The following is a 273,273-nucleotide window of genomic DNA, read 5'->3' on the forward strand; positions in this document are numbered from 1 at the left end:
ATTTGACTAACAACCGTACCATGCTCAGCTAATACAAAGGGACGCCGCGATTTGATTTACAACCGTACCATGCCCAGCTGATACAAAGAGACGCCGCGATTTGATTAACAACCGTACCATCCTCAGCTGATCCAAAGGGACGCCGCGATTTGATTAACAACCGTACCATGCTCATTTAATACAAAGAGCCGCCGCGATTTGATTAACAACCGTACCATGCTCATCTAATACAAAGGGACGCCGCGATTTGATTAACAACCGTACCATCCTCAGCTGATACAAAGGGACGCCGCGATTTGATTAACAACCGTACCATCCTCAGCTGATACAAAGGGACGCCGCGATTTGATTAACAACCGTACCATCCTCAGCTGATACAAAGGGACGCCGCGATTTGATTAACAACCGTACAATGCTCAGCTGATCCAAAGGGACGCCGCGATTTGATTAACAACCGTACCATGCTTTTCTGTTACAAAAAGACGCAGTTATTTGACTAACAACCGTACCTTGCCCGGCTGATACAAAGAGACCTCGCGATTTGATTAACAACCGTACCATCCTCAGCTGATACAAAGGGACGCCGCGATTTGATTAACAACCGTACCATGCTCATTTAATACAAAGGGACGCCGCGATTTGATTAACAACCGTACCATCCTCAGCTGATACAAAGGGACGCCGCGATTTGATTAACAACCGTACCATGCTCAGCTGATCCAAAGGGACGCCGCGATTTGATTAACAACCGTACCATGCTCATCTAATACAAAGGGACGCCGCGATTTGACTAACAACCGTACCATGCCCAGCTGATACAAAGGGACGCCGCGATTTGATTAACAACCGTACCATGCTCAGCTGATACAAAGAGACGCCGCGATTTGATTAACAACCGTACCATGCTCATCTAATACAAAGGGACGCCGCGATTTGATTAACAACCGTACCATGCTCATCTAATACAAAGGGACGCCGCGATTTGATTAGCAACCGTACCATGGTCAGCTGATACAAAGAGACGCCGCGATTTGATTAACAACCGTACCATGCTCAGCTGATACAAAGGGACGCCGCGATTTGATTAACAACCGTACCATGCTCATCTAGTACAAAGGGACGCCGCGATTTGATTAACAACCGTACCATCCTCAGCTGATACAAAGGGACGCCGCGATTTGATTAACAACCGTACCATGCTCATCTAATACAAAGAGACGTCGCGATTTGACTAACAACCGTACCATCCTCAGCTGATACAAAGAGCCGCCGCGATTTGATTAACAACCGTACCATGCTCATCTGATCCAAAGTGACGCCGCGATTTGATTAACAACCGTACCATTTTCAGCTGATACAAAGGGACGCCGCGATTTGATTAACAACCGTACCATCCTCATTTAATACAAAGGGACGCCGCGATTTGATTAACAACCGTACCATCCTCAGCTGATACAAAGTGACGCCGCGATTTGATTAACAACCGTACCATCCTCAGCTGATACAAAGGGACGCCGCGATTTGACTAACAACCGTACCATGCTCATCTAATACAAAGGGACGCCGCGATTTGATTAACAACCGTACCATCCTCAGCTGATACAAAGGGACGCCGCGATTTGACTAACAACCGTACCATGCTCATTTAATACAAAGGGACGCCGCGATTTGATTAACAACCGTACCATCCTCAGCTGATACAAAGGGACGCCGCGATTTGATTAACAACCGTACCATCCTCAGCTGATACAAAGGGACGCCGCGATTTGATTAACAACCGTACCCTTCTCAGCTGATACAAAGGGACGCCGCGATTTGATTAACAACCGTACCATGCTCATCTAATACAAAGAGACGTCGCGATTTGATTAACAACCGTACCATCCTCCTCTGATACAAAGAGCCGCCGCGATTTGATTAACAACCGTACCATGCTCATCTAATACAAAGGGACGCCGCGATTTGATTAACAACCGTACCATCCTCAGCTGATACAAAGAGCCGCCGCGATTTGATTAACAACCGTACCATGCTCAGCTGATACAAAGGGACGCCGCGATTTGATTAACAACCGTACCATGCTCAGCTGATACAAAGAGACGTCGCGATTTGATTAACAACCGTACCATGCTCATCTAATACAAAGTGACGCCGCGATCTGATTAACAACCGTACCATCATCATCTAATTCAAAGGGACGCCGAGATTTGATTAACAACCGTACCATCCTCAGCTGATACAAAGGGACGCCGCGATTTCACTAACAACCGTACCATGCTCATCTAATACAAAGGGACGCCGCGATTTGATTAACAACCGTACCATCCTCAGCTGATACAAAGGGACGCCGCGATTTGATTAACAACCGTACCATGCTCATCTAATACAAAGGGACGCCGCGATTTGATTAACAACCGTACCATCCTCAGCTGATACAAAGGGACGCTGCAATTTGATTAACAACCGTACCATCCTCAGCTGATCCAAAGGGACGCCGCGATTTGATTAACAACCGTACCATTTTCAGCTGATACAAAGGGACGCCGCGATTTGATTAACAACCGTTCCATGCTCAGCTGATACAAAGAGCCGCCGCGATTTGATTAACAACCGTACCATGCCCAGCTGATACAAAGAGCCGCCGCGATTTGATTAACAACCGTACCATGCTCATTTAATACAAAGGGACGCCGCGATTTGATTAACAACCGTACCATCCTCAGCTGATACAAAGAGCCGCCGCGATTTGATTAACAACCGTACCATCCTCAGCTGATACAAAGAGACGCCGCGATTTGATTAACAACCGTACCATGCTCATCTAATACAAAGAGACGTCGCGATTTGATTAACAACCGTACCATCCTCAGCTGATACAAAGAGCCGCCGCGATTTGATTAACAACCGTACCATGCTCATCTAATACAAAGAGACGTCGCGATTTGATTAACAACCGTACCATGCCCAGCTGATACAAAGGGACGCCGCGATTTGATTAACAACCGTACCATGCTCATCTAATAGAAAGAGACGTCGCGATTTGATTAACAACCGTACCATGCTCAGCTGATACAAAGGGACGCCGCGATTTGATTAACAACCGTACCATCCTCAGCTGATACAAAGGGACGCCGCGATTTGACTAACAACCGTACCATGGTCATCTAATACAAAGGGACGCCGCGATTTGATTAACAACCGTACCATCCTCAGCTGATACAAAGGGACGCCGCGATTTGATTAACAACCGTACCATGCTCAGCTGATACAAAGGGACGCCGCGATTTGACTAACAACCGTACCATGGTCATCTAATACAAAGGGACGCCGCGATTTGATTAACAACCGTACCATCCTCAGCTGATACAAAGGGACGCCGCGATTTGACTAACAACCGTACCATGCTCAGTTGATACAAAGGGACGCCGCGATTTGATTAACAACTGTACCATCCTCAGCTGATACAAAGGGACGCCGCGATTTGACTAACAACCGTACCATGTTCATTTAATACAAATGGACGCCGCGATTTGATTAACAACTGTACCATCCTCAGCTGATACAAAGGGACGCCGCGATTTGATTAACAACCGTACCATCCTCAGCTGATCCAAAGTGACGCCGCGATTTGATTAACAACCGTACCATGCCCAGCTGATACAAAGGGACGCCGCGATTTGATTAACAACCGTACCATCCTCAGCTGATACAAAGAGCCGCCGCGATTTGATTAACAACCGTACCATGCCCAGCTGATACAAAGGGACGCCGCGATTTGATTAACAACCGTACCATCCTCAGCTGATACAAAGGGACGCCGCGATTTGATTAACAACCGTACCATCCTCAGCTGATACAAAGAGCCGCCGCGATTTGATTAACAACCGTACCATGCTCAGCTGATACAAAGGGACGCCGCGATTTGATTAACAACCGTACCATCCTCAGCTGATACAAAGGGACGCCGCGATTTGATTAACAACCGTACCATCCTCAGCTGATACAAAGGGACGCCACGATTTGATTAACAACCGTACCATGCTCATCTAATACAAAGGGACGCCGGGATTTGATTAACAACCGTACCATCCTCAGCTGATACAAAGGGACGCCGCGATTTGATTAACAACCGTACCATCCTCAGCTGATACAAAGAGCCGCCGCGATTTGATTAACAACCGTACCATGCTCATTTAATACAAAGGGACGCCGCGATTTGATTAACAACCGTACCATCCTCAGCTGATACAAAGGGACGCCGTGATTTGATTCACAACCGTACCATGCTCAGCTGATCCAAAGGGACGCCGCGATTTGATTAACAACCGTACCATGTTCATCTAATACAAAGGGACGCCGCGATTTGATTAACAACCGTACCATCCTCAGCTGATACAAAGGGACGCCGCGATTTGATTAACAACCGTACCATGCTCAGCTGATACAAAGAGCCGCCGCGATTTGATTAACAACCGTACCATGCTCAGCTGATACAAAGGGACGCCGCGATTTGATTAACAACCGTACCATCCTCAGCTGATACAAAGGGACGCCGCGATTTGATTAACAACCGTACCATCCTCAGCTGATACAAAGGGACGCCACGATTTGATTAACAACCGTACCATGGTCATCTAATACAAAAGGACGCCGGGATTTGATTAACAACCGTACCATCCTCAGCTGATACAAAGGGACGCCGCGATTTGATTAACAACCGTACCATCCTCAGCTGATACAAAGAGCCGCCGCGATTTGATTAACAACCGTACCATGCTCATTTAATACAAAGGGACGCCGCGATTTGATTAACAACCGTACCATCCTCAGCTGATACAAAGGGACGCCGTGATTTGATTCACAACCGTACCATGCTCAGCTGATCCAAAGGGACGCCGCGATTTGATTAACAACCGTACCATGTTCATCTAATACAAAGGGACGCCGCGATTTGACTAACAACCGTACTATGCTCAGCTGATACAAAGGGACGCCGCGATTTGATTAACAACCGTACCATGCTCATCTAATACAAAGGGACGCCGCGATTTGATTAACAACCGTACCATCCTCAGCTGATACAAAGGGACGCCGCGATTTGACTAACAACCGTACCATGCTCATCTAATACAAAGGGACGCCGCGATTTGATTAACGCCATTCTTACAAATGTTTTACTCAAACTATGGCAGCCATTTTTATAGGTGAAGAAAACATCGCCAAAAGTAGCTTTAATTCCCAGCATTTGGTGATTTACTGGCAAAGTAGCCTAGAGCTTTGACAAAGCCTCACGTGTATAACATATGAAACTGAATGGTCTTCCTTTTACAAAAATATGATATCTACTGCTGCAATAAATTACTGCCTGCATGGCAACACCATTCTCAAATCATCTTCCTGACGAGTTTGTTTACTCTATGAAGAAAGGTAAATTTAAACCAACAGTGAAGTGAAGTGGCCTATTCCTAAGGTGCTCGACTTCCAACCGCTTTTACACGACCTCTTCATTTATAGATCTACAATTTTTGAGTATGACGTTGAATAACAATTGTATAAACAAATTTATTGAAGCAAATATATACAAATAATCGAAACCACGGACTAACAGTGGGAGGTAACTCGTGAAGACAAAACTTGGTGGTGTTGACGCATGCTTGAACTCAAACACATAATACTATATATCTAAACCTGGGGTTTGCGTCGACAAAACAAGCTGCTGAACATCGTGTTCATGTACATAATATACATATTTTGAACTCAGTGCCGTGTTGTATTTTATGACTTTTCTATGTACCTTTCATGTACTGTGTCACCACAAACGTCTCGTCGATACAATTTCAGTATACTGTCCATACTTCAGAGGTGCGATCTATTTGACCAATTAAAATGTTTTCGCACATTTGTAGATGAAAGATAACAAGCAGTTAGCCACATTAAAAGATGACATATAAAAGGCATCAATTAGTGGTTTAGCTCAACTCTACACACTCATACACACATGTTTTCTCTAGGTTTTTTTTCTGAAATGATGTCTCAATGACCCAGTTACACCGTTTTTAGATTTGCAGAGGTGTCGCGGTCGAACGTTTCGGTGATTTGCACTAACAGCCTGGGGAACGCTATGAAAAGACATGGATTGAACATATATGTGTTAATTTGATCTTTAAGTATACAACTGTTTTTTATACGCATCATTCGTATACAACGAGTGATAATTATCTGTGACAACCATCTCTGTCACATTTTAACGGTCACATCTCTGTCACAAAATCTAGCATAGATATAAATACATCGTGCTTCATTTGCAACAATTATATATTTCTGTAATAAATAATGTAAAAGTTGTAAGAAAGGTACAGCAAGAAACTTTATTTGAAAAACCCGCGTACATTAGTTGAGGTTTCTCGAATGTGACTAGTTCTTTTTCGTATATCATTTGTCTACCTTTTATTTAACTGCAGTCAGTTTGACAATTCACAGTTGTCTATTTCTACAATTCAGGACATACAATTCACAAGTGTCCATTTCTGCAAGTCAGCACGGGCAATTCACAGTTGTCGATTTCTATGTCAGAACAGACAATTTACGAGTGTCCATTTCTACAAGTCAGGGCTAACCATTCACAAGTATTCATTCCTACAAGTCAGGGTTGACAATTCACAAGTGTCCATTTCTCTAAGTCAGAAAAGACAATTCACAAGTGTCCATTTCTACAAGTCAGGGCTGACAATTCACAAGTGTCCATTTCTAAAAGTCAGAACAGGTAATTCACAAGTGTCCATTTCTACAAGTCAGAACAGGTAATTCACAAGTGTCCATTTCTACAAGTCAGGGGTGAGAGTTCACAAGTGTCCATTTCTACAAGTCAGGGCTGAGAGTTCACAAGTGTCCATTTCTACAAGTCAGGGCTAACAAGTGGCACCTTGTAAAAGTAGCTTAAAGTAAACCTTTGTAAAGTAAACTGAGACAATTAGATATCATCAAATAATCGTAAGGCTTTTACGATATCATGTATGGTATCTGCAAGGAAATACGTCATATAACTGTTGATGAGCCACGACGTCGATATTAAAATTGACCAATGGCCAAGAATTCATCCATTTATGTGACTGGTGTTTTACGTCGTACTATTGAATATCTCACTTATGTGTGGAAAATCGGGCTAAGCTCAGGAAAAACCAACGACCATCCATTCGGTTGCTGAGAGAGAGCCTAATAACTGGCGATTTCAAGCTCGATTTTACGGAGAGGAAGCCAGAATGAGCAGGACTTGAACTCAGAGCGATTGCATTGATGAGAGAACAAGAATTATGGAACGAACAAATGCATACATTTACAAATAAACCTGGTAATTAATACAGAACCTCTTAATAAGAGGTAATTATGTTTCTAGAATTACGCGTAAAATCAGTATCACATTCACTTACTGAGGGCAATGCGACAATGTGAGAGTATGATCATGTCCATACTAAGAGAAATTTGGTATGTAACATGCGTATCAAAATAATATGGATAACAGACATGCTATGACAGCGTGCCATCACCAAGAGTCATCAACCCTCCTGGTGACTCGAAATAGTTCCAAACATCAAGTTCTAAATGTCTGGGACAAATAAACGTGCATGGCTTTTATTCCAAGTGAGGTTATGTCAAAGAGATAAATGGTAAGTTATGTGGTTCCGAGAAAACAAAGCTACTTGAGTGTTACGAGGTACATGGATATGTAAACTGTTACAAATAACGCCTGAGGCACTTAGGCTTATGAACATTTGCCCGCCGCACGCGTCTGTCTTATAGCCGGGTGAGTCATGTCTAGCTGTATTTCTGACACTGTGCTCTCTGTGATGATCAGGGCACAGTCATTGCCGCGAATCAGCCCAGAGACAAGTTATTCCAGTGCCCACGCGACACCAACCTGACACCGTGTATGATAACGCACGTTGGCAGTAATTAAAGCCAGGTTGCTTCAGGGGTGTTATGCCGACTAATTATAAAATAGATTTTGTGCGAAAAGTGCGAAATTTATTTGGCGACGTTCGCGACGTTTACTTCCCTTGTCTTCACCCTTCTCTCACATTTTTGTCACGCAGGCTTCAGAGGATAACAGTTAATACAGGTATAGGGTACGTCAGAGATGGTATATATGGTAACTTACTTGACACTCGACCAAGAAACAATTCAACAGTGTAATATCCAAACGTCCATATGAAGGAAGGAATGACGTGAATTATGATGTTACATTATACTAATATAGAGCCTATGAGAGATGTTAAAGTTACAAAAAAAAATGTATCACGCTTCAATTTCCCGAAAGCGTGCTTCATCCACAGAAATCCAAAATCATTGTACCGTATATACAAAGAATTTTATTGAAAGATAAATATATTTTACTGAATTCGAAACGACTATTAGTTGTTCAATTCCCTCCCATGAAAGAAATAAATAATGGATTATTTATTTATGTCTTTGTGGTGAAGATGCTTGCAGGTAGGACACGTAAGATGCTGGTTCCACTCCAGTCTTGTGCAGTAAATCACGGAGATTGACACACATCTTTACATCTCGGGGCTTGAGTGGAAATAAGCGGTCGACAGTGCTTGTACAATCGTTCACGTGGTTTTCCATGAAGAATCTTGAATGTGTACACTGTGAGCTCGCTCCGCAGGTGAAAATCTGTTTTACATATGGGAAAACGTCGGTAATTGCTTAGAGGCCCATTAAGAAATGCCTTACTCTGGGTATTCCGATTTCTTTCACCCATAAACTAATCGCCGTGAGTTATTTATTTATTTCATTGGTGTTTTGCACTGTACTCAAAAATATTTCACTTATACGACAGCGGCCAGCATTATGGTATGAGGAAATCGGGCAGGGCCCAGGAGAACGCCGTTATTTACGTATTCAGTTCTTGAGTAGAGGATTAAACAGCCCGCCATTGGCGAGAGCAACCTATAATCGTCTTCCTCGAGAACTCATGTAATTGACGACATTGCGAGCCTGGGCCTCGTTTGTACTTTTGATAACAAATTGTTTCATATATTTGTGTAATCTGCATCGTACTTTGTACTGACATAGACTGAAATGATTGCAAAGAAGGAATCAGTTCAAAGGTTATTGACAGATTTGCTCTATGCTGGTGTGTTAGTAGATAAAGAGGAGTCGGGGTAGGAAATTCTGATTAACGCTGAGTAAAGTTGATTTTGAGCTTTTAACTGATTATTAGAAATAATGACCACCGTAGTGAAACAAAATTGTAGCCTTAACTGAACCTTTACTTATCTCCAGATATTTTTTTACTGAGTAAAATGCTGATTGGTGAGTGCCATTTAGAAAGTAGTTCTCCCAGTGAGCATATCAGCCTGGTTGAAGTCATTAACGAAAGTGGTTTAATTAACAGTATTATCGGCATTCGGGGTTTACACGTCCTGGGTATAGCACAACTTCTACTTGGTTAGGAACACTCATTTAAAGTGCAGTTCTTTTGCTGAAGCATTTGGTGGGCTTTATGATTGATCGATATGATCGGATTCCATTCAGCGATGTAAACATGCGCAGGTTTGTACTTTTATTTTTACCTTTGAATAAAATTCTCATGCGTTTACTAGAGTTGTGTTTACTGGTGCGCATAGACATAAAGATATATTCTAACATTATTTTACATGAAAAGGACATTTGTGATGTCAGTGACACGTCGAGCCGTCCGAAACGCCATCGTGAACGACTCATTCATATATAATCTTTAAAGAAAATTAAATTAAGGGAGTTTTGGATCATTTCATTTCATATGGTCATTTTTTTTGGTAATGTCTGAGTTTAACTTAGGTTAATTCCACGTGTCTTCGGTACAGCTATTTCTCAAATAGATCACAAAAATAACCCATAAAGCCTGCAATGTTGGGGAATGTATGTAATGGTTTATTTATTTATTTTTATTTATTTATCTGATTGGTGTTTTACGCCGTACTCAAGAATATTTCAATTATAGGACGGCGGCCAGCATTATGGTGGGTGGAAACCTGGCAGAGCCCGGGAAAAACCATCCGCAGGCTGCTGACAGACCTTCCCACGTACGGCCAGAGAGGAAGCCAGCATGAGTTGGACTTGAACTCACAGCGACCGCATTGGTGAGGGGCTGCTGGGTCATTACGCTGCGCTAGTGCGCTAAGCAACTGAGCCACGGAGGCCCCTATAATGGTTTAGTGGGGGTAAAACCGTCGAGAGAATCAAAAGCCCTGTACATGTGGCATGTTCAACCAAACATTGGCTTGTTTTACAGTCTTTTGTTCTCCTATATAGCTATTATTTAATAAGTAACGGAAATTGTATAACTAATTATGGAGATAACGTGACATCCTGACGCAAATGTCCTCGGTGCATGTTGCCCATTGCCAAACCAATGTTAGGTTGTTATATAACAACATTACGAACTTAAAGCTAAGAAAAGATATGTAAAACACGTTAATTTATTAGCCGAAATTAAGTGAAACTATGGGTAACCTTAGAATGTCAAGCCTTTTTTTCTATATCAAAAAAAGATAATAACTTTTTGTCTTTAATTTTTAAAGTTGTTTTTTTTTACTTGCCAAAGCGCGTGCTCATACCCGGGCTGGTGGCCAACAGGTTGTCTCATCAATGTTAACTAATTATTTCCTTCTCACAACCGTGATTATAAGGTGGGCTAGGTATCTACATGTATACAGCTTCTCCTACACGTCAGCATGAACTCATTAACCACTACTGTAGTCTTTCTGTCCTTTTTATTATTTAATGAACGATCTGAAAACTGAATTGCAAAATTTATTTAAATACAAATATCATTCGGCTTTGTTTTACATTAACAAAATCGTAGAAATTTATCAACAAAATTTCATGTATGGAAAACTACTGTAGTCGTAAAGCCCATGATAACAAAGCTCTGCAGCTTTATGGAAATGAAAAAAAGAAAACTAAGTTAGATTTACACTTCAGATTAGTGTAACAGAAAAACAAACACTTTGATAACCGCAAAGACAGCTACATCTTCTGTGCCCTTCTTGGAGTTTAGAGAGTGATGTGTGGGGGCGTGGAGGCCATGTTTAGAGAGTGATGTGTGGGGTGTGGAGGCCATGTTTGTAGAGTTATGTGTGGGGACGTGGAGGCCATGTTTGGAGAGTGATGTGTGGGGACGTGGAGGCCATGTTTAGAGAGTGATGTGTGGGGGCGTGGAGGACATGTTTGGAGAGTGATGTGTGGGGGCGTGGATGCCATGTTTGGAGAGTGATGTGTGGGGCGTGGAGGCCATGTTTAGAGAGTGATGTGTGGGGGCGTGGAGGCCATGTTTGGAGAGTGATGTGTGGGGGCGTGGAGGCCATGTTTGGAGAGTGATGTGTGGGGACGTGGAGGCCATGTTTGGAGAGTGATGTGTGGGGATGTGGAGGCCATGTTTGGAGAGTGATGTGTGGGGTGTGGATGCCATGTTTGGAGAGTGATGTGTGGGGGCGTGGAGGCCATGTTTAGAGAGTGATGTGTGGGGGCGTGGATGCCATGGTATACTGACAGAACGGAGCATCCAGGTACACTCTGACGCAACCTGATACTGTACACATCCACTTGTCACCCAAACTGGTCCTACAGGAAAAATAACTTACTGAATGCTCTGAAAACAACAACTTAATACCGTCACCGGTGACATTTGCCTCAATGAAACAATTAAAATGATGCTGTCAAAATTAATGTTTACCTGAATAGTGCAATATAAATCAAATCTTCTGTACTATAATTAATTGAAACGACAAAGTATGAAATTTGTTTTGTGATCATATCTCTGTCGAAATTAGTGTAATGCGCAGTGGAGACTACCTAATATCTTTAACGCGATCTTTTTCTGTATAACAAAGAATAAAAAAGTGGTATAAAGCCATGCTACCATGACAAAACAACTTAGCTGACCGTGAGGAAGCTATGATATACCTACAGTCAGATAGGCCGTTTAGTAATGTGTTAGTAATATGTAAAATAACAACGACAACGACTCATACAATTCACTGGTAAACACAGCTTTCAACCAGCGGCTTTATTAATCGTGCTTTATCAGATGTGTCTTATTCAGTTCACAGCAGTTGACATGATGAAACATAAAAAGTTCCACGTATTCCCTTATAACGCATATATTAAAATGTCAGAATTGTCTAAATGTTAAATGTCTCAAATGTTACGGCGCGTAATGATGGTTTGTAGGTGATAACACAGTGCATGTCAGATTACAAGATTTTTAACATAATGTGGAAGACAACCCCTAAAAGCGTTAGCTTGATTTAAGATAGTGTTGACTTTCAAACACTCCAATGCGTACGCTTTGAGTTCTAGTCCAGCCCTGCTGGTTTCCTCTCTGGCCGTAAGTGGGAAGGTCTGACAGCAACCTGCGGATGGTCGTGGGTTTCTCTAGGCTCTGCCCGGTTTTCTCCCACCATAATGATGACCGCCGTCGTATAAGTGAAATATTCTTGAGTACAGCGTAAAACACCAATCAAATAAATAAATAAATAAGTTTTCTAAACATTTTGTAAGGTGATCGATTTCTAACATAGTACATTATAAATACTTTGCTCCACCAAACACTGCCAAAATCTTTGATTTAACATTATTAAAGTTATATGTAACATTTCAGTTTAAAGAAAATACATTTGCTATCATTTCTGAAAGCAATAAAAGCTATAAACTACTAATATTATAATTAAATACTACAATTATTATTAGCCTCTTTGCGTACACCTCGAGAGTGTTGAACTTCTATACTAGTATCTGTCGTGAAAACACTATAACACACACGCCAATCAAAAAATACATAATAAATAAATAAATAAACTTCGGTAAAGTAATATCTGCAATTGTATGACAACTGGGATAATTTTCTGTAACATTTTATAAGAGCAATACTGTGCAATACCTAAAATATATTTGTGAGTTTCAGATTCCATTTTGAAAACAAATGTATGACAAATGTAAATGTTTTTAACTTTGAAATAACGATATTTTATTTATATGTGGAGCGTCATGTGGAGCGCAATTATTACTACTCACAAGGCTTATTTATAATGCATTTTATTTACAGTTCTTTTCTATCCTCAGTTAAAGATCGGTGTACGTCTGTGATTGGTCCAAGGGAATCAAATTGATCTTTCGACAGTTTGTGTTGAAGTAAATGAGGCTTATAGTGGTGCTTTCCAAATATTCCATTTACAAAAAATGGCCCCATGAAATATTTCCTACAGTTTTTTTAGCCATTTTCCAACTAAATGAATAACCGAAAGTTAAACAGTGGCAAACTTATTACATTTGATTTACATTGTGTTTAAAAGTGTCAAAATTATTAGATTTTTTCGTTTCAGAAATGTCTACTTTGTGTTGAAAGGTGGCAAAACTATTTTTAACACAAGACGCTTCATAAGACACAAGAAATGTCTACCTTGTGTTGAAAGTTGCAAAAAAGTGTTTAAAAAATTTAAAAATTCATCATTTATCGTCTTAAAGGTCACACTTTAACCTTTTGAAAACTTCGAGGCTATGTCAAAAAGTGACAATTGCGACTCTGTGTCAAAAAGTGAAAATTTCGAGGCTGTGTCAAAAAGTGACAAATTTATTATAGTTGATCATCTTACAAAAATCTACTCTGTGTGCAAAAAGTACAGTTGAACAAAAACTGTGGTATGTTACAATATCAACGATAAATTGGTTTGTCTACGTAGACCGTCAGCGCTGCTGTACTGTTTCTAATCTTTGCATCTACAATAAACAGTTCTATAGGACAGTTTAACAGATTTCAAGCATGTACAACTGTTAATATGCCTTAACAGTTTTGGGATATCTCAGCTGTGTGGTCTGGTCGTCTGTGCCTACATGTGACTTGGCATTAGCTAAGTCTGTTTACCAAGGGATTACATGATGACAGGGACAGCATCGTAAGTCGTTGGTAATCTCAGGTCTTTTATTCTAACCTTTTTCTTAAAGATAGGTTAAACTTACATCTTTAGTTAATACCAATTCAGACAAAACGTAATATGTGGAACTGTACTAATGTTACTGTACTAATAGTCCTTACTAATTGAGGTGCTGCTGAGAATATCTGTTACGTTCTGCTTGCACGTCAACACTGACGTATGACTTCACAACCGACAGGTGGATCCCAAACCAGGGCGTCGCGATAACTAATACTCTGCTATGAGTTACATAATGTTACCCTTGTGGTTTTAGAGTTTGCATACTTCTGTCTAAGTCGTGCATTTCTTTGTACTGAATTATTCCGGACAAAGGATGTTCCTTTATGCTTGATGAGCTATAGGCCTTTGAATATATGGTAAGGTGAAGCTTCTCTGGATTTATGACCATATCAGGCGATGTGATCAGGAAATGTTTCGGCATACCTCACAAGATATGATCAGAATTCCGATGTATATCGATACGCCTTGCGTGCTGTAAGCTCATGGATAAATATAATAATACAAGCTCGACAGATTTACAATATTATCTTCAGCAGTGTATAGCATTGTATGCACTCAATAACTAGTCCAACACTACTGTGTAACTACTATTCATACATATTGGCCCACTCCCTTAATGTTTTTTTTCTCCAGATGCAATCGACCAGTACTTGACCAGTGAGATTACATGGTGTTTGCCACGTCTTTACCAAATGAAATCAATTAATCAGTCAAATAAATACTAGATAGTTAAATAAATAGATAAATAGGTGATTCCGAGCTGTGATACTATGTTAACCTAATCGAAGTATGTCCATATACGTAGGAAAATAACCATCAGCCTTGAAAATAAAAATGGGGGTTAAACACAATTGCTGGAATGTGGTATAGACTACAACAGATAGATGCTTTTCGTAACTAATAGTTTAATAATTATCATACACTGTCCACGTGCACAAAATAGCGCAAAAACTCTTTGTGGAAAATCTGAGTCATTTTGAAATACTGCCAGCGTTTTTGGAATTATGAAAAAGTTAATAATAACTCTAAAAGATAAGTATCAGACATATACGTCTCCATAAAGATGTAACCGCAGTGTTTTTGTATCTCTGACATAAAGAAGCATGTCATTGACTTGGTTTTATAAATGTTTTTTCGTTTGTCGGTGACAAGAGCCTAGAGGCCCCCTGGCGATGTGTCGGAGCCTGTCAGCCATGTTTTCTGCCCGAGTCCCCGCGGCACGTTGTCCTGACTGACCCAGCGTTTGTTGGCGGGTTTACCTGATGGTTGATGTATACCGTAAGTTGTCATGCTGCGTGACGGTGACATCTACACACACCACCCCTAACCTGACCCAACCTTAGCAAAATCTAAGAATGCAAGTCGAAAGAAGTCTTTGATTTACCGTCCGTACATTTGCATTTACATCTGCTGTTATTTGCCTACAATACCGAACGTCCGTGTCCAACTCAGTTTGTTTGAGACATTTCCTTTTACTTTCATTTTTAATTTCTTTTGGTTGGGGATATTCTAGCCTAAATTGTCAGCAGAAAACTTTGCCATATCTTTCAGAAAAGCGGACATTAGTCGATTACGATATACTTTACAGGACGTTTATTATTTGGAAGTAATACCCTGTTAATAGTCGCAGCTATAAATAAAGTTACGCGAAGCTGTACAGTATTAATATTGGAATTATATTGTTTTGTCCTTCATAAATTTGCACAAAAATATGTGTATTGCGTGCTTAACAATGAACAATTGTCTTTCCTCCTTTGGCTTAGAATACTCTCTACATCTCTGTTGTCAAATGTATGAAATAAGAAAAGTGCATTAATATACTGAACAAAGAAAGATACGTCATATCAAATATATTCAGTGTTAGTTTATGTTCCAAAAACACCCATATAGAACAAAGTGTTTTGTTAATGGTTTTGATAAATTTGGTTTACGAACGTAATGTACACTAACACAAGATTAGGCATTGCGCACTTGGTGCACCTTCTGTAGTCAACAGTAGCACAATGGGGTCACTTTTTGATTTCACAGGGACTAGCCATCTATATTGGAGCTTATTCAGTACCGCCCATGCCCCTCTCTCACAAGAGCAAGGCAACGCTCTCATTGATTGTCTAACACCCGTGAACACAGCATCAGGCAACCTGTGCCATTGCTTTATCAAAGTGGCTCCCAGCTCTTGAACATTCTCTCAAGGCACGCAGACTTCTTCCAAGTGCATCACATACGTGTGCGATGGGACTGTGGTCTGGTGATTTCGCTGGCCACTCCATGGCGTCGATACTCGCTGATCACAACTCTATTCCATTGTCTCTGGTTCCAGCGCAGGTGAAATTGTGCTCAGCGGAGACTTTCATTACGATTTGCCTGTGTCAACATAAGGACGTTGGGCACGAAGAATGGCAGCGCGCAAGCGGTTTCGTATGGCCTGGCCCCTAAACAGAACGTTACTGATTGTTACTGAAAAGCGATTACGCAAATGACTTAGCCGAAATTGATTGTCCTCGGTATGTGTCGTCATACGTGGCCGTCCTGACCTAGGGCGATCAGATGTCGTACCCTTTTGATGCACGCCTGTCTACTGCATCCCATGGCACCTGCAACAGCCACAGTGAGGCTGGTCAGTCTGGAGCATACCAACTGCACATTCACGTTCAACATTTGTAAGATGGGGCATGAGAATTGTTCATCTCTCAAGATTTGTTAGCGTGTTTTTTTTCTAATCACCAGAAAACTTTGCACGTCTTGGTGCTCAGCCAAATGAATTTGTGGTCATGTGACGTCGCACAAGCGCAGGTTCGTGTTTTCAAAAAAGAGCGCGCCACATGCCCCCCTGTGTGGTTCACCACAATTGCAATGATCGGATGCGTCAGATTACACCTTGCCATTATAGTATTCACACATATTAACTACTTTACACTACCCATTTTCAATATAATTCATTTCTCCAAAGGTGAAGTTTCTTTTTTTGTTCAGTATGACTAAAGTCTCGTGTAATTTGCTTTGTGGTGTGGTGAATGAACATACATTGCGAATAATATGAAGCACTGCATTGTATCATTCGGTCCCATGCTCGACTCCAGCTGCCTCTGTTTTTCGATTGTGTAGGTTTTCTCCGGGCACTGTCCGGTTCATTCCACTCTGTCAGTTCATAATGATCAGATTTTTATGACACTAAATGTAATACTATTTTGTAGCATATGTTTTTGATGCGGATAATGTTCATAATTTGATTGATATAGTATGAAAAGTGAAGCTCCAGACGCACTAAATTACAAACAGCCGATAAATAGTCCCGAAACATTTGCATGCGAATAGATTTGTTAAAGAAGATGTGAAAGTCGGGTTTCGATGGAGTTTTACGATGATTGAGAGATTAATTGGTTTCTATCAAATCTAGGCGTCGTAATGCCAATCGTCGACCATAATCGATGTCCCGTGGCTGAGGTGGTTAGCGTGAAAGCCCTGCGTAATGAGCCTGAGACAGTCGCTGTGAGTTCAAGTCCAGCTTATCCTGGCTTCCTCTTCGACCGTACGTGAGAAGGTCTTCCAGCAACCGGCTGTGTTTCCCCCCCAGACGCTGCCTGATTTCCTCCCATCATAATACTGGTAAAATATTCTTGAGCATGGCTTAAAACGCCAATCAAAACAAATAAATAAGAGCAAATAATTGACGTTCTAGACCATTAAAGGTAATTTTAAACAAGACAAACCATCAAATTGAAAAAGTACATGAAAATGAACAAAAAATATGTATATCAGGAGTGCTTTGGTGAAGATTTTGTTCAATACAAGTCATATACAGCCCCTGTCGAAGGATCAGACTCAATCCGACACAATTATGACGCAGTGCCAGACTTTCAGGAAGCTGAATACATATATATGAACACCGGTTTTAAAATTTAAGAAACATAGTGTGAATCTAAGCGTCTAATTCGACATTCGTGAACCATGAAGCGGGGTCAAAGCCGATAGTCACAAGGCCAGTTTTCAAAACAAATTACAAAAACACCATTAACCAGTGATTACTTCGACTTCCGCGGAGCCATTGAGAATCTATTCACCTGTGATTACTTCGACTTCCTTGGAGCTATTGAGATTCAATTCACAAGTGATTTCTTCGACTTTCGTGCAGCCATTAAGATTCAATTCACCACCTATAGCTTCGACTTTCGCGGAGCCACTGAAATTCAATTCACCAGTGGTTGCTTCAACTTTCGCGGAACCACAGAGGTTCAATTCACCAGTGATTACTTCGACTTTCGCGGAGCTATTGAGATTCAATTCACTAGTGATTTCTTCGACTTTCATTGAGCCATTATAATTCAGTTCACCATTGATAGCTTCGACTTTCGCGGAGCCACTGAAATTCAATTCACCAGTGGTTGCTTCAATTTTCGCGGAACCACATAGGTTCAATTCACCAGTGATTACTTCGACTTTCGCAGAACCACTGATATTCATTTCACCAGTGATTACTTCGACTTTCGTAGAACCACTGATATTCAATTCACCAATGATTACTTCGACTTTCGTAGAAACACTGATATTCAATTCACCAGTGATTACTTCGACTTACGTAGAACCACTGATATTCAATTCACCAGTGATTGCCTCGACTTTCGCATGGCCATTGAGATGCAATTATCCACTGCTTACTTTGGTCTTCACGACGCAGCTGTGACAAAATACTCCAATCATGCAAAATTCACCGATCATTTGGTTACAGTGGGATTTCATGTCTCGACTGAAATATTTATTCGTTGCTTCGGTTTTTCGTGGTGTCATTGAAAATCAGTACTGAATATACTGCGTTGAGATTCATGGCGCCAATGCTCAATTCTCTGCTCTGGGTTTCAACGCTCTATTGACATACAACTATCAACTGGCTCCCTCCATTTTCAGGCGTGTGCTGAAATGCAACGATCGACAAGCTGATTGATTCGGGTATCATGCTCCATTGAAGTACAACAATCGACTAGCTGATTGACTCGGGTATCATGCTCCATTGAAGGACAACGATCGACAAGCTGATTGATTCGGGTATCATGCTTCACTGAAGTACAAAGATCGACTAGCTGATTGATTCGGGTATAATTCTCCATTAAAGTACAATGATCGTCTAGCTGATTGATTTGGAATATCATGCTTCATTGAAGTACAACAATCGGCTAGCTGATTGATTCGGGTATCATGCTCCATTGAAGTACAACGATCGAAAAGCTGATTGATTTGGATATCATAATTCATTGAAGTACAACGATCGACAAGCTGATTGATTCGGGTATCATGCTCCATTGAAGTACAACAATCGACTAGCTGATTGATTCGGGTATCATGCTTCATTGAAGTACAACGATCGGCTAGCTGATTGATTCGGGTATCATGCATCATTGAAGTACAACAATCGACAAGCTGATTGATTCGGGTATCATGCTTCATTGAAGTACAACAATCGACTAGCTGATTGATTCGGGTATCATGCTCCATTGAAGTACAACGATCGACTAGCTGATTGATTCGGGAATCATGCTCCATTGTAGTACAACCATCCGCTAGCTGATTGATTCCGGTATCATGCTTCATTGAAGTACAACAATCGACAAGCTGATTGATTCGGGTATCATGCTTCATTGAAGTACAACAATCGACAAGCTGATTGATTCGGGTATCATGCTTCATTGAAGTACAACAATCGGCTAGCTGATTGATTCGGGTATCATGCTCCATTTAAGTACAACGATTGACAAGCTGATTGATTCGGGTATCATGCACCATTGAAGTACAACAATCGACTAGCTGATTGACTCGGATATCATGCTCCATTGAAGGACAACAATCGACAAGCTGATTGATTCGGGTATCATGCTTCACTGAAGTACAACAATCGACTAGCTGATTGATTCTGGTATCATGCTTCATTTAAGTACAATAATCTTCTAGCTAATTGATTTGGAATATCATGGTTCAATGAAGTACAACGATCGAGAAGCTGATTGATTTGGATATCATGCTCCATTGAAGTACAACGATCGAGAAGCTGATTGATTTGGATATCATAATTCATTGAAGTACAACGATCGACAAGCTGATTGATTCGGGTATCATGCTCCATTGAAGTACAACGATCGACTAGCTGATTGATTCGGGTATCATGCTCCATTGAAGTACAACGATCGACTAGCTGATTGATTCGGGTATCATGCTCCATTGAAGTACAACAATCGACAAGCTGATTGATTCGGGTATCATGCTCCATTGAAGTACAACGATCGACTAGCTGATTGATTCGGGTATCATGCTCCATTGAAGTACAACAATCGACAAGCTGATTGATTCGGGTATCATGCTTCATTGAAGTGCAACGATCGACAAGCTGATTGATTCGGGTATCATGCTCCATTGAAGTACAACGATCGACTACCTGATTGATTCGGGTATCATGCTCCTTTGAAGTACAACGATCGACTAGCTGATTGATTCGGGTATCATGCTCCATTGAAGTACAACAATCGACTAGCTAATTGATTCGGGTATTATGCTCCATTGAAGTACAACGATCGACTAGCTGATTGATTCGGGTATCATGCTTCATGGAAGTACAACGATCGACAAGCTGATTGATTCGGGTATCATGCTCCATTGAAGTACAACGATCGACTAGCTGATTGATTCGGGTATCATGCTCCATTAAAGTACAACGATCGAAAAGCTGATTGATTCGGGTATCATGCTCCATTGAAGTACAACAATCGACAAGCTGATTGATTCGGGTATCATGCTTCATTGAAGTACAACAATCGGCTAGCTGATTGATTCGGGTATCATGCTTCATTGAAGTACAACGATCGACAAGCTGATTGATTCGGGTATCATGCTTCATTAAAGTACAACGATCGAAAAGCTGATTGATTCGGGTATCATGCTCCATTGAAGTACAACAATCGACAAGCTGATTGATTCGGGTATCATGCTCCATTGAAGTACAACAATCGACAAGCTGATTGATTCGGGTATCATGCTCCATTGAAGTACAACAATCGACAAGCTGATTGATTCGGGTATCATGCTTCATTGAAGTACAACGATCGACAAGCTGATTAATTCGGGTATCATGCTTCATTGAAGTACAATAATCGACAAGCTGATTGATTTGGAATATAATGCTTCATTGAAGTACAACCATCGACAAGCTGATTGATTCGGGTATCATGCTCCATTGAAGTACAACGATCGACTAGCTGATTGATTCGGGTATTATGCTCCATTGAAGTACAACAATCGACAAGCTGATTGATTCGGGTATCATGCTCCATTGAAGTGCAACGATCGACAAGCTGATTGATTCGGGTATCATGCTTCACTGAAGTACAACAATCGACTAGCTGATTGATTCGGGTATCATGCTTCATTTAAGTACAATAATCTTCTAGCTAATTGATTTGGAATATCATGGTACAATGAAGTACAACAATCGGCTAGCTGATTGATTCGGGTATCATGCTCCATTGAAGTACAACGATCGACAAGCTGATTGATTTGGATATCATAATTCATTGAAGTACAACTATCGACAAGCTGATTGATTCGGGTATCATGCTCCATTGAAGTACAACGATCGACTAGCTGATTGATTCGGGTATCATGCTCCATTGAAGTACAACCATCCGCTAGCTGATTGATTCGGGTATCATGCTTCATTGAAGTACAACAATCGGCTAGCTGATTAATTCCGGTATCATGCTTCATTGAAGTACAATAATCGACAAGCTGATTGATTTGGAATATAATGCTTCATTGAAGTACAACCATCGACAAGCTGATTGATTCGGGTATCATGCTCCATTGAAGTACAACGATCGACTAGCTGATTGATTCGGGTATCATGCTCCATTGAAGTACAACAATCGACAAGCTGATTGATTCGGGTATCATGCTTCATTGAAGTGCAACGATCGACAAGCTGATTGATTCGGGTATCATGCTCCATTGAAGTACAACGATGGACTACCTGATTGATTCGGGTATCATGCTTCATTGAAGTACAACGATCGACTAGCTGATTGATTCGGGTATCATGCTCCATTGAAGTACAACAATCGACTAGCTGATTGATTCGGGAATCATGCTTCATGGAAGTACAACGATCGACAAGCTGATTGATTCGGGTATCATGCTCCATTGAAGTACAACGATCGACTAGCTGATTGATTCGGGTATCATGCTCCATTAAAGTACAACGATCGAAAAGCTGATTGATTCGGGTATCATGCTCCATTGAAGTACAACAATCGACAAGCTGATTGATTCGGGTATCATGCTTCATTGAAGTACAACAATCGGCTAGCTGATTGATTCGGGTATCATGCTCCATTGAAGTACAACGATCGACAAGCTGATTGATTCGGGTATCATGCTTCATTAAAGTACAACGATCGAAAAGCTGATTGATTCGGGTATCATGCTCCATTGAAGTACAACAATCGACAAGCTGATTGATTCGGGTATCATGCTCCATTGAAGTACAACAATCGACAAGCTGATTGATTCGGGTATCATGCTCCATTGAAGTACAACAATCGACAAGCTGATTGATTCGGGTATCATGCTTCATTGAAGTACAACAATCGGCTAGCTGATTGATTCGGGTATCATGCTTCATTGAAGTACAACGATCGACAAGCTGATTAATTCCGGTATCATGCTTCATTGAAGTACAATAATCGACAAGCTGATTGATTTGGAATATAATGCTTCATTGAAGTACAACCATCGACAAGCTGATTGATTCGGGTATCATGCTCCATTGAAGTACAACGATCGACTAGCTGACTGATTCGGGTATCATGCTCCATTGAAGTACAACAATCGACAAGCTGATTGATTCGGGTATCATGCTTCATTGAAGTGCAACGATCGACAAGCTGATTGATTCGGGTATCATGCTCCATTGAAGTACAACGATGGACTAGCTGATTGATTCGGGTATCATGCTCCTTTGAAGTACAACGATCGACTAGCTGATTGATTCGGGCATCATGCTCCATTGAAGTACAACAATCGACTAGCTAATTGATTCGGGTATTATGCTCCATTGAAGTACAACGATCGACAAGCTGATTGATTCGGGTATCATGGTTCATGGAAGTACAACGATCGACAAGCTGATTGATTCGGGTATTATGCTCCATTGAAGTACAACGATCGACTAGCTGATTGATTCGGGTATCATGCTCCATTAAAGTACAACGATCGAAAAGCTGATTGATTCGGGTATCATGCTCCATTGAAGTACAACAATCGACAAGCTGATTGATTCGGGTATCATGCTTCATTGAAGTACAACAATCGGCTAGCTGATTGATTCGGGTATCATGCTCCATTTAAGTACAACGATTGACAAGCTGATTGATTCGGGTATCATGCACCATTGAAGTACAACAATCGACTAGCTGATTGTCCCGGATATCATGCTCCATTGAAGGACAACAATCGACAAGCTGATTGATTCGGGTATCATGCTTCACTGAAGTACAACAATCGACTAGCTGATTGATTCGGGTATCATGCTTCATTTAAGTACAATAATCTTCTAGCTAATTGATTTGGAATATCATGGTTCAATGAAGTACAACAATCGGCTAGCTGATTGATTCGGGTATCATGCTTCATTGAAGTACAACGATCGACAAGCTGATTGATTTCGAATATCATGCTTCATTGAAGTACAACAATCGACAAGCTGATTGATTCGGGTATCATGCTCCATTGAAGTACAACAATCGACAAGCTGATTGATTCGGGTATCATGCTCCATTGAAGTACAACGATCGACTAGCTGATTGATTCGGGTATCATGCTCCATTGAAGTACAAAGATCGACTAGCTGATTGATTCGGGTATCATGCTCCATTGAAGTACAACCCACGGCTAGCTGATTGATTCGGGTATTATGCTTCATTGAAGTACAACGATCGACAAGCTGATTAATTCCGGTCTCATGCTTCATTGAAGTTCAACAATCGACTAGCTGATTGATTTGGAATATCATGCTTCATTGATGTACAACGATCGACAAGCTGATTGATTCGGGTATCATGCTTCATTGAAGTACAACGATTGACAAGCTGATTGATTCGGGTATCATGCACCATTGAAGTACAACAATCGACTAGCTGATTGACTCGGATATCATGCTCCATTGAAGGACAACAATCGACAAGCTGATTGATTCGGGTATCATGCTTCACTGAAGTACAACAATCGACTAGCTGATTGATTCGGGTATCATGCTTCATTTAAGTACAATAATCTTCTAGCTAATTGATTTGGAATATCATGGTTCAATGAAGTACAACGATCGAGAAGCTGATTGATTTGGATATCATGCTCCATTGAAGTACAACGATCGAGAAGCTGATTGATTTGGATATCATAATTCATTGAAGTACAACGATCGACAAGCTGATTGATTCGGGTATCATGCTCCATTGAAGTACAACGATCGACTAGCTGATTGATTCGGGTATCATGCTCCATTGAAGTACAACGATCGACAAGCTGATTGATTCGGGTATCATGCTCCATTAAAGTACAACCATCGACAAGCTGATTGATTCGGGTATCATGCTTCATTGAAGTACAACAATCGGCTAGCTGATTGATTCGGGTATCATGCTCCATTGAAGTACAACGATCGACAAGCTGATTGATTCGGGTATCATGCTTCATTGAAGTACAACAATCGACAAGCGAATTGATTCCGGTACAATGCTCCATTGAAGTACAACGATCGACAAGCTGATTGATTTGGAATATCATGCTCCATTAAAGTACAACGATGGACTAGTTGATTGATTCGGGTATCATGCTCCATTGAAGTAGAACATTCGACTAGCTGATTGATTCGGATATCATGCTTCACTGAAGTACAACAATCGACAAGCTGATTGATTGGGGTATCATGCTTCATTGAAGCACAACAATCGACTAGCTGATTGATTCGGGTATCATGCTCCATTGAAGTACAACGATCGACAAGCTGATTGATTCGGGTATCATGCTTTATTAAAGTACAACAATCGGCTAGCTGATTGATTCGGGTATCATGCTCCATTGAAGTACAACGATCGACAAGCTGATTGATTCGGGTATCATGCTTCATTGAAGTAGAACGATCGACTAGCTGACTGATTCTGGTATCATGTTCCATTGAAGTACAATAATCGACAGCTGATTGATTCGGGTATCATGCTCTATTGAAGTACAACGATCGACAAGCTGATTGATTCGGGTATCATGCTTTATTAAAGTACAACAATAGGCTAGCTGATTGATTCGGGTATCATGCTCCATTGAAGTACAACGATCGACAAGCTGACTGATTCGGGTATCATGCTTCATTGAAGTAGAACGATCGACTAGCTGACTGATTCTGGTATCATGTTCCATTGAAGTACAATAATCGACAGCTGATTGATTCGGGTATCATGCTCTATTGAAGTACAACGATCGACAAGCTGATTGATTCGGATATCATGCTCCATTGAAGTACAACAACCGACAAGTTGATTGATTCGGGTATCATGCTTCATTGAAGTACAACGATCGATAAGCTGATTGATTCGGGTATCATGCTTCATTGAAGTACAACGATCGACTAGCTTATTGATTCGGGTATCATGCTCCATTGAAGTACAACAATCGACAAGCTGATTGATTCGGGTATCATACTCCATTGAAGTACAACGATCGACAAGCTGATTGATTCGGGTATCATGCTCCATTGAAGTACAACGATCGACAAGCTGATTGATTCGGATATCATGCTCCATTGAAGTACAACAATCGACTAGCTGATTGATTCGGGTATCATGCTCCATTGAAGTACAACGATCAACAAGCTGATTGATTCGGGAATCATGCTTCATTGAAGTACAACAATCGACAAGCTGATTGATTCGGGTAACATGCTCCATTGAAGTACAACCATCGACAAGTTGATTGATTTGTATATCATGATTTATTGAAGTACAACGATCGACTAGCTGATTGATTCGGGTATCATGCTCCATTGAAGTACAACGATCGACAAGCTGATTGATTCGGATATCATGCTCCATTGAAGTACAACAATCGACTAGCTGATTGATTCGGGTATCATGCTCCATTGAAGTACAACGATCAACAAGCTGATTGATTCGGGAATCATGCTTCATTGAAGTACAACAATCGACAAGCTGATTGATTCGGGTAACATGCTCCATTGAAGTACAACCATCGACAAGTTGATTGATTTGTATATCATGATTTATTGAAGTACAACGATCGACTAGCTGATTGATTCGGGTATCATGCTCCATTGAAGTACAACAATCGACAAGCTGATTTATTTGGAATATCATGCCTCATTGAAGGACAACGATCGACAAGCTGATTGATTCGGGTATCATGCTCCATTGAAGTACAACGATCGACAAGCTGATTGATTCGGGTATCATGCTTCATTGAAGTACAACAATCGACAAGCGAATTGATTCCGGTACAATGCTCCATTGAAGTACAACGATCGACAAGCTGATTGATTTGGAATATCATGCTCCATTAAAGTACAACGATGGACTAGTTGATTGATTCGGGTATCATGCTCCATTGAAGTAGAACATTCGACTAGCTGATTGATTCGGATATCATGCTTCACTGAAGTACAACAATCGACAAGCTGATTGATTGGGGTATCATGCTTCATTGAAGCACAACAATCGACTAGCTGATTGATTCGGGTATCATGCTCCATTGAAGTACAACGATCGACAAGCTGATTGATTCGGGTATCATGCTTTATTAAAGTACAACAATCGGCTAGCTGATTGATTCGGGTATCATGCTCCATTGAAGTACAACGATCGACAAGCTGATTGATTCGGGTATCATGCTTCATTGAAGTAGAACGATCGACTAGCTGACTGATTCTGGTATCATGTTCCATTGAAGTACAATAATCGACAGCTGATTGATTCGGGTATCATGCTCTATTGAAGTACAACGATCGACAAGCTGATTGATTCGGGTATCATGCTTTATTAAAGTACAACAATAGGCTAGCTGATTGATTCGGGTATCATGCTCCATTGAAGTACAACGATCGACAAGCTGACTGATTCGGGTATCATGCTTCATTGAAGTAGAACGATCGACTAGCTGACTGATTCTGGTATCATGTTCCATTGAAGTACAATAATCGACAGCTGATTGATTCGGGTATCATGCTCTATTGAAGTACAACGATCGACAAGCTGATTGATTCGGATATCATGCTCCATTGAAGTACAACAACCGACAAGTTGATTGATTCGGGTATCATGCTTCATTGAAGTACAACGATCGATAAGCTGATTGATTCGGGTATCATGCTTCATTGAAGTACAACGATCGACTAGCTTATTGATTCGGGTATCATGCTCCATTGAAGTACAACAATCGACAAGCTGATTGATTCGGGTATCATACTCCATTGAAGTACAACGATCGACAAGCTGATTGATTCGGGTATCATGCTCCATTGAAGTACAACGATCGACAAGCTGATTGATTCGGATATCATGCTCCATTGAAGTACAACAATCGACTAGCTGATTGATTCGGGTATCATGCTCCATTGAAGTACAACGATCAACAAGCTGATTGATTCGGGAATCATGCTTCATTGAAGTACAACAATCGACAAGCTGATTGATTCGGGTAACATGCTCCATTGAAGTACAACCATCGACAAGTTGATTGATTTGTATATCATGATTTATTGAAGTACAACGATCGACTAGCTGATTGATTCGGGTATCATGCTCCATTGAAGTACAACGATCGACAAGCTGATTGATTCGGATATCATGCTCCATTGAAGTACAACAATCGACTAGCTGATTGATTCGGGTATCATGCTCCATTGAAGTACAACGATCAACAAGCTGATTGATTCGGGAATCATGCTTCATTGAAGTACAACAATCGACAAGCTGATTGATTCGGGTAACATGCTCCATTGAAGTACAACCATCGACAAGTTGATTGATTTGTATATCATGATTTATTGAAGTACAACGATCGACTAGCTGATTGATTCGGGTATCATGCTCCATTGAAGTACAACAATCGACAAGCTGATTTATTTGGAATATCATGCCTCATTGAAGGACAACGATCGACAAGCTGATTGATTCGGGTATCATGCTCCATTGAAGTACAACGATCGACTAGCTGATTGATTCGGGTATCATGCTCCATTGAAGTACAATAATCGACTAGCCGATCGATTTGGGTATCATGTTCCATTGAAGTACAATAATCGTCAAGCTGATTGATTCGGGTATCATGCTTCATTGAAGTACAACAATCGACAAGCTGATTGATTCGGGTATCATGCTTCATTGAAGTACAATAATCGACAAGCTGATTGATTCGGGTATCATCCTTCATTGAAGTACAACAATCGACAAGCTGATTGATTCGGGTATCATGCTTCATTGAAATACAACAATCGACTAGCTGATTGATTCGGGTATTATGCTCCATTGAAGTACAACGATCGACAAGCTGATTGATTCGGGTATCATGCTTCATTGAAGCAGAACAATTGACTAGCTGATTGATTCGGGTTGATTGATATCAGCAATGGACAGCAATGGACTTGTTTCTCCCAATTATAACTCTTCACTAAAATACAAAGATCGTTTGTCTGATTCGGATTTGATATTTCATTTGAAATGAAACAATAGATTCATTGCTTCGAGTTTTATGTCATCACTGGGATTAAATACTCTGCCGATTGCTTGAGATCGACGCCTTCAATAAAGTTCAATACTGATTTGGGTATGTCGAGTCGCACGTATAGTTTTAAACATTATATCGGTACTATTTTGAAAGTGTATTCTTAGTCTTAGATTCGTGAAGATATCATGCACGCATGTCACAGACTGCATCTATGTTATGACTAGCGGGGAGACAGACGTTAAAACATTTGCCGGCCACTGCAGTAAACATTGTATGAACGGAAACCATAAATGATTTCTCCGAGTTGATTTGCTCTTGTTCTGTCCACAGTTCTGTCTGCTTATTTCATTTACCTCAACTACGACTTGGTCACTGGAAGTCGTTAGGTCTTCGTGCAGTTCAAATTTGCAGACAAACTTGGTATGCAGGCTGTTAACAGATGTTTTGATATCAAGAAACAAAGATTTTTCACGCTATGGCCAAATACGAAGACTTCAATCACTTCAGAATCTTTCCCCTTTTTTATCTGGTAATAGTGTTCCATGATAATTTCACGAAAACTAATTCAATGTTTTCCAGAGTGATCTCAATCATTGCCTGAAATAGTTAATAGCTGAATGCATCCAGATTTCCCACATATCAGTTTGGTAAAACCAATATAAAAGTACCAGTACAGTGTACATAGTGGAAGACGTCAAAATAGCCATGATAGTTTATTTAACAGCAAAGTAGTCGACCCACAGCCTTAGTGTTAGTGTGATGTGTTCTAAAAGAGATGCTAGATATACTAAATACTAGACAACTAGAATTTGCTAAAGCATCCCTTTTTATCTTTGAGTGGTAATTTCAAGTGTTCAAACTTCCGGACAATAAGTTGTCAAGATGACTAAGATCTAATTAAAGACCATACATTTGAGCATATGAATGACAGGATGATTTAACTCCTTTCTTTTGGAAATCCACAGGGAGCGAAATGCTATTAGGGAAAATGTGAAATAAAGAAAGGTTAGGAGTGACATGGGTTTAAAAACATAGCGCTTCCCTAAATAATGGAAACTGTAGATAAAAGTTGATAAGTGAAAGCTTCTTTTTTGATCAGACTTACACTCACACTGACACCACGTGCGGCAGCAATATTCCTGCTGAAACAAATTGACTACCCCAGTTTACACAGCAGTTTGTAATAATACATTCGGTTGGAATGCCTTTGTCCCACTCACTTGGTTTGTTCTTTACACATGTGCGTAGAGGGTTTTAGCTAACCGGTGGGACGGGGAGAGGTCGGTAGTGGGCAGTCTCCCACTAACCTGTTTCACCTGCTGGCGGGAATAGAACTTATATTTTGCCTTTAGTCAGTCTTTCTTTCTTTAGTCGCTTGACTAGTATTTATGTATGTATGTTTACTTTCCAAACCGTTTAATGGTGTGTCATATTTGCTGTATATTTTGATATGACACTGACATATATATGTAATTTGTTTCCTATATCATGCATTCTGTTGTCGTACAACATCAGTACTTCAATTCAGCACAAACTAGCTCAGTTCACATAGTTGTCTAGAATCATTCATTTAGCAGCAATCTGCCAATGGAAGTGTGGAACCTTAATAAATAATGAAACAAGAAATAATGTCATTTCTTTGCCCTCAAACTGCTCCGCCGGATGATTTCAAAACTGCATCCCATGATTAAAAGCATTCCCAACAAAAGCAATATCAACATCACCGTCCTCCCACAAAACAGCTGAAAACAATGTAATAATTTTCTGTAATTAATTAGTCATAGAACATTTGGTAAATATTACATTTTAAACAGCCGTGTATGCTCCCAGCATGGATGAAGAGGTCATCGTTAGTTAAGTGTACAGAATTACCCTAAGGTTGCGCCACGGCTAGATGGAGTTTGATTTATGCTAATTCTCTGGTCTTGTCTTGAGTAAGTTGATCTGTTTACCAACTCGGTAATGTAATTGTATAATACTGACTAACTGTTGGCGGACTTAGACGATTGCTACGGATCGGCCGTAACTTAACCCCGGATCAGAGGGAGCGCGGACCGCTCGCAGACCTTGGTCCGTGACATCTGGGCACTTGCGCAGTGGAAACAGAGCCGACCAGACAGAGATGTCGTGTCAGCTTTGTTTACAGAGGGAAACGAGAGAAAATATGACTCGTCAGTACCGTAATGCAGTGTCACGCCTAAGGGTTATATCCCCCTCATTTACAAAGCGATTACTCCGCGTATAACTAACATAGATGCTTGACTCTGGTTAGTATCACTCTCCGTGAACTGATAGATTGTTTTCTTCCTCATCTGTAAAACTGACAAATTCCTGAATGCAGAGGACGTATCATTTACTAGGCGTATATACGCAGTTTATATGTACACAGGCCACTCTCAGAAGCGGACTGACTTCGAGTGAATTGCTTACGCTTTTATATTTTCACATTCGAAAGAAACAATGTACGAACATAACTCCTTTATTATAGATTAAAGTTAATCGTTGGGAAAATTGGAATTCGACAGACATATCTAAAGATCTCAGACTCCGTTTAATCGGCTAACCGGTTTTAACAATTCGTAGACTTTAACAACTCGACATATGACTCAATACGACTGTACAAGAACCCTGTGTATTTCGCCTGCATAGGCAAGCAACAGGAAGAGGGCTTAGAGCACCTAACAATCCATTCAAATTATATGTAACAAACTGCGAACATGCAGCTATGTTTGTCCTTGCAACTTTCACAGATGAACAAAGTATAGCTGCGAACATCAGGCAAAGTAGATCTTTCATTTCTTTCGAATTTCAGTTGCGAAAAACAGGCACACTCTGCTTGTTACACGTTTCGAATTTTATTGCTAACATATTAGATCAACTAACTGTATAGGCATCACGGATATTGGTACTAGACAATATGGCCATAAGTAAGAAATGGGGAAGACGGTTGCGACTATGGGTTCCACTGACTAGGCCAACAAGAAATGCGAAAGGACAATACAAGAAAATGACTAGGCCAAAGGACGAGACAAAAGTATTAAAGAACGAGGGAAATGCATGAATTTCTACCAAATCTCGAATTTCACACCGTGCAACTTAACCGTAAATTAAGCCGAATTCCACAAACTGCTCCATTTCACAGTCTTTTGAACATGCTCCAAAGACTGAAACAATGAAACATACGAACTCCCAACTGTCCGCGAGTGCCTGCGATTTTTTACCACCTGAGCTATCCCCGTTTTCACGCTTATGAGTCTACCTGCCACCTTCGCACGTGAAGCTTGGAGTGAGTGCTACCTGACAACTCTCACAACAGATCTTGTGTATTGAGTGCTTTTAAAATCACTGCGTTAAAAATTACTCACTCATTCAACTGTTTGGCTGACAATAACTGCGTTCATTTCCAATAGAGGTATGAGGACAGACGTTTCGGCCTTTCTGGACAAAGGAAAATATGGTTTCAATAGCTGTCTAAATCGCTGTCTTTCATGTGGATGAGCTTGAGTGACAGGCTTGTAATGATATGTTATTAGGCTATTGTATGAGGATGTTAGCCAACCACTCGGAAAGACAATGCTTGAAAGTAGTGCGTCAAGTTGGCAGCGGTAGGTGTAGCAGAGGTCTCTGGGTGAGTTTGACCTCTGCCAACATGAGAGGACATTGCAAATGCATCCTTTCATAACGTTTTCATGTTACATTTTGGAGTCTCTTGCCTAGGTCTGCTTTTTTAACGTGTAGCACCCACTTGAACAATTCAATTCACGTCGTGCGATGATTATTGTCAGGGGACGTGTGGCTTCTGAAAATAGGTTACAAATTCGGTCCGGCGCCTTAATTCTGTGTCGTGTTTCTGTGATGCAGCACTAAAAAAAACAACGGCATGATGTGGCTCAAGTAACGTCGACACGACGTTTATTTAACCTCAACAAACTAAGCAAATATGATAAAACAAATGCCGAGGCCTAATCAGTGTCAGCTTGCTAGAGTTTAACCGCTGGAAAAATGGCATTTTGGTTGGCCTTTCATTTGAATAGATATGTCTAAACTCAAAACTAAAATCTAGGGTTTTGCTGAGGTCCTCACTGGTCTCTGGTCAAAAGTTCCCGCTTTAAGTTACACTGAAAAGGTGCCCGATAGAGCATTCAACATGGCCTACGTTTGGGTAAAATCAACAGCTAAACTTTACGTTAATGTGTTTCAACACTTCAACATTGATCTCAGAAATATCTGCATTTCTAGTGTTTTTTGGTTTTTGTAAGCAAAGGACCTTGACCTTGACTGGTCACCTCCTAACTTGTTGGTTTATTGTGATTTTACCGATGTCTGAGCAGTCTCACAAAGTTTAACAGCTCACAAAACCACATTAGCAGATATCACATTGCACCGGCTATGCAAAACTGGGAACACTTTCGCAAACTAAAATATAAAGTTCCTTGTAACTTTTTTAAAATGGCACTGCGTTGGGTTAACGTGACGTTATTTACCAGAAAAGTTACAAGTTGTGCGAAAGCGAGCCCATTCCGCTTCGTTGATCGTATGGGTATTTACTTCTACCCCCTTGTTTAGAGCTTGGTTTCCTGTATATTTAGTCCTCAGCAGCTTTGATGATTATACTTGTTTCACTTACTTGTTGTGTGATAATTAAGCATCAGTCTGTGTTATTATGTAAATAAAACTTTAGCGACGAAACATAACATATGTTCATACCTGTTAATTCGGTTATAGACAATAGTGTTGCGAAGCTAGTCACCTGACCTGTCTCTGTGTAACAGACGAGCACCAGATCACCCCGAAATTTGCCCAAGGAACAGGTTATTTTCATAACTATTATTCTTTGTTCAAAGAAGCTTTATTTTGCTCTTCAACATTTATGCTGGTGACAGATGACATATACGGGACTTGTACACCGTAAATGCCTCAGGGCGGGCAACAAGGCGTTACGATCCGTGCTCCTCCCTCCGAGTTCAGCGCTATGTCACACGTAAATCATACACAGGCCTGTCGTCAATTACACAACAGAAAACATTATGTTTTGGTGAACCATAATCCTATGTACGTCGATATATCCACGCCTCCAAATAGCACCCAACATTTTCATCACTGGCGAAATTAATGTAAGATACTTCGAGGGGCCTTTTCCGCAAAGGCGTATTGATATTCCCTCTGATTTAATCAAGCGGCTCAAGATCAATAGTAAAAACTATTGTATTCTCTTTGAAAACTTTCCTCATTTGTTGCTGACCTTTCGTTGAAATTTTGTTACATTTAACTGGAATGATTTCACAACAATTCAACACCTCATTAAACGACATTATAATGAATGCCTTGTTTCATTGATTTTTTTTCACAGACATCTGCCTGACTATTAGAAAAAAACAGTTTAATTTCTTAAGTAAGTAACTTAATTTCTTTAGAAAGTAAATAACTTAATTTTCTTATGGGAAAGAGTTTTTCTTTCAAGTTTGGTGAGTCTTTCCTTCATTCCTTCAAAAATATACGTTCCCTATGTAAGTCTTGTTATTCAAAATTCTTTCAAAAAGTTTCCTCTCTTGCCTTTGCCGATCCATTACAAACGTGTTTCACGATCACAGTAATTGTAGTGTACATAGCTAAATGGGTGTCATTGACTTTACTGCTCTCCCATGCAATATATACAGCTATAGCATAGCCAGATACACGTTTGCTAGCCTGTGTTGATTATGCGTATCTTATCCTTCACAAACGCTCTATACTAGATGTTATCATGTTGTTGACAGTGGATACTGTATCCAGCAGGGATTATTGTGTATAGACCGAGGTAACGCCCACCTCCTAACAAAATGAATGATATGGCTTCATTTCTGATTTAAATACAGTCTATTCGACACGATTACATCTGGAAAATTCCCTGCAATTATCGAAAGAAAAACCACGAGTGTCTGTTCTCATTTATATCAAGTTTAACTTGTATTCCTGCCCGCCACTTCACAGCTTGGCAATCAATTTTATCCACGCTCAGTACGTAGACTTGTCAGACTGATTATAGAGATACGTCACTGTTTAAATTCTGTCTGCTGGAACTGTGTTATATCGACCTTTTAGTGTTCAATCTTTACGACTTGGCGGCACGCGAACCGAGCCACACTGATCACGTGATCAGCAGTTCCGTGTTTTTATCTCCCACAGTTAATGGTGTTGCCGTCATCATTGCCTTTACACTTTAGCGAGTTTACTGGTTAGGGAGTAAGAAAAGGCTATAGTCCAATTTTAATGCCATAAGAGCGACATAGTTTTCTGCTTCCATAACGTGAAATATTAAATAATAATATTTGTCTTATGTTTTATGCTTGGAATTATTGTGTCAAGCCAAAAGTGAAAACATTGTATGCCATGGAGGACAGATGATATAGAGAAGAAAGATGCCATGGAGGAGAGAAATGCCATAGGAGAAAGAGATACCATAGAAGAGAGAGATAACATATAGGAGAGATATGCCATAGAGGAGAGAGATGCCGTAGAGGAGAGACATGCCGTAGAGTAGACAGAATCCATAGAGGAGAGATATGCCACACACGAGAGCGCTGCCATATAGGAGAGAGATGTCATATAGGAGAAAGATGTCATAGACGAGAGATATTGCCATAGGCGGAGAGATGTCATAGAAGAGAAAAAGGCCATATAGGAGGGAAAAGACTGGAAGAGACACATGCTGTAGAGGAGAGAAAGGCCATAGAGTGGAGATATGCCATTGAGGAGAGAGATGCCATGGAGGAGAGACATGCCATAGAGGAGAGATATGCCAAGGAGGAGAGACATCACGTAAAGGAGAGAAAGTCCATAAAGGAGGGCGATGCCATATTGACGAGAGATGCCGTAGAGGAGAGAGATGCCATAGAAGAGTGACATGCCAGAGAGGGGAGACATGTTGTTGAGGAGAGAGAGGCCATAGAGGGGAGAGATACCATAGAGGAAAGAGATGCCTTATACGAGATATATGCTATAGAGGAGAGAGATACTACAGAGGAGAGAGATGCCATAGAGGAGAGACATGCCGGAGAAGCCATAAAGGAGAGAGATGTCATAGAGGGGAGAAGCCATAGAGGGAAAGATGCTATAGAGGAGAGATATGTCATAGAGGAGAGAGGCCATAGAGAGAAAGATGCCATAGAGGAGAGAGATGCCATAGAGGAGATAGATGCTATCGAGTATAGAGATGCCATAGGAAAGAGGACATAAAGAAAAGAGATGCCATATGGGAGAGAGATGCCATAAAGGAGAGAGGGGCCGTAGAGGAGAGGAGTCATAGAGGAGAGAGAGATGCCGCAGAGAGAGGTCTTTGAGAAGAGGGAGGCCATACCGGAGACAGAGAGAGGTCATGCAGCAGAAAGAGCGGCCATAACGGATTGAATAAAATATAGTTGACTTTATGTCAGATGTAATCGTAGAATCAAGAGAGAGATCACCGTGACCTTTGGGCCAGATGCAATCGTAGAATCAAGGGATGATCACTGTGACTTAATGCCAGATGTAATCGTAGAATCAAGGGATGATCACTGTGACTTAATGCCAGATGTAATCGTAGAATCAAGGGATGATCACTGTGACTTAATGCCAGATGTAATCGTGGAATCTTGGAGTGATTACTGTGGTTTTATACCAGATGTAAATCGTAGAGTCTAGAAATGATCAATGTAGCTTCAGCCAGATGTGAATAATAAAATCTAGGACTGAAGCTTAAGCCATATCTGCTTTATAGAATCTTGCAATGGCCCTTGCTGCCTAAAAACGCCGTGTCGGCATTACCATATCTACGCCACTTCTGTACTACAGCATGTATGAATGACTATTGTGGCATTATCCCTGCTGCGCAAGATTTTACATCGATCAACATTTTCTAATGTTAACAAAAATACTACCAGAATTCACACAATCTCACTGGATTAATAAGATGAGTAAAGTTGCCCAAAACTGCTTATTTATGTTTTCTTAAAATCTTTTCATTTTGTGTGAGGCACGCAACTAGCAACACCTGTCTTCTCAGTGAACCAACCAGGCAGACTTAATATCATAATCTGACTGCTCAGCTCCTGGAGTGAGTGAGTGAGTGCTTGGGGTTTAACGTCGTACTTAACAATTTGTCAGTCATACAACGACGAAGGAACCCTTAGAGAGCATGTAATGTGCCTCCTTGTTGCAGGACGGATTTCCACCGCTCTTTTATCTAGTGCTGCTTCATTGAGACACCTTACCGAAGGCAAGTAAGACGTGCCGCCCGAGCCATTATACTGATTCAGGTCAACCAGTCGTTGCGTTCATGCTGAACGCCAAGCGTAACTTCCTCTTTTGTGGTCTTAGGTGTGACTTGACCCAGGATTGACCCTGGATCTACCGCTCCGGAAACGGACGCTCTACCAACTGTGTTATCGGCGCCAGTCTCTAGGCTCCTGAAATACATTGATGGATGACTTTCCCAGGACATTATCAGAATTCACCATTGCACGACTCGTAGGGATACACCTTGTTGGCCTGAATACGTTTCGGGAACGGGAATGTGGTGATTTTAATTGGTCTTTCAGCTGACTGAACACAATTATGAATAAGAAGCATTGCTGTCTAACGATATCATTGTTACTGTGTGTTATCCGTCAACCTGTGTATGTCATCAAGACAGGATTACATGATCTCACTGTATTATTACACTCGGTTAATTTCTTAGTGTGCATCGGAATTTTTCGGTGCATATCTGTTGCTAATCTCAAGTACCCTAATATTACAAATACTGTATGGTTGCTTCGCACCTGATTTTGAATAGTGATAGAGCCTTGCGGTTCAACGCTCCTCCATTGCTATCCATGTACACAGCAATCAAGATATCGCTGGATGAAAGGCTGCAAGTGGCGTGAGATATTACAAAAACCTCATGTCATAGGATAAATGGTGAGGTGGTTGACTCCGACCATCCAGAGGAACACTACAGGTATTCTCCACTTAGACCTCATGGATAATGTTCACTACAATAATAATCGTTTCCCACGGAATGATGTTATTTATTTCATGTAGGAATTAAGCAGTTTGCCTAAAATATATAAAAAAGGTATGAAAGCTACTGTTTGATTGCCTTTCGGTAAAAGGAAAAATGCCTTATCTGGTTGTTGTAGACGTAAATGATTTTCTTCTTTCGAAGTTATATCAAAACTTCTTTCCCATGTTCTTTCCGAAAATTTGCGGTTGAGTTGTTTAATGTCATTAGCTACCCGTGACAATGTAGGTTGCCTATTTTCTAAGAGTGAGACGAATAAACCAAAAAAAGCGAGCACACCACGCAATTTGACCGCGACTGCATTTGAAATCTGTACCAGCGTGAGACTAAAGATAACGGTGCACGCTATACATTCAAATCCAATCCCTAGTTCTACGAGATGGCCATTTGTGTAGTGAATTAAGCAGTGCTTGCCCTCTATGGTAAACCATCATTTATATCCAGGTACGTTTAATCTTCATACAGGTATGCTGAAACTGGGCTTCCCTCTGTCCTTGCCTGCCGACCTCGGTACATCACGGTCAGGTGTGCCCGGGCCTAACCTTGCGGGTTTAGTACCTGTGGGTGCCCACGATACGCCATTGTGAAAGGCCAAACGCCCAGTCGTCCGACCCCGCACCATCCACATTAACACTGTTAAAGACGTCATGTCAGAAAGTGAATTAAGTAACAGTATTATCGTTAATAGGGATAACACTTTCTGAATATAGCACAGATTCTAGTGCTGAAATTTGGCTGAGACCACTGAGGGTTTCGAACCAGCGATTTGGTGCCTGACTCTGAGGTCGCTGGTTCGAAACCCGCAGTGACCCAAGCCAAATTTCAGCACAAGAATCTGTGCTATATTCAGAAAGTGTTATCCCTATTAACGATAATAATGTTACTTAATTCACTTTCTAACATGACGTCTTTAACAGACGCTTCACCGAGAAGCCATTTGAAAAGAAGGGTGTCAAACTAAATACAGTACACAAGTCACCATGAGATGATGATCACTCTTGATCAGATAGTTAAGTGATTGTATTACTTCAGTACATTGAGCAGAAATCAAAGTCTCACCGAAACGCCGTTGTACACATAACAGGACACATATCCCCCTCCACTGATCCACCAATAGGGTGTCTGTCCCCCTCCTGAAGTCCCCAACAGGTTACCTGTCCCCTAACATTCCCCAGTAGAGTACGTGTTGTCCTCCATCATTCCCCGATAGGGTGCCTGTTGTCCTCCATCATTCCCCGATAGGGTGCCTGTTGTCCTCCATCATTCCCCGATAGGTTACCTGTTGTCCTCCATTATACCCCCAGTAACGTACCTGTTGTCCTCCATCATTCCCCGATAGGGTACCTGTTGTCCTCCATCATTCCCCCAGTAACGTACCTGTGGTCCTCAATCATTCCCCGATAGGGTACCTGTTGTCCTCCATCATTCCCCCAGTAACGTACCTGTGGTCCTCAATCATTCCCCGATAGGGTACCTGTTGTCCTCCATTATACCCCCAGTAACGTACCTGTTGTCCTCCATCATTCCCGATAGGGTACCTGTTGTCCTCCATCATTCCCCCAGTAACGTACCTGTGGTCCTCAATCATTCCCCGATAGAGTACCTGTTGTCCTCCATCATTCCCCCAGTAACGTACCTGTGGTCCTCAATCATTCCCCGATAGGGTACCTGTTGTCCTCCATCATTCCCCCAGTAATGTACCTGTGGTCCTCCATCATTCCCCGATAGGGTACCTGTTGTCCTCCATCACTCCACGATAGGGTACCTGTTGTCCTCCATCATTCCCCGATAGGGTGCCTGTTGTCCTCCATCATTCCCCCAGTAACGTACCTGTGGTCCTCAATCATTCCCCGATAGGGTACCTGTTGTCCTCCATTATACCCCCAGTAACGTACCTGTTGTCCTCCATCATTCCCCGATAGGGTACCTGTTGTCCTCCATCATTCCCCCAGTAACGTACCTGTGGTCCTCAATCATTCCCCGATAGAGTACCTGTTGTCCTCCATCATTCCCCCAGTAACGTACCTGTGGTCCTCAATCATTCCCCGATAGGGTACCTGTTGTCCTCCATTATACCCCCAGTAACGTACCTGTTGTCCTCCATCATTCCCCGATAGGGTACCTGTTGTCCTCCATCATTCCCCCAGTAACGTACCTGTGGTCCTCAATCATTCCCCGATAGAGTACCTGTTGTCCTCCATCATTCCCCCAGTAACGTACCTGTGGTCCTCAATCATTCCCCGATAGGGTACCTGTTGTCCTCCATCATTCCCCCAGTAATGTACCTGTGGTCCTCCATCATTCCCCGATAGGGTACCTGTTGTCCTCCATCACTCCACGATAGGGTACCTGTTGTCCTCCATCATTCCCCGATAGGGTGCCTGTTGTCCTCCATCATTCCCCCAGTAGCGTACCTGTTGTCCTCCATTATACCCTCAGTAGGGTACCTGTTGTCCTCCATCATCCCCCCTGTAGCGTACCTGTTGTCATCCATCATTCCCCCAGTAGCGTACCTGTTGTCCTCCATCATTCCCCCAGTAGCGTACCTGTTGTCCTCCATCATTCCCCCAGTAGCGTACGCGTTGCCTTCCATCGTTCCCCGATAGGGTACCTGTTGTCCTCCATTATACCCCCAGTAGGGCACCTGTTGTCCTCCATCATTCCCCCTGTAGGGTACCTGTTGTCCTCCATCGTTCCCCCAGTAGCGTACCTGTTGTCCTTCATCATTCCTTCAATAGGGTACATGTTGTCCCCTCCTTCATTCCACAGTACGGTACCTGTTGCCTGCCATCATTCCCTCAAAAGGGAACCTGTTGTCCTCCATCATTCCTCCAGTAGCGTACCTGTTGCCTGCCATCATTCCCTCCATAGGTTACCTGTTGTCCTCCATCATTCCCCTGCTCTCCATTCATTACCTGTTCTCCCACAACCCAAACAAAGCCCCCTCCCCCCATTTGCGACTCGGTTCCTACGTTAACTTACCAATTTGAACGCCATCGCCAAGGCAGGAATGGACAAAAGACTACACAGTTCAGGCCCGAGTATCTTTAGACTGGAATGGTTCCCCATAGGATAAATGGTGCTGCATTCGTAAAGTACATTCCTCCTTGACGATTATGGTTTTATCTTATGGTTGGAGGCAATACAGAAGTACATGTAGGTCCATAATGATAACCCTGTGTTTCATCAGAGATGGATTTATACCTATTCAAACTGGCGCCTACACGTACATTTGGGTGACTAGACCGCAGGTTATGTTGTTGTTTGTTTAATTAATACTTGGATGGCTTTCTTCACCTCTGCTTACCCCTCCTCTGTACCCGACATGATAGCCCCGTGTAATCAGACTGAGCAATAAGCAGGCCGACTCGCCACAACAGCACTGTCACTGTACAAATGACCGGTAGCGAGCCATTAATGTCTCACCCTGGGCTACTCTGTTCGCTTCACTGTTTTAAAGAGCAGACTGTAATTGATTTACCGTCAGTTGGCCTAAAGCATGTGTTTTACTAACGATCTACGTTGCCTCCTTGTCCACTAAACTTCATAAATATAGACTAGAAGTATAATATTTCACTCGACTGTTAAAAAGCCGCGCAGCTAGTAATGTAGCCCAAGTTCTCTATTTGAGACAGCAAGATGAACTGGCTAATGAGGTTAAAGAATTGATGTTGGGTTGTCTGTTTCATTGCCTCGGGTGCTCATATATTTGACATTATCATCCATGTAAAACATTCAATAGAGTGAAAAATGCTCCCTGCCATTCACCTTAAACAGAACAACTATACGGCTAATAGCCTTCAGTTTTTGGTGCATTGAGTTATCTGTGCGTGCGCTATGGCCATGAGAAGTGATGCACATTTTCCTTAAGCATTATCTATACAGCATTATGTGTCTACCCTTAAGTCTGAATATACAAAAGCTAATGTGCTGCGGTATGAGGGATCAGGGGGCAGTGCTGGTCAGAAGAGGCAGCTATGTGTGTACCGTGTATGACGCCCTTTCCTCTATGTCTTTGACATGTTTAGTAAGCGTCTCATACCCGGGCACGAGGCAAGTACCCGGACAACATTGCCAGCCAAACAAAAAGTTTACCGTATGTCCAGATACGGTTTTATTTTTTTACCTCACAATTAATGGATAAACACACGCGTGTTTCATTTCCAAAGAGAGCAGAGTCTTAAAAACGCAAGATGAGAGTGAATTAGAAAACAGCGAAGTGCGAACGAACGGTCTTTATTCAAGAGAATCTGTCACTCCAGTTTGTTGATTTTATGTGCTACTGTGAAATTAACCCCGACTTGAGATCTCCTTTTCGATTTGATGGTTAATCCTTGAATGTGTGTTTTCGGCGCGGTGTTGTAGCGGTTTGTCAGGGTTAGAGGTGTAGGTGAAGGGGGAGCCAGGACTGGCTGTCTTCACAGGGCAGAGTTATGAATGGAGTACACCAGCTAGTCGGCATGTTGTCTGCACACACACACACACACACATCTAAGAAGTGTGTCGCTGACATCGTTTCCTTATTGTAAATTTACTCATTGCAGTATAAATATAAATACTGAACTTAACCTGAATAAATATTAGTTCGTTTACATAATACCCACGCGCGAGCATGGGTATAGAAGGAGTCGTGTTCGGCGATGTTTAGTGTATAGCGCTCATAATCCAACAGAAATCTCCTGATTAAGACTGTTAATAAGTCGTGAAGTAGGATTTTTAATTAGGTTGGTTTCCAGTTTTCCTTAAACAGGTAACATTAAAGTTATGATACTGATTTGTTACTGACATGTTCGTCTTATACTAATATGGCAACCCTATAAACATTCAGATTTGCGGTGACCACACTTTTGCGAAACTTTGTTCTGCATTCCAGTACATGAACTTATGGAATAAAACCGGTTGTATGAAAATTCAAACCTTAGCTTATAACTGTATGTGTGCTCTTAACGATTCAGATTGAGGCATTATATACGCCAAAGGAAATAGATGTGGAAAGACCTCGGCACGTAGGTATTTCCCTTCCCACTTTAGAACTCTCTCTCAGGCAGACATACATTTACCGAATCAAGTCCACACATTTGTCTGTGGTTATACATGTACTAAACAAGTAAAAAGGAACAGCGTCCTGCAGCTATTTGAGGACTCTTTGTCTATTTTTTGAAAGATTTCATGGATTGAGTTCCTTGAACACTGGTTTTTATCCACAGGTTCATGTCCCTTTTTAAGAAACTGATTCACGCAAAAGCCTGTAAAATAATACCTCAGTGGCATACATTATCAATATGTGAATGTACCCACTCATCACATTATTAAAAACTGTATCTGGAATCAGAAATAAGCCAGAACCGGAAATGTATTTGCTATTATGTCGACATACTCTTTAACCGGATGTCAAAGGCAGCAAGGGTTTGAGTTTCCAAATGGACAGTACGGTGTTTTCGGAATGTGGGTTGAGTCTCCCCCCAGGCTGTCAACATCATCATCTAAGCTATAATGGGGGTAGAAACATTGTATCTCACGATTTCTGACAGCGGTTTGAGATAATGTAGCGGATTGTGTCAGCGACTGAAACCCACGTCTTCTGAATCACTGACCACAAGTACAACACGGATCAGTGGTAAGTCGCTGACAAATGCTCTCATTTCGGGAATAAGGGTTACGTCACTTTACCCTCGAGCAGCCTTGTTAGCTTGTACTGTGCATTGATAGATGATTTCTCTTTTATCAGAACATTTACCTGTGGATTAAAAACACGTTGAACTGAGAACATGTCAGAAGGAATGATCTGATATTGGCCTTTGTGTACCAATGCTGCACTTTAATTCCGGCCAATTTTGTCTTGAGCATTTTATTTATTTATTTATTTTATTTGATTGGTGTTTTACGCCATACTCAAGAATATTTTACTTATACGACGGCTGCCAGTATTATGGTGGGAGAAAAGCGGGCAGAGCCCGGCGGAAACCCACGACCATCCACAGATTACTGGCAGACCTTCCCACGTACGGGAGCATTTTATTAATATTAATATGGGGGCCTCCGTGGCTCAGTTGGTTTGCCCGCTAGCGCTGCGCAATGACCTAGAGGCCTCTCACCAATGCGGTCGCTGTGAGTTCAAGTCCAGCTCATGCTGGCTTCCTCTCCTGCCGTAAGTGGGAAGGTTTTTCCAGCAACCTGCGGATGGCCGTGGGTTTCTCCCGGGCTCTGCCCGGTTTCCTCCCACCATAATGCTGGCCGCCGTCGTATAGTGAAATATTCTTGAGTACGGCGTAAACATCAATCAAATAAATCAATAAATTTTATTAATATTTCACGAACGAGTTTTTCATTAGTGTGTACCTTAACCAACTATTTATGAATTATACCATGCAACCGATAGATGAAAACACTAGATCATTTTAGACATGTTTTAAAGCTGCATGAGTTGACACCAGTGCGTTGCAACCACAGGGATGTTACTTATAAGGTGGCTTATGATATACAGATCTGTGTACATGGACCTTCATTGACCTCATAATAAGACCACAAATCTGTGGGTATAGATGTACACGTGTAAATATAGAGTACAGTTCTCCCAATGTCTTTGATTTCCTCTGTGTATTTACTCGTGGAGCTCCATACATTCTCTCCACACATCAGTGGGAGTTTCACATGCTGGGTTCCGGTATTGCGAAAAAGGGGAGTGTCTACCGAGCTCTTGTGGTGTCTGGGCTTCAATGGACTACGGGGTAGGGTCGCGCTCCTAGGTTCAGCTTCTGGCGTCCCGTCCCTAGAAAAATGGTGTCTGACTGAAATTAGGGAGACGGTGTTAAGTAGATAAATAGACGCATCAACAGGTCCGCACTTTGTAGAATAAATTTCACCCTGAACGCACAGTAATCAATTATGTTCCTTTAAACAGAGACAGGTAACCTTAGAATTATCACACCTTTTACAGGGACTGAGGTCGATAAATGTTCGGTAGAATTGACCGGCAGGTATGGCGTGTTGACAGTAGTGATGTATTAGTCGGCGCTGCTGTACCACCTTCTGCCCGCGACACGTGGAGAACCTGTTCGTTGCTTACCCCGACTGTATCACCGACAAACACCCTGCCCAAGGCTATACAAATATGAAACACTATAGCGTAAACTAGCCGCGGCCGCCGGTTCACAGTAAAATATAACTAACTTACTGTCAACTTCAGACTACTGCCGTGGCGGCATGCTAATAGTATGTTTAGTATGCGCACATGCATATCGGTAATGTGCACTGATACATATGTATATGTAAAAAATAAGAAACAAACAATAGCATGGAACAAGACTTTTCCTGTTTTATTTCGCAATATTTAAAAATTCTTGATTTCTGCCAAATAAAATATATATTTTTTCTTTTCTTCTTGGTGTAGTTAAGAAGAATATCACAACTAGTATTTTTATGTACAACGACAATATTAAATAATTTTTTACGTCATCATAGCTTTCAGGAAATAAAAGCAGTCAGACTTTTCCTCTTGGCCTTGTGATAACAGCGCATTATGTGCCTGGCCTGGTAAGTTTATCACATTGAGTGCTTCGAAACAAATTATGTAAGCATTTTAAAAATATTATTTTATAAACAGGTTAATTTAGTCTTTGCTTCTTTTGTTTTATTTTTGCTACTTTTTTCAAGTTGTTTTTATCGGTTTATCCAGTAATTATTGAGGTAGAAAACTGTTCTGGCTGGTTAAGAGGAGAATAACAAGAAGTATGTAAGCGGTATTTATAAAAATCTTCCCTATACAAAATACGTAAATACTCATGAGCTTGTTTTAGTTTTCACCATGAAAATAAACCAAATGTTTACCATCACATCTTAGTTTTCACCATATCATTAGGTTGAAAATTTATGAGAATACTGTATGTTCATTTCAGGCAGTAAATAAACGCAATGCACATCAAACAATGTTAATTTTCACCGTGGGGATAAACTGAAACTTCAGTGAGTTAAAGCCTGTGTATGTCAGTTTTCGCCGTGTGAATGAACTCAGTGTTTATGAATTTAGGCCTAAGTTAGTTTTCACCGTTGGAATAAATTCAACGTTCTTCAGTATATATCAAGTTAGTTTTCACCATGGAAATAAATTAAATGTTTATTGGTGTGCGTCAGTTTTGCACCTGTGGAAACACCTAATGTCCATCAGTGGTGTTTACTAGTATATTTTTGTGTGATATTTGGGAGAGTGCTTGGGATGTAATACTAACGCAGATAGGTAATTTACGCATGGGAGTACTAGTTTTCTTTTCACCAATTTGTTATTTATTTATTGATTTATTTTATCGGTGTTTTCTGTCGCACTCAAGAATATTTCACTTATACGACAGCGGCCAGCATTATGGTGGGAGGAAACCGGGCATTTCACCAATTAGCTTTAATTACAATTGTGTTTGAGATTATATCTTACCGATGCTGCAGCAGAGATTTAAGCCTGGTATAGACTGGTGAAGAGAGCCCTGTTAAAGTCAGGGGTTAGAGACACCGTATAACCGCTGTGAACTTGTGTCAGCGCCATAGGGAACACAGTATACCACAGGTACTCGGATACAGTCGTGTATTACACACTGAAGCAGGTCTTTGAAATTTAGGATGGTTTTAAAGAAAATCCATCGGGCGTTCCTTATCTCTTAGTTTACTGTCACGTAGTGTTTGGGAGCCCCGCCGAGATCGGCCATAACCCGAAGAAGTGGGCCGGTAGATACAAGGGAGCAACGAACCGTCCCCTCGGTTTGATTGATAGCGTTCAAATTTACTTAGCTTTGTTTACCTCTGGCCTAGGTTGACACCTGGATGCCACGGGGAAGAGACTAGCTGCTTAGTCCACACTCTCTCATTGGATGTCGCTCAATGAACATACCAGCCCACCTCCATAAAAAGGATAGCACAATTTTTCTCTAACATTTTTGCTGGTATATCATTCTCTGTCTGGTGTAGAGTGACCCTCAACGAATCGGGCCTTTTTTACCTATTTACCTGTTGTGATAGTCGACAGACATAGGTTTTAGCTGAGGCCCTTCGGCAATAACTGGCTCGCGTGGCTGGGCCGGGAATATTACGTTGTAACTTGCGTGCTATTTGACAATATCCCGTGTCAGTTAGTCTAAGGGTGAGGTGCGTGTGACGTTCTAGCCAAGTTAAGGACAGCAGGTCTCTTGGACGTCCGCTATGCCATAGCGATAATCTCTGTACCTACGTCACGATGGAAATGGACAGCCTGTTTACAGTTGCAGAGTTCAGCATGGATATTCCGGAGATGAGCCTGGGATCCACGCTTGCCTCGGAAACCTGCTCAAAAGACACCGCGCCCGATGACAATAACAATCAGGCACCCACACCAAGCGTCAGTGATGATCCGACAGCCCAAGACGACAACTTGGACATTTCCACGATCAAAGCTAGATACAAAGTGGAATATAATTTACGGAAAAGCTCTTTGGCGAACCGAGAGGAGACGGAAAAGCGACGAAAGTCTCCCAAGGCACCGAAACCTAAGAGTCGTCCGCCTCCCCTCAGCAAGTATAGGAGACGGGCGGCGAACGCGCGGGAGCGGGGCCGAATGTTGGAGATAAACGATGCCTTTGATGCCTTGGCAGACGCCATTCCTGTATATCAATTCGAAGACAGCAAGGGTAAGCCGACGAAAATCACAACTCTAAGGCTGGCATTGAATTACATCACGGCTCTGAGAGAGACCTTGGGCTATCCATCGGCGACGTCCGAGTCTGACTTCTCCTCGACTGGTGAGGGATGTAACAGCCCGTCAGGTGGTTCCTCTAGCGATTTCTCCTCCGAGGGTCTACGATCCCCGGCCACCAGCAATCTGGACTCCGAGGGAGAAACAGTCGTGCAGTGAGTACAGAGACATTTGTGGAATGTTCAGATTCAAAATGCTGGCTAGGTACTAGCGTTCGCCTGGAAGGTTTAGGATCTGTTTTAAAAAATATAAAATCATCGAGATTGCAATATCTCCTTTGTCTAAGGCTGTGACCTCCAAAACCTGTGATACCATTACTTGATCACAAACAAGACCAGTGCGGGTTCAAACTTAAAACTGGCATGTGCTTTGTTGTTCCGTTTTGTTCACCAAGATGTTCTTCGTTTAGCAAGGCACTGACGCACACATACAGGAGACTAACCCTGTAATAATGAATGATAATAAACTCGTGGAATGAACAGGCGAAACAAGATGGCAAGGAACTCTAAGAATGAGCAGATCATTCATGATGGTACGGAAGTCTTGATAGCCAGACTGTACAAGATGGTAAGGAGCTCTTGGAATGGGCAAGTCTCACGGGATGGTAAGGAACTCCTGGAATGGGCAGATCTCACGGGATGATAAGGAACTTTTGGAATGGGCAGACATCACGGGATTGTGAGGAACTCTTAGAATGTGCAGATCTCACTGGATGGTAATGAACTCATGGAATGTGCAGATCTCACTGGATGGTAATGAACTCATGGAATGTGCAGATCTCACGGGATGGTAATGAACTCATGGAATGTGCAGATCTCACGGGATGGTAATGAACTCATGGAATGTGCAGATCTCACTGGATGGTAATGAACTCATGGAATGTGCAGATCTCACTGGATGGTAATGAACTCATGGAATGTGCAGATCTCACGGGATGGTAATGAACTCATGGAATGTGCAGATCTCACGGGATGGTAATGAACTCATGGAATGTGCAGATCTCACGGGATGGTAATGAACTCATGGAATGTGCAGATCTCACGGGATGGTAATGAATTCATGGAGTGAGCAGATATTACAGAATGGCAGAACAGATCGTGCTGGACGGTAATGAACTCATGAAACGAGGAGATCATACAGGACGCCAAAGAACTCAATAGAAAAGAGACACATTATGGCTTATAGCTAAGCTTGTTTCCATGTGTACCTTACCTTGACAGATTCCACGGATCAGTAACTATAAGGAATGAGCGGCTCATGAATAATAGAGAGTAGAGGCTTAAAGAAAAATGGTGTCCAATTTAACTCTTGAGCGAAAATAGTTAATCGAATTACGTTCAGGTGAGTTAACCAAGCCGCCTGGGCTGGTTGACGATGATTTCTGTGCTACATGCAGTGATAGATGAGATTCACTAGTGTGATGTCAGCATTGAAGGGTGTTACTGAAAATGGTGCCACAATAAACTAATATGCGGAATAAGCAAGATATCCGTGTCTCACTGTCAAGCTGGCATACTGACACCCTCTACATAAAACTGGTCAGTCGTGTTCACAAGGTATCACAGAGTGACACTACGATGATTTACTACGCCTAGTAATGAGCGCTTAGAACTTCTCAGACTGTGACGGAACTGTTAGTTCTGTGCAGAACTATATTTGCTGTCTGACAACTGTGGGTCCTTTTTCAACGATTTGCAGGACTTGTGTTTCTGGACATGCCTTGTGATGTTGATGTGAACAGAAGTGTGTTTTCATTACTGACTGTAAGGCCAAAGCTTTGGACACATTTGTAATACATTGTGTAGCCAACGGTTGGTCAGTATCGGACAAAAATGAATCTTTTCAGTCTTGTGTGTTCGAATTCGAGAAATGTGACTTCATTTCAGTCCTGACTACTACAGACTGTAAGTCAGGTCTGCTTGCGGTAATTCACCAGATTTACCGCAGTTATGGTTTGAGTGAAGCAAGATAACATCTGGAAAATCATGACATGTTATGAGCATGAAGGGATTTAGCCCATGCCTTTGTATGCATGTGCGAACCATGCAAATGTCACACAAAACTATAGTGCTAATTTGGCAAGCTTTGCCAATGTTGAATTCTATGCTGTTTTCACTACTCATTTTTCATTTGACATTCTTTATATTTCCAAATCCATCCTCATCAGTCATAATCATCTTTATTTTTATGACATGCAAAGCGTATAGTGTATCAGGTATTGACTTTTCAGTGACAGAAATTGGAATCGTGTCATTTTAGGATTTACGACTCAGCCTGCTACTTTAACAGTGTTGGTTTAAAATTCATGTTATTGTCTCATTTTATGTTTTATTTCTATTTTATAAGCCATTGATGTTCCCGCCATTGAAAGCGTCAAAATAATTCATTCTTGGGACGATTCTTCTAGAAGATTAAATTTGTTAATATATTGCAAATGATTTGTGTTGTTTAGATAAAAAAGCTTTATTTCACCGTTTGGTCCCATGAATATCCTTTATTCAATCTGACAATGCAAACACATCATGCTAAAATGTCAACGTTGTAGGTTACCAGTGGCTTCAAAAACGTTTCACGTTTAAAAATTTTTAAATCGTATAAATACGAAAGGTCCTACTTGAAATCTTCGTAATATACTTGACTGTAACAAGAACTATCTTCTAATGACATTGACAAGCTTTTCTCTGGACCCATCATTGCTGCATTATAAACGTTGTGAAAGAAAAACATTTTCTTTATAGGTGTGTTGTACGTTCGTGTAAGTTCTCGGCATCAGATGGAAAACTGAGTTTCAACAGTAAAAACAGAGCGAAACTTGTTTGGCTATGGATTAACTAGGTGACCGTGCGGCTGGGATTTGTTTATTTTTTAAAACTATTATCGCCCTTACTTTGTTCTCTTAATTTGACCCGAATCACTGTTGGATTTCAGTGCTCAGATGAACTCAATGTTCATGCGACTGGTCATTCGTGCTGGCAGTTCTCATGAAGACATTTCGACCTCTAACACCTCTTCTCTATTCGATACCGTTTGTTTTTATCTCATGCTTGTCTCTTTTCATTATCACTGAAGCTGTAATAAGTTTCACTATAGGACGGATAACATATAATATCCGTATGTCAATTCTCCTATTCACTAAATGTTAAAACCCCAAGTGTCCGTGTTTGTAAAGGCTGTTTTGTTAGGTGAATACACTAGGGATATGTTTTAAAGCCAGTCAGATGTGCCTGAGACTGTTGCAAGTTCTACAATCATTAGGCACGCATATAGATCGTGGTTACCAGACACGGGTAGGATAGGGTTATTGGGGGTTGCCTCACATAATACAGCGAGTCAACCAGCATAAGGTTGGCTCGGAAGTGAGGCAGGTATTGTGTGTGTAATTGCATGATTACAGTGTAACCCACACCTGCACTACACACAGATGATCACCAGAAAAGGCCATGGAACATATTGTAAATCAACCATTGTGCTACCGTCTCCAGAAATTCAAGCCACGGCGCAATACTCTCTCCTCAACATGTAATTCTCCACAGGCCCTCTATATTTCTGACAGTAAGGTATTAATACCAGCGTCTGTTAGAGAAGACATCAAAGCCAGGTTAGGGTCAAATTGCTTTGAAACTCAATTGAAATCTGGTGCTATTTTCATTTTGCTGAGTCTATTCCCTTCCGAAAATGGTATGAAATTTATAATAATTATTTGGCAAGCCTCGTGTCCTACGAATAGGGTAAAGTGTTGTATGAATGGAATGTTGTGTTATGTACTCCGACAAGGTGAAAAAGGATCGCGTATCCCCCATTGTAAAAGATGAATAGCTACTCATCTACTTGTTAAGTAATTGTGATCTGTTGAAATCACACGATATTAACTACGTGTCAGTTTTGAAAGATACAGAAACGATTTTAAGGAAACTAGTTTTAGCCATTGTGTAGAAAGTTAAGTGGTCTTTGCTAGCAAGTGTAAAGTTTCACGGTGAAAAGCTGTAATGTATGTAATATTAACGACTTTGTGTGTTCTGATCGTCGTGGCTAGGGTTTCAAACAAAGTATCCATCAAGGCGTGCCTGCCACCAGTGAAACCTTCCCCATACTACAACTAAATTTATCTGGAGGTAAAAAGTTTTACTCTCATTCCAAAGGTTGTCAAGAAATGCTAATATTAGTTTTGATAATTGAATGCGTCCCGACTGTGTAAAGAGCGGAGTATTACTGAGTTGTGCGGCCGTACTCTGACCTGCAGTCATGATCTCTGCTCCGTGCACCGTTCGCGCCATAGATTATACGACTCCTTTCAGAGAGAACATCCAACGGGTGATCTCCAAGCAAGCCCGAGAAAGATCTCCCAGTTAGTCAGCGGGTGATCTCCCAGCGACAGGGCGTGGGATCTGCCATTCTCTGTTGGCAGCAAATTCTGGTGGTATACTGTGTTTAGTAATCTTTGGTTACTTACCAGAGTATTAACAGAAAACAGAAACAGTATAATCACGTCAACATAATCTAGGTTCTCTCTCGAATCCAAATTCTGCAATGTATCATAGAACTGAAATAGAAAGGAAGTAACTCCTAATATTAAAGTCATATCATTAGTTTATATTTCGGCCACCATATTTGTGCATTCATCAGAAAATATATACAGTAAAGAATACACATGTTTATATACATGTAGCTGCGGAGGTGAACACATGTATAAGCCTGTGCATTCTTTGCTGTAAATGTAGCTGCGGAGGTGAACACATGTATAAGCCTGTGCATTCTTTGCTGTAAATGTAGCTGCGGAAGTGAACACAAGTATAACCCTGTGCATTCTTTGCTGTACATATTTCCTGGTGATGGCACACACATAGTGACCGAAATATAGACTAATAATATGACTTCAGTACACGGGGTTACTTTCTTTCTATTTTATGCAAAACTCATCTGAAAACTAGAACTGAATTAGTTATATCTGATCGATAGGCAACGTCGATGTTGACACATAGATTAAGCCTTCGCGAAATAGTCTCTGAACAATCAAAAGGGACTTTTTTGAAGGAAAATAACAATAAACAACATATATATGCGTGCATTGGAATTGATTATTTGAAGACATTTTTCCAATCCTAATATAAATATGTTTATGCATTTATTTTGTTTATATTTTGTTTCTGTGTTTCTAAGTTATGTATGAAATAGTCTTCAGGGCAATAGCTAAAGTAAAACCATAGTATATACACTTAAATGCTTACATGGTCAAATCTAAGCGATATGTAAAGACCATGTTATGGTCTGTTGTGAACGTAAAACTGGTGGTGAGGATATTTCGTACTCGGTATCAAATGGTCGATTTCAATAACACCATCTGTTATTAAGGTAAAGAAAACAAAATTACCCACTTCAAAGACTTCTAAAAGCAGTGGAATACAGAGATGCGCCTATATCTATAAATGCAATATTCTAGGGCACGACATTCATTAAACGCTTGTAATATGTGAGCGTGTTGTTAGGGTGTGTGTTATAAAGTGGCCCAACTCAGCTTTGCTTTCTGTTCGTCAACAATAGCAACAGAAGACTTCTTTCATTACGGATATAAACGTCATAGACCGGCAAGTAGACGTGTAAATATGAATCTACCAGCATCAATACAAGCCTGTAATTATGGACTGTTGGCTCCACTGCATGGGAGTTCACAGTACTGTGCACGACATATACAGGTTGGATATACACAAACCCTGCAGTCTTCTATACTGAATTTCTTGAAGATCGTGAAAATTCCCCCTTTATATTAAAGTTTTTTTCTTAAAATCACTGCACGCTACCACAGGTGAAGACTGTGTCATTCACTTAAACTAATCCAGAGGGCGCGATAACAAAATGGGATTGGGGACCTTAAGTAGTGATGCCTGGATCAAGAAACCGCATAATGCTATCTGATTTTCCATTGAAGTCGAGCCAAAAAGCCGTCTTTCTTTCCAAACGTGATAATGTTGATCTAATCAAGATAGACTCGGATTTGATATTTATGTGCTGAATATTTTACAACTACGTATGGGAGGAAACCACAACAGACGCCACTTTACATTACGTGAACATTGTGGCGATGACAGAGATGTATATTTATGTAGCGATACCATTCAAAAGCGTGTATGCGATAAGCGGAGCACGCAAGCCTCGTGATCCAAGCGTTACGTTTGCTATAGAATATAAGTAATCAACACGGTGGTGACGTTTCTGGTTAGGGCTACACATTTACCAGCTGCTCCATACTCCGATATCATGAAATATTACACGGCGCAAGGCCTCGGAAAATGGCTAATAACGAGTTTCGAAGCTAAAGCGAAATGAGTTGAAGAGATTAAGACAGAGGGGTGCTTGTTTCTCTATACCCAGTAGATGAGGTGAAGGAACAGATAAATTCAGTGGACAGTTTATTTTAACTTGAACAATAATAATTAAACCTTATTGCACTCGGTTTTTAAAGCAGACCACTTCGGCGACATTCAAGTTCAAATTTACAGAAAATTGCTAACCGATTTCAGTTTTTTAACTGATTTATATACACGTTACACGCTGTTTATTTTTCTTCCTTTCAGTGTATGAGATTAAAAATACAATAAAAACTGTCATGTAAATATGTATTACATGAATCAGTTACTTTGCCGAATGGGTACATTCCACATAAGATCAAACACATGGAGTTCATCAAAGATCTCCCGACATTTCCGAGACTCTTAGTGCTGACAAAGTTGTCTTCAAGGAACATTAGATGGTACGAAGATACATACCTGTGCTGTTGAAGGCCGGACAAAAAATGAGAGGTGGAGAATAAACTCTCTGTCCAAGGCCCTAACTGAATTCACAACTCGTATCCTACAGACTGACCACTTCGATGGCTTAATAGATAGAGCGTCCGCCTCGAAGTCGGAGGCCCGGGATCAAACCCGGGTCGGGTCATACCAGACTTTAAAAATGGTCATCCGTTGCTGTTTAGCTTGGCGCTGGGGACTGAGAGGTTAGAGCAAGGAAACAGAACTGGTTGGCCCGGTGTCAGTATAATGTGATTGGGTGGGGTGTCATGTCTGATGTCTTCGGCATGATACTGCAGTGGCGGCAGCACTTTGGCGGCATGCACTCACCCAGCCACAAGCAGATACAGTATATGTACATACATCTACTGACTCATTGTCGTGAGACTGCCCTGTCCATTATTAACATGAAACATATCAGTTTTGGTGTAAATTACCAAAATTGCACTTACCTACAGCTATTTTCTTAACGGTTAACAATTAAAATCTCTTTAAAAATTTCTTTGAATTACAGTTTTATCTGAAAGAAAAATATAATTGTTATTAGTAGATGCAAATTCCTGCTGTAGTCCCCTTTTCCTTAGATATCAAAGACTGCAAATAAATGCAAACTGTGTGAACGACGGATATTAACATGGAGACATTCCCTAAATAATTCTCACCGTCATCAAAGAAAGCAAGCTACTACAATGTAATTAGTCATTTGGATGATATCGTACTGCAATAGCATTATGCCATAAGCTTGAATATTCGCTATCGGCTCTCCTCAGACTTAGAGAAGGCATTCCAAAGCCAGCACTGGGTTGTTAAGATACCACACATATAGGGTTACAATAGCGTGTTAGTCTGGAGATAGGGCTGTGATCTGCCAAATAATTTATCACTATAAATCCTTCTGGAGTGCCCCTCCTCTCAAATACAGGGTGTGAGATACGAAAATGATCAGGGTAGCGTGTGTATATTTGGAGTTTGTCACGTTTTGTCTTTGCTCGGCACGGTTGTAAAAAGAATAAAGGTTGTAAATCGTATACCATTCTTATAACAGAAGAATTTTGTTATAAACGCAGACAGATTCTAGACATTTATACATGATTTTACTGAAGCATTTTACAGTCGTGACGCCTCCATGTAACATTTGGGTGCTCCCAAAGCAGGTACAACAGATAGTGCAACTGCGTTTATGTATCAATCACCATTGATCAAAACAGGTCGTTCGTATAGCTTTGTATTCACTCTGTTTAGCAGTTTTCCAAATATATAATGACGTCCCATTCCTGTTTTTACTGTAGCAGACACTGAGAACACAATCCTCAAATAATTCACGCTCTTTTCTGAGTAAAAGTATGGATCGAAATGGACACATCGGACTACTGAATATCCAGTTTTCGCAAATAGATTCGCAGATTGGGTGCAAGCTGTAAAAATACAAAAAAGTGTCCCAATGTGGACGTAAATATGACCGAAAATAGTTGTCTTGTCGTCGCCCTTGAAGAGTTGGGTTAATAACAGAGACAATCCAACTCGTTTGAAACACGTCAGATCGCTTACACGGGAAACGAACACATTTGATTTTATCATCGTTCTGAAAGCTTCTGTTTCTGGCCTGAGACAAACATCGATCTCAAGTTAGTGTTAGGCGACGCAGTGCTCTTAAACGTGTGTAATCCAATAGCCTTGATTTCACCAAAAAGGGATTTTATTGGGACATACAGCTTAACCCCCGAACAGCTTCGTGAATCACAATAGTATAAAAAGTTCGACTTGTGGCGATTTTTTAAGATTGTATCTCTTAAAAAAATAAAAATAGAACGCATAATTTAATATTGAAGTCGGGATACTACATGCAGTTTTATTCATCTGCAATACACCTGCAAATCAGTCAATCTCGCTGTCCCGCGGTGACTCCATCTGTCAATTCTGTTCTCGCATCGCTGCCCGAGCAGGAATTATAGGGCGCTCCGTCATTAAACGGTACTGATTTAGCTTGTAAACTCTTGTGGGAAGAGTGTCCAGTGATGGGGGGACAGAGTCGTTCTCTTTTATATGTGATGCGAGACATTAATAGCGTTTTTGAAATAGATTTTAGTTACGCAAATATTTATTGAGGAGATGTAGTGGTATGTCATTGAACATGGAATCTGTCACCTTGTATGACCTTTCACAACTGACGATCGAGGGTTAAGGGTTTACTTTTCGATCAGTCTGTAGGCGTGCTCGCTGTGGCCAGTATCAGATTTCACTAACAGTTATCTACTTACTCTGTTTACCTTCAAAACTCACCTGGAGTGGAGTTGCACTCGGAAGACTGTTTCGGTGACGTTATCTAAATTATTGTTTTATCCTATTATCTTTCGACTTGAACAAATTTAAATAGCTCATAATTAAACAGAAATCTTTTTCGATTTGATCAAGATCAGTCAGTCCACGATGTACGGCATCAGTCACGCAATCACATACTAAGTGTTATGAGTGATCTGGTGTTTTTATACGACACCTGAACTCTGAGTATTCGAACTATGTGGTACGAACAGTGTATGAACAGTGTACGAGTGTAGAGATGTCACGGGGTGACGAGATGATTGCTGACAGACGGACGTATCTTCCCTTACAGAACTGTTACTAGGCTTTTACAACTGATCTGGATTTAAGCTAGGATACAGACACTGCGCGTCGGAGACTCAATGGGAATACTGAATGTCCACTTGAGACGGGACAAGGGGGCTATTTACTGTAGGCAGCCGGGTAAATCCCGTGGTCAATGGATGTCCTTAACAGAGGAAAGGATTAAGATCATGACAGACTTGTCCCAGGGTCAAAATATCTTCCCCCGCAATACTAAATGTGTTTATAGCTCTGTGATTACAGGGCCAGTAACGACATTTACCGAGACCACCCAATTAAATATCCATCAGCCTGTGAACTAAATTAAATCCACTTGATTCGCGCCTGGTCCACTATCAGTTGTCCAAAATCCACTGGACCTGTAACTAACACCAACGCCATCCGATATGTAGAAATGTCTTCACTTTATTTTGCCTTTCATATTCTTAATCCCTGAGTAAATACAAATTTGTAGCAACACCCAGTTTTCGGTAAGGCTATCAGTTAGCTGATCCTCACCAACACGGTGAACTCGGGTGAGGGGGGGGGGGGGGGGGGGAGGGGATATTGGACAGCTGTGAAGATTTACTGGACGTCAAGATGTCGTCTATCGTCTTACAATTGACGCGTAAGCTATCATGCCTGCTATATATACTACATTCAAATACGTCCACCCATTGTCAATCAACATCCAAAATCACAGTGACAAGAAAGCTCGAGAAAGAAAAATATCTTAATTTGGAATTGAGACACATATTTAATTAGTAACCTTATACTAACTTGTATTAATTAAACATGCCATCAACAAGTAGGGTTTAGTTAATACTTGACGTTGCTATCAAGTGGTTAAGCGACGTCAATTCATTGAAGAGCCAGCTTTCAAAAATGCTCATCTGAGAAGGGGTTCATTGACTAACAAAAGGACTAGCCTGGTTTTTACAGCATTGTAAAAAGTTTAGTGCTGTATATGAAAAAAAGTAAGCCCCTCTAAAATATGTCTGCTACATATGACATTTATCCCAAAAGATGTATATAGTCCAATAAACTATTGATCAGCATTTGCGTAACATCAAATCATTCAGTTTATCACCACAAAATGCTAAGGGTTTTACCGTTTAAATGTTTTACGTTTGAATGTATATGCGGTAATAAAGTGTGTTAGGAGTCCATCTATGCAATGCACCAGTGCAAAGTCCAGACAATAAACATTGGAATGGATAAGGCTAACTTTTGTTATTGAAGGGTACAATGGTGTGTACGACTTGAGTCTCTAAGTTTTTGGAGGTCAGAAAACCAGAAAATAACTCTTAAAGCAAGTACACATCAGTTATACATGTAATATGCACAGTATAGAATTAATGGTTGAATGCTTGTGGCTCATTGACCTAGAACATTACCTTCGCTGATTCATCCAACATCGGTCATCCAACACTGAGGTCGCCGGATCGATTGTAGCTCTGCCTGTGCTTATCGCAGTTTGCACATAAACATAAACGTAACATAAAGTATGTTTGAAATCTTAATTACGGATGTTAAAGAACACCGCCGTGGTGAAAGGAAGTTTGCACACTGTTGTCCCCCGTCAATAAAAGTAAGTAATACGATTCATACAACAGTTAAGGTTCTCGCCAAAATAACATTTCTTATGTGTAAAATATGAAGAAGTCTTCTGTGAATATTCGATGTTAAAATGTGAAGAATCAGGTCATCTCTCGATATACTATATCAAAATGTGAAGAAGTCTCCTCTCGATGTTAGGTGTTTAAATATGAAAAGTCTTCTGCATGTGGATACCCGATGCACGATAAAATAGATAATCGAAGTCACAATGACAAAAAGCCTTCTGTGGATACTCGATGTCAAAATGTGAAGACCCAAATCTTCTCTAGATATACTGTGTTAAAATGTGAAGAAGTCTAGATACTAGTCGTTTAAATGTGAAAAGACATCTTTGGATACGCGATGTCAGAATGAGAAAAGTCTTCTGTGGATACTCGATGTCAAAGTGTGAAGAAATCTCCTGTGGACAATCAATGTCAAAATGTGAAGAAATCTCCTGTGGACAATCAATGTCAAAATGTGATGTTTAATAAAAAAATCAAACTCATAGTTCGGGTCGTCAACACGTGAAATTGAAACAAAAAGACCACTTTTATTTTAAAAATCAGCATCGCTATCTATACATACGTATAATTGTAACGGTGGATACGGTTACCTGGACATAACAGTATAGTTAGCAGTTCTCAGAGGTGTCGGAAAGAGGGCAAATCCAGTAGGCGTACATAGTCAATGTATAAAATATTGAAAATTTGTATTATACAAAATATTATGCTTTGAAGCCAAAAAAGTATCTCAACTATGTATTTTCATTGCAAATGTTCATACAAACATATCAGTGAAATTAAAAGTGCGCTATCTCTATACTACCCCCACCATCTAGTTAAGAGAAATTAGACACATACTTACAGAACATAGAGATATTTCACGATACGATCACTGTGGACAGTTGATGTCAAAATGTTAAGACGTCGTCCATGCAGACTCAATGCCAGAATGTGAAGAAATCATCTGTTGATACTCAGTGCCAGAATGTGAAGAAGTCGTCTGTGCGTACTCAGTGACTGATTTCAGTCCATCAGTTGGTGATATTTCAATCAGAATAACGGAAGTAAAAGTACTCAGACTGATGATCATCATGGATGATCGTGTTATTGTGTGAAGACAAAAATACCTTACCTGACTAAAACCTTATAGTACATTCTTTCATCAAGCGTATGATTCAGTTTGGTTAAAATCTATGTGATAATCCCTGATTATATAATTTCCTGACCTTAATCTGACATTAAAATGATTTGGACAAAGAAGTATACTCATGGCAACAAGTTTGATATAGCATTGATTACGTGGTATACGGTGTATATGCTATCTACGACCCCTGACCTCAATGTAGACCATCCAATTCTACTCTGTATCAGTTTGGTACACATTTACGGCGGTAAGGTCACATCCTCTTGACAAGAACACTTGACACAATCCTGGACATTCACTGGAACGTAAAAACTGAAGTTCATATCTACATATGATTAGAACTATATGTGTTTTGTTAAAAATGGATTGTGTTTTTTTTTAAATGCTTTATTTTTACAATAAGCAAAATATGATGTCTTTATCACATGAGCTTGGAGAAGGTTATGTTATTCTAATATGCCGCTGACTAGCCACTAAATAGCTTATACTCTGTTCAAATGTTCAAATGGAAAACACTTTTTATCATGAACAGAATAAATAGAGGGATACACAATCTGCTGAAATCGAGCTGTCAGTACCGAGATGAAATGAAAGCATCCAGTTTAGAAAAAAAGGTTGAAGATGTGTGTGAACTCTGATTCATGTTGCTTTCTAAGAATAAAAACAGTTTTTATCAGTCTAGTTTTTCTGCTAGATCTATTTAACAGTTTCCAAGCTTAATTTTGTACAAAGTTGTTGAGACTGACATCTTTTCATACAAATGATTTTCTCAGCGATCTGCTTTTATTCTGGTGAAAACATTTTTTTCAACTTATCACCTTATAATGCTGCAGCTATCTACCGCAAATGTGTTAGCTTTTTGCCGGGTTCAATCTATGTAAGCCTTTTGTCGGCATTGGCTGACAATGAAGCGAGTAAAGTCAGTCGCTAGTGTTATTTTAATAATCTGGGTTAAGATAACTAACAAGAATTACGGGGATGTGTAGAAGGATGATATATTAATCTGTGGAGAGATGATATTTTAATTGAACCCCCTGGAAATACGTCAATAGACGGAGAGCGGCTTGGCCTGATTAAACTTACTCCTCTCTTTGTAAGACTTCTCGTCACCCTCGCTATTCATCACACGGGCACTTTGAAGTTGACTGCATCTTTATAATTGCTTTCGAAATTTCAAATTGAAGATTGACGGAATATTCCTATGCGTCGCTTTATTTGTTGGGCTAGCTGCTGGACAGAATGCCACAAGACCAAAGTAGTGTTGATAGAGACCATAACAAACTTGATCGGACCTCTTTGTGCTAGGGTTTTACTGTATACATCTACTGTCAAAAAGATGGGCAGGGGGAAACAATTGGCCACTACGCCCTGTGTCCCTGCCCCCTGTATCTACTCTATTGCCCAGGGCGGGCAACCCGATATCTTATAGAAAATGTATTGTCCAAATCCTTCAGAGGGTATAAATGACAATCATGGCCAAACGTCAGTGTGTAACGAGGGCCTTAATGCTCTGACTTGGTGATATAGAGGCAGCCGTTCTGTTTGTTCCCTCATAAAACCAACCATCAGGTGTCTTCAGACTACTTGTGCTGTGTTTAGGCACCATGTAGTCTTAAGATGTCACTGTCGACCATAGGAGGTCGGATTATGGCCTTCACACTTTCTAGTCGCCCAATGCACAGGGTCGCCCAATGCACTCCTAGATCATCACACTATAAATAGCACGGAGAAAGGTGGGCAATAAAGTGGTCAAGCTTAAAGTGTCGATTAACCACTGGAAGTGACGTGGATCATTTCACATCATTGATTTATGGTTATGTTATGGAAGGATAAAAGAATACACCAGAAAGCGGTATAGTGTTTGTTTGTAAGTCAAGTGTACGAGTAGAGCAGGTATATGTATGGTACATAACTCAAGGCTCCAGAGCTTGTTGACTGTCGACAACGGTTAGGTAGCGAAGGCGGTAATAAACTCAAACATTACTGAAATGTACCCCGACAGTCTGAAAGGTCAGCATTACATTTGCTTCTTCTTATTTGGTTAAATGTTGTCATGTATATTTAAACACAGCGCGCATATGGCTAACTGCGCGATAAAAACTCCTTACGATAAATGACGACTAAAATAACAACAAATGTGTGATAATGTATACCTGGTGACCAATTATGTAGTGTGATAATGTATATCTGATCACCAATCATATAGCATTATAATGTGTATCTGGTCACCAATCAAGTAGTGTGGTAATGTTTATCTGGTCACCAATCTTGTAGTGTGATAATGTGTATCTGTTCACCAATCATGTAGTGTGATAATGTGTATCTGGTCACCAATCATGTAGTGTGATAATGTGTATCTGGTCACCAGTCATGTAGTGTGATAATGTGAATCTGTTCCCCCCATCATGTAGTGTGATAATGTGTATCTGTTCACCAATCATGTAGTGTGATAATGTGTATCTGGTCACCAATCATGTAGTGTGATAATGTGTATCTGGTCACCAGTCATGTAGTGTGATAATGTGAATCTGATCCTCTATCATGTAGTGTGATAATGTGTATCTGGTCACCAGTCATGTAGTGTGATAATGTGTATCTAGTCATAAATCGTCTAGTATGATAATGTGTATCTGGTCACCAATCATGCAGTATGATAATGTGTATCTGGTCGCCAGTCATGTAGTGTGATAATGTGTATGTGGTCACGCATGATAACATGTGATAGTGTGTATCCGGTCTCCCATTATAATGGGTGAAATACTATCTGGTAACTTTTTTCCTCAGACATGTTTTAATATGATAAATGATTAGACCAGTCTATATCGCGCGATCGAAATATATTTTATTACGACATACTAGGATGATATCTGATATTTGTATAAAATGCGTTAAATGCGGTGGTTTATATATTAACACCATGATCTATATACCGCTTTCATAAACAGTGATACCTATAGGCCGTAGTCAACGGGGGTTTTGTAGCAGTATTATAAAACTCTAAACGTCCAATTGACACTTGGATTCTGTTAAATTGAGACGCCAAGAGATTTCAACTAACCAGTGAGCTTACGTTTGATGCATGTATGTGGAATAACGCTGGCGTCACTCGTCAATTTCCACGTCAGGATACTATGCGATATTTCAACATGGAGCTTGAATGTCAGATTCACATGAAAAGTGCAAAAAAACCTTCGAAGCTAAGAAACACACCAAGGTTACATAACATTCCCTATTGCCTTTCCTCCAGTTATAACAAACTGGGAATCGAGAGATACATGAGGCAGAATCCTACACTGTGTGGTCTACGTTTTGTTATAAAAAAAACCACTCCCACAGAAGTTCGCTGCATTAATTATACTTCTTCTGGTATAGTTGTTTCCATAGGAATTTGTCTTCAAAGTTTCACTTTTCATCGCCGCATAGCTCTGACAAACACATGCAATGTGAAATATAAAGAAAATGATGGTGGTCTGTAAATGTAGGTGGGCCTCTATCCTGCCCATGTGATTATGTCTAAAGATTTGCATGATTCCGCTGTGTACAATGTCATGTCATCTATGCCCAAACCTTCTCAGTATTTAGTTACATTTCAATAGCGGACCACATACAGACATAACGAACTAAACACAGGCGAATTTCAATCACACAGACGAAACATCCTGCGAACATGTCTGACTAAAAGTGGATATAATCCCTCAAATCCTTGTGGGCTATTTGAAATGCCCCCCACTGTCGTTTACAAAAGCCTATAGGTCGTGACAAACTTGCGCAACGTGCAGTTTATTGCGCATTTTCATTACTGATGTTTGTAACACTCACATCAAGCAGAAATTAAGGCATCAAATTTTCCATGATCCCAGAAACCACCGAAGCACCATCTACAGCATAATCTACTACCGAGAGCTTTGGTTACATTTTCCACGTGGTTGAAAGGATGCTTAATGTTGTTGGGTGGATGTTTAATCACGCAAACTTGCCCTATCACATTTCATCCCTTGTATCTGGACAAGAGTGTCGAATTGTCAGTTATTTAATACTGGGGCTTTAATTCTGGCGCTACGTGCCAGAAATCATGTTCGCGGGTAATCCCCAACGCCTGTCTGTTAATGGTCGACAGCCTATAATGGTCACTTCAGCCAATCGCGAGTTCAAAACCCGCTCTCTCTGGCTTTCCAAGGATGCCTACGTTTTCTCCCCTTTTTTTGGACGAGCATCCGCAATTCTCCAGTTATATGCTTGATTGCTAATATTGATCATAACAATGAGGTGTATAGTCGTAGACGTGAGCTTAAGAGAATTGTGACGGGAAAATGGGGTCTAGTTAAACCCAACCTGGGAAAACATCGTATAAATCTTTCAATATTTTTCATTATTTATAGTGGCTAAAACATACATACATCTGTAGGTATAAATGCACCTGCATATATGTGCATAGCAGCGATCGAAAGAGCGCTTATAAGCTTGTGTGTAAACGCCTGAAACTGTACGCCTACACATAATTTTAATATCACTTGAAAGTTTAATTCATGGAGAAAGTTCGTCCTGCTTCAGCGCATGTCAGTGCATGTTGAGCGGTTGCACTCAGTCACACTTACACCGACATGCCTTCCAGCTCTCTGTCCCACGCGACGCTCATAGATTATCACACAATGAAGTTTTTGTTTCCTTCTAATTTCATGGCGAAAATAATTGTTTATAAGTCTTCTTTACCACTTTCCGACATCTGCCTCCTGGGCCTTATTCGTCAAGTTTTCAAGAGAAACTCAAGTAAATTATGCTGCGTACAAAGAACTAAACACGTTCAACCAGTACCGCCTTATTTAATTATCCGCTAATTAACGGTGCTTACAGTGGCTAGCTACCTTATCCTAGCGCAGACTGGAGACCGTGTACCGTCATTGACACAACACCAATTTGTTAATTTTGTCCTTGCTCACTCGGCTGCGCAGAAAAATAGTATGTAATCAAACGGTAAAGAAATGCAATCCATGCATGTAGACGTTTTTTTTTTCAACGCAGTTTTTTTTTCTTTTTTTGTTAGAAAACGTCAAGCGTCCTTGGACAAATTTCTGATGTTTGTTGGCTGAATGCCATTATTTGAAAGTAAGGTGAATCTTAAAAACTATTGTCAAAACACGAATTTCTTCACACGAATTCAACAGTAGAAAACATGACAACTTTGAGCGTGCAAAACGAAACGTAAGTCAATGTCAAACTCTGGGGTCTGTTTTATTTCAGGGTAAATGTGTGAATTGACTTAAAATCAAAAAAGACTGGAATACTGCTCAACAGGAATTCCTTTCGCGACTTATGGATTATATGGTGTCTAGATACACACTTTGCTCTTGTTATGACACGGGTAGGACTGCTAGAGAAACGGATAGCAAGAGGCCTTTTTGAAAACGTTGTTTTTATTGAAGTGATGATTCCTAGTGAACGTCGTATCAGTTAATGATCAGTTGATTCTAGAAGCAGTTAATGTACATGTGTGATAGACATTTATCACTTGTTCACTTTAACAGGATATGGTATTTACAAATAAATTTTGCAGTAGGCCAGCATGCCCACGCTGTATTGTACGGAATGTAAGTATACAAAAGTATGGAAGCGAACGAGCAACTAAATCTGAGGATAAATGTGGGTATGATGAGGTTTTGATATTAATCAGGATATCAAAAGACCTCCTAAATAAGGGTAGAGGCTTTCAGATTTCAAGTATTTGGAATTCAGCCTCTTCACACGCAGATGGCATGCGCAAAGAATTACGGTTTAAATGAGGTAAACGCAGGGGTGTACAACTTGAACATCCGTATGATGTGTATATGCTCATGTAGAAGCATGTATGGTTGGTTGTCTGTGCGTCCACTGTAGCTCTGGATCGACACTGTATGTTCACCTAGATCTTTTAAACCTTCTAATACAATCGCTCGAGCGTTTAGTGGTATAAAATTATTTACCTGTTTTCTTCCTCGAGCCCTGATGGCAAGTGAAAAAACCCACAAACAGGCTAATGTGATGTGGGAAAATTTCAGTCGCGCTTATTTTTGGGAATACAAAAAAAAATTAAACAAATAAGAACAAGTCTTTAGTGACGATGTGTGTGCGTGATGTACCAGTATATCAACGTAAATACAGGCCCTGTAACAACCTTGTTCCGTACCGTTTATAGTATTGAACTAAACTGTATGCCAGTATGTAGGCCTAACCACTTATTTAACTGATATTCCTATGGTAGCAACTCAGTGCGCACGATCTGGAGATTTCAACTTCGGTTTATATAGCTTTTTACGATTTTCCATTTGTGCGTAAAAAGGCAGTATTTTATGTGTACTGTTTGAGGATCTAAATGCTTCATTAGTTACTTTTTTGTTTTATTGATTTGTGTTAATACTGCCTAGTTTTTGTAAGGTGGGGTTGAGAACTCAGTACTAAGATCTGTAGCAGGGATTTTTATCGCTCATGCATATAGGATAGCAACTAATTACTTATAATGGGTAGTTAGCGATGGTATCTGATGTTAAATGTGATTGTAAATCTTAACTGAGTAAATATGGTGACGCAATGCTTGCAGTCTAGTCTGCTTAAATTCAAGGCAGACAAAATTTCTGAAATGATTTGCCAAATCAGCAAGTATAATGTGCATTGAGATTTCTTCCCAGCCTGTCTAATTAGAGAGAATAGATACACATACGGATAGAAAATCAACATGATTTCTAATAGTTCTGAATGTGCGCGAAAGTTTCTAGCGAGTGGAGGGTGCACAGGTAGGGGAGGGGGTATGGGTGTTTTGTACATTGGAATTTGATCATAGCCTTTCTGAGCTTTGTCGTCTTTGTTTCGTTCCCAGTTACTTTGCCTGCAGGTTTTACACGAATTCTCGCATCTAAAAACACAATACAGCCTTGTGAACTGTATGTCAGTCGAACTCTCTGACCGTGTTTTCTTGCATAAAACTCACGTGGCATTGTTTCGGGAAGGTGGTTGTGTCAATGTCGTGTACTCTATCTGCGAGGGGTGTTTAAGCAGCTGAACGACGGTCTCTAGGTTATATTACATACGACAAAGTTATAACAAACATGCAATGTTGACAACACAATGGCGGCGAATTCTCTTTTGTAGTGTTTAGCACAGAGTTCAGAACGTTATATGATAAAATGTGGGCTAGTTTAGTTTACTTAGTTTAGTTTTGTAACCAATATAGAATTTTATCTCTACAGTAAAGCGGCGAAATTTCGGTTTGTCTGATTTCAGCAACATTGTTTTGTCTCAGGACTATTGAATGTGAACAGAAAAAGCCAGTTTTCTGTGTCTTCTTTGGGAAGACAGACGTCTATAGGTAATATATCATTCATTAGATAGTTTGAAAAGTGGAACGCCCATTATTGCCGTTTTATAATGTGTTCAAATTGAAAAGTTCTCGCTTGAGCTGAATTAATAATGTCGTAGAAATAGGATAATAATATTGGATAAATGAGGCCATCCTACACGTAAATCAGTGGGGGGAGTACTTGTTGGTGATTGCGCTTGGAGACTGTTTCATTTCATGCGTATCACGCTCTATATATCCCTGAATTGTCAAATAATTTGACGACATAGAATAATCTGGTCCTGCTTTGTCGCCGTTTAAGTCAGAATCTTTGAAGTATAAAACGCATCCATTGAGGCTGAAGAGGATATAATTGGACAGGATCTGGTCTTGGTGATGTTTTGTAGAGAGTGCGATAACATACGACGAGGTTCAAAAGAGCAGCATGTGAGCGAAGATGTCAGAGAGTTCGCATGGGTTGGCAGGAATTATTCAATTTATTCTTTTATCAATGTTTGTTGGTGCAATCCACGGGAGCATGTAACATTTTATTCTGTTACAAAAGTGGGATTATGTCTTTTGATCCGCTTCACACAAGATTACAAAATCACTGCAATATTTGAGTGTATTTGAGAATATTCTGGCCTTTCGTCGTGTTTTTGTCGTTTGACGTGGTTTCAAGTGGCATCAATATAACGCTTGAATTGTTCTGTTGAATTTTGGTTCAGTCTTCGTGTGCGTCGAGGAGATAAGGTTACATCTGTGCCCACGGTAAAACATTTGTCGGCACGACAGAACACGATAAACCTGGTCCCCTCAAAACGGGCTGTTATTACACGATGTTAGATGAATTCCTTCCCCAACGTGCAACTTTAGAGCGCCATCATAAACAAGCTGCAAGCCACCCAGTCTGATACCACGGACCACACACGCCCCTGTGGGCTGGTGCTCACGCACGCTGGGGCGCAAATGACCGTCATAAAATAACCCCCTTTTTTAGATTTCATCTATTAGCTTACGTAACTGTGTATATTAGACTTGAAACCTTTTGTAGGCACATCCTCAAATTTCAAAGGAAACGTATAGAATGTCCAATAAACCCATAACCCGTTACTTTCAACAACCCACATTTGCCTTTTACTTTCAAAATACACGCAGGTAAATTGAAAGTTTGACATTTCCAAATTGGGCATCTTCGGTTGTGCTAAACAAAGGGCAGGACTTGAACAGGATATAATAGTGGTATCCTAACACAACTAAATCCGCAGCTGAAAGTTGTAAGGTGAATTGAGTTACACATTCCCCGTATCAGAACTGTACTCTACCTTCAGGAATAACAGAAAACTTTACCGGTGAAGTATACAACCAGTAAATGGTGTTCTTGCAATTATGGCAATCCTTAAGTTAGTGGATTCAGACACTATTATCAGAGCTTGGCGCTTTGAGAAGATCTCTGGTTCCTACTCGTGTTCATATCAGTTCAGCAATGATTTGATACTATTATCTGGTGTATTGTTAAGTTACAGGGAAATGTTCTCTGCAGCTTGAGCTGTAGGGTTTTAGATGGACTGTTCACAATATCAGGTGTTTCCTTGAGCTTTAGGGTTTTAGATGAACTGTTCACAATATCCGGTGTTTCCTTGAGCTGCAGGGTTTTAGATGAACTGTTCACAATACCTGGTGTTTCCTTGAGCTGTAGGGTTTCGGATGAAATGTCAACAATATCTGTTGTTTCCTCGAGCTGTGGGGTTTTAGATGAACTGTTCATAATATATGCTGTTTCCATGAGCTGTAGGGTTTTAGAAGAACTGTTTACAATCTCTGGTGTTTCCTTGAGCTATAGGGTTACGGATGAAATGTCAACGGTATCTGTTGTTTCGTTGAGCTGCAGGGTTTTAGATGAAATGTCCACAATATCTGGAGTTTCGTTGAGCTGTAGGGTTTTAGATGAACTGTTCACAGTATCTGTTGTTTCCTTGAGAAATAAAATTTTAGATGAAATGTTCACGATATCTGGTGTTTTGTTGACCTGTAGGGTTTTAGATGAAAAGTTCACAGTATGTGGTGTTTCGTTGAGCTGTAGGGTTTCAGATGAACTGTTCACAATATGTGGTGTTTCATTGAGTTATAGGGTTTTAAATGAACTGATCGCAATGTCTGGTGTTTCGTTGAGCTGTAGGCTTTTAGATAGAATGTTCATAATATCTGATTTTTCATTTAGCTGTGAGGTTTTAAATGAAATGTGTACAATATCTGGTGTTTCGTGAGGTTTTAGTAAATTTGTCATCACTGTAGCAGACAAGGCTCCTAATAATGTCATCTTTATTTGCAAGAATTATTATTATCAAATTCTTGTTCAAGAGCTATGTACATCTACAACGACATCCACGTATTCTGCTACTACATGTACTCTGGAGAAACTATTTAACAAACACAAAACCTTTCTTAAAGAAAGGCGCATAAATATACCTACCTGTCATACAGAAATACCACAACTTTACTGGATTCCTAAAATGCATAAATCCTCATACAAGGCTCGATTTATTGCATATACCGTACAAAGACGTATCCACATGGGATTTCTCTACTCTCTATACTACGATTCCTCACAAAGATCTTATTGAAAGAATATCGTCGTTAATTGTCTCGGTAGTTACTAAAACAGGTCACCGTTACATTAACCTCAGAAGGAATAAGGCTTTCTTTAGTTCAACTATTTATAAAGGTTACCACTCATGGGATGTTACATTATTTATTGAACTACTTGAATTTCTCGTTAATAACATCTATGTGAAATTTACCAACAGTGCATAGGTATTCCAATGGGTACCAATTGTGCGCCTCTTTTGGCAGACCTATACCTGTTTTCATATGAATACGGATACATGCTTAAATTAGATAAAAGTAATATCTTTAAAGCTCGATCCTTTTCCTGCATATGGCGTATACATATCTCGCCTTGTAGCATTTGTCAGATCTTGCGTTAATTGTGATGACTTTAATCTGCGTCACAAGTTGCTAGTTCAAAAACTAGTTTGTCAAGGATACTCCATCAAACGCCTTCATTCTAAGTTTCTCAAATTTTACAATGAGTATAACACTCTTGTTGCCAGGTATGGACAGAGCGTTCAGAATCTCTGGCGATCTGCATTGTGATCAACCACATAGACGGCGCTGTTATCCCTATGTAGATATCTATCACGTACATGGTATTTAACAACATAGATGGCGCTGGTTGCCCAGTGTAACCGTCTATCTTGTATGTCATGTGCAATATCATAGATGGCTCCTCTTGTAGTATGAGATCTTTACATATTAACGGGAAAGACGTAATCGTCCGTTACTTTTGAATCATAATCTGTTCTGTTAAGGTTTGTACCGCTCGTCGTTTTCGAACTGTATCTAATACCGCTTAACCTGGGGCTAGGGGCCGTAAAGGTAGCCATGCTCAATACATCAGCATGATGCCTTTATGAACAGTTGCAATCAAAGCGCGACTGAGATACTTGCTTAATTGTTATTTGACCTGGAACTCATTCACGGACTACGAATTTGAACTATAATATGGAATTCATGCCTAGAATATCCACTGTCTGCCCGGCATCATTGAAAACTGATGACCACTTCTCTCTTGTTTGTTACCGGCTTTATTTCTTATTTGTATAATTTCTTACACACCTTTGTCTTTGGGAGCTAGTGTTAAACATTCTTTTGGAAATGGATCTTGCAATTATCGACTTGGAACGCATTTTAACGACTACGAATGGTGTATGAATGTCGGAAATGACTCTTATATTTAGATGAAATGTCCACAATATCTGGTGTTTCGCTGAGCTGTGGGGCTTAGGTGAAATTTCCACAATATCTTATGTTTCCTTGAACTGTGGGGTTTTAGATGAAATGTTCACAATATCAGGTGTTTCCTTGAGCTATAGGGTTTTAAATAAAATGTTCACAATATCTGGTGTTTCGTTGATGTGTGGGGTTATAGATGAAATGCCCACAATATCTGGTCTTTCGTTGAGCTGTGGGGTTTTAGATGAAATGTTCACAATATCTGGTGTTTTCTTGAGCTGTAACGTTTTAGATAAAATGTTCACAGTATCTGCTGTTTCGTTGAACTGTACGGTATTAGATGAACTGTTCATAATATCTGGAGTTTCGTTGAGCTGTGGGGCTTTAGATGAAATTTCCACAATATCTTATGTTTCCTTGAACTGTGAGGTTTTAGATGAAATGTTCACAATATCAGGTGTTTCCTTGAGCTGTAGGGTTTAAATAAAATGTTCACAATATCTGGTGTTTCCTTGAGCTGTAGGGTTTTAAATAAAATGTTCACAATATCTGGTGTTTCGTTGAAGTGTGAGGTTTTAAGTAAACTGTCCACATTATCTGGTGTTTCTTTGAGCTGCAGGGTTTTAGATGAAATGTCCACAATATCTGGTGTTTTCTTGAGCTGTAAAATTTTAGATGAAATATCTACAATATCTTGTGTTTCGTTGAGGTGTAGGGTTTTAGATGAACTGTTCACAGTATCTGCTGTTTCCTTTAGCTGTTAGGTTTTAGATGAACTGTTCACAATATCTGGAGTTTCGTTGAGCTGTAGGATTTTAGATGAATTGTTCACAATATGTGGTGTTACGTTGAGCTATAGGGTTTCAGAGGAACTGTTCACAATGTCTGGTGTTTCGTTGAGCTGTAGGGTTTTAGATGGAATGCTCACAATATCTGCTGTTTCGTTGACGTGTGACGTTTTAGATGAAATGTCCACAATATCTGATGTTTCCTTGAGATGTAGGGTTTTAGATGAAATGTCTACAATATCTTGTGTTTCCTTGAGCTGTAGGGTTTTAGGTGAACTGTTTACAATATCCGGGGTTTCCTTGAGCTGTAGGGTTTTAGATGAAATGTTCACAATGTCTGGTGTTTCGTTGAGGTCTGGGGTTTTAGATGAACTGTTCAGAATACGTGGTGTTTCTTTGAGGTGTAGAGTTTTAGATGAACTGTTCACAATATGTTGTGTTTTTTCTTGAGCCGTAGGGTTTTAGATTAAATGTTCACAATATCTGGTCTTTTGCTTAGCTGAAATACATTCATCATAACATGTGGTGTTTCGTTCAGTTAGGATAACAGATGGAACGTTCCCATCGCCTGGTGATGCCTTCATGTAGGGCTTGAGATGAAATGTTTACAATATCTAATGTTCCGGGAGTTAAAGTTTGATGTAAATGTTCACAATTTCTCAAAATCTCTTGGGGCTTAGGATGTTCACAGTCTGGTGTTCCGCTCAGATAAAGGTTGAGTTAAAATGTTCATAATATTGTGTTTTCGGTTTAGTTAATTATGGTATAACATAAAATATTCCCAATATCGGATGTTTTGTTAGTTAGGGTTTGAGATAGAACCGTCACGATATTCCGTACTCTGTTCAGCTTATTTTGAAGTGCAATGTTCACAATATCTATAGTTCCATTCATTTAAGATTTGATATTAAATGTCACATTATCTGTTGTCCCGTTTAGTAAGGTTTCGGTCGAAATGTTCACAATATCGTGTGAACGGGAACATCTAATTTAAGGTTTCAGATTTTCTCAATTTCTCAATATCTAGAGACCATTCAATTTAGGTTTAATGTAGAATTCTGGCCCTTGTTGGGATGAATTTTTCACTATTTCTCATTATCTGGTGTTTCATTTAGTTTGATGTACAATTTTCATGTGAAATGTTCACAATATCTAATGTTCCGTTCATTTATAGAGTTGGAGATGGAATGTCCTCTGAATGTGGTGTTCTGCTAAGTTGAAGTTGGAGATAACATGTTGAACACAGGGAACACAGATGTTGAAACACTGTGTAACATGTATTAGAGTTGCTGCATGCGCACGGCGCATAATTTTCTAGAATAATAAGCACACTATTGTAGTAAAAACTCCTTAACTTGAAAACTCCTTAACCATGACAAGCTACGGACAATTACATTTAACTGATTACGGACTAACTATTAACAGCAGATTTCTCTGGGCATGTTGTTTTCAATGATGCTATCGGTAGCAGTAAATCTCGAACCACCTTGTGTCCTAGGCAAAAGAAATTCTCAGCTGTCTAACACTGAAAGCCTACACGTCCACACGGTTTGCCAACACCGCAGGCCTTCACGTCCACACGGTTTGCCAACACTGCAGGCCTACACGTCCACACGGTTTGCCAACACTGCAGGCCTTCACGTTCACAGGGTTTGCAGATCGGAACTGTGCACTTATGATGTCTTTACGAGTGATGTGTGCTGAAACGGCGTAAAGAACATAACCTGTTGACAATTTACTACCCTAGCAATTTTATACATCGCAAATTATCTGGATTTAATTAAATTTGCGAAATTAAGGCCACGCAAGCGTGAAATGGTGATTTTAGAGACATCGAATTATATTTAGCAAGAAAACTCCACAGATATATAATATTAACTTAATACATGCATGCTAAACAAATGCCCTCCGGTTTCATGTCGGTTTCGGTTTGTTTCAGAGCTTTGCCAATTTTGCTTTGCCAACTTCTCATTTTCATTTTTTCTTATTATTCCCATCTGATCGATGTTAAACATTAACACCCTGAAGCATACAGTTAGAAGTCTTTTGTTGCAAATTGTCCTACAATTTGTTTCAATGAGCGTCAGAAGTTGCGTGTTGTTCCTCTTTGATGCGGGCGCTTCTCAACGTGTCTACGCCAATGGAACACTCTCTCGTCAAGGCAGTATTTACTCTGGTATTTTTGGAACCCTTACCTAAACCCTAACTTGTCAAAACAAACAGAAGGTAGATAATGGAAATATAGGTAAAGGCGACTCTTATTTCATGAGAGGCTGATGCGGACAAAGCTTCTCTATCCTCAAACAAACAGCCGATGGGACGTGTAAGACGATTTAGGTTATATGATACAATATGCGCACTCTTTTCGTGAGGGGGCTTCTGTCTCCTAGCATTAACAGCTTACGTGTGAAAGAAAAGGCGGAATTCGAAGGTGAGACTGTTGGGCTTTCTGTCTAATCCCCCAAGTAAATTCAGCCCAGACACAATTGCCAGACCGACTTTAAGGTGAATCCTTAGAGAGTTTCTCTCTTCCAAATAGTCACTTTCTAATCCGCGAATAGATACACCATTGTATGGCATCGCGGAGCACGAAATTTATGACAGCTCCACAATACAAAAGAAACAAATTTAAAACCACTTATTAAACAAAAGTATGAAGTTCTGGTCGACTTTCTAGCTCACTCGCCTCAGTAATCTGCAGAAGGTGAAGTGTGAGCGATATCGGGTGAATGGGGCGGACTAAACTTTATACCGTGACTGACATCTCCATTGTCAGCAAGAAAACTGCTTATCCCCAACGACTGACAAAAATGGAAAGCATTGAAGAAGAAATGATATTAAAATTTTGTTCTTATTTTTTATCACCAAGAACCAATTCTTAACATCACTCCAGTGACAAAAACGAGTTATTAACTGAGAGTAAATAACTGTCAGATATATTTTCTAGGATAGCGGTTTATAGAAAAATGAGCATCGAATTTTGCGTCCCTAACCTTTTGAAGATTGAATGAAAGCACAAAAATCGATGTCTTTGCCTTTATGTGAGTGATATATTCGATATATTTAGATGTAATGCAGTGCGATACATATAAATACTAAGCCCAAATATCACCGACATTACACATCAATTCCTTAATGAACGGAAAACTTAATGATCATAAGCAATTCACAATCACTGAACATAACACCAGATGTCATATGCTCTGCAAACCAAACCCTCACTGAACGGAAAACCAGATATCATATACTCTACACATCAAACCCTTACTGAATGGAACACCAGATATCATACACTCTGCACATCAAACCCTTACTGAATGGAACACTGGATATCATATACTCTGCACACCAAACCCTTACTGAATGGAACACCAGATATAATATACTCTGCAGGCCAAGGCCCAAATGAACGGAAGAGTTGATATCATATGCTCTGCACACCAAACCCTTAATGAATGGAACACCGGATATCATATACTCTGCAAACCAAACCCTCACTGAACGGAAAACCAGATATCATATACTCTACACATCAAACCCTTACTGAATGGAACACCGGATATCATATACTCTGCACATCAAACCCTTACTGAATGGAACACCAGATATAATATACTCTGCACGCCAAAGCCCCAATGAACGGAAGAGTTGATATCATATGCTCTGCACTCCAAACCTTTACTGAATGGAACACCGGATATCATATACTCTGCAAACCAAGCCCTCACTGAACGGAAAACCAGATATCATATACTCTACACATCAAACCCTTACTGAATGAAACATCAGGTATCATATACTCTGCACACCTAACCCTTACTGAATGGAACACCGGATATCATATACTCTGCACATCAAACCCTCAGTGAACGAAACATCAGGTATCATATACTCTACACATCAAACCCTTACTGAATTAAACACCAGATATAATATACTCTGCACGCCAAAGGCCCAATGAACGGAAGAGTTGATATCATATGCTCTGCACACCAAACCTTTACTGAATGGAACACCGGATATCATATACTCTGCACACCAAACCCTCAATGAATGAAACACCAGATATCATACTCTGCACGCCAAACCCTCAATGAACGGAACACCAGATATCGTATACTCTGCACACCAAACCCTCACCAAAGGGAACGTCAGATATCATATACTCTGCACACCAAACGGAATGTCAGATATCATATACTCTGTACACCAAACCCTAAATGAACGGAAAACCAGATATCATATACTCTGCACGTCAAACTCTCAATGAACGGAAGACCAGATATCATATACTCTGTTCACCAAACCCTCACTGAATGCAACATCAGAGACTACAGTTCAGACATTAAGATGTCATAGTTAACATGAAATCCCTAGTGACTAAAACACTTCAAATCTTCAACAGACATCATGGTTATTCAACGTGAAATCCTCAGTGAACCAAACACCACAGGCCATGAGCACTACGCTTAAAACTTTCACTGAATGGAACTAGAGATCATCAGCACTTTACATAAAACCCACGATGAAAGAGATCACTGTCATTCAGCTTCAAGTCATCAATGGATCAGAGATCATGGAACATTTTCATTCAAACTCTAACTAAACGGAAAACACGAACATTCCACCTCAAACTTTACATGAACGCAACAACAGATATTGAGAACATATCAAATAAATGGGACTTAACATATTGTGAACATTCCATCTCCACTCTATTACTGAGTGGGATCACATTGTGGGGAACATTTCATCTCAGATGCTAGCTGAAGGGTTTACCAGGTAATGTCAACATATTATCTCCAACCTCAACTGAGCAGAACACCACATTAAGAGGACATTCCATCTCCAACTCTATAAATGAACGGAACATTAGATATTGTGAACATTTCATATGAAAATTGTACATCAAACTAAATAATGACTAAAAAAATTCATCCCAATACTGAACAGAATTCTACAGTCTGCCGTAAGTCGCAAGTCTGAATCATATTCTGGCGGGAATTTAAATATATTTAAATATATAATTTAAAAAGACACAATCATGAAAACTTTACACAAAAATATGAAAATATGTTTTTTCTTCATCTCGCCTAAAACAATGGAATAAAGGTATTTCTAATCTTCGGGCCTTTGTTTTGTCGTTATTTAATTTCACTAGCTATTCTTTGCAGTGATAGTTACGGCAAACTGAACAGGACGAAATTAAGCAGTACTACCTGGCCACGCATGACGGTTATGCACGGCCACTGAGCATTGCACATTGTTGCATATAAGGAAAACAGCGTTAATTTGTGACTATAAGGCTACTGTAGAGTAGTAAGATGAGTCTGAAGTCCATCGGGTGTACATAAGTTGAATTAGATTGTGTGGTAGAGTGTACTCAATTGTGACGAGGAGGGGACGTCGATTACTCTCTCTCTCTCTCTCTCTCTCTCTCGCTCTCTCTCTCTCTCTCTCGGCCGGAGGTCATACAGTAGTTATAGCGCATCGTATAACAGAATTTCACATATGTAGATTTCTTATCGTGCTGAGTGTAGAACACCAAAGACAGATGCGCCCCACGTGTCCCTGAAGCGTGGCTCGACTTACATAAACTGGGTCAGCGTATACGTTACTCCCAACAATGAAGTCATCTTTGATGTTTAACATTTTTCACATACTTCATTCATAATCCAAGAGCCCTTCAGGATGCAGTCAGTTCCGCCCCCATTACCCGTGTTCGAGAAGGTTCTGTGTCCACATCGCATAACTCTAGCTACCTGAGCTCACGCCATCGTCACAGGGTTAGTTCATCGGTAACTCCTCTTACCTGAACACTAACCGCAGAATAAAGGGTAGGGCATTCTGTTACAGATTCTCAACATACATGGCGCGAATATCAAAGAACGCCAGTTAAGAAAAGCGCTGTAAGCAATATTGCAGGATATGGTTGTCTTTATAACTATATACAGATACTATAAGTCCACACCTTTCTTCCCATACAGTCCCGATTTTGGGGGGACAGAACATGTGAACTGTCGACACATTTACATTAAAATATATTTCACCAGTAATTTATTTATTTATTTATTTATTTGATTGGTGTTTTACGCCGTACTCAAGAATATTTCACTTATACGACGGCGGCCAGCATTATGGTGGGTGGAAACCGGGCAGGGCCCGGGTGAAACCCACGACCATCCGCAGGTTGCTGGAAAACCTTCCCACTTACGGCCGGAGAGGAAGCCAGCATGAGCTGGACTTGAACTCAGAGCCACCGCATTGGTGAGAGGCTTCTGGGTCATTACGCCGCGCTAGCGCGCTAACCGACTGAGCCACGGAGGCCCCTTTCACCAGTAATTAACACATTTACTAAATTATCATTTTTTCCGAGTCTTATATTTCGCACAATGTTCTTCTTATTTAGAAGCAAGAATAGCTGATTGTAGGCGAGAATATTTATTTATTTACTTATTTATTTATTTATTTATTTATTTATTTATTTATTTTTACGCCGAACTCAAGAATATTTCACCTATATACGACAGCAGTCAGCATAATGTGGGAGGAAATCGAGCAGAGCTCGGGGAACTCGCGGCTATCCGCAGGTTGGCGACAGACCTTCCCACATACAACAGGAGAGGCAGGCAGCATAAGCTGGACATGAACTCAGAGTGACCTCACTGGCGAGAGGCTCCTCGGTCATTGTGCTGCACAAGCACGCTAACCACGATGCCACGAAGACCCTCAAAGAATGTGTGATAGTATTTAAGTTTGAAATAGTATTGGGAAGGTGTTATGACCGTCTTGGAACCTAGAACTCTGATCTAACATCTTATACATCCTTTATTTCTAAACTTTCATTATTCTGTTTAAAATCATTAGTACTAAAATGGCTCATTTTCCCATGGGCATGGAATAGGCCTATACCTCATTTAGACTGACCGTACATGGGTGTGAACTTACAACATGTTACAATGCACTCATTGCGACTATAACAGTACTGTGATTTTAATATCTTATTTATTTCTTATGTATGATTGATTCTCCTCTACTCATTATTTTAGTGTAAGTTCAATCGTCCTTGCCGATGATCTTCAGAATGCTCTTGGCCGCATTTGAACACGTGTTCATTCACCTGTTTAATTCATTGATGATATTAAATGGGCCCAAAATGATGGAAATAAAGCCGTGAAAAGACCAGGTACATTTACACCATGGAGACATCTGCTCGTCTCGCTCCGTACACTCTGGAGTGGGAACACTCAGTAGGATAGCAGCCCGCTGTCTATATGCAATCATCCAGGACACAAAGATGCTGTGTGATGTGTTCACACTACCTATCAACAACTCTTCACTTAATTACGCAAAATTCTTTATTATACCAAAATGCTCTTCGAGTCGTGTTATATTAAATGAATGTGCAAAGGTCGAGTTCTTCCCGCTGTTTTTATTACCAGAACAATAAGTGCGGCCGCTAGAGGTCGCTCTTGGTTATGTCAATCCCCTGGCGTTGCCAGTGGGCCATTGTTGTTGTCCGTGGCGCCACCACGGGTTCCACGCCCTGACCACCCGTAGAGGCACATCACTACCATACAAGAAACGCATTTTTAATTACACAGGAAAAGAATAACATTGTACGGAACAAACAGGGCGCATCACTCTGACGGCGTCTTCACTCTGAACCTTCAAAGAAAATCGACGTGTGGTAAACTTGTGATTCTCTGACTCCAAACTTGATGTTGTAAGTCGGATGAAAGATCTATAAAGCTTGACTTCATTGCTATCCAACTTTCCCCAGAAATAATCCACAAGATGAGAGGGATATTCAGGGGTGTGGGGCTAAGTGTCAAAGTCTCGACGGTCCAGGGTTTGTCATACAAAATTGGCTGCCTCTGTGGCCCATGGAAAGGTTACAACTCAGAGAATTCTGCCTAACGTTAAACCTTATAAATAGGGATTCAGCCCTTAAATCTTATAGAGAACGTTGCACTCCATGAACTTTATACATAGCGTTACACCGCTTAAATCTTATAGAGAGCGTTACACTACATGAACCTTACAGAGGACGTTACGCTAAATGAACCTTATAGAGAGCGTTACACCAAATGAACCTCACGGAGAACACTACGTCGCATGAATCTCATGGGGAGCGTTACACCGCAAGAACCTGCAATATGCTGCATGAACCCTATATAAAGCGTAACAACATGAACCTTATGGATAATGTTACACCACAAGAATCTTACGTGGAGAGTTACAACATAAACCGTACGGAGTTACACCGGATGAACCTTATGGAGAGAGGGTGAGTGAGTGCTTGGGGTTTAACGTCGTACTTAACAATTTTTCGGTTATATGACGACAAAGGAATCCTTAGAGTGCATGTAATGTGCCTCCTTGTTGCAGGACGGATTTCCACCACTCTTTTATCTAGTGCTGTTTGACTAAAACACCTTACCGAAGGCAAGTAAGGAGCCCCACCCGAGCCATTATATTGATACGGGTTAACCAGTTGTTGCACTATCCTCTTCATGCTGAACTCCAATAGGAAGTTACAACTTCCTCTTTTAAGGTCTTAGGTGTGACTCCACCCAGGATTGACCGTGGATCTACCGTTCCCCAAGAACCTTATGGAGATAGTTAGACCATAAACCTTACGCATACTGTTACACAACATGAGTCTTATTGATAGTTACACTTCACGGACCTTATGGGGAGCGTACACTTATAGTGTTACCACACTAACACGCCTGCCTTTTGTTACATCAACAAGCGTACACCTAGCGTTACACCATGAAACACATTGTCACATTAAATCAGGCACTTTTGCAAGGCGCTACAGCATAAATATTAAGTCAAGCGTTATAGCGGAGAACCTTTTGCTTAGCGGTACAGCATGAATATTATGTCAAAGGTTACGAAACAGAACTTCTTGCTAAGCGGTACATTGCAAAACATTCATCGATAAGCGTTACATTATGAACCTTATGCCAAGCGGAACAGAAGAGAAACTGAACCTACATCTAACATTACATCACGAACCCTTAAGCACGTGTTACAATACAGAACGTTATGTCTAGCCTTGCACTGTAATTTAATTGTACACAAAACTATTCCGCATCGTGAACCTTAATTACACCTATACCGTTGCAAATCATATGCATTACGCCTTCAATGTAATTCACAAATGTAAGGTAATAACGTCGACCATGGCTCCGATGTGGTTGCATCCTTCCGTTTTTCCAGTTCAGAACGCTAAGCATTGAAAGAACTCTACGGCCAAGTACAAAATATGCGTGCTCGCATTTCAGCTGGGACTTCATTACCCATTCCACACGTCACGCAAATCGAATAACAGAAGATTTGCTTAAACTAATAATATCAATTACGGAGTGCGACAGACCTACATTTTCAAGTAAGTGTTTTAGGTCTGTTGTTAAATTGACATGTAAATGTATGGCGAGGCAGAGGTGTAACAGTAGAGTGTAGATAATGTAACCTTGATGCATTCTCAGGCAGACTTATCTCTGATAATATCTGCGATGAGCACCTGGCAACATGTAATCAGACGGGGTCACAAGTCCACACATCACGGGGGTCTTCAAATCGTTTTGGTTGTTTCACACATCCATATGCTATAACCAACATACGCCAAAGTTTGAGGCTGACTTAGTCACCTGTGGCTCTGTCACGATAATAACTGAAGTCTAGGGGACTGGGAGGGGTGCGTTTATAACCTGTAATTACCGTCCATCAGATAGGTAAAAGGGATGAAAAACAGTCTGCTGTTCTGCGCAGAGAATCGCTTATCAGTTGACACCTGCCAAGTCGGTCCGATGCACCAAGTGTTGGTAATGGCGGCCTACTGACACGGCCAGCACAGATAGCATCTCGCGTTAAACTTGATAATCCTGATAAGTCACGTCTTAATGAATTAAGGAAATGTAATATTACACGACAGGATGCGGAAAAGGCTGTATTGGAATTGTAGAGATCTTTTGATACGTAATGCCGCTAAGCTTCCAGTGACATGCTACAGTGACCGGTCCCTCTCGGGACGCGTCTCAGTCAACCTTGACCTTTACTAGTGAATGGGCCTAGTCGTAGACCTATTCAATGTAAGTTATAACTAGTAGACTAGTAGATATCGTTACTTATTCCCTTCTCAGCACCAGTGGTATGCATCATGAGCCTCTGTTCGCCGCCATACTACAGTAGTCGCTATATACCACTGGACGTTAACCATTGCAGTTGCTATCCTTAGGTGCAGTGGAATTTAACCAGCTGACAAAGAAATCTGCTCACTAAATACGTAGACTTTTTAATCAAGCAATCTTCCATGTGTTAATATATACTTGACAAGCAGCCCTAGGGTTTTGAACACCCTTGGTTCCGAGCTTTATCAGTTCACTTATGATAACTTTCTACAAATCAGTGGAAGTAAGACACTAAATGAGACAATGATTCTTATTCATGTGCAACACAAATGTCAGTTGTCCATACGCTTCATTATGAGTTACACACTAATCGTTTCGGCTTATAATGACCTGCACACTAATTGCGACTCCTCATATCGATATACACACTAATCTAAACTGCTCATGTTGACCTACACACTAATCTTGACTGTTCATATTAACCTACACAATAATCCCGACTGCTCATATTGACATACACAACAATTACTGCTGCTCATGTTGACCTACACACTAATTTATTTATTTATTTGATTGGTGTTTTACGACGTACTCAAGAATATTTCACTTATACGACGGCGGCCAGCATTATGGTGGGTGGAAACCGGGCAGAGCCCGGGGGAAACCCACGACCATCCGCAGGTTGCTGGCAGACCTTCCCACTTACGGACGGAGAGGAAGCCAGCATGAGCTGGACTTGAACTCACAGCGACCGCATTGGTGAGAGGGTCCTGGGTCATTACGCTGCGCTAGCGCGCTAACCGACTGAGCCACGGAGGCCCCCCTACACACTAATTACTGCTGCTCATATTGACCTACACACTAATTACTGCTGCTCATTATGACCTACATACTAATCCCGACCGTCTATGTTGACCTACACTCTAACCTTGATAGCCAATATTGACCTACAAACTAATCCATACTTCTAATGAAACCTGTAGAATGATTTCGTTTCATCCATTTTGCATGCATAGTTATATTTCGGTAGGTAAAAGGCCTTACAGGTTCTAGTTGCTGTAAATGAGGCATAGCGTTTTAAGCAACACTGCATCTGCTGATACTGAACATTTTGGGAATTACTAAAGAAGAACTGGACCCGCATTTATCAAGTAAGATGACACTTACGTCATTATTTGATAGTCCGTAAAGGGTCAAATTCAGAAAAGCAAAGAACTGGAATTATGGTTAGTACATTGTTCTGCAGTAAAGAATCAGTGTACAAATTTTAGACATTCTAGAGCAAAACATTTTAGTTATAGCCGTATTTGAATTTGTGACTTAAATCTTAAGATGTTTGATAAATAAGGGCCCTGGGCCACGTTTCACGAAGCTCTCTTAACGTTACGAGCTCGCAGCTACCATACTGGTTGCCGTGGTAGTTAAGTGTACGTAACTTTAAGAGTGCGTCGTCAAACTGGGCCCAGATTGTTAAAATGCAAGGATTAAAGGTAGACAGTAGCAGCTACCCTTACGTTGTAAGTTTGTCACAAGTCGTCGTTATTATGTGATCAGCCCATAAACACACTCTCTCGGTCTGAATTACAATGTTCATCAGAGATCCGGTACGCATGACGGATGACAAAATAACAGAGTTTAAATGCAACCTGATATTGTTACCACGAGAAAGTGTTGTTGGCCTTTAGCCTTGAGGAGGTTCTAATCTAAGAGTTAAGGATCGGCACATCGCTTCACACAAGGCATTGCCATGAGGATGGATTCTCTTTGATCTGTTCCCTTTGTTTATGACTGCTTTGCAGCAAATCTTACATCAGGCTAACAGTCTATCATTTATTCTGAGGTAATAAAGGCATTCGTTGTCGAATCTTCTAGACTAATTCAACAATAGGACTCGGATATCGGAACGTCAGTTGTAGTTTACATACGCCAGCAAACAGGCGTGGAGGAGGACAGACGTCACATCATGTGGCCAGACATTTATAACTATTCAAAGGTCTAAAATAGCGACACTCTGTCAACCGTACCATTGTCATTTTGCACTGTCTAATATTTGATGATATCTTATTTCTTTGTAGTTGGATAATACACCTTTACCAGAGGCCAGTAAGCAAACACATTTTACCTGACCGGTATATGTTCAACGGAGCTGGTTATATAGACTGAAATTTAATTAAGCTCGGCCGGGGTTAATGGCAGAGTAATATTCGCCGGGGTTAATGGTAAAGTTACATTCAGCCGGGGTTAATGGTAGAGTAATATTCGGCTGGGGTTAATGGTAGAGTAACATTCGGCCAGGGTTAATGGTAGAGTTATATTTGGCCGGGGTTAATGGTAGAGTTACGTTCGGCCGGAGGACAGGAAGAGTAACATTTGGATGGAGCTAATGAGGCTAGAAACACTAAGGGTAGTGTAACATTCTGACGACCTGAACATTTGAGTGGATTGGGTGGTAAAGTAACCATTGAGTTGTGTGAGTAGTACTGTGCATAAGGTACAGTAATACATGTATTCGTGCCGAATGATTGATAAAGTAACCTTTGTGCAGATCTAGTGGTAAAGTAACCTTCGAGCGGATCGCATGGTAAAGTAACCTTCGTGCAGATCTAGTGGTAAAGTAATCTTCGGCCGGACCGTGTGGTAAAGTAATTATCGGGCAGATCTTGTGGTAAAGTAACCTTCAATTGGTTCGGGTGTTAACCTAACCTCCGGGTGGATCGCTTGGTAAAGTAATCTTCAGGCGAGATGGGTTGTAGAGTAATCAGGCTGATCGGATGGGTGGTAAAGCAATCCTCGGGTGGTGTAAATGATACAGCAACATGCAGGAGGTTACAGGAGCATGTGGAATATTCAGGCAAAGTAAATGCATGGTACATTAACATTCGAATAGGGCAAATACATCGAACAGGACTTGCATTCGCGAGAGGTGCATGACGCAATAGTATTTGCGAGAGGCGGTAGGCGCACTAGCAATGGCATTCGACATTGTCTGATGGCGAATGGCGTAACAGCATATGCGAGAGGCACGTGGTGCAATATAGCATTCACGAGAGGCGCGAGGCACAATCGCAATCGCAAGAGGAAGGTGGTGCAAAAGTATTCGCCAAAGGCAGGTAGCGCCATCACGGAAGGCAGATTGAGCAATATCATTCGCGAGGGGCGAGTGGAACAATAGCATTCATGAGAGACCTATGGTGTAATAGTATTTGCGAAAGGAAGATGCTGAATTAGTATTCGTATGAGACGGATGGAGTAATACCATTCGCGAGAGGCGGGTGACGCAATGGCATCCGTGAGAGGCGAGTGGCGCAATACCATTTGCGAAAGGCGGGTGGCACGATACCATTCGCGAAAAGCGGGCGGTGCAATAGCATTCGCGAAAAGCGGGCGGTGCAATAGCATTCGAGAAAAGCGGGCGGTGCAATAGCATTCGCTAGAGGCGGATGGTTCTATTGAACCATCCCGTTCGCCCAGTGAAAATTGCTACCTCTTCACCGAGATGAAATGCCGTCCCATCATTTTCGGAGTTCGTCATCCGATTGTTTGAAGACGCCAGAGACTATCCTGAATTTATCATTCAAAGCTTCACAGCTATTTGAGAAACTCTCCTGTATACAGACATTGTGGTCATCCAACCGTACATCTGGGACATGAAAAGAACTAAAACTCTTCCAGAAGAGAGGGGCGTACATCAGTGCTTAACTGTTATAAATCCGTTAGCTTATCACCGGATGAATCGACCATTTTCACTGATAACGTGAACTTTAAGGGGAAAATAGTTTTCTCCTTTCTGTTTTCGAAAAATACCTGCACTTCCTGTTCATGCAAAACTTTTATAGGATTCAGGCAACATGTCAGTTATGAAAAATGACTAACGTCAACCAAGCATTGTTGTTAGGAAATATTAAAGAATAATTTTCTGAACCTTCGTCATATGAAGTATTTCCAGGAGGCATAGATGAATGAAATAAGCGGAGAACCGTATGATCAGTGAACCGAAGCTATCGTCTATATCCATAACCGTGCCCATAAAGCTGAATCAAAGTGTTCAGTGAAACTTTGCCCCCGGTCATGAAATCGTTTTATAACCTGCCACCGATAAAGGCGCATGAGACCTGTCGTTATAGTTCATTAATCTCTTATAAAAATGCTGAAAAATGTCACTGCTATATTTGTTTTTGTATAATGGTATTTCAGTTTTTCTATTTCCTTACTATACATTTTAAACAAACCGGATGGGCTGAAAAGTATTCCGGAATTACTAGTAAGACTTATAACCACGGAGAACACATACTAGTATAGTCTATGTGGGACTTCTTGCAGAAAATCTTAATCTGTGTGAATCTTTTCTCAACTGTAAAAGGTTCGATGAATCATAATCAACATGTCTTCCTGACGAAGATAGCTAGACCTACTGCAGACTTCTGCCCATGGCGTATATGTGTAATGGTAGGAACACCGACCCACCAACTCTCTGAATGTTGTCCATCCAACTTAACCACAACACTAATTACAAAGCAACCAATACACTTATGGAAAACCCCAAAAATGCAGGGTTGTTGTAGGGATGCTGTAAGGATGGATAAGTATTTCCATCCTCATCAGCGGTACATCAATGACTTTTGACATATATACCTCAGAATGAGATTGCCCAGAAGTGATTGTTGTTTTTGATATATATCTTAGGCGTAGAACATTGTGAGATGATAACCATCGGTCGTTCATGAGTTGTTAATTGTAGGGGAGAGGGACGTTAAACTGCCAGGTTTTTGAGGGTAAATTTACTTTTGTTCAAGCGATAGGTGATAAAATTTGTTGTTATCATCAAAGTTACATACATTATTCCATTAAAGTTACGTTATCCCCTGGATATCAAGCAGAAGATACAGTAATAACGATTGTTTAATAGACTGATTGGTTTAATGGTTGCTTGGTTGTTTTATTGATTCATTTATCAATTTATTCGTTTATTCATTCATTGATTCATCCATTCTTCTCCTTCATGCGAACGAACGCATATTCTACCGTCTTGCTCATCAGAGTATGTCATGTTATAGATGACAATGTCAGCCACACCCTTCTGTGGCTCTTCGGCTTTCTCTCTGGCATGTACGTCACAGTAAGTTCCAGAGCTGTCCGCTGAAACTGCGCTCTAGTCACGTGCCGGTGTAGATACACGAGATTTCATCACGATATGACAGGAAATGACAGATCGCCCACAGGAGAGTGGTAAAAGCTCTCCATCAGACATGTTTGAACATACTCTACTAATCTTAGTTTAATTGGATTTGCTCCAAAGATTAAAATGGCGGATTGAATTTTATCGCTAGGAAGATCGTGACAAGTCTGCGTGATATAATATTGACTGAAAAAGTTATGTCAGGCCACACGTAAGCTTAGGAGTTTGTGATGTGCTAAGTTGGGATAAGCACCTATTGTCAGTGCCTGTGTTATCAGCTATAGACTCATTCCTCTGTCAGTTTTACTGATATCATTTTTATAAATACAGCGTGCTTGTGCATGGGGATGTAGGGTACTAGTAATTCAAAATGTACGTATAGACATACAAGCAAAGCAACAACGACAAACCCTTTGTAATGAATATGTTTGTTACTGATAGTACTTTGTTATAATTGCGAAGTGACAAGGAATGGTCATCAGTCATTGGTTTTACTTTCCGCCCAATGTTTTATTTACGCACCTAATTCATATAGAGCCTATAGCCTATTCATATAGATTCAACGCATACTTTCAATGTATATATATATATATATATATATATATATATATATATATATATATATATATATATATATATATATATATATATATATATAATGCCACCCTATTGTTATTACATTACAAGTGTATATCACTAAACCTCTGGTTGTATGTATTCCTCATTAATAATGATTTGATTTTTATTTGATTGGTGTTTTGTCCCCATTCAACTTTATTTGCCTTTTTTATGATCTTATGTCACTGCCATTGTCAGTGTTGTAGAATTTCGTGTTGCTTGTCTGTCAGGTTAATGAAGTAACCTATGTGGGATGCCGTGAGATTCACCATGCCGGTTTGAAAGTATGTATTACGACTTATCACATACATTTTAACATACGTCCTAAATCTGAATTTCAAGTAGTCATTTACTTTTGTTTCACAGCACTTTTAAATTTGTACATTACAAACTACTTTATTTCTTATTCTGAGAAGAAATGTTTGTGTGTGTCTGATTTCAGTATTTAAGAATACTTTAGTGTGTCTGTTGATGTATACACGTATATAAAACCCTGCTGTAGTGATCAGCAGATTTTCTCTGCTCATAAAACTGTCATCATAAATTCCCTTTCAGAAGCCGTTTGAATGAAGCTGTGGCCTGCTCTGTGATAGAGCACGTCGCTGTCGCCATGTTCTCAGTGCCCTCACTTTATCCGCCTGCGACAAGGATATTGAGTTACCACCTGGAGTGGTCTGTAAACGCCTCAAGGTGTGATAATGTAGTTTGTTTTTTGCGTTGATTTTCATCCGATATCTACAAGTTAAATATATGTATTTTTTAAAAATTGTCCTTGTGCACTGATACTGAGTCCGAACAGAATCACGGAGCTATGTAATATTTCATGCATGTACTGTGGTGCGATTATACTGTAAGAAAAAGTCAGCCTACAGTTGTCAAGCAAGCGGTGTGTCAATGCGCTCACATTTTCTCTATTACACGTCCAGAGGTGACAGCTCATGGACATAACCATGTCGACTGTGTAATAAATAAACTCACCAAAACCGTTGTTCCCTGCATCATCAAAAATACTTAAAATGTCACTTTAAGGAATGGCACTGGGATATACGGTCTGTCTGACATGCTACGACATGTAAAGTGTCACTCAAACAAAACATCAATAACTAAGTTATCAAAACTGCATGGACTAAGCCAGACACATTTGAAACAAAAGAAACTTTTAAGATGGATGATTAAGGGGTAAAGTACTAATCAGATATAAATAAATAACTGCAAAGACTGCACCTAGATGACAAAAGGATATATGTATCGCTTGGTACAGAAATGGTCTGGAATGTGCAGTCCATGTGCACATTTTTAAGTTCCACTTTCTCGAAAAATATGTATGAATCTGATAACTTAATTAGCTTGTTGCGTGACGATGCACCCTGCCAGAGCTCATTCGTGCAGTCCACTTATGGGGTATTTGCTGATAAATTAATTAGCTTGTCATGTTAACAACTACATGGTGACGATGCACCCTGCCAGAGCTCATTCGTGCAGTCCACTTATGGGGTATTTGCTGATAAATTAATTAGCTTGTCATGTTAACAACTACATGGTGACGATGCACCCTGCCAGAGCTCATTCGTGCAGTCCACTTATGGGGTATTTGCTGATAAATTAATTAGCTTGTCATGTTAACAACTACATGGTGACGATGCACCCTGCCAGAGCTCATTCTTGCAGTCCACTTATGGGGTATTTGCTGATAAATTAATTAGCTTGTCATGTTAACAACTACATGGTGACGATGCACCCTGCCAGAGCTCATTCGTGCTGTTCACTTATGGGGTATTTGCTGATGAATTAATTAGCTTGTCATGTTAACAACTACATGGTGTCGATGCACCCTGCCAGAGCTCATTCGTGCTGTCCACTTATGGGGTATTTGCTGATGAATTAATTAGCTTGTCATGTTAACAACTACATTGTGTCGATGCACCCTGCCAGAGCTCATTCGTGCAGTCCACTTATGGGGTATTTGCTGATAAATTAATTAGCTTGTCATGTTAACAACTACATGGTGGCGATGCACCCTGCCAGAGCTCATTCGTGCAGTCCACTTATGGGGTATTTGCTGATAAATTAATTAGCTTGTCATGTTAACAACTACATGGTAAGGATGCATCCTGCCAGAGCTCATTCGTGCTGTTCACTTATGGGGTATTTGCTGATAAATTAATTAGCTTGTCATATTTACAACTACATGGTGACGATGCACCCTGCCAGAGCTCATTCGTGCTGTTCACTTATGGGGTATTTGCTGATAAATTAATTAGCTTGTGATTTCAACCACTACATGGTGACGATGCACCCTACAAGAGCTCATTCATGCTGTCCACTTATGGGGTAATTGCTGATAAATTGATAAGCACCCTACAAGAGCTCATTCATGCTGTCCACTTATGGGGTAATTGCTGATAAATTGATAAGGAATGTGTTTTATGAACGTTTCTCAGCGTTTGTTTTAGAAGATGATGAAGGTGTATGTAAAATCCGTGAGGTGACACCCAAAGCACGTTATATGCAATAACTATGGACGCTGCTTCTCTGCCATTTGATATGTCTCGGATTTGTAAGCTCGAGTTTCTTCGTTTTGCCACGGAGGGCTAATAATTGCTCAACTGATGCAAATGTTGACGTCAAAACCTAGTAGCTATAGGTAAAATGTTCTGCCAGGGAAGAAGTGTTTAGGGTGTTTACCGATGGGAGGGACGGGCGCCCTTGGAGTGCGGCAGCCCACGACGCCGGGCCGTAACAACTCATTAGCGGGGCTATCATACCTGAATACATCTGTATGTATGAGAACATCCTACCGGCCACCTCTGACCTCGAACACTTGAAAAACTGACCAGAAATTAACAATATCTTTCTGCTCGCCTGGCCACCGAGTATTTGGTGAACGTGTTAATACTGACCCGGGCATGGATTATCATGTCCGACTATTTACCCTTCTGTGTATACATGGCAAAATCCCAATTACCCTCTCACGGAGCCGGCTCGTCGGAGTCAAAGAGGATGTCGAGTAATTACTGGGTCCATGGATAGGTGGGGTATGTTGAATGCCCTCACCAAACACATCCAAGGATTTTTGTCATGAGCTCTGTTTTTGTCACACATCTTCTATGCCACTATCATTCCACACGTATACCTAGTTTCACAAATAGCTCATTTTTACTACTACAAGTGATGTTATTATAATAAGAAGACATCAAACTACATCCGTATCATTTCTAATGATGGTGGCAAGAAATAAATAGCATTGCCAGCGAAGCAGATTAATCGCAAAGCGACATCAAGGCAATGTCTCGCAATCAAACCGGAAGTGATGAACGGTTTAAAATATTTTTATTATCAACTTCCAGATTTGCACAAGGGACGCGTGTGGTCATTTCTATGTTATTCACCTATATTCAGTTCAGTAGGAATATGTTACATGAATTCGATTAATTCTTTCTTAACGCTATATTCTAATAATTTTTGGCTAATACAATTTTTTAGGCGAACGATTTTTGAATACCTGTTGTGTACTAGGAGAATTAAGTTGTATGGTCGACTAAACGACTCTCAGAGATATTCTGAGAAAATGAATTGCTTAATTTTAATTACTTTATCTTAATTCCTTTATCACAGATAAACTGGACGTTAAGAGATTGGTATCGTTTTTCATTTCACAAACTCTACAGTCTTCAGTTTTGTTGGGAGATTGTATCCATGCATTCCGTCGACGCATCTATTTTCTCCTGAAAGCTTGATATACTAAAGAAACCATACTCCTTATTTCAGTTTAGCTGTTTAAGTCATGGAATTTCATATAGGTTATTAAAATTTCATTAACCGTCAATTGGATTCCCCCTGCCTCAAATATGCGTCGGGAGATCCGGGATCAAACCAGGTTGTGGTCATACCAAAGGTTTTAAAAATGGTACTTACTGCTGCCCTCGTTTGGCGATCAGGAGTGAGAGGTTAGAGCAAAGAAACAGGACTGGTTGACCAGGTGTCAGTGTAATGTGAGTGGGTGGGGTGTCATGTCTGGGGTCTTCGGCATGATACAGCAGAGGGAATCAGGGCCTTTATTAGCACTTCCGAATTTAATTCTGTGTATTTTAGGGTGTAAAGTCTTTGTTCGCTACCAGCCTGCCATTTTTGGTGTGAAAATGCATGCTTGGTATCAAAATAATGAAAACTGTCTTTAGGCATGTATGATTTTTAATGATGAAAATTTGAGATTCTGGGCGAGAGGACAAGATTCTGGGCGCAGCCTCATCACAAGTGGTGATGAGGCTGCGAGTGACGTCCCCTTGGCGTTGCCAGGCACCCCTCCAAGTTGTTGGCATGGAAAGGTCCAGATTTTGACGATCAACTTATGTCAAGAATTGTATGGCTGCTTTTTCACAGGTTAGGCCAGGTACGCACCAAAACTTATTGGCCACGAAATGTTTGGAACTGAGCTACAGCGCTAAACGTTCACATTGTCGCTTATTGAAAATTAATGGGGGTCTGAGGCCAGAGGCAGCAGCACTTTGGCGGCATGGGACTCACCCAGCTACAAGAAGACAGTATGTGTACACACCTAATGACTCCTCGTCGTTCTATGACTGAAACAGTGTTAAGTGTAGTCAAAAATTAGTAGTTGGTAGTGACCTGGGTTTACACTGGATTAATTCAAACTTTAGTAAGAAATTTAGATTGTAATTAACCTTTGTAATGTTTTATCAATACAATTATTGGCTTAGGGAGGCAACTACGAACTCTTTTAGTTACCAAATGGGACGAGTAAGGTTGAATGAATACGGACACACGGCCAGATCTGTGTGATCAGGACAGTATAGGTTCGGAAAAAGGGGACATTTACATAGGTAATTCTATTTCTTAAGATGTGTGCGTTACATTCAAAGTTAAAGTAATCTGGGCTGTAAACAGAGCTGGCGAACGAGGTTCGATATCCGAGTTATTCTCGCCAACTCAACATGGACATAGACACCTGCAATCAAATTATTACATGCAGCTTTAGAAAGTTGATATTACATATACGTAGATATTTTAGATTTTCTGTTTAATTGCAGAACATCGAGGTCATCATGGCGTCCGGTATTGCTACGTGCCTGTATCCGTGATCTAGTTGGTCCATATTTTACCACCAATCACACAACCAGATCTCTCGGAACTAGACCTGGTTTTATCTTTAAATATCGCCCCTGGGGGACTAAAGGTGTAACCCCGTGCAGCTGTCAATCGGTCAGCATCGTGTCCTCTCCGTGTTTTATACTATCCAGAGAGGGAGATCGCAGATAGTGGAGTATAAAATAGCTCCATGATAACTTCACACGTTAGAAGGTAACGTGATATACACTTACCCCCAGATAGAGTTTTGATAAAAATAATTACCACCCAGTGTCTGAACGGCTGAAATGAAAGGGACGGACAGTGTCAATAAGGCAAATGTTTTTCTGATACAATAGGGAGGTAAACCAGACCCGGGATAGTCGTCTTATCAATCATAGGTGGTAATATTACATTGGTCCATTAGCCATCCATCCAGGTAAATTAATTGAGAGTGAGAGTGTGTTTGGCTAGAAGGTGTAAGTAACCCGAAAGGAGAGATCAACACTGAGGGCACTGGGGTCTCCACTGGGCACTGGGAAAAACATACTCACTGGCCTCCAAAGGGGCTCAAGGGGCAACCATCAGTGTCCTGAGAAACACCAGCCTCACGATTTAATTATTATACTTGTTAGTGAAATAACATCCGACTTTTGTTAAAGACTTTGTACTTCATAAAGGCACTCTCTCTGCAGTGTGCAGGCAGCTCACAAGTAAAAAAATGAATGGTGAAGAGGGGAGAGTGGTGTCCTAGCATGGGAGGAGAATGGGTGGAGGGATATGGGAATCAGGAGAGGGCGGAGAAGGAGCAGAGGAATATGGGTATGGGGAGAGGGCGGACAAGGAGCAGGGGGTGGGTATAGGAGAGAGCGGAGAAGAAGCGGGGTTGGTGGTTGGTTATAGGAAAGGGAGGAGTTTATAGGTAGGTTCAGTGGCTCCTTTCCGGGCATACATTTTCTCAGTCTAGGAGTGAGTGAGTGAGTGCTTGGGGTTTAACGTCGTATTTAACAATTTTAACAATCATATGACGACGAAAGAATCCTTAAAGTGAATGTAATACGCCTCCTTGTCGCAGGACGGATTTCCACCGCTCTTTTATCTAGTGCTGCTACTTACTGAAGGCAACTAAGGCACCCCACCCGAGCCTATATACTGATAAGGGTCAACCAATATCTGCACTATCCCCTTCATGCTCAACGCCAAGCGAAGCGAAGTCACAACTTCCCCTTTTAGCAGCGAACATTGGATTTATCTGTATACATACTCACACACTTATTTACATTTTCATTTGTTTCACCATTCAGATTTGTATCTTACATTTAACACTTCCGCCTTATATCATCTATATGCTGCAGGTTCCAATATTAAAGGCTGACTTGTTACAGCCTGAACTCTGAAAAGAGATTGAATTGCTCTGGCTTCCTTACCTGAAAAAAAATCAAACGCAATGGGTTTTTGAATCGCTTGTCTGCACGTGTTAAGTGATGTCATGATTGTTGTTTTATTCTGTATTCAAACATAGTTCATTTACTACTATATGACGGCGGTCGCGTTCATGAGTGCATATGTAGGCTATATTATATAGTGCGAGTTCACAGTGGACAGTAGTGTCATACACTTTGTGGTGAAAATAAGGTGGTCACTGCTATGTCGTGGTGCAAGTTTACGGTAGACAACAGCGTCATGCGCTTACTTTGGCGAATAAGCGGTAGTCGTAGGTATACCTGGGTGGAAGTTGTTAGTGGACTTACTTTTAGCTGTATAGCTGAAATTTGTGCATTGTAAACATATAGCGCAAGAAATCAGCAAAGAGTTTCTGGGGGTAACAGGGGTTTCATTGTGCAAAAACACGAGTCTGTTCAAGCATATGGTGACATTGTATTTGTCGTGCTTTTGTTGGTCCCGTACTGCTGTAAGTAAATGACAGGTGAACAGTGTATAGGTAAACAGAGGGTACAATGTGGTCTGTCCTAAAGCTGACGTCCACAGAATGCCCAGAACAAGCAGAACACAGCAGCGAGCCAGCCTGACGCAATCCACGTACACAGCAAGCAGCCACAACACGGTAGACATAGACTGTTGCAGCCCCACGGAGATAAGTAAATTACGCCTCAGAAAGCCAGTTGTAACAATAAAAAAAGATTTTATCGCTTAAATAGAAAAGGTATTGTCGATGTTTTCGCCTATGTATACCTACACATCTTGAGACGTTTGGGCGCCGTATTTAGGTAGTAGTCTATCATTTGATAAATTCGTTTGTCTGGTACACTCTATCCGCCGTACGTTTGGAGATACTATGCCAATGTGAAACACATAAAGATCTGTTTTCTCGCTTGGATTTTAAATACGTGCCACTTCTGTAGAGGAGAAATCTGACTTGCGGGTGGAGTGTAATTTATAGCCGTTAAAATCATCTCGTCGGAGAATAGCAGACTGTGTGATTGGTCACCACATGTATCAACGGAACCAATCATGTCACACGGCATCCTTCAACAAAATTATAATAAAGCATATTATGTACTAGAAACACTTACAAAATAATGTCATACTGTCATATAAACATGACTGGCTTTTCTTACGTAAGTGACATTACCGTTGTAGATACTCATTTGTCAACTATGCAATTTGGACCCATACAGATGTTTGCCAACATTTATTACTTTTATATATGTCCCAGTGACATATAAACCATCTGATGACATAATTCGTTATTATTTTTTGCCGTTATAACGAAAAACGGTCACCTCAATATGAGTTGGAATCAGTTGAGTGTAGATCACTTTGTCGGAACTGATGCTTCTTCAGAAGGAAAACAATAACGAACTTAATGACATATGTTCAAAAGTACATGATGAGCACCCTGATATCTGGCTTAAATTTGGGCGTTTGTCATTTGCCTGGAGAATTTCCCAGTGGACTGACCACTGTGGTATATGTCCAATATTCGTACGATCTTGAACCTCGATCAGATAGATATTTCACCATAGTAAATATTATAATTACACAACAGGGTTGGGTGATTAAATCTAAGATGTCTTTTGGAAGCTCGCGGATGTAAAACGGCTGTCACTGTAGTAAGACTACATTTGTATTTACAACAACTTATATAAGTAAAATCACAGCATACAAACATTTATATCAATCAGTTAATCATTTGATTGCTGTTTAATGCCACATAAATGAAAAATGAGCTTAGCTTCTATACCTGTGCATTTGGACATTCATCAAACGTTGACAAAACAATTTCATGCCAAAATGGGACACCAGATATGTCCGACCAACCCATACTATACTAACGCCGTACAAACCAATTCGGGACTATAAAAAAATATTTGGGTTTAAGACCTCATTGTCTTGGACATGACAGGAATCGATTGTCACGAATATTGGAAATTTGGATATGGATATCATGCTAAAATATACATTGTTTTCTTTGCGTCATCCGTAAACCGATGATTGCATACTTCTCTTTTATATATTACCAGCTTTATTTATTGTTTATGTAGTATTACTTACCTCGCCACGGTATGGCTGAAGTATTGCCGATGTGGCGTTAAGCCATAATCATTCATGTATTATTCCTTACACATTTTGGAAGTGGTGTTTTAGGGTGTAGTAGGAAATGAGGTTATCAATATGGAGAGCCTCATGGTTTGAGAGTGATATACAAATGTTGGACTTGGTACTTAGATTTGGACTGTAGGCATCTCATTCTATAACAATGCATTGTATATAGAATTAAAACTCTTGAAAACGATGCTGTACCACACAGACTGAGTTGTGGATGAAACTGATAATACCACAGTGTTATGAAACAAAAACCTTTTCTCGACACGAATGGACAATATATGTACAGCCTCAAGCAAGGGATGCCCATAAGACAGTGTCCATGTTTCCAGCTGTGACAGAGAGCGCCATGGTCTTCAATAACCCTTAGTCCAACATATAGCAGAGGCCTTTGTGGAATCAGGGATGCCAATGACCTACTGATTACGCTGGATTACGCTGGAACCTGACAGCGATGTGCTAAATAGACTTCCACACGCCCGGATCAGTTTTAGCTTTGAGCTACCACATCGTGAATCATTGTCTTTCCCTTATGTTTGCTCACAGATGCATCATTATTTAAGCTGATCAAATCCCTTGGTATATCCCTGGATATGCACTTGGTAACTTCTAAAAGTTAAAGTCCTGCTCGAAGTTTTGCTGGATACACACACTTTCTTTTCTGTTTGCTTACAGATATATTTTATGTACCGTTGTAAATCTCTGACGAATCTGAGATCATTGGTGAACTATACCGGGGATATTATTATATCTGACGTAGGTAAGCCGGTAGCGGAGTCTGGTATATCAAAGAGCCGTTAGTAAGTAGAAAAACTTGACTCCTCGCTGTGATTTTCCCTCTTTCACTCTCATCTAAGGTATGCGCGGTCATGGTCGCTGTGTGTTTTTATCCGGTTAAAGACGGCCCTACCTCGGCGGTACGATCAGAGACGTGCCTAATCAAAGTGGTAACGTGAGAACTCAGACATGGGGGGGAGGGGGTCGATTCAAGGGGAGTCACTCGTATTGCCGCGCTCCCCCACCTGACTAAACATTATCGCGTGGCTTGTTATTCGTCATCTTATCGTCCGCCTTTATCTATACTATATTCTCCTTTATCATATCAGATTTATGTTTTCTTTCAGTAGAGAAACAAAATTACAAGAAAATTCTTGAACTGACAAAAGGAATTTCTTCAATGGAATGAAACCTAATAAGAAATTTTACTGACAAATCATGCGAAAGTTTATGTCGATCTCTATCCTTATACATGTATGTATAAACAAAAGATTGAGTGAGTGAGTGAGTGAGTGAGTGCTTAGGGTTTAACATCGTACTCATCAATTTTACAGTCATTTGACGACGAAGGAATACTTAGGGTGTATGTAATGTGCCTCCTTGTCGCAGGACGGATTTCCTCCGCTCTTTTTTCTAGTGCTGCTTCACTGAGACGACTTACCGAAGGCAAGTAAGTCGCCCCGCCCGAGCCATTATACTGATACGTGTCAACCAGTCATTGCACTATCCCCTTCATGTTGAACGTCAAGCGAGGAAGTTACAACCCCCTCTCTTAAAGTCTTAGGTGTTACTCGACCCAGGATTGATTCTGGATCTACCGCTCCCGAAGCGGACGCTCTACCAACTGTGCTATCCGGGCCGGTAAAAAAAAATAGAATCTAGCCACCGAAACAAACATTGACAGGCCTACACCAGCGCTCGACCAAAATGGACAGTTCGGATCAATAATCACAAGGCCAAGCTGCAAACAATGTTGACCACAAAACCAACAAAGAACTAGGTAGGAAAGTAGGGAATTATGATAGATTTATGTACAAATGAGAAGTCAGCAGTGTTCATTTACGATGGAAAGACGCAAAGAATGTTCTAGGCAAACATTATGAAATGTAACAGACTACGGCATGGAGAGTAAAACCAGACCAGAAACGATCGACAATGTAATAGACCACGCGTAATTGGTGAAATCCGAGAGTTTGTCAACTTGCCTCAGTTAGAGTTTATTTTACCTGTTCATGCAAATGGTTAAAACTTACAAGCCTCTAGCTTATGCAGAGTTAGGTTTAAAAAATGTGTAGTGTTAGCATCATATTCAATAATCACATCACATGAAAACAATGCAAAGGGAACAGCATACGCCTAGTTTATACAGGGACACAATATAAATGACTACCACATATACCGTAGCAGCGATAAACGGTAATGTAGTTGACAAATGGTCTTTCGCAACGAGTGAAACCTGATCTCGTGTCAGTTTACCTCAACCGGAGTTTTATTCTATATGTGCATGTAAACGTTTAGGGTTTAGATTACACGCCCCCTAGCACCACGACCTGTGCCGTGTTGTCATCACATTTAATAAATCTTTACATGACCACAATGCAAAGGGACCATTTCCTGAGCAATATTAGTCCCCCAACATCTGATTTATGCTGATATTTTTAATTTTGTCCTGAAACTCTAAGCATTCAGTCAAAAAATATTAAGGTAAGTATTTTAGACCAGCAGACTTTTGAAGTTAAAGGAGAAGAAAATTAAAATATGAATCAAATACCATTCGAAAAGAGGATGCCTTTCCTCTCAGGTGCATGCCATAAACATTCTAATATGTACATCAAGTTGATAAATTATAAATTAAGTCAACACCAAAATCCGTTGTGGGCGACTCCATTTTGCCTAATAACTGGACACAGACCCCCATTTCAACTTCCGTTTCAAATTACAAATGTAATTCTGTGCATTTTCGGATGTAAATTCTGTGTATTTTAGGATGTAAAGTCTTTTTTTTTCCTGCCAGCCTGCCGTTTTTGGTGTACAGGTGCATGCTTGGTATCAAAATGCTGGGAATTGTCTGAGCTTTAGGCAGGTATGAGCTTTATTGATGAAAGTTTGAAATTCTGGGCGAGAGGACACAAGCTGATAGGTGGTGATGAGGCTGCGAGTGACGTCCCCTTGGCTTTGGTAGGCAGCCCTGCCAGCTGCCGGCATAGAAAGGTCCAGATTTTGACGGTCAACCTATGTCAAGATTTTAATAGCTTATTGAAACGACGAAAATGTCTTACGGCCAGATCAACATTGTATACGTTGAAAGTTTGTCAACTAAAAAAATAACCAGTTCTCGAGAAATACACGCATGATCGAGATGTGTAACATAATACATGGCAATGTTTTTACATAAATCCGATAGACCTACTGATAGAGCATGCACGTTTGCCACAAATACAGTAGTCTGAACGTTTCTAAGTGGATGTGTGGCGCGTGGGAGATATGAAATACACTATGCATATAGTCATATAAATATCAGCATCATGTCCGACATTCATATACCATTCGTAGTCCGTAAAGGGCGTTCCAAGTCGATAATCGCAAGATCCATTTCCAAAACAACGTTTAACACTAGCTCCCAAAGACAAAGGTATGTAAGAAATTATACAAATAGGAAATAAAGCCGGTAACACACAAGAGAGAAGCGGTCATCAGTTTTCAATGACAGTGGATATTCCAGGCATGAATTCCATATTAAAGTTCAAATTCGTAGTCCATGAATGAGTTCCTGGTCAAATAACAATTAAAAAAGGTATCTCAGTCGCGTTTTGATTGTAACTGTTCATAAAGGCATCATGCAGATGTAATGAGCACGGCCCCTAGCCCCAGGTTAAGCGGGATTAGATACAGTGCGAAAATAACGAGCGTTACAGACCTTAACCGAACAGATTGTGATTCAAAAGTAACGAACGATTACGTCTTTCCCGTTAATATGTAAAGATCTCATACTACAAGAGGCGCCATCTATGATGTTACACATGACATGCTGGCCTGTAAAAAAGCTGTCTACAAGACAGATGGTGCTGGTTGCGATAGATATGTACATATGGATAGGGTTAGGGTTAGTGTTAGGGTTAGTGTTAGGGTTAGGGTTAGGGTTAGGGTTAGGGTTAGTGTTAGGGTTAGGGTTAGCCTATGGCGTGAGAATTAGGTTCCCAAATTTTAGGTATCAGGGTCTTACCCACAAAATAATTTGTAGTATAAATAACATTAATTATGAGCAACTACATATTTAAAACACATATACCTTATTAAAAGTTAGAAAGCGTCTACTTGGTAAAATACATATACTATTTGAAGCATTCAAATCACGCAATTCAGATCATCAACCGGAAACCACAAACCATGTCCAAAGCCAAATTACTAAGTACTTGAAAATCAGTTTAATTAGGGCATTAAATGGTAACCCGAAAGAATGAATCCAAAAACAACTGATACAGGCGTACATGTTGAAAACCACTTCAAAAAATTATTTAAAATTCGAAAGCCACGGTATATAATCAGGAAAAATGTACTGTAGAGAAACTATATGTTATCAATAAGACCAATGCCCTAGAGTAATGCATGACAGCATCACCAGGGACGCTATCGAATAAATCGAGTATATACAGAGTGGACTGTAGAGAACCCGAATATGAGTTAAGTCAACCAGGATATCTTTGATGCCGTAATGGACGTCACACCCAACACACTCGGGAGCAAATACCATCATCGAGAATAAAATTTTGTGTTAGTCCAGAATGCCTAAAACGACACCTGTAGACCGAAAGAAACGTTGTAGAAGCTGTAGATTTTCGTTGACGTACATAAGGGTGAATGTAATGTCTGCAAACTGTCCTTACCTTGATAATCATATAGCAAATAGTCGTACATGTGGTGTATACCTGTCTCGTTTTGGGGCATTTGTTAGATCATGTGTACTGTGATGATTTCAATATACTTCACAATGTATTGAATAAAACACGAGGATACCGATGTCGGGCTTCATGCTTAGATTCTAACTAATAAACCTGCAACTTACATGTACTTACATGTACGTAAGTAATATGTATTTATTTACTTCATTTGTGTAAAACGATGTAGTCAACAATTTTCACTTACATGGCCGCGTTGGGTTTATGCGTTATGGGTAAAGGAGACCGGAATGATGGGATGTAAAGCACTGCCCTAGGATAGGTACCTGACAAAGCAGAATTCATAAACTAGACATTGATCAGACATGAATCAGGCATGAACCAGGCATAAACCAGACATGATTCAGGTATAAATCAGGTGTGAAGCAGGTATAAATCAGACATGTACCAGTATAAACAGGCATGGTCGATACATGGAACAGACATGAACCAGGCACAAACCAAACATGACTAGGCATGAACCAGACATTGCACCAGACATGAACCAGGCACAACCCGATATCGAAAAGACATGAACCAGACACAAACCAGACATGGAGCAGACTTGAAACATGAATAAAGCAGACATAAAGCAGACATGAAACAGGAATAAACCGGGCCACAAACATGCCTACACATGGAGTAGACATGAATCAGGCATAAGCCAGGCACAAACCAGACAAGGTCTAGACATGGAGCAGACATGAAATTGGCATAAACCAGACATGGACCAGGCATAAACCAGACATGGCCCAAGTATAAATCATACATGAACCAGGCATAAACCCGACATGTTCTAGACATGGAGCAGACATGAACAAGGCACTAACAAAACATGGACCAGGGAGAAATCAGACATGGACCAGGGATAAACCAGATAAGGACCAGGGATAAACAAGACATGGACCAGGGACCAGGAATAACCAGACATGGTCTAAACATAGACCAGACATGAAACACGCATAAATCAGGCATGGACCAGGGATAAAGCAGACATGGTCTTTACATGGAGCAGACATGAATCAGGCACAAACAAGCCATGGACTAGGCATGAACCAGATATGAACCAGACATGGATCAGACATGGGCCAGACAAGAACCAGGCGTAAGCCAGATATGGACCCAGTACAAACTAGATATGGACCAGACATGAAGCAAATATGAACCAGACATGAAGCAAATATGAACCAGGCACAAACCAGACATGGGCCAGGCATGGAGTGACATAAAACGGGCATAAAGCAGAAATGAACCAGACATGAACCACGCATAAGTCTGGTATGAACCCAGTACAAAGCAGACATGGCCTTGACATGGATCAGACAAGAACCAGACATAAAACCAGGTCCCGGATTCCATGAAGCTTACTTAGTGTTAAGTAGTTGTTAGCTAAGTGCACTTCATATATTTTAACGTCCGTTGTCATGGTAGTTAAGGGCTTACTTAGCTAAGTGTGCTGACATGAACCAGCATAAATTTAGCAAATTATAGTACGACAAATTAGAATTACTCCTTTTCTAGAGAAATTGTGTTTATAAATAAATAAGTGTAAATTACTTCAGTACCAACCCTATTGTAGTTGTACGATAATCTTGCGAGTAGTAGGGAATGTTGCAAACGTGTCGCACTGAGGAAAGGGGGGGTCGTTGTGTCCGCGCTCTGTAAGGGAACTGAATTTTGTTGACAAATGCATGTACATTGGATAATATATAGCCGCTGTCTGAGATAGGTTCACTCACTAAACACGGACAGCAAGTACAACGCCGGAATATGCCTCGCACCGACTGCCAACCAACTCGCTAGCAGCAGCAGACACCGTCACCTCGGCGGCGGGGACGGAAGCGGGGTCACAGAACGCTCGCGGGCAGAGACTCAGACCCGGTCGATGCCGCTCTTCATGCATTGTACTATGACCCCGACAGTCCAGAGGCTTACAGCAGCGTTCAGCCCTTGCTCAAGGCAGCCCGGCAACATGGACTCAAAGTGAGTCGGGCCCATGTGTCGGTTTGGTTGACTCAGCAAGACACGAACACGCTGCACCGTCCGCTCGACGACGATACCCTCGTAACCGAGTTGTGGTTAGGGGTATAAACAGTCAGTGGCAGGCGGACCTGGTCGACATGGGAGAGTTTGCCAAAGAGAACGACAACAACCGTTACTACTTACCTGCATCGATGTCGTCTCCAAGTACCCTTGGGTGGTTCCACTGCGCTCCAAAACCGGTGTTTGTCTGATCGAGGCGTTTCAACGTATTTTCAAGACGGGACATCGACCATTGTACCTGCAAACGGACAAGGGCAAAGAGTTTCTGAACAGACCGTTCCAAGCATTTTAAAAGGACACCGGGGTGTTATTCTTTCACACGTTTAACGAAACCAAAGCGTCCGTGGTAGAACGGTTAAACCGTACTTTGAAAGGAGGCATGTACAAATATTTCACCGCTTACAACACTCGGCGCTACCTGGACGTCTTACCGGCGCTGGTCCGCGGTTACAATCGAGCGTATCATCGGAGTATACGGCGAGCCCCCATCGAGTGCGTCAAGCCTTGTGCGGTCCACCCGCGTCTAAACCATCGGTGTACCGTTATCGCGCCGGCGATCTCGTTCATATAAGTAAAGTGAAAGGGAAATTCGAAAAATCGTACCTCCCGAATTGGAGCAGGGAAATGTTCCGCATCGTCCGCACCCACAGTCGTCAACCTGTAGTGTACGCACTGGAGGATTTGAACGGGGAATGGTTGCTCGGGACGTTTTACAAGACCGAACTGCAAACGGTGACGACCGTGGCAGAAAAGTTTTATCAGGTGAAGAAGATCTTAAAAAGGGAGCGTCGCCGAGGAAAACTGTACTTTTGGGTGTAGTGGGTCCGCTATCCACCCAGCTTCAATTTTTGGGTGCCGGTCACGGACGCTAAACGTATTTAACCCCGAGGATGACGGGGGTAACTGTCACTCCCTATCGACCTACCTCAAGGGATGGAACAGTGGTTTGCGCGAGAATAAAGGCACCGTGGCGGCCGTGCTCGGAGTTTTCTTGTACATCCGAGTTTTAGTGGGTGGACTGGCCGCGGAACGTGCAGCTCCTCCAAGACCAGTCGACCCTTCAGTATCTACAAGGGCAATTGAACAAGTTGCTCCTTCGTTGGTCTAGCAAGTCTTTGTCCCCGCCGCCGGCCCCGTCATCATCACTAGCATCACCATCGTCGTCGCCGAATGACATCGCTCGTCAGATTGACAGCACCGCCCCGGGCGAGGACCTAACTTCCATCCCGCTACCCACCACCGCGTTTATCCCCGAGCAGGAAGCGTCCACGGACCCAACCTCTGTGTTTGAAAATAGTTGAATCCACCTGGAGCGTATATAAGCCGTGTTTTCTGTGCAGAGAGGAGGTATTTTTGCTGCATCCACTGGGAGCCAGGAGAGTGTGAGACGCTCTCGTATCGAGTCCATTATATTGATATGAGCTGGTGATGCCAGTTTCATTTGAGAGGACAGATTTTTATGCCGGCACCGTTTGTGTACCACAGTAGTACTGATGTCTGGTTTATGTGAATTTCTGCGGAAGTCACGTTTATTGGTGTTCGGATCTTTATTATGATTATACAGTGTTGACTGTGTAATTTGTTTAACACGCTGACCTCACCTGACCGACAAGGTCGTCAAGAACTCTAAACTGAAGTTTTCAGTTTTTCAAAGGACGTTCGTTCTGCCACAAGGTGACATTACTCTACGTCTCTGAACGGCTCGTTTGTGAGTTTCTGCGGGAGCTGTGACCGTTCTAAAGTGGATTATACCTCCATGTCTGTATTTACCCTGTGTTGTGCTCTGCGGGTGTGACGTCATTCAAAGGCTTGACTGTTCCAGTTCTGTGTAACCTGTGTACTGTGTTCGCGTTCGCTAATCTAGCGAAGTACCTGTCTGGGACAATTTGTGACTTGTGTGAAGTGTGTGTTTATCCCATGGTCTTTACGTTGGATCTCCTTGAATACGTTCCTTGGGATGCAAAGGTGAACTGGAAACTTTTAAAGACCGGTAATACTGATGTGTATGTTTTTTATGTTGTTGTTGTTGAACTGTCTGTAAAACTGTACGTCTCATTTTATATAAAAAGCATTGTTTACATTGTAATATTGAGTCACTGAGTCTGTTTTCTGTTGCTGTTTTCAATACCGTAACACCGTACTGTGCCTACTTGGAGACGTTGTTATCTTACGGCGCAGAGGCCAAGAGAACACCCATCTGTTCTCCGCTTTGGGGTATATGGACACCCCAGGGAAGTTTGACAGGACGGATGAGACCAACACGGGGTTGACGAACGGCTGCAGCTTACGGGCAAATGTCGGTCGGTTGACATGCTGTGGGGCCTGCACTGCGACACGTTCCTGCAACGGCGTCACCTGCTGAAAAACGTGAGCGTAAGCATCCTACTCACCCCGGCCAAGGACGCGTTTACCTTGAAGTCCGGTGAGGAGGCTCCCGACTACAAGACCCGCTTGGAGGAGGTGTTGATCTTTGTGTGCAAAGCCAAAGTCACTCGCGGTGTTCAACTGAGGCATTTGAAAGCGTTGGCCAAAGCCCCTGCCAAGTACCCTATTCACCTCGTGCTGACCAAGTATTTCTCCATACCCAAAGACCACACCCTCATCAAAGAACAAAAGCTATTTCTGGGCAGCTTACCGACATGTTTAGTCGTGGGATGTGTGAGAAACACGGCTTTTGACGGGAACTACGCTAAAAACCCGCTCCATTTCCAGCGCTTGTACACAAACTTCGTCGCCTTACATGTCGGCGGACGTCAAATTCCTGCCAATCCCCTGACACCTGAATTTGAGACCGGAAATTTCGTCAGAACATACATGAGCCTCTTTACCAACACGGGGAAAGGGGAACTCCATCCTTTGCACCACGTTCGCCAAAGGCAACACGCTGTTTTGTTTCGACTTGACCCCCAACCTCCACGACGATCACCAACTGTACCTAGTGCAGAAAGGTGATTTGCGCGTGGAGATGCGGTTTGCCAAACCACTGGCGGAAACCATTAACGTGGTGTGCTACGCCGAATTCAACAATATAGAAATAGACAAAAGCCGAAACGCGCCTTCGCCTGGGACAACATTGAGTAGCCGTCTTCATAGACATGTGCGCAGACCCACCGCGTCTCCGGGGAGAATACTTTGATTCGTACGGACTCCCACCTCTCCACACCGATATCACCGCTTGGCTCAACCGGAGGACACACCACTGGACGTGGAATGACCGGCGGCTGCACGCTCTGGACACGGTCGTGCGTGGACAATATTGCGTGTATTACCTAACCCGGCGGGCTCCAGATCGTCCCATGGACGCTATTGTACATAAGTTGGACACGTCGTGCACGACATACGATAACAATTTGGGGTCCAGCCCCCGATTTTTATCACTCCACCAACCAATGGGCTGTAAAATAACGTTCTTTCCATTTAATGTTAGACATGTTATGAAATTAAAATGAATGAAGAGAAAGTGACACTCGCATACAGTGATTATTTTTTAATTTTAACACATTAGAATGGTTTATAACCGTCCTGTTAAACATCCAGGTAGGTGGTGCTCACACCATCCGACAGTACTTTCTGCTTTGCAGAGAAATAAGTAAAAGCGTCTTTCGTTTGTGTGTAAGAATAAATGCTGTTTCCCCGTATCCGCATCCCACGGTTCACACCACTCGCGCCTTGGTGGTCACGCAACACTGAGATTTAGACGTCCTTATCCACACCCCGAGCGCTAACGCCTTTGCAGGAGAGCTTGTTTTTCCTGTTCGACTCCCCGTCGCAGCAATACTATGTCTTCGAACATAAACTGACGATAGCATCACCAGTCCACTCGACTTTGAAGAGCCCCGGCGTACAATTGTCAAAGTCGTAATGGTCTGGTCGAGGAAACCATTTGTCCCGCTCCGCCTTGTATACCGCCCGCAGCTCAGGTTGAACCAAGGATTCCCAGTCTGGGTCAGACCAGGCCATTTACGCGGAGTCCGTGTCCATCTCGCAGTACTGCCAGTCCGCCTTCTTAAAAGAAATGAATCATGAAATCATAGTAAACCTCCAACATGCGGAGTTTGGCATATTGGTACACCACACATCCTATTTGCAAGGGCTTGTAACGAATGATCCTCTTGCTGCTCACCACTTCGAAGGTGTCGTCATCGATAAGGTCGACGGTACGGCACCCTCACTCTCCAGTATCTTGCGCGTCTTCGTCAGGTCACAGATTTGCACATCCACATGCCGGTCTTGGTTTGTCATAGCCGGAATTTCCCAACAACTTCATCGTTTTCCCGATAAGAGCCTTGGCAGGGTCGGCGTCCCCCTCTCGCCGGGCTTGGGTGACGGCGTCCGCGAATGATTGGAAGACTCTCTCGGGCGTGTACTTCATCACTTGGTAGACGCAGGTCACTACCAATCCGTGAGCGAGTTACCACTGAAGCAAGAGTGTGGCCAGCAAAATGTTCATACCGAACATAACTCCCGATCAGCATACGCCTGGAACCGGGCATGATGTCATTTACCTTCGCGAACTCCGCCATGGTGGGGCCTGTGTCCTCCCGCCTCACGTCGATGTTTTTAAATATGGATGGACATTCTGCAAAGTCCGGCACGTGGAGGTGGCATTTGACGAAGCAAAACAACGGCCTTGGACGATCGCCTCCACCAGCTGAGCCGGTGTCTTGGGCTGTCGCTGTAACGGGAGTAAGCCCCACCGTTGTTGAAAGGCGCGCAAGGCCGGTTTCGTTATCCGGAGGCGAAGAAACTAGCACCAACTGGTATCCCGGGAGCAGATGAAGGCAGCTCACCCTGGCGTGCGTGATTCAGTTGACAGGCGTGGTAGTGGTAATAGCAACCGTGGAACTGGAAGACGGTGGGACGTCCGTCGGTGTGGGTGAACCCGTCTACGGGGAGTTGCCGATCACCAACCCGCTTCTCCGTGTGGATCAGCCGGTGGCGGATGGGTACCGCCAGCTGGGGCGACTGCCAGTCCAGCCATTTTCAGCCAGACGCGTGGCTGTGCCGCAGGGAACGAACGTCTCTCCGTCACGTCGCTATCGGATGTAATGAGCGGCCGGCATGGGTCAGGCGAGGCAGGCCAAGTACAACGCGTTTGCTTCGAACCCAACGATCCGCTGACAGAGCTTACCTTCACGTATACGGGTCACGCCTCGTTCGTGGTACCGAAGAAAGATGATGCTCGCTTCACCCACGATGTTTTTCTTTAGGCAGTCGTGCATGTTTTTGTCTTTCTCACCGACGAAAGTGAACACGGAGTACACTTGAATATTTACGTTAAATAGGCTCTCCACCGTGTCCAGCGAGAGGTATCCCACGGAAATACCTCGGGTCCATTTCCACCGCCTCCATATACATATAATCCCGAGCCTGCTTGTCACAGATTTTGGGGTTGGCCTTGTCCATATGGAGGGCCAAACAGCGAAATAAACATAAACAGTCCCTGTAAGGACCATGAGCTCCCACCACCAACGTGTGCAGACCGTTGTTCCCTGCCAGGTAAGGCGGCAACGTTATCCCGACCTCACCGATGGGTTGATGGGGAAGTTTGTGCACAAAAAACAACACGTTGGTGAGGAGGTCCACGACCCATTTTGTACCGAATCGTTGTTTTTGTGCCCAGGCCAGTGGATCTTGGCTGGGGAGATGCTTGGTGAGAAGTTCATGCAGGTCAGCCCGACTCGCCAGGTGGTACGGCGCATCGAGTACCCGGGCATTGTTGGTGCTGGGGTAATAATGTCCCGTCTCCTTGTGCCGCAGGATATAAACGAAGGTGAAGTTGATGGTGAAGGCTGTCGGCTGGTCCTCATAAATCGCGTCCAGATATGCAGGGATGGCTCCGAGATCGCTGAGCCGGTAATTGTATTGGTCCTGGACCAGCTTGTCGCGATAAAATGACTCCCAAGCTAGCGCCAATGCTGCCGATACATTTCCCGTAGATCACTCTCACCGCTAGTCAGGAGATCGTCGCTGGGTTGGGTCTGGTCGTGTTGGAACTGGCTCGCCGGGATCTTCCACTTTTCCTTGAGCGACTCCCCCGCTTCTAGGCTTGCTCCACTCTAGCTGGCTTTGTTTGCGGTGGTGGGGGAGGTGGTGGGAAAAGCAGGTCTCTGTAACATGGAAGCGTGTCGAACAGTAGCCTAAGTAGAGCAGAGTAGAGTGTAGTATAATTACAGTAGAGAATAACTATAGTAGAGGATAATTATTGTAGAGTATAACTTTAGTATAGTATAGTAGAGTATGACTTTAGTATAGTATTATAGTAGAGTATAACTGTAGTAGAGTATAACTAGAGTAGAGTAGAGTAGAGTATATCTACAGTACAGTATAATTATAGTATAGTACAGTAGAGTAGAGTATAACTACCGATATGGCATGGTATAGCTATACTATTGTGAAACTACAGCCGGGGAATAGTACGGTCGGATAGCACGGTGACTGGGTGTAAAAGGTCTGGGGCGTGTGATGCCGCCACACCCCGCGCACAGTGTGTCAGCCAACGTCCGTGATGCTTGCTGATGACGTTATTGATTTTTTCTTCTTCTTACGGGCCAGGTGGCAGGTGCGCCGGATTCCCTGTTGGGGTGAGACCCCGAAGATGATATCAACAGACGGATATCCAGGGCGTATATGACATTGGCTTATAGTATATAATGTTGGACAGTGCAGAAGAGACAGCTATCAATATAGCTATATATCTATATATCTAGTCACCCCCATTATAAGGCGGCTACATATCACTGGAAATACGAGGTCTACGGGACCAATATTACGGCATGTGAATTTATTGATTGTTGTACGTATAACTATAGTAGAGTAGAATATCACTACAGTAGAGTCACATTCCGTTTAAAACATGTGGGTTTAGATCAACCATACAGCGCCATAGGCAGGTTCCCGTCTACAGTCGTGTCACAAGGGGTCCAGAGTTATTCCCCTGAAATTCTCTCTCACAAATGGTATTGCTGATTCTGATGTACAAAATACGGCATGGGTCTATACTGTATCATCGTATGATAAACACGTCAGTTTTAGCCGACGCCCTAACAACAACTAGGCTATCCGGGAAAGCTGAAAATTACCAAAAAAAAAAACACCTAGGGAATCTGGCTGTAATGTCTCATAATTATCTGTTGGTATCAGCAGTCATGCCTTTTTATGTATGTGCAGAAGCGAATATCGGTGGGCGATGACCTAGCAAGCATGGCAAGTGAGCATAGATTAGCCCTACAGCGCCATCTATGATTTCCAAAAATCATTGTTTCATTCAATTTTACATTAAAAATTCACCAAATCCAGATAAAATGACCACAGAAACGTGTTAGGCAACATGCAGGTAAAAAATAAGCTTATAGCTTGGAAGCATACGGTTATGTAACACTCGCTGTGTCACTATCGTAGAGTAGAGTATAGTAGAGTAGAGTATAACTATAGTATAGTATATTTATTTATTTATTTATTTATTTATTTGATTGTTGTAAGTATAACTATAGTAGAGTCACATTCCGTTTAAACATGTGGGCTTAGATCAACCATACAGCGCCATAGGCTCCCGTCTACAGCGGTGTCAAAAAACAGTCTGTACGAAATACGGCATGGGTCTATACTGCATCGTATGATAAACACGTCAGTTTTAGTCGACGTCCTCACAACACCTAGGCTATCTGGAAAAGCTGAAAATGACTCAAATCCAACGAATATACTATCGTGGACATCGATTTGACAACAGATATTCTTATGTAATATTTTTGCTGGACGAATTTCTCCACCCACCCTGTTTGCAACCAGGGAAATAACGTAGCCTCTAGCTTCTGGATTGTCGGACAGAATAGCTGGTCATGTCACACAATTATCTGTTGGTGTCGGCAGCCAGACCCTTCCATGTATGTGCGGAAGCGAATAGCGGCGGGTGATGGACCTAGCGAGCACGATGGCAAGTGGGCTTAGATGAGCCATACAGCGCCATCTGTGATGTCACAATAATTATTATTATTTTAAATTTAACATAAATTCGTTTAAAACAGGTGGGCTTAGATGAGCCATACAGCGCCAAAGGCTTTTCCAAGTCTACAGCCGTGTCAACAAGCGACCCCGAGTTATTCCCTCTGAAATTCTCTGTAAAACACCAATGCTATCTAGAAAGCTGAAAATGACACAAATCCAACGAACACACTATCGCTGACATCGATTTGACAACAGGCATATTCCTGTGTAATATTTTTGCGGGACGAATTTCCTTCATGTGGTCTCTAGCTCCTGGATTGTTTTATAGAATAGCTTGTCATGTCACATTATTATCTGTTGATATCGGCAGTCATACCCTTTTCATGTATCTGCAGAAGCGAATAGCGGTGGGTGATATGTTTCACGCTATAAAATCCAGGGGAAGTAGCTCATTATACAATGATAAAACACCCCAGATTTATCCCCCTTGTTACACTGTCCTAAAATGTTTCGCTCCATACCAAACATGTTTGAGCCTGATCATCAATGCTTTAAGATTCAAACCACACAGCAAAACAACTGCGGACCAAGAGAAATAAGCTGATAACTTGGAAGCATACGGCACTGTAACACTGGCTGTGTCACTTCGACAGCAGTTCACCAGTAAATCTTAAGTATCGAAAATTGGACCATTTATCTTACGAAATACGGAATGTGTTTATACTACGGCCAGTGCTCGGGTATACCAACTAAGAAAGAAAAGTCCTTTTTTTTAGGCGATGTGTCCGCACTAGTATGTGTGTGTGTGACTTACCTTTCCGTGTTCAGCACGTTGATGGACACGCCAATCCCACAACCGGTGAAAGGTCTTGTCACACCCTGCGCATTTCTACACACGCTATTTTCTATGACGCCGGTGGTGGCGGACCAAATTACCCCGGCGGGGAAACGTCCGCCCGCAGGTGGGGAACGTGAACCTCTCCCCCTCGTGGTGCGTCATCCACTGGTGTCGCAGCCAATTGTCCCGCCGGGAAAAGTGCCTGGCGCACGTAAACCGCAGGTAAACTGCGACCTCTCCTCCTCGGCGTGCTGCGTCTGTTCATGGCTCAACCGATGGTCCCGCCGGAAAAAGCGTCTGGCACTCGTCCGACAAGTAAACTTTATCAAAGCCTCTCCTTCTCCTCCTTCTCCTCCTCCTCCTCCTCCATGATGGCGGAGTAGCGTCAGTAGTGTACTCTCTGGGTGAACGTGGTCTGCTGTTGTCTAGGCGTTATAGCCAGAATAAGCTTCACTCTACTGACACACCTTCTTTTCACCCCGTCAATGCGAACGTCAACGAAATTCAGACACCAAAACCGCGCGAATGAAGCTCGCCCATTGGTCAGTTTTGGCGCGAAATGGAGCTCACCCATTGGTCAGTTTTGGCGCGACATGGAGCTGAAGGAGCTACTCAACCCAAATTTACAAGCTGACGTTCAGTTTTGGTGCGACAAATGGAGCTCATCCATTGGTCAGTCAACGCGAACGTCAACGAAATTCAGGTGCCAAAACTGCGCAATCACCCCATTGGTCAGTTTTGGCGCGAATGGAGACAGAGCGCGGACTCAACGACCTCCTCAACCATCCCCCCCCCTCTCCTCAATGCGACACGTTTGAAACATTCCCTACAACTCTTGCGCATATTTAACGTCATTATTTGGTAGGAAAGTTTTCCCTCTTGCTTTCACTAAGTGCCTGTAAAAACAAGTGGGTGCCAGAACTGATCAGAACATGTAAAAATATAAATACATATGTGTATGTACGTAGGTAGGTATGCTTGGGTTTTAACCTTATTTCACAGTTTTGCAGTCATATGACGAGGAGGAATCATTAAGTGTGTGTATAAATAATGTGCCGTCTTATGGCAGCGCAAGCCCATGCCGCCAAAGTGCTGTCGCCATTGAAGTATCAAGCCGAAGACACCAGACACCCCACTCAGTCACATTATACTTACACAGAGCCAACCAGTCATGTTTCTTTGCTCTAAGGAGACAAGCACCATTTGCTTTGAATAAAAAATTAATGATTTAAATTTAATTTAAATTTTGATTTCATTTAAATTTAAATAAAATGCACTTTCTTCCGTAACAAATCACTTATATGGTAAAAATTGGACTTGATTCCAAAGTGGCAAATGTTCATTTTCTAAGTATAGTAAGCAGATATATTCCGAAACTGATTTTTAATTTTTATTTTAGCAGTGGAACTTATTTCAAGGCTGAACGAGTTTATCTTCAAAAGAGGTTTTTATTTCAAAGCTGACATTTTATTTTCAAAATTGTATCGTGCTGCTAACTTAGGAAGTTCATTAGTGTCACGGTGGAAAAAAATCTGTGGGTGAAATTTCTAGAAATTTCGAAACTTTTTTTCGAATTCTTTACTTGAAATTTTGACTTTACTATGTCAGTAGGAGCAAACCGTGCATATACACCTCGCGTGTTACTGCAGAAATTTTTAACTTTAACTCCCAAAATTTTCATCGTGCCACTAATGGGCTTCCGTGGCTAACTGTCAGGCTTACCAAATACTTTAAAGGTGGAGAAAACACAAAAATGACATAAAGTTCAGATGAAAGAGTGCTAAAAGTTATTCCTAAATGTGATCTTCAATTTTTTTTTCCGATTTTTCCTTAAGGGGAATAAGACACTTGGAAATAATTTTTGTATGGTGAGTATTTAGGACCACCTTTTGGTATTTATAATCTTTGTTTAACAATATCATGAATCCCGATGTAGCACAGGTTTAATAAATATTTTTGCACTAGTATTTGTTCTTTTCAGCTAACAAATGTAAACCTCAATTTGCATCATATTTATATTTTTAATATGTTAAAAAATATTATTATAATTTAGGTTAAATGCATATGTTTCGATAGAAACAACAAATTTACATTCAAATGAATTTATTAGACAAGCATCATATCCTTATTTTGAACATTATTATGCAACAACGATAACAACCCTTTTCTCTTGAAAAAAGAAATTCAAAAAAATATTAAAGATCATAGTTTAGACATCTCATTTTGGCATCATTTTAATGTTTTCTTCTCCTTTAATAGGTTTCTTGCTGAACTTTTATGATGGGTAATTCATGAGGTTTTCTGAGTTGTCCAGAGTGCGCCAGGTTCATTGGTATTGTTCGGATTTGAGTTCATTACATTGTTCTTTCTGTATTTACGCTGGCCGGGTGACGTTGGCGCGAGGAAATCACTTTTGTCGTATTGTTGACCGCTGCACTGATTGATCAGACACGTTTTATCTTTACTCTCCAGTGGCAACGCTGATTGGTGCTTTTTGGAGTGATCGAGAAGTTTGCCGCCTTCTTAATTGATCTGTTGCCTTGGTGGATTAGATAAATATAAATATATACTTCTTTTCAGTAATACCTGTGTAGATTTGTGTTGCTCAGTTGATCGAAAATATTCCGTGTCTCAGTTAGCTGGGTTGTTTTGGGGGTTTTTTGTTTTGTTTTGATTTGTTTGTTTGCGAGGCTTGTTTTTAGTCCTTTCTGTTCAACAATCAAACATCGTAAACTACTGTCTCACTGAACTCTTAAATTCGTTTTGTTCATCTGTCAACATTTGATATTCCATTTTTGACCAAGTGTGTTCATCACCGTAGCTTTGTGGCTTGTTGTTGTGGTTAACCAGGTACCTCATTTAGTTAACACTCCTCGTGTTAATTACTGATGTCTCGTTTATCAAACAGTTCAGCCCTCTGCGCGCGGTATGTACACAGCACCGGGACAGTCAAACAGGTGCTTTGAGGTGTCAAAGGCACAGAGAACCCTTCGATTATTTGCTTTTGGTCATATTTCACAATTTACACCTTTCTCTTTTACTGTTAATGGCGTGGTGTGATTATGACTTATGGCGACGTCGGCAACATTTGGGAGAGTTCCTACATTGGGACGTAGTTCATGAACACGGCTGAGGGACGTAGTTCATGGGCATGGTCGAGGGCGTAGTTTGTGAACGCAATTCATGGCTCAAAGACATGCTTCATGGATTCTTTTTCAAACAAAAGCCGACAGCGTAATTATAAACAGCCTGGTAACACATTTCAACAGCCACAAGGCAATCATCGAAATAAGATCAACATTACACGAAGACATGACAAATGAAACCAATATGGCCCTGATAATTTTTTGTTTAAGACTGATTATGTCTTCATACAGTATGCTCTGAAACGATATCCAGGAAAGTACCCTTCTTGAACTAATCTACCTCACGGATGTGTAGATTAAACATTATTATATATATGTAAACAACAAGAAATACATGATCTAATTATAACGGATTTATTACAGGAGTACAACAATTTGTTTACAAACAAATGCAACTGTCCATAGTATACAATACAAAAATCCATTACCAGAGAAAACTTCCTCGAAGCCTTTCAATGAACGTCTAAAAACTCTATTCACCAAAACAAGATCCATTACATTATTCATTAAAAATTTGAAAACTGTATTGGCCAAAACAAGATCAATTACATTATTTTCCTTACACGTACCGAGTATGTTGATACAGATAGCAATGAGAGTGAATGTACATATAAGCTGTAGTTTCCACTGTCAACTTGTATAGCAAGACAAATGCTATAATATACTTTTGACTCAAAAGTATATTAAGTCTTAAGTTAATTGTGCAGTTAGTAATAAATCTCCATCCAGAAGTAGTAAATCAGACAAAAATGTTATGTCGTTAAACCAGTATTGATTACACAGTTCAAATATATTCTTAAGCCATTAAGAGGTGACCGTTTAGCAAAGCCATCTTGTTGGGCCGGCATTGGGTTATTTAACGCTTCAAAAGCCTGTTGAGCTATTGATGAAACGATCAGACAGCGAAGTTACCTGTTCGAGCCAGCAATGGGTTGATGACACAGCTTTAATAACATGTTGAACTGTTGATGAATTATCAGACCACACAGTTACCTTCCATTGGGTTCATCACAGTTTCAAAGGATTGCTGGTTCAGTGATAAATTGATCAGACAGGAAATTTATCTTTCTGAGCCAGTATTCTTTTGATCACACATTTTCGTTAGTTTTTTTGAGCCATTGTTCAGTCGATCAGATAATCAGGTTTCTTAAACTTGTCGGTTAGTCGGACAGTTTTGTCTGTTTGTTGAAACTGCTTTCTTCAGTTGATACTGTGGACACTTGTTCTGTGCATGGACAGGATATTTTACTGTTTTATGGGCGTTTTTTGCTCTGCGGGCAGGATATCCCACAGCTTTGTAGACATTACCTCTGCGGGCAGGGTATCTGACAGCTTTGTAGACGGTAGCTCTGCGGGAAGGATATCTGGGAGTTTTGTAGACGGTAGCTCCTCGGGCAGGATGTCTGACCGTTTTGTGGACGGTAGCTCTACGGGCAGGGTATCTGACAACTTTGTACATCGTAGTTCTACGGGCAGGGTATCTGACAGCTTTGTAGATCGTAGCTCTGCGGGCAGGGTATCTGACAGCTTTGTAAATCGTAGCTCTGCGGGCAGAGTATCTGACAGCTTTGTAGACGGTTGCTCTGTGTGCAGGTTATCTTGCAGCTTTGTGGACGGTAGCTGTGCGGGCAGGATATCTGTCAGTTTTGTGGAAGGCTGCTTCGCGGGGTCGATATTTGACATCTTGGTGGACGTTGTAAGATCTTCAGAAGAGATGCACACAAATATGGTATGCCTGAGAGGCGATGCCCAAATGTAACATGCAGGATTCAGAAACGAACTGAACCACAGCAGAAAGTAGCCCGCCTGAAAGACAACGTCCGGCCAGCTTTTCTCCACACCGATGAAACGAATTAAGCAGACTGTCAAGTACGAAAACAACCAGATAAAAAGCTTACGGAGGATGATCTTAAAACTCTTCACATTCCTCGGACGTGCCAGGTTAGGTCTGGCCGAATTCTCTCGGATAAACCGCATTAGTATAGCGTAAAATATCCCGCACAAGAAGACACTGGCGGAAATATTAACCACATAAAAAACTGTCAAGGCTAAGTTTATTCGTGTGTTGTTCTTGAAACGGTAGAAACAGTAACCGACGGCAGGCACTTGGTAGAGTTCTCCATACCTGATACTAGTGTATGCACCTATAAATGTGTCTATGATGAGACATACTGTACTAATCAGCATTATGCGGACCACAGCAAAGCGGTTGTCGTCTGGCACAAATGCGGTGATATTGCGAACGCTAGAGTACAGAATAAGACATTGGACGTGCAGAGAGTACACGACGAGCACTGCCCCGATGACGCCAGTGACGCCGCACAGTGACACGGTGACGCCCGGAAACATCATTGTCACCAGGGACGTCGGGACAAGCAAGAGCAGTATTAGACAATCAACAATAGCAAGGTTAACCAAAGTCATATGAAAGTGAGAGCGAAAAGCCTTTTTGAACAAAGCCTTGATCAGAACTCCATTAAACAGTACGCCAGTCACCAAAAGAGCCAGCAGCAGAAGCGGGAATACAACCTGCGGTTTTCTTGCCGGATAGTCTCGTGAGAAATTCCCCGCTGTGGTGTTGTTGAATGATTCCATGGCGGTTAAAAAGCCCAGGTGTGTTTAGGACAAAATGATAAATTCTACCACACTAGTTGGTAACAAACAATCCAGGTTCTTTTTATCCAAAAGCAAATCGTGAAGATAATCAACTATACTGTTGTTTAAACATGAAGAATTCACGTTAAAGCAATGCGATATAGAACCAAACGTGTGCTTTACGGTGTATTCCTTCGAATGATACAAGGACCAGGAGAAAAGCTTGTTTTATGGCATCAGGAACAATAACAATGAACTGTAATGAACTCCTAATTAGGCAGATTCCAAACAACAACAAAGCAAGCCGATGCGCTCTGTGTCTCACCTGATTGTAAAAGATGTAAAGCATCACGGGCTATAGGTGTTAGAAGTGGGTCCCAACTGTTAATGAGCTTCCCACTTGTTGCTGTCATTAAATTAGGGAAGCCAAACTTGGTCCAGCCGCCACTGTGGCAACCTCGGGTAATTACGGTACTAGTATGCATTTTGAAAGATTTTTGGCAAAGCAGGAGCCAACTAACTGTTCCACGCCGCACTCATGAGTATTTCACTTATACGACGGCGACCGGCATAATGGTGGCAGAAAACCCAGCAGAGCCTGGCGGGAAACCCACTGCTTTCTCGTAGAGCCGTAATATGTAATTTGACTATTTAGCTGTGTAGGTTTGCTTTCAGGGCGTGGCGTAAGGTGGAATACGTATAATTAACTGTGTAGGTTTGCTCTCTCGGAGCGCTGTAAGATGGAATTTGTCTCTTCAGCTGTGTATGTTTGCTCTCTGGGAGTGGCGTAAGGTGGAATTTGTATACATGTACTTAACTGTGTAGGTTTCCTCTCTCGGGGTACAACAATATTATTTCATTGTTTCCAATTTCATTGGATAAATAGCTGAACCAAAGATGGAGCAATAGTATGGTATGGGATTACCCATGTAAAATTCATACAGACAGGAACAACCCCTAACTATAATTCAGTAGTGACAAAGAAGTCAAGAAAATAAATATTGGGAGTTAAAAATTTATGTTACACAAGAAAAATAACTGTTACATTATCATGTAAGTAAATTTACACAGACTTTAGGCTAGGAATATCTTTACACATGCTGCATGGCAATATTGGTAATAAATAAATATTAATATTGGTATCAGCTAGCACGAAACCTTGTCATGTTTCCCACCCTAAACACATGTCTATAACAATCCATTTACTTGAGATATATTCTTCTCTTGCGCTTCTACAGATGCTGATTCTCACAGCTTGGGTTTATATCAGCTTATCACAAGGTATCCATGTCTCGGTAGTACCAATATATGTGGGTGCACAAAGATGCAGCACAGATGTGGAAGAGCCCAGGCATATAGACACATAATGATACACATCTACTGAGGTAGTGCTATGTACAAGGACAAGTCATTCTATGCAACAAGAGGAGATTACTGAAGAGTAGTTTTCATCAGCTGTTGAAGTCTGTTCAGACGAGCATCAATTTCTGACATTTCTGCAGACTGATCATAATATTCTTGATCACTCTCTGAAAAATTTAAAAACAAAAAAAAAAGATGCATCAAATAATCAGCTACCTAGAACGTTCCAATTTCTACAAATATATAGGCCTAAGACAGAAGAGAACACAAGTTAATACAAGTCGTGGATGAAAACCTTCTCTGGCAATCCCTGAAGCAGTTTTCAGCCTACACTACATTTCTTATATAGAAATTTTACATTAGATAGGAACAACAATCAATGTTAACAGTAAAATTATTGTCACACTTCAGTTTGGCATAACTGATGTTGCGAGAAATTGGGATGATGTTCGTCACATTCCTTGTTACCTGCAAACTTAAATTTGTTTACAGTAGTTGAATAGTAATGTATAATTACATGTAGTTTAATTTTTACATTGAACATCAAGCAAAGGTTCATTCCTACTTTCTTTTCTATTGGAACTTCATAATTTAAATCATTCATTATTAATAAACTGGAACAATTTCAAGGTTCGAGCATGTAAATTACGGCGCTCTTACTGCACTGACCACTTTCTAATTGATTCTCCTTATTACGTCTGACAGGTCTTCTTCTGTCAGCGGACTCTGGCGTACTGGATAATGTAGGAATGGTTAAGGCAAATATAATCTTAATAATCAGAAATGGATACATACCTGAAACAAATTGCAAGACACTGTCATTATATGAGTGTGAAATATCTGTGTAAATAGTCTATAGCAAATGAATAAAGAAGTTTGCAATCCTTTGATCTTTGTTTTCGTGCCACAGCACATTTCTACTTTGCTATTACCTAAGCATGAAAGGCAAAGTCATTATCCACACATGAACACAATTAACAGTATAAAAAGAGATTGACACGAGTCGGACAACATCAGCTAGATGATACACACTGACCAGATGGTACACACTCGTACATCAGTGACCAGATGGTACACACTGGTACATCACTCGCTCTGGAGTTCCACTCTCATAGAACTCCACTGTCCTTCAGCTTTTTTCAGAGTTGACCTTAGGACAAGGTATAAAAGAATGTATGAAAAATTCATGAAGTTTTTTTGGCCTGTTATTTTCCAATAGTATGAATCATTATTTACACATGAACTGCATATGTAAGAACAGTATTTAAGAGATTTGCCCAGTGAGTGAGTGAGTGAGTGCTTGGGGTTTAATGTCGTATAATTTTTCAGCCATATGACGACGACCCAGATATTCAGCAGCTGATTGTGGATGAAAACCTTGTTTTGCCTGTACATGACAGCTGTTCCGACTGCGCTTAATACACTGATCATTTGGAAGGACTCAATCCAAACCATTTTGCTTGTTTGGAGTACCGATACAGCAGAATACTTTCAAAATTATCCTATGCAATGGAATGCTGGATTTTTAACAGACAGCGTGACATCAAGGCAAATGGTTATGGCGAAAAAATGCAGGATTTCCAACATTCTCTGTACCGTCACAGTAAGTTAAGGAGAATATTGTTTGATTTCCAACACTCTTGTTTAAGCATCAGTGTGACTTGATTTTATTTTTTTATTTGATTGATGTTTTACGCCGTACTCAAGAATATTTCACTTATATGACTGAGGCCAGTATTATGGTGGGTAGGTGCAAACTTAAGACAGAGCCCGGGGGAAACGCACAACCATCTGCAGGTGAGGAAGCCTGCATGACCTGGACTTGAACTCACACTGACCGCATTGGTGAGAGGCTCCTGGGTCATTATGCTGAGCTAGCACGCTGACTATGCCAGATTTCCAATATTGTCTGTACCATCAGTGTAAACTGAGGACTATGTCAGATTTCCAGCATTCTCTGTACCATCAGTGTAAATTGAGGACTATGCCAGATTTCCAAAATTCTCTGTACCATCAGTGTAAATTGAGGACTATGTCAGATTTCCAACATTCTCTGTACCATCAGTGTAAATTGAGGACAAAGCCAGATTTCCAACATTCTCTGTACCATCAGTGTAAATTGAGGATAATGCCAGATTTTCAACATTCTCTGTACCATCAGTGTAAATTGAGGACTAGGCCAGATTTCCAACATTCTCTGTACCATCAGTGTAAATATAGGACAAAGCCAGATTTCCAACATTCTCTGTACCATCAGTATAAATTGAGGATAATGCCAGATTTTCAACATTCTCTGTACCATCAGTATAAATTGAGGATAATGCCAGATTTTCAACATTCTCTGTACCATCAGTGTAAACTGAGGACTATGTCAGATTTCCAACATTCTCCGTACCATCAGTGTAAATTGAGGACAAAACCAGATTTCCAAAATTCTCTGTACCATCAGTGTAAATTGAGGATAATGCCAGATTTTCAACATTCTCTGTACCCTCAGTGTAAATTGAGGACTATGCCAGATTTCCAACATTCTCTGTACCATCAGTGTAAATATAGGACAAAGCCAGATTTCCAAAATTCTCTGTACCATCAGTATAAATTGAGGATAATGCCAGATTTTCAACATTCTCTGTACCATCAGTATAAATTGAGGATAATGCCAGATTTTCAACATTCTCTGTACCATCAGTATAAATTGAGGATAATGCCAGATTTTCAACATTCTCTGTACCATCAGTGTAAAGTGAGGACAAAGCCAGATTTCCAACATTCTCTGTACCATCAGTGTAAATTGAGGATAATGCCAGATTTCCAACATTCTCTGTACCATCAGTGTAAATTGAGGATAATGCCAGATTTTCAACATTCTCTGTACCATCAGTATAAATTGAGGACTATGCCAGATTTCCAACATTCTCTGTACCATCAGTGTAAATATAAGACAAAGCCAGATTTCCAAAATTCTCTGTACCATCAGTATAAATTGAGGATAATGCCAGATTTTCAACATTCTCTGTACCATCAGTATAAATTGAGGATAATGCCAGATTTTCAACATTCTCTGTACCATCAGTATAAATTGAGGATAATGCCAGATTTTCAACATTCTCTGTACCATCAGTGTAAACTGAGGACTATGTCAGATTTCCAACATTCTCTGTACCATCAGTGTGAATTGAGGACAATGCCAGATTTTCAACATTCTCTGTACTATCAGTATAAATTGAGGATAATGCCAGATTTTCAACACTCTCAGCACCATCAGTGTAAAGTGAGGACAAAGCCAGATTTCCAACATTCTCAGCACCATCAGTGTAAATTGGGGACAATGCCAGATTTTCAACATTCTCTGTACCATCAGTGTAAGTTTAGGCAAGTGTTGGATTTCCAATATCCTCTGTACCATCAGTATATATCGAGGAGAATGTTGGATTTCCAATATTTGTACTATTACTGTAAGTTGGGGAGACAGATAGATTCCCAATATCCTCTGTACCCTCAGTGTAAGTTGAGGTGAAAACTACACTTACAAACCATTTTTGCCGTCTCCCATGACCCTAATTCTCCTGCTGGTTGGGACAGTTACAGGGACAGCACTGTTGGTTGTGTTGTTGTTTTTTATGTACCTTCAATTTTCAAACTACCCAGTGCTTTATCTTGTTTTATATATGCTGATGTACTTTTTAATGCGACATGAAGTACATGTTGGGAAGAACAGTTTCATTGCAAACTGACTGAGTTATTATTATCATAGATAACATATAAAGTTGTCAACTTCTGCCTGTGGATAGTCACCACTGAAGCAAACATGTATCAGGCAGAAGGCAACCACAAACCAAAACTCAGATCAATCAACCAAGCTTAAGTAGAGATGCTGTGCAAAAACCAAACTTAGGGGAAATCACATACTGAAACTCAGTGCGATCAATCTAGTCGAGATATCTAAAAACAAATTCTGAACTGAAAGATAGACACAGGACAAGATGAATGAAGGCAAAAAGCAAAGGGCTCATGTCCAGGAAACCTGATATCAAATTTCAAACTAATGAATCGAATCTAAGTTGATATACTGTGGGAGAGCAGGCAGGTGGGCATATTCTCATGACTCAAAAATCAAAAGGATATATGTGTTGTTTCTGCTGTCTGTCTCTTGATGAGCTTCTGTTTGTTCTCAACTGAAAACAGAAAGTTATTTACAAGTATTTCTTCATCTGACTAAATACACTCAGCTATGCTAGAATATTCATTACCATATGTAGTTTCAGTCTAAACTGTACTTACAAAAGGAACACCTTGTAACCAAAGAAACGCCAATCCGTTGTTAACTGCAGGCCGATGAAACAAGTTATAGTACCGTCATTTAACTGTTGTTTCAAGAAAATACCAGAACTTTAAGAGAGGGCAGGCATATACATGACCTAATCTGGCCTCAGAAGGGCAGGGGGTGGAACCACCGGTGAAGGGCACCTCATTGTCAAATATTTCGATTCTCATACATTTTCAAAGGCCTTGGTTCCTACAGTTGACCTCCACTCCACGTGCACACTGCAACACGTAACTGGACCAAAAATTCAGTCTAAGGATGGCTTGTATTTACTGATATGTGCAGAACTTAGCCATCCGGGATGACATGTGCATCTGATCATCACTTAGGAACCTGTATCGCATTTACCCCAGACCATCATTAAAAAGTTGATTTGTTGCCGGTAACAAATGCTGTTTTTTAAAGTAGAGGGGGTTGGTCGGCATTTTTTTTTTTTGTTGTTGTTTTGTTTTTGAAAGTAAATTGATGTAATTCTCGGACCGCATAATCAGAACTGAATTATAGCGGGTCCAATTTTCGTAACCTGCTTCAGGGCATACATTTCCAATTTTAAATGCTCTTTAAAAACTATCATAACCAAGTTCTTTCACACTGAAGTCAAATATTCCTTCTTGATTCTGCATCCAACCTTAAATTTAAGTAACTTTAAACCTAAACAACTGAAGTTGAAAGGCATCCATTGCTTTCGGCACTGAGGCGAAGGGACGCCAATTTGCTTTCGTCACACAGAAATTGTATTCGCCAAAACTAATGTGGCGAATAGCTAGTCGAAGCCTAGCGACTAAGTAAATAATCCCAGTCTTATAATGAATTCCAGCTGTTTCTTTTTTTCTTTTTTTGACGCAAAGGGCACTTCGAGGGAACGGCAGCGTCAGGTAACCGGAGGCTGAGAAGGGCTGAACTAGGCCCTGTTATACTAACTACTTGGCACACATTTTTTTTTTTACAAAGGGTAATAACTCAGCATATAGGAATTCAAAATTAGCATACATATGTACATACACACATCATGTTTCTCAGGCAAGTGTTTTAAGCCACTTCCAACAGAACTTTAGAGTTATTAAATTACCAGGAAAACAGAATAGCTCTCAAATAACCCTTGGTTTGGGGAAACCAATGTGACAAGACTCATTTTTCTACATCTCAAATTAATGAAGAAATCCATTGGGATATTTCTTTTACAACAAAATTATAACTTCTATTCATGAATAAGACCCAGAGCTAAAAGACCCATAAAAGCTTCCTTGAGACAATCTGTTTACAAGAAAGAAACAGGTCATTCTTTCAAATTCACATACTTCTGGTCAAACATATCAGGAAGACTTGAAATTTAATAGGCTTCTTGTTTCATGTACTGTCGACATAACCCCACCCTTCAGACAAATATGACTGACAGGTAAGAAGTAAGAAAAGGGAACTGATTTGGCTGAGACTTTTATACTTACTGCTCTACCACTGGACATGTATGAGGAGTTCTGGGAGTGGTTAGGCCTCAGGGCTTCTCTACTAGTCCTACGCTGGCCAATCCTACCAAAGACATGCACAAGATACAAAGTTACCCCAAACTGTCATACATTGTAACATGACTGATGACAATATGTAGGAAAAAATTAAGCTTAACTTTACCACGTAATAGAATATATGAAAAAAAAAAACATAAAAAAACAGTGGAATGATCCATTAAATTGGGCTGGTATACTTATTTTATGCATGCTTTAAACACACAGACAGTACCTTAGTTTAGAGTAGGAAGAGTCTGACATTCCTCCGTCACTCAAATAACCCTGACTGCCACCTGCAAAGTGAAGGAAAGCAGTTCAGAGTCATTGAAGTTATACTCTGAATACCACAATATCAGTTATCTAGATTATATGTGTAGATGTATGCATACTATTATTTTGAATGGCTGGTCATACTGGACTATATTTTGTGAAGCCAGACAGATGGTCACACCACTGACCAGTAAATCATTGTAAATCAGTAAAAGCTGTGAAGAATGCTAATGAAAGTGTTAATTACACACTGCCAATATAATACCACTATAACCCACCTGAGGAGTTCCTGGATCGTCTCCCATTACTGTTATTGTTTGCTGTCAGGAAGAAAACAGTGGTGAGACATTATGTATTTACACACCCTAGAAAACTATAATTCAGCAGAATACCAAAATCATGTTAAAAGTCACAGCAGATTATAAAATTACAGAATTATGTGTACTTAGATCAGGATATACCTGATGTTATTTACATTCTAGTCTGGTAGACTGCCACCCCAACTGTTCACACAGAACAGACAAACTGATGATGTCAGGGGGAGGGGGGGATATAGGGATTGTTAGGAGCAGTGACATACCTACCTGAATACCTACTGCTACTGAACGGACTAGAGGATGTTCTCCTTTTGTCTGCACTGCTACTGGCACCAGGTCTTGATCTTCTTTGTCTGTAAATGTCCATTAGAGACTTCAGCATTTTGCTCTCATCCATCCAAAGGCTTACCAAATATTATGTCACCACAAATTTTGGGATTGGTTCTTCAAAAACTAAGAATACCTTATCTGTTTTGGGGAAAACTGTATTGAATGAAACATCAGCTAAAAACTTTGAACTTTTTGAACTGAATTGCACAAAGCCATTCTGCTGTTCCAGGAGCATCAGTGCAGCCATCACATCTCTTTATACATACAATACAAATGTGTTTGAAGTTAACTCTTCAAAAACTCTTGCTTACCGCCTTTTTTCAGCTTCATTCTTCCTTCTTTGTTTTTCTTTCACGTATGCTGTGGGATCAAATCTAGGGTTTCCTAAGTCTGAAACAAAACATTATAAATTCAGATCATAATTCTAAAAAAAAGATCTGGAAATAACAGAAATATAATTAAATGTTATACCTCAGACACCATCTTAGAAAAAAAATGTGCAGAGCTGATGAAAGAATTCCTACACATCACCATTCACTGCCTTTTCTTGTGACACAACCAACATGAATTATTGTGTAAGTTAATATAAAAGAGCAGTCTTGGCAAATAACTCTTTACTGCCTTTTTTAAGGAGATAAGTTTCTACTGTGCCAAGTTGTGTAAGGCATGAGGTGATTTAGACAGAATCTAAGGTAATATTTTATGTATACAAATACTACAGTGCTTACTTGGTGATGGTGACCTGCTCCTGGCTGATCGGACAGATGTAAAACTGCGGGGCTCTGATGTGCGCGAGTAGTTACTGCCGTTTGGTGCTGAGCTAGGGCGACCTCTGGATCTAGGTCTTCCTCTGGAGTTCAGGAGGTCACAGGATAACGACTTCTCCTTGGCGTAGGATAATGACCTTTCCCTAGAAGAACCCCTGTCAAAGGATCCCTCACGAGATGCTGGTCGCCCTGTTCTTACTGGTCTAAATAAGAAAAGGATGATGATAAAAAATATAGTCATGCTTCAAGAAAGGTGAATTTTGTTTTTGCTTTTTGGTTATTTGTTTTTCACCCATAACTATATAAAAAGTGAATAAATTGTTGTTAGGATTAGGAATGGAGAAAACAGGCCTCATAACTAATGCTCCTCTCATACCGCAAGAATCTTTTCAAAGACAATAATAATACAATGGTAGTTTTATCACAAGAGGATTGGAGAGATACCTACAAGCTAAAGCCATTTTTTCTTACGTGCTTGGAAAACTTTATAAATCAACTTTTACTCTGCAATTTTTACAAGGCCGTGGGAGACACCATACCAGAGAAACTGGAAACAGGATGTTACATCGTTTGTTCTGCATGGATTTGTATGACATGAGACAGTTTCAATCTCGGTTTAAAAATAATTTGCGGGTGATTGGTCATAACCTGGCAGATCTTTCAATTTTTTCAGTGTGCATGATTTTGCTTACTAGGCGATTCCTTGTCAAATTAGCCAAAACAAAATTTTTATTTTGCAGTGACCCCGTTAGTTTATTTTGAAAAAATGCTTAAAAATACCTTTAAATATGAGATACGTTTGCCAATTTTCAGCTCCAAAGGACTATACAATTTACCCTTTTTTTTCCTTTGACAATTCACCATGTGGACAGTTACATGGCTCTTTGAATTTTTTTGGACAGCAACAATGTTATTATAATGTGAGTAGGTTAAATTACTTGCAGTATAAAAGTATACATTTCATGCAAATTGTGATGAAAACTGTATGTATGCCGCACATAACCCATCCTACGTCAATGGTTCATGAAACATTACATGGTGTTCCTAAAGGGCCATGTCACACACCATTTGGAATTTGGAGCTATAATTTGGCAAACCTTCCTCATATAGATTTGGGAATTTTTAAGATTTTTTTTCCTCAAAATAATCCAAGGGACTCACTACAACAGACGACATGGAATGACCCTACCGTCAACTGCAATATCTTAGACATGCATCACCACAAGAATAAAAAGCTTTGCTTTTTAAATTTAATACAGTTATCCTTTGATTTGATAAACAGGCATCCAGATGCGAATCCAGGTTGGTGAGTCCTTCAGTTGCAAATGATAAAAGTGGGGAACAGAGCCATGGAAGCAGATGATTCCACAAAAATGTAATCTATGTAAAAAATATTTTTCAGAAACTATAACTTGGCATCAGTCTTATAACCTTCTATTACTAACTTCAGGAAGAGTCAATTACACAAAAATGCACCTGAAGTCACTGACATGTAACAACAAATTCAGGTCTACAATTTGTTTTGTCTACAAAGTGTTAACTCTAAAGAGGGTGAGTTTCATAGCTTTCTGTTGGTAACTGTATAAAAGGAAGGACAGACAGTGATCATTCTCACCCTTTCTTTCATGTGTGGGACAAAAAAGACCAATCAGCCTGTTAGAAATGAAATGAATTGGACAGTACAAACATTGAACAGTTCCACTGAATCACCAGTCACCAGAGTGGCTGGTGAATTATTCAGCACACGATTACAATAATTACATGACAATGCTACAATATTACTTCAAAGCACAAGCTGGTTACCTCCTATGAATAGCTAATTCGTTGGTCAGACTTTTGACCCTGACACGAAGATTTCTTTCTGATGCCCGTAACTCTTCTACCTGTAAGAAAACCATAAAATGGAGTTGGCTTGAATATATTATTATTTTACATGACACATACCATGATGATGTTCACTTATAAATAGGGGTGGAGAAAACCAGAGTGCCTAGCATAACCAACAACCCAATGTGAGAAAATTTCACACATGTGACATACATATACCAGTAAGAAAACAACACTGGTGAAGGACTAGGTATTCAACAAATGTCAAACTGCACAAAGTGCTACACAAGTGTGACCTACACTTTCTCTTACCTCTGCGTATTTTAAGGTAAATGTTCAAAAGTATGTCTTGGTGAATTTAAAACCATGAATCCTCCATTCCACACTGGTGAGAGTTATATTTGCCTGGATTTCTTCGAGTTATTAGCAAAACATGAGACATAATTAGTGTAGTCAAAAGTTATCTCCCTTCTCCTACCTCCTCCAAAAGATCTCTGTACTCCTTTCCTCTTTTACTTGCTGACTTCTGATGTTTGGTTTTCTCTCTCAAGAGCTCTTCCTCTAGATTTTTAACCACAGATTTTAATATCCTAATTTCCTTGATTGCCTGCCCTTCTGTGGTCTGCTTTAGCTCTCTCCTATATTGCAGAAAAGCCTCTTCTAGTTCCTCTTTTTCCCTGCATAATGCTTTGTTCCTAAGAAAAAAAGCCAAAGCAACAAAGACAAAAGTATTTATCACTATGTGAGATAATATGACTAGAATTTAGAACCAGCATGTACCAGTTAAAATGAATGTTCTCTTTTATCCAGTGTCAGTCCTTAACATGCATACTTAACAAGCAATAGCCATCAGATATTTTGTCATGAAACAAAATATCAATACTCCTGGACAGTTTGTATTTACACTTTAAAGTGGATTTTTACTTCCCACTCATTATACTAGGTACACTGTATTACTGCAATTTACTGATGGTGCTTTTTAAACAAGGCATCTGGTAAAAATATACAACATCTGGGTCAGCTGATCAGAATAAAAATAACAAAAAAGTCTATGGGATAGGATTGGATTAGCTCATTGAGATAATTCTGATGAATCCAATGGGCTCAATTTGTAAAACATGTATTCCTTCTTAAGATCTAACATCTTGATTGTAAGACTGATAACAAACTGATCATTAAAGTAATCAACATATATCAAAATCTGCTGAACATGCCATGTCCCTTTACTTATAAGTTATCTGTTGACTGTACACAGAGTTTGATGAAGATTGGGCCAGTGAAACTGGACCTTAATAAAGTGGTAAATCGGATATATGGATAGACCAGGAAGGCCCTATATCCACATCACCAATCACACTGGTGTAAAAGTGATGTTAACTGCACTCCTCTTCCTGTATACACATGTTTATTACTTTATCCTCAGATTTACTTACTCTCTTTGAAGTTTTTCAAACTCCTTGTGTTTGAAATCAGAAGCACCCTGTAACAAGGTAATAACATCAGTAAAAATCAGAAGCACCCTGTAACAAGGTAATAACATCAGTAAAAATCAGAAGCACCCTGTAACAAGGTAATAACATCAGTAAAAATCAGAAGCACCCTGTAACAAGGTAATAACATCAGTAAAGATCAGAAGCACCCTGTAACAAGGTAATAACATCAGTAAAAATCAGAAGCACCCTGTAACAAGGTAATAACATCAGTAAAGATCAGAATTACTTTCACCGGAGTTAGTCTCTCACTCGCATTTAATCACCTAATACAAAGTTCTGTATTTCACTGAAAGTTTGGTTTGTAAAAATGCACTTTTAGAAGCACATAAAGGCCTTTATATACTCTCTCAAATCAGCATACCCTGTTATAATATAGCTCTAAGACATCTATCTATATACTATCTATATGTATTGTCACATGCATAACAGACTCTGTGCATCTGTTCATGTGCCATTGATAGCTCATCATCATCTATAGTTTAGATGGATATTTGTTCCTTTCTACAGCTTACTTTCAGAACAGCAAGTGTGAAAGTGTAAGCGATGAGAGCAAACTTCATTTACAGCATGTCACAATATAGCACAAGGCATCAACCGAGATCAATGGTTTCCTGAAAATGCCCTGGTGGACGTAAGCAGGTCACAATGCCATTGGCATTGTAAAGCAAGGGTGATTATGAAGCCTTTAGCACAGTATCAATCTTGTTGACAGGTTGATGAATTATTGAATAGCTGGTTAAAGTATGGCAATCCTTACATATTTATGAAGTTACTAATTTACTAATTTTATTCTTAATACTAAGTAAGGCTATTTACCATTTTTATTCTGTAAATTTGATATCTCAAAATCACTCAAGATCCTATGTACATGTCATTAAAACCAGGATTATAGGCATAATCTTGGAAATAACTGGAACTACCTGTTGTTTGAGATTTTTTATGTCTTTCCTCAGCTGACGGATGGTCTCCTGAAGTGCCCTAGGGTCAGGCTTACCAACATATGGTAATGGCAGTGGGTAATGAATCCTACAAGAAATATAACCTCATTAGTCTCTGGAAGCAAACATACATGTCAGTAATAGTAAGGTATCAGACAAAAATGAACCACTTGGCTTCAGTGTGCATGTAATTTTCACATAAATTTTACATGAGGTAAGTAATCCACCTGTCATTTTATATTCAGACCACACTCCACATAATGGTTATGGACATGTACTTTAATAATACAAGAAATCTTACCAGACTTCACAATTAAAGATTAAAATAAGATTTGTCTTTATGTGTTCCATGTTAGCCTAATTGCCACAAAATCTGAAACTGCTGTCATATAATATAAACTCACCTGTCAAACTCCACTGTGTAAGTTAGGATGAGATATCTCTTTGAGTTAAGCGTAGTTCTGGCAGCCGGAACAGAACTCTTTACACCTGATTTTCTCTGCCGCAGGGATTCTAGGTCACCATAAGTCATGAGGTCTAGTGACACGCATTCACTTGTCTATATGGAACAAATTTTGATTAAAGCTCTAGAAACACATAGCCTAACTTTTGCCACTGTCATGAGCTTACAACCACAGCATCCCATTTGTGTTTTCCTCAGTAATTTATGTGCATATTACTATCTTTTACTCCAAAATATATTGATTATCATAATTCGACAGTCAGAAGATTAATAAGCAATTTTAAACAAATCATTCACCCACATCCTAAGCTACCCTTTAATTATAATAATCCTTTAATTACTCAGTTCGTTAAGACACTTTTATTTTTATGAATTTAAGATCAGTTAGCCCTCCATAAAGTTTTCAGCACTTTTTAAACATCAGGCAAGTTTAATTCAGCAGGCTGTTCAAGGTTGACTTGAGAAATTATCCTCACTTGCACATATAGCATAGTAGGAGACATCTGAGGCTACGGATTTACTGATCTCAAACAGGAGACTGATTATGAAGGATCTGAGGGCTGAGGCATCATGCAAGTGCACTTACAAAATGATGCATGAACAATGCATCATTCTTTATTCAAAATTTCATATTACAAAAATATCTATAATGATAAGTTGTTTTTATCCATCAAAAGTAATTATATTAATTCATAAATAAATCACCTGTGACAAAGCTGATTCAAGCATATTCACAAATATGTTGAACTGTTTAAAATTCCCAGTCTTGTGTGTTAAGTCCTCAACATCTGAAATGAAATAGTAGAAAATAATGAACGTTACCCCCCACTCCAATTTGAAGAGTACAAAACAAAAACAATGAAACAGTTCAACAAATGTTTTTAATTCATTTGACAATGTAGCTCTGGTGCATCAAGACTCTGGACAACATTAAAGGACATGCGTCTTCAAAATTTAAAAAGAAAATGAGAATGAGGTCAAGAAGTGAGAATTTACATGTCACTGTGGTCAGTGTAAATAGAATGTAAATAGACTGATATTCAGCATGAAGCTGGGGTGACCTCAGAAGCCAGGAGTCGCATCTTTTAGTTTGAATGTACTGGTGTCACTGTCGATGTCCTGATGGATTGTTCTATGTGTGACATCAACGAATGTCTGAATCGTATATAGCAAAGCCCTACTTCATCTCGTGGCAATGTTATTGTCAAGCAAGGCCTTCATGACAGGGCTGACTGAGTGATCCCACAAACAATATTTTTTGGTTTAGGATAAAGTTGTTTAAGGAAACCCTAAAGTTAAAATAGTGTGCGCGGTTTAAATGCCATTTGTTTGGAGAGTTTCCTAAAAGATAAACTTAAAAATTGTCTACAAATAGCTTGATGTACATCACCTACATTCAAGCAAAGCATCCTCAGGAAATTCATTTGCTACAAATAAGCTAACCAAGCTTCACTCCATCGTTCAAAAAATTCTTGTTGTAATTCTTGAAATTTATGACATGTTAACAATCTGTACATATATGTGCCGCATGAATTTGTAGTGAATTACAAACTTATTCAAGTACATTTTACTTGTATTATATATATTATAAATGAGATCTATTTTCACATTTTCTTAAAAAGTAGGTTCTGAAATTATCAGTTACTGAGGAATTAACCAGCAACAGACATTTGTGACATTAACAAGGACTACACAACACTGTATTGAGTTGTAGCCTGAGATACAATGTTGTGTTGTCTGCACTCACTGGTTGCAGAGTGGGGTAACTCTCATATCGAGCAATGGAGTTATGGTGTGAAACAGCTGCAAATGTGTCGGATGTATGGGGGACGACACACTTATTGCTGATTACACATGCATTAAAACTTTCCCAGCATAAGTTGACATCATCCATGGCTGCGGTCTCTGTCTACCTAATCTGCTGTGAGACTCAAACTCCGTGGCAATCATGTCTGTTCATGAAAAATAATCGCATTTTATGAGCCTATTCTATAGCAGTTGCCACCATCATGCTTCCTTAACAAGACAGACCTTGAGGTCATTACCTTTATTAGCTTAAATGCAGTCGTATGCGAGTTTAGGGATTATCTCCAATAAATGATATTTTGAGTCCCACATTGATCATGTGACTAAGACAACCAGATCGAGATCGCAAGATGCTAGGAAAGTTTTAATGCGCTTGTAAACAGCGGTAAATGTTCCTTACCACACATCGGACACAACTGGAGCTGTATCACAATGTTCGAAACGGGGGTGCCCTACTCCTCACCTATAGACTGTGACATAAGAGGAATATGCCCACACTCTCTGTACGAGGCTGATTATGAGCCAAATTATGCCTGTCTGACATCTCTTGTAAACTCGCCAACACTGCTGCACAGGTTTAATTAACGATTTGCATATCTTTCAAAATGTTTCTACAATAATCCGATTAACGGCATCTGTTAAAACAAAGGTGAAAGATGAAATACCCACATGTGGAATCTAGCGTAGCTCTCCACTGATCGGCAGTTACCCGGTCTTCAACCTCGATCATAAGGGAGTTGCCATTCTGCACCTGCATCGTTACTACGTACTCCACCCCTCTGAAAACGCAATGTCCTACAGACGTTGAATCATCCTCCATTTTATCAGAAAACATTTTTAGTTCTGTGGACAAAATTTACAGACCGGCGTCACCCTAGCCGTGTGGTGTGAAACCGCTACCTAGCCTGTCGGGTTTCAACTTGTCCAATTCCAATTTGTATGATGATCATTTTAGTCTGTTCAAGCTGCTCACTTCCCTCCAGCAGCAGCCTTGCGAGGAGAAGTCGGCTTAATTAAACACACGTTTACCGTCATTGATCATAAAAGCAAGTTTCCGCAAGATTCTCATCTTAAATTCTCCAGCTGAGAGGTATTTTGCCCTTTTTTCAAACAAACCGCTTGACGTTATCCTCCATGACAGTTGTACGCATGCGCATTGGTCACTCATTCCACTTCCGTTGTAAACACAACTTTTTTTTCTAACAGTTGACAATGCATGCTGCGGATGCTTCGTCCACTATTGCTGTTTATATGTTAAATAAAATAGAAAAGTTATCTGTTGTCCACGTTATGACATTTGATCATGGTGCATGTATATATATATGTATATTTTAATGTTAGTCTAATATTAGCCCCAGGTTAAATCGATATTTATAGGTCATTCACAAGTGCCCTGGGATATGTTCGTGGTCTACCAGAAAGTCAAAATTCTGTCATTAGTCACAATTGTCACGCCTGGTGAAATGTATGCACGTTTTTATGGATGTGATCGTGGATCTATATACATACTATGCTCTTAATTGTGCCCGGTCGTTAAGAATTTTCTCGCATGTCTCACCGAATCTTAAAGAGCCATTGTTGACTAGATATTTACACACTAAGTGACAACCATACATGTTTGTAGGCATACAACATATGTGCCTGCACGTGGAGTACGTTATGTTCGTCTTCAAAGTGACCCGGAATGGCCTTATCGGGGTTATTGCGCACATTATGCATGTTGCCGCTTCCAAAGGGGTGCCCTTCTGGTAGCCATCTGTGCGGGATGATTATTTTCACTCCCTAAAGTCGAACCGAAGGAGACCCACGTTCAGTTTTTCCAGCACAGCCGCACCGACTGCGGATTTTCTGATTATAAAAGATCATAGGAGACATGTGAATGGCCAGCAGATGCAATCCTGTGTTTACTCACTATGCGACTTTAATTTGAAGACATATCAAATATTTGCCCATTGTCTGACACTTAAGCATGCAGAATATCTGCTCAGCTACCAGCTTTTATTAAATACAAGATGTCACACTTAAGAAATATAAAGGAGATCGAGAGATCATGGACCGGAAGTACATGCATTTCTGCCATTGCACAGGGCATTATGGGAGAACTGACGTCAAGCGGCTGTCTGGAGAAGGCGAACAAAAGATGGGGAGTGACTCGTCTTCTCGGGAAAATTTGCATTTCTTTTGGTGCTAAACTGGTAAATTTTACCACAAGATAGTCGCCAGGTTGTCGGGGAAACTTAAGGGATGGCAAAAGACCACTGTGGATATTGCCAGTGTGATATTTCCACCGTCAAAGTGAGGTGCACAGAGTGCCCAGACTTTGACCTTTGTTTACAGGTAAGTGTGACGTCACAGCGTTGCATTCCAAGCGACCGGCATTTTGGTGATCTGAACATTGTTGATAGCAATATTAGTTTAGATTGAAAGTAATCATATTTGCTTTTGTTTCAGTGTTTTTCATGTGGAGCTGAAATTGGAACCCACAAAAAGGAGCATAGCTATCAAATCGCGGTGAGTGCCTGCATCCATTTTCAGGTATTACGGAACTGCGGTCACATGGTCATGAGGGGGTTTCCCGGGGACTCCGCTTCAGGAGAAAGTGGGTCAGATTCTTTCTGCAAACAGTACACTGTCTTGCTGTCATTATCTCATAAGACAGTGGCAGGTAGTATTCTACAAATCCTTATATCAAATCACATTATTTTGTTGTAAACATTTATGAATATCATGAAAGTCATAGTTTGAATGGGACTTACTTGAAATTGAAATCAAACAAGTACTTTAGCAGTTTGATAGAGGTATGCCTACCTCTAATATATCGCAAATTCACATGAGCACTGGTATAATGTACATAGATGGTTAGGATCTAGTAAGTTATTTTTTTCACATCACCTGCCATGCAAGATACATGTTTGTATATTTTGTAAACAAACATGTCCAACTGAATATTTATTTAGATTTGTTCGAAAAGTTTTATGTTATTTATTTTTGTATTTATTTGTTGGGTTTTTTGATGTCTTTTTATGTTTTTATTCAAATTCATAACACTATTTCACTCAAAACATAACAGTTACCCTTCAGTCCTTGCATAGCAGTCAATAATTCACCTGTCAAGAGCAGATAGATCACCATGCACATGCAACAATTTATCATGGAGCGAATGATGCCCAACAGGTTTAACATTTGGGAAATTGTACTGGTGTTACAGGCCACAATAATGTTCTTTTTTCATTTAATCCTCCACTTTCGAGACATGGTTGTTACAGAATTTCTTATAGACAACACTAGGTTCTCCTGTGTTATTTGTGAAAGTAATTATTGATAGGCTGATGATAATTTGGAGGCATGGCTGTTAATAGGACAATTAATTTTGTTTAAACCTTTGAACAGTCGCTTTCTGTTTGTAAAGGGTATGCTGTGACTCTCTAGCAGATCACTTAATAACCATATGCTTACTAATAAATAGTTTTCACTTTACTACAATTAGTCCAGTATATTGTCCAAAATATTAGGAGCAGGCTATCAGTAGCCCTTTCCTTTAAGGATTCAGATTGGTGTCCAGATTTGTTATTTATTTATACTTAGATAACACTGTATGTGTTGTTGCATTGATGTAATAAAAATTGTTAAAAGAAGGGCACATAAATCCGAAAAATATCATTCTCAAAATCAGTAAATAGTAACACTGATGTCATGCATATTTTCCATCAACTTTATTTTCTCAACTAAAATATGTCGCATACAACCAAACTTTGTCAGCTGAAGTAATTTGGTTCATTGGTAGAAAATCAACCACAGTCTAAAATTTTCCAGGAAATGGTTTATTGCTCTGTATACCGTTGTGAGAACACATCAGTGAAGATTCTTAGTGTTACATGTAGTTTCTTCAAGTTTTGAAATGATTTGGGGGTCATGAAAGCATGGAAATCAGTGAGATCGAGTTCAAGTGTATACGTAGGATATTGCTCAGATTTCATGCTCAACTTAAGCATGAAAACATACTCAGTTATTTTATAATCTCTTTTGTTGAGTACCAATTGTCCAGCTGAGTGCAAGATTATTTTAGTTCATGTTTGTAGTCTCAGGCCAAGATTTCAAACATAAGGTTTGAATCATTCTGACAGTGGATATAATTTCCGATAAATCAACACCAGCGGAAATACTGGCTGAAGTGAGACTTGAAATCATTAGCTTAGAGTGTCCAGCTACACTGCTCCACCATCTGAGCTATCCAACAGGATGGGAATGGCTCACCTTTTAGAGTGGAGTTGTATGCAGTGAATGATTTTTAAGGAATCCTTACAAAGTTGTGAGGCGGGGATCAGATGGTGGGGGTGGCAGTGTTGAGTTTGGTTAAAGTTGTTGACATTCAGTCATATTTCAGTAACCCCTTTGATAAACCATAAAGTTGTACACTAAAGCCCCAATCACCACCCCTACCCCCCACCCCAACTTCTCTCCATTTCTTTTATCGCCACAGTGATTTACAACTCGATAACATATGAAGTCACTGATCTGCAATCCCTAAGCATGTGATAAACAGTTATAGTTGTGACAGTATGTCATTCAATTATTCTACTTTTTTTGGTTTAGAGGTCAATATTTGAGTGTATGACATGACTTGAACATTATGCAGTTTTACAAATTGCTTAATCAGGCAAGCTATTGGTATTCTCTGAATGCCTTATTTTAAATAATACAATGTACTAAGTGTCAGACAGTTGTATAAGAATACATTGTGAACAGTGATGGACGTTTGGCAGCCAAGACAAAGTGCAAACTTCATGTATTCCTTAGTCCCTTCCTTAGTCTTTCATATTTAGATTCTGCTCTGACCAGTTATATGCATGTTCTGATTTGTAGGGTGAGGGAACAACTGCTGTGTTCGACACAAGTGAACGCTGGTCAGCCCTTGAGGAAACATGTTTGCTAGATGCTGTAGAACAGTATGGCTTTGGGAACTGGTGAGCTCCTTAAGTTTTTCGTACAGTTGAGTGGTGTGATGTCTATCAATAGTATTTACTAATCTGTTTATCATAACTTCATGTTAACATAGACAGGCCTATATGCTGTAATTTCTGGGGTTTTTTTTCATTTCCCTACATTTACCTGTTTTGTATCCCAAACCTCCTGTATTTCTCACATTTTGAGTGTGTTTTTATTATTTTTATTGCAGTAATTCACAGTTTTTGCACCTGAAACACTCTTCACCTAGGGATCAAATTTTATTCAAATTCACACACTGATTGATGGCAGTGCAGTTCAGTGCAAATAGACTGTTTCCTATGTTCAAAATGTAAACTTACAGATTTTAATGATTCATCATACCTTTGCATTCTCCCCCCCCCCCCCCCCCCATCCCGTGTCTTCCGTGTCCAAGTAACTCACATTAACTCGAATCCACTAGCATAATCATTTTCAGTGTAGCCAGCACATAATGTCCTGGGAGGGAAAGAAATTGAGCAGAATGGATAGTGGAAGGATACTTGGCAGAGCCCCAGCGAAACCTGTGACCATCGGCAGGTTGCTGGCAGACCCTCACACATACGTGAGGAATTATAATAAGAATTTTTACAAAAACACCACTACCAGTAATCTTATTCATTTATTTATTTATTTATGTATTTGATTGGTGTAGTACTTATACGAGCCTTTTGACAGGAGGAAAGCGGGTGGAGCCAGGGGGAAACCCATGAAAACTCCACTGCTGTGTGGAGTGGAATATTGGAAATTCAGCAAATTTGTGGCATATACCCCGACCAACTAATCCAACCTGAAGTGATCATATACAGGGTTCCTTTGATCAACAACTGTAAATCTTCAACCTGTTCAACCACTAAAGCACGTTTTCAGTAGAATTCAAGAATAAAATGATGCTAAAAATCATTTGATTTTGCCATCAAATTTAAGCTTTATAAAACTCTGTAAATCATATCTCTAGACCCCATTTCTCTTCTAGAATGTTTCAAAATATTGCTTGCTAAGGCGAGTGAAACAGTTGAAGAATTAGGGTAGTCAAATTTGTTCTCAGAGTTGGTGCACAACTCACCCAAGTTTTTATCATTAAGTTACCAGTGCCTCCTTCACTGTCATTATTTTTCTTGAGAATGATCAACTCCAACTTTTGTTTTGGGTTTCCTTGCTTTGTTGGTTAAAGAATGGAAATAAGAGTAAAAAGGATGCTATGATAAACCATGTTTTGTTTTCCTTCTTTAGGGAGGATGTGGCTAACCATGTGGAGACTAAAAAGCCTTCAGGTAAACACTTACGTAAAGAAAAATGAATTTTATACTTTTAACGACAGATTTGTGTGAAGTTTGAACATTGTTTTTTTTTTATCTTAGTTCATTTGATCTTTCCCATCTTCACTTATTTTAAATCATTTTTCTTTTGTGCCATATATTCTAAAACATTTGGTTCAAAGCTAATAAAATGTTAAAGTCTGTGTGCAAATTTATGACATATTTGTATTTTGTTTGCAGAATGTCTAGATCACTACACAAATTTTTATATTCATGGGAACATTGGGCGGGGTGAGTATTATTTATGAAATGACATGTATATCTTGAAATGCTCACTATGTAATGACAGTAAATTGACGGTCTGAACATTTAAATATAAACTTTACTATAGCCAGACTTCTTTAGTTTGTAATAACCGAAACAGGGTTTTTGGCCGGAGATAATTTATCTTTCTTTTTTTCCAAATTGTTTGGAAGTGCACTGAGAATTATGATAGTGTGAACAATTCTTATAAATTCAACAATGGAAACAAATATTTATGTCTATTATTTATACTTCCACGTGTTGTTCATCAGTCTCATTTCTTGTGTGAAGGAAAACTATTTATGTTTAATAATACACAAATAAATCTTAGAATAAGTCATTTTAGCTACAAATTTCTCACCAGCTGTAGCCAGTTGTTCTCTTTTGTTTCAGCCACATTTTCCACAGAGCAAGCAGACAGCATTAAAGACCACACATGTACAGACAGTGGTATGTGGCGTTACAGTTTTTCCTACTTTTTTTATGTCAAAAACATGTAATCAGCATTGTTGGCAGTTTACCTCTTTGTTTCAGGCCCATTGTCACCCAGTCTCACCTCTCCTATACCTCCAATAGAACTCAGTCTGCAAGAACAACAGGAGCTAGGCTATATGCCTTTTAGAGATGATTTTGAAAGGGTAAGATCATAGGCAGTAAATATGTTTTTCTCTGGCATATGTAAACAATGAAATTCTGGCTTCAGACTTTATTTCTCATGTTCAGATATACATTTACATGGTAACTCTTTCCTTAGAAAATTTATTTTTGCGGTCATATCTGGAAAAGTGTGAAGGGAAAGTGGCTTCTCATTAAATTACATGTACATTGTGTTCTTTGTGATATTGAAAATACAATCACAGATTTTGTGTATTTGGAATGCTATTACACTGCTAATAAAGAGTGAATAAATGACTACTTTCAGGAACATGAGAATGATGCTGAAGTCTTTGTAAGCGGTCTTTCAATAAATTATGATGAAGATGATATAGATATAGGTAAGGTATTACTGGAATCAATTTTAAGGTAAATGCTAGGGGTGGTGTCTCCAAAGTACTGCTGCTGAGGGTTTGCATACATGTAAAGCACAATAACACTAGAGGGATGTTGTTGATGTTTTGTAAGCGTGTTAATTACATTAAAATACCAAATTCATGAGTAATACAAGTACATGATCAAAGGCCAACACAGGAGCCTCTCACCAATGCAATGGCTGGGAGTTGATACTGGCTTCCTCTCCGGTTGTATGTGGGAAGGTTTGCCAGCACACCTGTGGATGGTTGTTTCTTTCCCAAGACAGTTGCCCTCTCACCATAAAGCTGGCTGCTGTCATTAAAGTGAAATGTTCTTGAATATGGCATGTAACACCAGTCAAATGAATATATTAGATAAATGAGGGTGTGACTGCATTTGTTCAATTTAAGCTGGGCATAAGTGATCATTAGCAGTACCGCCCAACTAGACAGTCAATCTATGCAAACTCACATAGTTCTAAAACCAGCGTCTGACCAGATTCTCCCAATTTCATTGAGTCAAGAAAAACCCAGTTGCTCCAAGATGCAGGATCGATCCACACCGGGTCTAGAAATCCTATCCTCTGCACTTTATCAGTACCGTACTTTGAAAGTCTCCTTTGTCATTGCAGTATGTAATAGTGTAAATATTCTGAAATGCCCATATGGTTTCTGTTGGCTGGTACACAAAACCATTTTCTCTTTTGCATACATATGATATCTGTACGGTTTCTAATTGTACATGAGTCTGTTTTCTGTTTTCAGCTGTTAAGTTAAGTCATGTTGATAAATACAGATTGAAATTGCATGAAAGGGAGAAAAGGAAAAAAATAGCTAGGTCATATGGATTGATAGCTGCAGCAACTTCCTCAGGAATTAAACAGAAATCTCAGCAGCCAAAGAAAAAAATATCCAAAGATGAGAGGTGAGGTGTGGTTTTGTTTTCTCCATTTTGTCTTGATTTTTAGTGGACTGAGTAACTGTACTATTACTTGAATGTTCAAAAGTTAGAAGATCATGTGAGATTTTTACATAGTGTTACGAGGTAAAATTGTGAGAGCCATGATTGTGTCAGTTTTGGCAACTAAGAGGCAAATCGTGTTGACTGTAGCAGTAAGTCATGTGTAGGACTAACACCTAACCTTAATCCCTGTTGCCAATGTTCACTCCCTAATAGTTAGGTCAGTGTTCATAATTTATATCACTTACCTAACTTATTAACTGTCAGGTTGACTGCCCAAAACTGATAAAGCCTTACTTTTAGATGAAAGACTTTTTTACACCCCAAGATGAGTATCTAAAAGATCATTTGTACCAGTGCATGTAAGAACATGTCACAAACTATTAAAGTATAAAAGCTAAAAATTTTGAATTTCCACAAGTGTATTTTAATAATCATCTTCTTCAGTCATGTTGCACACTGCACCTAACGTGGATGTCTGAAAGGAAGTGAATAATGAAATAGGACAGGGTACCAAATAGTGTGATATTTCAAGTTACGGTATCTTTCATTTATAAGTGTTCCATCTTTTTTTTTTCTTTTTTTGTTTTTTTAGAGAATTTCAGGAAAAAATGAAAGTCTTCGCTCAGTTTCATTCTTCCACCGACCATGAACAGTTTTTTGAACATTTACAGAGTAAGTTAGTTATAAGTTTCATATGTTAAAGAATACTGAAAGAAGATATCCTCCTTCTGAGAGGCCTCATGATAATTATATATATGCTGTTATGGGGTATGGCTGCCGACATGTAAATTGTGCCCAGATCAGATTTCCAGACGTTTTAAAGACCTTTCTCATCCAGTCCTCTTGTAGTTAATAATTATCTAAATAATTACAATTAGGATTGTCATCTCTGATAGGCATGCATGTACATGTATGCACAACATGGCTGAGAATCTTTATTAAAGTCTAACTCTTAATATGTTCCTCCAGAAGAGAAAGAGCTGAAATCAAGAATAAAGGAGTTGGTCAGGCATCGGAAGAATGGGATTACGAAAACAGACGGTAACTAATTATGACTGATATTAATCTGAAGTTTAAATTACGCAAGCGATGGAACCATTTTCCTGAATAGATGAAAGTGTAGGGCTGAACTGAATAACCTCCCTTAATGTCACTCTCCTGTTGAAAGTGTGCGTTTTTTGAAGTAAGCTGTGGTTAGTTGGACCTCAGAGAATGGCTAATGGCAATTTTCGGATTTAAAGCTGTATAAGCGTCTTGAAGACCTATCTTTAATTTTGTAAATTTATTTGGAAAGCCTAGGATGGCTTTCAATTTCTGGCCCTAGTTAAATACAATAAACAGCTTCGGCGGACTCTTAAGGTGAAAACATTTACTTCATTTAAGATCTCCTGACATTTCTTCGACTCTTAAAGGCTGATATCATGTTGTTGGTTTTTTTTACATCCTGTTGCTTAGAAAATATTTGTTATTGTGATGGCATAACCTACATGGTGCATGTTTTAATAGACAAGGTCCCACTTCTCGTAGTTTCACGCCTCATAAACTAACCCGACATTATGTCATAGTCACTGTAAGGTGACAAGGGAGAGCAGTCCTGTTGGTGATACCTTCACTGTGAAACTATGGTGGCCATAACCAAGCAGCACTCCTCAATTTTGTCCTGTTTACAAGTATTTAAGACTGTGATGGAGGAGAAGCTGGGGTCAATCATTTTTTCCTTTAAGGTTAACATTTTCCCCCAAAAAACATACCCCCCTGTAGTGTTTGGTTGTAATTTGATTTGATAGTGATTGTCAAACTAAAATGTCCTGAATAATCAGTCACATTTAGTAATACTAGTACCATGTCAGTTGCAGACTTGCGTCAGTTGTATAAAGTCTTTGTTTTGCTGAAAACCTGGTCATTCTGGATTTGTTTTACTTCTAGACATAGAAGAATTTGAGGATGAAAAATTTAAGAGGGAAAAGAAAAAGGAAAATAAAAAGAAAATGGTGAGTTCTTTAGTTTTACTATAAAATGTTTGTATACATTTATAAATATAGATCACACATGTATATTTTTCAGTTTATGAATGGTACATGTAAGTTGACTTTGTTCCCATTATATGCCTTGTCTTTGCTGTATGGATAATTGCATTTCTCCCATAAATGTGACCCAGAACACGGTATAAAGGGGTTGGGATAAATATCATATCTTAGCTCCGGTCATCAATGTTGAGAACTAAGAATATGCTTGAGTAAGCACCCTGCAAACATGCGAAAAGGTTAAAGAATTACAGTACTTTTTTTTTTGCTTTACATGACTTTGTCGTCTGGATAAAATGCAAACGTCCAAGATATGTTGACGGTATAGCCATAAATACTTTGGAAATTCCTTTATCAGTTTCATCTCTAATTGTTATTTAAGAAAGATGTTTACACGAAAGTTTTTGAATGCTCTTGTGTGGTATGATTAGATGCATTTCAGCCAGCTCATTTGTGTGGAATATATTTCATCCCACACAGAAATGTTGCACTTTGGCCTGAGGTTGAATGGCTGACGGTCACATCCTTAAATTACTTTGCACTTCTGCAAGCTCTTGTGTAAACAGAGACACAAGACAAAATAATCTTGCTGATATGAGGCATGATTTTGTGCTTTTTTTGCATGTGTTAGTGTTCAAAATTGGTGATTAAGTTTCCAAAATTTATGAAACGGATTGCACTGTAGCTATTTTAGACTTTAGAATCATTTTACCAGAATAAATGGTGGATGTACAAGTCTGGTATTAACAGAAAGGAAATAATGTGGGTTATTCTTGGTAAATACATAACATTTGATTTGATCAGTGAATATGGATTGTTTAGACAAAAATCTCAGGTTTAGTCTCTATCAATGAGCATTCATGATATTCAGGCTTTGGTACAGTATATAATATCCTGGATACATTTCCATTCATTGTATCCACTAAAATGGTGAGTTCTAATGCACTGTCTCTGAAGAGTCTTAATTACAGATATGTTTAAATCAGACTTTAGTAATCATCATAACTTGTCATTCTTGCCCTCAATACATTAATTATAAGATCTCCAGATCATTTGGCCATTTGCTCTTGAATTTATGGATGAATTTTAATTTTGTAACATTTGATTAAAAGGACGGTCAAATGAGGTGAAACAGCTTTCATGTTACGTATGTGTGTATCAAAAAATTCTCTGTGGAGATTAGGTGTTTTATGTAATGTTTTACATGAAACCAGACATCTTTTTTACATATTATAAATAATAGGCAATAAATACCATTACCTTATTCCTTGAGCAATTTTTGCATTTGTCTAGGGTAGCTCGGCTCCAACAAAAAGAACGTCAATGGTTTCAAAAAAGGCAGGGTGAGTACAACTGATGCTGAGTCATAATGCAAATTGAGAAACTAGTTTTGAAAGAAATAAATTGATAACTATGACATGTCAGATATATGTGACATATTAATTCCCATCTAAAGATCTCAAGATAAGCATGTTATATCTCAAGGGTTATAATTTGCATTTTTGTCATTGCAGAGAAAAGTTAGATTTTCAAATAGAAGAAGAAGGTAAGTTTAAAATGGTTGTAATCTTTCACACTCTATTGCATAGTTTACTTGTCTCTGTGATCTGTGATTAAAAGTCATATCAAACAACTGGTTGGATTCATGTTTTGCAGAGGTATAAATGCAGAGGCAGTATTCTTAGACGTATACAAGCCAAACTGTATTAGTAAGGTGGGCAGTGACAATTGTTTTAGAAGTATACAAACCAAGTTTCATTTGTAAGATGGACAGTGACATTATATATTGTATATGGAAATACCAGGAAAGGTTTAATTTACATTAGTGTCCTCTCCTGACAGGCACATTTTAATTTAGATAGCAGTGGGCACTGTCATTTTTTTGGCAAAGATATTTACCCCTTGAATAAACTCTAAAATGTTGTGTTTCAAACCAGAGTTAAAAGATGACAATGAGGAGGAGGAAGAAGCTAAAGAACTGTCAGCCATGCCAGGTTATGTGATGTTGTCAGACCGAGAGCGCAAAGTAAGTTGTCATTTACCTCCTGATTTCACTGATGTCATTTCAAGGTAGTTTGCAACAATTCATTTGAATCTACAGTTTCTGTGCTGATTGTTGCGCATTTGTAATTGGCCAGATTGCATTTGTAATGTATGTGCTCTTCTTACTCTGACATCACGATACTGACACTGCTGCGGAACGTTCAGCATGTGAAAAATGATGTAATGTGTCCATCTGTACAAAGACATTTTACACTCACATTAGGCAAAAAAGTAGTTTGGTGACCCCCATTTTTTCATTTGATATTATTCTTTCCCAGGATGATTTTTATTTTTGAGTGTTAAAGTCTGTGCATATATCTGAGTGATCTGTGGGATAATTGTGTGTATCATATAGGAGTAAAAGGACAAATATGTAGTCATTTTAAATGTTCCTTAGGCAAAGTATTTCACTGACCTCCATTATTTATGTCATATATATTTATATTATACTTGTTCTCAAATGCTAACACTGTGCAGGTTAAAAATCTGAGCATACAAGTCAAATCTCGCAAGAGCTACCTTAATTTAAAAAAGGCGTTGTTAGGCTATATGTTATTCATCTGTGCCCTGATTCATACAGAAGCTTTCATCTTGGTCAGTGTAGATGTAAAAGTTGTAAACCTTCATCTTGACCAGTGTAAATGACACAATAATAATAATTCGGCTTGATCAGTGTAACCGACACTATAATAAATTCTCGGTTTGATCAGCGTAACCGACACAATAATAAATGTTTGGCTTGATCAGTGTAATGACATAATAATAAATTCTCGGCTTGATCAGTGTAACTGACACAATAATAAATTCTCTGCTTGATCTGTGTACATGTTACAGTAATGAATCATCAGCTTGATTAGTGTACACAAGACCAGAATAAATATCAGCCTGATCAGTGTACATGTAACCATACTAGATATTCAGCTTGATCAGTGTTACATTCTGTTTCCACAGCTGTGCAGTTCAATTGGTATGACCCCAGCTAATTACATCACCATAAAGACTTGTATTATAAAGGTGAGCCTCTTGTCCTAGGTATGTCTCACCTTATTGATATAGTGAAGTTTATCAGCAAATTCAGTATATCTTGAATGGCAACCGGACCCTTAAATTTTGATAGATACTGTACAAAATAAGCTCAGAAATGTGTGACAACAACAGCAATTTACATTGAAGTGTAACTATGTTTGATGTTTTGTAAATGTGCACAAAACTTTTACCCATAATCCCACGATTAGGATTTTGCTTTGTTGTTGAAAGATTAGGGTCAGTTTGCCGAAACCTGCTTCAGGCGTTAAGCCTGGTATCATAATGCTTGATTTCAGTATTCAAGAGTGTGTCAACATACCAAGATCTGTCAGAAGATATAAAGCTTTTGGAGACTGAACATTTTTGTCCGCTGGTAATGGTTTTTATGGATTTTCATGTTTGTTTACAGGATTATCTACAGCGGAAGCAAGGATATCCGGTTAAGATTCGCTATCCCAGTGGATTGGATAAAACCCACCGAAGAAAAATTATGAGTTTTTTAACAGACAATGGCTGGATTGGAGTGACGTAGCTTTGGCTGCCCATTGTGATGGGATTTAGACTTCTGGTATATGTTAAATATACATACTGTGAAAACACACAGTTAACACAGAAAACACTGGCTGATTTACAACACATCTTGCAACTGGTGCCACAGTGATGTTGTTTTAGCTGACCATGCTAAGCCCTTCAACTCAAGATTGGCAGGCCAAAATCACATGTTTAGTGAAAGGACAGCCTGGTTTTATGATGCAGGAAGGGTTATGTTGATGACCAGAGACATGAAGTATTCATTACAGATGTAGGTATCCCTGTGTCAAGGTGAACAGATGCTTATTACATTCAGCTTATCTACAGCCTTCTGCTGTACACAATGTTGACCAGATAGAGCCTAGCTATCCGAGTTACACAGGGTGGTAGGTCTATATCTTAGCCTTGCCCTTCAAATCCATGAAGGAGCTGAATTTTGGACTTCCATAACTTTCAGCACTGTGTACTGAATGTAAAACTGTTGCTTCTACTAGGCTAGAGCTATTTATTTCTAGTAGTTGCTAGCATGTTCTCACTGCACAGTCCTAATTTATTTAACCTGCTGATACAGGTTTCTGTGTGCTCGTATATCTTGTACATATTATAATTGTGACTGTACGTAAAAGTAGATCATTCCAAAGTTGTTCTTGTTTGCTCTAGCAATAGTTTCCAGCACAGTTGTCTGAAGTCTCAGAGAGCTTTACCTTTTTTATTCACCGCAAATCATTTCAAAAAACCTTTCCCCTCTTCATGAAGAAGTTGTCTTGATGTGACATTCTTTATTATGGTGTTATGATGTTGCTACTTTTTGGTGATAAAGGATGTTTCAGTTACTTGGCCAGAGTTTAAAAGAAATAATAAACATCTGGGTCCAGAAATTTTTATTGTGATTGAATATGTGCTTAGCTATGCAATACAAAGCTAGTGGGAAGAACACAGAGGAAATGAAGCCATTAAATGCATAATTATTTTGTGAAATTTCAAAGGGACCATCTTATTAATTGTCCATCAGATTGCTGACATTTGTTAATAATACTTATGTGTGAGTGCGCCAATCTCCTTGGCTAGAATCTCGGATGAATAGCTGTATGTGTCATGGTAATGTGATTTATGGTAGATGTTTCACTTCACTCATTATCCCCCTCCATGAATCTGAACTCAGACCAGTTCGACTGTCATCAAATGTTACCGCCTCAGTATCTGAGGCATTGGTATGTCAAACCAGTTTTTAATAAGGTGTATAAGTCTGTGAAGTGTGAATTGTTTCCACAGTGTGAGAGGTAATTTATGTCGTCTGTTTCTGTTAAAACCATGATGCACACAAGGACATATGTAACAGTCATTATTATGAGGTTTGCAATAAAGGCCTTGAAACCTAGCCTTGCTTTTGAGTGCAATAACACAGGTACAAATTTATCATGTCGTGTCTTGTCACAAGGTGCAAATTTATCATGCCGAGTCTTGTCTGATAAAAAACACACACGACACATTCACGTTTTACAACTTGTGCGCTATTGCTTCACAACATGATCACAACACACAAACCATCTCACACTGCCTGCCAACTGAGCTATCTGTCGGTTTTCTTGCTTTCTCTATGTAAACCAATGGCCAATCATGTCCCACCTTAGTTCAGTATTCCTAACATGGTAAGACATTTTTCTTTCTTTTTATCTTTTACATAGCACTTGGTTAACAGAATATACATGTATAAACATAATTTTAAACCCATGGGATGTCGTCTCTTTGAAACCAACAGGCTAATTAGATTCACCTAACAAAACTTGACTTAGCAAGTGGCTAGAAAACAAGCCATATCCAATCCATCCACAATGGCTAAAGTGCAGCTGCTAAGGAACTCCTCACAACAGATTGTATCTTGTTACTAAGCCATGTAAGTGGACAACATTTTTGATCGGAACACAGTAAAAATATTATGTATCACTGGCACTCGATATACCATCTTGGAGATTGGCAAATGAGGCAATGCAAAACAGGCGGAGACGCAACTCCTGTAGATCTTCTAAACTTGAAATTTGATACAACCATTTCCACAATACCATGCTTGATACAAGCACACAAATTTAGGTAGTCATATGACACATCTGACATGGCCTGGAATTCCACTCAATTTATTTCACCAGAGATGCTCCTGAGCTGCATTATCTCCTGAAGAAGAGGCTCTTTAACAGACACTGCTGTCAAATTTTACACACTATTTATTTATTTGATTGTTGTTTTTACACCATACTCAAGAATATTTCAATTATATTATGGCGGCCAGTATTATGGTGGGTGGAAACCAGGCACAGCCCAGGGGAAACCCACAACCATCCGCAGGTTGCTGGCAGAGCTTCCCACTTACAGATTGAGAGGAAGCCAGCATGAGCTGGACTTGAACTCACAGTGACTGCATTGGTGAGAGGCTCCTGGGTCATTACGCTGCGCCAAATTTGACACACAAGACTGCTGGTGCACACCATGTACTCCTTGATCATGATGTGTTTAGACTCCAGCCCAATATATTTAAAAGCACCATAAGCTTGTTTTTTCTATCCTAAAAACATTTTCTAATTCACTGACAACAGAGGATCTAAACTGAGAACACCAGGCTACAGAAAATCGTCAACACGCAAAAGTAACATACCTGACAATTTGTCATACACATGCCATCACAAAAAAAGCTGGATCCAGCAAAGCAGCAACAAGTAGCAATTTTATTGATGTCTGGTATGACAAATTTTGTCGACACTTTAATCAACAGTATGGCATTCTGGTAGCATAAATGTTATCTCTAAAGAAAGGAACAGCAGCAAAAATGCTGTATTGTTTCTGGTCATCGACGTGACTGGCATCCACTCCAAATTGTAGTTTAATGCTATACTCAAGAATAATCCACTCTTGATGGCAATCAGTTTAATGGGTGAACAAAGTCTACCCTAAGTGCCAAGCATCACTCAAATGAAAACTGGCAAATTACTGGCGCACTCCTATGTGTGATATGCTAAAGACTTGCACATTTTATTGGCTGGAGACAAGAAAAACGTATGGACCCACAAACAGGCATCAACCGTTTTGCCATCAACAAGTAACCCAATATTATTTGATCAGTGTTTGCCCTGCACAAGAATTTTTCACTCACAACAGTTTATTATCACAACAGTCTGATAAACACTGCACGCCGACGTTTTGATTATCTGAGCCAGCGAAGCCTCAAACCCCATATTAATCCTGATCATAGAAACGCTTGGATTAGAATGGGAACACCACAACTAAAGTTCATCATTTGTGATCATTACTGCCAATTTAAAACCAAACAATCCAATTCCTCAAGCTTTTTGCATATGAAAGAGCAACCTTCAGTGCAATTTATGCATATTTTTAAAATGATTTTTGGAGACAAAACAATATGGGTTGGATAAGCTAACTTCAGGGCTTTACAACAAGTATAAATTATCAATCTACACAGAATAATGCCCTCAGAAGATGCTTGAATAAACAACTTGAAAACATGTGAAAAGGTTGAAGAATCAGACTTTGTAAATCTCTACTTTGTTCTGGTTCACAAAGAAACCTTTTACAGCTCCAATCTATTGGGAGGAACCTTTGTTGCTCAGTATTCACAAGTCAGGATCAATGAGGCACCATGTTTGAATCTAGTTCTGGATGGTGGTGATGGATATTTTCTTTTGGGCCCTGCATTGTTTCCTCCCTTAGTAAACCAAACAAGCCTGGTAGGTTTTGAGAAGTGATTTTTCAAACTTGGTCCATCTGAAGTTTTCTTTCAAGGAAATCCTGGACCAAGAATGCCATTTTTTAGTATACAGAGTACCCTGAAGCTAAAACCTGGTTTGAATTCTAATACGCAGGAAAATTCATTAGACCTTGATAACTTCATAATGGTGTAATTCCATCAACTTACATAAAATAATGTGTTTCAAGCCTCTGCAGCCACGCCAGTACACATAATAGTTAAAGGACAGTAACTCCATAATAATGAATGAATGAAACCTTTAAAACACATTTTTGTTACAAAAGCATGTTTTTAATGGTTTCCACTGAAATGTTGTTTATGCCAACTGTAATCAGATACAATTTGGTCATTTCCAAAGGATATTCTATAAATTGTTTAAACTCCTACATAGTAGTTATCACACGGTGATGTATTAACAGTCACATAGCTACTTGTAGTGAAGTAACAGTGGTCATTCAGTTTTGCCCAGTCGTCTATCACAACGCACAAAATTCTGGAATGTACCTAGACAATTCTTTTCACACTTTGAACATATGCATGCAGTTGATAAAAACTGAAATGTATCAATGGCAATGTTTATCATTATAATGGGTACACAGGTAAACAATCTGAGGTATAAATCTTTTCTACAGTTCACAATTTTCCACTGTACCATGTCCCCACTGACATTGGGAGAGCCACCAAGTTAAACTCTTACTATGTCAAAGTTTATTGCTAAAACTGACAGAACAACTGGATCTATGACATATCTGTCTAGTGGTACACGTATATAATACGAGTAATTATTAGCTAACCTGAGATGGATGGTTACCGGAAGATGCCCCCCCTCTCCCCCCAAAAAGGGAGGAAACCTCAATACATCAGATACACAACAAATTATTGTAGTGTCTACAGAACACACAAATAACAGAAAGATTACAACAAGAATGCATCTGTTGATACAAAAGTGAGGCAGGCAGGTATGTCGAGGCAGGCAAGTCCATACATAAATGTCGCAGATATGAGCCTAAATATGCTGGCTGTCTCATTCTTGTCACACTGAGTAATGTACAATTTATCTTAACCTACATGTAGGTTTGGTGAAAATTTTGATCAGGAGGGAGTAGAAATTACAGCATGAGGGTGAATTATCACACAACTTTGAATTATAAATTAGTAAGATGGCCTCCTACCATGATGAGCAATGAACAGAAGACATAAACAATATGGTGTTACAATTTTCTAAACACCCAAATGTAATCCAACTGAACTGAAAAATTCAATTAATTTGTACAGACTCTCCAAAATCAGTGTTAATAACTGCATGTCTCACAGCTTGTTACCTGTGCATTTAGATATACTACTTCACAAGAGAACTGTTTAGAACTCTCACACTTTGCACACATTAAGTTACTTGTGTGAAGTTCCATGTACACTCTACAGAAACACTTTAATGTAAATAAATCAAAGGGAGAGAGATCCTAACCGAGGTTGAAGGGAGAGAGATCCTAACCGAGAAGGAAGGGAGAGAGATCCTAACCGAGAAGGAAAAGATCATAACCACCTTTCTTAACAGGTATAAATGCATTGTATGAACATACACTGAATACAATCTACATGTACTCTACACAACTTGCTAGTTTCCAAAAGTTTATGCAAATTAAAAGTTTCCACCACTAAGTGGAATCCCCATACATATGCACCATTTCTACATATTAGAGTACAGCACTTTTTATTAACAAATACTATGAGACTTGTATAACATTAGAGTGTGCAGCACTAAGCTAAGATGATGAGGTTAGAGCAGATTAATACCATTGTGGTGGGGAGCTTTCTGAACAGTTTCCTACACTCTTATTACAAATAGTATTGTACATTGTAATACAGAAGTCTGGAAGGGCCACTGATTACATTTCGGCAGAATGACAGCAGTAGAGCATAACACACTCATGGGCTCTGCAGCCATTCTCTACACGATTCGCAGCACAATCTGGCAAAATGGCGGCGATGGCACATGCTGGCTGCTACAATGATTCGGCAGTAGACTTTCCCACTGGGATCCGTGCATTCTCCATCATTTATGTCTGTTAACAAAAGAAAGGTATGATACATATTAAAACTGAACAGGGACCGACTACTGCTACAACTACAGAGCTTGTGTTGACAGCATTAGAACAATGTGTATCTATATTAACTTACATCACCAAATATGAATGATGAGCCAATTTGTTACTGATGTCTTAGCAAACTTACTAACCCATTCTTCTGAGTAAGTACCTACCTTTCAAATCCACGCGGACCAAAGTACTGGCTATATCTTCTGCCTCTCCATTGGATATCTTACACTGATAGAGGCCAGCATCTGCTATCCCCAGGTGATGAACTGTGAGCTTCTCTCCACGATGGTGAAGTCGTATCTTGTGGGACGTGTTGACAGGTTTGTCATCCTTAAGCCAGGTGACAGATGGGTAGGGATACCCAGACACCTCACAGGTAAGCTTCAGCACATCTCCCTCAAAATACATGTTATCATGAGATTTGATTTTGGCAGACACACCTTCTGAAAACAGAAAAAGGCAACACTGTGCAGATATGATCATGGTGTTTTAGACAAGAGTTTCAACCATAGAAGCGATATGAAAGTCGGATACAAATACATTTGATCCGTACCAGGTCTTAATCTCAAACTAAGCAACAGTGAAAAAGAAGAAGTGAACAAGAATCTTGGTTTCATGGTTCAATTCAAAAAACCTGATAATGCATATGATACTTTAACCCAAATAGGTGTAGTATTATGACAGAGCCATGCACCTTAGCCGGCAGAGATCAGTGCTTGCAAATAGTCCTGTATCGCATCTATAAATTGTCCAAGTGCACAAGAGGCATATTTCCCTAAAAAGTCATTCTTGGTCAAGCATGTATCAGAAAATACATTTTTGATAAATGAAATTTTGCAGAATTTGCTACAGCATTTTGTTGGATAATAAGGAAAATACTCCAATGGGGATGCATATTTGATAAAATGTTCCACAATACTCATTTTCAATAGGCTGAATCCAACTGAGATAGGAAAGCAACTTTTATCACAGAATGTGAATCAATTGTAGTTCTCAAGATTTCATCGCTTTTATTATTATCACATACTACTGTCAGATTCAGGGTGATGAAAACTGGAGGGCCCTGAGCAAACCTTTGGCTGGCAACTTACAAACGTCACCAATCATGGCACAGATTAAGCCCCGCCAAACCCCCCACCCCCTGACCACCACCTCGCTACCTCCGATAGTGGGATCAATGTGTATGCCATGTTGGTATATGACAATCTTCATGTTAGACCACTTAAATGGCTCTTTAAGTGCTGTCGAACACCTACTGTCTCCTACTATTACACATGTAGTCACGAAATATTAAACAATACTTGATAATGACTGATAATAAGATGTCAAATCAGTCTTTCTCACCTCGGAGGCTCAACGTGACCGCTTTACGGACTGACTCTGCCACTCCACCTCTTGCCACACAAGTGTAAGTACCAGCATCCTCTAGTTGAGTAGGGGAGATAACTAGTGTACCATTAGAGAAGACAGAGTGTCTTGTGGTGTTGTAGAGTTCTCTTCCCTGGTTGTCCAGCCAGGTCAGCTGTGGCCTGGGGTTTCCAGAAGCCAGACAATGGAGGTTTGCAGTCTGTCCAGGAGGTGTGACAACCTTAGAGGGTGTGGCCAAGATCACTGGAGACTCTGTTAATAGGTCAGACATATGTTTAAAGATAAGTTTTTGACAAAATAACTTCTGATTTGGTTATGATGCCCATTAAAAAACCCCACAAATTCCAGAGTTCATTTTTTCAAATTTAAGTGAAACCTGCATGCCTGATAAACTACTTTCCTTGACCACATACAAAGGGGTAACCATGGTGAAAATGTCGTTACTATAATTACAAATAACAAACAATGACTGGACATGCAAACTATATACCTTGTACAACCATGTTGATCCTCTGTGAGGCTGAGAACCCAATCCCATTATCTGCAGTGCATGTGTACTCTCCTGTGTCCTTGTTCTTAACAGAGGTCACTGTCAGGGCACCATTAATGTCCACAGTAAACATGACACCATCACTCGGGATGCGCACGCTGAAAGCAAAGAATCCCACATCGTCTAACACCAACACACAGATTATTAATATCACATGCAGGTATAATTTTATGACATTTATTTGCCCGTAAAAACACTTTGTTGTGCCAATTTTTCAGCAAAATATCATAGTTTCTTACAACTTATTTGTTTTGGGTTTTGCCTTGGCTTCTATTTTCTCCTTAAGAATATTAATATCTAATACTCCGTCAACAAGGCTTCAGGATTTCCATGCTCCAGAGTTAAATCAGGATCAGCACTCATCTTAGATCTGGTAGCAAGGCTACAAAACAGTTTGTCTGTAGGAAACACATGACTGCAAGGCTACAAAACAGTTTGCCTGTAGGAAACACATGACTGCAAGGCTACAAAACAGTTTGCCTGTAGGAAACACATGACTGCAAGGCTACAAAACAGTTTGCCTGTAGGAAACACATGACTGCAAGGCTACAAAACAGTTTGCCTGTAGGAAACACATGACTGCAAAACTTCAGCTCAGTACATTAATCACTTAAATATTTATATTAATGCAGATTCTAATACACAAAAGAGAACAGAAGGTCGCGAATTTCGTAATTTACAGTAACCAGGCCAGGAAACTTGGTGTGAATAAAAGGAGCGTTGCCATGATGGTTATTCAGAGTGTAATAGTGCCGAATGATTAATCGGTCACCTCTGTCCCCCAGAACATTCCCCCCAAAATCTACTCCTACATTTATTGCTACATGTACTCGCTGTGGTTTGGACTGTACGCCTTTGTGTTATATGATGCCACCGTCTCCAGAAATCAGTGCACAGAGGAGTCGAAACATAATGGAAGAGTGAGCCCTTTTAAAAACACTGCCCGCAGGTCAGTGACACTTTCTGTCTGGATGGATCAGCAACCGAGTAGCTGAATGACGGATTACATGTGAAAGAACTAATATTTGATTCATGATACAAGTACGTTTTCTACTCCTTGCAGTGCTCACGCAGGTCACTCTCAAGTGGGAGGGTTACATATTATGGTAAAGTAGATCAGCTCATATATAGTAGTTAGTACTCACCCATCTTGGTACCAGACTATGGTAGGTTTAGGGGCTCCTCTGACATCACATGGTATGGTGACATCATCCCCTGACCGCACAACTACCATGTTCTTACCCAGGGGTAATATCTCTGGGGCAGAGGCTGAAATATCAACATCCAAACCATGGACAATAAATGAAAAGTTGGCAAACCATCACCAAAGATGGAGGATCAACCTCAAATAATTAACAGAAGCAACATTTCACAAATGGTACCAGCCTTCAAAGTAGGAGCAAATAAAATGTAAAATGTGTATGTAAAACATACACATTTCTCTACATCTATTATAGAGTCGAAGCTTCAAAATTCACCAAATGGTACAATGAATCTTATAGAAGTTTGGTACAAAATTCAGAAGTTCAACAACAAAAAAACTATTTGATATATTACACTGAAGTGAAGGAGGTTGACATCACGGGTCAGATTTAGGGGTGGAAAAATTGGGAAGAAAACAACCACTCAATAAGTCATAATCACAATTTCTCTTCTCCACATGTATGCTGCAAAAAGAGCGTGCTTTTTTACCTGGGCAGGAGTTAAAGTTTTCATCTCCAGCCACAGTCCTTCCATCAGGACAACAGCCAAACTCGGCAGCTGCACACTCAGGGCTGTCTGGGTTGACTGGTGCTCGGGGGCTGAAGGTGATTCTACGATGGGGACCATGGGTTACATACACGGCTGGCCCTACAGTCACCAGACGATCTGCAAGATAAAAAACTCAATGGGTTACATACACGGCTGGCCCTACAGTCACCAGACGATCCGCAAGATAAAAAACTTAATGGGTTACATACACGGCTGGCCCTACAGTCACCAGACGATCTGCAAGATAAAAAACTCACTGGGTTACATACACGGCTGGCCCTACAGTCACCAGACGATCTGCAAGATAAAAAAACTCAATGGGTTACATACACGGCTGGCCCTACAGTCACCAGACGATCTGCAAGATAAAAAAACTCAATGGGTTACATACACGGCTGGCCCTACAGTCACCAGACGATCTGCAAGATAAAAAACTCAATGGGTTACATACGCGGCTGGCCCTACAGTCACCAGACGATCTGCAAGATAAAAAACTCAATGGGTTACACACACAGCTGGCCCTACAGTCACCAGACGATCTGCAAGCAGACAAAGCACGGTGAGCTTGGCCATGCTGGCTGAGCCATCGACCGTGACCACTATGACCAAATGATACCTCATGTGTATCCTACCACCTTAATTCTGTAACCTTTTCACCTATGAAAGAGCAACTTTCAGTGCAATTTATGCACACTTTTAATACGATTTTGGAAACAAAACTATATTGGTTAATTGGTCAATTTTAGGACTTCACAAAAAGTACAGTTTTATCAGTCCACACAAAATAATGCCATCAGAATATACTTTAGTAAACTTCACCAGAAAGAGTTTGGATGTTGTAGTTTACTTCCTTGCTTCAGTCAGTAAAGTCCAGCAAGAGCAGAGTGTTAAACAAGCAGTCCCCAAAACAATGATGTAGTGTCAACATGGCTGTCCAGCGCAAAAGACTTTGGAAATTGATCTACCATTGAGGAGTTTTGTACCCATGGGCATTTACTAGACAATGTGTGACCAGACAACACGAGACAACGAACAGCTAAAACACGTGGGTATACAGATATAAATTTTTTATTGATGCTAGCATCAAACCAAGGGGGACAGCACTGTAGGTTGGTAACATACGGCTTCAGGGAGAAGGAAGAAGCTAGGGCTTAGTCTCTATTGATAATAATCTATGGGTAAGCCTGCTAGAGCTACTTGCAAACATACAAACCGTTTGAAGAATTACAGTAAGAATTTTCAAAGACTTTCCCTGATCAATTTTTTCCTATCATTTGCCCCCCAGTCGACTACTTAAAACATTGTAACTGACAACTGCGAGGTAAACACACAAATCCCATGCTTGAAAAACCCATCTTTAACATTTACTTTAATAAACTCTAAAACCCTAAATGTAATTTTTTTACATGAAGTGATCTTACCATATGAACATTTTCCTACATAAATAATCTATAACCCATTTTTGCATCACACCAGGGTGAATGGGTTACCTCAACAGTTTGGTCAGTGATCATACCTTGTCCATCCTGTCTCCTGGGATCACAACGAAGCTGACAATCCTCCTCTGTCTCAAATCTGTTGCCATTGCCCTCACAGCCTCCATACCTAAACCTGTCACACCTCTGGTTGTCACTGTCATAGTACCACCTGATCACAATGTCATCCCTACATGGACCAGCCTCAGGGGGCAGCGAACAAATGTCTTCTGCTGGAAAAGAATTTTTACCTTTTATTATCTTTATTATGAATGTTTACAGTTATGCTATTAAGACTTACAATGGCATTACTGTTGCCTGCTAGTGATTCATTTAGCCTAAAGTCCAGTTTTCTTTGATGATAAACAATAACAAAAAACTGATCTGTGTACAACCTTGTAGTCCTAGACACGTTTGAACGTGTTCCAAGAGGGACAAAATATAAAAAATTTTACCCCGTTGAAAGTTGTGATCATGTAACTTTTGGCACAAATTTAGTTCCCAGATCACTGATACTGTAAATATACCTACTTAAAGTACAACACAAATGCCGCAGAAATATGCATTGCCTGTATTGCAAAGTGTTTACTCAAATAGTACTAGTTGCTAAACCACAATATTTATAATATATGTGCAGATATAGCAAAGTGTATGTGCCTATACGGTACAATCCATAGACTGCAAAAGGGAATTCCTATATCCAGCACTATGATACCAGGTAATACATTCTTTGTGACATAAAATATGCAGGCATGGTTCCAAGAATAGTTTAATTGTTGTATTACTTTGTTGAAGATAGGGCAAACAGAGTTACAGTTACATTACAGAGCTTTGCTTAAATATCAGTTTTGATATACAAGTGACAGCGTTTGATGGCTTAATGAAGCCTTTTCCATGTTACATGGAATAATGTCACAAATTATAAAATGTCAAATACTAAATTTCAACAGACCTGACAACAGTATCTACCAACATTACAATATCTGACCAATAAAATTGCAATTCATTGATCTCTTTGAACAAATTCAGCAAATTGTTCTAACAGTTGATTCTAATAAATTACACGGCAGTGAGGCAAGCACTGCATATTTTGTGTAATGTATTTTTTTAAATGTGGCTGGGTTGAAAAGTGAATAGGTCAATGGGGCCACCCATCCCCCTGCCCTGCTACCATCTGTCATCTGTCCTGGTAAATAACAGGGTTTGCACAGGTGACAAGAAAATAAATCCAGGACCTTCCAGGCCCTAGAAGACTAAATTCAAGTATCACGTGGACATGACATAAATCCCATCCATAACATATTGGCATAAATCCCATCCATAACAATGTGTGTGAATGGCATTGTCGTTTTGAAAGACCAACTATCATGCTGGCAACTCTAAACTAAGTTGGTGTACAATAACTCAGCAGTTGTTCAATTCCCGCCATTTTATTGTTATACTTACAGACTTAACTGCACAAAAATTGTTTATTATTATATTCAGAAGACTAACAAGATTTACTTGTTAAATCTCTGCACCTGATGCAACTCTATTACTTTAAAGTAGGAAGACACAAACTATGACAAATGCAATTTAGCTGCTTAAAGACAAGTGGACTGATGAGGCTTTCACGCTGATTGTGTCTGACACAGTGTGTACTGTACCTGGGTGAACCTCTTGTGGCACTTCATGTCTGTGGTCAGGCCTGTTATCACGCCTATTCTGAGGTCTGCGGTCTCTCTGTGAACACTGGTGTTCACAATCCTCCTCTGTCTCAAATCTGTTGCCATTGCCCTCACAGCCTCCATACCTAAACCTGTCACACCTCTGGTTGTCACTGTCATAGTACCACTTGATCACAATGTCATCCCTACACGGACCAGCCTCAGGGGGCAGCAAACAAACATCATCTAAAAAGAACACATCAACAACACATTTATACCATTTTAATTAAGTTTATAGGATTTCTACAGACAAGAAGCGACAACAGGTACCACTGTTGGTGATAGACAGAGCTACATGTTAAGCCAGAGGAAACCAGTGCCCCTTGTCACACTTCAGAAACATCCACAATGGACACACATGTATATCTCTATTCACCATAGAATACAAAACCAACCGGGCACAATGGGAAAGTCTTTCTTATGGATATAATACTTCTTGGTTTATTAACATGACGTTTACATGTAGTAACTAACATTGTTATCAAGTGAATAACATCAAAACTTTAAGAGCTTAAATATAGCAATTAGAGAAACAAATGTCAACAGGTAGAACAAAGGATAGATGTCATTAAGCAGTAATTTGGTATTAAGGGATTAACAAGTTTAGGCTCGGAGGGGTTCAGTGTTGTGACCATGTTCCAGTTGATGTGGCAAGGATTTTCTTGGATGTGGTCACTTATGGCGAATTTGTATTCAGATTTTTCTGCGGATTTCGAGGTTTCTCGGGTTTCAAGTGGTCTTTCAGTTTCTCCGATGTAGGATGCGCTCCAAGTGCATTTTATTTGGTATACAACTCCTTTGGGTGGTTGGCGCTTGATGGTTTCTCTCTTTCCTGTAGCTTGGAGGTGGGATTTCAGCGTGGTCTGGCTTCTAAAGACAAATCCATAGTCATAGCACCAGCCAACAAAGGGAAAGCCAACGCCATACTAGAAAAATCAAGTTTCAACACACTGGTCTACAATCTACTGGGAGACGAGTCCACGTTCCAAACCCTGAAGAAAAACTGCCACCAACAAATATGACCGCCAGCACAGATTCCTCCTTAACCAACTCAAGGCCAATGTGGACATCACACTCGAAACCCAACTCAAGTTAACTGTACAAACATCCCCCCCCCCAAAGTGCAGCTGTCAAAATCCACTAGTACCCAGTAAAGGCCAGACTTCTGATATGCTTCCATCCAAACTTGTAAGCTATGCTGCTGTCGACTTATTTACTCATGTTCACACTAGCCAAGCCCTGGATGTGATAAAAGACAAAATAACAAACTCCCCACCCATTACCTCCCTCTCCTCAGAGAGCATGACACGCCTATTAGACTGCTGCTTATCCTCTACATACTTCACATGGGGGCCACAATCTATGAGCAGATCCATGGTCTACCTATGGGATCCCCACTGTTACCAATAGTCTCCGAGATCTAACTGACTGAAGTAGAGAACAAAGCTCTCTCTACATCACCTACCCAGCCTATCTGTTGGATGCGGAAAGTGGACAACACCTTTGTCGCTCTTCACCACAACGATGACCCGACAGTATTCCTACACCTGAATTAGCAACACCAGTATATCCACTACAAACCACAGTCTACCCAATACCAACCCACTCTGACCAGTACATCCACTACAAACCACAGTCTACCCCATACCAACCCACTCTGACCAGTACATCCACTACAAACCACAGTCTACCCAATACCAACCCACTCTGACCAGTACATCCATTACAAACCACAGTCTACCCCATACCAACCCACTCTGACCAATACATCCACTACAAACAACAGTCTACTCCATACTAACCCACTCTGACCAGTACATCCACTACAAACCACAGTCTACCCCATACCAACCCACTCTGACCAGTACATCCACTACAAACCACAGTCTACCCCATACCAACCCACTCTGACCAGTACATCCACTACAAACCACAGTCTACCCCATACCAGCCCACTCTGACCAGTACATCCACTACAAACCACAGTCTACCCCATACCAACCCACTCTGACCAGTACATCCACTACAAACCAGTCTACCCCATACCAACCCACTCTGACCAGTACATCCACTACAAACCACAGTCTACCCCATACCAGCCCACTCTGACCAGTACATCCACTACAAACCACAGTCTACCCCATACCAACCCACTCTGACCAATACATCCACTACAAACCACAGTCTACCCCATACTAATCCACTCTGACCAGTACATCCACCACAAATCACAGTTTACCCATACCAACCCACTCTGACCAGTACATCCACTACAAACCAGTCTACCCCATACCAACCCACTCTGACCAGTACATCAACTACAAACCACAGTCTACCCCATACCAGCCCACTCCAACCAGTACATTCACTACAAACCACAGTGTACCCCATACCAACCCACTAAAGCCAGTACATCCACTACAAATCACAGTCTACCCATACCAGCCCACTCTGACCAGTACATCCACTACAAACCACAGTCTATTGCAAACCAACCCAAACTGACCAGTACATCCACTACAAATCACAGTCTATCGCAAACCAACCCAAACTGACCAGTACATACTGCATACTGTCTTCACCCATCTGAATGGATACCCAGCAGACAAAGTCAACAAAACAATCCGAAATGTTAAGAAACCTCTACCCAACCACCAAATGAGAGTCTGAGATGAAGGCCCTTATATCTGAATCAATCTTCCATACATCGGCCCCACTGGTCACAAAATTGCCCACCTACTGAAACAATCCACAGGAATAGAAATCCCCTTTAGAAGCCAGACCACGCTGAAATCCCACCTCCAAGCTACAGGAAAGAGAGAAACCACCAAGCGACAACCACCCAAAGGAGTTGTACACCAAATAAAATGCACTTGGAGCGCATCCTACATCGGAGAAACTGAAAGACCACTTGAAACCTGAGAAACCTGAAATCCACACAAAAATCTGATTCCAAATTCACCATAAGTGACAACATCCAAGAAAATCCTTGCCACAACATCAACTGGAACATGGTCACAACACTGACCTCCAATCAACTCAACTGGATGCACAAAAATCTGATTCCAAATTCGCCATAAGTGACAACATCCAAGAAAATCCTTGCCACAACATCAACTGGAACATGACCTCCAATCAACTCAACTGGATGCACAAAAATCTGATTCCAAATTCGCCATAAGTGACAACATCCAAGAAAATCCTTGCCACAACATCAACTGGAACATGGTCACAACACTAACCTCCAATCAACTCAACTGGATTTAGATCAAGAGATCCAAGCCAAGCCTGAATAGAGATCAAGGTTTTACCTCCCCTTAGCCTATGATCTGTTAATCCTCCAAAAAGACCAGGAACCCCACCCAGTCTAAACCTGTTAATCCCTTAATACCAGAGTACTATTTAATCACATCTATCCTTTGTTCTACATTGTACATTTGTTGACATTTGTTTCTCTAGTTGCGATATTTAAGCTCAATGTTTTGATGTCATTCACTTCATAACGATGTTAATAACTACATAAATAAATTCGAAACATCATGTTAATAAACCAAAAAGTTTTATATCCATAAGAAAGACTTTCCCAGAGTACTTCCAACTTCTAAATGCCACTCAAACATGTGAACCACTGAGCATCCTGTTTCCTAATTTCCAGATATCTGATACTCAAGAACATTTCATATTAACAAAACATGTTATATCCATGGGTGAAGGAAACAGAAGTGCCCTGAATAAAATGCCCATCTTTACCACTCGAAAAACCTCCTCACTTGAAGCCACATCAACAATACCAAGCCCAAGTCTGCAATTCAAGTCTGCAAAGCTCTCGGAAAAACACTCAGCTGTGGAGGGAATAATACCCCTGTGGAGGGATTAGCTGACTTCGTCAGAGGAGGCTGAACTGTACAGCCTACAGTTTCACAGGTTTCAAGCAATCTGCATGAAGGGTCTTCAAGTTATGCTTCAGCACAGAGCAGTTTGTGGCAGGACAATGTTAGTATCAGTTGTTCATCAACACATCGATGCTGGTACTTTAAGATACACTGTGCGCTTTGAAAAGCCATGGACAGTTAGCTAGACAGTTCAAGAGCATGTAATTGTCCGGTAACCCTTTAAGTCTAGGTAAAAGTAATGGGGTTAAATTTCTATTTCTGAAACAAGGTGATGTCATTTAAACACTTCTAGCCAGAAAACTATTAATCGTAGCTCAAATATGTTCAGACACCATGTAGGTGTATACCTTAGACTGCAATTTGGTGCAATTTATATAGGCAAAGAAAAAAAAAGAGATTCAGAATTACTGACCCAAAATACACCGAAATATATCACATGTATATCAAAATTATAAACATTATATATTAATATTAGACCATTAGCCAGCAAGTTTTCTGTGAGCTAGGACAAATGCAGTTTAGCTGCTAAAAGACAAGTGGACTGATGAGGCTTTCACGCTGATTGTGTCTGACACAGTGTGTACTGTACCTGGGTGAACCTCTTGTTGTGGCACTTCATGTCTGTGGTCAGGTCTGTTATCACGCCTATTCTGAGGTCTGCGGTCTCTCTGTGAACACTGGTGTTCACAATCCTCCTCTGTCTCAAATCTGTTGCCATTGCCCTCACAGCCTCCATACCTAAACCTGTCACACCTCTGGTTGTCACTGTCATAGTACCACCTGATCACAATGTCATCCCTACACGGACCAGCCTCAGGGGGCAGTGAACAAATGTCTTCTGCTGGAAAATAAAGTTTGATTGTGAGAAAAAGCCATGGACAGTTAATCAAGCTTTGGAGCAAGAACTGCATGTTACCAGATAAACTTGTGTTAATGTATCAGTCCTATCATTTGTCAGGAAAGTCATGTTGAGATGCAGAATTGTGCATTACATGAACTGTATCCTTCAAGACACCTTTTTGTGAGTAAAAATACCCCATGGACCTGTGTCTTCCTCACAAGCATGGTATATATCACATAGATATTCTGATTCAATGCTCTTTGACAGTCCACTAGAGACACATAATGGCACGGAAAAATTTTGTTGATGCTGATAACTGAAGTACACAGGACCATCCTATTTCAATCTTTTAACTTATTGACTCCGACAGCTCCCTGCAGCCGCCAGTACAGCGGCGGGCTGTAGCCGTGCCTGCCTTCCGCCCAAGCAGGTGTCAGCGATCAGCCTCAACTGCCGTACTCACCTCTGTGTGAGCTTACACTGTAGTGGCGACTGATGCAGAGCGTTTTTCTGTTTTAGCACTCTAAAGCTGGTTGAATTTTGCCATCAATGTTAATTCTACGCAATCTTGTAAAATATTAGTATAGTTGCGGACGTACATTCATGAAGATGCCTATAAAATGGGATTATCAAACTGAACATTCACACAACATGCGACACCAGCGAAAAGTATCATAATTTTTAGAGGTGATGACACGCAAATTCCTGAACAGAACCCCTGCTTTTCTGAATAAAAGTATGTGTGTCTAAGTCATCAAACGCTCAGGAAATACAGAGAAATCAGTTATTTATCGTGGGTTTGTTGAAGTGTCGAATAGAGCCGTACTACAGTCAGTTGTTTTCTCACTTCAGCTAAGCAAAAATGCCATAACATTTCGTCACTGAAGGCATTCGTTGTTCATTGGTCAGTAGTTGCCCTAAATTCTATCACGTGACACAGCGGAGCAGAATCATTGGTCAGTGATATTTAGTTCAGACCAACACACTCCTAACAAACTAAATAATAAACACAAAACAAAATAATGTGAATTTTGACCTCTTGTTTTCATTTCTTTTGACAGATGTGCTGGCCACCACTATGGAAAAATTATAACTCCAGGCTGGCCCATGTAATGTGGAAGAGTAATGTGTGGAACACAAACTTATTTGTTTGTGATTCACAAAATTTACTAGCTATTTCTCATTACCATTCCAGGCCCCTCCATCCACAAACAAATAAATTTTTAAAAAGGCAGAAAAAACACAAACAGAAATACAAATTTTGGTTACATCACTCACTCATTATAGAAAGTACTTCTGTGCAAAATTCGTTCTTCATACATGTAAGTGTGCTGGAATTTTGGATTTACACTGACAGTCAATGAGTCACAATTTATCTTCACTGAAAGTTGGTGAAAAAACTTTTTTAGTTATTATTTACAATATTTACTCTGTTTGTCAACAACTGGCGTGGAATCTACTCTTCTGTGAATGATAAAACATGAGATGGTTCAAAACATTCCAAACAGAGGTTTACATCACAAATCTTGCATCCATAGTTTGACTCCTTCCTGATTTTCCTTCAACTACACAATTTGCATCGCCTGGATTTGGGCATGGATGTGGGCCAATGTGTCCGTCCGACACTGTCCTTCTGTAATACTTCATGTCGCCTTTTCTGTCTGTGCTGCCCGACAAGCTGTTTTGCCAAATTTTGTCGAAACTCCAGTTGACACATTTCTTTCACCCGACCAGTTTTGCTTTTCTTCTGGTGATTCAGAGACTCCCGCATAAGAATGAAAGAGCACGCCACTGCTGTGTTAAACAAAAACCAGAACAGGTACTTCCAAAACTTTTTGGGGCGACGAGTAGTGGAATAATGCATACGCAGCTGATCTCCGTGGTCCACACCATTCATGTGCTTGTTGTAGTTCTCCACAACTTCAGGGGCTTTTATTTCTGCACGCGTTCCATCCTTCTGTTTTCGCTGGACACTCACTGTGACAGTTGGATCAGAATTAGTTGACAAGAAGTTTACCTGTCGATTGTCGTACCAGCAGGCTGCCACAAGGTTTTCTTTCTGCTAGAGTTTACTTGCCCCTTTTTGTTTTGGCAGACAGTTTTTGTGTAGTGCGTCAGGCCACCCCTTTCTGTTGAGTCTACAGATGCCACAAGCATACAAACCATCCTTCAGCAAGTATTGATACATTTGGGGACTGGAAAAGTAATTGTCCATGTATATGTGGTGACTTTTAACGGACAATACCCTGGTCAAATCCTATACAACCCTCGAGGCCAAACCCACTTCTCTCCCTGTATCTTGTTTGCCAGTGTATACCTCCATCTGGTACACATACCCATTGCTACTGTCTGCTAACTGCCACACTTTTACTCTAAATTTACAAGGCTTTGTATGAAACACATCCACGGAATGGAATCATCGCCTCATCTATCGTGACACTTTTGTGTGGTCGATAGTTTTCCACTAACCGTCTCTGCACAATACTGAAGACAGGCCGGACATGATGTATTTTGTCATGGTTCGCATCTCCCCTGGCTGGATTTGTAGTAGAATCATTGCAGTGAAAATACTGCAAGATTTTCTCAAACCTGTCTCTAGTCATGATGATTGGTATGGAGGGTACTCTGAAGAGCTGATCAGTTGACCAATACTGCTTGTATGTAGGCAATTGTATGATAGACATAACCACATGAATGCCCATAAATGCTTTCATTTCCTGGATTGTTACAGGGATCCATCTATTGTCAGATTTTTTCTCAATACACTGCCTGGCATACAGGTTGGTCTGATCCACCAAAAGGGTATATAATTCTTCAGTGAATATGAGACTGAGAAAATCGAGCTCTGTACTTTCATTTGGTAGCACATTTATAGGTCCAGTCGGCTGGGTGAAGTCGTTGACAGCAATCTTTTCCAGTCTGCCACTCCATCGGACGGGTTCTACTACAGGCGTTGTTGTTGTTCTGTTGCCTATCGTATTTCCGGCAGCTAGCGGTCGCAGATCTGACAAAGGGAAGTCATCGTCGTCAGGTTTACTTTCTGATACACTAATGTCTGACTCAGTGTCACATTCCCTGTCAGCAGATGGTCTATCATCAGTTGTGAAGCCTAAACAATCCTCGTCTTCGCTGGACTCGGCCAACGAAGCCATGTTGACACGCGAGTGTGTGCGAGTCTAAAAATAGATTCTATTTTTGTTGTGGTTAGGTATTCAAGCCAATAAAAACCGCCAAAATACCATTAAACACAAGCCTGAGACATTCATTAGGTGTGTTTTGATTGGTTTATACTGAAACACAAAACCTTTGAAAGCAAAATATGCACCCAATGAGAAGTGGTGTTACATGCAGGTTTAGCCGCTCCTCAGGAAATGAGGTCCTTATCGGCCGCGCGGGTATACCCACACCTCAGGTTGAGACAGAGCGCTCTCCATGCGGCCTGAGCCGCACGTTGGAGTGAATGAGTTAAGAGAAGCAGTTCCTCAAATACAGTGCTGTTATGACTGTTATAACTGTGTAAATTGTATAAAAGCAACATGACTTTCTTCAACAGGCTTCTTTCTCTGGTGGTAGAGACAATAAAAAGTCCAGAAATTCGATAACTCGATTAGTAGAAGTGTTGGATATAGATTGGCAATATACTACCAATACTACGACAGGCGGAAGAATAGATGGATATTGCGATACCGTAATATGACATCATTAATGATGCGAGTACATGTATGAAAGGGATACGGTTCATATCACTTGTCATAGTCCTTCACAGTGCAGCCACAAGAATGCAATATTATATGCCTTGAGCACAGACCTGGATATACTTGAGGGTTGTTCTCGGCAGGACTGACCCGGTTGTCCACATATATGGAGTTGTCCACTGGTATGTTAGACATGTCCGCACATAGTCTGCGACAGTCCTCCTCAGAGCTGAACTGATTGCCTCCCTCCGCACAGTTCCCCAGCCATGTCTGCTCACAGGCCTGGCTGCTCTGGTTATAAAACCACCTGTTCACCCAATCCCCACAAAACCGATCATCACGTAACATCAGACAAACACCTGCAAAAAATGGAAAGTAAGTTGTTCTTCAACTGGACAAACCTGGAAAGATTTGTCCCAAAGTTGATACAGAGGCATGAACTGAGATGATGATGTGAAAAAAGACATGGTGAAAATTTAAAGCTTCCCCATATATGTGTTTCACTCACATATTGTGAGAGAAAATAGTTGACAGGCTACACCAAAAGATGTGACAGTCAGTAAAACCAAGATGGCCAACACCAGCCATACTAGATAACAGTGCGAGGGAAATCAATGACAACCATTTATTGGCTGACCTTAAGCAACTGTGCAAGTAGTACGAACTTGATTGGTCATTCTACATATAGACAGGTGTGATGGCCAATTTATCCTACATAGCTACACACAGTGTGATGAAAATCAATCCTAACTATTTCTTTAATGACCTGAAGCCACTGTGTATGTATGAGCCTGATTGGTTGAAAAAAAGATATCTTGCTCACAAGGAAAGGCGTGATGGATGTAGGATTAATGCACAGACACATTGAGAACTTTATTTTCATGTCCTTGGCAGAAATACCATGCTCACAAGAAAAAAAAGAGGAAGCAACTGCAGTTCCCCAAAATCGTGTTCTGTAATATGATGTTGATTGAATAATCTGAATAATTAAACCCACCTACTGCATGCATGTTAAAATAGCAGGCTTACTTGGATCTGCTAAAATGGCATTATCAACAGACATCTCCTCCTTGGGCTTTTCAGGGGCAGGTTTTCTATGTTTTCGTAGTTTAGACGGAGAACAGAGACGTCGACAAGCCTTCTTGTCCTCAAAGTTGTTACCATTACCCTTACAGCCTCCATATGTAAAGCGCTTGCACTTGCCAGAGTCCCTATCATAGTACCAGCGAGGGAAGGCACCTCTGCAGGGCCCTGTGTCTACACTGAGGTGACACATCTCTGAGGAAGAAAATGATGGACTGTCATTTTTGCTATGAGATGACTTTATTTATTTATTTAATTCTTGTTTAAGGCCAGAATTTTTCTCTTACACGATGGCCGTCAGTTTAAAGGTGGTGGAAACCAGATACAGCCACCAACCTTTGCTGAGTTATTGCATGGCAAACTCCTTCCTGTATGTTGTAAGCCACTGATGGAAGCCAAGTGATTTCCAGTGAACACTTCAGTCCATAAAAGAGAGCACTGTCGACCACATATGAACTGATGACCAGAGAAAAGTATGTCAAAGGTCATTTGCACTGTTTCCAATCCAGTCAGAATGGTGTTTTACACCGTACTCAAGAATATTTCACTTATACTATGAAAGCCAGCATTATGGTGGGAGGAAACCAGTCAGAACCACATAATTCACAACAATCTACAGGTTGCTGGAAGACCTTTCGATGTATGACAAGACAAAGACAAAGTAGGTCAAAGGTCACACAATCCTATATGGTCTACACCACATCTGATTCCATGTAAGAAGTTCCACTGAATACTGCCGAGCAGTCTTGTCGATACAGCATTGCAGCAAGTGCAACAGGAACTTTCAACATGCATGTATGAAACTTACTTGTAGGTCAAAAGGCATTTGCCCTCAATTCACGCCGATATCTTCTGGTGGAGCCACCAGTGAATCTCTGTATAAATTCAGTTCCAAAGATTTGGCTCAGTATAGTTTTGGAGATTTATAAGTCGTGCATAAACTTTGACCTGAGAAAGTAGGTCAATGGTGACTTGTCTCAACCACACTCTAATGCATTCAGGGAGGCTCACCAGTAAATGCATGCATTCAGTTTTTAATAAATTTGAGATACAGTGTTAGGGCTCCAAATATGAATTCTGCCCCCACTAAAGTAGGTCAAAGGTTGGTAAAATATTGTCTAACAATGTTCAGGCTTCTTCCTGGATTTTTTTCAGTTATTTTAAGTTATTTCAGAGATGGACGGATGGACAAACATGAATATGACAACACCCTTCTGTCAAAGCTGACCAAGGGCTACATATCTAAGGTGAAGTTTTCAGGCTTTAACAAGCTCTAACATAAAAAGCAGCCAAACATTTCACCTTTTGCCAGAGCCTTGTGTGAGTCTGTGTTGTCTGGTTGTGAAAGTCTGTCTCCCTCTGGACCAGGATACGTATTATTAGACTCAGGCAGGATTTCCACCTGTGTCCTTGGGTAATCAGGGTTATGGCTGTCTTCTGGATAATATCTGCTGTTGTCTTCAGCAGGATCTTCTGTCTGTTCTGGTGATGGGTCACCATGAGTTCTCTCCCCTTGGCTGGGTGATAGTCCATGGGGATGACACATCTTCTCACAGTCAGCTTGACTGTCAAACTGGTTCCCAGCATCATCACATCCCCCATACCAGAACCTCTCACACATCCTCTTAGCAGAGTTGTAATACCACTTCACAAGCATCTCTTCACACTCACGTTCGTCCTTTGGCAGGTGACAAATATCTCCTTCTGTACAGAGCAGAGAAAACACCCACTCAACTACATCTGCGTTTCTGTATTGACAATTAGATCAGAAACTTAATAAAGAAAATTACTACTAAGTATTTAATAGCTGTCAGTCTTTACATCCTTCACCAAAAGACTTCCATTATACAACTTTACTTGAGCACATATTCGCAACAGGTGTGGCATCCTGCAAAGTAAATTGCATAGGATTGCATATGGTCTTGGAACATGTGGTAACAGAGAATGTAAAAAATCTGACGACGGACCAACACAAGGACTTTTACAGCTAAAACTATATATGAAAAGCTACAGCATCTTCTAAACCTTATGGGCCTCCTTTTTTAACTTCAGATACACCAGCATTATATCTGAGGAAAGCTGACATACAGATAGGCAATGACAGTAGCTCTTGGGAAGGAAAGTCTTAACAAGGACAGCTGCTTACGTGAACCGCTGTGTTCGGGTGGGACTTGGGCAGGCACATGCGTGGCTTCAGGCTCTGGCTCACCCCTGTCTTCCTCATCTCTTGTCTCTGATGACTCAGGTTGCGGCTTGCTGGCGTACTCATAGCACTTTGTCCAGCAGGCATCGTGAGACTCAAACCTGTTGCCCAGCTTGTCACATCCTCCGTCCCAGTATTGTTGACACTGAGCAGCCGTCTTGTTGTAATGCCATTTTGAAGTCCAGTTGGTGCACAAAGTATCTTCAAGCTCCATCAAACAGATCTCGCCTTCAAGAAAACAGCATAAAGTCAGGCTTTATTTATTTAATTCCTGTTTTAACATGTTGTTTGACGGCTAAGACAATCCTCATCACTCCACAAGCCAAGCATGGATGATTCCTATTCTGTTTTCACAAGTACTAGTAACTAGCCTTACCACAAAATACCTTGCACGCTGCAGTGTGAAAGGTGTAGCTGACGGCTTCCATCTCATGAGCAATATCGTAGCTGGCATTGAATGACATAATTTGTAGATGTCAAAATAAACTTAAAGGAGAAATGTTTATAAAAAAAATTACCTATCTCTGGAGCATCTCCCTGGTAGATCCGATTTGATGTGCGCAACAGGTGGTGACATGTTCTCAAGCATTCTCGCTTATTGTCAAATCTGTTTTCATTTCCCCTGCATCCTCCATAATAGAACTGTCTACACTCTCCTGTGCTCTCGTCAAAATGCCACCTTAGCTGACTACTACGACAAGGTCCTTTATCCACAGGCAGCAGACACACTTCTGCGAATTAAATGACAGTATAGCATAAATTCAAAAGCAGTATTTCTGAACTATGAGATACATCACACTGAAGTAAATTAAAAACAATTCGCACTACAATAAATTAAAAACAGTTAACATTAAAATGAATTACAAAGAATTCATACTGAAACTCTTAAATTCACTGCACATTGCTGGAACCAAAAATGCTGTCCTCAGTAACCTTCAGCTGTACTGTTCTTTTTTGCCTTTCGGTTGACTTGGCTATCTTAAATAGTATAATCATTATTCCCACCAGTTCCTTGTGTGCGACCCGGATCCCGGATCCTGTCAAATATTGTTCTTCGTGAGCCCTCACAGGTCCTGCGACACTCCGTCTCATCTGCAAACACGTTCCCGTCATCTCGACATCCTCCGTGCCAGAACTGCTCACAGCGACCCGTTTCAGAGTTGTACCTGTACCTGTTCTGCCATTCCTTACACTTCCTCGGGTCTGCAGGCTGATCACACACATCTACAGCAGGGAAAATGCACCTTACATTTCTATGTTACACTTCTGCCCAAATTGGCAAATCAAATGTCTTGAATATTAAGCAAATTTATCCAAGCAGTCAACATCACAGGTCATCTCATTTTCCACAAGCAGTCAATACCACAGGTCATCTCATTTTCCACAAGCAGTCAATACCACAGGTAATCTCATTTTCCACAAGCAGTCAATATCACAGGTAATCTCATTTTCCACAAGCAGTCAATACCACAGGTCATCTCATTTTCCACAAGCAGTCAGTATCACAGGTCATCTCATTTTCCACAAGCAGTCAATACCACAGGTCATCTCATTTTCCACAAGCAGTCAATACCACAGGTCATCTCATTTTCCACAAGCAGTCAATACCACAGGTCATCTCATTTTCCACAAGCAGTCAGTATCACAGGTCATCTCATTTTCCACAAGCAGTCAATACCACAGGTCATCTCATTTTCCACAAGCAGTCAGTATCACAGGTCATCTCATTTTCCACAAGCAGTCAGTATCACAGGTCATCTCATTTTCCACAAGCAGTCAATACCACAGGTCATCCAGTCAATACCAGGTCATCTCATTTTCCACAAGCAGTCAGTATTACAGGTCATCTCATTTTCCACAAGCAGTCAGTATCACAGGTCATCTCATTTTCCACAAGCAGTCAATATCACAGATAACATTATTCTCCATAAGCAGTCAATATCACAGAAAACATCATTCTCCATAAGCAGTCAATATCACAGATAACATCATTCTCCATAAGCAGTCAATATCACAGATAACATCATTCTCCAAAAGCAGTCAATATCACAGATAACATCATTCTCCATAAGCAGTCAATATCACAGATAACATCATTCTCCATAAGCAGTCAGTATCACAGATAACATCATTCTCCATAAGCAGTCAATATCACAGATAACATCATTCTCCATAAGCAGTCAGTATCACAGATAACATCATTTTCCACAAGCAATGTATACCACATGCAATCGCATTTCCACATGCAATCAATATCACAATCTCATTTCCACATGCAATCAATATCACAGGTAATCTCAATCTTCACAAGCAGTAAATACCACAATTAATTTCAATCTCCACAAGCAGCCAATATCAGAGGTAAACTCACTCTCCTCAAGCAGTTAACACCATAGGTAATCTCATACACTGCAAACTGTTAATACCACAGCTAATCTCACTTTCCATAAGCAGTTAATGTCACAGATAATCTCATTCTCCACAAGCAGTTAATACCATAGGTAATCTCATACACTGCAAGCTGTTAATACCACAGGTAATCCCACCTTCCACAAGCAGTCAATACCACATGTAAACTCATTCTCCATAATCACTCAATACCACATGTGATCTCATTCTCCACAAGCAGTCAATACCACATGCAATCTCACTCTCCACAAGCAGTCAATACCACATGTGATCTCATTTTCCACAAACAGTCAATACCACAGGTAATCTTACTCTCCAAAAACTGTCAATACCACAGGTAATCTTACTCTCCAAAAACTGTCAATACCACAGGTAATCCTACTCTCCAAAAACTGTCAATACCACAGGTAATCTTACTCTCCAAAAACTGTCAATACCACAGGTAATCCTACTCTCCAAAAACTGTCAATACCACAGGTAATCTTACTCTCCAAAAACTGTCAATACCACAGGTAATCTTACTCTCCACAAACAGTCAATACCACAGGTAATCCTATTCTCCAAAAACTGTCAATACCACAGGTAATCTTACTCTCCAAAAACTGTCAATACCACAGGTAATCCTACTCTCCAAAAACTGTCAATACCACAGGTAATCTTACTCTCCAAAAACTGTCAATACCACAGGTAATCCTACTCTCCAAAAACTGTCTACACCACAGGTAATCTTACTCTCCAAAAACTGTCAATACCACAGGTAAACTCATTCTCCACAAGCAGTCAATATCACTGGTAATCTCATTCTCCACAAGTAGTCAATACCACAGGTAATCAATGCTGAGTCCCGTTCAAGAAAGGTGAAATTATTTTTGAAGTTGGTATGAACTGCCCTAAGACGTAAAAATTAAAAACATGATATCACAGCAGATTTCTAAAAATGTATTCTGCATCACTACATAGATGTATAGCCGTAAAATGTAAATAAGAAATAATGTTTGCGTCAGAGTAGTCTAACGGTAGTTCTACATCAAATCAATGTGGAAGAGTTTATATTTTAGGTTGAAGGCAAAGGCTAAATATAACGGACGTGCTTCACAACTAGGATAGAATAATTAAAAGAATACGTTTGTTTCTCGAAAACAATTCCAACTATAAAAAATATAGCACTATAAAATAAAACATCTGCAGGGTGGCTTTCATATTGTCCTGCTTTCAGCTAAGACGCTGTTATCAGGGTAGGCTTCGGTGAGACAGGCAGGGTGTCAAACAGCGACCACACTGACACTGAGCCGGTGAGGTCGTTCGTTGCTGGCAACAAGAGTTCGGGCAGGTCAAAAGTCTTCCCAAACTCTGTCTGACAAAGCTAAAGGAGCTGGAAACCTCTGGCATCAGCAAAACGACAACAAAAGTGGGGAGTTCAAATGTTTAAATATAATTAAAGTTTGAATTACGTACGAAAAAAAAAATAATTGAAACACACAAAATTAGGTTAACAATAGTTTAATACTGAATTTTATTTGGTTTACTTGTGTAAATGCTTTGCAGTCGTGTTGTATTCTGTATCAGATTCATAAGCACTGGGTAACGAATGTTGAAATAATGGAACACTTCAATTCACATTTTCAATTCAATGTTAATTTCTCAACACATGTTGATAAATAACAAAACAATAACAGCATCATAGATATGTGTTTATGCTTATTGTAAGTAAGCAAATAAATATATTATAATTTATATGTTCAAGGTATCATGAGGATAAATATGATTTGCGTTTGTAGTATTGTGAAATACAATGGATGACTATCACAATTTAAATTTGTAATGACACAATCTGTACAAAGTTGTATGTACATTAAACCAGCCCCGTGCACATGTTTCACTCAGTGCGCCGTACCAGAATTGTTACCTAAAATATATGCGTCACACTCATGCATAAAGGTCACATGATGTACCAAATTTGAAGATCTGGGTCAACGGCAATATATTGGCAGCAGTCAGACAACATGAGTAAACGGACTGAACATTGTAAAAAAAAAAAACAACAGTTTAACACGGATAAACATCCAACAGATTGGGAGTTGAAAAGGACGATCTGCAGCCAGTCTGTTATCCAGAGGATGTGAAGTTGATGTGAACTCTGCTGTTATTTATTGTTGCATTGTTGAACAACCCTCCAAAACACTGAGGCGTGACTGAAAACTGGGATTTTGCCATTTGGATGGTATTGCTACTGTTACATGTAACATTACAGTCAACAGCACCGGGCATTTGCACTGGGAGTGGCGTGACTGACATGGGAGTATTTTCAACGGCTTTTTCACTTTCAGCATTTTCTGATAACACACTTGAAGCATGCAGGATACTGCTGATTTCACAGCGTTCTGAAACGGACAGTTTGAAGACATAACTCCGTACAATGGATTCATTGCGGTGGCCTGTCACAGACATAACGTCTATCACAGAAACCCCGGCATCAGCAAGAACTATGGCTGTCGTAGCCCGGACGCAGTGATTCGTGTACCGGCGGCTAAGTTTTGCATCGTGGGAAATATCAGACATCATGGATCCGATCGTTTTGTGAATCATTGGTTGACTGCCATACCATGGCTTGTGATCAACTGGGATGTTTAGGAGAGGACGCTGAAAGACAGACTCGCAGGAAGAATTATCAGGTCCGTATGTAAACGTTTGCTCCAACAGAAAAAATCGCCATTTTGTTTCTTTGTTTATATTTGTCGTCTGCTTTATTCAATGTAAACAACAACCTCTATCCACCCACAGAAATACAATAGACCTGTCCAGAAGTCAAACGCTTCTGTCTCGTGATGGGGGGTATCTAGCGACTCATATAACGTGCACTTGGCACAGAGCCAAGCAGTGCGTTGTATGTAATAAAAAGGAATCGAAGGGTAATAGAATAAGGGATAATCCTGTTGGTGCTGTCATGCAAAGGGTGAAGCGATGAGGATTTAGGGTAACATCACCAGCTTCAGAAACGAGACCTTGCTCGACAAAAATCAAAACTGTCCACAGCCCTCAAATTACCAGATCTTTACTACTGTCACGTTATGTTATTAAAAAAAGACTGGTTTACCTCTGGTTTTGCCTGGTGTGGGCAGTGTAAAGGGAATGAGGGGTTCCCTTGTGGCAGACCGCCGGCCACTCAAGCAGGCACGAGCACAGTCGCTCTGGGTGAGAAAGTTGTTTTGATTGCCACCACATCCTCCATAATCAAAGGGAAAGCAGTCGCCCTCCAGGTAGTGGTAATACCATCTCCGGACAAATGCCCGACAATCACCTGGATCAGCATCCATTCCACACTCCTCTATAATACAAGTAATAAAACATTGAAATCAGGTTCATTTGTGAGCTTATAGTTGTCTGTTGCAAATTTTCGTCCAAATATTCCAGCCCCCTTGTCCAGAGTGACTCGTTTCTTGGTTTGGTTTTATTCTATACTCAAGATTTTGGGTGGAGCTAAATGAGAAGGAGCAAGCCATGGACTTTAACAGCACAAGTTTTTAGTCCCACCACTGACCATGTTTGAACTCTGGTTCTTACTGATAAACAAAATGGAACAGTTCACTTAATTCAGGATGAAACCCAAGTGTTCACAGCAAACTGCTGACCTGACAAACATCTTGACTTAAAAGCTGTAGTCAAAAGATGCATTATCTTGATATTTCAAACAGCCTACATTCCCAGACAAGGGCCTGATATGCGCAGTAAGCAAGTCAGCATTGAAATCATCCGAGCCAACATCAACTTGAAAACATGCAGGAGCCAACAAATTACATTCCAAGGTAGACCACATGTCCTGGACTATATATTCATGGCAGGCTTAATAGTGTCTCCACTCGGATTTAGTTCTTTAGTCATTATTCATATGAAAAACATGTACACATATTCAAGACAAATCAGAGATGATAGTTTTTATCTTAATCTTACAACAAAATGGTTATTAAGTTGAAAATCTCACAATGATGTACTAGCTAACCATGGGTACTACATTGTATTACATTGGCGTTTCATTCACATGACGCGGCCACATTATGGTGGGAGGAAACCAGGCAGAGTTCAGGGGAAACCCAGGACCTTCCGCAAGTTTGTGATGCATTGAAATGACGTCAGTGAAAGACCTGTACAAAATTCTTACCTCCTCCATAAGTAACTGGTGGCTGCCATGTGGGTTGAACATATGGTCGCCTGGTGGTATAATACGGTCGTCTTGTTCGTGGCACATATGGTCTCCTAGTTAGTGGCACGTATGGTCTAGCGGTTGGTTGAACCTGCACACGCCGACCATCAACACATGTCCTTCGACACTCCTCTTCACTCCTGAACTGGTTCCCACCATCAGTGCAACCTCTGTAGCGGAACTTGAAACAGCGCGCTGAGGTGGGTTCGTAGTACCAGCGGACCCTTTCCCTACCACAACGACGGTCATCTCGTGGCAGGCGGCAAACATCTGCATGTCAAGAGTCAAGTTTTTAGCTGAATGTACAAGCATTGTAATGTAAGAGTAAAACTAAGAAAATCAAGATGACATTTTCCACCACAATTTAACAGTACAGATCACTTTATATAATGTCTGGAACACATTTAATACAGTCATTAAAATATGTATGCTTCCTCCCACCATGGCATGGTGTAAGTGAAATATTCTTGAGCATGGCACAAAACACCAATCAAATATATAAAATATGTAATTTATTGATTTTTTTTTTCATAAATTTTCATCACCATTCCATACAAACACTTCCAACAACAGGTCATTATCAGCAGCATGAAATAGCAATCGTCGAATAATAAAAATAACTAAAAAAATTTTTGTGATAATTACTGAAGAACAGTATAGTGCTGTACAAGACCAGAAACATGTTTCTGTAACACTGACCATCAGTAGGCCTTGGGGTGTTGTGTCTGCCTGGGGTGATTCGTCTTGAGCGCTCACACGTCCTGCGACACTCTGTTTCATCTGAGAATACATTCCCGTCATCTCGACATCCTCCGTGCCAGAACTGCTCACAGCGACCCGTTTCAGAGTTGTACCTGTACCTGTTCTGCCATTCCTTACACTTCCTTGGGTCTGCAGGCTGATCACACACATCTACAGCAAGAAAAATTCTATTAAATCCATATGATTTCCAATACACTGGTAAAACTGTTCGTCAGAATGAATGCTATTACTGAAGTGAAATGAAAAAAATAAAAAAAAAAGACAATTTATTGACTACCATATTTCAGGTATAGTTTATTTCATTATTTTGTGTATCCCAAAGATTCCTTGTGTCTGGTTGTGATTCTTGGTAACTGGGCACAGTTGGTGGCAGTGGGGTAGAGGGAGTGTGTTCACTGGACTGTACATACATGCATCAAAATGAATAAACACGCTCAAGCTTCACCAAGCAACAAGTACCATTTCTATACATATCTACACCCAAAAGTGCTTTCACATACGGTCTGCATGAACAGGTCATACCAAAACACGCCGATTGAAGCTAGACAGTGGAGCGGTGATAAACAGGCCTACACTGACAAGCAAGCCAGTCTTGCACAACATGACCAATTGACAATTGTGTTTAGTTTAAATTAAATAAATACCCATATGCGTTTTAGAAGCTAATTTTCATCACTGCTCTGACTTATAGAGATTAGCTTCAGCTTTACAGGTTTGGTCTTGTTGGGGTAAGAAAACCTGTTTTCATTTAATTTGTTTCCCTCAGAACTGATCACACCTTTATCAGTGTAGGCCCTGATGATCCAGCAATAGCACTGATTATGTGGAAATTTGGGGGGAGGAGGTGCCAAACTACATGTATAATCGATTGAGTACCGGTACTCAGATATGAACGACTGAGTTCTGTTGATATGGTTACTCTCAACCTTTCACACTGGTCTGGGAAATTTCAACATCATTCGGGAGGCCCGTCAATCAAAGCTGAGGCCTGATCCGCCCACATGATGTTTTGGCAATTGTTTTTAATTCTTCTCGTTGTACTAGGAAATGGATTACGTGCGTAGTGTAAAAAACTGAAATGCATGACTTTATCATGGCTTTACTGAAATGGATAAGTAACAAAGTCATAAGCACTTTCAATAAAATGTACATGCATTTCACTGGGCACGTGGCTGTATGTATACTTATAGACCCGCGTCTGCTAGTCTAGACTTGGTGGGAGATTTCACAATCATGATGACTATTCCAAGGGGCAGGTAAGTGAAAATAAATTCACCTAATTGGTCAGTGTTTAAATCGGTGAGCTGTCTGTTACCTGTAGACATTTATGCGCAAGAGAGTTCTCAGTCCAGTGCAAGGCAATTGGCTGTCACAACAATGCGAAAAGGAGGTTAGAACACATGGTACTTGTAGTTTCGGAAACTTTGTTGTGGTGTGCTTTCTGTGTTTAACAGAAATTACCTGATTTGGTAAGGCGGGAAAACAGAATTCTTCTGAAATGGGAGGAGAGAATCAATTTCAAGGACATAACATGTGGGTGAGCCGTGGCAAACATCGCTGCCATTTTATGGGAACTTGATTGATACTATCATTGGCGACCTTCACATAGCCTGAAAAATTAAGTATTCGCCCATTTAATTGAGGCTTGCAAGTGCAGCCTGCAAATTTAGCCTGTCAACCTGAGAAGAAATATGTCAGGTTGTCTGTTTAGTGTGGACATGCTTAGAGACATTTTTGGAATTAACAGCTTTGTTGCAATTGTCACTTGATAAATGTACTTTCTTCATTTTATTTCACAAGTAAAAACAAAGGTGCGACTGTTTGGGAAATCCTCAAGCCTCTCTGTCAAGTACTCAGACTGTGCGAAAGAAACACAGGGGAGAGATTTTAGATCACTTACAGCAAATCATTTCCCGTGTCAAAAATGAAAATTGTCAACAACTGACAGACCCAGCTTTGAGAAAAATGGCTTCTTACGGTATTCACAGTTAAGCCGAAAAAAAAGTCATGCTTAAATGAAACAATTGCTGAAACTTTTAACTTTTTTGAGCCTCAAAGAAATACTAGTAAAATAAATCAAAAAATTTCTTTGGGCATGTTCCTTCCATGGTTCCGTATGCCACACAGTTTAACATTTTTGGGACGTTCCATCCACGGTTCCGTATGCCACACAATTTAACATTGTTTGGCATATTCCTTCCATGGTTCCGTATGCCACACAGTTTGGCATGTTCCTTCTGTGGTTCCGCATGCCACACAGTTTAACATTGTTTGGCATGTTCGTTCCATGGTTCCATATGCCACACAGTTTGGCATGTTCCTTCCATGGTTCCGTATGCCACACAGTTTGGCATGTTCCTTCTGTGGTTCCGCATGCCACACAGTTTAACATTGTTTGGCATATTCCTTCCATGGTTCCGTATGCCACACAGTTTGGCATGTTCCTTCCATGGTTCCATATGCCACACAGTTTGGCATGTTCGTTCCATGGTTCCATATGCCACACAGTTTGGCATATTCCTTCCATGGTTCTGTATGCCACACAGTTTGGCATGTTCCTTCTGTGGTTCCATATGCCACACAGTTTGGCATGTTCCTTCCATGGTTCCGTATGCCACACAGTTTAACATTTTTGGGACGTTCCATCCACGGTTCCGTATGCCACACAATTTAACATTGTTTGGCATGTTCGTTCCATGGTTCCATATGCCACACAGTTTAACATTTATCATTTTTTACAACTGGTACTACAAAAATACATCATGTATATTCATTAACACATGTTCAACATATAAGAATCGGAAGAACAAGAGAAGACAAGCATATATCTTAACTAAATTAGTCACAATATTCAGGATGTCTCCATACTTGCTGATGGTGTGGGACGTCTGACGAGTCCATTTGGGTCGCAGCGTAAGATACACTCCTCCTCCGTGTCAAAGTTGTTCTCATTACCATCACATCCCCCGTATGTGAACTCCAGGCAGCTGCCATACGCTGCGTCGTAATACCACTGAGAGAAGCTACCGTAACATGGGCCAACCTTCTTGGGCAACCGACAGATATCTGGAAATTTGAACAAATACAATTCAGTGTTTTTGCATGTCTCCATAGATGTTGATGAACACGATAAAAAAAAACATAAACAAACAATTGCTGAAACCATGGAAACAGTAACAACAAAGCATTATTTGATGCAAAAACACTGACTTTTCCTACATTTTCAGTTTCAAAAAGCAACATTATTATCATCATGAAAATAAGAATCATTCTATCTCTTAAATATTTCACAAAGTATACCATGTGGAATGATAGCCATACAAGCCACATGCAAATTTAATACATCTGCAAACAGAAATTAATTAAAGAGTGTAGAACTTGATACAGTGTATTGCCAAAAGCTGCATTTAAGTTAGAATGGCTGGTGAATCACATAGTTTGCAGTCTGCACAATGTAAGCAACAAGCTGTCAGCTTCAGGTTATCCACCCATATATGCACCTACCACAGCTAGACAAATCTTATCATATCTCTCTAAGGAAACTGAACTCTCTTTTGAACCTAGTAGACAGAACAACTTGTTTAAGCAAAAACAGGCATGTACTGGCACTGACAACTTCTCCTTAGAGGGCTTTTTACACATAACAACTTTTACTTTATGAATTGTGGAAATATCGACGGAATACCTGTCTATGTACATTAATATTGAATTATGTATGAAAACATGCATATTGAGGCCTGCATGTAGATGTAAATATAGTGGTATGTAAATCTATACTGATCCAAACATGTACACATTTATAACATGAATAGAAGCAGATATGCTCGTCCTCAATAAGTCATGCTTAAATGAACAACTGTAATTTATACATTTCAACTAAAGACCACATGCATCACAAAATCAATACACACACATGTGCATACAGAAAGTATCTAACTAAACCTTTAATTAATTATAAAACATTAATCAGATAGCATGATAGGATATACAAATACATTTTCACATGATAAGCTGTGATTAATGTAAATGCAACTCACATTCAAATGTTTAATTTAAACAGAGCATAACTTTAATGTCCTTCTGGTATGGGTGCCAACCAAAAATCTAAATTGTAAGAGCATGAAGAGGATTAAGACAGAAACATATATAAGAAAATCCATGTATACCGATACATGTAAAAAAGGGGACAAATCTCATTTAATGACTATGTCATATTAAACCAGTCAGGCATATTTTTTCACAATGTTATGTATAAGCAATGCATGTGTACAGGGATCATGATGCTTTATTGGATTAATTACATGGAAAAGGTGAATGAAAATAAACATATATTTTATACTCTCACCACAAAGAGAAACATTCTACACACTTGTTAAGCATTAATATACAGTGGTGGGGAACATGACAAATTACAGATGACATGAGACAGTGTAACAATGAATGGCTAATATAAGCCATTACATGTAAGAATGAATGGATGATTAAGGTTTAATGCAACATCGGCACTATGTGTAAAAGCTAAAGACTGAAATAAGACAAGTATTAATACCGACTGAACAAAACCACTACAAGATGAGTGAGAATAAGAAACAGAAAAAAAGATTACAGGGAGTGAGATAAAAAATTATATTCAAGCTTATTGTACAGGATAATAAGAAAAAAATGTAACAATTTATTTAGAAAACCCTTCAAAGAACATTTAAACCCTTCACCAAGATAAAGCCTGAAACACATCACACAGCATGCGTAGCACCCGCTAAAGCAAAGCCCATTGGGGGAAGTGTTAGAAAGAGCTACAGGCCAGGACACACAGCTGTACACTGACAGACCTCTGTCTGGGCCGGGTGCCTGTGTGTGAGGTTCATACGTCCAAACACGGTGTCGGGTGGGATTCGATGTCACGTAGCCAGTTCGTCCTGCACAGGTGGATTCACACTCCTGGAAAGTGTGAAACTTATTGTCACTGCGAGAACAGCCACAGTAGAGGAATCTTTCACAGCGGTGTTCTTCAGCGTTGTAATACCACTGGCTTTCACACTGGCCACAAATACGTACGTCTTTGTCTTGAAGGCAGATGTCTATATGAAAATCAAAGGATCGAAGGTCTACATAGCATTTGCAGCAGCAAGAACAGCAAAGAATAGCCCAGGAAAAACAAGTGAAAAGAGAATATTGCAATGTATATTTAAGAACCCATGTAATGTTTTGCAAATTAGCAGCAATGGACAACTTTCGCACAAAGCATGATGGATGGTTGAAAACAAATGCAGGAGTGGCAACTCAATATGAACACTTTCATGTGGATGGCATGATATGTCACACATGAATGTCATTATCAATGTGTACACCTTAAATTATAAGCAGGCCATGTAAAATGGATGCTAGGCTAAAAAGCTTATGTTTTAAAGAAAATACCAAAACCTTATATTAATATACTGTGAGCCCCAGTCTGGTTGCTACATTTGAGCAAAACAAAAACACCGTTTTTCTGAAACAATAATGAACACTTGTATTCACTTTGAATGTCCTATTAATGGCTACATTTAGATATTACAATCTCACCCCCGGAGTTTGTCCAGGGCCTTCTAGTCACTGGGTTGGGAAACTGCGTAAGACAGGTTCTTTGACATTCATATCTGGACACAAACTGATTCCCATCAGAGCCACAGCCTCCGTCCTGGTACTGCTCACAGCGGCCTGTGTCGCGATTGTAATACCAACGGGTTCTCCTCATGCCACAGTAGCGAGTGTTTCTATCTGCCAGGCACCGGTCTGGGACAACACAAACCCTTCCTGTCATTTCCTACTCATACTCATTTCTACAGAACTCCAATCATGTTAGCAATTTATCTATATGACACACGTAGTTTTGATAAAATCTGCTTGTATATACCAGTAATATCTATGCAAGACTGAAGAAATGAAAATAAGTACATCTAAATGTACACATGATTTAACAGGACTATCATTTAACAAACAGTAAAACATATGCCAACAACCAGGTGATTATTAAACTGTAGGAAATGAGTATAGCGTAAGCTAGGTTATCACAGACAGCCAAACATCATGGCATTTTAAACATACACGTACAAAACCAGTCACTTATGGATTCTGAGATGTATTCCATTCTAGATTCTGACTAGATACAATCACAACCAAGGTATTTGTGGTAAGTTAATATGTTAGACACTAAATATGCTTACAAACGACTGCTATGTTATAATTAGTGGTGGGTTTATACAGATACATAACATAAATACATCCATCCATCACTATTCCATCACTTGTCACACCAGTACTACTTTGCTAAACAGACAAATAAACCATGTAAACAATACAAAATCTCAAGTGTAATATGGGCGCTAAAATTTCACACAGCTACATACAAATAATGTTGTTTTTGTCAACAATTTTAAACGATTTCTACCCTAGAAAATATACAATTTCTCGTGCAAATTTGTAAAGAGGTCAAATAATTCAAATTTGCATTATTTAGACAACTGTTTAAAAGCAAATCCACACATCATGACCTAAATTAACACTTAAACCTTCAAGCATGCCTCATTCATACGCAAATAAATATGAAACAGTACATATGTGAATGTATGTATCCCACTTTCCAAGCCTCCAAATGTATAATCATATCCACAATTACACAAGCAGAATGTGTCAGCCACACAGGTACATACACATGTGAGTTACCAATACCATAATGCCTGTAAACCACTGTTAATAAAAGATCAGTTTACCATCCAGACTTATAAACCCTGCAGATTCCCACTGAACCTGTTACTGCACTAGTGCCTTCTAAGACTAATTATACTCCTAATTCATATTAAATAAGCAAATCCGGTTAAACAATCCGTAGCACAATTAACTATGAATTTCTGACCTGAACAACAACAGCTCGCTAATTTCCTGTTACAGCATATCATTTGAAGTTACTAGGCATCCACCCAAATATGACTATATATTCATTCAGTATAGAAAGATATAAGTCACATCCACTGTGGTTTTATAATGAAGAAAAGCGCCCACCATCATTCCTGTGTCTGGTGGGGACGTAAGGTCGTGGGGTCACAGGGTAAATCGGCTGGGGTCTCCTTTCTCTTCCCTCACAACTTCTCTGGCAGTCATATCGCGAGGTGAAGACATTGCCCCCAGAGTCACAGCCACCGTCTTGGAAGTCCTCACATCTTCCTGTCCGTCGGTTATAAAACCAACGTGTTCTCCACGTTCTACAGTACCTCGTGTCTTTCTCCATCAGACAACGGTCTATGAATTACAAATATTAGCCCTAATTTTAGAACAGAATTAGGCCTTGGGATAGACGGAGAAGAGAACACACTACTATAGTATTTCAAACATGTTAAAAACATCAAGTGCCATAACAAATCATCCTTTCTTATGCCTAATATTTGCCTTTGTCATAAATGGCATTTTAAGGCAAAATTAAATTTGGTCATTTGCTTATATTAAATTTTATACTCAGCTATCAGTAACCTATGAGAACGAAATAACACCAAACTGATAAACACTGCATCTCCATTAACATGATCAATCTTCCAGTAAAATAATATCATATATATATATATATATATATATATATATATATATATATATAAGTCTAAAAGTAAGATTTCTCTGATGTGGAGAAACGATAGAATAAAACACAAAGATATCTATATCATGTACACAAACACTACTATACACACGTATGTATATTAAGTTACATCTTGTAGTCAATGTAAAAATACATAACAACAATCCTTTGTTCATGTGAACCTTACAGAATTCTGATGCATGCAAACAGAAGTCCACCTACTCCCCCAATCACAGAAACATCACATAAGCGTCCACATGCTCCCTCAATCACAGGAACATCACATCAGTGTCCACCTACTCCCCCAATCACAGAAACTTCACATAAGCGTCCACATGCTCCCTCAATCACAGGAACATCACATCAGTGTCCACCTACTCCCCCAATCACAGAAACATCACATCTACATCCACCTACTCCCCCCAATCACAGAAACATCATATCTACATCCACCTACTCCCCCAATCACAGAAACATCACATCTACGTCCACCTACTCCCCCAATCACACAAACATCACATCTACATCCACCTACTCCCCCAATCACACAAACATCATATCTATGTCCACCTACTCCCCCAATCACACAAACATCACATCTACATCCACCTACTCCCCCAATCACAGAAACATCACATCTACATCCACCTACTCCCCCAATCACAGGAACATCACATCTACATCCACCTTCTCCCCCAATCACAGAAATATCACATCTACATCCACCTACTCCCCCAATCACACAAACATCACATCAGCGTCCACCTACTCCCCCAATCACAGAAACATCACATCTACATCCACCTACTCCCCCAATCACAGAAACATCACATCAGCGTCCACCTTCCCCCCCCCCCAAATCACAGGAAGATCACATCTACATCCACCTACTTCCTTAATCACAGAAATATCGCATCAGCGTCCACCTACTCCCCTAATCACAGAAACATCACATCTACACCCACCTACTCCCCCAATCACAGAAACATCACATCAGCGTCCACCTTCTCCCCCAATCACAGGAAGATCACATCAGCGTCCACCTTCTCCCCCAATCACAGGAAGATCACATCTACACCCACCTACTCCCCCAATCACAGAAACATCACATCAGCGTCCACCTTCTCCCCCAATCACAGGAAGATCACATCTACATCCACCTACTCCCCCAATCACAGAAACATCACATCTACATCCACCTACTCCCCCAATCACAGAAACATCACATCAGCGTCCACCTCCCCCCCCCCCCAATCACAGGAAGATCACATCTACATCCACCTACTTCCTTAATCACAGAAATATCGCATCAGCGTCCACCTACTCCCCTAATCACAGAAACATCACATCTACACCCACCTACTCCCCCAATCACAGAAACATCACATCAGCGTCCACCTTCTCCCCCAATCACAGAAACATCACATCTACACCCACCTACTCCCCCAATCACAGAAACATCACATCAGCGTCCACCTTCTCCCCCAATCACAGGAAGATCACATCTACATCCACCTTCTCCCCCAATCACAGAAACATCACATCAGCGTCCACCTTCTCCCCCAATCACAGGAAGATCACATCTACACCCACCTACTCCCCCAATCACAGAAACATCACATCAGCGTCCACCTTCTCCCCCAATCACAGGAAGATCACATCTACATCCACCTACTCCCCCAATCACAGAAACATCACATCAGCGTCCACCTTCTCCCCCAATCACAGAAACATCACATCTACATCCACCTACTCCCCCAATCACAGAAACATCACATCAGCGTCCACCTACTCCCCTAATCACAGAAACATCACATCTACACCCACCTACTCCCCCAATCACAGAAACATCACATCAGCGTCCACCTTCTCCCCCAATCACAGGAAGATCACATCTACATCCACCTTCTCCCCCAATCACAGAAACATCACATCAGCGTCCACCTTCTCCCCCAATCACAGAAACATCACATCTACATCCACCTACTCCCCCAATCACAGAAACATCATATCTACATCCACCTACTCCCCCAATCACACAAACATCACATCTACGTCCACCTACTCCCCCAATCACACAAACATCACATCTACATCCACCTACTCCCCCAATCACACAAACATCATATCTATGTCCACCTACTCCCCCAATCACACAAACATCACATCTACATCCACCTACTCCCCCAATCACACAAACATCACATCTATGTCCACCTACTCCCCCAATCACACAAACATCACATCTACATCCACCTACTCCCCCAATCACAGGAACATCACATCTACATCCACCTTCTCCCCCAATCACAGAAATATCACATCTACATCCACCTACTCCCCCAATCACACAAACATCACATCAGCGTCCACCTACTCCCCCAATCACAGAAACATCACATCTACATCCACCTACTCCCCCAATCACACAAACATCACATCAGCGTCCACCTTCCCCCCCAATCACAGGAAGATCACATCTACATCCACCTACTTCCTTAATCACAGAAATATCGCATCAGCGTCCACCTACTCCCCTAATCACAGAAACATCACATCTACACCCACCTACTCCCCCAATCACAGAAACATCACATCAGCGTCCACCTTCTCCCCCAATCACAGGAAGATCACATCTACATCCACCTTCTCCCCCAATCACAGAAACATCACATCAGCGTCCACCTTCTCCCCCAATCACAGGAAGATCACATCTATACCCACCTACTCCCCCAATCACAGAAACATCACATCAGCGTCCACCTTCTCCCCCAATCACAGGAAGATTACATCTACATCCACCTACTTCCTTAATCACAGAAATATCGCATCAGCGTCCACCTACTCCCCCAATCACAGAAACATCACATCAGCGTCCACCTTCTCCCCCAATCACAGGAAGATCACATCTACATCCACAAAAGCACTGTGACACATGAGGTATGCTAGTAAATATGAAGCCATTAGTAATCTTCATAATTAAGCTACATGTGTATACATGTACATGTATACGAAACCTAACACAATGAGAAATCTTGACACTCATCAGATAACACAATTTAGGTTTACATACTACTCACTATTAATCCTAGCTTAAAGAATCACTGCAAATATCAAGATCCTCAACAGGTTATTAAATAAGCAATTTCTAGGCAGGTCACAGGCAAAGCAAATCTAGATAGAAGCAGATGAACAGAAGGCCACAATACTAGATCTTCTGAACCAGATAATCCCAGAACAGGAGCAGTAACTGTCATGCACTCTAATGTATGTTCTTAAGTAGTGACTAAAAGAAAAGGCACAGGGACACAGGCTGGGGAAAATGTGTTTGGGGAAAATGTGTCTTGCTATAAAGCTGGCTGAAAAAAAACAACAGAAGAAAATGGCCCTAATATATGTCATGGTCTTATAGTATGATATAGTATGACAATATACTGTTTTAAATGGCTTTTCCTCACTCTATCCTAGGCTACACCCCTGCTGCAGTAAAGTTAAATCCAAGGTTCACTTACTTTCTTCATGTATTTGCATTAGAAGCCATCAATGTTTGAATCAAATTTAAATTTCCTTTCTTCTATACTGTATATCAAAATGAAACACATTAATATACATTCAATTTAAGTTAGGACTACAGTGACTGCTACATGTAGCTATGTATAGCATATGTGTATGCATGAGTATACAGATATAAGTTTTACCAAAAACACACCTGGGTTAATTATAACTGTTGGCATGTATATCAAACTCTATCTTCACTATGCCATAAGCAAAGTTAATAAATTTCGTTTTGGAGAATTCCAAGTTATTTTCGCAAAAACTGGAAATGACAACACGAAAAAAGACATTATCTACAGTTTTCACTTTTCAGTTCAAAGCCTGTTGTAGTTCAGGACTTTAAATGTCATGTCTCCAGTCTGAACATTGAATGCTGCACAGATCAATTCTAATCCATCTTTCTGTAGGGTAATATTACAGTTCAAAATCTGCACCTGTCTTTGTTGCTTCTGCTCATTCCTGAACAAAACAGATATGTAACTAATATCTAGTATTCCTACAACAGCCCACTAACCATCATACATTCCTGACCTTTCATGCAGTCTGTACCAAGTTTAGTTAATATTGGCCATACTTCCTCGGCCCTGGAACCATGCAAGCTTTTCAATAGCCCATGTTTTATTAGATGACAATCTACAAACCCTAAATGACCATAAATGGTCCATGATTAACGTGCCCATTTTTCCTGATTGTGAGAGTTCCTTTGATTTTAGAAAGGTGCTTTGAGGTTTGCTAGGAACATGGGATGGCATTTTACTGGAAAGTTTCTGCACCAAATATAATATGTTGTCAGATTTATTTGCCTCTAAAAATGCCCTTCTATGGGCGAGATTTTAAGTCACTGAGGGTATTCTTAATACAGGGAAATTTTTAAGAGACCGGATTTCAGGCAACATGTGCACTGGATATGAGGTAGCATGCAGCCAACTACATGCGCCTACTGCACAGTACAATACAATGCTACTGAAATGTAATATTATGAACACTATGACGAATATATTATTTATGGAAGTATCTATGTGCATTCACTATAATGTGACTCTATGGATACATATATATGGGCAAGTGAGGATTAACTTCGCACCAGTGGTTCTGTAAAAGTTGTTGTTGTTGTAGTGTTCTGGGTTTTGCCTGTAGGTGGGGGAGACCCAGCGAGCACAAATACTACTGCACTCATCCTTGGAGGAAAACAGATTTCCGCCTGTTGTACATCGCCCATGTATGAACTCCTCACACTTTCTGCTGTACCTGTTATAATGCCAGCGGACTCTCCATTCTCCACAATATTCTGTGTCTTTCTCCTCTAGACAACGATCTACCAACCAAAACAGCCCATAATGCTTTGTGTATGAAACAGTTAACATCTGCATTGCTATTTCCTTTAACAGGGAGTGAAAATAAAAACATATATATATAAAGTATCCAAGAGGAGTAATGAATATCCTTTTAAGCTGCATGCCTATAGACAGTGGTGTGGGTGGGCAAGTTTGTTTCCTTTTTTTACCCATGCATTCTTTTTTATTTTAATCTATTATTAAACATGTTCATGCTGGAAGGTATGCATGTAAAACATAGCACAAACGTTCACACCCAAACAAATAGTAGTAATGTACCAAACCTTGGGAGAACATGAAGTATCGGAGGTTATGTAATAAACCTTGGAGAACATGAAGTATCGGAGGTAATGTACCAAACCTTGGGAGAACATGAAGTATGGGATGTAATGTAACAAACCTAGGGAGAACATGAAGTATGGGAGGTAATGTAACACACCTTGGGAGAACATGAAGTATGGGATGTAATGTAACAAACCTTGGGAGAACATGAAGTATGGAAGGTAATGTAACACACCTTAGGAGAACATGAAGTATGGGTGGTAATGTAACACACCTTGGGAGAACATGAAGTATGGGATGTAAGGTAACACACCTTGGGAGAACATGAAGTATCGGAGGTACATGTAATGTAACACACCTTGGGAGAACATGAAGTATCGGAGGTTATGTAATAAACCTTGGGAGAACATGAAGTATGGGAGGTAATGTAACAAACCTTGGGAGAAAATGAAGTGTGGAAGGTAAGATAACACACCTTGGGAGAACATGAAGTATGGGTGGTAATGTAACAAACCTTGGAGAACATGAAGTATGGGATGTAATGTAACAAACCTAGGGAGAACATGAAGTATGGGAGGTAATGAAACAAACCTTGGAGAACATGAAGTATGGGATGTAATGTAACAAACTTTGGGAGAACATGAAGTATGGGTGATAATGTAACACACCTTGGAGAACATGAAGTATGGGAGGTAATGGAGCAAACCTTGGGAGAACATGAAGTATGGGAGGTAATGAAACAAACCGTGGAGAACATGAAGTATGGGATGTAATGTAACAAACCTCGGGAGAACATGAAGTATGGAAGGTAATGTAACAAATGAAGTATGGAGAATTGCAGCATATTTTATCGCAGTTAGCTGACTCTATCGCAATGCCATTATCTGCATCAAGCAAAATGCTGAAAACACTAAAATGATAAAAGCTGCAGCGCAGTTTCTTGCGCAATGGCACTGTAACAACGCAGCTACATGTAGCCTATAACAAAAATGTTCAGGCGCAAACAGTGATTGCATCAAAAATACAGCAGTTTGCATGAGTAGATAAACATTTATATGTGCAGTGAAGAAAGAATAAATAAATAATGAGAATGTGGTTCTCCAGCTCCTTACAAAGGGAAGAAGTAAATCTCATAAATCAACAGTGCTCTCTACCTACTTGATTAACAATATTACTGATTTCAATAAAAACACAAGTTATCTTAGGTGGCAGTGTTATCATATCATATCTGCATAATAAGTAATTATACATAGTGACGCTTGCATAAAACATTAATCTGTCATGAATATCAGTACTGGCATAAACAAATCAGCTGTCCCACACGGTGACCCTCACATAAACCAGTACACTGTCCCACTCACATAAACCTGTATACTGTCCCACACGGTGACCCTCACATAAACCAGTACACTGTCCCACTCACATAAACCTGTATACTGTCCCACACAGTGACACTCACATAAACCAGTATACTGTCACACTCACATAAACCAGTATACTGTCCCACACGTGACACTCACATAAACCAGTATACTGTCACACTCACATAAACCAGTATACTGTCCCACTCACATAAACCAGTGTACTGTCCCACATGATGACACTTACATAAACCAGTATACCGTCCCACATAGTGACACTCACATCAACCAGTATACTGTTCCACATAGTGACACTCACATAAACCAGTATACTGTCCCACTCACATAAACCAGTATACTGTCCCACATAGTGACACTCACATAAACCAGTATACTGTCCCACTCACATAAACCAGTATACTGTCCCCCATAGTGACACTAACATAAACCAGTATACTGTCCCACACAGTGACACTCACATAAACCAGTATACTGTCCCACATGGTGACACTTACACAAACTAGTATACTGTCCCACATAGTGACACTCACATAAACCAGTATACTGTCCCACATGGTGACACTCACATAAACCAGCATACTGTCCCACATAGTGACACTCACATAAACCAGTATACTGTCCCACACGGTGACACTCACATAAACCAGTATACTGTCCCACATAGTGACACTCACATAAACCAGTATATTGTCCCACATAGAGACACTCACATAAACCAGTATACTGTCCCACATGCTGACACTCACATAAACCAGTATACTGTCACACATAGTGACACTCACATAAACCAGTATACTGTCCCACACAGTGACACTTACATAAACCAGTATACTGTCCCACACGGTGACACTCACATAAACCAGTATACTGTCCCACACGGTGACACTCACATAAACCAGTATACTGTCCCACACGGTGACACTTACATAAACCATTATGCTGTCCCACACAGTGACACTCACATAAACAGTATACTGTCCCACTCACATAAACCAGTATACTGTCCCACACGGTGACATTCACATAAACCAGTATACTGTCCCACACAGTGACACTCACATAAACCAGCAAGCTGTCACACAGTGATGCATAAACCAGTATAATCTGTCACACACAAAGCTGTACAATGTATATTGTTCACCAGCATAAGTACAGTAATCATTAAAACCCAGTGAAACTCTTCCCATTCACAACTGCATCAAATGTAGATTCTGCACTGTCAAAAAAAAAGTAGGCAGTTAGGCAGTGTGCTGACACAAGTTTCAGAGATAACACCAAAAGCCAACTGTTAAATGGTTAAAGCACAAAAACTGATGAGACACAAACACTGACAAGAAAAGAAGTGACCAGTGTTAGGAAGATCTATAGTGTTAACACTTCACAGTACAAAATTGTATCGCACCATCAATCCGTGTTTGTCTGTTTCTGTCTGGCGAGGATGTCACCCTCCCAGTTGTTCGCCTTTCACACACACCCTGACATTCTGAGCGGGACCTAAACTTGTTTGCCGTGGAGTGACATCCGCCACCTAACTCCATGTCCTCGCACTTTCTGGTCTGTCGGTTATAGAACCAGCGAGTCCCCCTCAAATCACAGAGAATGGGGAAGTCTTTGTCAACGCAACGCTCTATAGCAAAAATAAACAGATACTCTACATTTACACCCGGTCGTGAACTTGTCTGGAATTTTATTAACTTTCTCAATTTGAAAACTCCCAAATGACACTGGCTATCATAACAATCAGTTTCTGCTTATCACATTCATGAATTTTTATGAAATTTTCAAGCGAATTATTACATGGTACCATACACATAGTATAATGCAAGTACATGGGGTTGCCATTTTTAGTTGAAATGTATGTACCTGGACCTTCCGCTAGCTCTTTGATCTCTGGAGGAAATACTGTATAGTCTTCAACAGATTTCTGCATTAGTTCACTTAACTCTCCATGTCTACATAGCATATGAGCAGCTAGAAGGCAAATTTTCTGCCCAACCAAATAAGCGACATGAGGGAATTTGCCAGAACTCTGCCGTCCTGTTGGCTAGCCAACCATCTAATCTAATTACAGGTTCACAAAACATATAACAAAGTTCCCTTTTTCTTCATTTTCTTTTGAGACAATACCGTAAATGATAGCACACAAAATTTTGGCCAGCAATTGCTAAATTATAATACTGATAATTTGCATTGGCCACTAGTAAATCACGGCCGCACCATATTTAAACCATCTGGTGCTTGGGTCATACCTGTGATGCATGCATTAAAACCAGCTTGTGTGGAAATAATGAGAATATCCATCAATGTGAAGAGCATGGACCAAATATACCAGGTACGTATGCACATTGTGCAGCCAAAAACTACAGTACATGATTATGTACATGAAGTTGTCTTGACGAGGAATCTCTTGTCTTTTAGGGGGGTAAAGGGGCAATTAAATAGAAAAATTCTTTAACATTTCAAGCAGAAGGCAGTGTTACTTAAGGATTGACTGTAATCCTTATAATTTAATTTAAGGAATAAAGAATGTTACATCAAGTTCTACTTTCATTGCAAACTGTGAGAAATGACAGTCGATTGTTTTAAAGAAGGCAATGCCGCAGGCTCCAGAATGCATATTTTACGAATGTGATTCTTTGGGCCAATGATATTGCTGATTTAAGTTCTACTGTTGATAATCGCTGTCACATGCTCAGCAAGCGAAATAACAAAGGAAAGCTTACATCTGCGTGTCGTCTCAAAAAGAATAGTGAACAAGTTAACATTTTGATGGTGAAATTTGGGAGAACTTTGGGGGCAGAAGATGCAGAAGGAGTTGAATTTATTTGTGCAATGCATTTTCTATGTACTGTGAACAATTATGACCACTTTCATGTTTTATGAATTACGACTACTGCTGTTGTAAGCAGAGGAAATGCGGGAGTGTAAACAGGTGACTTCGTCATGCCGGTTGCAAAAATGTGTGAGTCTCAAACATAGTAGTTATCCAAGAACAAGAGTGTGTGTCTTAGAGATCAGTTGAAAAGTGATTTTGATCAAACTGGCTAGTTCTGGTGGTCACTCACGCTCGGTTATGCACATATCCACCTAGTTCTGGTGGTCACTCGCGCTCGGCTATGCACATATCCACCTAGTTTTGGTGGTCACTCGCACTCGGCTATGCACATATCCACCTAGTTCTGGTGGTCACTCGCGCTCGGCTATGCACATATCCACCTAGTTCTGGTGGTCACTCGCGCTCGGCTATGCACATATCCACCTAGTTCTGGTGGTCACTCGCGCTCGGCTATGCACATATCCACTCACTCAGCAGCACTGTCAGTTTGTGATCAAGCTCGTACTAAGGTAGCCACTACCTACTGTTTCAACAGTCTTAATTCCAGAATTACAAAACCTGTACTTATACTGATTGTCCATGTGAATTTATACTGTACTGACGAAAACAGATATATTTACAGTGTTCTGCTTGCAATTTTACACAACGCTGCTACAAACTTTTTCAGTTCTATTCTTACAAGAAGTAGTAGTTTAATGAGTATAAACACAAAAAAATGACCAATCAGATTGCACCTTACAAAAAAAATTAAACTGCATATAGTAAGCCTTAAGTATTAATCTTTTCTTCTGATAAATCAGTTTATCTCAGTAGAAATCAAAGTTCAAGGCCTAAATGTTCCATAGCAATTTAGCCACCCATATGTTGCTGATTTGATATTGTTAGTCACACAGCTCTACAATATTAGCCATATAGAATATCAACAGTCATATCGCACCATCAATCCGAGTGTGCCTGTTTCCGTCAGGTGCGGGTGTCACTCTCCCAGTGGTTCCACTCTCACACACACCCTGACATTCTGAGCGGGACCTAAACTTGTTTGCCGTGGAGTGACATCCGCCACCTAACTCCATGTCCTCACACCTTCTGGTCTGTCGGTTATAGAACCAGCGAGTCCCCCTCAAGTCACAGATGACTGGGGCATCTGACTTGTCAACACAGAGTTCTATGGCACAAATAGGCAGAAATGTGCAGATTAAAATAGCAAAATAAAATGTAACATACAAGCATATAAAAAATTCAACTTGTGATGCAAGAGAGGAAAATTTTACAACTCAGAAACACAAATGTATATAATATATTTTCAATGCGCATCTATTGAATGCGGACTGCATAGTAACATGATGATTGAGTGATCAGCAAAATTGTAGGAGCTTTTTATAAAATATTGAAGAGAGAGCATGCTTATAAAATATCAAAATAAATGTCAAAACTATACAACAATATTTTTGAAATTACATGGAATAATTTGTGTCATAAAAACACAACATAAAATACTCATAATACACAATATATTTCAAGAGGTACATGTATACAACTACACTTGGCTGGAAACATGTTAATACGTTTACACTGAGAAGCGAGTTAATTGTGATAAAAAAAAAATCTAAGTCTACTTCATTACCCCAGATCTCCTCCTTAATGTACAGCAGTGAGCTTGGGTTAAAATTAGAATAAAATAAAAAAAGCGAAAAAAAAAAAGCAAACAAATACATATACTGGGACATATGAAAGCATTTGTAAAAACTTGAGATGATCAAAGACTTACGATCCAGTACCAAATATCTTTATTATGCTTAAGGAACACTTTTCCTTTCAATCTGAATGATGCTGTAAAAGGAAAATGAATTGCTTTGTCCTTATTTTCTAAAAATTTAACCAACAAGCCATGTTTAAATGACGAAAGCAGTGCAGAGTTATATTTGAAACTTCTTGCACTCTGAAACATACAGCATGCTGTGTGTCTCAGCAACATGTGAGTCAGTCTGTTAGTGTCCAGGTTATGGAAGGCTCATAACAATCAGCAATGTTTCACCAATCTTATTGTCATGTCTTAATCAAACAACAGCTCAAAACACCTACAAGTGCACTATGTATACTTTCCAAATAATACCGGATCAAACCCAATTTGCATTTTCTACTCTGTAAGCCTTTATTTAAAGCTGTGGTTAAAAGCTATTCACTCATAGCTATTCACTCAGGTCAACCAAAAATATACATTAGAATGGTGATTTCTAGTAATTGCCACTACATGTATAAAGCAAAGCTGTCAATGTTTTGTGTCAATGTCTTTTAAGCTAGCCATAACTAAACAGGCACATTAATATGCCCTGTGAAGTGTTTCCTGAAAGGATTAGTCCTGCCAACACGAGATCAAAAGTGAGAGATCAAAATTCCCCACCCTGAAAAGTCTGGAACCTGTCCCAATGTCTTGTTGGGCGGGGCGTGACAGGACGGTAGGTGGGGTAAGATCTGGTTTGTGTGCACGTTCTCCGGCACTCAAATGACGAATGGAATACATTTCCTTGATCGTCACAGCCCCCGTACAAGAAGTCCTTACAGACACGTGCTGATCTGTCGTAGTACCATTTGCTAGACCATGAGCCACAATAGTGATCATTCTTTTCACGAAGACAGCGATCTGACAATCAGAATCAAATCAGCTTTGACAAGAGCATGAATTTTCTCTAGGATCTGAACTCATTTGTTTAATACTCGCAAAATAGTTGTTGAAGTGATTATTGACTGTAAATATGTACAAGTAAAACATAAATATTTATATGCTTATGTTAATAGCAATGGGGAACCAGGATGTACTGTACATGGAGAATCACATATGTCCTTCACAATGTACAAGAGCCCATAACCACTCAAAGCACTATATACAGGAGCTTATCAAGCGTTGTAACACAACATCAGCTGAATCAAATACCTTTTTCTACAATATTCCTGCACATACTACACTTACAAATGAATGCCAGATACATCTATACTACATCCACAAGCGCTCTAAGCATAGAATAATGTTTTCTGCTTCTCAAATAGAATTAACCCTATGTGTGTACCTTTTAACTGGACTCCTGTAAATCACATTAATAAAACAGTTTTACAGGGAATATTTTAGATCCTTGCAAAGCATAGGAAAGCGAAACATTTCGGCCACCACAGATAACATAAACTCAATCATGTATGGTTTGTCTAACTCAAACTGGACATCCATGAGATGATGGTAGTACCATGGATAATTTGGCATGATTTCTCAGTTCACAGAAGTTAAATAGTCACACAAAGTCACTCAGAAGTTATACCGACAATGACACAATGGAAGAGTCAAGCTAGTTGGCCTGTCGGTTGTAGTGGCAATAGCACTTGCTCAACACCAGTGAAAGTAGAAACTGAGCTAATGTTTCACGTTTTTTAAAAATGCCACCAATAAAAAGTTAAGGCATGCTGCGGTGACAGCTTGGAAAGAGGTATTTTTGAAGCAGATAAAGATCTTAAAATGACTCTTTCGTTTCCTACACTTAAGACATGGATCAAATCTTCAGTGGTAACACGAGGTGGTTGAATCAATCAAAATCAAGCAAAATGATTCACTTGAAAAAAGCTGTATTTGCTGTGGAAACATCCTAACACCACTATTCAATAAATTAGAAGATAAGTAAGCCTACTGCTTCTAGTGATGCAGTTGGAGTATGTTATTGAAGATGTATCAGGTCACTATTGCCACACACACCGGATTGAAATACATATAAGCACTATCCAACTACCCATAAATGTTCTACTGCCTCCTCTGGAGTCTCGCTGTATCGAGCATGCACATGTAAACGTCAAACCATGGCATAATTTACAAAAAATTCCAGTGGACAAATGGAGAGGGGGGCGTGCCTCATTTCTGTCAGTGAAAAGGTGCTGGATTCTCAAACACAAGGCACAAGAAGTGTGGGTTCAATCCCTTGGAAAGGGAATTTCTACGTTCTTCATGTTCTACATGTCAACCTTCCCACATAGGGGCTATCTGTACAGTTCACTGTTCTTTGATGACCACTTGCATGGTCTGTGCCAATATGACATGTAAAACTGTAGATCAGACATGGGAAATTTCATCAATGCCTTTATAATGGTTGTGGCTGAGTAAAACACTCGGGGCACTTCAGTTTCTTTCAGCCATTAAACACACTATAACCTCATCAGTGTAAAATTATGAATACAGTGCTTCCATGCGTAGTCATAATGGTGATGTACTATGAATTACATGCTTTTCACACAAACATTCGCAAACATCTACAGACACTTAACATTAGTCCAATGAATAAATCTGAATGCAAGAAAAAAAAAAACACAGTAAACTGTTCTTATCTCAACATATACTGTATATATGGCCAGGCTGTAAAGTCAGTAAGCACCAAACACCAAGCATACAGAATACAACTATATCTACCATCAATTATGTACAATGCAATACACACATATTGGCATTTCCAATGAAGCAGCACTCTAGACAATACTTATGGCGACATAAAGGTCACCTGTGATCTGTGAGTCATGCCAATATCTTGGACGAGGTTCTCGCACGACTTTGTACCCTTGATTTGTGGTTGGAGGAAAGTTAGGGCCTGAGCTGTAGCATTTTCTGAGACACTCCTGCCTGCTTCCAAACAGGTTTCCTCCTGATCCACAGCCACCGTGGAGAAACCTCTGACAATCACCAATGTTTTTGTTGTAGAACCACTTGTTGGTCCATTTTCCACAGTATCTTTGGTTCCTCTCCTCCATGCAGACAGCTAATTAATATACCAAATGTTCAGTTACACTTTAAATCCTGAATGCTGAACTTGCAATACAACACCTGCCGTCATTAAACAAGTAATATAAGGGAGTATTGAAAGAAAAAAAACACACTTATACAACCTATGCCTTAAATGAAAGAGCTATACTTACGGATAGATATTTATTTTCTGCCAGCAGCGCTTGTTATTTGAATATTTAATAGTCTAAGGCTTAGAAGTTTAATTCAGGCCACCATTTAACAGATTAATTTCATCATGCTTAGTTTTGCCCAGTAGCCCTTCAGGGCATATCATTCCAGACATATTTTGGGAGCCTGCAGCAATTCATGTTGGCCTGATGTGGCCTTCTAGTACATCCCAAACTCTTCCTTTTTAGAGTTGGCTTTCAGACCTTAAAATCCACGCTTATCACAATACACCAGGGATTCACTGAAGTCCAAATCTTTGCAACCAGAAACTCAAAACTGATTGTGTGTGTGTGTGCGTGTGCGTGTGCGTGCGTGCGTGCGTGCGTGTGTGTGTGTTGGGGGGAGGGTGGGGGATGAATATGACGGTCATTTCTGATCATGATTTTATTGCTGGTACACACATACACTTTTACATATACACTGTATGCTTGGCTATGTTGTAAGCACCCAAGGGACCCTCACCTCAGATCACAGAATAGCTTTGACCTAATTTACATTGCCTGTAAAACACTTAATACTTCACGAAGAGGGGAGCCAAGATCATGTTGTGTTGCATAAAGTTTAAGGGTGAAATATAAGTCCCCCTCATGAACTCAAACATGGTACATGAACTCCACTGTATACATTTGGAAAATGCACAGGTCTGCCCTTTCAATTGCCTCTACAAAATGTCACAGGTCAACACAATTCCACATTGTTTGACTGGTCAGCTCGATTGTCTCAATTGTCCGATTTCGTTGGAGCAGACAGGCAACAAAGACAGAGTGAAATCGCTGGCACATTTCTTTGCTCTTATCTGACGTGTGATGCAAGCGAATTTCAGGGCGGACAAGATCGCCAGCAAAGTATGCGGCATGGACACACTTGGTCAACTGTGTCCCCGGCTATATGGGGCTGGTGACTGTCACTGACAGCCCGGGAAATCATGTCAATTACATAATCCCTCACACACTTTTGATGGAAGAAAAATTATTCTTACACCTGACTAACCTTTTTGCTTAATATGGGATGTCTCAAACAGTATATTTCTGGCTTCAAAACAAGGGGCTCAGGTGGAGGACTCAAGCTGGGAACATGATGTTTGATGACAACTTAAACAGGGGGTACTCTTGGGGATTTTTTGATGACGTTGGTTTGATGCAAAAATCTTCCGTTTGAGCCTGTTACTACAAAATTTAATACCTACATGAATCAGTTTCAATTTGTCACAATGATGACTTGGCCCACAAAGATATACACCACTAATTTAAATCACAAGTAGTAAATTCAAGGCGTAGATTCAGTAACTTATTCAAACAGCTGCCTGCACCCTATATAAAACCGATACAAGTGCGAACTTTTCACTGTTATGCCCAGTATTTTGCATTGTACGCTGTGGTTTCTTGATACTAAGAATCAATAAATCCTAAATATCACAACACACTGCACATACTCAGCAGACAAGACTCAGGTTACACAGGTCAACACGCAGACTTAATGACCATAAAATCTGCGACAGATGGTTATGTAATTAGCATTACGTGTTAAAAGGATGCTTGATCTCAAATCTTCTGTGATGACGGGCCATCTTTCAACACTGTAGGTGGGAAAAGCAACACGTCTTGAGTCCATTTACTCAAACCATTTCGACACAATTTGGATGTCTTTTCTGCTCATGAAAATCACAGCTGACTATTTTCAGAATGTCATGGGTCCAGCCATTGATGATCGAAGTTAAACTCTACGCTTAAATGATTTGAATGCAATTCAGTTTTTATCCCAACATTTGAGTATTTGTACCAGAAAAACACATAATTGAGTTTTTTTTACCCCAGTATTCAGCTTTAAACTGAACCTTACCACCAAATACCACGCTCTTTAACGTTGGTGGTATTTTCTATATTATCGGCTAGGCAGAATATGACTGGAAAAAGTTGTGGATGTTGGCAATGAAAATTCAAAGCAACCACCCATGTACACAAAACTTGAGTGCAAAATCAGGTTTCGTACAGGTATATGAAAATGAAATTCAAGGAGTTTACAAGGAGTTTTTTGTCATTTTAAATGTACCATGGAGCAAATTATAGACTACATTTTAAGTCTGAATTATAGATGCTTTAATTTGCATGCATGTATATTGAATAGTATGCTTGCTTTTGCAAGAAATATCTGCCCTTCACCTCTGTAATGCAACACATTCTTTGACCCGGCCTTGGCTCAGTAAAAAAAATGAACGCCATATATCACTATGCAGGGCTTTCTCTGGGTGAGTATTTCTTTTAGCCAGTCACTCATCAGACTTTGTTGCTGATAGAATCAATTTGGTCTCTTCCAGCTATATCTGGAGTTTATCAAACGTTACATTTAGAACAATTGCCCTCAAAATAATGAACCAATGCTTGGCAGCATGTTTTTGTTTTTCGGGGAAAAAATCAATCATTTTTCAAATCTATATGTAGGATCTTAGTAAAATGTAATTTCCTCTATCAGAAAAATTTGTTATGCAATTAATTTGTACATTCAGTTTATTTAAATGCAACATTATGATCAGTACATTGGAGTAACAGTCTGACAGGAGAAAACCAGACGGCGTACACATTTATGTAACGGCACATATTCTGAAGCATTTAATTTACATCGGATCCCCCAAAAAATAGTTTATTTAGTGGAAAAGTTTAATTTTTCATGGGAGGTAACTTCATTTACAGATGTAACTCCTCCTTGATTTATTTCTCTTGATAATTTTTTTTTTCACAATTGGCGATGAAAGGCCTCCCCCAAAATGCCAAGATTCTCATTCGTTATTTAACAAAAATGATTTCAAGCATTATTTAATGTAAGTCAACTTGCAACAATGCTGAACCCCCTTAACAGATTTCTGTCAAATAATCACCATACAACTACGTTGTTATTGTTTCACCGAGATGAGCCGTTTGAAATGAAAGTAAGTGGATTATTTTCACCCAAAAGAAAAGCGAAAATGTGCTAAAAACCCCAGAAAACTCTAATGGTAGATTTTGTATAACATTTGTATTTTTTCTTAAGTAAATAAATTTGTCGCCAAAAACATTCGCATTTTTTCAAATTTTATCGCTGTTTCAAAAAATTGTTCTAAATTTGTGACAATGGCGAGTGCCAGCGGAAGCTATCATTATGGGAGAATTATCAGCGAGCTCCCGCTATACAGACTCGGCGGTCAGCAGATAATATTTAAGTTTGGGACAAACTACGATATTCAAGGCGTTTCCAGTACTTGAAAATAAATTGTATTTTTCGAGCACTTTCAAGGGGTTTTCAAGGACTCTGCACACCCTGAAAATCCAGGAATAGGCCCCTACTGCATAAAACTCTTAATCAAGTAAATACATAAAATAACTGTTGGTACAGTATGCCTAATACCATTTACAAGGATTGACAGATCAGTGTCTACCGATTCGCTGCGGCCATTATAACATCGGCTGCGACATACGATAGAATGCATGGCCACTGCGGAGGAGGGGTTATGCTATGCCCAGAAGCGGATGTTTACAAAACAGCAGCAGTATTGTTGTAGGCTTGTGTAACACTTGGGTTCATGCTAAATTCTTAAAACCTGGAAATAAATCTACGCCCAACTTGGGCTATAATGACATATACCTATTCCTGGGCACAATATATTTGGTTGAAAGGTGATCGCTGGATTTGATATCGGCAGCCTATGTGACTTGCATGGACGGTCCGGAGATGGTATTCTTATGAAAACTTAACAGTATATCTATGCTCAGTTACCATTAAATCAGTGTCAAAGAGATGTAACTGCATGGTTACTTTTTAAGGGTCAAGCATTGTGTCTAATTCTCCCAATACATCGTAAGTGCAGTAGTGGTGGATTTTAAGATCAGTTTTCCTGCCGGTTATCCGTCATGGATGTCAGAGAAAGCACATCGGCCCCAACGGCCCCCTTGAATAGTTTTACTGCTTTTTCTAAAAAAGAACATTCCTGGTCTAGAAGAAAGACAACTGTGTTAAATCAAAATTCATGTCAGTTCTGAGAAATTTAGAGAAAAAAATTATTACTTCAAAAGACTTAATTCTGTATGCTATTCGATGAGATATTGCTTTCAAGTTCCAATAAACCAATGACATTTCAAAGATATTTGTTATTTACAAACTGCTTAACACAAAAATGAACAATGTACACAGTACATATATTTGTATATTTTGAACAGCTATTGGGCCGAGTCAGTGTGTTACTGTTCGATTTTTTAAATCGTTGAATATTAAACGGCTCGTAAATTAACTGGTTATACATCTGAGGTTGTAAGTAAAAGGTACACCTGTACCACAACTATCTGTGAGAATTATAGCCCTTAATTCACGTTCACATAACTAAATTGTTATTAATGATCTCAAAATGATGTCTTATGTAGCAGTTTTGTGTTATCAGCTATAATTTCACAGAGTGAATGGGTTTAAAGCAACGTCACGTCCCCGACCAGCTCATTCAAATTGCAACGCATGTGACTGGGTAAAATTCCCAAGATGGCTGCCTAAATTCACACCAGCAGGTATTGCCATTTTGTTTTACCTCTTATTCAGTCGGAAAAAAATGGGGTTTATACTTATTAGAAAGATTGAGCAGCCTGTTTTTGAGTGAAATATGTTTTAGCCAGGTACTGTTTTCTCCTTCACAATCAATTTTCTGCAACAACAGAACATGAGCCCCTGGATCTCTCAGACCTCAGTCTGTTCAAGAATGTGTATGAAATGGGCAATGCCATTATTATTTCTGAACATACAGTGATTGTGTTTGATTTATAGTACTTTCAGATTTTTGAAACATGATCACAACAATGAAACATTTTCAACCTTTAGTGAAGAAAACATCATTCCAAGCGGCTGCCTTGAAGTCTTTGTGATCTAACTCTCTACTCTTGGAGCACAGCTATCACAAACATATCACAGAAACAAAAGAGAAAGTATCCTGCTTGGGTCAACTTCTTGGTTGCTGACTTGTGTTCCTTTTTTTTTGGATTACTTGTGAACAGCTGTTTCCATGAATGAACTTTTAAACTAATAATTGGTACATTCAATGTTGGCATCTGATCAAATGTACTTCATTACCTACACAAACTAGGAAAACAAGAAGGTACCACCACCAACAGAAGAGTATATGGAAAAGTGTCCATCAGTATTGGTGATTCTCTAAACCATCACACAAATGGTAATGTACATGTAAATCCAAAAGAAGTCATTTCAAGTCAAAAAGCATTAAATCATGAATGTACAAGATGAAAAAAATGTAAACTCTAAAATTCACCATGATAATCTCTTAGTTACAATCTTGGATTTTGATGGACTTGTATATTTGCTGTATCAGCTCAGAAGTAATAAAACAATTCCAGAATTTATAGGTTTACAGTTCAAAAAGATGCAGAGGGTCATTTCAGATTTTATGAAATCCATATTATTTTCAGTTCTGACGAGTTGTGCATCTAGCACAATGATATGTGAAAGCAAAATGATCAACTACATCACCTCTTCTCCCAAAAGTCAAGTTGCCGTAAAGTATGGTAAAAAGCAATAGGAGAACTACATGTGTGAACTTTATACATCAGCCATTACCATGTGCGAGGACTGGAAATCTACATATTCTAAGACTACAGATAAGACAACTGAAAATCCTTCTAACTGATAAAGGTAAGCTGTAACTGAATCTGACAACCATTTACAATGTACTTCTTCAACCTTTTCAGATGTTTGCAAGGTGTTTATTCAAGCATATTCTGAAGGCCTTATTTTTTGTTGTAACTGACAAAATTATACTTTCTGTAAAGCCTGACATTGGTCAATTCAACCAATGTAGTTTTGTCTAATAAAATAAAAATGCACATAAACTGCACTGAAAGTTGCTCTTTCATATGCGAAAAGGTTGAGAAATTAGGGTACTGAAAATCTTCAAATGTGAAAGTTCATACAGAAATCCCACCACAAGATAATGGAAACAGCAAACATGATGTAAAATGAAACTCATTCATTTGAGGGAGAACACAATCATGTATAACTACACCGTATAAAACTATTCCCACACATCTATATGCACACAAGAACTACTTTCCAAGAACATTTATTGCCAATTTATCCTGGATCACATAACAAAAGAGGCACTTTAAATCTGCATGCCTCAATCTATATCCCGACATGAATTAATCAAACTCTTGCAAAATGTGATTTTTTCATGTTCATATATTTCAGTTCACAACCATTTCACTGCACACAAATGTGAATTTGAAGCCAGCAGGCACGCAAGGGCATTCTAGTCGCAGAAGCATTGCAAGCCACAGAAGAAACAAGCGGTATCTCACCATCCGCGAGTCGTTGGTCAGGCTTCTCTGGCTGAATATACGCTGATGTCATACACAAGGCATGACATTCTTCCTCAGTCTCAAACTTATTCCCATTCATGCCGCAGCCGCCAAAAAAGAAAGGTTTGCATATGCGCTTTTCTCTGTCGTAATACCACATATTCTCCCATTTTCCACAAATGTCTTCATTTCTATCCATCAAGCATACATCTGGACCCAAAGTGGAAAGCAATGCACAAGCATTAAAATGAACTTGCTATATATGCTGATGACACTCTACATTACTATTAAAATTATTTTCCTAATTTGAATATTAAAACATTGCAAATCTACTTGGAGAGAAATGATTTATAACGAAACTGTAAAATACTGATTCAGTATTGTAGAGATTGTTGATGACCGACAATAAATTGACCAAATGAAAGTTAACCCATAATATAAACAATATAGAAGACTGAATTCAATAAATGCATTAAATTAATTACATGTATATTGTGATTAGGGCTCACACATTTTACACTTCCTATTGAACCAGCAAGCAAGCTACATGTACATGAAGATGAAATATTAGAACCTGAATCTGATTCATTTACTTTTTTCTTTTGACATATTTCTACTAAACTAAAGAATATTTCATATCTCATATGATGTCAGGCAGCCAGTGCTCATGCGGAGTCTTTAAAGCATTATGAAACTGAATGTAACTTCCATGTAATCTTCCACGTAAATTTTATACCAGCCTTCCGTGAAAGTTTGACAGAGCTTTCAAAAAGGATATTATACATTTAAAATTGTAAATCATCAATTTTACACGATACAAATGAAAGTCATGAATTTGTAGAGACAGCCAACAGCTGAAAGCATGCTGATAAAGCTGTACACGGTATATCTTTCAAGGCCATATCCCACAACCACTTGTTTGTTACATGAGCCGCAGCCTGAGCAAAGGCGCAAGCAAAACGTTCCCAATAATTGTTCAGTAATGTCAACTTCACATAATATGGTGGAAATCTTTACCATAAAAACTTCAAGTATAAGAATGTAAATCAAGAATGTGAGGGTTTACCTAACATGCTTGGTCCTACTTCAGCCATATCCTACTTCTTCTAATATTTGGGACACCTGGTATACATGCAACTGTAGCACGAATGTTTGGTTTCTTTTTTCTTACGTGGTTAGACCATCTACTGAACCACATACTCATATCTTCACTTTTCCAAAAAGATGGGAAAAAAATATAATATTCTGCTGTCAGCACTACTGATATCTGTCCCAAACATTAGAAGAATAAAGGTATATAGTTTGGTATAATCACATATTCAAATTGTTCACTTAATTTTTGTAAACTTGTAAACAAATCTTAATGTTTCAAAAATGAATTCTATTGCGAAATAGAAGCAATTTTTACAAAAGTACGAAACTTTGTTGTTTGCTGCTAAATATGAAATAAATAGCCATATTTGTTTCAAGCAGTACAATTAGGTGTGAGCAGCTGTGCAAATGTGCGTTTGTGCAAACACAGTAAGCCTGATGAGCTGTAGCCTGAATTAACATAAGCCAGTCTCATTAGTCTGAGACAAGAAACTTCACTCAACATTTCACAGGTTTATAGTGAAGATTCCCACAACCACTTCCAGATAAAAAGCATTTAGGCTACATGTATGTACCCTGAGACCGTTCTCTTCCTCTGCTTGACGAGGCCGTGGGATACACAGTGCGCCTAGATCCCGCACAGGCACGTCGACATTCAATCTCTGAGCTAAACTGGTTCCCTCCTTCTCCACAGTTGCCATGCCAGAATTGTTCACAGCGGCCACTTTCAGCATCATAAAACCACCGATTGCGCCATTCACCACATTTGCGCACATCTTTAGGAGTGGTACAGGACACTGTTTGCAGACAATAACTGCTTTTACATCACCTGTCAATGTGTGTGCCTTCTTTGACACGTCTCGCTAGGAATGGTGATGCAGATCGTCACTCATCTGTACAACACATATATAACTAACTAACCCAGACTAGATATCTACCAAGCTAGCTCAAAACTGTTGTGGTGTAATTCGAGGTCTTATCCTAACTTTAAAAGTTCTACTCAGAGTCAGTGATTCGGGTTTAATGTCGCACTTAAAAATTTTCAGTCATATGACAATCTACTCAGAAAACAAGCCATGAAATTAGCGAATTTACATGCAGTACATATCTGCTATGTGTTAAAACTCTACAGTACTAATACCAACCAAAAGGGATAAACAAGGCATTAGATGCTCAAAGACCACAAAGGGCTTTCCTGACTCACATGAATCCAATTCCATGACAACTGTTACCTATTAATCTCTACCAAATTACACTTTTTGTTTCATACATTGTTACATGTGGAAAATTTAAACTAGCCACAAAAGGTCTGTTTAAAAATGTACAATCCACATCCTCCTGGAGTATCAATTTTTGTTCATTTATATCATACATGAACGATATGTGTTGTTAGCCTAGCTGTAGAAATCCTATCACTTGTTAATACACCTGGATTTGTTGGTGGATTAGTGACAACAGTGCTGTAGAAGGGGTACCTTGTGATCTGTTGCTGGTTATAGTTCGTCTGCGTGGAGCAGGTGTTCTCCGTGGGGCAGGCGTTCTACGTGGGATCGGTGTTCTTCGCGGGGCTGGCCGTCTTTGTGGGGATGCTGTTGTTCTGTAACTCACATACCTAGTGCTCCCGCACTTCCTACGGCATTCCACTTCAGAATCAAACTGATTTCCTCCCATGTTACAATTGCCATGGTAAAACTGCTCACATTTCCGACTATCTCTGTTGTAAAACCACTTGCTTGACCACTTCCCACAAAAGCGCTCACTTTTATCTTGCTGGCAAACATCTATCAAAAATGTACATGGCCCACTTTATATGTGTGATGCATTCATTGTAGTCATGTTCAAAGTAAATATATATACAAAACTGTCAATACTTTCACTAAAAGAACACTACAGTGTAAAACTGGTTATTCTCAGAGAAAAGTATTAAATATAGAGCGCAATTTGCTTAAACCTACCAGTATGTCAAACATACCTGGAAAAAGAACCTTTTTATATAAATAATTATTATCGTAACATTTCACACTAATCCAGTCTTCACGTACATGAAACGTGCAGATATTAAAGGTATAAAGATATCAAATGACACAATCAAGTAAAAATCTCATTTCGTAAGGTAATAAAATTTCAATCATTTCAACAATAGTAAATTCTTCATTTCACTAAAACCCTTCACTAACTACTTATTAAATTAGTATATGAGACATGAATAGACCTATACTAGCACCATCATAATGGTGCATGTTAATAGTGTAATGTTTTCTCTCTAACCTTTTAGTCAGCCAGATTACAAACAAATCATTTCTGTCACAGGTGTTAAGAAAACATAGCACTCTCAAAGAGTATTAAGTATAGAAAAGCCACTCAGACAACAAACCACCCTAAGATAAAACTCTATCTAAACGTATCCATATATTTGTCTTAACAAATGTACTTAACCAAGGCCGAAAGTACCAAAATGAGCCGTAGCTCTGAATTCCACTGGCCAGGTTCCAGGCCTCACTTTTCACATTAACATGATGTAATTGTATTTTTGTCCTTACTAAAATTTTTTAAGAACTGATTTTCAGTCACACTTATAAATTCCTCATAGTGCAGGGTTTCACCCTGTGCAGGGAATTCTAGCCACACTTTCATACACCTCAGTCGTCACTCAAAAGCTGAGAATCCAATACAATCATGCACATGTAGGAAACAAGTTGTTGAACTCAAGGTGTTTTAAGCACTTTCCTCGTGAACAAAGTAAATGTATCTATTAAAAGACTAACACCATGCCAGTCTAGGAATCTGGTTAGTCATCACTTTACATAATACACATATGATGCACAGATATTTACATATGTGAAGTGACTGAAATCATGTGAGCATAATAGACATGTAAAATCCATTTCAAACAATATTTCAGTTTGCTTGTTTTGTTCAAGCAATAGTCCTCATTAATAAAATAACCTGCACCATACCAGTTAAGGTTAGTCACTCTGTACATACCTAATACATGTTCAGTGTATTAAAACTTCATATACTATGTTATTAATAATTAATTGAAAAGATAAGTTCAAACAAAATTTGTGCTTACATTGTTTTAATTCAATGTTTTCTCCTATCTATCTCTTCTTTGCCACCACCAAAACCAGTTAGCACATATAATGTAAATATCTTTTCAGTAAGTCCCAGTGTATTAGTTTGATGTCATATGCAACAGCAACATTTTCTGTGCAGCCATTGTTCTGCTTGTGCACCAAGTCACGGCATTCTGACATCATACCACAGGCTTTGCAACGTCCAAAAAACATCACAATATATCACACTAAATGAATTAGCTGGCACTTATTGAAAAGGTCTACACAGGGGCCTGACTCTTCAGAAAATAGAAAATGGTCAAATCATCGCCCAAAACTGGGGCACCAGTATGTGCATGTACAACAGGGCCACCTACAGTATGATCTTTGTTACCATTTATCCAGGAATCCTGGAAGTGTCAACATATTTTAAAGATCTTCCTCTCCAGGCTTTCACTACTAACCTGTAGAGTACATTTATCTTGACAGAAAAAGACGGAGAAAGAAGGTACAGAAGTCTGAAGACCACAAACCACTGTTAACAATGATGGCTGCATTAGGTTTTATTGTAAGGAAGCAATGAAGGGCTCCATGAGGTATGAAAGACAGCATGGTAGTGTGAAGCAGAGCCAGCACCTCTGATACATGTAAAGAAGGCAGAGCACTAAGGGTTGAGAGCATGGTGAAGGCAGAATACCCCTGTACCTGTGCTGCTCCTGTCCGGTGGCAGTCTCACGTTGTTTGACCAATCAGGTAGTGTACGGGCAGGGACCCGCGTACGTTGGGGGGCTGGCGTCCTGCGAGGAGGGCTAACCCTTAATCGGCCCTCGCACTCACGACGACATTCGTTCTCGCTGTCAAACACATTCCCGTTGTCACGACAGCCTCCATGCCAGAAGGTTTCACAGCGGCCACTGTCAGTGTTGTAGCGCCACTTCTCAACCCAATCGCCACACAATCTATTATCTTGGGGCTGAGAACACCGACTCTGGTCTGGGGGATAAAGCAGTATACTCAGACACATGCTTTTATTCTGCTGCCATAATAACCATTTACATGAAGAATTCCTTAAATACTTTCAGCTTTTAATAATGGACATTCATTTCCAGAAGTAAGTAATTACAATACTTAACAATTATTTATCTGATCATTGTTTAACGAAATACTAAAATGAACAATTAAGAGATAGCAAACAACCATGATGTAGATAATACACACGATGCATCTAGCATTAACTTTATAGCGCTCTATCAAATGCACAAATGCATAATCACATTCAAGTATGTCATTTCTTGCACAGACATGGAACATTTTTAACATATCTAATTTAGGATAACGACTAGTTCTCACAGATGAATGTGTCTCATTCATAATTAAGCATCCACAGATTCATGGTTAAAACAATACCTGAAACATTACATTAACATATACATCAAACAAACTGCATGTACTATATCAAAGCAAATGGTGATGTCAGGTATAGACTTCTACACATATACAAACAACCATATGTCCAATATAAAGCTTTGTAAAGAAGTGCAACAGCTACATATAAATGAAAGCAATCAACACATTATTGGGCCACAATTACAAAAGTTAGTAGCTCTATACATAAAATATTTTTACATATGCGCACAATTAAAGTAGGTAATGAACTTGTAAAGCACATTCAGTGGAAATGTACTAAAAGACGTGGCAGTGTGAATTAAATCTACATCTATACACAGTAATGCTGAGAAAAGTCCATATATTTCATCTAAATTACCAGTGCTAAGTCCAAACAAAAGCAATGAAACCCTATAGTATGCTTTTGCAATAAAAAAAAAAAGCAAAGAACCATCTGGCTAAATTTTACTACATATGATTAATCCACTTTGGTGTAGTTGTCAGCTTCAAGTTTCAGCTCGCGTGAAAAATCTGGATGAAATTATTGTTAAGCAAGTTTGCCATGTATGTACATAATATGGCTAACATGTACACATGGGGCAATGTGTTTAGTAACATAACCAAATTCATTCACTAATAAAGATGGAACATTTCTCCAAACTAACAAAATTGTGCATTTCAACATAAAATTTTTAAAATTCTTAAGTTCAACTGGACATGCAAGAAAGCTGCACACACAATGACATGTGGCCTGGTTGGGCAGTGTCTTTATAATATGAACTTTGATATAATTTAATATTTTCATTACTGAAATAGATAGTAATGAACATAATAACTAGCTTGATACTCAATGAAACAACTTCAAGCCCAGTCCACATGAGCAACATTTGTTGCCCAAAACTGGATTTCTTGATCCTGGCAACAGAAAATCCTCGAACTTTACTTGTGTGCAACTGACAACCACAATAAGAATCCCTGTCTCCGGAAAACTGGATCTAAAGATTCAGCTTCCTTCATTTTCAGCAACAAAAACAACAAAAAAAAAACACTAAGCGCACATTTGGCTCATGTTTGGGCAATCTTGTTGCCATCTACTGCAACAACAGACTAAAAGATGGCTACAACCAATCTGCCGGAGCTCTGTGGGTCACATGAACTGGAATGTATTATGCAACTGACACAAATGTTCGTGGTATGGATAACACGGATAATTCTGTAAACTCTCATTAGCCCTTTCAGTGGCTCAGTATCCTACCTGAAACAGGTGAATCTTCATAACAGTTGGCAATGCTCAAAATCAGCTTCTATGGGCAAATTCATATTTGAAACTGGGAGATTTTCCACATTTCTTTCGAGGCACATTGTTTACTTTACTTCAAACATGACTGCTTTCACAGAAGTCGAATATTCAGGAGAACAAGGAAAAAAACAAACACACCCAGACCTTCATTCTTGAAGACAGTATCCAAATTGATGCATTCCTGGCTGCTGCTGACTGTATACAAACAATCATTCCACTACCATACTTCTACGTCTTACTAATCAGAAAATAAGTATATTTACATGAAATCCAACCAAGCCAAATTTGCTCACATTGTTCCTGTTTTCCAGCCATTATCACCATCAGAGTCATCAGAGAAAGGTCTAATATTCACCCAAATAACCAAAAACTTAGCAACTAAACCTATAGGCAATATCTAAGACTACATGTTGTTGAATACTTTACCTAACTTAGCATTCTCAATAATACACTGAACATAAGAATGTGTTGATATGTACTGTGTACATGTAGTTGGGCATTATAGTCTTGGTTCAATCATTCCCAAATACAGACTAATACAGACTGAAGATTGTTAGTGTTTTTCCCATTTTACCGCTACCTGGATGTGCACTGATTTTCACTCACTGGAAATAGCCAAATGCGCACAAAGGCCACTACACTTTCCCCCATGTACTTAATTTTGCGACACAGAGAACCAATGGTACACAATGCATTACGGCATGAATTTTGTAATGTACAGTAATTACGATGCACACAGAGCATCAAAGATGGAACATCCCCCTTGTGTTATTGTGCTCTACAGGCATGCAAAATCTCAGCTCAATTAGATACAGTACTTTTTGAGATACCTTCTCTAACACTGCTCTCCGTTATTGGATGAAGGCACTAATGGGGCATGACATAAGCAACACCTGAGCATCATTTCAAAAATATATCTTAAGTTGTAAATCTTAATCATCCAAAGTCGTCAGTTTTACCAGTTGGTACACAATAAAGGGCTAGGTAGTACTGCTTTATGAAATAGTCATATGTCGCAAGACTTATCTAATTGTAAGTAACAAATCCGGACACTAATCCTTCGATCTAACAAAGTGCGAGTCGCATAAGCTAGTTAATTTAAAAAGGAAAGTGTTTGGGTGAACAATTAGTAGAACTTGTTTGACTTCACAATACACACAGACATATACAAGATACACAACTTTAAAATGGTCTTGTTCTGATGGAAGGTCAAAAATACTGTGCAAATCATTAGCATGCCATTTTTAAAAAATGCCTACGTGTAAATTTGTGAGTTTCAGTTATGTCAGTATCTTATGTGCAAGGGAATACTTGGTTACCATTGGTTCTCCAAGCTGAGTCAGCTGGCCTATCAGATGCTGACAGAAAACTGGATGCAGGTAGAGTGTCAAGGGCGGGGTCTGGTGCTGGACCCCGTGTCCTGAAAGTTCTTGAGGACGCAGACAAATACCCCTGTATACACTTTTTGGTACACTCCGCTTTGGAGACAAACTGATTGCCCCCAGTCCCACAGCCTCCATGCCAAAATGCCTCACAGTGTTTTGTGTTCTGATTGAAATGCCACATGGTGGTCCACTGGCCACAGAAGCGTTCCACCTTATCCTCGAAACAGACATCTGCCAGGAAAATACTCATCTAATCAAAATCTTTGACTTTTGTATTACATCTTAAAATATTGAAAGTTGATGAAATCTGACACAACATGATGCTTTTTAAACAGTTAATCAAGGCACTTAAAAGCAAGCAAGCTCCAGAATTTAAGGTTAAATCTATAAAAATGCATTTTTTTATTTTTCTTCCTTTTAAAAAAAAACTTGAACACACAAAATGCACTGATGAAGTCTGCAGGAAAAGATTCACGTCTTTCAAGGATTACCAAACGTATTAGTTTAATTCTTACATTAACTACTTTTAACTTGTAAAACTGCAGGACTTGAGTGCCTTACTAACCCAACCTTGAGTCACAGTTCCAAATACATTTCATGAAAGACCACAGATAAGAACCATACACATATCTTTCACCCATGCACACCCACCCACATGTATGAGCCTTTCCCAGGTGCAGTATATATACGTATACATAGTCCCCACCAATGAGACACATATACAGCTCCCAAATTTGAACAACACAGTATACAGTTCCTACCTATGAACCACACAGTACAAAGTTCACCCCTTTGAACCACACAGTATTCAGTACACATCCACGAGCCATATAAACAGATCCCATCTCTGAACCAAACAGTATACTGGTCCCACCTGTGGACCACACCTTACACGCCTCTCACCCCTGAACCATGCAATACACAGCTTTCATCCACACATGTATGAACCATGCTGTATACAGCTCCCGCCCTTGAGCACATCACATAAGACAGCTCCCATCTCCCAACTACACAGTACACAAGTCCCACATGTGAACAACCCCCTTTACACCTCCCACCAGTGAACCCCTCTGTACACCCCCCACCTATGAACCACGAAGTATACAGCTCCCACCTATGAACCATGCAGTATACAGCTCACACCCACGAGCCACGCAGTATACAGCTCCCATCCATGAGCCCACCACATAATACAGCTCACGTCTTTCAGCCATGCAGTACACTGGTCCCACCTTTGAACCATGTCCTTTACACCTCCCACCAGTGAACCATACTCTATACACCTCCCATGTATGAACCACATTGTATACACCTCCCACCCATGAACCTGTCACATAAGACAGCTTCCATCTTTGATTTAAATTTGATTGGTGTTTTTCAAGAATATTTCACTTGCACGATGGTGGCCAGCATTATGATGGGAGGAACCAGACGGAGCCCAGGGGAAACACACAACCATCTGCAGACCTACTCAAGTACTGCCAGAGAGGACTTGAACTCACAGCGACTGCATTGGTGAGAGGCTCCTGGGTCATAGTGCCGTGCTGGCGTGCTAAACCCCTCGTCCACGGAGACCCCCTCAATATTTGAGCCACATAGTACATACATGTACATGTAGTACCATACGTTTACAGATCCCACCTATACCATGCAGTATACAGTTCCAACTTGTGAATAAATGAAGTTTAACAGCACACTGACAAAGTTTACATCATGTCATGGATGGCTTCAACCTATGAACAACATGATAGAGAAAGCGACAATAACTCTCGGGGACAGAACTCCCATCCAACAGGAGTCCACATGAACAGGTCCACATATTCATCAAGAGTGAGTGAGTGAGTGAGTGCTTGAGGTTTAATGTCGTACTTAACTATTTTTCAGTCATATGACAGGGAATTCATCAAGACGAATGTACTGATGATCTGGACATTCTGTAATGGGTTGATTAGTTACCAGATAACAACTGCCTTCCACTCATTATCTCTAAAGCCTTAGCATTTTTATACAGACATAAGTGGATGACATAAAATGATCAGCATTAAACATAAAAAGCTAATCACCAACACTTACTACGAAAGTGATCAACTATTAGGGACATTGTGAATGACTGGTCAGTCAAATTATCTGACTCTCAACAAGAACACACAAATTTTCTACGGACTTATTAAAAATAAGTTTGTCCACATCTGATCGAAAGATTAGTTCTATTTTCTAAGCCAAGAATGGATCCAACATAAGATGGATACAATGGTACAGGATGTCACGCTGCTAAACAACAGTTCTAATCGCAGACACAGTACACTTACTTGAGGGAAACTCATAGATAACATACATGTACATGTATGGCTCGTGCACATTAAAACCTGAAATTTTATATACGAAGTATGTTAACTAATGTATTGGGATGGGATCTTCTCGGATAAGTAATTATTTTAGTACTCTGATAGCCAAACTGAGCATTACTGAGTGTGGGATCCTGGTCACACACTAGCAGAGCTATGTGTAGTATATATAGCAGATAAGCTGGCAAAACACTCACAAAACAGAACAACAAATTCAAGGTATTGACATAGTGTCAATAAAAATGCCCGCGTCACATCATGCTTACTGCTTGACTACTTCCATAGTTACATGCAGTAAAGATATCAGACTTGTACCACATGTATTCTTTACATTTTGCTGTTACGAGACCTGCACACGAGTCAAAAAAATTGTACCACACTGAGATTCTCTCTGGACAATTGCCAGTCAGCGCAGAGGGAATTTGTATCAAGGGAAGAATCAAAGGGGAGAATTCCTAGTAGAAGGCGGGAAGTTTCATAATAAATACATGTATGGAGTATAAATGCATGCAATTTGCAAACCAAGATCAAGAAAAGAAACTATTATGTACGTTAGTCTTACCTGAATACCTGTACATACAGAGGCCAATAAATACACTATATATATAAGTAATAGGGTAAACAGGTGGGTAAATAAATAAACAGGCACCAATGAAGATATGGGCAGGGAAGTCATTTCTATGTGTGATTCAAAGATGTACCAAATGCCAGTTAACACCTACATGTATATGTGAATACACTGCATACGGATAAATAACTTAGTATGCATAATACTGCAGATTTCCAAGAGGAATCATGACGACAAATATCAATCTGGAATATACCCTTTTCATACAAAATATAGCATCCCATGAGTGTCCCTTCCTGTATACAGTGTACTAGCTGGTACAAAAGCTATTATAGGAAAGTAACACCAACTGAACCAGAGCAAAGAATAGCTTATATTTATACAATATGTTGTATTCAATGGTGCTTATTCCAAAACTTAACCCAATTGTACAAAAGTAGCAATAAAATGGAACCTAGCAAATAATTCTGAAGAATTTGAAGGTTGCAGGAGGAGAGCTTGAGGTTAGAGCCAATCATGCCTGGTGTTATAACTGTAGTCACCTGAGACGATTCGCCGTGACTGGACGACTGTGGGGGACACCAGCGGCAACTCCTCACTGACCTCATCGGGGGCAGCATAACTGAAACCTCGGCAAATCTTCTCACATTCTACTTTAGAGCTAAAGGCATTCCCTCCCACCGAGCAATGTCCGAAGGTGAATTCTCGGCAGTTGCCCCTCTCTAAGTCATAGAACCAGCGGACTACACCACTCTTACAAATACGCCGGTCTGGGGCCACACCACATGTTTCTAGTGATTCAAAAGAATGAATCTCCTGTGTCATAATCCTTGTGTAGCATTGATGTTCAGCATGACAATGATAGTGAGGATAACATAACTTCGCCTAAATGGCATCACACATAGGCAACCAAGAATGATCATTTCTTTTAGCATTGAAGCATTAAAATGCTCAAAAGTGATTCTGTTGCCACATACGCCTCTCCCTCATTATAACACGCTTCATTACAACACATGATTCAATATAACACAGCCATAAATACGTCCCAAAAATTCTTCAAAAATGTAGTTGTGTACAACATATCGGTCCATACGCTTTCAGTGTACACACTGGTCCATACACTTTCAGTGTACACATTGGTACATACACTTTCATGTGTACACATTGGTACATACACTTTCAATGAAAAAAATGCTTAGCACTCAGAGGCTTGGTTATCATGTAAGTGTTAAAATAACATCCATCACAGCACCATTTCTGTATTACAGACATATATGTCAAAGACTATACGTGGATAACCTTCATAGAACATACCCAAGTTAATCATTACACAAGGTAGGCAGACTTGTCAGCCAACAACGGCGAATCAATGAGGGAGAGTTGTATATGTAATTCAGGTTATTATACTTCAGTACATGATCATGATGTGCAACTGTTATAATCACATTCTGGTACGTAACTAGACATGATAATTCAAAGGCAAGCAGCTGTCCAAGATCTGACTAAATCGAATCATATCTAGCTGATGATGGGACAGCAAGAAAAGAAGCCCATACTGTAGCCATGATATTCACCTGTTCTGGGATCTTTATTTGCACTTGCCCTCCTGCTGTTGGCGTTCGCCTGTGTTCTAAATCCTCGACACTCACGGTTACAGTCTGTCTCGGAGCTGTACAGGTTTTCAGGGTTGCCAGCACAGCCACCGTACCAAAACTGCTCGCAAATACCCTTCTTCTGGTCATAGAACCACCGAAGGAGTGGCTTACCACAGATCCGCCCGTCAGGCTTCCCCCCACACTTCACACTACGGTCTAAGCAGGAAACAGTAACAGTACAATACCACTTTGTCCCACCCATCACCACAAGTCTAGAATGTGTTTTTATAAGTCAGCACAGTGGTCAATTATGCATAAAAATTTTTTAGTTCAAACATAATACATAGCACCAAATTACATTGTGCTTTATCATTAGAGGTATTTTGTAACATTTTGCCAAACCAAATTGACTTGAAAATATTCTTACTTTTACAAGCTCTTTTGCATTTAGGTAAAGTATTACTTAACTATTTAAAGCCATATAGCTAGACATGCAGTTTAGCTGTTTTTGCTCAGCAATGCAAAATTCAAATCTATCGTCAAAATGACAAGAAATTTGAGCCACACCAACAGCACACGCAAGAAAACAAACCACCAGCATCGTTTTCAATATTGCTACATACATGTGTCACTGGCATTATTAAAGTCAGAACATAAAATGAGCTTTTTAATAAGCTTGCTTAGTTCTGTCTGAATTTTTTAATACACACAGAATGCCAGTATCTATATAACACTGTATCAAAATGATGTCCTAAAAAACATGGATGAAACATCAAAGAGCAAGCAAGGCAGAAATATGCTAGCATCAGACAGGTAAAATAGCAGGCTGAATCTATGTACAAAGCATCAAAATCATTATTCCTAGGTATGTTTACACTATCACACTTCAAGTACACTGTCGTTTTTGAAGTCTCAGTAAAACGGAAATCTGATATTCAGAATAAGTTCCCTTCCTAAAGAGTCTGTGTTCACAGTTTCAGTTTCTTGGGCTACATAACCAAATTAGCCAATCATATTTTGTCCTGGGTAATTACACATGTTATGATAGGCTCATGTTAAACATTATGTATTCAGAAAAATAAATAAAGACTGCTAGATTAGATGTTAATCTTCAAATATTTGGTTCTATTAATAAATATGGAATAACTCAACTTGCATGCTACTAAAGCTAAATACATATACACAGGTAAAGCAAATGCATTTTTTGCTGTATTTTTCATGATAAAACGAGACTTCAAAATCCACATTCTTTGACATGAGCTTATTATAAAGTTACAACATTTGGACTATGAATGTCATCCCAAAGTATTAAGAAAAATCAACACTGATAAGTATTTTGTATCACAAGTTTTAACATATTTAACACAAAGTGAAGCCCCAGGTTTGTGTTTGCGAATGTTGCTTAATTGTTATATACTACCAACAATATCAACTTTTTAATCCCAATATCCAAAAACAGTTACATAAATCTTTTAAAGTAAAAAACAAATTAGGTGTTGTTCCTACTGCGTATTAAGAAGCCTTGGCAGAGTGTTGCGAGCGGCCTTGAAGCGGCCCCCAAGCCTAAGAAAGCCAGCCAAATCTACCTGATGTAGTGTTATCTTTCTTCTTGGACTTTCGGTTCTTTCTCCTGCGTCGGCCTCGGCGCGGGGAATCAGACTGATGAGTACATTTCCTCTGACATTCTTCCTCAGAGTCAAATCGATTGGCTAATGTTGCTGGGGAACATCCACCCCACAAAAAAGTAACGCATTTTTTCTGACTGCCATCAAAATGCCATTTGGTTGTTCTCTGTGCACAAGTGCTGAGGTCGAGCGGTAGACTGCACTGCCCATTAACTAGATGCAGAAGGAGAGGTGATGTAACTATCCAACGCAGCACAAGATAATAATCCATTGCATAATACTGAGCATGTCATTTTTAACACAACAACATTACAAATACCAATAATACACACACACGCACATGAATGCCATGAATCCAGACATTCTGTCACAATCAACATCTTTTGAAAAGGTGAGGAAAACTTTTCAATCAAGCCTTGATTGTGGGAAAAACTTCTGAAATTAAATCAAGACCTGGAAAATGTAAATTACATGCTCCAAACATTAACTCAATATCAGACAGTTTCCAGGCTTACCTTTAGATGCAGACTTGGTGGAAGACACATCTGTGAACAAATAAAAAAAATATATAGTTTTTGTATTCAAAGGGTTATGAAGGACTCAACAACATGATTTGAAGGGATTTTCAATGAAATACTTTGCTTCTTGCTTTCCTGGAGTGTCAAACTGTGGTACATTTGTCCTCCTTCAACATTTGTTAATGTTTTCACTTTCTGAGTAAAACACAAATCTCAGTTTTAAATCACATCTTAATTTTTGCTTCAGAAAAAATGGCTCTGTGTAACCAGCCAGAAATTCCGATCTATTTCACATCCTTCTTTCCCTACACTGAAATCATTAATATGATAAAAATTCTGATCTTATCACAAACTTATAATGAACATGTGAGCCGACACATTGATGTGCTCAAAATCAACTAAATGGACTGCAATTTCAAACCACAAAAATGACCCACAAATGGTTAGTTATATTCTACTACTTAGCCCATACTGGATGGGCCATCTAACAGTATGTCCCAGAAGATGACCAGCCTTTCAGCTTGCGTGTTCAAATCTAGTATGTCTACAACTTCCAGTTCGGATATCTGCTAGAGTCACAGCTTAAATGGTTTAGCTCAGGGCTAGTGTTTTTAATTTTCAGCATTATAATATAAATATATTGATATTTTTTAACGCAACATAAAACACCAAACGAAGTTATACATATACATTATAGTAGATAACATTGTGTGATTTACATCACATTTCTGTACTACAGTTTGTACAGCAGAGTGGTTAGTTGGTGAAAAATGCTATGATATTACAGCTGATTACCTGTACTCACATAACAAATCTAACGACACACTTACATTGTTTGTGACAGGTGCTTTGACACTCCTGCCGGGAGTCAAACACGTTAGCATCCTCCAGATCACAACCTCCATACCAGAACTCTTCACATTTCTCTTCCTTGCTGTTGAAATACCATTTACTCTCCCAGTCATCACAAAAGCGTTCTTCCTTAGCCATCAGGCAAACAGCTGTAACAAGGACAAGAATAAAATGTTAAAGGGAGATATTTTAGATACATTAATCACTGGCATTTAAATTAATAGGAATAGTAGGCAACTTGGAGGAGTGAAGTGACAAAACAAGTCTAGTAACCAACAAATAACAACAAAAGTATTCTGATCAACTAGAGTGTTTTAACAAAGAACGTACCAAAACTTTACACTGGACCTTGTGCTATCCCTTCCACCAACTACGTCAGAAAAAGGGGTAATAAATATTACACTGAACCTGGGTATCCAACTTTTCCTCCAGAGGGGTCTACCTTCTGCTCCTGAAATGTGCCCCCAGGAACACACTGTTGTACGCACTCCTTGAGGGTTCCAAAGTTGTTTGCATTACCCTTACAGCCTCCATACGCAAAGGTGAGACACTCGCCCCGGATGACATCATAGTACCAACGCCTTTCACCATCTGAGCAGGGTCCAGGGTCACTGGGCAGCTGACAGAGAGGCAGACCTACAGCAGATGACAAAGTCTTATACTGGGCACCATGGTGACACTTCATCAGAAAATGGTCACACACTGAACAAGAGGACCAAGGTGAGAGTATTGTGTCAAACACCAAGAGACATAAACAGGTAGGCACAAAGCTGCTAACTGTTTTCATAACATACATAAGTATCAGCATAAAACCAGCCAAACTAAATCCACCCAAAAATATGGTGTATACACTGAACAACATTTGACAGCAAAAAAAATATTCAGATCCGACAGATTGTTTTCAACTGGCACTGCAGTTTATTATTAAACAGGTGATGAATGGTTTCTGCTAAAAATGCTATGAAAATAACTAGACTGGGTTGTTTTGCCATCACATGAAAAATGGTTTCCCACAGGTTGATTATGCACATACCTGATATAGCGGTAGTCTTGGGCTGGGAGAAGCTCTGGTATTTACATGTGGAGGCACAAGCTTCCTGTGTGTCAAAGTGGTTGCCATTCTCAGAGCAGCCCCCAAACCAAAACCTTACACAGTTGCCTTTCTCAGCATCATAGTACCATTTTGTCACAGCTTCCTTACATTGTCGCTCATCTTTGGGCAAACTGCACACATCTGTTGTATGAGGAATTAATAAACGTAATGGACTATGGTTATCTCAAAACAGATCCACAACACTCAACATGTAACATATTAATGTGACCTGCTTATATCTAATTAAATTGTACAATAAACAGACTAAAACTGTTTCTGTTATGTCAAACAAAACATGACAAATTGGTCACATTGTTCAATATTTAACGGCATGTTAAGAAAAAGAAAATCTACCTTTTCTGAACATAAGAAGTATCTTGAAGGTACATGTACGACATTATACTACAGCTCTCTCTTGCTGTGCAGGACAAATTATACAACCGAGTTTGGAAGTGGTCCAAACATACAGGGACTTTCCAATATATATACATTACAATTCATGATTATATATGGAAGCTGGCAGTTGCTCATTTTCATTAAAGTGAAAGACAGCACCTGACTAATGTTTATGTCCACTTGAAGACTACCATTCAAAGTATCTTAAACAGTCATTAAATATTTGTTGAGAATTTTTTGGTCTAAGCAGTAGCCTATGGCAGATAAAAGTTGAAAATTTTGAAGGCCCAAGTGACAAACAGCTTTCTCAGAAATTGGACATACTGTATACAAGGATAATCCTTCCACTGCTTAAACTGTTGATACATTAGACCTACTATGTAATTTACAAAGAACTCTAGTCACCCTGTTTAAATAGATTGAAGATGCACGGCCAGGGTATTCCTGATTCTGTTTGTTGTTTCCGGAGGGTTTGCTGGTGATTTTGAGCCCTATTAAATGTTTACAAAATTACAATAAGATTGTTGTACAACTAGATTCATGCCAAACTCTGAAACAAAGGGAAATAATTCTAGGCATCACTGGGGCTGCATGATCCAGGCAATCGCCTGTCGCTTGATCTTAGGCTTCAATTTTGTAACGGTGGCAGTGCTGACCTAGTTAACACCGACGTTATAGAAAGCACCTGATCACAGCATTTCAATAGTTTTCCTGTATTTTCTTAAAGAAAACAGAAATAGACATCCCTTGTATGTGAGAAAGACATAGGAGTAAAATTTAAATTCTTCAGTTCTAATAAATTCAGAGAAAAAATTCATATCATGGCATTTAATTAATTTTAAGTGTCGTCCGGTGAGATGTTGTCTTCTCATTTACACAAACCTTCAACATCCCTAATGAATTTAGCAGTGTCTCTGATATTTCGATTTGGAAAGGGCTGACTAAACGTTAACATTATCTACAAAAAATGCATTTGTATAATTTGAATAGCGTGTCCAAGTAGGCCTGGGGTCTACTGGGGAGATGAATGCAGTTTGGGCTGAGAAGGTATCCTGCTGTCTGACATAATCTGTGATACCATCGCTGAATATTACTACTCAACTCAGCTTGTATATCAACCAATTTTACATCTGTCGTGATCCGAAAATAATACAGACCTGTCCCACAACTAACACTGTGTGAAATTGCTCTTTGGCTAATTAAATAACTAAATCATTGTAAATGATCTCAAAATGATGTCTTATCCACTAGTTTGGTGTTATCATATGTCACTTCATGGAGTGAATGGGTAAAGGCTACCTCACAGCTTATGCTGCCCAATGATAGCAACATGTTTGATTGGATAAGTTTCTCAAGATGTTGCCTCGATTCACACCAGACATTTGTGCAGCATTGCCATCTTGTTCTACATCTTATTCGCTAAAATTTTATTAAAATAACGAAGCATGATACTTTTTAGAAAGCTTGAGTTTCCTGCTTTTGATTGAAATATGTATTAGCCAGGTGCTGTTTTGTCCTTTAATATTTACATTTATAGTTTACCTCGTGAACACTTGTGTCCACGCTGAATAAACAAGGGACAATGTGCAGCACATCTCTTAGTACTGTTAACAGGAGTAACACATAACATATTGTATAAAGCCCCAATTCACACATATGACTTGACCACTTGACCAAATGTACACAGGTATATGTTGACCACCAATAATTCAATAATATGTATTTATTGATTGGTGTTTTACACCATAAGAATATTTCACTTATACGAAGGCGGCCAGCTTTATGCTGGGAGGAAACCGGGCAACATAAAGCCCAGAGCCTGGGGTAAACCCACGACCATCCACAGGTTTCTGGCAAACCTTCCCACATATGGCCAGGGAGCAAGCCAGTGTAAGCTGGACTTGAACTCACATTGACAACATTGGTGAGAGGCTAGCTTGTCAATGTGCCGTGCTGGTGTGCTAACCCCTTCAGTAAACCTATAACAAGTCTTTAAGTTAGTGTAAGGTTTACATGTGTATACTACATGAAATACTATACTAATATATACATACATTAAAGATACATGATGTATTTTCTACAATAAGTGCTAATGTTAGTAATTTTTACATTTGCTGTTAATACAAAACTGTTAATAGTAATAAACACTAAGCAACACAAATTTATGATTATGCCAATGAAGAAAGACTTTAATTATTACAATTTTGAAAAACATTAAAATTATGTCCACCTGTTCTTCATTGCACGATAACCTTACCCCTGTCAGAGAGTTCCGAGAGTCTGGCATTCATCAGAGATCTGCAGTTCATTTCACAGGCCAGTTTACTCTCAAATCGATTCCTGTTTCCAAGACAGCCCCCATAATGGAACTTTTTACAGGCCTTTATCTTTTGATCAAAGTACCACCGCACCAGCCTTGCTCGGCATTTTCCTTTCTTCTTAGGCTCAAGACAAACATCTTTTTTAAGATACAAAAACCTCTAGTTAGATGACTTTGGCAAAACTGTTGTGGAACATGACTGTTTTTTATTCAAAGAAGATGCTGAATATGAAAGATATAAAAGTGTAGATATCAACTAGTCACTATGTATCCAGGAAACAAGAGAAACCAATTCATTCCAAATAAATTGAGACACAGCTGACATCAAGGAGAAACTCGACCTACAAATCCTATCTCAATACAAGAATTAAATCCTAGGCTTAAAACATTAATTGCGTTGCAGTGTTCAACAGGAATTTCCAAACATTTACATCTTTCAATATTAATATGCCTGGTAGGTGTAACGCCTAACAAATACTATAAAATTCTATGCTCCACCTAAACATACAGGATTATCATGGTATTGCAGAATTAAAATACACATGGTACTGTATGTGATCAGTTATATACGGTTACAGGATACTGTATGTGATCAGTTATATACGGTTACAGGATACTGTATGTGATCAGTTATATACGGTTACATGATACTGTATGTGATCAGTTATATACAGTTACATGTTCTTGGTATAATTTATAATGTTTATCCGCTATAAAGGTTATGTACATATACAACAATATAGCTACAGCCTGCACTTGTTAATTTCAATAGTGTCCTACATACATATACATATAGACCACTTGTTAAAAACTAAAAAAAAGGGTTAAAATGTAGAAAAAAGAACATGATGCATTTTGCAACTACATGACTACTAGACTACTGTAGTTCATCAACCCTTTCAATCAGATGAGCAGTACTTGAGGTGCGAATGCTTGAGGAAAGGTTGACAAAACAGGGTAAGGTGCTTTGGAGAAATCGGATCATAAATGTTGAATACCACACGGTACATGGTTGATGATTCTTATTGCAATAATTAGCACCCAGTGTCTTCACACTAATTGTTAATTCCATGACAATACTATAAGAAACTCAGAGCAAACTAATTTTAAAATCCCCTTTTGTGCTCCCATACATTGCCAGGGAAAATTGCTTTAGTCCAGGGTCCAGAAAATGGCGAAACTATGCTTGAGTCCATGTTACGTTTCAAGGGTCACCACATTTCACATAAAATTCTCCAAACCTGCGGAACTGTATGCTATTCCCAAAGGCTACAATACTTCATTATATACATGTATACATGGCGAGACGTGTTTTAATTTTCTACCCTTCATTCAATACCCAGAAATCGGCTGTTCACTTTTAACTCTGGGTAAGGTCTACAGTAAAATTTGTAATAGAGCTTTCTGGGCAACCTGCCAAAACTTCCGTGTTATGGGCAAAAGCCCGGTGAATTACATTTGCAGTCTTCTGGACAATTTTTATCTCATTGTGTGGCTTATACAAGGTAATTCATTAATATCTTGGTTTTGTGCCCAACTCACAACTATCACTACAGTGACATTTTACATGGGAAGCTATTGTGTCAGTGCAGTGCATGCACATTCATGTTTAACTTTTTGTGGTACGGCACATCAACTCACTGTCATGCCCTCAATTTCTTGTCATTTTAAAAGCACTTGATACTTAATACTTCCACTTCACTGTAAAACAAGCTTTCAAAACAACATCGTTGTCCACCTGTAGTTTAGAATGCTCAAGTGAGGTTGTGTCATACTTTAGATGATGTCAATTTCACAAGAATGATATACCCCCAAGAGATTAATTGTGTAGCGTCATGTTATGAGTAGCTCAAAACAGACTTATTTCCAAGTTTAAGTGAGCTTTTCTGAAGAATTATCAAAAAGAAAAAGTTGTGCAAATGATCCAAATATTAATGGGGCTTGTAATGTAAGTACTGTGCATCACATATGCAGCAAACTTTGTTGGTAGGGTACCTTAACACTGACACAATGTGATAATCTACTAAAACAAATTATAATGCCTACGTCTAAAGCTTGGTGAAGGCAGTATGCTGCTCAAGTAACTGGAGGATTCCTGCATGTGTTAGCAATGAGAGCAAGGGAAAAACCAGACTACATGTACTTTCATTCACTCCAAGCATGTGCATCTTAGTTCCGGTGCCATGTTTGTCTAAGCATCGGTCGAAGCGAGAAAGTAATCACCCACCCCAATAATGCGCCACAGTGTTTCGCAGGGTGATTGAAAGGGTTAATGAATGAGGACATATATACAAAACAGTGAATGCTAATAAATCCCATGGTTATACGAAAACATACCTGCATTAAGGGGACAACCCTCCTGATGTGGCCCTTTGGCTGTAGTCTTCCCATCAGAGCAGCAGCCATGCTTACTCTCATAACAGGACCTGTGGCCTGCCTTATGAGGACAGCCTTCTCGGTTGGGTCCTACAGCGTGTATATGTACAAGTCACAGCCTTTAAGCAGGCAAAGTTCCCAGGAAAACAGCAAGAATGCTTATGTTTACCAAAAAGTAAATATAGTCTTGCTGGACAGATCACAGAATAAAAAGTACAATGAATTGGGGACAGTCTTATATTACTTAATTTTTTTAGAATAGTAAACTATTTAAACAGTCAAATACACATCTCACAGTTCTTACCCTTAGCTGGCAACACTCCATCTTCACAACATCCAAACTCAGAGCCCTTTGAGATCAAAGCAAAAAAGAATGAGTGAATCATTTATCTTATCTTTATAGTTTTGCGAACTGAAAATCAATTCATGGGATTTTAATTCAAAGCTACGTCCACTTCCAATCAAGTATCAGTAACAAACACAGTGTACTTAATAAAACAAATAGTATGCACACAATAAAATTAACTACAAAGAACACTGCTGTCTATAAGGATAATCAGAAGACAAGTGTGGTGTTCAGTAAGCAATGTTTACCTGACAAGGATGTGATCTGATGTCTGTTAATGGCTGAGAGCAGCCCTCGTCATCAGGGCCAGAGGCAGAGGTCTTACCATCAGGACAACATCCATGCACACTGATGAGACAGCTGAATAATTCACAGAAAAAAACTATCTGTAACAAGTTTTAATTTATTGCAGTACGGCTCAAGCCATGCTGTAAGCCCTCTGGGAGAAAGCCAATACCATGCCACTAGAAGCTTGCCACTTGCCTGCCAGTATCACATCCGCAATCAGCTAGTAGCATACCCTAGTAAGATGAAGCAAGTACGCCACTAGTCTGCATGTCAGTAGTCGGCTACTAGCATACCACCAACAGCATGCCACTAGTCAGCCAGAAACATACCAATAATCTGCAGGTTATGTCAGTTGTATGCCAGTAGTCTGCACGTAGCTTGACACAAGTAGCATGTCACTAGACTGCATGTTGGTTGTCAGTTAGTAGCATACCACCTGTAGCATGCCACTAACCTACCAAAAGCATGCCACTACCCTGTTTGTGGAAGGTCACATAAAATGTGCGAGTGGTGAGCTAGCTTCATACCATTGACAACATTTGACCTGATCAGTACTGTACAGTTCCTCCAATTTCACTGCTAAACCAAAGGTAAATATATTTTCAAGAATTTTTCCCTATCACTTTTCGAGGTGAAGAAAACTGGGATAGTAAGAAATCCTTTGGCAAGATATCTCAGATAACATTTCCCATGTGTAGCCTGCTGTATCAATGGAAAACATGTGATCAATGTGAATCTGCGCAAACATCCCCCAAAATGCCAGAATGCAATCTGTCACTAAGGTCCCACTAATTATGACAGCTAAGAAATCAGTCAATTCCATGCCCAAGGACAAGACTGATTTATTTAGTTACTTATTACATTGGCATCTTTCACTTAAATGATGACCGCCAGCAATATAGTGGGAGGAAACCGGAAACGCCCCAGTGAAACACACAACCATCTGAAAGTTGCTGGTAGACCTTCCCATGTACAACCACAACGATGACAGCACATTTTTGAACTTTGTGTTTTGGATTTATGCACCTAATCAAGTCCTGCTCCCCAAAAAGTAAATGAATACAATGTTTTCTAAGGTGTTTAGTCTCACCTTGAGTCACAAGGCTGAGTGTTACACTTCTGTTTATGAGCTGGTTTAGAAAGCATCTGACAGAAATGACGGTTCACCACTTTATTACTACCCATTTGGAGGCATTTCACATGCCTGGTTTGGTGACCTGTAAACAAGAGAAATCATAGAGATATTAGAAATAAAGCTTAATTGTCAAAAATACCTGTGAAAATTAGTCAATCAACACACGGCTCTACACAAGTCAGAGTAAACTAAAAGTTAATGAAATTATTATAATATATTTCCTTTAATTCGATTAAAGTACATTCTGGTACATGTGCAAGCATTGTGGCAAATTCACATAAGCCTCACCAGGGTGGAAAGGCAAATTCAAAACCATAATTATTTCTATGGAGAGGTGCAATATGTAACTTGTTTCAAATGTCATGGAATACTGTAAAACATCCATACCAGTTATCCCTGGGTTCAAATTGTCTGGAGATACCAGATCAGACTACACACTAACTTCAATACATTTCTAATTTCTCACTCACAAGAGCCACGCCTCAAATAGCGCATAGCACACTTCCTACAACTAACGTGGTGTCCCAATTCTCACTAATGTTTGTCACATTTCTTACAAAATGTGTCCAAATTGTCACTAACATATCACATTTCTACAAAGGGATGTCACATTTCTTACAAAAGGAAATCCAAATTCTCAAAAACATTTGTCACATTTCTTACAAAAAGTATCCCAATTCTCACTAATGTTTGTCACATTTCTTACAAAATGTGTCCAAATTGTCACTAACATGTCACATTTCTACAAAGGTATGTCACATTTCCTACAAAAGGAAATCCAAATTCTCAAAAACATTTTTCACTTTTCTTACACAGAAGTATCTTAAATCTCACTAACATTTGTCCCGTTTCTTACAAAGGAGTGTAATAATTCCCACTAACATCTGTCAAATTTCTCATAAAGGCACCAACTTTGACAAACATGTCACATTTCTCACAAAGCCAGGGTATCAATATTCTCACAAACCTGTGTCACATTTTTGGGTGCACTTTGTCCACGGCCCTGATATCCAAGTGTAATGGTCATCCTCTGACTTGATCACATTATTGCCCATCCCTGGGACAGTGTCCTTGGCCACAATCTCCAGGTACTTGGACTCCTTCATGGGTGTGTCCTTTAGGGGGATAAGGTCTGCATCCAGGGGCAGGGAGTACTCATACTCCACCTTGACATCAGGGTCAGGGTCCTGGTACAGCAGCTACAGATGCAAACAGGGATAGGCAGAGTCAGTACTGATCGTACACTATCATGAAGATTTATTATATCAGTCAGTATCAAAATGCTGAATGACTGTCGGTGTTTAACGTCATACAAGAATATTTCATCTATCTAGGGTTATGTCCATAGGTTAAGGAAACCGAGCAGAGAATAAAAAAAAAACAGTGCCTTTTACCATGTACTATATGGTAAACCCCAAATTTAGCACCTAACTTCACATATACATGTACATGCCATAAAGTATATGTAGTTACAAGGGGATGTATACATGTACGTGCCATAAAGTATATGTAGTTACAAGGGGATGTATACATGTACATGCCATAAAGTATATGTAGTTACAAGGGGATGTATACATGTACATGCCATAAAGTATATGTAGTTACAAGGGGATGTATACATGTACATGCCATAAAGTATATGTAGTTACAAGGGGATGTATACATGTACATGCCATAAAGTATATGTAGTTACTAGGGGATGTATACATGTACATGCCATAAAGTATATGTAGTTACAAGGGGATGTATACATGTACTTTAAATCTTTCTTCTCTGTGCCTTCCATTTACACATCTTTTCTTACACATATTTTGAGAGTTTACAGGAATAAAATTCTACTTTGTGAAATCCAGCCAAAATGAAACATAACTTATATACTAATGTGCACAAATGGCAGCACTGGCTTTTTTTTGTATTTCCAAAAAGGTTAGGGAATCAGGGCATGTCCTTACTGTGACCATAATTCGCTCGTGGGTGGGTCCTTTTGAGGTCAAAGTTTCTGCCTCATCAGAAGCATTAGTGGGATGATGATACACAAAGACTGTTCCCGCCAGCTTCACATCCATTGATTTCACGATATTCCAGTCTCCATTCAGGAAGTACTTTCCCTTCTTGTTTCTAAGAGCTTTGTAAAATAAAATGGTACTTTCAGTAAGAGTATATCACTGTAATTGACATCAAACGCTTAATATAGATTTATTAAATACAAATGAAATTCAAACTTAAACATACTGCATGACATTTAATGTATTGAGAACTCATGTATTTATGACTTTGTAATGGTACGTGGGAAGGCCTAACAGCAACCTGCCGATAGTCGTGGGTTTCCTCCAGGCTCTGCCCAGTTTCCTTCCACCATCATGCTGGCCGCCATCATATAAATAAAATATTCTGGAGCACAGTGTAAAACACCAATCAAATAAATAATAAATAAATACTTCGTAATGCAAAGCCAGGGTCAGACCATTTTAACATTCACTTAAACCAGTTTTTTCACTAAAAAACTTACCTAAGTAATGTCTCCCTGGATGTCTCTCAATAACAATAATATTGGTGGCACCAACTGGGATTTCAAATATATCATTGTAGCCTAAAAAGTAGGTGATAAGAAAGAATAATAAAACTAAATATGCAGAAAATTCTATTAAGCTTTTTATAGTCATAGGTGACATTTTAATTAATATTTTAAATTTATAATTCAGTCTTATTAAATGTTACAAGTATAAAACAAAGGTACATTAAAAAAAAAAAAAGAAGATAATTCATAACTCTGATATCATTTGCCCCCTAAAATTTCAATAATACAATCCTATTCTCTGGGATGAAGTTGAAATTTATATTGAGCTTGAAGCGAAGTAACTGTTCTTGCTAGACTTACCTGTGAAGTGGTTGACCAAGGAATAAGTCCTTCTGATGGTATAACACGAGCCCCCGTCACCACCACACTTCCCACACTTATCCACGCGCTTCCCTGACAGGTGACCATCACACCCCACAATCTGTCAACACCAGTTATTCAGCAATATGTCAGATTACTAACAACACAGAATAGAGGGTTACCTCTTATTAAAGTTATCAACCTTCCAATTGTCTTTCTATACTTTATATAAGTATTTACCATTTTCTCCATAGGGATACACCCACTTAAACGAATATTGGATTGTTACCCTCAAATCCCATAAACAAAATCAAAGCAGCTTTCTTGCTAAAGGACCTGGTATGGTAAGGCAGAAAGTTGGTCCCAGAGAGGTACGATTAGAAAGTGCAAATTTCAAGATTCCAGCATAATTCTGTGAATTTCCAAATCAGGAGTATACAACTTGGTCAAAACTTGGTTTCTGCTTTGAAAACAATCTTTTGTGTGAGTAAAAATATGGCCACCTTGCATTAACTTTGTAAGTGGTATCATCAATTAGAAAATATAAGCTACGGCATTACATAACCTGTGGCAATTACAAGTATAGCGAAATTATATGTGGATCCTGGTTGAGAGCACATGTGGTCCTTTAATTATCATTAACATTAACATGTTATGCGTAGCAGAAGTATAAGGCTGAAAGTAACATGTGTTACATATTTATTTAATTGACTGGTGCTTAACTGCATACTCAAGAATTTTTCAGAAAGTTACATTCGAGGTGCAGTGATTTTCACTGCACTACAGTGTCCAATGTGAAAAAAAAAAGATATTTCAGTCTGACTGGAGCAGGCTACCATTTTTAAATTTTATGACCTATACATCGCTTCAGCGCTCGTCTGAGACTTTAAAAGTCCTGTACTTGCCAAATAACACGAAAAGAAGAGTACAACAGAACTGAAAAAGTAGCTTTTCAAATATGCCACTCATAGCTAGAGTCAGTTTCGCTTCTTGGGGTGCACAGGTTCTTGCACTGGGGCCAATTCCCCACCTTACCATACCAGGCCCTTCTCAGGACTACCTTAAAATCAGAAGTAAACAGTACAATATTGCTATTCATAGCTCTGGTATGGTTATAGTGTGTTGCACATTCATGAACCAATCATAATGCCAAAATAACAGTCAAGCAGTTGTATTACCTCAAACAGCTGTATGACATGCAGCTAAACAGTTGTATAATCAGTACCTTCCAGGCCTACATATACAGTCAAACAATTGTATTACCTGACAGTTACCTGCTAGACACAAGCCTACATATACAGTCAAACAATTGTATTACCTGACAGTTACATGACAGACAGAGCCTACACATACAGTCAAACAGGTGTAGTACCTGACAGTTTCCCCGGCAGACAGATGTCTACATACAGTCAAACAGGTGTATTACCTGACAGTTTCCTGCCAAACACAGGCCTACATATACAGTTGAACAATCGTATTACCCGACAGTTACCTGCCAGACAGAGGCTTACATACAGTCAAACAGGTGTAGTACCTGACACTTTCCGGCCAGGCAGAGGCCTGAAGAATCTCGGCCACAAGGTGTGCCATCCTCTACCTCTTCCTGCAGGGTGTACACCTCCTTTGTCTTCTTATCCTTACATGTCAGAGCACACTCATGTTCCCCTACAACAATCAAGCAGTTCACTTATACAATATGAACTTGTAACAAAGCACTAGGTCCTAGATTTCATAGAATTGAACTTAATGTCTGTATTAAGTAAAGGTGAAATGTTTGGTGAATAAGTCTTAAGTTCTTGATTATTGCGATTAACATATGTCCAGTGAGTTATTTCCATGAGTACTGTTAGTAGAACACGTGGGACATCAATTATGCAGTGTTGGTAATTAGCCTGAAGTAGTTATTGTACGTTTTCAAGCATTGTTTGACTTCAAAGATATTAACAGTATTATTGTTAATAGGGATTACACTTCCTGAATATAGCACAGATTCTAGTGCTGAAATTTGACTGAGACCACTGCGGGTTTCAAACCAGCGACCTTAAAGTCAGGCACCAAATCGCCAGCAATACATGTCAACCGTCTAGACCACTCGACCAACAGGCCTTCCACAAAAATAGAAGGCAGTTGACCGGTAGACTTTACAGCGAACATACATTACCCCTGTGATGATCACAAATGACGTCACTCCCTTTGGTGAATATATCAGATAGGTACAGATGTCATTTAGAAAGTGGGTTAAGTAATAGTATTATTGTTAATAGGGATTACACTTCCTGAATATTACTGTTAATAGGGATTACACTTCCTGATTTACACTCTCAGGTCGCTGGTTCGATACTCGCTGTGGTCTCAGTCAAATTTCAGCACTAGAATCTGTGCTATATTCAGGAAGAGTAATCCCTATTAACAATAACACTGTTACTTAACCCACTTTCTAAATGACATCTGTACCTATTCAAAGATATTGTTTTTTCCTTTCCACATTGTTACATCTGTAATTTCAGTTGCTCTTTACATAATTTTGTTATAAGATGATTTAGGTAGGATGGTAATAGCACCGTCATCCTGTCACATTCAAAACTTACAGCTAAAACTCTATCCCATCTGTCAGAACATATGCATGGGTGTAAAAATAAATGTATCTGTAGTGTGTAAACCACTTGTAACAATGGTGAATGCAATTGTATTGTGGTCAACATAATTAATGCAGTCATTCAGGGTTGGTCGGTTCATTTCTGTGACAGCCAAACGCTGAAATAAACCTCTGTCATCACAATCTGGTGTACCTGTTCCTGCCTCAAATTAAAATTGATACTGAGACATTTATCCAGCGAATGGCCTGAGAGAAGTTTTATGAACCACAGACATCACTCATTTCCTCTGATGAACAAAATAAACAAAGAAATAAAATGGTTGCACTCTTCTGGATCAACAACAGGCTCTTGATGACTCTTACGATGTGGTTGCTGTAGATGAGTGGGTATTCTTCCACAATCTGTCGAGTGAGAATGGTCCACATGTTGATTGCCTGTCATTCCCCTTCTTTTAAATCTTTTTTGTTTATTCAACACTTCTCTGTAGTCAACCACTGACATACACATGCTAGTTCTCACTCCTTTTGCTGAGCAAACTGCCTTATGTCACTTACCAATCTCGCCGGGAAACTTGACCGCCAGAAGCACATGGCTTATATAAGGAGTGACCACTCTTAACTCAATCAGAGACCAATGTTTTGTGGACAGACTTTAATTAGGTCAGAAGAGTATGCTCTTCAATGTTAAAGGAAAAGACAACATCTGGCTAAAACATATTTCAATTGAAACCAGGGTAGTCAAGCTTTCTGAAAAGTATCATATATTATTATTTTAATAAGATTTCATTGAATAACATGTAGAACAATATGGCAATACTGCACAAATGGCTGGTGTGAATTGAGGTAACCATCTTGAGAGTTTCATTCAATCGAAGACTTGGTGTCAGGTTGCTTGGCATAAGCTGGGAAGTGACATGAAGTGACATATGATAACACAGAACTATTGCATAAGACATCATTTTGAGATCATTTACAATTTATTTACGTATAGCCGATGGGGCCATTTCACAAAGTGTTGTGGGACAGGTCTGTATTATTTACAGACCACCACAGACATAAAATCAGCTGATTTACACGCCGTGTAATATTCAACTATTTTATCACAAATTATGACAGATGATACCCCAAACCACAGTTATATCTCCCAAATTGACCTTAGGCATGTAGAAATGATAAAGTAGGCCTACTGTATGAACAGTTCAATCAGTGGAACAAATATCCTTCCAGTATATTCTATTTCCGAGAAAGCCATTTATCACTTGGTTCTTTCATTGCCAAAGTCCACAACTTTAATCTGCCATTGACTGTCCACAACTTTAATCTACCATAGACTGCTATATGGACAATACCTCTGACATTAGAGAGCTAGAGTAAACGTGACATCATATTACTGTCGATGATGGATACACATTGAAGCTGTCATAAGACGAAGTTTCACTAAATTTTTACTGGGTTGAAAAAAATTTTTAAAAAATACTTAATGCCGGTTTAAGATACTTTGAATGGTAGTCTTTCGGTGGAAATAAACATTAGTCAAGTGTTGTCTTTCCCTTTAACAGGTTTGACCCTTGTACGCATACTCACAAAGACATTTACACCAGATATGAAACCAGTGTGAGTTTAGTTTATCAAATCATTCAACTGTCTTAATGTTTAAGAATCTGAGATTATTTTTGGGCATATATATATTGGGCACACCAGTAAGCTGTAATCTCAAGGCCAGTACTTACTGTGCCATCGATCACTGAGTGTGTTGGTTTCATACTCTTGTGTTTTTCAGTGAAAAGATAAAAACGACAGCATTTAAACTTTATAATTTTGCACAAAACTAAAGAATAAACATATGCAGGTATTTACCTATGATTGCATGGTGTTTAATGCTGCATTCACGAATTTTTCAGGTCTATGTATGTACAGAGCCCAGAAGAGCACAATGTCTTCCACTAGGTACTTAACTACTATACACTTCTAGATACATTAGTCCCCATGACTACAAAGGCCCTAATCTGTGTACTAAAATTATCTGTGTACTAAACATTGAAAAGGGGAATATGGAATTGTGAAATATGGTACCTTATCAATTTTCCTCAGTTAGGGTTTTCTTCCGACTATTCATATAAATGCTTAAATAGTAACATGTTACACACCAACCGAATGGCTGTTTAAGAATATGTCTATGACAATCTAGAGTCGCAGAGCCTCTGAGGCATGTGCTGGGGTGACCCTTTTTTTTTTCAGCAGGTCACTTTCATGTCTCTTTAATCTTCAGACCCCACCTCACAGTGCCCTAAACAAGACATTGAAAGAATCCCTCCAGCTTGCCTGCTACAGTAATCAATTAGACAATGGAAACAGAATAAAGATAAAAGTTGTAAAGTGTTGTGGTGGTAAAGGTGTCATTGTAGGGACCGAGTTCATGCACAAATTGAGGCAGTGGTTTTTGATATGCAAATTGTGAACTTCATGTGGCAATCTGTGAATGGCTGAGCAAAACCTGAGCTATGGTATAAAAAAAATTTATTGTCAGGTATTGGAGTACCAACTCGCTGGTGTGGTCTTTAATATGCAAATCGCTTCCCATGCCACTGCCATCTCTTGATTGGCTGAGCAACTACTCAGCTGACAACAGTCACTGTCTGCGTGGATGGTTTAAACGTTCAGCCACAGCATAGGAAGGCACATGCATCGGCCAGTGTTATAGGCTCCTAGTACTCCATACAGATGTAGAAAGCTCTCTACAGATACTGTCTATACCAGATAAACTGGTGCATAAAGTGGTATAAACTGGTGTACATCAAGGAAAATTCTTACAAATTCTTACTCTACAAATCTGGTAAAGAAGCCAGAGAAACAAAAAGTTTATCTAGATATGTGACTGCATAAGAAACTAGCCCCACAAGAAAGGCCTGTAGAAATCTGAGTTTACAGAGCAGAATGAAGTCAATCTGAAAGGAGAATGGTAATCACCAGAGGAGCTCAATATTCTTCTTGTTCTCCTACATGTAGATAGGCATGTGCATAAAAATTGTAGCCCTACATGAAACTTTTCTTGATTACAAAAAATGTAAATCTGGAATAGTCCATAAATCCCATAAGCAATAATATCACAGAAACCTTGTATAGAAGAAATAGTTGCCCTGCATGGAGGCTTAATTTCTAGAGAATGTGTTCACTACAGAAAACAAACTGAAGTTAATACAACTGGTAAATTTTTGAATTGAAAGTCTGTCAATTAAAATCATTAAAAGCCTATAAAACTAGAGCCAATAAAACAGTTCAACCTTCCATAAGTAAGCCCATTGTAGACGTGCACAGGTGAAAAGAAATATTAAAAAAAACACACACACAAAGCATAACTTCCTACAAAGATTAACCAGATACCTAAACCGACATTCCCCAACCCCCTCTCCCCACCTACCCCATTCTTACATCGTACAGACAAGTTAAAAATGGCTGAGATCTCATCTATGGCAATCTAGGGTTGTGCAGCTTCTAAGGTCTAGGCCGCAACTGGACCATAGCCTAATGCTCTGTAATAGTTGGGCGCCCTCACTTTTAATTTTCTTGCAACATCATGTACATAGTAAAATAATTTTTTGTGATTAATAAAGTCTGAATATTTGGGTACCATGAACTTTTACGCAAAATGGAGCAAACAAGAAGGCAACATGGCTATTCATATTTATGATATAGGGTAAACATTTTTTGCTGAATAAAGTACATACAAATAAAATATTAAAATACAGAATACAAAAAATTTCTAGTACCAACATATGTAAATAAAATTTACCCATATACATAAAACTGACAATGACAAATTTCAATCAGAAGCCCTTCCTTCATAACGTGTTACTGTATGATCAAACTTCAACATATTCCCTATTTCAGCCTCTCAAAAAATATGCTAATTTAAATCCACCACTAGACTAGAATACAATGAAAGGGACATAACTCACCATCATAATGTGGAATCCATTCATAGTGCTCCAGGCCAAGTGTGATGTTGTTAAATGTTGAGCAGAGAGATTCTCTTATCCCACGAGAGCCTTCAGGACATGGCTATCAATTAAGCAAATGTCATCACATACAATACTGTAAGTCAAAAACTAACTGTCCTCATCCAGCTCAAACATATATCATAACAGATATGGGCTCACAAGGATTCTCAATTTTTTATCTCAGAAAAATGAATTTTCAAAACAGAACAGATAGATATAAAAAATCTGAATTCGGATAATAGCTGTACGGTGATGGAAAACACAAGTTTCCATTCTCTACACTGAACAGATACATCTACATAAAGTGAAAATATCTTTGAAATAGCTGACATATCCTCATAAAGGAATAACTGATCTCAGAATTTAACTGAAAGCTGAACTGAATTAACTGTTTCCTATACTAAATTTACACTTTTGACAGGTTAATGTGCAAAATTTAGATAAATGTACTTCAATATTTCCCAATATAACCAAAGAAAATGTAGCACCTGTGAACCACAATCTCAAGATGAAAAGCGCCTCTGCCCTCAAGCTTAATGGTCTGACATGTGTTCAGTTTTATCACCCTTCCATCACAATTAAGGTCAATTACATTTACATGTATGAGGGAGACAATTAGAGTAACAAGTCGTCAAACTGATGGCACACGTTGAAAGTCTTTGTCTTACCTGTAAGTTACATGTTGTATATCGCCTATTGGCACCACTGCATTTTCTGAAATTGAAAAAAATTGCATTCCATGCTTGGGGTTAGTTCATTCAGGCATTTAAATACTGATACAGCTTTGTGCTACATAATTCTATCATATACTGTCATCCATTTTATGATTTTGAACAGTTCTTGACTCGGTGTTGTATATTGTGCATTTCAAATTATATGCTCTGCACGTTTCTAGAGGCGTAACATACTTTCTGGTGACTGTTTAGAGGAATTACCTCATTCTTGTGCAACAGTAATTCAACAATGGTTGTACATAAGCATAATAAAACAAAATTCTCACATGATGTGATAAATATTTTTTGATCTTTAATAACAATGTGGGCTTGGATGATATAAGTTTACATTGATTCTCAATTTGTTTCTGCCAGGACAACATATCATCAATTATTATACCTAGAAATTTTGGATACTTAACATTTTCAATTTCTTGTCCATCAACTTCTAGGTGGAGTTAGGGTGTCATTCTCACTTTATATTATGGTGGTCAGATTTATAAATTTACGGGTGGGCACATTACATTTGGTCAACGTTTTCCATTTGGCCATGTACATGTAAGGCGACCTGATCTGTACTGAGGCCGCTTATACCCCTTGGCCATCAAGACCTGGCTTATTAACTTCTCAGCATCTGGTGTGCTGCCAATTCGACACAGATTGTTATTACAGAATGCATTTACAGGTAACTTTATGTGCATGCAGCATATCACACTAGAATAAGTCCTACATAATTTGTTCTGGTGATCGTCTGTCAGTTTGGTTAGTTGCCAATTTTAGATGTGGAGTGTATTATAAACAACATAATGTACATAATGCATCTACATGTACAGTATGCATCTACATGCACAGAATGCATCTACAGGTACAGAATGCATCTACATGCACAGTATGCATCTACATGCACAGTATGCATCTACATGCACAGTATGCATCTACAGGTACAGAATGTATCTACATGCACAGAATGCATCTACATGCACAGTATGCATCTACATGTACAGTATGTATCTACAGGTGCAGAATGCATCTACATGCACAGTATGCATCTACATGCAAAGTATGCATCTACATGTACAGTATGTATCTACAGGTGCAGGATGCATCTACATGCACAGTATGCATCTACAGGTACAGTATGCATCTACATGCACAGAATGCATCTACATGTGCAGTATATATCTACAGGTACAGAATGCATCTACATGCACAGAATGCATCTACATGCATAGTATGCATCTACATGCATAGTATGCATCTACATGCACAGTATGCATCTACAGACTGCATCTACATGTACAAAATGCATCTACAGGTCCAGAATGCATCTGCATGTACAGTATACCTCTACCGGTAGAGTATACATATGCATCTACATGTACAATATGCATTTGCAGTATGCATTTACATGTACAGTATGCATCTACATGTACAGTATGTATCTACAGGTGCAGAATGCATCTACATGCACAATATGTACAGAATGCATGTACAGTATGCATCTACAGGTGCAGAATGCATCTACATGCACAGTATGCATCTACATGTACAGAATGCATCTACAGGCACAGTATGCATCTACAGGTACAGAATGCATCTACATGAACAGTATGCATCTACATGCACAGTATGCATCTACAGGCACAGTATGCATCTACAGGTACAGAATACATCTACATGAACAGAATGCATCTACATGTACAGTATGCATATACATCTACAGGTACAGAATGCATCTACAGGTACAGAATGCATCTACAGGTACAGAATGCATCTACATGTACAGCATGCATCTACATGTACAGAATGCATCTAAATGTACAGAATGCATCTACAGGTACAGAATGCATCTAAATGTACAGAATGCATCTGCATGTACAGAATGCATCTACAGGTACAGAATGCATCTACAGGTACAGAATGCATCTAAATGTACAGAATGCATCTGCATGTACAGAATGCATCTACAGGAACAGAATGCATCTACAGGTACAGAATGCATCTACATGTGCAGAATGCATCTACAGGAACAGATTGCATCTACATGTACAGAATGCATATGCATCTACATGTACAAAATGCATCTACAGGTACAGAATGCATCTACATGCACAGTATGCATCTACAGGTACAGTATGCATCTACATGTACAGTATGTACAGAATGCATGTACAGTATGCATCTACGGGTACAGAATGCATCCACAGGAACAGAATGCATCTACATGTATAGAATGAATCTACATGTACAGAATGCATCAACATGTACAGTATGTACAGAATGCATGTACAGTATGCATCTACAGGTACAGAATGCATCTAAATGTACAGAATGCATGTACATTTACAGAATGCATCTACATCTACATGTTCAGTATGCAGTTTCATGTACAGTATGCATCTACAGGTACAGAATGCATCTGCATGTACAGTATGCATCTACAGGTACAGTATGCATCTACATGTACAGTATGTACAGAATGCATGTACAGTATGCATCTACGGGTACAGAATGCATCTACAGGAACAGAATGCATCTACATGTATAGAATGAATCTACATGTACAGAATGCATCAACATGTACAGTATGTACAGAATGCATCTACAGGAACAGAATGCATCTACAGGTACAGAATGCATCAACATGTACAGAATGCATCTACATGTACAGTATGCATCTACATCTACATGTTCAGTATGCAGTTTCATGTACAGTATGCATCTACAGGTACAAAATGCATCTGCATGTACAGCATGCATATGCATCTACATGTACAGAATGCATCTACATGAACAGTATGCATCTACAGGCACAGTATGCATATGCATCTACATGCACATTATGCATCTCCATGTACAGTATGCATCTGCAGTATGCATTTACATGTACAGTATGCATTTACAGGTATCTCTACTGGTACATCTATGTAGTATTTCATCTTAGAATACAGAGAAACATATTACAATATCAGATAATATATGGTTAAAAACCATCACACCTGGGTTTTAGAATTTAATGTGGAAATGTTATCAGTAACAAAAACTACTTATTGAATTCATTGTGAGGGTTTATTGGGTCAGACCAGCAAACATACATTTGAACTTGTGACCTCTGGATAGCAAATATGTAGGCTGGTACTGGCACTCATTGATGAAAGCCTTGCTTATTTATTACACCAGTTTTTATCATGGCACACTTTGAACTGAATTCTACCTGTGCAAGCACTTGACCCAAATCACAACTTTTCACACTTCTGAGGTTGCCCATTTAATTTCACCTAGAGACCTGCAACTTATGCGTCAATATCACATCATCACAAGTTCAAGGGAACTTAACATCTTGTGCTCTCCTTAAGTGTTGAGACCAATATAACCATAAATCAACATATTACTATGCATGCCATTGCCTAAGTTGCACGGATGTAGAGGGTTGTCAATAATGCTTGAGCTGCACAGCTAAAAAAAGCTTAATAGTACTATTCTCCTCACACCTAAACCCAGATGTTACTTGTACATGCAATACTAGTTTGAAAGTTAAAAGTTAAAGGTTCAAAATTCAGCATAAATTGATTTTTTTTTTTTTTTTTTTTTTTTTTTTTTTTGATTGGTGTTTTACGCCGTACTCAAGAATATTTCACTTATACGACGGCGGCCAGCATTATGGTGGGTGGAACCCGGGGGAAACCCACGACCATCCGCAGGTTGCTGACAGACCTTCTCACGTACGGCCGGAGAGGAAGCCAGCATGAGCTGGACTTGAACTCACAGCGACCGCATTGGTGAGAGACTCCTGGGTCATTATGCTGTGCTAGCGCTTTAACCGACTGAGCCACGGAGGCCCCAGCATAAATTGAAAGTAATGGTTGAATTATTTACTGCCTATGACATCAGTTGATTATGTAAGGTGGAAGCAGCATGAAAAAAGTTCCAAATTTTTCCAAGGAATCCGAGACATTTGTGCCTAGTCAGGCTGACTAAGTACAGACATCTGATATTTAAATAGCACGGGTCAAATGATACGGCTTGCCTGGGTTATCTCACTATCGTTGTCATCTCTTCAGCGAGAAGACATCAGCTAGTTGATTTATATTACAATATGGATGTGGAAAAATTAGCGTAGCCCTAAAACTGTTCCTTTTTGCAGAAATAATTAAGTGACTCACAAAAACAAGGGGAATAGAAACCATAAGACCTGCTTGACAGCTTGTTTATTTTGTTAACACCCATTAAGTAAAAAACATTCTTTCAAACCCAAAGGCTAAGTAATACGAGTTAATATCAGATACATAAAAAAATATGAACCATGCTGACCATAAATCCTGTATTAAGTACCACAGAGATAGTTTCTCACCTATCCGTCATTATTTTTGATTGGTGTTTTACGCAGTACTCAGGAATATTTCACTTAGACAATGGTGGCTATCATTATTCCACCATTCATGCCATTACAGAATCATTTATCCACTGTCCTTTAAAACCACTGTCCTTTTTAACGTTCAAAGATTAAGTGCAGACAATGGTGTGACCTGCTACCACAATTTGAATTTTGTTGTTGACCGCTACATTACTGCTTAAAGCTATAATGAATTGAGGCATTTCGTACACTTAATACATATACGACGGAACTATACCATACATACAAGTATGGTACATTGTATAAACTTTTGTGCAACATGTTCTGGAAGCCCAATGCAGGGCGAAGATCGACCTTGCGATTGGGAGCAACTGGGATTTTGGTGAGTAGAGACAACTTAGACCAAATGGGAGCATCTGATCCCATGCTAGTTTAAGTTGATCTGGAAGGCCTGCCATCGATATGCTGTCGCTCTGAGTTAAACATTTCCTACTTCAAATTTCTGCGACACTATAAGCATCCTGCTATCTACAGTTTGGCTTACAGTCTATGCATGCTTTCACCGAGTGGTTGACACTGTTTATGATCGTAAGGTTTTGCCAAATTTTTAACATAAGCTTTACGCATAGGTCAACCCAGTTCCTTATGATCTCAAATCAAACTATGCCCACCTTTACACATGTACATATACACCTCAGTATCCCAGGACATTGATTTAGGTTAGCTGTACTGTATGTTGAGTGAACTTACATGCAAGAGTTATTATGCTCAAGTAGAAAACGTCTGTGACATTTATTCCCCCCAACTGTCCAGAAAAGCTTACAAGTATATGCTATACCACACAAGCATCACAATTCAACATTGAGAAAAATGAAACAAGCACCGCTCTAAAACAGACCACAATGGCATAACAACATACTTATTCAGCACAAAATCAAAAAAACATGCAGTATAAGTAAAGAAAATGGCCTGGGATGTTGATAACCTGCCTGCACAGAGAATAAGGATTTGAGAATTTCAAATGTAACTTTAATGATTTTATTCAGATCCAACCCTGAATCTGAGTGTGGTACTCAGGTCAGCTGTACAGGGGCCTTGAGTTTGACAGGTCATATGGTTAACAGATCATAATCAAAAAGCTTAGTCTTTGTCTGAGAGCTCCACTGTAAATACTGAGTGATAGATGTCATCTTGTTTATCACCACTGATTGCACTCAAGATCAAGAGATTTAGTTTCTTTGAGAATTTGAAAAAACTTTAACAAGGGCAGTATCCTGTAACAGCATACAAAACTTTATGGTTTGTAGGAGCTAGTGACAACAAGAACACAAAACACCATGCTTCACAGCCTTTAGCGTAACCCTAGCTAAGATTTACCCAAGAAGGCCTGAGTTGGCTGCTCACAAGACTCACCCCAAATGACCTTTCCTCTCATTTACATGTATATCTGATTATGGTCAACAGAAAAAGGTAATTAATGTTGAAATTTAAAATGATGTTACATTATTTGTCATCAATCAGTGTCATTAACAGTATGTACTTGTCAGTCTTTCTCCTTAAAGGGATACAGAATCAACTCTGATTGGCTAACAGTGGAGATAGGGTTTCTTGGGTTAATTCTTGAAGCCTTGGTCACCACTGAATAAATGTACCATACCCCCAATGCAAGGCACAGCCTGGATTTGCCTATCTCTTACACCAGCCAATCAGAATCGATTTTGTATCCTTTTAAGTTTCACGTATATGGGGAAGTACAAAATTCATTTACCCAAGACCCTAGTGTTTACAACTTATTTATCCAATGGCTATTTAATGCAGTATTTTAAGAACATTTCATCTTCAACGGTGGTCAGGTTTATGGGTGGAGAAACCTGAGAGTTACAGTAAGCCAGAGCTCTGAAGAATGACATTTGTGTCAAAACCTCTTTGTCTTAAAACATGGTAAGGATCCACATAAAAACTGTTTCAGCAGATAATATGTGACATAAAGCAAGAACACTTGATATCACCCATCACTCACGTATAGCCACAAGTAAGCCTGTATTTTCAAATTTTAAAAGCAAAATGTCATTCCAACATATTTGCCTTAGTAGGCATCAGCCTGATTCAACATCACATAGGAAGGTGACAGGATATGGAAATTACACAGGGTGGAGCAAAAGTCTGGACCCATAGGCAATTTACTATATAACAATTACAGTTTAAAACAAGTGTTCCAAATGACTGCCACCTTCCTCCAAACACTTTCTTACTCGAGAGACACATGATCTTTGCACATTTCGAAGCATAGAGTTATTCTATCTTGTGGTTTCAATTTCTTGTGTGATGTTATCTTTTAGTGCTTGTAATGTTCTTGGTTTGTTAGCATAAACCACAAGTGCCTATGGGTCCAGACTCTTGCTCCACCCTGTATATAGTGTTACCCTCATATTGGGTGGAACAGCTTGTCTCCCCATCTACATTTTACTTTTCCAATCTCAATATTCTCACATGCTCACTGATAGGAAGATGCCTCGCGCTAACAGACTGAGTATCGCACTTCCTAGGTACACGTAGTTATTTCCAGACTTTTGTCAAGTTTTTAAATAAACTCAACACATAATGTATAATAACGCTCTCTATATGCATTTGTACAATGGTACCTTTTTATCTACCAACAAGAAGCTCTACAAGTCACTACGTCATTCATCCTATATTTTAACAAGAACTGTTTTTTAACAATTTTGTTAAAAAGTTTACTGAGCCAGCACAATGAGGACAGACATGAGTTATCATAGGTGCTTTACACCTTGTAAAAATACCTACTGTTGTGTTAGGCATGACCTGGTCTGATAGGCCACACCTACACCACAGGTCCTTGAGCAGGGGGTATGTTCAGACCAAGCACTCCAGTCACCAGCTGCACTATTCACAGGTACCTGAGAAAATACCAACAGTTGGTTAACATACATGTCTATAAGTCATCCTCAAATTCATGTTAAACATCAAATTTAGCAACAGTGTTATCAAAATCAAAAGTAATCTATAAGGCTCAAACTGCAAACGTTCCAGCAACAAAATATTCTAGATTTCTTTTACTGCTATTAAAATAATTAAAATAAAATAAGACGCAATGAAAGTCAAACAAAATGTCAGCAGAATACCTAGTGCATCCACATTCAAACAGTGGTGGCACAGTGAAAAAGGAAATTGTGGTTATCTGGAAAAAGACGAAGTCTCCAGGTATGTGTCAATCACAGAGCTGAAGATTGGAAACATACAAACCTCCTAACCTAATCACATGTGCTCATTTAAAATACTAACAAGAGTTCAGGTGAACACAACATATGACTGCATAAAATAGATAATTTGTTTGAAATGTATAACAGAAAACCAGAGCAGCATTGTGATGTTATAAACTTAAAAGTACTTCATAAGTATTGATAGGCTTTAGTGCCGGGTATAAAATAGTAACCTGGAAAGTATAAATGTTACATCACATCTGTGTCTATGTAAAAAAAAACTGCATATAGAAAACAACAGGAGATACAGCCCAAACATAAATCCAAATGATCAGACGAGCAACATTACGAAACCATAATCTGTTCTGCCTAATGGCAGCAGTCCTATGTGGACAAATGTGAGGCATAACACAATTGGAGTTGTATCCTGGACATAAAATTTACGTCCATCAATATAACAGATGTAAGAAATAAGCAATCTGGTTACCATGACAACTGTCTAAATACACAAATGTGAGTCACAACATATCATCACATCTATATCTATGTATCCACAAAAAACTAAAACTGCACATGGAAAACAAATGCAGTTGTAACTCGAACACGAAATCATATATATTTATGTAGATTATCTAGGGATGATGGCAAGCTGGTCACCATTCCAATGGTGAAAACGGACAAACTTTTGTCCCGACATATCAGCGTCTCCGTATCTCCAAGAATTAAATTTGACTATGGAAACAGCTGGAGTTGTAGCCCGGACATTAAGCTCATGCCTAACTATAGAGTAGATACCAATGAAATAGCAATTCAGTTACAGAAGAAATGGACAAATGAGTCGGGCCACATCTGCGTATCTGTATACATCCTGTGCGGAAAACAGTTGGAATGGTTGAAGTCGAGCCTGGTCACGAAATCACGCAGTACATATGTAGGGATGATGCCGCGCTGGTTACCATGGCGACAGTGAAAAATCGACAAATGCAAGTCCTCACACATAACCTCAGCATCTAAGAATCCACCAAGAATTAAAATGGAGTATGGAAAACATTTGGATCGTAGTTTGGACATGAAGTGCATACCTATATAACTATATAGTAGTTATCAGGGAATCAAGTGTTGTAGCTCGGACACAAAATCATGTTAATTTATACAGTATATATATTAAAAATGGTGATCTGGTTACCATGACAACCTCGGAAATGGACAAATGCAAGTCACAACAAATCATCACCTTAGTATCTACATACTGTAGCTACCAAGACCACGCATAAAAAACAACTGGACATATCGAGCAGGCAAAAATATGGACAGACAGACAAACAAAGTCTAATTCTTCAAAATAGAACTCATACTAAGTATGAAACTGTGAGGGCTTAATCAGCTTTTATTTCAGAACCTCACATTAAGATTACAATTTGACCACCCCAGCCAATGACTGTGCCCTATAAACAGGTCAAAGATACATGCGTGGGCAAAAAAATTTATGAATAGGCTGGTAAACAATATCTCAGGACATTAGCCTGTCTCATACTCAAGTCAAAGTCTGATAACAGTATTACCAGTGAAGCTCTCAGGTCACAGAACCCTAGCTGCTTCATGTACATCTTCAATTCAAAACTAGGTTTTCACCTTCGTTAACAATTTCCTTAACGATTATCAGTTACATATTTACTTGAATTGTTATTTTGCAAAAACAGAATGGACAAATATGGTAATGAAAGCTGTACATTCTAGCTTACCTGATAAAGAATTAGTGAAAATTTTAATGCATTTCTCTGGGTATATGTAGCAATAAACCCCTAGATTTTGGACACACGCATAATTTGTCTATTGAAACAGTACAATAGACAAACAACATGGGAATATGAGCACTGAAAGGCATGGAAATATATGTACTTGTATTGTACAGTGTTTAGCACAATCCATTTACTACAGAAATATACATCTCTAATTTAGGCAAGCCAGACAAGCCTTCATCACTGGTTTCTCTCTCCGCCCAATGCAGTTTACATGATCTAGGTGCTCAAACTACATGTAGCCTTAAGATAATGGACTTTTTATGTGACATTAAGACACATGTTGTGTCCTGAACATTAAAACTTAATACACAGTCATGACAATTAAACCAGTTAGAAGAAATAATCTTTTTGTTTAAATATTAAGTGCTCTCTAGAATATGAGCATTAAAATTGATTGCAATTGATTTTATGTCTTTGCAGATGGAACTGAAAGTGTGTAGCTGTTTGGGTGGTTTGCTAACTATTCTACACCGATGTCAGTTGCGGTCCACATGCAAATATACACATTAAACAGAGAGGCCTGACAGATGACAAGCAAGGACGCTGGAAACTTTGATAAGAATAAAAAACATTTAATGACAAAACAGTATAGATACAAATCTGCAGCTCTCCTTTTCCATGTATGTCGATGCATGGCACAGCAAGACAGCAAGTACTTTAGTAGCCCCAGGTGGCTACTTTAACTCCTCTCTTTGTGCTGGGCGGGCCGGTATTGCAGCCAGAGGGGCAACAAATGGTAAACCATACACCATATTCCAGCCATGTCCGATAAGTCCTTTCTAAACAATGGCTGCGGTCCAAAACTGGCGTCAACTTTGGCTCTTACCTCTCAGCTCGCCCGCACACACAACATATTTTAGTAAATGCTAATTTCCATTCGGTAATGGCACACCAGCCCACAATTCACCACATGGCTAACCATTTCTAAACAAGGCGTCCATTACGCTCATCTTTCAGCCTTAAGTAACTTTCTGACAAAGTGGCTAAGAGTACAGAAAACTAGTTTTCTTACTGTGGTCAGGCCTATATGTCATAACCCAGGAGTGGTTTCAGATTTAATTGTAAAAAAAATCAGATCAGACTGACGTTGTTGTTGCAGTACGTTGCACAAGATAATTCTATTTTGAATGATACTAGCGATATTTTTTGAGAGAAATAACCTATAATTTGTAATGGAATGAGAGTGTTTACTAGGCTAAAAGGTATTACATAACCAGCGACAACAAAGAAAAAGATCACGTGGTTGGGTACAGGTAGAGCCTTTAGCACCTGGTTTCAGATGGAAGTGGGGCTAAAACCGGTAGGTTGGATAAGCTAATTCTAGTAGTGTCGGCATTATAACTTTTTCAACGGGCAGAAGGAAACTATATGTAATTTCTGCCTGCAGACCGTTGCCGTGAATCAAACTATGATGACAAATCGCAATAAGCGTGAAAGTGAACATAAATCTATCATTTGCTATACGATTTTAAGTAAGTATTCTTACACTGTTCCCAGGTAAGAATTATCTACAGTCTCACATCTCCTCTAATCTGGTGAATATAAACCTTTTACATGTACTTTCCACAAATCACAAATTCACCGCGCTTCTAACAACGCCTCCTACTGGATGACCGAGTCAAGGGGGGATAATGCCCAGTGAATTTGAAATGCAAAATGGTAGCTCTACATTCCATTCCGATGTGTGAGGATAGGATCGCAGCAGTGTCAGGCAATCGCTCTCTCGTGATTACTTTGTCTCTTCAGTTTGGAACTCCAGTTAGATTACGTGATTACAACCTAAAGGTTATTTCATCATCGATTTCAAATGGTTCACTTTATCCTCTCGTACACAGTTTACCGTTACGTGTTTACTTCAATTATTCGAGCATAACGGGCAAAAGACGTTGTAAGCTGGGCTCACTTTAGACCATAGATCTAAATTGTAGATCATATTGAAGGTTGTACACATGGACACTGACATCAAAACATCAGTTATAGAAAACCAACTTGGGCATGTAAGAAATCTGCACACCGTAGGCCTACCACATTGTGTAGGCTTTTTAACAGCGTATTTGTAGTTTCCAGCCCGAAGTGTAGGCCTATAGGAGACACGTGGACGGTAGGCTAATAAAAGTGATGCAAAATGTGACTTTTCATATCGACCAATATCAAGTATGAATGCATGAGAGGTCAAAGTGTATGACTTCAGTTACAATGCTCTGCACAACGATATTGTCAAAATAACCATGATTTACATGTTGACATATCACGCGGAGGTTATTCAGTTAGCCTATTATAGGCCTACATATGCCAGGTATACCTGTATAGTAGAGTGAGAGGCAACGATTACAAATGAACGGAGATGCACAAGAAGAAACGTTATAGTGGTAAAAAAGATTTGGTATGCATAGGCCCATGTAGGTTTATCTGTCAGAAAATCCGAATAAAGGTACATGTAGGCCTGTGTATGTATTTGTCAGCTTTTCATGAGAGCCATGTAATGAGCGCTGGCATATAAGGCCTTACCAGACTTACCAGTGAAGGCCTCGAAGTGCTTACCTGTTTATTACATCAGAGTGACCTTTCCAAAAGCTTCCCATTAATGCATGCATCAGCACATTTATATGATATGATGTGGATTTTTTTTCTTAACTTTCTACAGGAGTATTTGGATAACCTGTAGACCTATACATTGCCATGCTATGGTCGTAAACACTATACGCGTCGAAACTTACTACATTGTACAATAAAGGTTTAACACTAGTTAAGTTGTTTCTATGAAAGAAAATAGACGTAATGACAGATGGATAAAAGCCCATCCCGAAATGCGTCCAGCATATGAGTGCATGTAGTCGAGTGTAAGTACTCATGCTGCGCATATATTGACAATATGTAGGCCTACAATGGGTTTTTAATGATTAACAGTTCGGTTGACCCAAAAAAGATAAATCTAGGCCAGACGTAAGACATTCTCTTGGGTTATTCGTGTAATCTGCAGCTACTTAAATAAAGTACAGACGTCGCGTCAGGTGTCCCCAGTCCATATAGGTTATAGGCCTATGCGATGAACAATTTCACTAACAAAAAAACCGCTTGAACCCTACCTTATTTTTGCTATCCTCCAATTCCATAAAACGCCCGAAATGTGATATATCAAAGCCAGCATTGGTAATCCATCTTTCAACAGTAATCCATCCGTTTAAACTTTCGAATCGGACAGCTCAAATCAGCATCTGCCATGCTTGGAATTTTTGTTCAACTTTGGGCAAGGTGATGGGTCGCGAAAATTTTATCCTACCGAACATTCTCTTTAAGAATCGCATACCGTAAAAGTGATATGGTGAAAAAACATTTTGGAAGAGGAAAAAAAATTACATGGTGAAAAAAAAATTTGGGAGACATGGTGCAAAAAAAATTATTTGGAAGAGAAAATTTTTTATTAACCTCAGGGGTAATTGTCCAATCATAAGGGTTACGATGTAATCTCATCTACATATAGGAGGCTACTGTCTGATCGTCAGTGCCATTATACTTTTGCTAATTAACTTTTGTCGCTTGCAAATGATACTTTCTCAATCCCAAAATATTATTTTAAACGACGAGGAACGCCAACCCGATTTCCAGTACAACAATCTGGGATTATTAATAAAGCAAAGATTCAACCAAATAATACAATAAGATTAAAACTTATCACAGCCGTGATCAGACATGAATATGACATAAAGTTAAGGCCTTTGGTCCTAACGTACATATAGCTTGCTTTAGTTCCACCCTGGTTGGGTCAAGTGCACATGTATTCGAATAGTGTCTCGAATACAAAGAATGTATTCTTTTGAGATTACAAGAACTCAACAGAGCTATGTAAGGGCTGGACTGCAGGCTGCATTTTGTATTTTATTTTTTATTTAGTCCCTATATGACTCTTTGAATCTGTTTATTAATAGGGTGTCTCGTCGACGTACGGAAATGCATTGTCCACCTAAAACAAGTCGGTCTAAAGTGATGTACTGTTTTATTCTTGCAGTAGGCCTACGTCACTGTTTCGGCGTAGACGTGTCCGTCAAGCGAAGTCGTAGGCCTATACATGTACATGAAGTTCACAAGCATTGCAGCGTAGGCGATCATGTCCACTGAAATCTTTGCTCTTGATTTAAAATACAAATTGTTTATCTCATGGTAAGATCCTATATTCAAAATATGTAGTTCAGTGAGAGATGCTCGTCTGTGGCTGCAATATTTGCTGTTTGATTGCACATGACCTGTGATTCGTTGGTGCCCCAACTTTTAAAATCAGGGCTTAAAAATAAAGATTTTCTCTTCCCAAAAAAAATTTTTCACCACGTCATATTTTTTTTTTATCTTAAAAAAAAATTTGGTTCTCGTCCCAAAATTTTATTTTCAACAACTCTTACGGCTCCGTAGGCGGCCGTCGTATAAGTGAAATATTCTTGAGCACGGCATAAAACTTCAGTCAAATAAATAAAGAAATCGACTGATCGATTCAACAAATCCCTCCGTATAAAGAAGGCTACTTAGCGAAAAGTCAGAACACATGACCTAACTGGTTAAAGGCATGTCATCTCCAAATAGAGCGACGTATTATACCACTGAGCCATGCAATCCTGACCATTAATTTATACAAATGTAATAAATCAGTTAAATTTTAGAAATGAACACATCAACTGTTGGTATAGGTTCCTGCTAAATGTTCATATTGAAAGGGCAGACTGACCCATAGCAAACGAGTAAAGTGAAATCACAGCTGAGAAAAATGTTTTCAGGCAATTTAGCAGCTAAAAACAAAAACAAAAAAACAAGAGTGAATCAATAATTAGAGCATTCTTACTTTCTAGCCAGGCCAGCCTACCGTCCTTATTTACTTACACTTACATAGACAGTTTCTGTTTGACGTTAATAGGAAATGTTTCCTGTGTACAGTAAGAGTGTACAGTGTGAGAGGATTTTATAGCTGCGTATATCGAGTGACATATACTCACACACATCAATTGTATCACAGTTATAGCAAAAACTTTCTCCACATCCCAAACCTCTACATTTACGAACACGTATTACAGTTTTTACCCACATGAATATTGCACTGAATGCTATATTGACTTTTCCAAGCCCCTTCGAAGGAATGCTAATAACTTAGGGATAAAAACTCGAGCATTATCACTTAAAATTCACCTTTTACCAAAACACGTCCGTATTTTGTGCTTTTCATTTTCCTAGTCCCCTGTGCAAACAGTCGACTCGCGGGGGCTGAATGTATCCATTCGCTAACCGATGTACATAAGTTGTCTTTTTATGCACTTTGCCCGTGCACTAAACGTGTAGAGCGATAAGACCCTATAAAGTGCTACCGTGTTGGAAACTTTTTGTGTACAATGGCGATAAGCTGTCAAATATCCGAGGGTAGAGATACATCATACCTAAGTCTTACATAAGCAGCTTTACCCACAGAAAACAGGCGACTCACATTCAAAACTGAGCTACGCAGAAGAAACACTATAAACTTAAATATTTCAAGGTATCTTATATCATGTCATTATATATCTATTTCTTGACTGGTTAACTGAGAGATAATTTATTTATTTGATTGCTGTTTTACGCCGTACTCAATAATATTTCAATTATGTTTCACGACGGCAGCCAGCATTATGGTGGGAGAGCCCTGGGGAAACCCACAACCATCCGCATGTTGAAGATTAATCGGTGAAACCATTTCTTTTTATGATATGTACAATTATAGGCCCACTTGTACCTTGTGTTTGTGGTCACGTCTGACTCGGGCTTCTCAGAAACAAAAATCCCCTCTGCATGTTTACATGTATTGTAGTTTGACTCCTGTAAATGTATAAACTCGTACACAGCGGTATGGAAAGTGTGGCTACACATCTAAACAGAAGATATTTGGGTATATCATTGTCGCTTCTATTCAATTTGGCTCTTGTCCATTGAGATTTTCATATTCGGCTTCCTCTGGTTCGGATGCGATTTAAGGCGGAGGATTTCATTGTCGTGCACCTGACCGACGTCTAACATGTATCCATTTCGTCTATCCAGAGGCATATATAATTATATGACCGCCGTCGCACTAGTGAGCAGCTCGTGAAATAAGTTAGTTGCTCGCCAGCATATACAGGCGGACAATCATGAAGATAGATTCCGTGCCTTATTCAGTAGTTTGTCATACATACCATTTAAATTTTCTTTTTTTATGCGTGTTTTACATATGTTATACGTATATATTTGTACTTTAGATTATTTTACTATCGGAAGCATTGTGATCAGATCCATCGATACAAAGAAAAAAGGCGTGCGGTATGCCAGAGAAGTGGTTATGTGGTTAAGAAACTCAAGAAGTACATTCGATCACGCAACTTCATTTGCCAACGGGTTAGTGTTCAGTGTGTTATGCATGTGGACAAAAACAGCAAGTTCACTTGTTACCTCTCTCACCTGAGGATTTATTGATCAAATGTATTATCTTGTTTTGAGATATAGGATAACAGATATATACATATACTGTATACAACAGCTATAAAGTGGCTGTATCGAAATTCAAAAGCACAATCCATGTACCTGCATTCGACATCACAAAGGATATATTTATGTATTTACTGTGAGTTTGATATACAATATCTAGTCAGCTGTGTCTAGATTAATGCGTACAATATACATATGTAACGAGATCTTACCTGTAGGATAAAAAGAACGGCGAGGGCAGGTAGATATCTCTCCATGGTGGGCTCCCTTTGTAGCTGTGATCCACTAATCCTTGTTCAAGCTGACTCGAACTGACTCTAATCACATTTCACATGGAGGTCTTCACATATTCCAACAGGTAACAGAATACTGGGTAACAATCTCAATGTCCTCCCGAAATCCGCTGATGTACCTGGGGTAAATTCCTCACACGGTATGTCTGAAGACCTGTATAATACAGGTACTCGTCAGGTCCCAGATCAACGGCCCCCTCTCTTACACACGCTGCATAAAGCACTGAAACAGGGATTTATCGTCCCTGATTCCTGCTTATCGTCCCAAAGTGTGCCTGGCACAACAAATAACAATAACAATTAAAGAAATATAGCATTTGCTATACACCTTTGTATAGTTTGAATATAAATTTTTATTTTGTAACTAATTGGTGTACGTAACAGAAGATTTGTAGCACACTTTCTCCTGTGATCAGAGGTATGAGTATTTTTACTCTCAGGCTAGCCATAGACAACTTTCTCACATTTACAACTCGATGTTTAAGTCCAAGGCATGGTTTGAACTTTTAACCGACATAATGATTATTTGGAATTGGTGATTAATACGTCCGCTGAGCAGTTCAGAGACCCTCACCTCCAATACATACATCAGGACAAAGATTCGTCGGCCCTACATTAACTACATTAATCAGATATCCAAGTGTTAAGTAACTGCACAAAAAGGATTTACAAATAACAAATCTTGTGATGGGAGGTCCGATGGCTTCTATTCAAACAGTGGAGGTTGAAGGTCGATATTAATGCCCGTCAACCTATTGGCGTGCTTACATATATGCGAGTTTTCTCTAGCCAGTTCGCGAACATATTGAATATTTATCCGTACAATTGCTTGTTTACCTTAGTCTTAAGAACAAACACCAGAAGATAAAAAACTACGCCTTTCGCCTTATTTACTCGTTAAACAAGGCGCAAAGCGAGGGAAACTTCAAATTTCGACTTCGAAGAAGGTTGGAAAACCAAAAGTATAGAGCCAAAGTCGGCAAGTATGTAATTTCGGCTTTTCATTTCATACTTTCCGGTTTTCGCTTTACATTTTCGTCTTTTATCAACCTTCAAATGTTCGAGTTTTCCGCTCGCACTTTGCCATTCTGCCTTTCCTTCTCTATATTTTGAAATCGAAACTAATTAAACGCGGAGGCCACATCCAGCTTCCATAGCTTATTTATCCCAGAGCATGAAGTGTGTATATTGCTAGGAATGTATGTATTTTCGTCACGTCATGTAGACGGGTCATGTCGCAAGGGTAACTCGGTTGAGATGCATCCATGCATACGATATGTGGCACCAGTATAGACTATAGTATATAGAGATGAAGACATTTTAAATTACAGACCACTGACCTGAATATTCACTGTGGGTTTTCATGTACTTTCTTGTACTAATAGACTTGAACTGAAATTTTGAATGCAAGAAGGAAAATAATGGATTTGTATACACGAATCTGGACAAGTTATTAACCAATGGAATACTGTAGCCTACTTATAGAGCAATTATTGACCTTAGTTGGGTACGAACTCGCACATTCGTAGATTTTATTGTCTTTTCTTGCTAAAATTAATACACATGTATTCAGAAATACACACAGATATATACAGCACAGACATTTACATTCTAGCTGCGACAAATAAGGCTATCATGTAAGTGGGAGGACCCTGTGTTAGGTCACCTGGCGAAGAACGAAAGTACGTGGGAGAAGGGATCCTACATGTGGACTGACACATACACACCCGAAACTGCCAAAACAAAATGGGCTGGAAACATCAGTGACACCCGATTCACAAATTATTACACTCACATTGGGGAACAATCGAACAACGCCATACACTGACATGTCAGTTTAAACTCACCCAGTCACATTTAACTTCCGTCAAATGTTGTCGCTAACCACCTACACGGGTCGTGTGTTGTGTCTATTCTAAACTGTCGAATGGAGAAAAAACAACCAGCATAATAACCGATTTCGCTCTGACACTCAGCTCTGTGAGTTAAATACGTGTAATCTAATTAAATTAGGGCTTTATGAAGCATGCCACGTACTGACATCTTGCGAGATGTATTTTTCAGCGCCAAATATTTGAGAAGTATGTCATTTATTTTTTAATCGGTGTAGCCTAAGTATATACGAGTTCATGCATGTCAAGGTTGTTATAGTACGCCAGCACAAAAACATTAATGTAAGGTGCATTACTTTATGTGATCAACGTTTGACCTCTCGCCCCACAAATCATTCAGACAGAGTACATCGGAACTGACAAACGCAGCCTTGTTACACCGTGGTGGACAACAACCATGTACATGTAATCTAACCACACCAGGTCATAGTGAAACATCTACAATTCTGTCTCAGTGGTATTGGTTATAGTATTGAAATACATACACAGTTAAGTGTCACACCGAGCCGAAAATTAAAACGTTGGGGCATTTCAATACTTGTGCTTTTCTGGACGTTTGCTTGTTACACGTGTTATAAGTAAATTAACAGCTGCAGTTATTTATTTATTTCATTGGTGTTTACAGCACTGTACAAGAATTTTCACTTAGATGACGGCGATCGGATTTATGAGTGGAGAACAAACTATTCCTTTCTCATTTTATGGATTTATTTTTATATCTTTTTGGAATTTTGTCTGGCATTTTCATTTTTAAAAAAAAAAGCATACCAATGGTAAGAATGAATGAGTAGCCATGCCTTAAAGCCACACTGGCAATATTTCAGCCATGACGTGGCGAGAAAAGAGACACTGTAATACTAATATGATATATGTACGCGACATAATGTTGATCATAGACGTACCAGAGGTGAGCATCAGAGTGCGTGACTGCGGACAGCTCCGGCAGCATTAGAACACTATGTTTGCTCAGTCATCAGCTTCACACGTGTCAAGAACTTCTACGATAGAAGACGTAACATACACATAAAGCCAAAGAACTCTTTTTATCTCGACGAAATATCCCACTGAGCAGCACTCTGCATCGTGAATAGCACATGTGTGAGACATATACCTGGCTAACAAAATCGCCAAGGCCATATTTTTAAAGTCATTAAATTCTACGCGGGGTAGTCATTAACATAAACTTAAACAATGCTCATGATATACATGCGATGCAATCCCAACTGTGTAGATGTGACAATGTTATTATTTATCTAGGCGAAGCATTAAAATATCTTTAATTCTAATTCATTTCGTTTCGAAAACAATCGACTCAGAGACAATATCATCAGCACAACGGCTTGGGGTCATCAACAAGTATACAGGGCCATATCCAGACATTAATGAAGGTTCTGACCCAGTTATAAAATGTAATTCAAAATGAGGGCAATAAAGTCTGTAAATGAAAGAAATTCGAATGAAAACTAAGTTTTTGTCGGTAAGGCATCCTACCTTTTGTTTAATTCACTTCTTATTTTTTAATACAGCTGGGAGACCAATCCTTTTCTGGAAATAAAATGGCTATTTGGCCCTGGTGAATACATATACTTTCATTGGCCACGCTGTGCGATATGCAGTTGCGCATTACAGCAACAGCGCTGATTTATATGTGGTATCAAGGTTTTTCCTGGCATTATTATATTGCGCATAGAGGATGCCACGACAGCACCCTTGAGCAGAAATCCCACCAATCTGTAAAAACTATTATGGTATGCTAACATGTATCGATCAATGCCTAATTTTTGGAGTCATTTTGCGTCTGTAAACAGATTATGTATCAAACAGTTTGGTGGAAGAAGTGGAGGGAGAGGAGCATGAACCAATAACAGCCAGGGGAATTCATGAGAAAGTCATGCACGGTAACCGGGTACGCTGAGCCGATAACGCACGAGAATGCGTTGACCGAAGGCAGCTTCGGGAATCACTTGACCTCTTGTCGTTGGCTTAACAAATGTATAGGATTAACGTGCTTAGGCTTACTTAGGGCTTCTAACCGTGATCCAAGATAATCCCTCCGAAAGGGAACACGCACTTCCCAAGTATTACAGGCACTGCATCCCTGGGCGTTCCGACTCAGCAGTTACACGGGAAAGGAAGTTGATAATTTACAGTATATACAGACTGTTTGCATGTACTATAATCGTCATTTTACTTGTTATATTTCTTTTTGTTTAAATTGCTTGTTGTTATCGACATGTTGGACTAAAGTTTCGCTCTATTCCAAGAGTGCACTCACCCCCCCCCCCACCCCCCCCCCCCACCACATCCCACTGAAGAGAAAAGAGAGAGAGCAAAAATTGTATGTTCTGTTCAGGCGTACGTTTTTTTGCATGTTTGTATATATGACTAAATTTGTAAATTGGACAAGACTTGTGCACATTTATATGTTTAAAAACTTTGGGCACATTCATTCCAACACGGGCATAGTGAGCTATATTTTGGATCTCAATGACGAGCCGTCAACCATGTATCAATAATCGCAAGACCAAATTCCAAAACATCTTTCAACACAAACCACCAAGGAACTAAGAAAGTCTGTAAAGTAAGGAATAAGGATGGGTTCATGCAAAGAGAAGCAATCAACAATCTTCAATGATGGCGGAAAGCCGCCAGGAATGTTCAAGGCGAATGTGTCGATGAGGACAGCCACTAAACTGTCTTGAAGAGACGGTGTTGAAGAGGTTCAATGTTTTAAAAGTTTCATATCCCACAATGCTAAATTAAAATGACATTTTCTATATAAACGTATGCGTAAAAGACCTACCATATACTGTACAAAATTAGGACGGAAGCAGTTTTCAGTGGTGTTAGGAAGACGCATGTTATTTTGCAGGCGAATGAGTGAAACATTACATTTACAGATCAGTATGATCCTATACACCTGTTAGATGGGCCTGGAGTGACTTTATGTCTGAAAGAAACTTTTAATCTATTATTATCTGACCATGCACCTTAGCCAGACTTAAATGATCACGAGAACGCCATTAAATACGTATACATGTACAATAGATGAAGAAATGAAGCATACATTGTATCGGCAAATTGCTAATCTGCATATGAATTCTGTCTCATGTGACCTCTATCTTGAAGTAAAACAGTACAATTATCGGAAAACAGAACTGTCAGTGTGTTATCGTGGATAGGTTGTTCAGGACAAAATGTCCATTAAGTCGACAGATACCCCTGATAACTTGAAGACAGGCATGTGAACTGTGCAAGGTTCAGTCAAACGTGAACTCGGTGGCTGTTATTACACACGCGATCCTTTGGTAAACTATGAGGAGTTCAAAGCACCAAAAATTCTGTGTGATGGGTCTCAATACAAAAGGGAATTATGTTGGAATTGTACCGAGATACACACCACAGGAAAACTAACACTCTCTACAAACTTCAGGTGTATTGCAAGACATCAATGCACTAGAGTTTCTATTCGACGTTTATTCCAGTAAGTTGTTAGTGGTGTGAGGTGATGGCATTTCAACATAAGACCTACTTCAGTACAATGTGTAGACGAAATTCACAACACATTAGTTGTGTACGTTGGACATTTAACTTTCTGACATTTTTCCTCCAATGATAACACAAGATTTAAATTCTTTCACATTTTGCCTTTCCGTGGTATGATAGAAACGAAAGTTTTTTCTCAATATAGGCATAAATTTGCACTTTATGACAGAGGGTACGATAGACCTCAGGATTGTCTATCTTGTTCTTCTCTTGAGAGAAACGTTTTACACAGGGCTGTACTTCTCCACGACAACTCCTAACAACTTTGCCCTTCCTGTTTTAAATTAGTTTAAAGTTATATACCAACAACATGACATGATACAGCACAAAAAACATGGTACAGTTACATGTACTAATAAACCTGCCTCAGAAAGGGAGTGGAGCATGGAACCCCAAAAAGATAATTGAGCCACAAAAAAAATCGAAAACAGCTGTTGAAACAAATTAACTCCTGTTTCGTCATCTTTCTTTCTATATTCTGCTTTTCTATATTCTGCCCTGTACGGGTCTTTAAAAAAGTTTGAATGCGTGTTTACAACGTTCAAACGTTCAAAATCCACAGGTAAATCTTTGACAGCCTCTTGTGGACTTAGGAAAGAACACGTGCTTTGCACTTTTGGGACAACATATAATTCCAACTGATTACAGGCAGATAACGACTGACTATTACTTTATTCCATCAGTAATGGGACAGTTAATGAGTTCTTGGAGAGACTTTCACCATGCCTAGAGCCGATGTTTTGACCTGTGACTTTAAACTCACACCTATTCATGCACAGGTTTTCTTCGAGTGTCTTATCAGCAAGAGGGCCTCTCATAAACTTTCCACAAAAGCACAAAGCCGTTTTTGTGTCCAGTTTTGTAAATTAAGGTGGCTGGTAGTTCTTGAGTGAGCTGTCAATCTGTTTAACCCGACCTTGGTTTATCTGCGAAGCACGTCTGGCCAACTTAGGCCTCCCCATGTAGTCGCTGCACCAGCCATGCATGCTTCACTGAGCAGCAAACTTCAGCTGAATAAAATCCCAGTTTACCGCGTTGGCTAATACCACAGGGCACTTGTAAAATATACCCGCGAACTATGTACATAAATATAAAGTGGAACGGGCTAGAAACCAGTCAGTTACCCTGCAGACTGCCTAGCTCGGCTACTAGACAGTAACCACCTTTAAGTACCCCATGCTGTTTACCTGTCAGTCTGCCCCTAAGTAAGGTATAGCCATGCTGAACGTGAAAGCCTACATGCCAATAAATCTGCCCCAGCATTAAAAAAAAAATGATCCAATCTGCAAGCTGCCCAGGTTAACTATTAACCCTGCTGTGATCATAGTAATGTGATTCATATCCTTTCAAACTACATAGGTTTATAAGATCTGCGGGTACACGTATCTTTGTTATAAATGTTTGACAAAATATACAGCTCATCTTTCAGGGTACCGCTGCACGCTTGGGAGACCTGTATGTTACACATACACTTAGCTGATTAACATGTCCTTCCCAGAAGTTTTCCAGAATGTATGTATGCAATAACACATGTCATGTGATTGGCATGTGAATAAGTACATAGGATACATTTTGGATAAACAAATAATTGACAAACAAAAGAATAGTAACAAATAATTTAAATACCCGCAATGGATAACACAGAGAATAGAAAACATAAATAGAGCAGCGTACAGTTGTAGACTTTAACTTGGAAGAACGAACGCATTAATCCTGTGGTTATAGAGCATGGAAATATATATGCTGCAAAAGCTCTAACGCACGTGCACTTGAACCATGCGTGGCTTCCGTGCCTTAAAAATGGGGACAACCTGAGATTCTATATAGCACTGCATAGGACCTATAGCGTCTATAAGCGCCGAATTTGCACCTGTCGTGGCAATGCTCTATGATATGTCTGGATGTCTCACAGTTAAGGAAACACAACCCACCTGTATTCTAAACTCGTATATATATACACATAGACACAGCCGAGAACTCATACTTATAACATGCACTTATGTGAGAAATGGAGTTGTTAGTTTCCCAACTGCTAAGCTATGAACGGTAATTAGTGAGATGTATAGATGACAACACATGACAATACAAGACGTAAATGGTACACCTCCTTACACGTCATGTTCAGTCATATTCAGAAATAATTATTGACATCTATATAAATTCGTCATCCTCTGCGCTCTTACCCTGTACCTGAAACAGGTTCGACAAACTCATAAACAGGAAAATCTTGAAAGGTATTTTTACGAACTCGGAAAGCTGTAAGATAACGGAGGCAGATGTACTGTAATGATTAGAGTTGACCGCGCGCGACAGAACCACTCCATCGGCTGACAAGACGTACCGACATCTTTGCACTTGTGGTTTTGGTTAATTTTCACCCTTATGTACAAACTCCATGCAAATCTTAGAGTTTTGTAAACTCAAAAGCCATTCAATCTGGAAAGCATGTCTGCATCTTGGTTAGCAGAAAATGTAATTAGTATAAATACATGTGTATGGGTAGACGTTTACTTCACTTACACATTACTTCAGCATGTTGTCATTGAAAGGTACGACTACATCGATTTACATAGGCTTGATGACACGATGTTGAAGTAAGCGGAATTGAGCATAAAAAGAAAGACATCTATTAAGAGAACTGATAAAGTTATTAAGTCATGTGTTAACTGTGCAATGCTATTGTGGTATACTATATCAATTTGCTGACTTCCTTTATATTGTATTGAACAAATCAAATGTAACCGTGGTTATGAAAAAAAATAAAAACAAAAACAAATAAACAAAAAAAAAACATGTACGCCTTGACGAAAATGAAAGGCTATGGAAACTAAAACTCAAGTATTCCGGAAGCACACGTTGCTGAACGCGGATAACCTTGACTTTACCCATAGATTTACCAACATGAATGTAGCTACGAGAAGAGTGTGAGGAAAGATTACAGCTATTGACACACATGGTAGGCAAGCTTTGCGTTGCAATGTTTAAACATCTTAGCAGAGTATTTATATATGTATTTTTATGTATACATGCATTTATGTGTCAGTTAAATACTTACGTAGAAACCTTCAGCGAGATCTGCCCACCTGAACAGGTTAGCCGAATGCTTCACCTGGGCCAGGTAAACATAAAGTGGACGAGTCCATTGCCAACCCATTGACTTGCCGCAGGGGCGTCAGTTTACCAGACAGACCGCCTTTGCCCATCAACATCTGAGCGGCTTTGTTGGTCATGGCGTTAAATTGGCAGCCAAAGAAATTATAGTTACCTAAAGTGAACCTTCTGGCGAACATGACCCCAGGGAGAATGCATCAGCAGTCAAAAGATGATTAGTGATAATGAGCTGTCGAGTAGCCTTATTAAACGAGGCGCCATGTGTGCTCAAAAGGTTACAGTCCTATTCTCCCTGTTATCCGAAAATCAAAATGACGTAATGGAAAAGCCCATGCATCCATTTCTGACGGAGACTTTAACTCTGCCCGCCTGTTCAAGTTAAAGCAAGTATTCGAAGGGAAGAATACTAACTTTAGAGTGAGGGATCATTCCGGCTGAAACCTTGTACATGTCTGACTTGCTTCGCTCAGTAGATATAACCCACCAATGGTGTAACCAGATCTTCAGCTACTGCTTTAAGATCGACTTTACTGGACAACTGTACGTAGGATTAGCATTATACTGGATGGATTACGGATTTATCGCGCCAATTACATGACAGCAGGAGACAATTTGTCTGACGAGAATGTAAGGTTTCTTACATTCAGAGATTTCTCATTCAGTCTTGCTGGCTTGGTTTCCACGCAGAGATCACATAAGAAGCACTTTAGCTGACAAGTTTACACTCCCTCTCACCCTTGGATTTGTATTACGGTATGACTATCACGAACTGTGAAATCTGTCTGCCGTCAGTGTGAGTTTTACGAAAAAAAAACCCAAAAACACATAAATTTTAGATAAGTGTGAATACCTTCACTCCGGCAAACATATTGTTCTATGTTGCAGAATAACTCCCACACCCCAGACCCGTCCAAAAACTTAAAGGTGGAGAAAACACAAAAATGACATAAAGCTCAGATGAAAGAGTGGGAAAAGTTATTCCTGAATGTGGTCTTCAATATTTTTCCGATTTTTCTTTAAGAAGAAAAAGACACTTGGAAATAATTTTTGTATGGTGGGTATTAGGGACCGCCTTTTGGTATTTATAGTCTTTGTTTACTAATGTCATAAATGATGATGTAATACAGGTTTAATAAACACCTTTGCACTAGAATTTGTTCATTTCAGCAAACAAATATATTAAACTTCAATTTGGATCATATTCATATTTTTAATATGTTCATAAATATTATTATAATTTGGGTTAAATGCACATGTTTCGATAGAAACAACAAATTTACATTCAAATAAATTTATTAGACAAGCATCACATCCTTATTTTGAACATTATTATGCAACAACAATAACTACCAAAAGTTGGTCCCAAATACCCACGATACAAAAATATTTTCAAATACCCTTTTATTTTGAAAAAAATATTAAAGATCATATTTGCAAATAAGTTTTGACACTCTTTCATCTGATTTTGGCATCATTTTAATGTTTTCTTCTCCTTTAAAGCTAGATTCAGTCTGTTGTCGCAAAACACATCCTTCTACGCACCTTAACACAGCTTCTTAAGCCGAACGGGTCATGTTCGTAATATAGAGTGCCCAATCACATCAGAGATAAAAATTCACAAAGAAAGAAATCCGAAAACATTTTATTCACGTATAGTGAGTTAAATGCAAGATAGCGCAGACCTATATATATGTAATTATTTTGCAGTAATCTCCTCAGCGTCAGTCAAGGCAACGAATAATCGTGTACATCATACTGCTCACCTATGATCACCTAGTTTAAAGGATCAGTGTCCAGATTTAATTTCTGGTCCCAATTAAAAAGATTATAACCCCTTAAAACTGTATATTACCGGGAGGGCTTCTGGGAAGCGTAAAAATGACTTTAAATCCACCAAAAAGAAATAGATCTACTGCCCTATCCGATCTGCAGCCAGCCGCCCTGTACTGCTTAGCCGGCGACGTCATAGATGGCCAACCCAAACCAACCTGTATAACCTAGGAATTCGTATTGAAACGATGTCGTTTTCGCGAGGGATTCTAGCTACACAGAGGCAAACATACTACCGTATGAATTTGAACACATATTGGACAACGTTGACGTTCCAATTTATGACATCTCTGGCCAGACAACAGGTTCCCAGTTTTCCGGCGTTAAACTAATCTTCGTTCAGGCATTTGTCAGTCAACCGCACTGACAAGGGAGACTGTTAAGCTACAGCTTTATCCTGTGTTACACTATACGTGTCTTGTGTTTATCTTAAAATTTAATATTTATTTGCTATTCTTTCTTTCTATCCGCTTCACAATAAATATCACTCTATTCCCAGAGAGATTCTAAATCAATACCCATATGCAGTGACAACTACGGGTACATGGTGGGCATCCCGAACAGTCTGTGCACATAGGGGCCTACAGCCGTGTACAATATGAATACATGTACGATGTGGGCGTCGGCGTTAGTGGACAAAGATTTGCGATCTATCAGTTTTCAGTCCAGGGTTCTTCAACGACATGTTTTTACAACCCTATGCAGAAGAGCACACCAGTTTGTGGAAAAATTCAATATGCTTGTTGTCACTCTTGTAGCTGTTTAACACTGAAGTAAATGGCGAGGCTCTGATAGCTCGTAAAGATTGGACTTGTATGACGTAATTCGGTGGAGACTACCGAGTGTTGGCGGAAAAAATGCATAAAACCAGCCTCATTATCTAGTGATTTTAAGTGCCATTTTACCCAGATTGTTCCACCCTTTTTCAATATATTTTGGCATTCAATATAACAATGTATCTACAGGTAGCTAATTATGAGTAAATCATGAATATGGACACGAATCCTTTAAATACATCTGTATTCGAAACTATTAAGGTTCGGCATTATATTTTCTTATGAAGCGTCTTCCCCAACCAAATTTAACCAAGTTCCAGGGAACTGTTTTAGGAAGACAATTCATAACATAACGCGGCATGATGCATTCCAACCATTTCATCACTACAAAATACATTGTATTTAAATAGTATGTAATAAATGACATAACGTACCGGTTATTCATAGTTTCTTGCACGATGCTGCCTTACACATAGTGGTTGTAAATGCTTTAAAGCCACTACAAATAAATGTGTACAACAAGCAATTGCAGTGAGAAACTAACATTCTTAAATTAAGTTTCGTTCTAAAAGATGTCAGAAATTCTAATGTATTTATTTTCACGCGTGCATGTGCGAGGTTATACTTGATTCCAACTTCAAAGCAGTATTTTTTGTATTCGTACATGATAATTAAGTCGAATCTTTGTTTCCCCAACAGCATAGGTAGTAAGTATGATATATGGCAATTCTTTGAAAATAACACAGTTGCTATCCTGAGGAATTTACGGAACCGTAAAAGTGAAATTGCTAGGCCAAAAAAAATAAGTGTACAAAAAGCACACGCACACAAGCAATTTTCAAAGTGTCATTTATGATTTTTTTTGAAGTGCTCACAAGATAATTGACCACTTGAGATGTACAATTATATGGTGCGTACGAGATCTTTGTTAAGTCGTGCTCACGAAATCTTTGTTAAGTCGTGCGAACGACATAATAAAGATCTCGCGCGCGCGACATAATAAAGATCCCGAGAGCACGAGATAACTGATATGACGTGCGTACGACTTAACAAAGATCTCGTGCTCACGACTCAACAAAGATCTCGTGCTCACGACTCAACAAAGATCTAGCGCGCACGACATAATTTTGCCTTTCTGTTGGCAAATTATCTCTTGCTCTCGAGATCCTTATTAAGTCGTGCGCACGACTTACTTAGATAAAACATACTTAAACCGTAACATTTTTTTATTCTATTTTAATTTTTTTTTCTAACCATGTCACTTTCACTGCTCCGTGAAATTAGATAGAATACTGCGTTTTGCTTTATTTTGTTCATGTCGTGAAAGTTGGCAGTGGGCTAAAGTTTATGAACAAATAAGTGGTGTGAAGTGGACAATGAAGAGAATCGAGCGTGGGCATACACTCTTTCATTTTCCTGCAGTTGTGATGACGTCACAGCTTCCAATAAAAATCGGGTTTTATAAGCCTGTTGATGTCTGGCAATAAATTAATATTTAAAATGTATGTTGGGAAGTCATTTTACTAAAATCCACAAAGCCCAAAGCCATATTATGATATAATTTTGGCCATTCAGGGGACAGCTATGCTACAACCGATAAAATATAGATTAAACCTCGATATATTGTGGGTTAAGGAGCTGTATCACAAAACTTGTCAACTCAGATGGCGGGAGCGTTGTAGGAAGAAATAACATTTATTCGAAAACACTGTTGTGAAATTTATCTATTAAAGTGTTACATGTTATCTTCATATGGATTTTTGTATATTTACAATATGTTGCACAAGTATTCTTTGGTGTACCCCACATATTGTTTTACATAAATACATTTCTTGGGAAACAGTACATTTAATTCCGTATAAGCATTCAGCATTAACGGATGGGAGTTTGCGGCTTGTAGTGTCCTGTAGAAATTAATGAAACAAACCGATTATATAATTGCAAGCTGTCAACAAGCTCATCTTTTTACAGCTTTACTCAGGTATAGCAGCTTGTATGGGCCGCTTTTTTGCTCGGCTCGCGGACAAGAATATAAGGCCCCTAAGAACATAAACTTCTTTTAAGTCCTATATATCATTTTTTGCCCATAACCACCCAAACTTCTGTTAAAACCTATACATCATTGCCCCTAACTACATGAACTTCTGTTAAATCCTATATATCATTTTTTTGCCCATAACCACCCAAACTTCTGTTAAAACCTATACATCATTGCCCCTAACTACATGAACTTCTGTTAAATCCTATATATCACTGAACCAAGCTACATGAATTTCTGTTACATCCTATTTATCATTGCATTTTTTTGTTTAAGTCAGCAAGTGTCGTACGATGTATACTCAAGGCTATTTCTTTTCTATGACGCAAGAAGTTCTTGTGATGACGAACTCAGATAGTTCTTCCCTCGTATTAGCTATAATATTCCCCCGTTATATTGCTTTTACCCGCCCTGATTCAGTCTGGAAAGGTTAAGAATTTATCTTTGGAGGTTTGTCAAATATGCTAATTGTATATAGGAGCTATGTTTTTCCCTAAAGTTGTGCTGTACTTGTTTGACCAAAAACAAAAACGAGTATGTCATCCAACTCTTTACTCTTCATCATGGAAACGCCGGATATTATATTAACTGCCAAATCAGCCCTGTCGAAATATAGGACAGTTTGTTTTTCCACACATATACATATAGTGTGTATATTGAATACATAGGTGACATTTAGCACAAAACTACTCGGGATATAACAAGAGATTGTCACTTTTTATCATAGTTATGGTACTGAACAACCTTTCTGTAGCTGTGACATGTATCTTACAGATAGGGTAATGCAATTTGTCGGCGTAACCCGATCCTTCATTAGTGTCAAGTGCAGCGGAAATAGACACTCAAGCGACATCACGCCTACTGGTGTTTTATCTCACCAGAGATATTCTGTGGCTCAGATTGAGGCATATGACATGTATGTATTTATAGATATATTCTTTTTTTTTCTAGAATAATACAAATATCATTATTATTTTCAATGAAAAAAGAGAGATAAACAGGAGTCATGTATTTAGAATATATTCAATAATAAATGTACACCGGTAAAATATTACTGGTTATAATCGTATCCATACTCTGCAGGTATATAGACAACAGGACGGGGGCTAGCTGTTTGGTTGTAGTGTCATGTTTTGGTCGCCTTTTGAACTTGTCATCTTAAGAGTGAACCAGATTAGATAAGTAAAATAAATGATCTGCGTATTGTCATATAACCCTCATATATATTAAGCACAGTATACCACTGCGACAATCCACTGGAGTTACGGCAAAATATGGCAGAATGTGCACAGTGGTTTCAGGGTGACAGTGCGATTAGGTATAGGCTACATGTTACAAGGCGTCGGGAATCATGGCTGGATTTAGCTCATTGATATATCCTGACAACGAACTTCATTGATGCTGTCTGATGCAGTTCAGACGCAAAATTCATACGGCGCTTGTCAGGTTTATTCTTTGGAGGAGGAAACTGGACAGAGTCTCGAGGAACCACCTCAGCTGGTCAAATACACAACAAAGGTCACCCCACAACCAAGCGACTGATGACCACGTCAGTCATTACAGTCTTCGTGGAGTCTCGATAAGTCTGAATACAAAGCCACTAGGTTTGCTGATGAAATATTAAAGACACAAAATATGGCTTACCTCTGAGAGTAGATCTCAATAATCGTGGTGTAGGTTAACCAACCGCACACAGCGATCGCTCCTCTAAGTGGTGTGTGGGCGGGAGGTGGCTGACAGGGCTATGGGAATATAGGGCTCACAGTTTATTAACAACCTCTCGCATGGTTTTCACCATCTCGGCGCACCTCTAGAACAATATTTTATTTACCTGTATCACTGAAGTTCACGTTATCTTGATAAATGAGAAATGGTACGGTACAGCCCGTGCTGTCTGCAGTGTTATCTGACATAACTTGGACGCCTCGGCAATACATAACAGAAAAAATAAACAATAAATGTAAATAATCCTGTATGCTGCATTGCGTTGGTGTTCAAGTGGTGTAGAACTGAAAATCATAAAATGTTTGATTAAAACGAATGATGTTGCCAAGTGGAACACGTGGACAAACGGAAGGCCGGGCCAATAGAATACCTGGTCACATTAAAGGAAAATGCCTCTAAAGTCGAAGTAGGCATCACTAAATAGACTACTTAAAGCTATGCATAAATATACTTTCATTTATTTTTTTAAATTTTGTGAAGCAGAGTTCAATGGCGCTCAAACATTTGAATTCTAAGGTGGGCTGTATGGATCATACTGTCAGAGGCACTCTTGACGCCGCAGGAAGTTTATCCAACTCTAATCACGACTATAATGTTGAAATAACTCTTTTTACCTATAAGGAAAAGATTACTGAAATAATATCCCCAAAAAATCCTTCCTTCTGGTGAACATCAGGAAAAAAGGGTGATGAGACGTCAGAGTTCCCGGATACTGTCAGTATGGCTCATAAAGCTCACCATAGCATTCACCTATGTGAATGCCTTTCAACACTCTTAATGAACCTTACTTCATATTTTAATTTCCTTTTACTTTTAATATGTGGCCAAATGGAATATCTTGCAAAACGGAATAACTTACCAAAGGGAATAACTGACCAAAGGGTATAACTAGCCAAAGGGAGTAAGTAGCCAAAGGGAGTATCTACGAAAAGGGAGTAACTTACCAGCGGGAATAACTAGCCAAAGGGAGTAACTAGCCAAAGGTAGTATCTTGCCAAAAGGAATAACTAGCCAAAGAGATACCTGGCCAAATGGAATACATGGCCAGTAAACTGCCCATTCAGACGTAAAACCTTGCCAAAATGGAATATCTGGGCACACAAAATAATTGGCCAAATGGGATCCCTTACCAAATAGAATACTTGACAAATGGAATAACAGAAACTGTCCAAACAGAACAACTGGTCAAATATCTTGCTAAAAATTAAAACTTGGCCGATCGAAAATTCTGGACAAACCAGGAAAACAGACTAGTGGAATACCTGGTCAAATGGAATACATGGTCAGTGGGATGCTCAGTCAAGTGTAAAATGGAATACTCGATCAAATCGAATACCTGAACAGCTTTCATCACAAAGCACCTGAAGAACTATG

General features: G+C 39.7%; 4 protein-coding genes across 5 annotated transcripts; 2 read left to right on the top strand and 2 right to left on the bottom strand.

Annotated features, from left to right (window-relative positions):
• Positions 1-46,701: 46,701 nt before the first annotated feature.
• LOC135468625 (neurogenic differentiation factor 1-like) lies at positions 46,702-50,155 on the top strand. The gene has a single exon (XM_064746987.1). It carries the CDS (start codon positions 46,979-46,981, stop codon positions 47,630-47,632), a length of 654 nt encoding a protein of 217 aa, XP_064603057.1. The 5' UTR covers positions 46,702-46,978; the 3' UTR covers positions 47,633-50,155.
• Positions 50,156-117,255: 67,100 nt separating this feature from the next.
• LOC135468048 (centrosomal protein CCDC61-like) lies at positions 117,256-133,943 on the bottom strand. Of its 2 annotated transcripts, none has more exons than XM_064746063.1 (16): positions 133,428-133,943; positions 131,658-131,740; positions 130,894-131,048; positions 130,472-130,577; positions 129,492-129,538; positions 128,537-128,753; positions 128,035-128,114; positions 126,193-126,434; positions 125,776-125,854; positions 125,402-125,487; positions 125,096-125,137; positions 124,780-124,840; positions 124,491-124,572; positions 122,845-122,896; positions 119,391-119,462; positions 117,256-118,888 (listed from the first exon to the last, which is right to left on the bottom strand). In XM_064746063.1, exons 1-16 carry the CDS (start codon positions 133,591-133,593, stop codon positions 118,791-118,793), a joined length of 1,668 nt encoding a protein of 555 aa, XP_064602133.1. In that variant the 5' UTR covers positions 133,594-133,943; the 3' UTR covers positions 117,256-118,790. The 2 variants fall into 2 exon arrangements, with proteins under 2 accessions (XP_064602133.1, XP_064602132.1); XM_064746062.1 differs by having other exon boundaries at positions 119,382-119,462.
• A 917-nt stretch (positions 133,944-134,860) lies between these two features.
• LOC135467961 (transcriptional adapter 2-beta-like) lies at positions 134,861-148,273 on the top strand. The gene is made up of 17 exons (XM_064745913.1): positions 134,861-135,095; positions 135,210-135,269; positions 137,622-137,722; positions 138,975-139,015; positions 139,241-139,291; positions 139,697-139,753; positions 139,838-139,941; positions 140,226-140,298; positions 141,079-141,238; positions 141,870-141,949; positions 142,247-142,318; positions 143,204-143,268; positions 144,595-144,644; positions 144,816-144,847; positions 145,239-145,327; positions 146,296-146,358; positions 146,780-148,273. Exons 1-17 carry the CDS (start codon positions 135,003-135,005, stop codon positions 146,900-146,902), a joined length of 1,314 nt encoding a protein of 437 aa, XP_064601983.1. The 5' UTR covers positions 134,861-135,002; the 3' UTR covers positions 146,903-148,273.
• Positions 148,274-149,700: 1,427 nt separating this feature from the next.
• On the bottom strand, positions 149,701-241,067 carry LOC135466184 (papilin-like). Its single transcript, XM_064743564.1, has 49 exons — positions 241,063-241,067; positions 240,796-240,841; positions 240,086-240,188; positions 235,068-235,198; positions 233,534-233,654; positions 233,165-233,245; positions 232,608-232,780; positions 231,623-231,854; positions 230,611-230,737; positions 229,481-229,592; positions 229,191-229,236; positions 228,848-228,976; positions 226,448-226,648; positions 223,735-223,935; positions 223,110-223,337; positions 222,680-222,850; positions 221,847-221,876; positions 221,293-221,544; positions 219,686-219,922; positions 218,654-218,902; positions 211,833-212,120; positions 209,547-209,852; positions 208,647-208,868; positions 206,980-207,189; positions 198,080-198,319; positions 196,616-196,843; positions 194,245-194,469; positions 185,725-185,961; positions 184,249-184,458; positions 183,516-183,764; positions 181,555-181,752; positions 178,624-178,836; positions 177,883-178,194; positions 176,821-177,051; positions 172,323-172,541; positions 171,836-172,048; positions 171,261-171,545; positions 170,417-170,818; positions 169,061-169,309; positions 168,145-168,390; positions 164,085-164,336; positions 159,543-159,788; positions 157,938-158,126; positions 156,362-156,538; positions 155,815-155,938; positions 154,610-154,767; positions 154,096-154,371; positions 152,916-153,194; positions 149,701-152,718 (listed from the first exon to the last, which is right to left on the bottom strand). The coding sequence occupies exons 1-49, from the start codon at positions 241,065-241,067 to the stop codon at positions 152,582-152,584; spliced, it is 9,696 nt and encodes a 3,231-aa protein (XP_064599634.1). The 3' UTR covers positions 149,701-152,581.
• Between the last annotated feature and the right edge of the window lie 32,206 nt (positions 241,068-273,273).

Source organism: Liolophura sinensis, chromosome 6 (genome assembly GCF_032854445.1).
Source record: "Liolophura sinensis isolate JHLJ2023 chromosome 6, CUHK_Ljap_v2, whole genome shotgun sequence".
In the NCBI taxonomy this organism is placed as follows: domain Eukaryota; kingdom Metazoa; phylum Mollusca; class Polyplacophora; order Chitonida; family Chitonidae; genus Liolophura; species Liolophura sinensis.

Coding starts and splice junctions, on each gene's coding strand:
- LOC135467961 (XM_064745913.1), top strand. CDS start 135,003: ATGGCAAAAGACCACTGTGGATATTGCCAGTGTGATATTTCCACCGTC. Junction 139,292..139,696: donor TCATGGGAACATTGGGCGGG/GTGAGTATTATT, acceptor CTTTTGTTTCAG/CCACATTTTCCACAGAGCAA. Junction 145,328..146,295: donor TGTCAGACCGAGAGCGCAAA/GTAAGTTGTCAT, acceptor CTGTTTCCACAG/CTGTGCAGTTCAATTGGTAT.
- LOC135466184 (XM_064743564.1), bottom strand. Junction 229,237..229,480: donor TCAGATCACATCCTTGTCAG/GTAAACATTGCT, acceptor TTGATCTCAAAG/GGCTCTGAGTTTGGATGTTG. Junction 185,962..194,244: donor CAGACAAACACGGATTGATG/GTGCGATACAAT, acceptor TGTAATTCATAG/ACCGTTGTCTGATGGAGAAA.
- LOC135468625 (XM_064746987.1), top strand. CDS start 46,979: ATGGAAATGGACAGCCTGTTTACAGTTGCAGAGTTCAGCATGGATATT.
- LOC135468048 (XM_064746062.1), bottom strand. CDS start 133,593: ATGTTTTCTGATAAAATGGAGGATGATTCAACGTCTGTAGGACATTGC. Junction 124,573..124,779: donor TCTTCCTACTCTAAACTAAG/GTACTGTCTGTG, acceptor TGTCTTTGGTAG/GATTGGCCAGCGTAGGACTA. Junction 119,463..122,844: donor ACAGCAGAAACAACACATAT/ATCCTTTTGATT, acceptor CCATTCCTACAT/TATCCAGTACGCCAGAGTCC.